Here is a 269,495-nt window from a genome sequence, read left to right as displayed (position 1 = left end):
GTGCCTTTAATACCTTAAAAAAAAATACTAAGACTGTGCATGTAGCTTTCAAGATTCAGCCCAGCAGGAGCTGGCTGCAAATTATAGCATAGGGTAGTCTGCCTTCCTGCCCTCCCCTCTCCCAATTAACTTCCGTCTCCAGGGCCCATTTGTGTGCCCTCACCAGGGGCCACCCCTAGGTCTCAGGGTCTGGGCTGCTCCTGACCTGGCTCTGCTAACTAGCAGAGATCATTGTAGTGTAACCTCGGAACCTCTTTTAGTGCCAGAGCTCTGGATCGTGCAAATCTACTACGAAAGAAGAACGCTTCTAAATATTTGCAGATTGCCTTTCTGTCACCTCATAACTTCCAACCAACACCCATGCATTTGGAATTGCAGTGTGGGGAGGGAAGAGAGTATGCCTTCCAGACAAGACTAAGAGTCAGCACATTTCTTTTTAGGCATTAGCCACTGGAATTCCTCTGAAGCTTATTGTAAATTTCTTAATGAGAAGATTAGTAGCGGAGGATCAACTGGACAGAGAGATGTTTTTATTCCTTTCTCATAACAACAGAGCTCAGGGTCCTGCCATGAAGCAGATGGAGAGGAGACTCAGGACGGGCAAAATGAAGTACTTCCTTACACAGTTCGGAATTGCTGCCACAAGATCAGGCAATAACCACTCGCTTCCATAGCTTCAGTTTGGGCTAGGCAGACCCCTTTCAAGGTCCAAGGGTGATGCTCACCTGGCTTTGACCATTCTCCATTATACTAGCCATGAGTGTTGTCATAAGTGGGTGTGGGCACCCCACATGCTACACAAACCACACACAGGGACACATTCATAGCATCACTGCAGTGGATTCGAACTTCCATTGCAGTGCCAGGACAAGAGGAGAGTTTTAAATACAGTGTCTCTGCCCAGGACTGCATCAGTATTTTTTCATTTTGCCAAAGTTGAGGTCCGGCAAGATATTATAATTACTTGGTGTGTGGGTGTGTATGGATCAGGCCCAAGACTGGGGGCTGGCTACTCCTGCTTTTAAAGGTGCTGGAGATATTTCTGGATAATTAAATGCTCAATGACTACTGCTCATGATGTCTATATGCACCCTCCATGTTCAAGGGCAATATGAATACCACCCTTTGCGGGGGTGGGGGGCAACATCAAGTGGGAGCCTACCTCCTTCACTTCCTGCCTGTGGGATTTCTGGAGACATCAGCTTAACCACCATAGAAAACAGAAGGTGTTGGTTTAGACAGACTATTAGTCTCTTCCAGTACATTCTTTCTTGTGCTGAGTGAATGGGCAGTAAAATGGCAAATGTCATTCAATGTGAAGATGAATGTTGGAAGATTCAGGACAAAAGAAAGAAAATACTTCTTCATGCAGCACATAGTTAACCTATGGAATCTGCTCCCACAGTAGGCCAGTGGCGTAGCATGGGGGGGCACGGGGGGTTGCCCCAGGTGCAAAATTGTTAGGGGTGCAAAATTTCAACATCTGGTGCGGCCGCAATACAGCTGTGCCCTTCCATCGCTGGGCTCCATTGAAAATGGCTTCTCCATGTGAACCAGGAAGTACTGAACCAGCATGTGTCCTGCTTCTGTTTCCCTCCCACCCACCCTCTTTATGTGGCTCTGGGCACTGGCAACCCACGCTATGCCACTGCAGTAGGCAGTGTTGGCCACCACCTTGGATGCCTTTAAAAGAGGATTATACAAATTCGTGGAGGAGGAAAGGGCTGTCGATGGTACTAGCTGTGATGACTGCACTCTGCCTCCATAGCTGGAGACAGAAATGCCTCTGAGTAGCAGTTGCTGGAAACTACAGGAAGGGAGAGTGCTCTTCTGCTCAAATCCTTCTTGCAGGTTTTCTACAGGCATCTGATTGTCACCTGAGAGAACAGGATGCTGGACTAAATGGGCCACTGGCCTGACCCAGGAGGCTCTTCTTACGCTATTTGTTCTAATTTCTGTAATGGATATTGACTGCTAACAGCAGAGCTTGGTATCCTGTTCTCGTGTGCATTCCCACTTTACAAACAGTTGATAGTGTGGCCACATAGTCCCAATGCAGTGTTCTGCATGTGCCCACTCTTTTGCAATGTGCAAGGAATTCTTGGAAGCCTGAAGGAAATCCCTCAATATCACAGTGGAAACATATTGTTATGAAGGTTGCATGCCTTCCTAATCTCTGCCGAACGATAGCAAAATTCTAGGGGGTTCCAGGCGCTCACCCAGGGTTGTGTTTCTGTTGGGAATTCAAGGCACAGTGGAGGCTAGTGTCTTTAAGAAATATGGTTTATTTTACACATATTTACACCTAAAGTCTTCAGAGTTGGGGGAGCAGAATGTTACACCCCAAGAGTGTCTCTCATTGCCCCTCTCTTAGCTTCAGCAAGCTGGGGTCCAAAGCAGCAGTCGGTCATGGCTCCCAGTCTCTCAGGACAGCCTCTTCCAGCCAGTGCCAAGATGGTTCTGCCCTTCAGTCCCCACATGGAGTTCTGCCTACCTCCCCCTCCTTGTCCCCATAACACCTTGCTTATCCCTCTGTGTAAAAGGACACTTTTCCCCTGAGGGCACAGCCTGCCTCCTCTCCTGTTTCCAATCCTAAACCTTTCTCTGCTCATGGTGACCATGGCAACTCTGTTTTGCACAGACCCAAGGATCCTTCTTTGATGTGTAGGTAACTGGCCATTGTTTGATAATGGCTTGCATACATCCAGCCTGGTCAGGCTAGTTTTCATAGGCTAGTCCCAGAATTTCTGTGTTTGGCACAGTTCAGGAGAACTGCTGCAGCCTGAATTTTCCCTTCAATATCCCAAATATTATCACTTATTAATTTCTAACATTCATTAACTTTAGCTGTTATGGGTGCCCTTGTACCCCTAAACTCTATTAGCCCAGATCTGCAACAGTATTAGGAGTTGAAGGAATGCCCAACCTCTGTGGGTCCTGTTGTGTCTCGTTAACATAGCTTTGCATGACCCACCACTGGGTCACACTGCTGGCACATATTTCCTGTGTCATCATTTGAGTGTTCCAATCATCTGAGATGACTAAGAAATATGGAATGGCTAGTCTGAAATATTAGAATTACTAGTCAGCCACATAAAAGAATGAAGAGGATTTGGAAACAGGTTGTGACAACACCATTCTAACATACCTAGGCTGAGTACACACCAGAATGTTAATGAGCCCATGGGTTGCACAAATAGGATTCTGTTTGAGTGCATGTTCGTTTGCACCCCCGGGTGCTTTCAACTGAATTCTATCTCAATGTTTTCTGTCCACACTAGTGGGTGGCACTTGATAGGATGCATCCGTACAGTGTGTTGTTGTCCCCTCCCCTCCCCACCTTCTCTGTGTTCCAGAAACCTCCGGCCATGGTGGGCATGTGTTTGTATGCAGCTAATTTATTCGTTTGTCTTAGCTACAAGTTTTCCAATATACCACACTCAACATGCCTCCCCAGCAGAAGTAGGCAATAGATGGCACTGAGTAAAACATCCCCATGCACTTAATGCCGTTACCAGCAGACACACAAGGTGCTCCAGTATACCTAGAGTTGGGTGACATGCAGTTTTATGTTGAGTCCCCCCCCCCCTTACCACATTATCGGCAGATCAGGAAAATCAGAATTGAATGAGGGTAAAGTGTGGGCCCAGAGGATTGGAGAAGATCAGTCTACATCCCAATCCCAAAGAAGGGCAGTGCCAAAGAATGCTCCAACTACCGCACAATTGCACTCATTTCACACGCTAGCAAGGTTATGCTTAAAATTCTACAAGGAAGGCTTAAGCAGTATGTGGACCGAGAACTCCCAGAAGCGCAAGCTGGATTTAGAAGAGGCAGAGGAACCAGAGACCAAATTGCAAACATGTGCTGGATTATGGAGAAAGCTAGAGAGTTCCAGAAATATATCTACTTCTGCTTCATTGACTATGCAAAAGCCTTTGACTGTGTCGACCACAGCAAACTATGGCAAGTTCTTAAAGAAATGGGAGTGCCTGATCACTTCATCTGTCTGCTGAGAAATCTCTATGTAGGACAAGAAGCTACAGTTAGAACTGGATATGGAACAACTGATTGGTTCAAAATTGGGACAGGAGTACAACAAGGCTGTATATTGTCTCCCTGCTTATTTAACTTATATGCAGAATTCATCATGCGAAAGGCTGGGCTGGATGAATCCCAAGCCGGAATTAAGATCGCTGGAAGAAATATCAATAACCTCACATATGCAGATGACACAACCTCGATGGCAGAAAGTGAGGAGGAATTAAAGAACCTTTTAATGAGGGTGAAAGAGGAGAGCGCAAAATATGGTCTGAAGCTCAACATCAAAAAAAATGAAGATCATGGCCACTGGTCCCATCACCTCCTGGCAAATAGAATCATAGAATCATAGAGTTGGAAGAGACCACAAGGGCCATCGAGTCCAACCCCCTGCCAAGCAGGAAACACCATCAGAGCACTCCTGACATATGGTTGTCAAGCCTCTGCTTAAAGACCTCCAAAGAAGGAGACTCCACCACACTCCTTGGCAGCAAATTCCACTGTCGAACAGCTCTTATTGTCAGGAAGTTCTTCCTAATGTTTAGGTGGAATCTTCTTTCTTGTAGTTTGGAACCATTGCTCCGTGTCCGCTTCTCTGGAGCAGCAGAAAACAACCTTTCTCCCTCCTCTATGTGACATCCTTTTATATATTTGAACATGGCTATCATATCACCCCTTAACCTCCTCTTCTCCAGGCTAAACATGCCCAGCTCCCTTAGCCGTTCCTCATAAGGCATCGTTTCCAGGCCTTTGACCATTTTGGTTGCCCTCCTCTGGACACGTTCCAGTTTGTCAGTGTCCTTCTTGAACTGTGGTGCCCAGAACTGGACACAGTACTCCAGGTGAGGTCTGACCAGAGCAGAATACAGTGGCACTATTACTTCCCTTGATCTAGATGCTATACTCCTATTGATGCAGCCCAGAATTGCATTGGATTTTTTAGCTGCCGCGTCAATTAAGTGTTTACTTAATTGAAGTAAAATTGGTTTTATATGGGTGTTTTAACTTGGAACTGTTTAAATTGTATTGTTTATGGATAAATTTTGATGTATTGTTTTCGATATGGGCCAATGGCCGTAATAAATCAAACTAACTAACTAACTAGCTGCCGCGTCACACTGTTGGCTCATGTCAAGTTTGTGGTCAACCAAGACTCCTAGATCCTTTTCACATGTACTGCTCTCAAGCCAGGTGTCACCCATCTTGTATTTGTGCCTCTCATTTTTTTTGCCCAAGTGCAATACTTTACATTTCTCCCTGTTAAAATTCATCTTGTTTGTTTTGGCCCAGTTCTCTAATCTGTCAAGGTCGTTTTGAATGTGATCCTGTCCTCTGGGGTGTTAGCCACCCCTCCCAGTTTGGTGTCATCTGCAAATTTGATCAGGATGCCCTTGAGTCCATCATCCAAGTCGTTGATAAAGATGTTGAATAAGACCGGGCCCAAGACAGAACCCTGTGGCACCCCACTAGTCACTCTTCTCCAGGATGAAGAGGAACCATTGATGAGCAGCACCCTTTGGGATCTTTCAGTCAGCCAGTTACAAATCCACTGAGTGGTAGCCTAGTCAAGACCGCATTTTACCAGCTTCTTTACAAGAATATCATGGGGCACCTTGTCAAATGCCTTTCTGAAATCAAGGTAGGCTACATCCACTGCGTTCCCTTCATCTACCAGGCTTGTAATTCTGTCAAAAAACGAGATCAGGTTAGTCTGACATGACTTATTTTTCAGAAATCCATGCTGACTATTGGTGATCACAGCATTCCTTTCTAGGTGCTCACAGACTGTTTGCTTAATGATCTGCTCCAGAATCTTCCCTGGTATTGATGTCGGACTGACTGGGCGGTAATTATTTGGGTCCTCTCTTTTCCCCCTTTTGAAAATAGGGACAACATTTGCCCTCCTCCAGTCTGCCGGGACTTCGCCTGTTCTCCAGGAATTCTCAAAGATGACTGCCAGTGGTTCTGAGATCACATCTGCCAGTTCTTTTAATACTCTTGGATGCAGTTCATCTGGCCCTGGAGACTTGAATACATCTAAACTAGCCAAGTATTCTTGTACTATCTCCTTAGTTATTCTGGGCTGTGTTTCCTCTGCTGAATCATTTGCTCCAAATTCTTCAGGTCGGGCATTGTTTTCTTTATCGGAGAAGACTGAGGCAAAGAAGGCATTGAGGAGTTCAGCCCTTTCTGTGTCCCCTGTTTGCATTTCACCATCTTCTCCTCTGAGTGACCCCACTGTTTCTTTGTTCTTCCTTTTGCTACGAACATACCCATAAAAGCCTTTTTTGTTGCCTTTAACCTCTCTAGCAAGCCTGAGTTCATTCTGTGCTTTAGCTTTTCTGACTTTGTGTCTACACGTGCTGGCTATTTGTTTGAATTCCTCTTTGGTGGTTTCCCCCCTTTTCCATTTTTTGTACACATCCTTTTTTAATCTTAACTCAGTTAAAAGTTCTTTAGATAGCCACCCTGGCTTCTTTAGGCACCTTCCATGTTTCCGTCTCATTGGTATTGCCTGAAGTTGTGCTTTTACTATCTCCCTCTTAACAAACTCCCAGCCATCATGAACTCCCTTTCCTTTTAGTATTACTGTCCATGGGATCTCACCCAGCACTTCCCTAAGTTTTATGAAGTCGGCTTTCTTAAAGTCAAGAAATTGAGTCCTAGTATGCTTGGCTGCTCCTTTCCGCTGTGTAGTAAACTTCAGAAGAGCATGATCACTCACGCCTAATGATCCTTCCACTTCTACCCCACTAACCAGGTCATCAACATTGGTTAGGACCAGATCTAAAATGGCTGTTCCTCTTGTTGCTTCTCCCACTTTCTGGACAACGAAGTTGTCTGCAAGGCCAGTGAGGAATCTGTTTGACCTTATGCTCTTGGCTGAGTTTGACATCCAGCAAATATCCGGGTAATTGAAGTCCCCCATTACTACTATCTCCCTTCCTTTTGCATGCTTGGCCATCTGTTCCAGGAAGGCATCATCCATGTCCTAGAAGGGGAAGAAATGGAGGCAGTGAGAGATTTTACTTTCTTGGGCTCCATGATCACTGCAGATGGTGACAGCAGCCACGAAATTAAAAGACTCCTGCTTCTTGGGAGGAAAGCAATGACAAACCTAGACAGCATCTTAAAAAGCAGAGACATCACCTTGCCAACAAAGGTCCATATAGTTAAAGCTATGGTTTTCCCAGTAGTGATGTATGGAAGTGAGAGCTGGACCATAAAGAAGGCTGATCGCTGAAGAATTTATGCTTTTGAATTCTGGTGCTGGAGGAGACCCTTGAGAGTCCCATGGACTGCAAGAAGATCAAACGTATCCATTCTTAAGGAAATCAGCCCTGAGTGCTCACTGGAAGGACAGATCCTGAATCTGAGGCTCCAATACTTTGGCCACCTCATGAGAAGAGAAGACTCCCTGGAAAAGACCCTGATGTTGGGAAAGATGGAGGGCACAAGGAGAAGGGGATGGCAGAGGATGAGATGGTTGGATAGTGTTCTCGAGGCTACCAGCATGAGTTTGACCAAACTGCAGGAGGCAGTGGAAGACAGGAGTGCCTGGCATGCTCTGGTGCATGGGGTCATGAAGAGTCGGACACGACTAAACGACTAAACAACAACAACACAGTGTGGGCTGCCACTTGGGTGAGAATGTCATGTAGATGTCTTGAAGAACATGTACCTGTGGGATGCACAGAATCCACTATAAAGTGATGTTTGTATACAGTCCTACTCAGAAGTAAAACTCATGTAGTTCAATGGGGCATGCTCCCAGACACTGGCAGACTGTAAGGTACCACTGTCTGGGGTAGGCGTGCAGGGCGCTCCCCTGAGTGAGGGACGCACTTGTGCGCCGCAACCCAGTAGAAGAGTCCACTCTGGGTCAGACCTTGGTCAGCTCCCTCATGCGCTGGAGCCAGGCTCCAATGAAGGAGCGTGTTGTGGGGGCACCTGGTTGCACCCCTCCCAAAATTGCGCCCAAAACCGCGGGGGCCCTCAGCTCCCTCACACCATGCCATTGCTGCCAGACAAGTGGGTATAACATGGCAGTCTGAATCTGGAGGATGTTGTGGCTATCAGCTTGGATGACTTTAAAAGTGGTTTAAACCAATGAATGGAAACCAGTCATGATGGCTGCATATTATTATCTCCAGTATCTGAGGCATTAGGTCTTTGTTGCTGAGGTTGCCTCATGTCCTGCTTGTGGGCTTCCCTTTGGCACCTGACTGGCCACTGTGAGAACAAGAGGGCTAAAGGGGCCTTTGGTCTGATCCAGCAGGTCTCTTCTCATGCTCCTAAGCCTCCACATGAAGACAAAACCAGTTGCCAGGAAAGCGCCAAACTCTTCCCTGAGCCACCTGTCCCTCACTCTTTTTTCAAGAAATGTAACAAGGCACCAATTTCCTGAGGCAGCCATGTTCGTCTGTCCAGGCAAATCTTGTAGCAGTTCCATATCTAACAGACTGATTACGGCACAAGCGTTGATGGTCTTACAGTGTAATTCCTAACATGTCTACTCAAAACCAAGTCCTATTAAACTGAGTGGGGGCTTACACTCGGGTGGGTAAGGCTAGCGTTGCAGCCTAATTTATATACTGTGTTAGAGAGGGAGATTCATAAAACAATGAAGGCAAGAAACCATCTCTGACAGTTCTATGCAAAGCTCATCTTGCATGCAAGGTAAGAACAAAACGACCAGTACACACTGCAGTCTTTCTGATGGATTTACTAGTTGCAATGGGAAGGAAACTCACACGAACCTGATGGAAGCCATATTTAAATAGCATCCAATTTGGTGATAAATAAGAGCCCAGCAGCTTCTCTTTGTAGTCTTCTTTTGCCGAAGAACCATAGCACTCAGGTCATCAGCAGGAGAGACTTTAATGTTTTCCTACCGGTTCTGAATGTCACACTTTAGGGAGGTCAAGTGTTGTGTTCATTTATCCTTTTGCATAAGGTAGCACTGTGTCTCTCCATTCGCTGTGCTGAATGACTCTGCTGGAGCCCCTTGCTCCACAGCCCTCATTTCTCTTCTTCTTTGATTCCCTTTGTCTTTGACAAATGCAAATCCTTCCTCTCTGCATGCCAGGTTGTTAGTCCTTGGGCTTTTTCATGAGTTACACTAAAAGTGCCTTGTAGTTTGGCATGTGTCACTTGTGAACATTGTTGTTGGAGCACTGAAAGCAGAGGAGAGCTACATTCTAGACTAGTAGCTCCCAAACATTTCTTTTTTTGGCAACAGATCACTCCCAAATTGCTGAAGGTCTTAGCAGACTACTGAATTATTTTTCTGCCTGATGTAGCAATTGTAATGTACTGTGCTACATGCAAGATGCTTTTAAAGTTGTTGTTTTTTGCTTTTTTCTATTGTATTATACTCTATTACAATTTGAATACCACAGGATTCAAAGTGTAATACAATAAAGTGTGATATAATAAATACATGAAGCAATTATTACAATTAAAAATACAATTAAAAATCAATATGAATATATAATGTGATGGGTATGACCTCTTCTGTCTTCAATCAGAAATTCACAGACCACTAGAAAGAAGTTCATGGACCACTGCTGTACCACAGTTTGAGAACTTCTGTTTTAGCCAGTGTGCTTTTTTGTTCCAAGAGGATAAATAACGCAAATGAGTCATCTGGGTATTGCAAACAGATTGTTAGCAACAGGTATATTTTTTTTAAAAAATGAATTGCTGTATTTTCCATGGATTAAATGGGGAAGGGGAATTGGTTAGCACCCATTTGCCTCAGGAGACAATGGAGGAGTGTGCCTTTGGGTATGAAGTCAAACTGTTGGAAGGTTGCAGCACCTGCTGTGGCTGTGGAGACCCCATGAGGGAGAGACGTGTTTTGTTGCAGTTGGGGCAGATGAAGGTGTCCAGTTGTCCTGCTGCACATGCACCAGGGTGTTTCTTCTCTCTGCGCTCATCCCAGTGGTCTTTCCTCCACGGGATACACAACCTGACTGACTGTCTCCAGGCGGTGCGGTTGTCTGCAGTGGAGTCTCACAGGGCAGGGTGCACGAGCAGCTCCAATTCCACAATAAATGCCCATCTGGAAGCACTCTAAAGATATATTTGTAGCTGAGTGCTGTTTAGGCCAAATGTGATAATCAAAGATGGTAATGTGTAAGACAGAGTTTGCAGAGTCTGTTGCCCAGCAGATGTTGTTAGATGGCCAATCTAACATTGTTATGTTGGTTGAGGCTGATGGGCGTTGTAGCCAAAGAACATCTGGAAGGCCGCAGTTCCCCACCCCACTGCATCCCTGGTGCAAAAGAAACTCATTCTCCAAGGATGTAGCAAACTCATTCTCCAAGGATGGATCTTTATGCAGACAAAGCAGCAGCACTTATCAGCAAGTAGAAGGTATCAGCAGGCTTGAGAAGACACCAATATTTGAAGACTTATAATTATTTAAATAGAATAGAGGGACCCTCCAAAACAGCCCCATGATGACGGGGCGTACTCAGTAGCCACAAAAAACAGAGTGTCTGTTGGGCAGAGGAAAAACAGAAAAAAGTCAAAATGAAATGGAACAACCCCTGGCTGGCTGACTCCCTGAGCAGCATCCATTCAAACGGCAACATTTTGTTGCAGATCCCACTTGTTGAGGCTAAAAGTGAACACACAAGTTATAGGTGCATTTAAATCGATTGATTTCAGTGGGGCTCAGTTCTGCATTGGATGTAGACCATAATGTCTGCTCTAGACCAGTCTTCACCAGTCTGGTGTACTCCAGATGTTGAGGGTGAAGCTGATGGGAGTTGTAGTCCAATAACATCTGGAGAGCAGCAAGTTGGAGAACGCTGCTCTGGACGATGCGCTGCAGAATTATTTATACAAAATAAACCTTGTCCCGCATAATCGATGACAAGACGCGGCGAACAATGCCCGTCCACTTTGGGGACCAGCCCCCCCCCCATATTTTATTGGGGCGAGAGCTGATGGTTCTGCGAAGAGTCCCTGGGCGCCTCTGGCTCGCCTGCCCCTTGCAGATCTCGCCCAGCGCCCGGCCTGGCAGCCTGGAGCGGCCCTGTCCGGCTGGCCTCCCTCCGTGCGCTCCGGCGCAGAGAGACTGCGGAGCTGCGCGCTGCCTTGCGCGCTCCCTCCCTCCCTCCCTCCCTCCCTCCTGCGCTCGCACCTCTCGGCGCAGTCATTGGCTGCAGCCCTGGATGCTGCGCAGGCTGAGAGCTGATTGGCCGAGAGGAGCCGGGCTCCGGGGGCGCCTCGCCTGCCTCCCCTGCCGGCTGCTGCTCGGCTGCGGAGCCGCGGAGTCCTTGCTCGCTCTGCGCGGCGCCTGCTGGAGTCGGCGGATCGGGCTGCGCTCTGGCGCTCTCCGCGCCCTTCTCGCTCCGCCTTCCTGCTCCGGCCGAGAGCCGAGTCCTTGCTGGGGAAGGCGCCTGGGGGCAGGCTCGCCCTCGCCCTCGCCCTCGCCCTCGCCCTCGCGGGCTTCCCGCCACCACGTTAACTTCCCAGAGGTCCGGGGTCTCGTGCGGAGCCAGGTAGGACGGCGAGCTTGCGGGAGAAGCCTAGGCGTGGACGGGAAGGAGTCGCGAAACCGAGGCGCCCTTCATTGCTGCCTGCTCCGCTTCTTGCGTCTCTTGCCCGCCTTTGCTTGGAGGAGCTCGAGGCGGCTCCCCGGCGCTCCTTTCCCCCTTGCAGCAACCGGATCAAGTCGGCTACGCAACCCGGTGAGGCGCCGTAGGGGTTGGCGGGCGAGAGCAGAGCCGGGGAGGCGCAGGATCCCGTCTCGCTCCCGCGGTGCCCCTGGGCCAGGCGCGGCCTCGAGGAAAGGCAGGGCATCCATGTAAGAAGCAAAAATGAAGAGCAAGTCAAGCTCCCTGCCCCAAAGAGATTACAGTCCAGTAATCCAAAGGCCAGCAGCGTAGGAGGGGAGAGCAGAGGGACATAGCTCAGTGGGTAGAGCATGAGACTCTTAATCTGAGGGTTTGGGGTTCAAGCACCACGTTGGGCAAAATATTCCTGCATTGCGGGGGGGTTCGACTAGATGAGCCTCAGGGTCCCTTCCAACTCTGCAGTTTTATGATGCGTCTCTGACAATGACTCCCGTAAAAGCCTCAAGCAACTCACTTCATCTTCTCAGGGGACACATTTCGCCAAGCCGCATGGTTTTTCCCTTTAAAGGCCAAAGGCACCTCCAGGCAGCAGGACTTTTCTCCTCTGCTGAATGGGGTTGGGGGGGGAATGATTGCTCTGGAGAATTAATGGATCTCGGGGTGGGAAATGCTGTAGGAGTGACACACTGCTGCAGCACAGAGCTCCCCCCTCAAAAACAAACCCATATATTGTAGGACAGGCAGCAGGAACCTGGTCCAAACAATGAGACCAGATAGGTAGGACACAGATCCTGTCAACCGATTCCTCCTCACTTTGGAATCTACTTAATGAAGGCAACTGGACCTGTCAGACTGAATTTCCCTGTCCCGAAGGGGATGACCTTCCTTCACTCCCACAGCTCCGCCAAACATGGGGAAACCACCAAGAACTTCAGCTTGGTTCTTGCAAACAAGGAGCAGATGATGTTGCAAGAATAATAAAGCAGAGGGCTTAGGGAAAAGAAAAAGTGTGGGGATGGGGCCACACGGATGGAGCCTGCTGGTGCTTGCCTGGCTTTGTGAGCCGGTCTGTGTTTCAGATGGGTTTTTGGTATATGCAGATTCAAGGGATTGTATGTGCATGCACAAGTCTGGGGCTCTAGACAAGGTGTCGGAGAGCATGAGTACACACCACTTGCATGCTTAGGCAAAATGTGTGTCGCAGTGAAAATGTGAAGTCAACTTATTCCATGCACAGTCAGATGAGTGTGCATTACATGCTGGCTTAAGTGTTTTATAACTATCCACCTGAGTACTTGTGGGCACAGATTTTAGAAGTAGGGAAGAGGTTTAGAGGCAGCACAAACAGCAATAAGTCCCAAGTTTAATTCCTGACATCTCCAGGGAGGACGGGGAAATATCTCTGTCTGAAAACCCAGAGAGCTGCTGCCCATTGGATCAGTGATGTGATTTGGTGTAAGGCAGATTCTTGTGTTCCTATGTAGAGCCAGTGTGGTGTTGGAGTGTTGGACTAGGATTAAAAAAACCTGGGTTCAAATCTCCAGTCAGTCTCATTCAGCTGCGCTTACCTCACAGGTCAAAACAAAATAAAAAAAATTCCTTCCAGTAGCACCTTAAAGACCAACTGAGTTAGTTCTAGGTATGAGCTTTCGTGTGCATGCACACTTCTTCAGATACACATCTGTGTATCTGAAGAAGTGTGCATGCACACGAAAGCTCATACCTAGAACTAACTCAGTTGGTCTTTAAGGTGCTACTGGAAGGAATTTTTTTTATTTTGTTTTGACCATGGCAGACCAACACGGCTACCTATCTGTTACCTCACAGGGTTGTTGTAAAGTGAAAAGGCATGTGTGTGGGGTGAGTAGAATATAAGAAACTTGGAATATAAATATAAAAAATAAAGCAAGGGTTTATGTGTAGGGAAGATGTGATTTTAAAAGGGCATTTTGAATTAAGGCATATGTAGAATAATTAGGATCTTATTTATTCAGATTTTTCAATCTGCCTTATTAAAAAACCTCAAGCTTAGTATTTCAACATTTAGGTCAGAAGGAACTTGTATGTACAGTGGTACCTCTGGTTGCAAATGGGATCCGTTCTGGAGGCTCGTTCGCAACATGAAAACGCCATATCGGCGCAGGTGTGCGGTGCAATTTGGTGCCTGTGCGCATGCGCAAGCGGTGAAACCCGGAAGTAACCCTTTCCGGTACTTCCGGGTCGCTGCGGGACGCAACCTGAAAAAAGGTAACATGAAGCAAACGTAACATGAGGTATGACTGTATTCTTAAATGATTTTATTTCTTTAAGTGGATACAATAATGCTAATTAAGATCTTATGTCACTCTGATGTGTGTGCCTAGCTGTAACAGTGCACATGAAATGGTATTGTGGGGACATGCAGGGTTGCGCATGACTTGCACATAATTATGGGAATTCATAAGTGTGCAGAACTATGAGGAAGTTACGTGATCAACCAAGAGAGAAAGTGTCTGCTTGAGACTGTGAAATATGTGTGCCGACATATTTGCAAGTGCGTGGGTGTGAAAGTATGGACATTTACATTAGCATAAGCAGGGCTGCTTATGTGCATGACTTTGCTCGGGGAGTAGTGATGGGCGTGCAAGGTTCTTAATGGGTACATGGACATTATTTGGATGTAGGGCATTCAAGTACACATTGAATATGGGCACAAAGCTATTGCTGCAGGCAGTGGAAGATTCCCAGGGGTTCCATCACTCATCCAGGGTTTGTGTTTCCTTTGGGAAATGAGGCACAGCAGAGACTGTGGTGTCTTTATGATATATGGTTCTGTTACACATATATACAAACCTACATGGAGAGAGTACAGAGCTTTAACATCCCAAAAAGGGCTTATTTCTTCCATAGACTCAGCCTTGGATTCTAACATAAATCAAACGTTGTGCTCTGCCTCTCTGACTTTACAGAGAAGCTCAACTGCAACTCTGGCTTTGTCCTTCTAACTATCTAAGAGCTGGAGGAGGGGCCCAACTCAGTTGTCATCTGGCACAGGGTCCCCTCTCCTTTGCTCTCTTAATGGCCCATTACCTTTCTGTTGCTCTCCCATAATGGCCCAGGCAATTACCTTTGTTCTTCTGTAATGGCCCATCACTCAGGCAAAAACACAGAAAACTAGCCTGGCTGATATTTTAACCCTTGCTGGGTCCAGGGGCTCAGGATCAGTCTGGCACCCACAAACACATTACCCTGTATTTCATAATACAGTGTATGGGGTATGGGTGTGTGAATCTGAGTGTGCAGAGGGGTATTTGCAGAGCCAGCATGGGAATGAAGAGAGAGTGTTGGTCACCATCTGAGGGCCAGAGTAGATGTGACATTTGTCATAAGATCTTAAGAACAGCCCTGCTGGATCAGGCCAAAGGCACATCTCGCCCAACAGCCTGCTCTTTGAGGAGTCAGGGAATACCGGGTGGGGGGCCCTCCAGCGTGCTTCTTTCCTGCTTGCAGGCTTCCTATAAGCACCTGACGCCCAGTGGTGTAAGTAACACACAACCATGATATCTGGTAGCCACTTGGTACATCGCTTGAGCTTGCGCAGCTGATTTTTGTTTAACAAGTAGTTGGTGTAGAGGGACCCCCACAAGCTGGATTGGGACCAGGGTGTGGGGAGTCTAAGCCTTTGCCCCTGCTGTGGTCCCAGCGGGAACCAAGGCCTCCTCAGTATTTATTTGCAGTGGGAGGGAAGCGGCAGTCAGAGCTGGCAGGAGTTTTCCTTACAGTGTGAATAGAAAAGGAGCTGAATCTAACTGGCACCAAGGCGGAGTAAAGAGTTAAAGTTCTTGCATCACATTCCCAGTCTGACCTGCCTCCAGCGCTGGCTAATTTTTAAACAAAAATCATATAGGCAAGGCCTAATGGTGTGAAAAAATTATAATTTGGCTCTGAGATCTGTGTAGGTTGGTATAATTATCCTAGTAATTTTTTTTTTGGGGGGGGGGGAGAGTTTTGTGCCTATGCCTTTTAACTCTGATACATAAGCAGATATATTTTTCCATAACAATAGGCACTCAGATGGTGGCCTAAAAGACATACAGGTCCTTTTGAGGAATCATCACACAGAACCTGAAGCATACTCCCCACTCACTAATTTTTTTGATTTTATTTCTTTTAAGCTGATTCTAATATTATATTTTAAATTGCTGTAACCCTTCATGGGACCTTTTGGTGAAGGATGTGTAAGAAATTGAACAACAACTACTACAATAATACTGCACACTAAGTTTTAGCTTAGGAAGGAAACAGGAAGTGGGCAGAGAGAAGTTTTCCTTTGTGTCTCATAAAACTAAAGCCCAAGGCAATCCAAGGAAGCTGAATAGTGGGAGAATAGCGGGACAGATGAGGATGATTTCTTTCTTTCTTGGATTAATACCTCACTTTTCCTCCCAAGGGGCTCAAGGGGGCCTAAATGGCTCTTCCACCTCCTCATTTCATCCTCACAACAACCCTGTGAGGTAGTTTCGGGTTGAGACACAGCAAGTGGCCTGGAGTCACACAGGGAGCTTTGTGGCTGAGTGATTATTTAAACCCTGTTTTCCTCGGTCCTAATTCAACACTCGAACCCACTGGGTGTCAAAGGGTCCGGCAGGAGAGGATGGCAAATGTGGCAGGAAGATTCAAGGACAGAAACATTTAAACATTTCAGTGTAGAATAGGGGAGTAGAGTATCACAATATTTATTTTTATTTGCAGAATATGGATAGATATATTTTCAAATCCCCTTTTAAAGCAGGGAGAGGTGATGGGCACCAAATTTAGTGACTTTAAAGGGGAATTAGACAAATCCATGAAATGTGAGATTACCAGTGGCTGCTTGCCACAACGGCTGTGTACTATGTCCAGTACAGGCAGACCCCCCTTTTACACAAGTGTTACGTTCTGAGGCACCGTACATGTCGGTGAAATCATATATAATTGAAACCCAGTGAAAATTAGCCTGCAAACACTGTTTGGCACTGCCCATGCCCCACCCTTTGGGTGATGCTTCAGTGATGTGTTTATGACGTTCCTGGGTCACTTCTGGGTTTGGCGCGTTGTGTGTGTACACAGTTGCACACATATTGAACAAGGGACCACTGTACTGAAGGCAGTGGGCCTCTGGATAGCTGTGCTGGGAGTCACAAGTGGAGAAGTTCTTCACAGTGACCCAGGTTCAAATCCCTAATCATTTCCCCAGGACACTGTGTGGTCTTTAAATGTGAGGTAAGAACGCTCAAGTTCCACTTTCTGCACTGAAACAAGAAATAAGCATGCAGCCAGTTGTGAGGTGGTCTCTGCGAGATTTGAAGTGTGCACCTAGACATATGTCCATCTCTCAGAAGAAACTGCCTTGCACAAAGTCAGGCCACCCTGCTCAGGACAGAATTGTCCATGCCAGGCATGTAGAACCTCGCGTCTCCTCCCAAGGCCAGCCTCTACCCAGCTGTGCTCTGCACTCCCCAAGTGATTTTTGCTTGGCTGGACTGTATCCTGGAGCTGCTAAGCATGCCATTTGCCTGCCTCTATGGAGGACTGACAGATTGCATGCTTAGAGGCCTCTGACGTTTGTGTGACTGGAATGGGTACATTGCGCAAAGGAAGAGGCACATCCATTGGTCCACACACATTTGCCTCTGGCATGCAGCCCCTTAAAGTTGCGCACAAGGGGATGTGGCTCTCCGGCCAAAGAAGAGGGATTTACTTCCACATATTGCATTTAAGATTGGAGAATTTTAGCAATCAGCAGCTTCCCCAAACCTGACTACAGCCAGCCATAGACCAGGCTGGGGTGCCAGGCTGGGGAAAGGCTGGCATCTTTCTGGAAGGGAGCGAACCTGGTAGCCTCCATGGTAGAAGCTGGGGGAGATTCAGGTGTCTTTGCATGTGCATCTGAGAAAGAACCTGGCGGAAATGTGCATGTATGGTTTTGAGTCGTTATCTGCAGGGATGTGAAGGAGCTGGATTGCTGTGAGTGGGTGCATATCCACGTGGCAGTGCCTGCAAACATGTGAGTGGAGGAGAAGCATGAGGCCATGTGAGCTGGCCTGGCCTGGGGGGTTGCATACTGAGCCTTTCTGTTGCTGCTGTTTCCTGACAGGAACATTTTGACCTGACCGTCATCCTGGCTCAGGTGATTGCTTTCCTGTAGATGGGTGGTCCATATTAATGGAAAGGCCCTTTGGTGGCAGTCAGGCCTCACCTCTTTGGCCTCTTCCTCTGACTCCTCTGCTTCAGCTCTGCAAACGGGAGAGGGAGCTTTTTCTTGGGGAGGCTGTGCAGGCATGTTTAAAAGGAAGGTCTGGAATGTCAGAAGGGCGGTGCTGTGGGAAACACTGCAGGGACATGAGTGGGGGAACCAAGGAGTTCTGGCTTTGCTTCCTACGCCTTGCTTCAGAGACCTCCCCTTCAACTCTCCCCTCTGTGCAAGTCCTTGCTTAGCCAGGACTGCAAAGTGTCTTTTATTCCATGTGACCCGCCCGCCAAAACTCCCACACCCTGTTCTGCTGTTCTTTATCTTGGCATGTTGACTGGGATTACAAGCAAGGCATGTTATGCTCTTCCTCTGAAAGGGATGTCTCATTTCTTGTTTTTCGAGGCATTTAAAAAAATAACTGAAGCAACAGTGATTGAAATGGCGTGAATTCAACAGTTAGGGAGATGCGTTTGCCGGCCTAGGTGAGTCTGTATGCAAGAAGGGGTTTGGATTAGCTTGGCTACGAGGAAAGGCTCAAGCGCCTGAAGGTTTTTTTATGACACAGGTTTTTTTAATTTCAAAGTATGCAGAGAGAGTGACACTCCCCCCCCCCCATTCGTTTCTCATAACATCTCCATTGGAGCTTATTGCTACTGGTGCTGTTGTAGTGACATTTGTACTGTATTTCGCCTTTCCTCCAAGGACTTCAAGGTGGCCTGCATGCCGCTGCTTGCGCTCTGTTTTATCCTCACAACAACCTGGTGAAGTAGGCTAGGCGGAGAGGCAGGGACTGGCCTAAGGTCACCCAGTGAGCTTCATGGCTTAGAGTACAGCAAAAGCAAGAGCTTCTGGATACAGTGCGCAATTAACTCAGTGGAACAAGGTGTGGGCAATAGCCTGTAAATTAGATGGCTTTGAAGAGGATTAAGTAAATCTTGTCAACACCTGCAGTAGAACCTCCAGGTTAACAGGCAATATATCTCTGAATATCAGGCATTGGGGGCAAATGAGTTTGTCAGTTCCCCAGAGACCTCTGGCTGAATGCTTTTAGAAGCAGGTTAGTGGAGCAGGTAGACCTGTAGTTAGAACTAGTTGGGCAGTTCTTATGCCCTGAGACTATTTAATTATGGAACTGGTGTTCAAAAGTCTGGATAGCTGTGCATGCAGCTAATTAAGCACCATCCCTTGCTGTTGTTCATCCCATTTGCAGACATGCACACTTTATTTCTCTCTCATACATGTGCTTTTAGAGACATAACAGCATTTTTGCAAACACCCACATATTCTGTCATGCAGGAGAAGCTATCTTCTGGAGTGATGTCCAGGTTATGGAATTCCCTTCGCTTGGAGGCCTGATTGGTCTGCTCCTTATTGACATGTATGGACGGTTAAGAACTCTTGGTTCCATTTAGGGGTGTCAGAGAATTCCGAGGGAAATGGGAACAAAAATTGCCAATGTTTGCTTATGCAACCAATGCCCAGAATGATAATCAATCCCATCCCTCCAGCCCCCCTAATTTGCCTGGGTGAGATAATATAATACCAATGTGGTTTGAGTAACATGTAATTAATTATGTAATTTACGTTAGTTATGCAATTTTGCCATAGTGGATGGCAAGACTAAGAATGTTGGTTTTGGAGATGAACGGCGGCAGAACGGAAAGAGTGCTGCAGGTGGCAAACGCAGGACACAATGGAAACTGATTCCTTCGTACACCCCTAGTTCCACTGCACCTTCAGTTATCTCTGCCCCAAATAACTGTATGATCCATGGGCTAGATTTAACTATAATCCAGTGTGCTATGGAAACCAGCACTCCCCCCTCCCCAGTGCAATGGGGCTTTCTCCCTCTACAAAGCAGATGCTCCAGCACTGAACAATGGTCACCTCCTGCTCAAGGCAGAGGACAAACAATATTTCATGAAGCACCACTCTGTTCTGTCTTTGTCAGGCCACACCTGGAATACTATGTCCAGTTTTAGGCACTGCAATTTATGAAGGGGATTGGTGTGCAAAGGAGGGTGATCAAGGTGTGGAAAAGGTTGAGAGAGTTGGGTATGCTTAGAGGAGATGGAGAGAAGATATGATAGCCATCTTCGAATACATCAGATTGATGAGGGAGCAAGCTTGTTTTCTCTTGCTTTGGAGGCTAGGACTCAAACCAATGGATTCAAGTTACAAGCAAGGAGATTCTGACTAAACATCAGGAAGAACTTTCTGACAGTAATTGGTGTTTGACAGTGGAATGGTCTTCCTCAGGAAGTGGTGGACTCTCCTTCCTTGGAGTTTTCTAAGCAGAGGTGGATGGCCACCTGTCATGGATGCTTTCATTGTGATTCCTGCATTGCAGGGGGTTGGAATAGATGACCCCTAGGGATCCCTTCCAACTCTGTTATTCTACAATTCCTAACAGATGGCTCTCCAGACTCCTATTGGAATCCTTCCTGGAAGGAGATTATTATGCAACCTCCCTATAATGCATCTTTCAAAAGAGAGAGAAGAGCTCTTTGCTCTTGCCAATCGCTCACGCTTTGCTAAGCAACTCTTTCCCATATCCAGAATCTCTCCCAGGTTACCAGGAGCATTTTACACCCACATGCTTCCCCAGCCACGTGCTGCTTTCTGCTGCCTGAGTCAGGCCGGAATCTGATGCATCCATTGCGCACGAGTCGCAGCCATTGCGCCTTCCTGCCACTGTCTTCCTTGGATCTGGGAGTGCTTTAGGGCAGGATCTGGGTCAGCTTGGAATTTGGGAGAGGCATGCTGCCAGGATTCCTCACCTGCTCACAGTCGAGCTGCGGGGTTGCATCCTCCTTCCCCTCTTTCTAAAGGGCAGAATTCAGTCTCAAACTACTCTTGTACCACTCACAAGTCTGTTTTTTTGGTCCATATAGCTTTTGCATATATTCATTCACAAGTCTGTTTTTGCCCATTTCTGTGGTATATTTTTAATTTGCACAAAAATTCACATTTCAGTATGTATTTTTAATGGCTTTTCTCTCAAAATAAGCATTTTGATATATTTCATGAGCTGAGAACTGTGCTAGAGCATTTGGAACAGGCAGCAGCTGGTGGGTAACCAAGTTCCACATTAGTCCAGGAGGTGCTGATCTGGTTACCGTATTTTTCGCTCTATAGGACGCACCGGACCATAGGACGCACCTTGTTTTGGAGGAGGAGAACCAGAAAAAAAATTCTCCCCCTCTCTGCTCAGCGCCCCTTCAGCGAAGCGGCAGGAGAAACAGAGCCCCTTCCATTTCTCCTCCTGCTTGGCTGAAGGGGTGCTGCGCAGCTCTCCTGGCTTCAGCGAAAGGAACCTGAAGCCTGCCGAGCGCAGCGGGAACTTATGCTGCACTCCGAAGACTTCAGGTGGCTATCCCTGAAGCCTGGAGAGCGAGAGGGGTCGGTGCGCACTGACCCCTTTCACTCTCCAGGCTTCAGCAAAAGCAATGGGAAGCCTCCAGAGCGCGGAGGGAGTGCTCCCTCTGCACTTCGGAGGCTTCACGTTGCTATCGCTGAAGCCAAGGAGCCTGCATTCACTTCATAGGACGCACACACATTTCCCCTTAATTTTTGGAGGGGAAAAAGTGCGTCTTATAGAGCAAAAAATACGGTAGTTCATATCAGAATTTACAAAGCTCAAACTTCTCGGGAATCCCTAATTTATGGCAGGATTCCCAGGTGGCACCTCCAACCCCCCCCAATTGATTCATATATAACTGAAGAGTTGGAAGGAACCACGAGGGTCATCTCGGCCAGTCCCCTGCAATGCAGGAATCTTTTTGCCCAACGTGGGGTTCAAACCCATGACCCTGAGATTTAGTCTCGCTTGCTGTACCGATTGAGCTATGCAGTTGGCCATTCTACACTGACAGGCAACTGTTCTCCAGGGTTTCACGTGGGGAATCCAGGACCTCCTGCACAGCATATGCTCTACGGCCATTGAGCTACAACTACGGAGACAATGTTTGTATTTGGGACCAAGTGGCTCTCGCACAGGAACCAGGCCACCCCTGAGAAGAGGCTGTTACACTCTCATTGAGGGGACTCTCCGCAGGGCATTGTTTGCCAGCCTTAAAGGACGAGGGCTGAGCAACACCTGACCCATTCCAAGTCAGACCATTGGGCCATCCTGCTTGGCCTGATCCAGACTGATTGGCAGTGGTTCTCCAGGATCTTCAGGGAGGCAGAACTCTCTCAGCCCCACCTGGAGGGGGAATCTGGAGCCTTCAGCCTGAGAAGCAGTTGTTCCAGTGCTGAGCAATGGCCGAAAGAGATCACTCAAGAACAGGGTCCTTCATCAGCCACATTCTTTATTGGCAAAGCCATTAGAACATAGCAAATCTTCGTATGACAGAAAATTGTTCCAGTGCAGAAAAATTGTTATCTCCATAGCAACGGGTTTGCCTCCATGAAAAAATCGCCTTTGTTTTTCTACACTTTCAGTATTTGATCTTAGAAAAGGGTGTTCTTACAGGTTGACTTGCCCTGTAGTACGCAGCATGGCTCACTTATGCAAGTCATCTAGAGTGACCTGCTGTGCTGGCTCCATTCTGCAGTTTACCCAGATGGCAATCTGCATTGTGCCATAAGGGACTTGTTTTGTCCAGGCTTGCTGTAGCTGAAAAGAAATGATTTTAATTTTGAAGTACAATGGTATCTCGGTTTTCGAACATAATCTGTTCTGGAAGACCGTTTGAGCTCTGAAATGTTCAAAAACCGAGGCGCAAAGAGTGGTCTGCAAATTTAATAGAGAAAATTGAGAAAAATAACATATACACTCAGTGGAGGCCGTTCAACTTCTTTTTTTTTAATATAATTTTTATTGGTTTTCCAGTTTTTACAATTTTTGACATCCTAAAAAAAGAACATTTTATCCCTTGCTCTGTCGAGCTTTTGACTTCCCTCCCTCCATCTTCTGGTTTTTTATATCACATTTATATTTCCCCACATTTTTTACATTTCGATTCTGATTCTACCTTATATTATTAAACACTTTAATCACACATAGAATGTCTCTTATTACAAACGTTGTGAGATTTATCTCAGTCCTGCCAAGTGTCTTTATATGTTCTCTCTATATAATAAAAATTTACTCCATTCTCTCTGGAACGCTAGGTCGCCCTGGTTCCAGATTCTCTGGGTCAGCTTTGCCAGTTGCGCATAATCCATCATCTTCGCCTGCCATTCTTCCACAGTTGGTAACTCCTGCTGTTTCCATTTTTGGGCTAATAAAATTCCAGCAGCTGTTGTTGCATACATAAACAAATTTTTATCAGCTCTTGATATTTCCCCTCCTACCATTCCTAGCAGAAACACCTCCAGTCTCTTTGGGAGTGTGTACCTAAGCATCCTTTTTAAGTCATTATAAATACTATCCCAGAATAGTTTAACTCTGTCACACATCCACCACATATGATAAAAATCTCTATCTTTAACCTTGCATTTCCAGCATTGCTTATTGCTTGTTTTATACGTTTTCGCTAGTTTAGTAGGGGTCAAATACCATCTATACATCATTTTCATTATATTTTCTTTCAATGTCATGCATGCAGTAAATTTCATACCCTTATTCCATAGCCTTGCCCATTTGTCAAAATCAATATTATGCCCAATGTCAATTGCCCATTTTATCATTACCTCCTTAATTTCCTCATCTACATCATTAATTTGATGATATTGTAGCCAACATGTTAACATATCACATATTTCATCATATGATTTCAGTTTTAACACTTTATCCCTTTCCCTTATCAACTCCCTATATGTAGGCCAATTACCTTTCATATTTAACCTCTTGACTGAAATTGCCTCTGCTGGCGAAATCTACCATGGTGTTTTACGTTCTAGCAATTCTTTGTATTTAATCCAGACTTCATACAGTGGTTTTCTTATTGCATGATTCAGGAAGCCTCTGTGAACTTTAAATTTATCACAAATATGCGTGCCACCCATATCTATTTTCATAGTCTTCTAAATCTAATATGTCTGTATTTTCTAATTTCATCCAATCCCTTAACCATGTCAAGCATGATGCTTCAAAATATATCTTTAACTCTGGCAGCGAGAATCCGCCTCTTTCTTTTTTATCTGTAAAAGTTTATATTTTATTCTAGATTTCTTCCCCTACCAGATAAAGCTTGACAATGCTTTTTGCCAATCTTTGAACTGTCCTATTCTACTAATCACAGGGATTGTCTGAAATAGAAATAACATTTTGGGTAGTACGTTCATCTTTATCACAGAGATTCTTCCCCAAAATGACAATTTCTCTTTCAACTTCTGTTCAACTTCTGAGGTGTGTTCGAAAACGGAAGCATTTACTTCCAGGTTCACAGTGTTTGAGTTCCGAAACGTTTGTCAATGGAGATGTTCAAAAACAGAGGTACCACTGTACCTCTGAGAGCATATTGTTGTTTTTTGGAGACCTGATATACTTTAAACTTGTAAGTATCAGAGCAGCAACAGCAACAACTGAGAAAGAACTGAAGTGAAATAACTGGAAATAAGCCGAGCATTTACCCTTTAATCTAAAAACCTGTAACATCTACCTGAAGTGAAGTAACTGAACATAAGCAACTGAAGTTTAAAAGAAGCTGTGCTTGATTAGAAGTCCATAATATCAGTTAGATTTAGTATAAATATTATTAGGTGAACTGTTACCTGCAATAACATTATAATCTGAAGTATCCTTTGTTTGATCCACTTTGTGTCATAAACTTCCTTTGTGTAATAAAATCTCTCAGGCAGGATTTGATTTGATCAAATCCTGCCTGAGACTCCAAATCATTAAGTTTTCCCTCACACAAGTCTGCCACTAGATAATCTGGGGCAATTTGTAGAATTTCATGTAACTGGTGTACTATATTTAAGTGAGGGCCAGCCCAACGGCACCAGGGTGGGAAAGGGCTGTTGTGCCGTCGCAGCCCCAGCTCCAGGAAGCAGGTCTGGTTCCCTTGAGCCAGTGTGATGGGAACCAAGTGTAAGACCTTGGCTCAGAGGCCCCCAGAGGCCCCCCCCGGAGGCCGAAGGGGCTGCTGCTTGGCCAGGGCCTCCTCAGACCTGGAGCTGCCCCCCCCCAGGCAGCTAGCTGAGTTCTGCTGCTCGGCCCAGCGGCCCCCTAGCCATGGAAGAACCACCTTGGTGTCCTCCATCTGCTGTGAACGAAAGCCTCCATCAACCCTCATTCTTGGTCATAGTGGATGGAGCTGCTGTGAGTTGTACTTCTGTTCCCATCTCACTTCATGTGGGCTACCCCTGCTGTATCCTTTCAGCAGGGGTGAAACTAGGCTTTATTTCACCCGGGTCAAAGACCCAGATTGGCACCCCCAAGGCGCATATGCAAACACACACATATAGGCTGGGAGCCTCAATGGCGCCCCTGGAGGCTTCACCTGGGGCAAAAACCCTGGTTCAACGCCCCCTGCCCCCGGCACTGCTTTTAGCTCTACTGCCTCTGAACAGGTGCCCACTTCATAGCTCTAGCTCTTTCCCAGATCCCTTGGGGCTGCCATCCTCCGCAATGGATGGAGCTGTATCTTTGCCATGGAAACAGAACAGGGAGTCCTGCTGTGTCGCCATCCCTCAGCTTTTTGCCCTCTCAGAGCCTCTGCTTTGGCACAGTTTCCAGATGCCTCCTCCCAGAATTGTGGTGGGGCTAAATTGAGATAACCCCTATGTTTCCCATTCCAAGCTCCTTTGGAGGATGGGCAGGATGAAAAAATGATGATACCGAACCTCTGACTGCTACTTTTATGTAACTGGAAGAAAACTAAACAGCAGGATAAGCGAGGGTGGTGTGGTGGGGGATCAAAATATTAATCAAGATGACAATTTCTGCCTCTCTAAAATGGGATAATAAAGGCGACACTTATGTACACTTATTTGCAAGTCCAATTGAACTCAGTGGGACTTACTTTTGAGTAGACATAGATAGGATCTTGCTGAAAGAGAACCTCAGTCAGGTAGTAAACAGTCAGGATCTTTGTAATAAGAACTTTATTTGAACCTGTCCTTCTGCGCTTCACCCCCGAAGCTGATTAAATGCTGCAGTTCAACCCTGAAGAATGATGGGCTCCCTGAGCAAGCCAAGAGTGCTTTTTCCTTCACCACTAACTACGCCTAGCCTCCAAACATCCAGGCTCATGACAGCAGTGCCTCTTATTCTGAAATTCAGTGCTAGAAATGTGTTGAATTTTTTTTACTATTGCACCATGAGTAATTGTTGTTGTTTAGTCGTCTTAGTCGTGTTCGACTCTCTGTGACCCCATGAACCAGAGCATGCCTTGGAAATGCTCACTTTCTTCTCAAAGCTTCTCCTTTTTTATGTCTGTGGAGTTTTCTTGGCAAAATACTGGAGTGGTTTGCCAGTTCCTTCTGGCTCTGTTCTGACTGGCATCAGTTTTCCAGGGTTTTGGCAATTCTCTTCCCTACCTGGAAATGCCAGGAATTGAACCTGGGACATTTTGCATGCAAGCCTGTGTTCTACCACTATAGCTACAAACCCTAAACAGAGTACATGGTAAAAATATAGCTTAAAATACATTTAGTTTGGGGTCTGCCTTGTTGCAAGTGAAGATACGGAGTATTTTAATGGTATTCAGTTTTTTACATCTTAAACAAAACAAAACGAAAGAGATGTTTCTGAATAAAAAGTAGTCCTAGTACCTTCTGCTTTTATATTCCTGGTTTTATTTATTTTAAGCCACCCATTTCCTGACAGCAAGAGCCACTTCAGGGACTGTTGCAGTCGGGAGACTGTGATTACAGGGCCGGCTGACAGGTTCTTTTGCTCTGTGCAATCAGTTCTTGCTGATAGCTGGTTTGTTCTCTCTCTTTCATTAGAGGAAGTGGAGCTCTTGACTTTTGTTTCAAACTGGGCCTGCGTGTGCACAGATAAGTTTCATGCTGCTCCTCTTTGCAGCTCAACTCATAGCCGCTATCGAGAAGGTAGATTTGGTGCTATCAGATGGATTTATTAGGCCCACCAGAGGGTTCAGTTCTAATCAGCTGAATTCTGTCAGGGAAAAAAGCAGGCGTGGGGGCTGCCAGGGAGACAGCTATAAATACAAGCAGTTTCTTCTCAGAGCACAAAAGGAGCCATCACGGGGAAAGGAGTTGGCAGGGAAGGGCTGTGATGCTGCCACGGAAGCAGGTGCTGCTCACGTAGATGGAAAAGGAGTAAAGTCAAAGGAGAAAAGAGGGAGTGAAGGTGGCAGGAAGTGAGAGAGGGGAAGCAGAAATACAGCTTATTTATTCCATAACATGGAGAAGGGAAATGTGTGGTGAATTTATTATTGGAAGTTATGAATACCAAACATACTATGTGATATGTATATTATGAGTATTAGTATTTATTTTGCAGATTTATAAACTTCTTAGTGGCTGAAAACTACTGAAGTGGTGTATGATGAAATAAAATGAGACAGAAATACCAAAGATAAACTCTTAATAAACAGTAAACTCATCTCTATGATGGTACAGTTCTTATTCCATAAAATGACTCAGCCACACTTCAGGAAAGGCCTTATTAAGCAAAGACATATTTAGTAGCTGCCTAAATATCAGGATGCTAGGATTGATGTGGATATAATTCAAATGACAAGGAGGGGGGGGGCGAGGGGACAAAGAGGGCCCCCCACCTGCCTTTTGGCCCTGGTTTGCAGTTGTTTTAGGAAGCTCTCAGGGAGGCGTATGGTGGTGCTGTTTATGCGGGGACAGGTGTGTAGCGGCCCAGTGCTCTCTAGCGAGCCCCTCCTCTGTGGCTGGCCTTGGTGGACTTATCTGGACTTATTTGGCAGTGGTGGGAGGCAGCATCACTGGATGGCTCAGCGATGCCATTTTGATTTCCCACAATACAGCAGAGTGATGCTAAGCTGGGGACATTCTGGGAAATGAAAATGACAACAGGACCAAACTGAGTGGGAAACTAGTCAATTTTTGTTAAGGTGGGCCAAAGGCAGGCATGACCAGCAGAGCATTAGGCTTAACAGAGATACTGGCATTAGGCTCATGGATTTCATTAAGGAGCCCTCTTCCCATGTATTTCAACCTTGTAAGAGAATGTTCCTTGGAGGTCTGGGGTATAATTTAGCTTCACTCATTCCAAATCTCCACCCATTTGCTGAGAATCCCCTTGAGGTCCCAGGCAGTGGTTAGCTAGTTAGTAAATTTGCCAGCTGTTCTTCTGCATAAGCACCCAGGGCAGCATATGGAAGCCCTCAAGGAAACATAGCAACCCCAAAGCACCAAAAAAAGAAAAAAAGAAAAAAAAACCATAAAAATGAAAAGCTGAACTATAAAACAGTAGATTATATAGTTGTTTTGGATGCATGGGCAAACAATAATAATAATAATAATAAACTTTCACCTGCCAATTGAAAAGTATCAGAGTTGGCATCAGGTGGGCTTTCTAAAGTGGGGCATTCCAAATGCAGGGCACCTCAATCAAAAAGGCCTTCTGTCCATTCACCACCTGCCTAACCTCAGGTGAAGGTGGGACTTGGAGGAGGGTCTCATATGAAGATAATATGGCTTAGTTCCAGTTGAATGGTAGAAGGCAAGTCATCTGTGTGAACTAGTGTAGCATAGTGGTGAAGAGACTTGCAGAGCATCTCCAAGTACAGAAAGCTGGTGGAATTTGCAGAGGCCTAATGTAAGCTGGTGTAAGTTATCTCTCTTCCAAACTCTGTTCAGGAGTGCAGTTCCTGCCAACTGAGCTGGCCAAATCCAGTCAGAGAGAAAACAAACCTTTAAAATAGAGTTATACCACCCTTTTTGCTGGTGTAAATTGCTAGGTAATGTGACTGAACTGAAAAATGTTTGGATTAGATATAACTCTCTCCTTGCCCCACCCAACCCCCCCTTTGGAGGTGTGTGCTGGTGTGAGTTCTGCCGGACATCCCTGACTCGGTTGGGATAACCCAAGCCCTGTCTATTCCAGTCTTGTTTATTCTGGTGAATATTGGGTTTGGATTGGGCTGTTAGACTGTAATTCTAATCTCACCACGGAGTGAACACCACTGAATTTGATAAAACTTACTTCTGCATAAAGGGCAGGTGGGGTTCGTCAGTGTGGGAAGGGAGCCCATCTAGGAGAAGGAAAACTCTGATCCTAAATTTCTGCTCCCTTGTGGTATATCTTTGGAAGAAGAAAAGGCTAAGGAGTAAAGCCCACATAAATCTGGAATGGAGTCCCTAAGACGGTTGGGTGGCACCTTGTACACCTCCTTCCAGCTACTACTGCAGCAGCAGCTGGTGCCAAACATTTTGCTCTGCCTTCCTTTGGACCCCATCAGTGAGGCTGAGAGAGGGAGGGGGGCTTGTCGTCTGGGCAGCCCAGGACCTCCATACATACTGCCCAGGCTTGTGTCCCAGGAGGTCACTTTGATGCTGACTTCACTGCTGGAGGCACACTGTTGTCTCTTGAGACAGATGGATGCCAACAACTTCTGCATAGACATGGTTAGGATTATAATGTTAGTTGTGAACTGGGATGTTGCCTGCTCAGATATCATCTCTTTTATGAACTCACTGGTAGGCTTAGGCAAACTTCTCTCAGCCTCGGTGCCTCTCCAACTCCTGTACGGGGTTAGTAATACTCAGGGCCTTTTTTTCAGCCAGAACTCACCAGAATTCAATTCTGACCCCTCTCAAGTGGACGCTATTGCCATTATAAGAGAACAAGGGAGGCGTTCATGGTGAATTCCAGCACCATTTCCCCCCTAGAAAAATAGCACTGGTAATACTGACCTACAGTGGTACCTCTGGATACGAATGCTTCTAGTTGCGCAAGTGTTGGGTTACAAGCTGCGCTAACCTGGAAGTAGTTGCTCCCTGATGTGAACTTTGCCCCGGGATGTGAGCAGAAATCGAGCGCCAGAGGCGCACTTCCACCACTGGCTCCTCATGTTAAGAACAGTTTCAGAATAAGAACAGACCTCTGGAACGAATCAAGTTCGTAACCAGAGGTACCACTGTACTTTCCAGGGAGATTGTTAGAATTACTGAGATCATATATGCCAGACCAGCCCAATACATTTTGCTGCCTGAGGCAAAGGACAAAATGGTTTCTCATTCTGCATACAGAAGTCAACTGGACTGACAGTAGCTGAATGTTACTTTGACACTGGCCATGGGATCATGTCCTCCATGCCATCTGAGGGCAGCAAGTTAATTTAGGGGGTAAGGATCTGCTGTGTGGCACATCTAGCATTTATTTACAGAAGTATTCTGCCAGCATTTATTTGTGAAATTTTATCCCAACTTTCCTCCCAAGGAGCTCAAGGTGGTGTCCATGGTTTTCCCTTTCCCCATTTTATCCTCACAACAATCCTGTGAGGTAGGTTGGGCTGAGAGACAGTGAGTGGTCCAAGGTCCCCCAGCAAACTTCATGGCTGAGGGGGGACTAGAATCCTGGTCTTCCAGGTCCAGCACTCTAATCAGCACCACATTTCCTCTCCACACCACATTGACTGCCTGAGGCGGTTGCCTGCCTTATGGTGCATATATGGAAAACGCTATGAGCATTCAAATAAATGCTAGGTGTAAATGCTAGGTATGTATGTATCATCATCATCACCATCATCACAACAATCATTTATTCAGTTAAAAGGGAAATGGTTAGGGATGGGCAAATACATCAGTTTCATTTTTTCATTTTTCCAATCTTAAATTCGGTTCTTCACATTTTCACATCAGATTGCAACTTTTTAAAAAAAGTTCTTATGAAAAGTTAACAGCATTTTAGTACAAATTTCTCCTGATATACACATTTTTGTATACAGCTTTATACACACTTTTATAACGCAGCTTCCCCTTAATATAATGCATTTTTCTACACCATTTTCACAAATATATGCATTATTATGAGAATTTGGTAGGTTCACCTTTAAATGTGAACTGAATTGAATTTCTCCTCCATCTCCATACCAATGATAAATGACCGTTAACATGATGCAAAAGCGGTCTACTCCCAAATCTCTGTTCTACCAGGAAGATTACTGGGTAGCTTCACAGGATTGTGGTAATGCTAACATGAGGTGTCACCGTGGATGGTTAGGAGACAAATGTGCAAAGTAGTAGGGCGAGAGGTGCCAAGGTCACATCCTCTGACCCGAAAGTGTGTTTCCATGCTCTCACATTTCCAAAGGCTTATTGTAGTGATGCAACACAAGGCGTATGCCGTTTCTAATTCACGTGCTCTGGTGTTATTTAGCTGAAATTAGGCCTTTCACATGTCCCATTAATTCCTCTTGCTCTTGGAGAAGCCAAGGATGGGACTCTAAGCCATGTGTGACTGGACTCTAGAGAGTCATCAAGGAGCACAGCATCTTCAGAAATGATCTATGAAGGAAAACACTTTAGCTGTCTTCCCAGTAAACTCCTCTCCTCAACGTATCATGAGAATTCTCAGTCAGCAACCTCACAAAACCAAAGAGACTCCCATGATCCTTTGGAGAAAGCCAAAGTGGAAAAAGCGATGCAAAGCACAAAAGTATTTGTAGTGTAGATAGAACCAAACAGCTCTACTGAGGTGTCTACCAGCAGCTTTCGCCCTTCATAATAATAATAATAGTAATAGTAGTAGTAGTAATAATAATAATAATAATAATAATAATAATAATAATAATAATAATAATTTATTATTTATACCCCGCCCATCTGGCTGGGCCTCCCCAGCCACTCTGGGCGGCTTCCATAGAAACCAAAAATACACTAAAATATCACACGTTAAAAACTTCCCTGAACAGGGCTGCCTTAAGATGTCTTCTGAATGTCAGGTAGTTGTTTATCGCTTTGACATCTGCTGGAAGGGCGTTCCACAGGGCAGGCGCCACTACCGAGAAGGCCCTCTGCCTGGTTCCCTGTAGCTTTGCTTCTCGCAATGAGGGAACCACCAGAAGGCCCTCGGCGCTGGACCTCAGTGTCCGGGCAGAACGATGGGGGTGGAGACGCTCCTTCAGGAATACTGGACCGAGGCCGTTTAGGGCTTTAAAGGTCAGCACCAACACTTTGAATTGTGCTCGGAAACGTCAAACTCAGCATCAAACTCCTTGATTTTATTATTACATGATAACCTTCCTGAGAAGAGGCTGGCTGCTGGATCAGGCCAAAGGCCTGTCTAGTCCAACATCCTCTTCTCACAGTGGCCAACCAGATGCCTGAGGGAAGCCCACAAGCAGGGCCCGAGTGCGAAAGCAGCCCTCTCCCCTCCAACAGCAGTGGTGGACATGGCCCTGAGAGCCTCATCCTCCATGAATTTGTCCAGTCCTCTTTTAAAGCCAGCCACACTGGGGGCAAATTCTGTAGTTTAACTGCACCAGGTGAAGAAGTATTTTTTGTGTCTGCTCTGAGTTCTTTCTCAGAATCATGCATAATTTTATACACCTTCATTGTGCTTCCCCACACTTACTAGCCCTTTTCCAAACTAGAAATTGCTCCCTGCCCTTGACTATTTTGGTTGCCCCTTTCTGGACCTTTCCCAGCTCTATCATATCCTTTTTGAGATGAGGCTGCCAGAATTGTACACAGTATGCCAAGTGTAGTCTCTCCATAGATTTGTATAACACTAAATTTCCTCCAAGGAGCTCTAGGCAGTGCACACGATTTTGCCTGGCTCAATGCTGTAAAGTAGATTAGACAGAGAGGCAGTGACAAGTGCAAGGTCACCATGAGCTATTTAGCTGAGTGAGGATTTGAACCCTGGTTTGCCAGTTGCTAGGTCAATGCTCTAACCACTACACCACACTGACTCTCCATGAAGGTTTTTAGGTACTTGGCTCTGCTAGGAATGCAGTTCAAACCCTAGTCTACACCTACATAGTTAAACTGGAAGGGTGAAGAAAAGGGGCAAGGAAACTCACCCCAGGAAATGACTCATCCAGTGCCCCTCCCCCACTCAAAGGGGGTGGACAGACTTGTCCTCTCTAGATAAGGCCTCACCCTACCAAGTTGGTTCCTCTTGTTAATATACAGGATGCTTCTCTTTAGAGCCAGAGTAAACCAAACTGCATTTTGGAGTCACATAGGCCAGCTGCCTCTGCCGTAACACATATGCTCTGTTATGATGACAAGGTCTTTGAAAGAGCTGGTCTGTTTTAATTTAGAATTGGCTTCACCAAACCAGATTCACATTTTCCTTTCTCTTATCCATGCTCTATCCCAGACATTCTAATATGGAATGGGAAGTGGTTTAGTCTGGATTAATTTTGCTATGAAACTGTGAAGCCACACCAATGGGACTGGTGTGAGGTAGATGTTTACATTTCATTAGGGGCCTCTTTAGGGACATAGGAAGTCGCCTTGTGCCAGGCCACCTCCGCACCATTCCTTTAAAGCAGCATCAGACCACTTTAAACATTCATAGCTTCCCAGTGCTGAAAAGGCTGAAAAGGGGACCAGCAAATTCATGGAGGGCAAATCTCACTCATGGCTGCTGCAGGTTTTGAAGGCCATATAGAGCCTCTAGATTCCACAGCAGGATGCCACCAGATGCTGGTGGGCACCTGGGTGGGAGGGCTTTAGTCATCTGGCTCTAGCCTCCTTGAATTTGTCTCATCTGCTTTTAAAACTATCCAAAGTCACAACCATTGCTACACTCTGTGGCAGAGCAGAAAACTCTTCCTGCATCCTCAATTCAGACAGACGTTTTGCTCAACTGAGGGGTGTTCAGATATTATAGCTTTTTTAAGGTGCTGTTTTGAGAACATCATTTCCTTAGCAAACATGTGCGCTGTCATATGTATTCTGCCCTGGTCAAACTAGTTTGGCTAGGATTTGGGTAGTGATTCAAGCTGTACTGTATAATACTGGGATTAGCCCCTGAGTATGTCTAGTTGTTTGTGTGTGTTTTGGTATGCCTGTTATTGGAACCCACAGAATAGTATATATGATTCGTTTAATAGACTTTTCTCCACCCCATGCCCAGAGTAGATTTAAACCATGTTTACATTCTTTTTTATCAAGACAATGTGCATATTTACCTCTCTCTCTCTCTCTCTCTCTCTCTCTCTCTCTCTGTGTGTGTAAAAAAAAGTAAAAGTGTGAAGTCTTTTTTAAATCAAAGAGTGAAATTAACTAGGGCACAAACAGCTTGCATTTAGGTCTAATCAATTTAACCACCTCACTAATCTGTACAGAACTAGGGAAAGCATCTACAGTTTGGAACAAGGCAGGAATGGTCCAGACCCTTTCCTTCCTGTAAACATATCCCAGTTGGCTGGGTTTCCCAGCGTCTTGCTGCCAGTTACTGCCTGAGCACACTGACTAATTACTACTTTTTCCTCAGACTGAGCCCTAGCTTGTTTTATTGAATGAACACAACTCTCCAGGTGGGGGTGGCAAGCCACATGTGATTAAATTTGAGAACTTCTCCCAGCAACTTCCCCCCTCCACCCAGAAGGTAGGAGCTTCATGAGACGGATGCATTTGCCAGGCCTGTTAGCTCATTTCTAAAAAGAGGTGCCAACGCTCAAGCCAAACCCCCAGACGGGACAACGGAGGCCATGAGGCAGACCCTCCAAGTGTCCCTGTTTTCCAGGGACAGTCCTGGATTTACAGAAGCCGCCCTGGTTTCTGTTTGACCCCAGAATGTCCCACTTCCTTAGGACATCCCTGTTTTCATCAGAAAAATGTTGGAGGGTATGGAGTTATCCGACATCTGAAGGCAGCTCTGTATAGGGAAGTTGTTTTTTATGTTTAATGTTTTATTATATTTTTATATATGTTGAAAGCCACCCAGAGTGGCTGGGACAACCCAGTCAGATGGGTGGGGTATAAATAGTAAAATAATAGTAACAACATGCAAAGAAATAGAGGAAAACAACAGAATGGGAAGAACCAGAGATCTGTTCAAGAAAATTGGAGATATGAAAGGAACATTTCGTACAAAGATTACCATAATAAAGGACAAAAGTGGTAAGGACGTAACAGAAGCAGAAGACATCAAGAAGAGGTGGCAAGAATACACAGAGGAATTATACCAGAAAGATATGGATGTCTCGTACACCCCAGGTAGTGTGGTTGCTGACCTTGAGCCAGACGTCCTGGAGAGTGAAGTCAAATGGGCCTTAGAAAGCACTGCAAATAACAAGGCCAGTGGAAGTGATGGTATTCCAGCTGAACTATTTAAAATTTTAAAAGATGATGCTGTTAAGGTGCTACACTCAATATGCCAGCAAACTTGGAAAACTCAGCAGTGGCCAGAGGATTGGAGAAGATCAGTTTACATCCCAATCCCAAAGAAGGGCAGTGCCAAAGAATGCTCCAACTACCGCACAATTGCACTCATTTCACACGCTAGCAAGGTTATGCTTAAAATTCTACAAGGCAGGGAGACTTCCGGTCGGCGCCATTGTTTAATGGCGGTTCTAGCCTCGAGCTCCGAGGCAGGACTGCTCCGCAAGTTCGGGTCCGACCCGCTACGGCGAGCGGGGGACCCCTAAAATTACAGGCGCGGAAGCCTGTAAACAAGGAGACTCGGCGGGCACCTTTTGCGCCCCCCGGTACTGTAAAGGAGCCTTTTTAAAGGCTCCGGAGCGGCATCGGGGTGAGCGCGGTGCTGAGAGTCGCTACCCAGCTTGTGGAGTGAAGCCGCGTCGCCATGAACGGAGAGCGCCGATTCCTTCCTGAAATAAAGAATTGACTGCAACACCCGTGAGTAAGATTGAGGGACTTAACGGGACACTAAATTTGAAAATTGGCTGAAAGGCACTAAACATTGGAAGGCACTAAACAAGGAAGTCTGCCCCCCCGAACTGCATGATTAGCAAAGCAACGAAAATAGCAAGCTGTATTTGAAAGAAAAAACCTTTTGCAAACTGTCAAACCTGACATCGGACTTAAATACTCCCCCCAATTGGCAGGAGAAGGGGGGAAGATAAAATCGGATATTGTTCCTGCGCGGAAATAATTGTAGAAAAAAGACCTTTCACTGCCAAACTCCCCCAGATCGGGCTGCCTGAGCAAGGCACCGGGAAAGGAGAACTGTCAGCCTAAATTGGATACAAAGTAAGGTTTTGTTGGAAACTAAGCTGTTGGATTTTAATAAATCTGTTGAACTTTTGGTTAAACTGAAACATTTGTGGATTTACAGTATCGACTCTTGAACTTTTGGCTCATTGCTCTATGTTTCCCTTGCTTCTTTGTTATCCATTTCCTATTGGATACAATTGAAAGCTCCCTCTAGAGGGTTTAAAGAGAAACTTTTACACTGAAAAAAGAAACAGTGGGATTTTCCACTTGCAAGTCTTCTCTGTGAGAACGACCTTGAGGCCATGAGTGGCCCCGTGGATGAGATAGTAACTAGACATAAATCAAAACAAGCGCAAGCACAAGCACAGAAGAAAAGGGGCTCAACATCAGATACAACACCAGCTGCACAGGAAAAGACAGTAACAGCTTCTATGGATTCTATGACTCAGGCACTGGTCAAAATAAATCAATCTTTGGAAGCACTGACAAAGCAATCCATAGAACTGACAAAGCAGTCCACAGAAAATTCTAAAAAATTGACAGAATTGACAGCAAGATTGGACTTGAACACGGCAAGCGTGTCATCTAACACAGATTCTATAAATAAATTAATTCAAGAAAGTTCTGAAACACGAAGGATTGCTGAAAGTGCAAAAAATACTGCAGAGGAGACAAGGGGAAGATTTGAGCCGATTGAAAAAAAAGTAAATGAACATGATGCAACCCTCTCTTTATGGGAACTACAGAGAAAGGAGAAGAATCTGAAACTTAGACTGGTTCCTGAGAGTGAGGGGGACAACCTTGTGGGATTCCTTAAAAACAACTTTGCAGAATTTTGGCATGAGGAATGGGGAGAAGGAGAAGGAGTTGAGATTGAAATAACAACAGCCTTTCGGCTAGGCAGGAGGCAGGCAAAGAAACCAAGGGATTGTTTAATCACATTGGGATCCAAGGAACAGAGAGATAAAATATTGAACCTACACTATCAAAAAGCCTTGGTGATCCAGAATTCTCAAGTACAGTTTTTTAAAGATATCCCTAAATACATTTTGGAGGTGAGAACCCTCTTTAAAGAATTGGTTGACCTGCTGAAGAAAAACGCCATTCCTTTTAGATGGGAATTTCCACAGGGCTTGTCCTTTAACTTCAAAGGAAGGAAGATCAAAATAAGAACAATCCAAGATAAAGAACAGTTTTTGGGGAGATACCGGGAAGACTTGCAGAAAGGAACTGTAGACGAGGAAGAACCAACTGATATTGCTAACCTGTCATTTGGACTTTTGTTACCACCATCAGAAGAAGAACAGAAACTTGGAGCAGTTGGAGGAACAGGTACTTAGTAACAAAATGTCTCTGCAACTTCTTAGCTGGAATTGTAACGGTTTGAACCTTCCCCGAAGAAGACGCCAAGTTTTTCATATCTTGAAGAGAGAGCAGTTAGACCTAATATGTTTGCAAGAAACCCATATTGCCAGGACACACAGGAAATTATTGATAAATAAGAGACTTGGACAGGAATTTATCTCATCAGACAAAGTGAAGAAAAGAGGAGTGGTGATCTATGCAAAAGAAAATCTGGCTCCAAAAATGATATTTAAAGATGAACAAGGAAGATACCTGGCAATTGAAATACAAATTCAAGGAGAAAAAATTCTGATAGTCGGAGTTTATGCACCAAATGAAGGGAAGGCTGAATTTTTTAAGAAGTTGCATGAGACTTTAATGGACTTTCTGGATCATAAAATTGTATTGATGGGAGATATGAATGGCGTCGTCTCCACAAACATGGATAAAGCACAGAGACAAGTGATCTCAAAGGAGGGGAGACTACCAAAGACTTTTTTTGAAATGACTGAAACTATGGACTTGATTGATATCTGGAGAATAAGGAACCCTCTTGAAAGAGAGGGAACCTTCTTTTCTGAAGCAAAAATGACATGGACAAGAATTGACCAAATCTGGATTACTAGCAGCCTGGCGCCAAGAACTAAAAAAATAGAAATCTGCCCAAAAACCTGCTCCGACCATAACGTTGTAAAGATGGAGATGAAATTAACAACAACCGGATCCTTTAGATGGAGAATGAATGACACCCTATTTAAAGATGAAGAGATTTATAAAAAGGCCCAAAAAACATTGAAAGATTATTTTGAGATAAATTTGAGAACAGACGTGGAGAAAAGAACAATCTGGGACGCTAGCAAAGCCGTGATGCGAGGTTTCCTAATTCAACAGAACTCTATAAAGAGGAAAAGACAAAATGAGAGGAAAGAAAAAATTCTAGGAAAAATGAAAGGAGAAAAGAAATTGAGGTCCAAACCAAAGTCTCAAGAGATCTTGAGAGAGAGAAAGTATTATCAGACGCAATATATGGAATTGATGAATCAAGAAATAGAATGGAAAATAAAGCAAATGAGACAAAAAACATTTGAATCTGCAGATAAATGTGGGAAACTTTTGTCATGGCAACTAAAAAAGAGGCAGAAATTGAATACAGTGACGAGTTTAGAGATGGAGGGAAAGACTATCTACAAACCCAACGAGATAAATAATTGTTTTCAAAGTTTTTTTAGGAAATTATATACACAAGGGCCAGTAAACGAACAAGAAATTGAAGAATTCCTTAGAAACTATGGATTACCAAAAATTTCAGAACAAAATAAAAGGATCTTGAATGAGAAAATAACAGAACAAGAGATAGAGGGTGCCATTCAGAATATGCAACTGGGAAAATCACCAGGACCAGATGGTTTGACTGCCAGATACTACAAAATGCTGAAGGACTGGTTAATACAACCATTAAAGGAAGTTTGCAATGAAATTATGGAGGGGAAAAAGGCACCTGAATCGTGGAAAGAGGCTTTCATCTCACTTATACCGAAAACAGAGACTGAAAAAAACCAGGTTAAAAACTACCGCCCTATATCTTTACTCAATGTGGATTATAAAATTTTTGCAGACATTTTGGCAAAAAGATTGAAGAGAGTGTTATTAGGGGAGATTCATAAGGACCAAACTGGCTTTCTCCCAGGGAGGCATATGTCAGACAATGTGAGGAACATTATCGACATTTTGGAGCTGTTAGAAGTTGACATTAATAGAAAGGCTGTTTTAATTTTCGTGGATGTGGAGAAAGCCTTTGACAACATTTGTTGGAGCTTTATGAAAAAGAATCTCCAAGGGATGGGGGTAGGCCAAGGTTTTGAAAACGGTATAGGTGCAATATATTTGGAACAAAAAGCAAAGTTAATTGTAAACAATGTGGTAACGGAAGAAATACCTATAGAAAAAGGTACACGACAGGGTTGCCCAATATCCCCTCTGCTTTTTATATCAGTCCTGGAGGTTTTGTTAAATATGATTAGAAGGGACCAGTTGGTTAAAGGAGTTCAGGTCGGAGCCAGACATTATAAATTAAGAACATTTGCAGATGACCTAGTTTTGACCTTGCAACAGCCAGACACTAGTACTAAAAGAGTGTTAGAACTAATTGAAATATTTGGTCAAGTAGCAGGATTTAAATTGAATAAACAGAAAACAAAGGTTTTGGAGAAAAATTTAACAATGGAAGAAAGAGAGAGGTTTCAGAGTGAAACAGGTTTGGAAATAACGAAAAAAGTGAAATACCTGGGGGTAAACTTAACATCTAAGAATCTGAATTTATTTAAAGACAATTATGAAAAATGTTGGTCAGAAGTAAAGAAAGATTTAGAAACATGGTCAAGGTTGAAACTGTCCTTGTTAGGTCGAATTGCTACTATTAAGATGAATGTACTGCCTAGAATGCTATTTTTGTTTCAGACCCTACAAATTCTGGACAAGATGGATTGTTTCAAGAGGTGGCAGAAAGATATATCAAAATTTGTCTGGCAGGGCAAAAAGCCCAGAATAAAGTTTAAGATTTTAACTGATGCAAAAGATAGAGGGGGGTTTGCCCTGCCGGACTTAAGATTATATTACGAAGCAGCAGCTTTCTGCTGGCTGAAAGACTGGCTACTTCTTGAGAACACAGACATTTTAGATTTGGAAGGATATGATAATAGTTTTGGTTGGCATGCATACTTATGGTATAACAAGGCAATGGTGTACAAAGGTTTTAAAAACCATATTGTTAGAAAAGCATTATATAATGTTTGGAGCAGATACAAAGACCTATTGGAAAGTAAAACTCCCAGGTGGTTGTCACCAATGGAAGCAAAAGGGGTGAAAAAACTTAATATGGATTCTAAATGGCCAAAATATTGTGAAATCTTAGAATATGAAGGTGAAAGGGTTAAGCTTCAGAGTTATGAAAAACTAAAGTCCAAAGTTCGAGATTGGCTGCATTACCACCAGATAAATGAGACATTTAAAGAGGACAGGAAAATAGGATTTCAGAAGGAGAGGTCAAAGTTAGAAACGGAACTGTTAGAACCCAACACTAAGAATCTGTCAAGAATGTATAATTTGCTGCTCAAATGGAATACACAGGAGGAAACGGTGAAATCAGCTATGATTAAATGGGCACAGGATATCGGTCATGACATTATGTTCGCTGACTGGGAACAGTTATGGACCACTGGTGTTAAGTTCACGGCATGTAATGCCTTAAAAGAAAATATAACGAAAATGATCTACAGGTGGTACATGACCCCAGTCAAGCTTGCAAAAATTTATCATTTGCCCAATAATAAATGTTGGAAATGTAATGAGAATGAAGGTACCTTCTATCACCTATGGTGGACCTGCCCGAGGGTTAAAGCATTCTGGGAAATGATCTATAATGAAATTAAGAAAGTCCTTAAATGGACATTTACTAAAAAACCAGAGGCTTTTCTCCTGGGCATGGTTGGCCAATTGGTGCCAAAGAAGGATAGGATTTTCTTTATGTATGCTACTACTGCAGCAAGAATTCTTCTGGCAAAGTATTGGAAGATGCAAGAACTACCTACTCTGGAAGAATGGCAGACAAAGGTGATTGACTTTATGGGACTGGCAGAGATGACCGGCAGAATTCGTGACCAGGGGAAAGAGGCAGTGGAAGAAGACTGGAAGAAATTTAAAATATATCTTAAAAACTGTTGTAAAATTGAGGAGTGTTAAGATGTCAAGGGGTAAGAAGCAGAGAATTACAGCTGTAACCAACAAATTTATGGGAATTTAATGAAGGGAACTAAATGGATAAATTGACTAAAGGGTTGCTAAAAAAATTCTTTCTAAAATAAGGATGCAGCGAAAGGGAGGTATGGGGAAGTCGATTGAAAGAAGTTACAAGAAAATAAGATTATGAATTTATTTATGTTTGATTTGTTTATGTTTGTTTGTGTTTTGTGATGTGTTTGTCTTTTAATTATGTGTTTTAAAAATTGAATAAAAATTATTTAAAAAAAAAAAAAAATTCTACAAGGCAGGCTTAAGCAGTATGTGGACCGAGAACTCCCAGAAGTGCAAGCTGGATTTCGAAGGGGCAGAGGAACCAGAGACCAAATTGCAAACATGTGCTGGATTATGGAGAAAGCTAGAGAGTTCCAGAAAGACATCTACTTCTGCTTCATTGACTATGCAAAAGCCTTTGACTGTGTCGACCACAGCAAACTATGGCAAGTTCTTAAAGAAATGGGAGTGCCTGAGAAATCTCTATGTGGGACAAGAAGCTACAGTTAGAACTGGATATGGAACAACTGATTGGTTCAAAATTGGGAAAGGAGTACGGCAAGGCTGCATATTGTCTCCCTGCTTATTTAACTTATATGCAGAATTCATCATGCGAAAGGCTGGGCTGGATGAATCCCAAGTCGGAATTAAGATTGCCGGAAGAAATATCAACAACCTCAGATATGCAGATGACACAACCTTGATGGCAGAAAGTGAGGAGGAATTAAAGAACCTTTTAATGAGGGTGAAAGAGGAGAGCGCAAAATATGGTCTGAAGCTCAACATCAAAAAAACAAAGCTCATGGCCACTGGTCCCATCACCTCTTGGCAAATAGAAGGGGAAGAAATGGAGGCAGTGAGAGATTTTACTTTCTTGGGCTCCATGATCACTGCAGATGGTGACAGCAGTCACGAAATTAAAAGACGCTTGCTCCTTGGGAGAAAGGCGATGGCAAACCTAGACAGCGTCTTAAAAAGCAGAGACATCACCTTACCAACAAAGGTCCGTATAGTTAAAGCCATGGTTTTCCCAGTAGTGATGTATGGAAGTGAGAGCTGGACCATCAAGAAGGCTGATCGCCGAAGAATTGATGCTTTTGAATTATGGTGCTGGAGGAGACTCTTGAGAGTCCCATGGACTGCAAGAAGATCAAACGTATCCATTCTTAAGGAAATCAGCCCTGAGTGCTCACTGGAAGGACAGATCGTGAAGCTGAGGCTCCAATACTTTGGCCACCTCATGAGAAGAGAAGACTCCCTGGAAAAGACCCTGATGTTGGGAAAGATGGAGGGCACAAGGAGAAGGGGACGACAGAGGACGAGATGGTTGGACAGTGTTCTCTAAGCTACAAACATGAGTCTGACCAAACTGCGGGAGGCAGTGGAAGACAGGAGTGCTTGGTGTGTTCTGGTCCATGGGGTCACGAAGAGTCGGACACGACTAAACGACTAAACAACAACAACAACAATAGTAACAACAACAACAATAGATTTAGGATGTCCCTATTTTCATTCGCAAAATGTTGGAGGGTATGCATAAGGTTGTATTTGCAAGCTTATTACCTGTAAAGTTGCATCCTATTGGTATGTCATCCAATAGCCACTGACTTGCCCCTCTCCCACCTGGGTTTGTAGGCCTTCTTACAGGAAACTGACATTGTTGAGCCTTTTAGCTTCTCGTGTGTGTTGTGGAAATGGTGTTTTGTTGCTTTTGCTTTGTTAATAGCTTTGGTACTCTTGAGCTTCCATGATTCAAGAGAGTGAACAGCAGGTTCCTCTTGTTCATAGCCATTATCTGAGTTCTCCTTTAATGGGTTTAACCTTTTAAAACCTTGCCTCCAGACTAATGAGATTACTTTCTTTAAACAGGTAGGGTAGCCTGCTGACGGGACTCCTGTGCCCTTAGCAGCAGCATAACAGCCAGAAATCATCAAGTGAAACTGGATCTGGCATGAAAATTTCAATGATGGCAAAACTATCACTTGTTGATTTATGATAGGGGTAACCAGTTTACCTGCCGGATGTTTAGAACTACAACTCCCATGGGCCCCAGCCAGTATGGTCAATGCTCAAGAATTATGGGAGTTGAAGTTCTAAACATCTGGAGGGCCCCTGATGGGCTACCCCTGATTCATGGTCACTATGAGGCTGTTAAGGGCACTGGAGCTCTGCAGTGGGAAAGTTGAGGTAACTCACAAGAGTCTCATTTATCCCCACAATACCTTGTGAGGCTTCCTACTATTACTCACATTTTAGAATAGAATCATTGTGTGGCTGAGTAAAAGAGATTTGCCCAAAGGCTATCCTGTGTGTTTATGTCTGAATTTGGCATAGACCTGATTTAATTCTCCCAGGGTCCACTATAAAAACTTCACAGTGACTCATGAGCGTTTTTCTCTTAGCTGTCAAGTAGCGATTAACTCTTCATCTGTCTGTCTGTCAGAAGCCTCTTCTGTTGGATTGCCATGTTGCAACCGGAGATTCGTGCTGCAGCTTTGAAATGACCAGTTAGGCAGCAGAGACAGCTCCCCCTCCTGTTCCTCCCCAGTTCTGCCATCTACCTCTATTCCTTCCTTGTGACTATCTCCAGGGGTATACCAAGCAGGGGAAAGAGAGGGGCAGGTGGAAGAAGCAATAACTTTGGCATCTCTTGGTCAGCTGGCAAGTTGTTAAAGTCACAACATGAATCTCCTAGTCCAGACAACTCTGGCAACTCTGTGTTTTTTGTCTGCAAGCGTTTTGGCTAACATTCTTTATAGGCCTCCATTTCATTTGGCAAACACTGAAGGTGAGAGTACACAGACACACGAGTTATGCTTGTACATGTCTGGAATCAACTTCCACCCTTGGCAAGCTATTAGAATAAATCATAAAACAATCCATTTGTAAGCACATAAGAGACAATTGGATAATAAGCAGCCAACATGGATTACTTAAGGACAAATCATGCCAAACCTGATTTCCTTCTTTGAAAAGGCAACTGGTTTGGTGTGTAATTTAAGCACAGAGGTTTTGTAAAGTATCTTAGACATTGACATAATAAAATTCAGGCATGCATAGCTCAGTTGGTTAGAGCATGGTGCTGATAATACCAGGGTTGCAGGTTCGATCCTCTGATGGGACAGCTGCATATTCCTGCATTGCAGGGGTTGGACTAGATGATCCTCAGGGTTCCCTCCAACTCTACAATTCTGTGATTCAATGATTGCTCCAGCCCTTATGCTGTTGTGTCCTAAGCATGTGTATTTAGAAATGGCCCACTCTGTAACTGGGCTTAGGACTGCAGCTCTTTTGCCGTAAACATCCCCATAGTTATGAAGGAAGATGCGGTTGGTGCCTTCGGGATGTAGGAAGATTTGTATCAAGTTACACCATTGTTCCATCCAGCTCAGTAGTGCCTACACTGACTAGCAGTGGCCTCCCAGGGTTCCAGAGAGGAGATGCTGGGTATGCCATCTGGGACCTTTGGTATGAAAAACACATGTTGTGCCACTGGGCAACAGCAGCCCTTTCGTGCCTGGCTCAGGCTTCCCCAGTGCTACCACCCACCCTCTGCCTGCCTGCCTGCCTGGCTGCCGAGGGTCCTGCTTGTTCTAGTAAGCGGGAGCTTTGGGGCTTGGAGAAGGTGGACAGTTCTTCTCCCACATCGCAACATGACAGCCCTGATACTGTAAAGTCCTACCAGTTTCAATTGGGAGAGCGACAACTCTCCCAAGGCCAGTACTCTGCTCCCTCTCTTGCACAGTTGCTCTGGCTAAGACCAGAGACCTCTTTGGTCACACAATGCATTGCTCCCCCAAATGCTGCTGCCAGTGAAACTCCTGGGTGCATTAAAAGGCAGCACAGCATCTGAACAAACCCTAAAGAAAGGCTGTGCTGATATGTGTTGTCTTTGGCTTCCTTCTAGGGAAGTGACATAGTGCCCTCCTGATGTAGACTACAGCTCCCATCATCCCTGGCCATGGGCTGTGATGGGAGTAATAGTTCTAAACATCTGGAGGAGCATATGTGCCCCATCCCTTCTGTTTTCTAATGGCCACCAAGTTGTACAAGTGCCAATTCTTATGTAGCCCAAACAGCAGCAGGCACCCACCCCCAATCTAGGGAAAGAAGTTCAGGAGCTTTTTCCTTAAAGCCAATCTAGGGAATCTTGCCATTGCATTGGGTTGCATCATGCGCTTTCTTTCTGCTGCCCCAGGTGGTAGGAAACTTCAGGGGCCAGTTTGAAGAGGGCCTCTCCTCCTCCTTCTAAGGAGAGAAAGAGTACCCGAGACTTGTGGCATTTTAGTAATCTTTGTTGCTTGAGCCGGAAAGGCAGGGGCAGCAGGCAAGCAGGCTGTGTAGTAACAGAAATATTTCAAGTACAAGGAGGCGGGGGGCTCAGTAGCTACTAGCAGCAACCAGCCTCCTTGCTTACTGACCTTCTAGTCATCTGTAACCACCAAAGCAGCATCTTTACTTGTTTTGCCTGGGCATACAAGGGCCACAAATGCAGTGCACAAACTCACGTTGCACACCTCATTTTTGTGACAAGCATTACAGAATTATAGTTATATAGCCTGTTTCTCCACACTCACGGGTTTGGACAACACAGGTGGATGCGTGCGTGACTGTGTATTAGCTGTGCACCAATTTTACACCAAGCACGTATGATTTATGTGAATAATAGCAACACTTATTCTTAAAAAGAAAAGAAGCATAGCTGCAGCATTGTCGAAATTGTATCACTCTCCAGCTTGTTTGCACAGTGGTGTTAAGCCAAACTGCCTTATATGAAATGGAAAACAGATTTCATACTCTGCAAGACAGGATTACTTCAGCCTCCACACCAAATTATATGGAGATGCCTGTGTGGTACTTTCTCTGTATGCCTCTTACATGCCTGCACATGCGTTTCCCTCCCTACCTGAGCTTCCCCTTTGTTCTGCCTCAAAACAAAAATACCCCCCTTCCTTCTGAGCCTTTTGGCCGTGAGCCCCTTCCCTCCCTAGCACCATCTGCTCTGAATCTGTCCCTTCCGATGCTTGCCATGTACTCTCTGAGCACTGACATCTGCAAGGAGCCGTCTGCTCTGTCAAGGCTTTGTGTGGGATGACACCCGCTCTTCAGATGGCTCCATGGTTGCAGAAAGAATTAATTAGACACATGAGGGAGAGTGGGGTAGTTGGGGTAGGACCGGTAACTATAGGGTCCCTGTCTGGAGGTAAGGATTGTTTGGGGAAGGGCTCATAGCTCTGTGGTTGATACAGGTGGAAAAGAAAGTCAATTAAGTTCACATTTAAAGGTGGATCTGCCTAATTCACACTTTTTGAACCACTATGTGTACTAAAGCACCACCGTTCTTTAAGATTTGTGCTGCTCTGAATTGTGCAGTACATTTCTTCCACCAAGAAATGTGTACAAAAGAGTACATTCTAAGGTGGTGTGCGTTAAAATGCATATATAGGAGAAAATGACATACAAAATGCTTTATATTAAGGGAAATATAAATATCACAAATAAATCTCAGGCAGCATTTCATACAAAATACTGTGTATATTGGGATAAATTTAAACCCAAGTGCTGATGAATTTAAAAGATTCTATAAAATAAAATTGCAAACTGTCAAGGAGAACAGAATTTAAGATTGGGAAAATGAGGAACAGAGACAAAAACTGAAGTGGACTGATTTGCCATCCCTAGTGGGAAAGGTTTGCTTTGCATGCAAAAGGTTGCAGTTACAGCTAGAGGGTTCCAGGTTGAATAATGTCTTTCTGCGTCAGAAGGGGACTCTGACAGCCCAAGGCAGCTTATGAGGCCTTCTCCATCTTCAGAACATTTGGTAAGGAGGGTGACTGCACCAGTGGCAAGCAGCCTCAAGACACCTCGTCCTTGTGCCAGTGTGAACGCCTTCCCAGGGTTCTAGGGTATTCTGGCCACACCCAGCTGGACCTTGGTTGCTGCAAATCTCCCCCCTTGAGCACACATCTTTCACTGTCTTTTGTCTGTTCCAACCATAGGAGCCGAACTGGCCGGATCATGGAGTTGCTGTCCACCCCACACAGCATTGAAATCAACAACATCACCTGTGACTCATTCCGGATCTCCTGGGCCATGGATGTTGGAGACTTAGACAGAGTCACTCACTACTTCATCGACCTGAACAAAAAAGAGAACAAGAACTCCAACAAATTCAAGCACCGGGTGAGCTGTTACAATGGGCTGCTTTGGTGTTCAGCAGGGGTGAAACAGAAGAACCTGTGGACCTTCAGATGTTGTTGGACTACAACTTCCATCATCTCTGGCCATGCTGCCTGGGGTTGATGGGAGTGGAAGTCCAGCAGCATCTGAGGAAGGCCACAGGTCCCTCATCCCTGGCATACAGGGTGGGGCAAGACATGCTTTCCAATACATCTCTACTAGCAATCCCTTCAGCCAATAAAAAGCATTCCCCCTTTGCTTCAGTTGCACGCAGACTTAGATCCTTGTTGGCAGCTGTTGATTACCAACCACTAGGGGTGAGCAATGAGATGCCCTCCTGATGGGCTAGATTGTATGTTCTGTGGTTGCACAGCCCACAGTCAGTTCTAATGGGACCAGTGATCCAACACATACAAGGCAAGGGCACTAGGCAGCCTACCGCCAGTGCTCCATGCTGTGGCTGCCTCTATATTTATGAACCTACCAATGCTTCTGATAATAACCAGATCTCTCACTTGGAAGGCTCTGGGCATTGCTCTGCGGAAAGCAAACTAGTTCAGTGGTAATTTTTTTTTCTCCAGGGAAGCCTGGGAACAAAGGCTTTCTCTTACTATAAAACAGAGATGGGCGAGTAGCGTTAAAAGCTGTTTGAGGTGTAGGGGTGTGTGTGTGACACCCTCACAATGAGAACACTTAAAAAGTATGTTTCTGAACAGAGGCTGCAGAGTCGTGAAATGAATTACTCACATCTTTCTCCCTCTGAAATGGAGTCACTAATTTGGATGCTGTTTAACAGGTTGGTTGGTTGGTTGGTTGGTTGGTTGGTTGGTTGGTTGGTTGCTATGACAATGCTACTTAATGTTTAACATTAATTTACACACACACACACACACACACACACACACACATTACCCTTTCTGTGAGAAGGTTTTCTCCCCTCCCTTTTGCTGCCGTCTCCTGACTCTTCCACATTTGCTGTTGCCACAGAAACAGCCTTGCAGAGGACCCCCGGTGGCCTGCTGGCTGGTGTGACCATGTTCTCCCTTACTAACAAATATTTTTAAAGCACTTGCTCTGTTCATTGGGCTATTCCAACTACATTGAAAGAGGATGGGTTTTTTAAAACCCTTTGTCAGTTTCTGCCTAGGCCTAGGGTTTGTTATGGGCATGGGTAGGCAAACTAAGGCCCGGGGGCTGGATCCAGCTCAATCTCCTTCTAAATCCGGCCCACGGATGGTCCTGGAATCAGTGTGTTTTTACATGAGTAGAATGTGTCCTTTTATTTAAAATGCATCTCTGGGTTATTTGTGGGGCATAGGAATTTGTTCATTCTCCTCCCCCCAATATAGTCCGGCCCCCCCCCAAAGGTCTGAGGGACAGTGGACCGGCCTCCTGCTGAAAAAGTTTGCTGACCCCTGGTTATGGGTGCTGAGAGTTGTTAGGAGGACCCCCCCCCCCATTCCTCCCACAGAGATACAATTCCCAGAGTTCCCTGGGAAGCGGGATTGATTGTTAAAGCACCTTGGGAACTGTAGCTCTTGGAGGGAAATAGAGATGTTCTAACAGCTCTCAGAACCTTTAACAAACTACAGTTCCCAGGATTCTTTGGGGGAAAGCCATGAATGTTTAAAATGGCATGATAGTGCCTTAAATGTTCTAGCGTGGATGCTGGTAAAAGGCCATGCCATTTCAGGTCAAAGGTGGAGACTCACATGACCAAATGTTCATTCATATAAAAAGTGCTCTGTCTAAGAGGAGGCTAGGAAAGAACTTTCTACTTGGCTAGGGGTCCTCAAGGATTTTGTTCAGTCTGCATTTCCCCAAGCTATTATCCAGATCAGAATGCGGTTATCCTTTGGGTTTTGCAGTTCTTTTAATTCTGCATGACAATGTGTAGAAAAACATGCAGTTTAGATGAAAATGAAAGCATACGAAAAAGCTAGGTATTTGAAAAGATATGTACAAAATTATGCAAACAGGAGCAGATTTGCCTAACTCTTACATTTTTATTTATTTATTTAATTGACAGGATTTACATACTACTTAATCAACTAAACCTCTAAGCAGTTTGCATAAAATATAAAATAATATATTAAAATTACTCATAAAATCAGATGCTAAAAACAAGTTAACCTTTCCTCCCCCCCAATCTAAATAAAATCAGAAGTTTTAAAAATAAACATGAAAAAGGCATATTAAAATGCTTGTCAAATTTATGTCTGGGTAGGCATTCTTAAACAAATAAGTTTTTAACAGGTGCTAAAAACAGTACAGTAAAAGCACTTTTCTAATGATGTTTTGTTAACCACTTAGAAGACACCTGGGCATTAAGTAGTAGTGGTGGCAGTAGTAGTAGTAGAAATCATCATCATCATCATCACCATCATCATCACCATCACCATCACCATCACTATGTGGTTGCTTCTTAAAGAAATATTATTTTCATCATCATCACCATCAATGGGCAGGGAGTTCCATGTGGAAATGGAACAGGCTAATGAAAGAAAACATGCGCAGCTGACACAGGTGGGAAATAGACTGACTTGTCCATTCGTATCCCTGATATGCTATATACAGGAATGTATTTTATTTGGCATGGAGACATAGGGGCTTATGTGAGCCCCCCATAATCCGAAGTGGTACGAGCTGGATGCAGGTTTAGCCGGGTCCGGGGATGAGGGTGGAGAGGCAATAGTCGGACCTCACTACAGTGTTACATTTTGAAACCTGAGTATACAGCAACCATATTAGTCATTTTAAAACTTAAACCGAGGTGAGTACACAGGGAATGCAGTGCTAGTAAAATGCTGCTGTATTTCACAGAAACATACTGCCCTGTTCATCAATAATTACTGATAGCAATAAATATTGCAGTGTTCCACAGTAACCAAGTACTATTTTAATGAATGTTATAGTTCTCCACACTTAATTTATACTGTGCCTTTTCTTCTGCGAGCACTATTAAGCAAAAAGCCTCTCAACATTCATCATCCATCTTTCTATGGCACCTAGGACGGCCATTCTTCAGTGTTTCAAACAAGACTTTGATGCACATTGATGTAGAGGCTGGAATGTTGTGCTCAAAAGATTTTTGAAACCTTTAGAGAAAATGTACTTTTACACCACATAGTAAACACATAAGGAGGGTTGCAGCATATTGTCAGTTAACAAGTTAGATTAATTTATTAAAAACTTTTTGATTGATTAAAAATTTGCCACCATTAATCAGACAGCAGATATTTAAAAAAACTTGTTAATTCTCACACAAAGGCAAGATCACTCACCCCCCAACCTGGCTGTTAGGTGTTCAGTGGCTGGCAGCTGCCATCAGGCATCAAAAGCTGTTGAGTGCCCATCAAAGTAATGTCTTCAGCTGAACAAAAGACTAGAGCCATAGCTCTTAAACTGTGGGGCAGCTGTGACATTTTGGGACAAATAGGACCCTAAAGCAGGTGGAAACTTCTCTGCACTGCAGCCAAGATGCAGGTAGTGTTTTGAATGGCTCTGGCCGGGGACCTTCACAGATCCATGTGGGATTTGTGGGAGCTTGCTGCACCCCCATTGCCCCATAATCTCGCATATGATTTTAGAAGAACGGCGCTTAGGAAGAGTTGCCAATTTCTTCTTACAATGTTTCTCAGCCTGTTGTTTTAGGAAAGCATCATCAACCTTTTCTGTTCACCTTCTAGTGCTAGAGTGGAACTTTTATTATCTTGCACCCTTGCACCCTTGGCAAGGAGCTGTATCAAACAGTAATGGGCAACAGCCAATAAAACCACAAAATACCACCAAAGCAGGTGTGGGGAACCACTGGCCCTCCAGATGTTACTGAACTACAACTCCCATCATCCCTCACCATTGGCCATTGTTGCTGTGCCTGATGGGAGCTGTAGTTCAATAATGTCTGGCGAGCTTAGACAAATGGGGAGAAGAATAAGGTAGAGCCCTGCTGGCTATAGAGAGACCCCATCTTCTGAGCATGGCCTCTGAGCATAGGTTCTGCTGAACATAGGAAACTGTTAGATCTGGCCATTACTCTGATTGGCAGCATCTCTTTTGGGTTTCTGGCACAGAGGTCTTCCCCACTGCCTGCTTTTTGGTCCTTTTAGCTGGAGATGCTTCAGGGATTGAACCTGGGTCAGTCATGCAAGGTATGTGCTCTCTCATGATCACACTTCACCAAAGATCTTAACACGCAGGCACTTTTATAGGGCAGCAAGCAGCCCCTTCTCTTTCCTGCTCCAGGGTTTGGAAAGAAACTGGTAGCACTGGCCAATTATTACCAGTTCTACCTCTCCCAGTTGATGACCTGGCTGTCATCAGGGCCATAGCTAGGGGGTGGTGAGGTGGGCCCCCGCCAGGGGCGCAGGCGAGGGGGCACGCGCACAAAATCGGCTTAGAAATATGTCCATAAATATGTCTATACATAAAAATATTGATTATTGCCTCATAAGAAAAGGTTTTTAATAGAGGGTGAATTGAATGGGGGGGGGGGTTGGAGGAGAGGCGGAAAGAAGAGCTAATTTGTCCATGGCTGGGGGACACAATCTGGACAGTTTTTCCAGGGGTGCAAGATCACCTAGCTACAGCTCTGGCTGTCATTCACTGCATCATTTCCAGTTTGCAAACAATCTGTACAGACAAGCCTCCCTATCTAATGCAATGCATAGACAAATGCATCAGGATTAAAGGTTCCTGAATTAGAAGATCTTTAATGGTGGGAAAGAGGGCCTTCTCCAGGGTGAATTTTTAAAAATCTGCTCTTGCCTGTTAATAGACTATTATTTTTTTTTTAAATTATGCCAAGGATTCCAAATGATGAATTGATGAATGATGAATTAATCTGACTGTTCCTAACATAACATGCAACTGAGTGGCATCTTCTCCCTTGTTCCAGTAATGAATAAACAGGCTCAACTTCCTGCACAAATGACTCATGTTGTTGTTTTCCCTCTGCCTTAGTCTTATAATATAAATTTAAATTATATATTTATCTTCCACATCCTGAGATCTCAGAGTAAAGGGCACTCTGTACGTATTTTAAATAAACAAAAAGTGGAGGAAAAGTTCTGCTGAAAGGCAGGTTGCCCCCCCCCCCATGACTTCACCTGCAGAGCTTTGCAGGAGTGCCAGCTGTGAGTTGCAGAGCACCCTCTCGGCTTGCATGAGATAATGGGGAGGCCCAACAGTGCTAGCCAGTGTCCTGCATGGACTGAGGTAGCACCCTAAAAACATGGTTGTCAAATCCTCTGCTTTGCCCAGGTGCTTTGCTGCAGCCACACAGAACTTTCATGGCAGACAAGCAGATACGGGAAGGTAGAAAAATTGGGAAGTAGACTATTTGGAGAGTGCACTAGTCTATAAAGCCGGTTGGTGCAGGATGCACAAGGGTTATCTTATTTTGTGGACCAGCCTTTGTCAACTTTTGGCCATCTAGATGCTTTGGGCTGCAACTCCCAGCAGCCCCAGTCAGTTCAGTTGGAGTTGGGATGACTGATGGGAGTTGTAGTCCAAGGCATCTGGAGGGCAAAGGTTGGCAAAGGCTGCCATAGATCAAAGGATGGAGCACAGCCTTTTATCAGGCCAGGAGAATGTAACTTCCCATCTGTGGCCAATCCAGAATTAAAGCAAGAAATCTTGGCCTCTCCCTTCTCCTGATGGTGCCTAGGGTGGTGGCGCCTGGGCCCAGCCATTTCCTAGGAAACTCCAGGCCCCAAATCTAGTTTGATTCCTGACGCGGCTTGATTCTTTTCTTTGGGCAGGATGTCCCTACCAAGCTCGTGGCCAAGGCAGTTCCTCTGCCCATGACTGTGCGGGGTCATTGGTTTCTGAGTCCCAGGACGGAGTACAGCGTGGCCGTGCAGACAGCAGTGAAGCAGAGTGACGGAGAGTACCTTGTGTCTGGATGGAGCGAGACCATTGAATTCTGCACAGGAGGTGAGTGTTCAGCAGAAGCCTTGAGCCTTGGCAGTCCTACGCAGATGTAGCCTCTTGAGAGGGCCACATACCCAGAGATGCACTTAGTATGTACTAGAACCATAATAGGCAACACGTCACACTCCAGATGTTTTAGAAGACAACTCCCATCAGCCCTGGCTAACATAAATAAATGGTCAGGGTTGGTGGAAATTGTGGTTGTAAACATCTGGAGCAGGGGTGGGTAACCTCTTCTGGCCAGAGGGCTAGATCTTTATCTCCTCCACCCCTGGGCAGAGCCACCCACCTGTCAATCGCCTGACAACATCATGACATCCGCTGATCCACGTTCCAATTGTTGGGGCTTCAAAGTGAACCAACAGCCCTTAGTAAACATATTTGTGTGTTTAAGAGACCCCTCTCCGCTATTTTTCCTTCAAACTACAAAGATTTGAAGGAGCACAGAGGTTGGGAGCATGCTTCCATTTGCCTTCCAGCTGATGGGCAGGTGGGAAGACACCTTCAAATGCCCTCTCCACCTTCTCCTTCAAAGTTCCATGGAGCATGCTGCTCCTGCCATCACCTGGGGTGCGGGGTGAGGGGCATGGCTTCCTGTAAATGGCCTTACGGGCCAAACAGAGAGGCCTGGGGGCCAGGTTTGGTCTGCAGGCTGGAGGTTCCTCACCCCGATCTGGAGGTTATCATGTTGCTAGAAAGTGTGCTCTTTTTGTTGCAGCCCTCTGACTCAGTTACCAACTAGACAAGTGCCAGGTAGATTGATGTTTAGGTGCCTATTGAAGGCCCCTTTCCTTTAAGAAGGCTTTTCCGGAAGTTTGAACCAGGAATGTTAAGGACTATTGATTGCAAAACTGCAGAAACACTGTCATTCATTTCAATGAAAATGAAATCATTGAATTTGTATTCTTCCGTATTTTATGTTATTTTGTCTTACAGAACACTACTTAAGTAGCTTGGGTTGCAAAGCAGCTTATAAATCAGCAGATAACTAAAATACCTGCTAGAATCAGAGAATAATAGAACTGCAGAATCATAGAATTGCATAAAGTTGGAAGGAACCGCCAGGCTCATCTAGTCCAGCCTGCTGCAAGGCAGGAGTCACAGCTAAAGAATTCCTAAGAGATGGCCATCCTGCCTCTGTTTAAAAGCCTCCCAGAAGGAGGCCAGGCAAAGGGGCTGCCTTGTGCAGCGGATCTTTTGCGCCAGAGGTGCTAGAGCAGTGCAGGGGGCCTAATTCAGGGGGACAGCAGCCCCCAGAGCTGCTCTCTTCTGGAAAACCTGCTGACCTCAATGGCAACGTCTTGGAGTCATGGCCACAGGGAGGCCTCTTTCATATACCCCAGACACCTTGAAATTTTTGTTCTTATTTTTAAAAGGGAAGCTTCTGACTTTTATGGGTGAAAAAGATACAAGAGGGATGCAGCACTTGTGGCTCTCCATATGCTGCCTGGCCCCCCTGGCTGGTGGGAGTTGGGGTCCCAGGGCATCTGGAGGGCCACAGCTTCCCCACCACTAGACAGGAGGAAAAGCTGGCAAGCAGGATTTTACCCAACTGTTCACTAAGGGCTCATCCACACTTCCACTTTTCCCGTGCCTAGAAAGCAAAAGTCTGAATGAGCCCTAAGAGATAAATTTGTTCCGCTACCCACTAAGTTCAAAGGAATTGAGATAGCTGACAAGGCCCTAGGCACTCATTTTTAAGGGGAGCTTTTTCCCCTTCAATGAAAACTTTTGCCGCACAAAGCAAATTGCAGGTGTGGGGGCCCTGATCCATTTCAGGACTGCTGCAGTGAGAGCCCCCCCCCCGCCTTGCACCTGGGTCCCAATCCAAATCGCTCTCACCCACCAACCACTCCAATGTCTGCAATTTGCTTTTTAAAAGTGTAATGGTAAATTTTTGAAATGCAGAAGCTTACCATGACTGTCCCTGTAATTAGACTGGAGATAAAATAACACATCTCACTATTGTTTGTGGCTTGGCTTAAGTCTTGTGCATAGTTATCTGGGTGTAAATGCCATTGAACTCAGGGATGCTGGCTGCATAGGTTCAATTTGTAAATACATTGAGCTTTAAGGAAAGCTATTCAGCCAGCTGAAATGCAGGCTTTAGCTTTTAAATAGAAGGACAGACATTCGTGCCAAGAGGTAGGAATCCCGTCAAGAAAAAGGAAAGAAGTATCCAGGCTCTTCTTGATTATTTTCCTTATTCTCTGACTTCTTTCTGCCAACTCAATATCACTTCTTCCCTATGGAGGGTTTGTTAATTACTGTGGTGCTCCAGAAGAGAATGTCATCACTCCTGCTCTGAAAAAAGAGTGCCTGTTCTGCACTCTTCCACATTTCTGCTCTACAACACTACGGCCTACAAGCTGGTGCCTTGTCTGAAAGCACTTAAGCAGTCTCAAAAGACCTACTTGCATGGATGGGAAAGGGAATGTGAGCCATTATAGTGGTACCTCTGGTTACATACTTAATTCATTCCGGAGTTCTGTTCTTAACCTGAAACTGTTCTTAACCTGAAGCACTACTTTAGCTAATGGGGCCTCCTGCTGCCGCCGCGCCACTGCTGCACGATTTCTGTTCTTATCCTGAAGCAAAGTTCTTAACCCGAGGTAATATTTCTGGGTTAGTGGAGTCTGTGACCTGAAGCGTATGTAACCCGAGGTACCACTGTACTGTATGTTTTGAAGTTTAAGGAATAAGGGAGATTTTATAATAAACACACACACACTTGTTTGGGCTAGCTAAAAGGTGGGGCCTTGTTTGATGGGAGCTGGAACAGGCTGAGTGGTGCTGAAAGGTAGTAAATTCAGATTTTGTGATGAAGCAAGAGTCTCTGAGTGGGAGGCAAAAGGCATGCCATTGCAAGACGCCCAGAGCAGGTGAGGTGGGTGGGGGTGACAAGCAAGAGAACTGGCTGGAGGCAAAAGATCCAGGTGTGGGAAGAAGAAGAAGAAGAAGAAGAAGAAGAAGGGGATAGGGATATATTGGGGCGGGGGCTGAAGAGAGGTGGAGATTGGTCATGTGGCAATTGATCGAGAATTTGATGAAACCCTGTCCCCTTGGTGTCCCCTGCAGACTATGCGAAGGAGCATTTGGCGCAGCTGCAGGAGAAAGCGGAACTCATTGCAGGGAGGATGCTCAGGTTCTCCGTCTTCTATCGGAACCACACCAAGGAATATTTCCAGCATGTCAGGTAAGGGCTTTCAAGCCATGTGCGGATGGGAACCAGAGTGGCAGGAAATGGATGCTGGTCCCCCATCCCTTCCTCCACACCAAGTTGCCATATCCCGTTGTCACGGTTATCGTTTGCCCATATCCCTCTTCTCCCTCTGACAATTGCACTGGACAGAGGTGTGCTAGGACATCCGATATGACGTCAGAGAGTTGGATTTGGCCCTGGGGCCTCCAGTTGCTGACCCCAAGGTATATTCTAGAGTCTCCCTTCTGGTTAGGGATCATAGAAAGTGGGTGATGGTGGGGAGCCTCACAAAGAACTGCCCAGTCATAAGCTGCAATTCTTCACCTTCCCAAGTTGTCTTGTCTTAAAGGTGAAATCCATTTCAGACTCTCCACCAGAGTTGAGAATACAGGTCAGGCCTCTGGATTCCTGCTACTCCCCCATTTTGATCAAGGTTTCCAGTCATTACATTACCATTTTATCCCATCCTTCCTCCAAGGAACTCAAAGTCTCCTTAATTTTCTCTTCACAACAATCCTGTAAGGTAGGTTAGTCTATGTGAGCTTCAAGGCTGCATAGGAAACTGAACCCTGACCTCCCTGGATCTAGGCCAACACGGTGACCATTATATAATACACTTAAAAAAATGAAAAGAAATACATTTTCTTTCTTCCCTTCCTCCAAAGAGCTCAGAGCACGATGCATAAATCTCCCTTCCTCACCCACTTTTATCCTCCCTACAGCCCAGTGAGGTAGGTCAGGCTGAGAGATCACAAAGGATCCAGGGTCACCCAGTGAGCTTCACGACTGAGTAAGCGTTTGAATCCAGGATTCCCAAGGCCTAGTCTAAAACTTTTGAACCACTGCTTCACACTGCCTCTCACTCCTGTTCCCTGAGCTAGGTTGAAGTACTAAGGGTGGGGGTCAGAGGTTGCTTCACCTGCTCCAGAGTGTGGTACAGTGGTTAGAGAGCTAGACTAGGGCCTGGGAGAGCAGGGTTCGAATTCCCACTCAGCCCTGAGGCTCACTGGGTGACCTTGGGCCAGTCACCAACCCTTAGCCATACCTACCCCACAGGGTTGTTGTAGGGATGAAATGGGGGGGGGGCCACATCCACCACCATGAGCTCCTTGGAAGATACATGCTGCATATAAATGAAATAAATAAATAACTATTCATGTAACAATAAAATAAGAAAGCCCTGATGATCCCCTCCCACCTTCCTGAGGTCACTTCCTGTAATTCGGGGGGGGGGGCATAGTCAGAAGGGCTCTTTACATTTAAGGCCCGTCCTGACCGCAGCTGCTGCTGCTGCTGCTTCCCCCCCTTGTGGCTGACTGTCTGCCTCTCCCTCCTGGCCAGAATTCACAGTGGGAATGTCATGAAGCCCTACCTGAAGGACAACAGCGGCAGCCACGGCTCTCCCACCAGCGGGATGTTGCATGGCATCTTCTTCAGCTGCAACACCGAGTTCAACACAGGGCAGCCCCCGCAGGACTCCCCCTACGGCCGCTACCGCCTCCAGATCCCTGCCCAGCGCCTCTTTGGCCCCAACACCAACCTCTACTTTGCGGACTTCTACTGCATGTACACCGCCTACCACTATGTCATCCTGGTGCTGGCGCCTAAGGGGTCCCCCGGAGACAACTTCTGCCAGGAGCGCTTGCCCCAGCTGGACATTACGGGCAACAAGTTCCTGACCTGCTGTGTGGAGGAGGGCGAGCTGGTCTACCGCCATGCCCAGGACATCATCCTGGAGATCATCTACACCGAGCCGGTTGACCTCAGCCTAGGGATGCTGGGGGAGATCAGCGGCCATCAGCTCATGAGCCTTTCGACGGCCGATGCCAAGAAGGATCCCAGCTGCAAGACGTGCAACATCAGTGTGGGGCGCTAGAGACCGGAGGGGGTGGGGTGGATTAGGGAGGGGAAGGGAAGGGATACGAGAGATCTCTGTGGACCAAAGGCCCCTGGCAGTGACGTGGCCGGCTGTGAGCTACCGCCTCCCCATTGCTAGAGAAGTGGGCCCCTCACAGCATCCATCTCTCTAGCCCTTGCATGCTTCCATAGAGCCACTGTAAATAAGATCCTGAGCTAGAGAGAGGGGGGTGGAGTCAGCTCTGCAGGACCCTACTCTTCCAGCAAGATAACCAGTGGGTCCACTTGTGAAAGGTCAGCCCAGATTTCTTGGGTTCTCTCTATAGGGAGAATGACCGCTTGCCTTCTGTGCCCCTCACCCTGTTCAAACTCAATGTGGGCATTTCACTGCACATGCAGCAAACACTCTGGCCAGTGTGATAAAGGATCTGCCTTCTGAAACAGGTCCCAAGTGGGAGCCGTCTCGACTTCTTTACCACCCTATTTGCGCTGGCTGTTCCGCTCCCGAAGGCTCACTGTACCACCCAAGAGGCCTTTCCTGCCACGTCTCCCTCCCTTGTCTACAGCAGAGCCTGTGAGCCTGTGGCCCTCCAGCCGTTGCTGTCCTGCGTCTCCCATTCTCCCTGCCAGGGAGTGGGGAGAGCTGCAGTCCAGCAGCGGCAGGAGGCTCACCCCTGATCTGCAGCCTTCTGTGCGTATGGAAGACTGGAGGGGAGAACCCCCCTCCTTCTGGGGGGAAGCTCACATATTCAGCTGGCACAACGCCCCCCCCCATCAGGTTTTGTGATATGCAGAACTAGTCTGTGGTTTGCACGGACAAAGGGATGCAGGAGGGAAGCCTTGGATGATGCGTCATATTTCTGGGGCTCCCAGCAGGGAAAAGAGAATCACAGGTAGATTCCTTCACTTCCTCTGGGTGCGACATTTTATTGCTTCACATCATTTATGTGTTTTGATGAAATAAAAGAAGCAGTTGGAGGAGGGAGAAGAGGGCAGAGAGACAGAAGAGGCAGGCTCCAGCAGGCCTGTTGGCGCAGCCTCAAAGAGGACTGGAATGCTGGTGGCACAGAGGCTCCCAGCCTGTCTCCCTCGTCTGTCACGCAGCCCCGCCTTGCCTGGTCTCCCTGCTTATCTGGGCTGGGGGAGGAATCCAGTTTGCCCACGTTGGGCCAGGCTGTGTGTCCTCACGTGACTGTCTTTTGAGACTATGGCAGCACAGGGAGCGGAAGAGCGGCTCCTCGCCATGGGGCCAGATGACATGCAGCCCCACCAAAGTATGATTTAAGCCAAAAGCAGCCTGGTGGCCATGGCATAATAGGGGGACAGGGCTGCTCCACCCTTTCCCTTCCACCTGACTCTCTTCTTTTCTCCCCCTGGCTGGAGTGGGGAGGGATATGCAAGGGCCACCCCACCCCGTTCCTTTGCTTCCAGGTGCAGCTCTCTTGAGGCTGCTTTTGGCAGCTGACAGTCCTGTAGCAGGTAATTGGCCACATCTGAAGCTGCTAAGCGCTGGACCGCGCTCTCTGCCTGCAGCCAATCTGGGGCAGCAACTGCTCTACTTGCAGCAGGAAAGAAGAGTCAGAGGAATGTGGGGGTAAAAGCAAAAATCTCAGGCTTGGCCTGACAGGTGTTAGCACTTCCTTTGCAGCCACTCCCCAGCTCTGTCTCAACCTGCCCCTGACTTCACTCAGCCACCAAGAACCTGCTCTGCTGAGACAGGCTAGACCTGCTCAACCCCCCGCCCCGCCCCCCCGGCTCAGGTCTGCGCTTCAGGCTCAGGCCACCTCCGTTGATTTGTTTGTGTTTTCTTGTGCTGTGTGTGCGCGTGTGAATATTTTGCCTTCCAAGAGAGCTGCTTGCACACTGCTTCTTTTGATGCAGGGCAACCTGAGAGGGCATTGGCACAAAGACAGGCCAGCACAGCCATTAAGAACATGAGAGGAGTCCTGCTGGATCAGGCGAAAGGCGCATCTCATGCAGCATCTGGTCCTCACAGAGAGAAACAGGCCTCTGGGAAACCCGCAAGCAGGACCTGAGTGCCCAAATGCCCTCCCTGCTGATGATTCCCAGTAGCGTAGATTCAGCGACATCCTGCCCCCAGAGCCAGAGGAGAACGCAGCCATCACGGCCAGGAGCCACGGAGAGCCTGGGCCTCCATGAATTAGTCTGGTCCTCCTTTCAAACCATCCAAGTTGGTGTCGTCACAACATCTTGTGGGAGCAGATGCCATATTTGAACTACGTGCATTCTTTTTCATGGTCCTGAATCTTCAGTCATTCAGCTCCTTTGAATAGTCCCAGATTCTAGTATTGTGTGAGGAGGAAGAGAACTTCTCCATCCACTTGTCTCCCCACAGCCAGGAGGAAAGAGGGTTTCCATTCGGTCAGTGTCTCTATTTTTGCTGAGTTGGCATGTAAGATATGGCTGGTGATGAGCAGAGATTCCATTTTGCATTGGGGTAAAAGTCTACGACTGTTGAATAAATAGGAGTGCTGTCCCAGAGAACTCCCCCCCCCCAACCCCACAGGCAGATTTAAAGGGAATACTCCAAAGGAGCGCTCACAACTTGAGAAAAACAACTTGTGAGCACACAGAGAGAAATGGAAGGCCACTGGGTGGCAACTTTTCTGTGGTTCTTCTGAACCTATAAACAGCCTTTGCCCAACTGGGGCTGAGAGGAGTCAGCTGGTCTATAAGAACCCTGGAGTGTCTGTCTACCATGAAGATCATAGCCCACCCCCTACATGTGACCTGGCAGGTCTGTCTGTCTGTCTCTCTCTATCACCCCCCCCTCTGATTCCCCCCCCCAGGAAGCAGCAAAGCCAGAGAGTTCATCAGGCCTCTATTGAGCCTCCATGTATGGCTAAGGGGGACCATTGGGCTCAGTGGGCTGCAGATTTCTGCAGATCTGCAATGCATTTTGCCATTCTTGTGGGTTTTCAGCATGTGTAGCTGCTAGGAAGCCTTAGACAAAAAGATCTGTAATGGCTGCCAGGTGTCTCTAAAAGGCAGCTTGTCTGTGATCTGGAACCATAGCAAGGGCAAACAGATATGGGCAGGCTAGCCCGTAAACTCACACTGGGCCAGAGTTGACTAGCCTGGAATGCTGGCAGAAGCGATCACAAAGACTCCTGCTAGAGCAAAGGGCCTTTCACCCCATTGCCTCCCCCAAATCCTCTCTGGATAGTTGAGGGAACCCACAGATGGGTGGAGAAGAAAGGAGATAATTCTGTCTGGCAAGCAGAAATGCTTGCATGGATGGACAATCGTATTACTGTGGAATCCCACCCAGTGTGCTTTAGACTGCAGCCCCCAAAATCCTCCGCTGTGTGTGGAGATTCTGCAAGAATAATTCCGATGAATATAACAGCAGATGAATCTACATGGAAAGGTGAGCCTCATAGAAATATTGAGGAGAAAGGACCATAAGAGCCCATCTAGATCATCAGCCTATTCTTCCAGTGGCCAAGGAGTTGCCCATGGGAAGTCAACAGGCAAGACGTGAGTGCGACAGAGCTCTCCTTACTTTTCATTCCATGCAACTGGTGTGCAGAGGCCGACTGTCTCCAACCACAGTGGCAGAACATGGCAGCCACTGATAGCCTCACGCTCAGTGAATATAGATTGGGAGAGGCAGTGACTTACCCATGGAGGAACAAGAATTTGAAACCAGATGCCAACCACTTTCCCCACTATCTGCCAATGGTGGTCTTGAAAGCCACCTTTTAGATGACAGCAATTCCTCAGTCGCCAAATCCAAGTAATTTCAAAAACAGGAGATGATTCTGGAGTTGGGTCAAGACACCGTAGAATATAAGGCACCTTCACGGTGTTCAGCTTTTGCCAATCTGATGCCCTCCAGTCCCATATGAGAAACAGTCCTGAAAATAAGACATTTGGGGCCATCTCAGATGGGGTTGTCTTGTTGGTTGCTGAATGACAAGGCAAACTGAAGTCTCTTTTGCAGACAGTGAAAGCAAATTATAATCCTCTTGGATGGATGATACAGAAGGATCAACAGTTCCCCATGTAGCCAGTGTGTAGTATTGAGTGTATTCCTGCAAAATATCTCATTGCCTGAAAAATACATGAGGGTACATCAGCAATCAATCACAAGCACTGTCAGCTGGAGCTGTGCCCAGCTGGGGCTGATGGGAGATGTACTCCCCAAACACCTGGAAGGCACCAGGTTGGGGAAAGCGTTGTTGTTGTTGTTGATTACCTGCCCTTCGCCCAAAGGTCCCAAGGTGGGTTACAACATTCACACGCAATATTAAAAACAGTTTAAAACAATTTGCAATCACAAAAATAAGGTGGGTCCTAAAAATATACACTTCAAGTGTAAAAAGCCACAGGAAAGAGGTATGTCTTCAGCATTCTCCAGAAGCTGCATAATGAAGGTGACAGGTGGACCTCTGTAGGGAGGGAGTCCCACTGCAGGGGGCCACCACAGAGAAGGCCTTCTGGTCCACCAGCCCCTGAGCCTATGAGGGCAGAGAAACTACCAAGAGGGCCCCCTCTGCTGATCTCAGCACCCGAGAGGGTCTGCAGGGAATCCCACAGCTAGACCAAGGATGTCTGGTATATACTGTATTGCACTTCCATGTTACATTCCTCACTCATTTTGGAGGACTCTATCACAACAAACCTATCAGCAAAGCTGTGTAGATTGTACTTCAAGCCTGGATTCAAGCCTTTTGCAAAATGACTGGTGTGCTCAAAGAAGTCCTAACAGAGAATGTTTTTTCGTTAAAATAAATATTATTACGTGGCAGTCAGTAAATCAGGTTTTAAAGCAAAGAGGTTTTGGCAGGGGAGGCTTGGCTTTCAGGGCTGCAGATAAGTTTTTATTCTTGGCAGCATTTCAAAATGAACAAGTGAGTGTCCAGATGTTCAGTGCAGCCAGCTGTGTGGTGATTGCTGTGTGCTGTCGCAGGTATTGTGCCGTGAACGCTGCTAGCATGGAGTAATAAGAACCCTGGCTTTTTCTATACGAGCTTTCAATTTCCTCTCCTCCCCCTTCCCCCTTCCTGTTGCACTGCAGATTTCAACCTTGCTGATGGAAAGCGTGACACCTGCCCCTGGGAATGCTGTATTTACTTGGAGGCTGTTGGGAGGCAAATTCAGCTGTCCTTGACTCTTTCCAGCTTTGTGTTATGCTAAGAAATCCGACGGCAGTATGTGTTGGATTTGTTAGATGCTTTCCCCCCTCCAGCAGGTGTATCTGAAAATTGTATTGGGAAGAACTGTGGGATATGCCTTCCTGTCTCTGTGAGACAAGAGCCTTTCCCCATTTCATTTCCAGTGCAAAAAAGAGAGCATTTGGCTGGTGAACCAGGCATAGAAGGGGAACAGAACAAGCGACAGACAGCTTTCCTGTATTGCATATCTTCACACAGAATCTGTTTGCCAAACACCAAGGGTGCATAACACTGATTGCTTCCCCTGTGCAGAGGAGGTGAGGAGTCCTATAGCACCCTTGGCCAACCTGGTGCCACCCAGAGGTTTTGGACTACAGCTCCCATCAGCCGCAGCCCAGACTGACACAGGCTCAGTCTACTGAGTCTGCTGAGTTCATCCTGTGCAAAAATTGCCCCTGGACTGCACCATTGGTGGGGGGATTGGGTGATGCAAGGCTCCCTCCATATAAAATCTCTTCACTGAACCAACCAGTTAAATGATGAGAAAATAAATGTCAAACCTCAGCTGTCTTAAATTAATGTACTTGATCTTAAAGAGGGAAATGCTGGTTGGGAGAATTAGGAAGAGGAGATTTTATTTATTTTCCTTCCCAATATCAGAATTGTAACATTGCATAATTGGATTGAGATTAGGCTAACTAGTTGATGGATGATAAAAGATTGAATAATTTTAATATCCTCATAAGAAAGCATGGGAGAGGAACTTTCAGTCTACCAGATCAAATGCCACCTATGCCCTCTAGGATTCTCTGATCTGGCAGCAGGGGGCTTTCCCATCACCTGCCACTTGGGTCACATCCACACCATCCATTTAAAGCACTATTATACCATGGGAAGGGTAGCTCTGTGAGGTCAGTAACCTCAACAAATCTACACTTTGCAGGATTCTATTAAAATGAGAGTGAGCAAGAGAGAGCTTTTTCAAGTGGACAAAAGAGAGCAGGTCGCAGCAAAAGATCCACTTCAAAAGTGCAGACCATCAGCAGCTGATGTGATACACAAGCTGGGTGAGAAACCCAGGTAAGAGCATGTGGGTGTGTTCTAGAGACCAGGTAAAGCACAGATCCACACTACATTTAAAGGGCATCTAACACACATTTAAAGCACCTGAGTGCCTCCAAATAATTCTGAGAACGTTAGCTTCCCTCTCACAAAGCCACAATTCCTGGCATCCTTTCCTAACTTCACTTCCCCAGGAATATGTGGGAAAAGTCATGTGTTTGAAATGTTGGCTGGATATGCTTTAAATGGATGTGGTGGGTCTGCCCCTAGTCAGCCATTAGCCTGTGTAGGCAAACATGGAGTAAGTAAAAACACACATCTCTCTGAAAAAACACATGCCAAGTATGAAGTATGTCAGTTACATTCATGAACACATCCCGTATTTAAAAATTCATAAAATGCAGGATTGGGAAGAGGCTTAGCCTGCCAATCTACTGGCTCCCTGTTCTTTTCCTGTCATGTGGAGCTAAGACATGCTGGGATTGCCAGCTCCATGTCAAATGCCCTTGCAAGCCCTCCATCGGGGCCGTGGCTTAGTGGTAGGGAATCTGCTTTGAGTGCAGAAAGCCCCTCCTTCAATCCCTGGCATCTCCAGGAAGGACTGGGAAAGAGTCTGGTCTGAAACTCCCAAGAGCACCTGCCTTTTGGCTCAGCAAATTGAGGCCTGCGGGCCGGATCAAGCCCAACTGCCTTCTAAATCCAGCCCACGGGCGGTCCAGGAATCACCGCGTGGATCGCCAGCATGCGCACGTTCTTTCCCTCTTCCTCCCCTGGCGGCGTCAGCACCTCCTCCCTCCCTCCTACTGGATTCTCCCTGCCCTGCCTAGAGGAGGAAGGGGGCTGGGCTTCACTTTGCCAGCCCCTCTCTGGAGCCCTTTTGCATGCCACTCATTGTCCCTCTGCCGCCAGCCCCTGCCACTTGCAAGACACAGGAGCCGTGATTGGCTGAGCGCCCCTCTTGAGCGGCCGCCATTTAAAGCAGCCCCTCTCCGGAGCCCTTTCATGCACCACTCATTGTCCCTTGTTCATTCCCCCCCCCCAAAAAAAATATAGTGCGGCCCCCACAAGTTCTGAGGGACAGTGGACTGGCCCCCTGCAGAAAACGTTGGACTTCACACATCTCTTAAAGGCAGTGGGTTTTAATCTGTGCTGTTACTCTGGGATTCCTCAAGGAGAGGGATTATTACTCAATGGCCCACAGCAGCTTTCCTTGCGATCTGTAACTGCAGGAGAAAGATGGAGAAGTACATACTGTAGAGCATACTTTCATGGGGGGGGGGGGTGTCATCTGGCAAGCCTGGCCAGTTCCCTACATGGATTGAGACTGTGCCCAAGAATATGTCCCAGCATCAAGGGCAACAGGCTTAGTTCTTTGGCCTGGAGCCTGGGCTTCCTCTGCAAATGTGGGAATGGTTCTCTGAATGACGAGAACTTGACAATCAATGTCTCTTCCATTGGCACCAATGGCAGTTTTCCTCCTGGAAATACTAGCAGGTTTGAGATGTTACTTTCATTGGACCCAGGATTCAGCTAGACTGGTAAAGGAAAAGCGATTTATGGTACAGTCATACCTCGGGTTGAAGTAGCTTTGGGATAAGTATTTTCAGGTTGCGCGCTGCAGTGACCCAGAAGTAACGGAGAGTATTACTTCCAGGTTTCACCGCATGCGCAGACGGTCAAAATGACGTCACGCGCATGCGCAGAAGCGGCGAATCGCGAACCACGCACATGCAGACTCGGGTTGTGTTCCCTTCTGGATGCGAACGGGGCTCCGGAACGGATCCCGTTCGCATCCAGAGGTACCACTGTCTATGCGTTGTATATACGATATAACATTGTGCCACTAGATGGTGATGTGGAGTCCCATTTTTCTCTACCTGTTTCCCCTGTTTAAATTTACAACTCTTCAAATTAAAACGATTCTTTAATGTGTCTAGATCTAGCCCAAGAGCATAATGCAGGAGAAGAAAGGGTTAAATGCCCCCTTACCCCCCCCCTCAGTCCTTATCAGACTCCCCTGCACCTGCCATTTAAGTTGGGGGGAGAGTGGATAACAAATAACAAAGAATGCATGAATGCATTTTGTGTATCATTTGGTCAGTAGACACTGGTTTTCCTGGAGAGCATTCTGAAATTGAATCAGGATAACCTTCAGGCTGTGACCGGGAATATGCCCATTAGAGCAACTTTTGCTGGCTGGGGGTGACAAGAGCTGTAGTCTAAAACATCCACCGTGTACCATATTGGGGAAGGCTGATTTAGAAAGTGGTGGGTCTTATCACAATGGTACCTCTGTCTTTCTGATTGCAGCCTAAGAAGTTGGCTCCCTAGTCTCACTCCACAGCCCTCCCAACGCTTGCATGCGGCTGAGAATTTCAGCATGGCTCTCACGCCACAGCCTAAGCTGCATCCCTAGTTCCAAGTGGTGCTTTTCCAGACTCTGTGTATGATGCACTCTGTGAAATGATATCTTGAGCAAGACTGTGCTGTGCTTACAGTGTGTATCAATAAACTACGAACCTGTGTTCAACTGCCTCTGCTATTTTGACTGTCTACACTGCCACCAGAGAGCCCACAACAAGAGTGCATTGACATCTGAATAAATTGTGCATGTGTGGGTGTGCAGTAGAGCTATCCTTGCATTGTGGGCATTTTTGTTTCTTGACATGCACAAATGCCATAATTGAGAAAGTTTTTTTCTTGGTCCTTAAAGACTCCAGTGCAGACTGAGCGATGATTTCTCTTGTTTCATCATTTTCCATGAATCCATATTCATAAATGTAGACTTTGTTGACCACAACCTCACGTCCCATCTAACCCTTTACACAATCCATACCTAAGGATAATTCAGCATCATTCAGAGCAGGAAAACCATTACAATCTCAGGTTTCATTCAGAATTCAGATGACCTTATTGAGTATTCATCCACATTTTGCCCAAAATTAGCAAGAGGTTATACCACATCGGTATACTGAGCCTTCGTTCTGATTTGTTTGCCGGGTGTTTGCTTGATGTTGCATCAAGCAATTGCAACCCCCCACTTTCTGCTACATTTTCCTGTTACTTTCCTAATTGCAAAAAGTATGTTGAAAAAAGCAGGTTTGTAGCTCAAGGATGCCAAATCCAGTTAAATTACACAACCTGAATTTGCCGATATGTCACTGAATCTCAAGAATACTAAGCATGAAAGGGCCCTCTGTGCTCAGGTGAAATTGTATCCTTGCTATTTGCAGAGGTCTTGCTCCAGAGATAATGATTGCCACATGATTGTTTATTTAGAGATGATGATAGAGATGCATTTAAGCCTAATCCTCCATACATATACTAACTTCTACTCCCTTAAACCTTACAGTAACTAGTAATATTAGGAACCTTAATAATAATGTAACAGGAAGTTTTTAATGTTTAATGTTTGCTTTTTATATGTGTTGGAAGCTGCCCAGAGTGGCTGGGGCAACCCAGCCAGATGGGTGAGGTATAAATAGTAAAAATTATTATTATTATTATTATTATTGATACTAATAAGCTCCAATGCTGTTGTAGGAGCTCCAGCTGTTTTGCAACTACAATTCCCATCATCCCTGACCACTGGTCCTGTTAGCTAGGGATGATGGGAGTTGTAGTCCCAAAACATCTGGAGGGCCAAGTTTGGCCATGCCTGGAACAAAGTGGTCCTTCTGTCCATCTCTTTTGCCCAACTACCAAAAGCAGACATGCTTTGGGTATGTCTGCTCCTCAGCAAGTTGTGTGCCGTGAGCGATGAATATCCAGTGTATGGTGCGGAAATATTTGCTCTACCTGTCTATCATGGATTTCTATATATTGCCCTTCAATCAAATGACCAGGGTGGCCTACATGCAGAAAAAATTACTGCAAAGCAGTAAAATGACAACAAAACAGCAAAATTTACAAATGCCAATAAAATTAAAAGGTAGCAAGACTGTGAATGTCAAAGCCACATAAAAGAGTCAACAAAATAAAACCGAAAGGCTTGTGAAAGTAAACAAGATCTTTGTTGTCCTCCGAAAAGGAAACAATGCGGATGCGAGGCCAGGTTCCCTGGGGTGAGAAATCCACCACTAGAATGGTATGCCACAATCAGGGCTGGCCCACCCTGGAAGAAGGGTGAAGCAGCTCCTCAGTTAGCAGAAGCCCCCCCCCGGGCCCCCACTTGCTCTGCCGCTGCCACTTCATGCTGCAGCTGCGCAACCTGGGAAAGGAGGCTTTGGTGGGGGAAGGACGGAAGGGGATGCGCCACTCCTGGGCAGAGCCAACTCATTCCAGACTGAGCACCTTCCTCCTCCCTGGTGAGTTTCGCAAGGGCAACCCTGAGAAGGAGGAGGAGGAAGCTGACAGGCCCCCCCCCCCCCCGGCAGGCAGATGGGGCTGCCTAAGGGCAGACCAGCCTCCCCTGCTATATCACTCAAGGAAGACCTACAGAGCCAATGAATAAATGTAGATTGGCTACTTGTCCATTGGGGCCCACATCCAATATGCACAACTAAGGATGGGCAAACCTGTCAATTTTGGTATCTCTCACTTCCTCATTTTTAAAATCTTAAGTTCAGTTTTTTATATTTGCAGATCAGTTTGTGATTTTTTTAAACAAGTTCTCATGAAAATTCACAGTAGTGAAAATTTCTTCTAATATGCACATTTTGTGTGCAGTTTTGCCTAATATGTTCATTGTACATTATTTTCATCAATATATGCCTTTTTAAGCACACTTTACCCTAGTATATGCATTTTTGTACACATTACGTGGCAAGAGAATGGCAAATTCCAAAGGATGTCTGTGTTGCAGTTTGTGTATCGTTTCAGAAGCGCAAATGAGGTAGATTTGCTGCTAAATGCAAACCGAATCAGTTTTCTTCTCCATCCCTTGGCACAACCAGGTGGTGGAAAATAATGTTGTTTTAAAGGATCTTTGTAAGAACAGGTTTTTCAAGCTGCTACAATTTAAACAGCTACAATTTCAGCAACGTGATGAGAGAGACATTTTTGCATTAGTCATCTGAAGAGGGGCATCTGAAAGTTAGTCACAGCAAGAATTATGCCAATTATCCCAGCAAGGCTTGGCACGTGTCTGTAAATGTACTTGGCAAAGCAAGTTAGGCACTGGGCAAGAATGGGGGAGGATTGTTCCAGAACCTTGGCAGGGTTGTAGCTTGAAATGTGGGAAGTTTCTATCTCAGGCCTTTTCAACCCCAAACACATACGCCCCTGCAGATACTATTTTTATTCTTTGACAGTTGTTATTGCTATATACTGAACACACACACACACTCGTTGCAAATCAGACAACTCGTGTAGAGAGAAAACTGTTGAAACAAGATCTGGACTAAGTGGCAATTAGTTTGCAATTACCCAACATGCCCTGTGTCATTATTATCTCACTTGGAGTATTAAGCATTAAGTACATAAAATAAATGAGAAACCAGCCATTTTGTCTGTCATCCTTCTCTTTGAAGGGCTAGCTGTGGCTGTGCATGTCATTTTCAAATACTGCATTCACCGGTGGCGTTTCTTAATAAGATGAGTTGTACAAAGTAGCCCTGATAACGAAACCAAATCCAGAATACAAGTCTTCCCCAACCAAAAAGGCCACAAGAAGTCTCTGTGTTTCCCAAAGAAGCAAAACATTCTTTTTTACCATGTGAACAATTAACGCTACCCAGAACAAACTTAGTTGGCTTCTAAGGTGCTACTGGACAATTTTTAAATTTATTTTGACTGCATCAGACCAACACGACTACCTACCTGAATCTAGAACTAACGCTACAGTCATTTCACACATTACATAGGAACAGTGTAAATTTGCTATTGGGTGGTCAATCTCAGGCCACTGACAAGAGTATTGACAGGTTTAAGAAGGCTGTTCTCAAGTAGTGCCTTTCAGCCCCTTCAGCTCTTCTCCTGACTCCCTGCCGAGTGCTACAGCCACCGAAGCTAGGCTGGTAGCTATGAGAAACAGGATTTCCTTGTAGTGGGACCTGTCATTTGGAGCTAGCTAGGACAGGTCATTTGGACCTGTCATTTGGATCTGCTGAGTTTTTGGGCAAATGGCCAACCCAATCTGTATAACAAGACATTTGGAGGATATTTTTTTTTGACACTGGTTTTTTGCAACAAATCTGTTTTTGTTTTTTTTAATGATGTTTATATCCCACATTTCCACCCAGAAGCCCAAGAAAGTGCATATGGTTCCCTTCCTTCCTGCAACTGGTATTCAGAAGCATTCTGCCCCTGACAGTGAGTTTTCATCTTAAATTATTGATGGGCATGGGAGCTTCTCCCCTTGTAGCTTCTCCCCTATGACGCCCCCCCTTCAAGCTCATCCTTATGCCGCATGTGGGAGGAGTGAGCGGAATGCAACTGCTGTTGCTAGGCAACTGGACCCCATGACCCATCATGGGTTCTTGGTGCTGACTGAGATGCTCAAGATAACTTGCTCTCCCATGAGATTGGGATGCAGGTTCTAAGAGGGGCAGCCCAGGATCTCAACCTCTATAGCAGTCTTGTCCAATCGAGTGCCCTATAGATGATTTGGACTGCAGTGTCCATCAGCCCCCAGACAGAATGGGTATATATATATTTAAAGAAATGTGTGGCCACAATTGTGCTACTTAGGAAGCAAACTGAATCTCAAGGAGATGCAAAGTAGACAATGACTATTTGGTTTGATTTGTAATAGTATGGAAAATCAACAAAAATAATTTGGGGGAAAACACACACACACGCATAGGTGATAAAAAAACAAACTGTAGTAGACAATGAATGGATGGTAAAACAGTGGCATGGCAACAGGTTTCTTAACTAGGATGCTATGAAGATTAGCATTATTATCACCAACATGCTCCAACAGCAAGCAAGATCACAGTAGCATTCACACAAACTCCTTGAACCCAGCTAGATTGGTAAAGAAAAAGTGTTTCATATGCATTGTATATGCAGTATAACAATGTGACACTAGGTGGCGCTGTGGAGTTGCATCTTTCCCTACCGAATTTCCCTGTATGAGTTTACAACGCATTTAACTGAATAACTTCTTTGACATGTCTAGTTCAAGCTCTTGTGAGATGTCTGCCCCTCCACCCGTGTTCACTTTGTACCTTGTCAAGTTCTTATATACTCCAGGGCTGTTCAGCTCCTTAAGATAGTTGCTGAAGATTGGCCAAGCAGGGCCGGATTTAGATGAAGAGAGGCCCTCAGCTCCTCCACTTGTGAGCCCCCCATCCCCCACCCTCAGGACTAGAAGAAAATGGAAGTGTTATAAACAAAATTGAGTGAAGGAAAGGATGAAGATCCGAATTTAAAATTCTGCAATTCTCAATTTCTCCTCTAAAGGACATAAGATGTTAACTTAAATACCATGGTGATGTTTAAAAGTGCATAGAATTAACAATGAAAACCTTTTGCAATTACTGAACTTTGTAAACCTGTTGTGGAATAAGCATAATTTTTTAGGAAAATGAAGTTGTAATGTTATCCTTTAAAAAAACACCTTGAGTTTACAAATTATATTGCCTGGGAAGTGTAAATAATATGATCATGATTACCTGACAAATCTTTTACTCATTCTTAGATTAGAATCTAAAAATAAGAATAAAAATTAATCTTCAACTGGGTAAACTCGGGTTTCTGTCACTCTTCAGTAGCTGCCACCACTCACTGACTTCCCTATGCCTTTCTTGAGGGGCAGTGAAACCCTTCTGGCTAACTCCTGGCATTTATAGAATCATAGAATCATAGAGTTGGAAGAGACCACAAGGGCCATCGAGTCCAACCCCCTGCCAAGCAGGAAACACCATCAGAGCACTCCTGACATATGGTTGTCAAGCCTCTGCTTAAAGATCTCCAAAGAAGGAGACTCCACCACACTCCTTGGCAGCAAATTCCACTGTCGAACAGCTCTTACTGTCAGGAAGTTCTTCCTAATGTTTAGGTGGAATCTTCTTTCTTGTAGTTTGGAGCCATTGCTCCGTGTCCGCTTCTCTGGAGCAGCAGAAAACAACCTTTCTCCCTCCTCTATGTGACATCCTTTTATATATTTGAACATGGCTATCATATCACCCCTTAACCTCCTCTTCTCCAGGCTAAACATGCCCAGCTCCCTTAGCCGTTCTTCATAAGGCATCGTTTCCAGGCCTTTGACCATTTTGGTTGCCCTCCTCTGGACACGTTCCAGTTTGTCCGTGTCCTTCTTGAACTGTGGTGCCCAGAACTGGACACAGTACTCCAGGTGAGGTCTGACCAGAGCAGAATACAGTGGCACTATTACTTCCCTTGATCTAGATGCAATATTCCTATTGATGCAGCCAGGAATTGCATTGGCTTTTTTAGCTGCCGCATCACACTGTTGGCTCATGTCAAGTTTGTGGTCTGTTTGCTTAATGATCTGCTCCAGAATCTTCCCTGGTATTGATGTCAGACTGACTGGGCGGTAATTATTTGGGTCCTCTCTTTTCCCCTTTTTGAAAATAGGGACAACATTTGCCCTCCTCCAGTCTGCCGGGACTTCGCCTGTTCTCCAGGAATTCTCAAAGATGACTGCCAGTGGTTCTGAGATCACATCTGCCAGTTCTTTTAATACTCTTGGATGCAGTTCATCTGGCCCTGGAGACTTGAATACATCTAAACTAGCCAAGTATTCTTGTACTATCTCCTTGGTTATTCTGGGCTGTGTTTCCTCTGCTGAATCATTTGCTCCAAATTCTTCAGGTCGGGCATTGTTTTCTTTATCGGAGAAGACTGAGGCAAAGAAGGCATTGAGGAGTTCAGCCCTTTCTGTGTCCCCTGTTTGCATTTCACAATCTTCTCCTCTGAGTGACCCCACTGTTTCTTTGTTCTTCCTTTTGCTACGAACATACCCATAAAAGCCTTTTTTGATTAAAGTGTAGCACGTACCACTACTGCCTGACCCTTGGGCTGAGGAAGGCTGTGTGTTTTGTTAAGTACCCACCACCTAAAGAACAATAAAACTATCAATGCATATCCTTGCCTTCTGGCCTTCCTGAGGATGGGCTGTGGGAACACCTGGCCTCAGGAAACCCATCAATGGATATTCATTGTTCCCCTCAAGGGAGGGGTGCTGTGCACTTGACTGTATATCCCAAGGATCATGGGGGAGGGTGGTATCCAAGTTGAGTACGTGACCTCTCACTTAGAGGATTATGGAAGAAGGCGATGTCCAAGTCTGTCTTTCCTTTTGAAGCAAAATGTCATTGAAATGGGGGAGAAATGTCCTCGCACGAAGTCTTGGGTTTGCAATTTTGGGAGGGGAGACTGTCTGCAGCGCTGGGGAGCGGGCCGGCTGGCGAGGCCCCCTAGATCTAGAGGCCCTAGGCTTCAGCCTACTTAGCTGATACATAAATCTGGCCCTGGAGCCAAGGCAACACTTATTTGCAGTGTGAAGCTCTCCAGCCAAGGACTACATTGAGAAAAATGCATATGATAAGTAAATTGTGCACAAAAACACTTATTTCAGAAGCAAGCCAGCAATAAACCACCTGGAGTAAGTGAAGTTAACTCTTTATTAGATGAAACAGGATATACACAGGAGTGCCAGGCCTCCTGAGCACAGCAACTCTTCTTCGGTATCTATCAGGCAGTTGTGGAGACTGAAGGTTCCCTGTCTTCTCACAGCTGCCTAAGTCTCCTTCTCCTGGGTCTTTCCCAAGCAATCTGAGACTCTACTGCCTGCCTGCCTTTGCTCCTCCCACTTCATGCCTCTCCCAGTGCCGGAAGACATGGGGGAGAGGGGAGGGGGAGACCCCCGTGCTTCTTCACCAGCCTGACCGATATCTGCCTCTTGACCTCCCTCTTCCACTTCTGCTTCTGCTCCAGAAAGTGTGGGGCCTGTTATAGTCTGGTCCAAAGGAGGTAGCAGAACTGACAGCAGTGCACTGTGACTTGTTTGCAAGGCATTTTGAGGATAAAATTGTTTGCATCCGTCGGGATCTTGACTGTGCTGTTACAGCAGATGAATCTCAAGAGGTGTCCAGAGCACAATCTAGTCCTGTTGTGTTGCATGAGTTTCAGTTGGTAAGGCTCGAGGATGTGGACAAGGGTGACCACTTGCATTCTGGGCCCTTGCCCCTCTTGGATAATAATAATAATAATTTATAATAATAATAATTTATTATTTGTACCCCGCCCATCTGGCTGGGTTTCTCCAGCCACTCTGGGCGGCTTCCATAAAAACCAGAAATACACTAAAATATCACAGATTAAAAACTTCCCTGAACAGGGCTGCCTTAAGATGTCTTCTGAATGTCAGGTAGTTATTTATCGCTTTGACATCTGATGGGAGGGCGTTCCACAAGGCGGGTGCCACTACCGAGAAGGCCCTCTGCCTGGTTCCCTGTAGCTTTGCTTCTCATAATGAGGGAACCGCCAGAAGGCCCTCGGCGCTGGACCTCAGCGTCTGGGCAGAACGATGGGGGTGGAGACGCTCCTTCAGGTATACTGGGCCGAGGCCGTTTAGGGCTTTAAAGGTCAGCACCAGCACTTCGAATTGTGCTCGGAAACGTACTGGGAGCCAATGTAGGTCTTTCAAGACCGGTGTTATGTGGTCTCGGCGGCCGCCCCCAGTCACCAGTCTAGCTGCCGCATTCTGGATTAGTTGTAGTTTCCGAGTCACCTTCAAAGGTAGCCCCACGTAGAGCGCATTGCAGTAGTGATAAAAAAACTTCTCTGCTTCTCCTTTACATCTGCAGGTGAGGGAGGGGATGTGCTGGACTGTTGTCTTGCCTCAGTAATGGACTGGATAAGAGCCAACACAAAGAGGCTCCATCCAGATAAGACGGAGGCACCTTTAGTGGGTGGTTCCCTAGAGCGGATGGCTGGGAGGTGGCCTGAAGGGGTTGCACTCTCTCTGAAGAAGGGGGTATACAGCTTGGGAGTGCTTCTGGATTCTTTGCTGTCACTTGGGGGACAGAGTGCCTTCCATCAGCTTCAGCTAATGGTACGTCTGTGCCCTTATCTGGACAGGGAAGGCTTAACTACTGTTGTCTATGCTCTGGCAACCTCTAGGTTAGATTACTGCATGCATTATATATTGGGCTGCCTTCGAAGACTGTTCAAACACTTCAGCTGGTGCAGAATTCAGCGGCCAGGTTGCTCACAACGACATGATGATTTGAGCATATGATTTGAGCTGGTCCAACTGCAGTGGCTGCCAATTAGTTTTTGGGCCCAATTCAAAGTGCTGGTTTTGACCTATAAAGCCTTAAATGACTCAGGGCCCCAGAACTTCAAGGACCACCTCTCTCCTTATAAACCTACTCAAACTCTGAGATCATCTTCTGAGGCCCTTCTTCTTGTGCCTCCTCCATGAGAGGTCCGGAGGGTGGCCACATGAAAATGGGCCTTTTCTGCAGTGGTTCCCTGCTAATGGAATGCTCTCCTCAGGGAGGTTTGGCTGGTACCTTCATTATACATCTCCAGGCAGAGATGTTCCTCTTTAATCAGGCCTTTGGCTCATTGACATCTGATGCCCTTTTAAATGTATTCTGGTGAAGCTGCCTGGACGTGGTCACTGATGACCTTCATAACTGTGAAGTGAGCCAATCACATCGGCTCATTTCCTTGATGCAAGCAAACAGGGACTTTATCTGAGATGAGTGGCTCCTAGCTCAGCAAAGTCCCTGTTTGCTTGCATCAACTTATATCAAAACACAGCATTAGCTTGTTTTGGCACTTGTGGTTTTTGCTCAGTCTTTGCAGGAGGCTCCCCTGAGTTTCCCCCTGCAGCTTGAATAAAGCCATGCTCTTTCTACTTGCTGTCATCTTCATTGGCTCAGAGAACTGGCAAGTCCAGACCCCTTCTCTGTCTTATTGTTTAGTTTCTGTTCTTATTTTCATTATGTATTTTTTATATTGTAATTTTATGTTGTGAAGTGCCCTGAGATCTACAGGTAGATGGAGGTACACAGTTTTAATAAATAAGGCTCCAAAAGCAAAGTTATCGTAAAATAATACTTAGGTATTGCACAAGAGTGACATTTCTCTATATAGATTTGTTTGATTTGCTGGGGTGGGGGTGGGGTAATACACAGAAACAGTAGGAATGCCTTATAGGTGCTCATAGCCATGAATAGCAAAATCATGCATTGCTCCCTACAAAAACCTGAAACATCCCAAAATTTTGAAGAGGTTTTGCACAAGGCCACTGTTTTCATTCAAAGAAAAAAGATAAATTTCAATGTACATGCTCACTATTTACAGTGCAGTGATTTTAATATCTAGCTCCTTCCAAGCAGGTTGTTTAAACATGTAGCAGTTGGAGTAGGGAATAGGGGCACTTTGTTTGGTATTGGGGGAGCCACCCAAAGCAAAATGGCTGAATCATGCTCAGGGGAGGAGCCAATGGACATTTGGGTGTGGCGTTAGAGATATCTTACCCAAACCACGCACATGGCAAACCACCTGCCGCAAAAAAACCTAGATGCTAATGAGTTTTCACATGAGTGGTGACTGTCAATATTTTTCTACTTATCACATGTTCTGTGGTAAGGGGAAATCCATATTAAATGTGAAAAAGTAGGAGATGGTATTTTGATGATGACATCATGTGGACGCCATAAAAAAGGAGTGTGGAAGAGAGCATTATGCCAATTCTACAATGAACTACTTCTGGAAGGACTCTCAGTCTCTCTCTCTGGTGTGAAATCTGCTTCTTCCTCACGGTGCAATCTGATGCCGCTGACAAATTGTTTTAGAAAAGTGATTAATTTCTGCCTGGTCCTCCAGTTCTTCAGCTGCACTGAGGGCACACCAGGCAGGAAGCTAAAGAAGAACTTTATTAGCACTTCCCCAAAAGACCGGCAGCAGGAATCTCCCAATTCCACCCAGATACAACTAGGTCCAGGGCAACTAGGTCCAAAGTACACACACATATCTATATGGAAATGGAGGCCCGGTCCTAGCCTCAGTAACAGGGGGAAAGCTGCAGCAAGGCAGGGGCACGTCCACATCAGTGGGGCAGGATGCGGTTTGCCCACTGTCTGCCCACACTAGCGGGCTGAGAGGGGGCATGGAAGTCTTATATTTTCAGATCAGATCAACACATCAAAACAAAGTATTTCTCAAGAAACTACTGGATAGGTGTCAATTGTGACCAGCGCTGTGAATACAGGGCTTCTTCACAAGTCAGCAGTGGGAGCGCAATGAATGCAGAGTACTGTAAATGTGAATGTGTACTTTGTAGCTCTTAGGAAAGGTTTGATTCCTATGGAAAGCCTTGTCGCCCCTGTTGATCATTCCCATAGCCAAGTACTGTTTACTCTGACTGGCAATAGCTATACGCTGACATGCTTTCCCCCAGCCTTGCCGTGTGATCTCTTTTTAACTGGAGATGGGACCTTCTACATTCAAAGCACCTGATCAACCCCACCCCCGCCCGTTGCTGGTTGATTTTTCTATATGTTTAATTCAAGCAATACTTACCTTACACACAAGCAAATGTGCTGCCCTCCTCACACTTTCCTTAGCACTGTGCAAAAGAAAACAAACAGAAATATAAATGACACCCCCCACCCCAAAGAACCCCAATTATTTAGGACATTTATTTACTATAGAGGACAAAAGAGACTCAAGAAAGAGCATGCACTCTTGGATCCTTTCCCACCATGAAACTTGGCAACTGTCTCCCACTTTTGGCTTCCTGCAGCTTTCCTTTCCTTCTGAACTGGAGTCTTCACATGGGACACATTCGTCCATCTCAATCTCTTCTTGGTCATCTGATTCCTCTTTCCATAGCTCAGCTCGGTGCTCTGGTCTTCGACATGCACCACTCTTCAGTCCGCAGTTGTCATCTTCCTGTACGGATGGCACTTGGACACAAGGACTCTTGTTTTTCCATTTATTGCATGGCTGCTGGACCTCATTTTCTAACTCTATGCCATCTTCATTATCCAGAAATATATTTAAAGGTACATTTAGGTGGATGTCTATAGGGACGATTCTGCGCTTCTTCAGGCTGGGCTGTTCAGTAGAGCTGCATTTGACAGTTGCTTTGCATGTAGCTCCTGCATTGCTTTTTCTTCCATGCTTTTGCCTTCTCTTTCCTCTTGAACATTTTGCTTTCCGGAAAGCAGTGGGTGACTCAAATATCTGCCCGCAGGAGCTGCTACAACAAGATGAGGTGGGGCTCTTACATTGGTCTTTGCTGCTTTTGTTACTCCTTGAGAGGGAGCATAAAGACTCCTCAGACTCGTATACCTTTTTTGTTTTGGTCCAAGCAAAAGGTGAAGAAGGATCTTCACACTCCCTTCGCTGCTCCTCTGATCTTTCTCTCTTTCTGCTACAAGATGTTGATGGGGCTGCAAAACCAGGTGTTTCTTCACATCTGCTTTTGCATGTGATCTTGTATGTACACTGGTTCTTCCTGGGGCACTTGCGCTTACATGGAGGTGAACAGATGCGGGCATCTTGTGGGACTTTGATTTGAACTGGTATGCGGTAGCTCTGTGTGATGAATTCGGCCATAGAATAGGTGACCCCTATCTTCTTGGACAGCTGCCTGGGGGTGAGGCCCAAATCCTGCCACCTGGTCTTGTCGATGTTCATTCTACTGTTAATTTCCAGCTACCCCATCTTTATGCCCACCCTTGCTCTCCAGAGCTTGCAGTGGTCCTTGGGGAGCAGGAGTTCTGTGACATCAGTAGCTACAGAGCTGATGTCATAAGCATGACTGCACCTTAGGTTAGCATATGTGTCACATACGAGTCATTTTTGTTTTAAATAGCCTCTTGTGGTAAAAGAGAAATGCTTCATTTAAGTAGTTCCTGATTTTTGACATTGCAGGCAACACACCTGCAAGAATGTTTATGGATCAGCAGCATTCTGGCAGTCCAAGAGCAAATGTAGGAACCAAGTTTACCTATCATTCCTTTCTGTTTTGCGATCCCAGGACGAGCTCACTCTGGTGCCATCCCCCAGCCAAGGAACGAGGGCCTCTGAGAGGCTGCTTCTTCCCTGGAAGAAGATCACGGCAAGGGGTTGACCTGCCCAAATGAATCTATGGGCCAGAGAAGGATCTGGCTTCCACCGCCCTGCTTCAAAGAACATTTGGGCTCCCACTGCCATTTGCTATGGGACAAATAGTGAATCCTTTCCCTTTTAGTTGTAACTGAATTAACTGTGAGTCAGAACTTATCTGTTATTTTAATGAATGAATATCCTGCTTTGCAAACTGTCATCAAAGTGGTTTACGGCACTGGGGTGAATTTTGGTACTCTTTGGTAATATGGCCCTGTGGGTGTGGCCAAAATTTGGCAGCCCCAAATGGATTTCAGTTACGGGTCTTCTAAATTTTATTGTTGTTGTTTAGTCGCATCCAACTCTTCGTGACCCCCTGGACCAGAGCCTGCCAGGCACTCCTGTCTTCCACTGCCTCACAGAGTTTTGTCAAATTCATGTTGGTAGTTTTGAGAACACTGTCCCACCATCTCGTCCTCTGTCGTCCCCTTCTCCTTATGCCCTCCACCTTTCCCAACATCAGGGTCTTTTCCAGGGAATCTTCTCTTCTCATGAGGTGGCCAAAGTCTTGGAGCCTCGGCTTCAGGATCTGTCCTTCCAGTGAGCACTCAGGGCTGATTTCCTTAAGAATGGAGAGGTTTGATCTTCTTGCAGTCCATGGGACTCTCAAGAGTCTCCTCCAGCACCACAATTCAAAAGCATCCATTCTTCGGTGACCAGCCTTTTTTATGGTCAGCAGAGCTAAATTTTATACCCCCTCATATTGGCATCCTGTGTGGGGGGAACCACCTGCACCGCCCTAAATCTGGCACTATCCAGCCTCACTGTCCCTGTGCAGCTAGCTCCACTGGAGCAGGAGTTTCCATTGGATGTTACTTCCCAGCAGGTCACCTGGTGTTATAAGGCCTTGTGGAACAGAGCAGGTGGATACATGATGAGTCAAACCTGTGTTCCATTTAACTCAGTATCATCTAGAGCAGAGTTTCCCAAACTTGTCAAGTCCCATCAACCCTAGCTAGCAGTGGCTCTCAATAATTTTAGATGGGGGACATTCCCAGCTCTCCCTTGAGATGCTGGCAAGTGAAACTGGGACCTTCTGCATGCAGAACAGATGCTTTGTCGCTGAGCTACAGAGCTTCCCATGTCCTCACCTCCCTCCTGTGATAGTGAAGTTGGTTATTAGTTATCATGCCAATAGCAGCTAAAATGTGTAGACAACAATAAGGAACTGGATCAGCGCACACTACGTTAAGGACACTGACAAACTGGAACGTGTCCAGAGGAGGGCAACCAAAATGGTCAAAGGCCTGGAAACGATGCCTTATGAGGAACGGCTAAGGGAGCTGGGCATGTTTAGCCTGGAGAAGAGGAGGTTAAGGGGTGATATGATAGCCATGTTCAAATATATAAAAGGATGTCACCTAGAGGAGGGAGAAAGGTTGTTTTCTGCTGCTCCAGAGAAGCGGACACGGAGCAATGGTTCCAAACTACAAGAAAAAAGATTCCACCTAAACATTAGGAGGAACTTCCTGACAGTAAGAGCTGTTCGACAGTGGAATTTGCTGCCAAGGAGTGTGGTGGAGTCTCCTTCTTTGGAGGTCTTTAAGCAGAGGCTTGACAACCATATGTCAGGAGTGCTCTGATGGTGTTTCCTGCTTGGCAGGGGGTTGGACTCGATGGCCCTTGTGGTCTCTTCCAACTCTATGATTCTATGATTCTAAGTGTTGGACCATCACAAATAATATTCCAGAAGATAATCCTCTATGATATGGATCACATCTGGCCCAATGCTTGTTTTGGGTACAACATACTGTCAACAATATGTATCCATACCACTAATCACCAAAATATATGGAAAAGGAATAAGCAACTGGGGCTCTGCTCCCAGAATAAACATTAGACCACAACAAATGATAGTTTTATGAGAATACCCTGAAATAGCATTGAATCTTGTTTGACCCAAAGCTTGACACAAGACACTGTGCTTATGTGTCCATGCCAATAGCCAAAATATGTAGAAAAGAATAAGGATATGTGAGTATTATCCCCACAATTTGCATGCCCAATGAAATGAATGAGAACTGCACCGCTAGCTGCCAATTCATCAATGAGGCATAAGGAGAACTTTCTGGTAGATGGTGACCTGTGTTGGTCAGCACCAAAGCATTTCAAGTGCTGGATAACTGAGATTCAAACTTAATAGCTGAGTCATGAGTATCACTGCAAATACTTCCCAGCATCATTTATTATTGGGCTCATCCCCATTACACAGAGAGTCTTCCTGGAAGCTTAAGCCGCTTCCAGGAACATGTGATGTGAAGACTCCATGCAGTAACTGGCTTCCACACTGCAGCATCTGTTTGGAGCTGCCTCTGGGCATTTCCTGTGGCCCTTGTGTGGCTGCTGCCGCATAGGAAGTAGTCCTTTTACTACTTTTAGATGTAAGGAGTTGCTTACTAGCGAGCCATAGGAGGTAGCAGGAAATTCATTATTTGTTCCCCATAATGCTTTCATGCGACCTCCAATTCTGATTTTACTCCTTTAGGGACAAATGACTGGAATCAAACCTACTCTGCTCCCTTGGCCCCAGGCCAGATGATGGGAGCTATACCCTTCTCACTCATATTTTGTTCAAGTTAAGTGCTCCCTTTTCTTCTTCATCTCATTTATCACACAGATTGCCGTAACTTGCCTCTGTTGGCATTGCTGCAGCCCAATGAATGTAGGAGCAAGTTCACAGCTGGACTTTGAATATGTATAACCCAAAGTGACTACTTGAGCCACTGTGGTGGAGTGCAGTGCTGGACTAAAACCAACCAGCTAGAGTACAATTTTTGTTTAGCCATGAGACTCCAAGGACCGTGTGTCAGTCAGTCATCTGCTCTCAGCATCATTTAGTTCACAGGTTGTGTGAAGAAGTGAACTGAGTGTTTTCTCATGCTGACATATTCTTGGTGGTACTTGCAATGTGAGAATGTTCATGCTTTTAGTGCAGTGAATACCTTCCTTGGGGTCCCAGGAAACCTCCAACACCCACCGTCCTTTTGTTGAACTTTCCATCTGCAAAGAAGGGCTGGCTAGCTTTTCCTCAAAGGGAAGGAAAAATGGCCAGGTTAGTCACCTGTACTAATAACTCTAACTCAGTGCACACCTCTGCAAAAAAGAAAAGATGGTAATGGGGTCCAGAGACCAGGAGACTCTGGTGAAATGCTCTTCTGGGCCATGGCCTTCTTGCAGGGCCTTGGGAAAGAGTTCCTCTTTTCTGAAGACTTCATAAGAAGATGAGTGAAATAAGGGCCACAATCCCAAACAGCTGAATGAACTGGTATAGGATTGGGCACAGTAGCGAGCGCTATTTTGAACACCTTTTCTACAGCTGCTCAGCAAAATGGTCAAGTCTGCATTCCTTTTAAAAACCAGTTGCAATAAAAGTTCTCAAGTAACGTATGCTTTTCTGCTGGCCAAATATCTGGCTTCTAGAATTGTGAAAAAGGACTGTGGAACATTCTACTATTCATGGTTCCATGGAGATACATTTACAGTCATGTAAAAGTAGCTTGGGCATTCATCCCCCCAAGATTCAGACAATGAATTCCACAGAAATTACGAGAGTTGAAAGTACAGGCCCCCAAAAGAAACTGCAGCTAAGCTGATGCCTGAGCTGAGGACACTGAGAGTTCACGGCATCTATTTCCAGCGTCAGAGGAAGTAGGCCTCCAAATCCCACTTGCTGGGGATCACAAGTGGGGAGAGCGCACTTGCACTTAGGTCCTGTTTCACTTGGCCACTATGAGAAAAGGATGATGGACTAGATGGGACTTTGGCCTAATCCAGGAGCGCTCTTACTTATGTTCCCACTTGAGCAGGAAGTGAATGGCAGGAATAATGAACAGGAAACCAGAAGGGAAGGTAATCACTAGAGAAAAAACAAACCATCCCAAAAGGAAAGTGCAGCTGGAATGGGGGAAAAGAAAGAAATGGCCAAAACCCCGTTTGAAACAGCTCCAGAAAGAGAGTTGCACAGAACCAGAACGAAAAAGGAACCCATGAAAATAAAGATTCACACGGTAATTTCAGGAATTCTGGTTGTAGTACTTTCCCTTTTTGTAGGTCTGGACAAGTGGGGACTGCAAGTTCTGCTTTGATTCCAATTAAAAATTTAATTTAAAAATAAAAAAGTTAATGAAGGAGCAAGAAGTTTTCAAGTTACATTTTTCTTGGTAATGGAATATTTTTTTTAAAAAAAAATCTCAAATAGTAAACGTTTAAAGAGGCTGTTGTGCATCTCTTGAGAAGTACAAGAAAGAGTGTTTATTACATCATTACAACAGATAAGACAGCTTCTGCAAGCATGGCAGTCTCTCCACTGCATTTGGGTCTGTATAGTCAGACACTTTGCTGGTCAACCTGCTTTATAGAGTTTATAAAGGAAAATGTCTGCCATAGGTTGGATTTCCCAGCATTTAAATCATAACCTCCAGGACTGGGGGAGAGCCGTGCAGACAAAGAATCAAATTGTAAATGGAAGCTGTGAAGTGGTTAGTCCTGGAGACACTCTGCTCAAGAAACAAAGAGGCACAGAAACGGACATTTGTTTTTTAAATGAAAGGACTCCCCCGAGACAAGTCTGTATGAGCAGCTGGCAGCACCTTTGCTTTTGCTTGAGTGTTTCACACTCTGAGGTGTATTGTGTTTTTCTCCTTCCAGTCTATTTGAATTTTCTCCAGAGTGTCTTTTTTCCTTTTTCTGCAGACAGTGGAGACCTGCCCCTCTGTACTGGAAGGCTTGCTCTCCTTCGTAGGGTGTTGGGCGGCCAGAGATCACTTGCGTGTGTGCAGCGTGTCTTGGAACTTGGTACTGGTGTAGCGCAGGTGGAAACCCTTCTTGTTAATGGTGTCATCTGAGTGGAATCTTACCATCACGGAGTCACCAGCAGAATAGACCTCTTCTGGAGGCTAGCAGGAAGGAAGGATCAAGAGAGAGAACAGGTAAGATGAACTGGGGAGACACGATTCCTTCTTAACCCTAAGAGGTAAGATCCTGCCTTCCTCAGGATAGGCAGGCTTATGTTCCATCCGTGCCCCCCAAAATCCAGTTTCTGTACCTTGAAAACCCAAATCTGTGCTTGAAATTAGGCAAGTCAAGCAGTGGTGGTTGAATTTGCATAGGAGGCCGAGCTGATTGGTGCCAGTAATTAAGCCTCTGCAAAGAGATGTCGCGGGGGGGGGGGCGTGACGGAGGGAGGCAAGGAAGCTCCTCCTTTCTCAGCACCCTCCTGCTTTTGCCATTATCCTGGCAAAGTGTACTGAAGTATTGCAAATACACTACTTTTCAATTTTGCTTGCCTTTCTATTTGGCCTCTCAGTTTCAAGTGCTGCCTAAGGTTGCACCAAGTGGTCTCACAAATGCATTATAATGGGAGAGGAAATGTGTTATAGTAAAATTGCTGGTGAACAAGGGCTGGGGATTTCCATAAATATACCTGAGTGACCTTGAGCCCATCACTATCTCCCAGCCTAAGCTTCCTCACAGGGTTATTGTGAAGACAGGAAGGAACCATATTTTCTACCACGAGCTTTTTGGACGATGGGAAGAATAAAAATGTAATAGTTAGATGGATAGATAAGTGTTTGAAAAGGGGGAAACTGTCTTTGCTACATTACTTAAAGTCTGTAAGGGATGTAAGTGAAATACAGTGGTACCTCGGGTTACAGACGCTTCAGGTTACGCGTTTTTGGGTTGCGCACCGCGCCGAACCTGCAAGTACTGGAATGGGTTACCTCTGGGTTTTGGTGCTCGCGCATGTGCAGAAATGCTAAGTAGCACTCTGTGCGTGTGCAGAAGCACCAAATCGCAACCCGCGCATGCGCAGACGTGGCCCTGCGGGTTGCGAATGTGCCTCCTGCACGGACCACGTTCACAACCTGAGGTTCCACTGTACCCATGATATGTACCCATGATGATGCAGCAGAAATTTCAGGCTACTGCTGTAGAAATCTATGGTGCAAAGCTTACCATATTTTTCGCTCCATAGGACACACTTTTTCCCTCTTAAAAACTAAGGGGAAAAGTCTGTGCGTCCTATGGAGCGAATGCAGCAGGGAGGCAGGCAGGAAAAGCCCCCAAGAGCCGCACACAAGCTTCGCACGGCTCTTGAGGGCTTTTCCGCAGGAGGGAGAAGGGACTGACGCAGCCAGTCAGTCCCTCCTCACAGAAAAGCCTGCAGGAGCTGCACGCTCCTTAAAGGGTGCTCGGCTCCTGTGGGCTTTTGCGGGAGGTGGGGGAATTGCCATCCCGGCTGGAGAGGCTGTGCAAGGCTAAAGAAGCCAAGACAGCCAGCAGGATCCATCCCGCTGGCTGCCTTGGCTTCCTCTTTAGCCTTGCGCAGCCTCTCCAGAGCGGGATGGATCGCACTCGCTGTCTTGGCTTCTTTAGCCACGCTGGAGAGGTTTAGCTCCCAGCTGGAGAGGTTGCGCGGCTATGGCAGAAGCCAAGACAGCCAGCGGGATGGATCCCACTCACTGTCTTGGCTTCTTTGCTCTTTGGGGCTGGGGGGGAAACCTGGGCTTCCCCCGCAGCCCCGAGAAGCTCTAGGAGAAGCGGACAGGCTGCGCGCATAATATTTTTTTCTTGATTTCCCCCTCTAAAAACTAGGTGCCTCTTGTGGTCCGGTGCGTCCTATAGAGGGAAAAATACGGTAATATGCAATCGTATGCATGTCTACTCAGAAGTAAACCCCAATGAGTTCAATGGAGCTTACAACCAGATAAGCAGGCATTTAGTTACAGCCTTAAATGCTTAATTATGGTATCTATCCTAACAGGGTTTAATCAATCTAGACTGGCTGCAGTAGTGTTTTTAGATTTCTATTTTATTCCAATTGCATTTACAGTGGTACCTCAGGTTAAGAACTTACCGTATTTTTCGCACCATAGGACGCACCTTGTTTTAGAGGGGGGAGAACAAGAAAAAATAATTCTCCCCCTCTCTGCCCAGCGCCCCTTCAGCGAAGCGGCAGGAGGCGCTGTGCAGAGAGGGGGAGAATTTCCCCCCTCTTGTTTTCCCGCTCTAAAACAAGGTGCCGTTTAAGGTGCGTTCAGGCGGCTACCTTGGAAGCCTGGAGAGCGAGAGGGGTCGGTGTGCACTGACCCCTCTCACTCTCCAGGCTTCAGGTTCCTTTTGACCTGCTCTTTGGGGCTGGCGGGGGAAGCCCACCACCAGCCCCAAAGAGCAGGTCAGGGAGCAGCGGAAAGGCGCAGCGGAGAGGCTGCTGCCATAGCCGCGCGTCACCTCTCCAGCCGGGAGAGGGTCGAGGGGCTATGGCGTCTTCGCTCCATAGGACGCACACACATTTCCCCTTCATTTTTGAAGGGGAAAAAGTGCGTCCTATAGAGCGAAAAATATGGTAATTCGTTTTGGAGGTCCGTTCTTAACCTGAAACTGTTCTTAACCTGAAGCACCACTTTAGCTAATGGGGCCTCCTGCTGCTGCCACACCGCCAGAGCATGATTTCTGTTCTCATCCTGAACAAAGTGCTTAACCCGAGGTACTATTTCTGGGTTAGCGGAGTCTGTAACCTGAAGCGTCTGTAACCTGAGGTACCACTGTATTGGGCTTCATTGGATCCAAATATTCCAGCAAGGGTTGGAGTAGAAAAGGATATGGAGTCAGGCTCAGGTTGTATGGCAAATCAGTCAGGAGAAAGAAGTCCACAAAAGAGGAGTTAAGTTCTCTTCTGTGCCCCCATATTACTCACTGCTTCCCGCTTATGCAACAATGTTAAAATATGTTTACAATGGTACCTCGGGTTACATACACTTCAGGTTACAGACTCTGCTAACCCAGAAATAGTACCTCGGGTTAAGAACTTTGTTTCAGGATGAGAACAGAAATCGTGCTCCGGCAGTGCGACATCAGCAGGAGGCCCCATTAACTAAAGTGGTGCTTCAGGTTAAGAACAGTTTCAGGTTAAAAACAGACCTCCAGAACTTACTAAGTTCTTAACCCGAGGTACCACTGTAATTATCTCTATTTTAGCAACATTCTCAACAGGGCTCATGCAAAACATTTCTGTTGCCTGAGGTCAAAGAGAAGAGGTCACCCTGTCCTACTCTATAAACTGCCAGCTGACCAGACTGGCCCTTGAACCTGGCTCTCCCACGGCCCCTGAGGGCAGCCGGCTGGCCAGGTGGCACACACAGCGGGGGCCTCCCGCCCTGGCTGCTGCTGCTGCTGTTCCTTGCCCCCCCATTACCTGCCACCTGAGGCAGCTGCCTCACTGCCTGCCTTATGACACCCTTGATGCTTAATGGGTTTTTAAAAGTGGGTTTTTTAAAAAATTAACATTATAGCATTACAGTGTTATAGCACTGAACCTCTCTTTCATGAAAAGAAAAGAAGGCTAACTGGATTATCTTTTTTTACTGCTAATTAAAAGAGTGATAAAAAAATGAACCAGGCATAAATGTCATCTATTGCAATGGTTATAAATGAGCTGTGATAGGGTCATATGCTCATTATGCCTACATAAATGAAAGCAACCCTTCTTTTCAAAAACCTGCAACAGTAGCACTGAAGGCATTTATTCCTTCTTCTGAAAAAGAAAGGTGGAAGAAGCAGAGGGAAAAGGCACGCTGTCACTGGCAGGGTCGCCTGGCCGTGTGGATGATGTGCCTTTACAAGTGCATCCTGGGGCTCTTGGGAAGGCCAATTTTGTGCTGTTTTCATGCGGACGAAGAAACAATGGACATCCTACAGAATTACAGTCTTGCCCCTGGACACCATAACAAAGTTAGAAACGGTTTGCCCAAGTTCTAAAAATAAGCAATTCACCAGAGTCACTTCTGTCTTATTATATAGATATGCATTCTGCTCCTGTCCCAATTTTATCATCTAAGTGCTTTGTGCCATCTTTGTTTTGTGCTTCCGCCAGAGAGAGACTCCTGGAACAGTAGCACAAGAAGAGAGCAACAGGGTACTCAGCAAGGAGCTCACCCCAGAGCCGCAGTAGCGTCCCAAACGGGGGGCTGTCCCGTCATAGCCATCAAACAGCTCCATGTAGTCATAGCCACAGTCTGCCTCTTCCTCAATCTCAAATGTCTGGAAGATGAGCTCCACCCCATAGCCTTCTTCAGCCACAATCACCCATTCGCACTCCGAGCCTCCAGGGTAGTTGTTGTCTCCAAACTGGGCATGAGAATAGAGATCCTTGGTTTTTACTTCAGCTCGCATCTGGCCTCCACATTCTAGAAATAAGAACAAACACACAGTGGAATTCTGGGTTGTCCCAAAAGAAAGTGCACCCTTCACACAGTGAGTGAAGCAGACAAGATGAGTCATTTGCTAGCCAACAGAAATCCCACCCCACTTTTCTAGACAGCTGGATTTGGCTAGACATCCCTTAGCTGGGATCTCGGAAGCTGCCTTCTGTCCACCTAGTCTAGTGTTTTCAGTTCAGTTTGGCAGTGGTTCTCCAGAGTCCTGAGTAAAGTCTTCCTCATCACCTGCTTCTTGAACCTTTCTTTCCTAAACTCACCATACCAGGACTTGAACTCAGGACCTTCTGCATCTAAGCATGTGCTCTATCGCTGAGCTATTCTCTCTCCACCAGGGCACTGACAAATGGTTCCCCATGACACGCGCTCACTAGGGAAGCGGTGAAATAAAGGCGTTTGGTCATCTTTAAACATTCCTGGAGGACTGGAGGGAGGGAAAGTGAGATGTTTAAGGTGTGCCCACTTACACAGTAGGGCAGGGATGGTACCCTTCTATCTCCTATATGTGAATTACTGTTTTTTGACCAGAAAACCCTGGTGGATGAACCTTTTGTGATGGGATTATCTGATGCATCAGCTTCTTTTATAAGGCCTTCATAGCTACTATTCTGGTTTCCAGGGCTATTTTTCCAGCAGGAACTCACAGGTACTCAGTTCCTGCCCCTCTCAGGTGAGTGCCATTGCCATTCTAAGAGAACGAAGGAGGAGCTCATGATGAGTTCCGGCACCTCTTTTTCTAGAAAAACAGCACTGCTTAAGACCACCCATCTTTGGCAATGAACCAGTGCTGGGTGTTACCTGATGTGTAGGTTGCCTCAAAGCCTTTTCTTTGGACGGAGTTATCTGAAAAGAACCTGAGGAACATCCTGTTGCTAGAAGAGATAATGGGGTCTGGTTCTTTAGACCCACAAAACCGGCCCAGGACAGGAGCTTTGGCGTCTTTCCCATTGTAAACTTCCAGGTGATCATAAGTGCATTCTTGGTGGCCTTCGATATCCAGCTCTCGAATGGTCTGAAATAGGAAACTTGCTTACAAAAACAGTGGGCGGCAAAGTGCACCGCGTGGCTTTACTGAAGGACTGCTCTGCGGAGGGGATGGTGGCCACAGGCCACATCAGACTGCCTGGCCTCACACGACAAGACATTGCTTTGTCATACAGACATTCATTCATTCATACCCCCTTGCCTTGGCGGTTTCCAACTGGAAACCCAGATCATGACTCTCAAGGCTTAGTATTGATACTACGGCTGCCAGGTGCTGAATCCCAAGAAGCTTCAGGTGCTGACTTTGGTGAGCCAGCTCACCTGGAGGACTAAAGTTTTTAATTTTATGCTTGTATGTTTTATTTCACATGTGCATTGCTTTTCACTGAAAGCAGCCCAGAGACATTTGTATTATGGAGTGGCATACAAATAACAAAGATTGTCGTCTCCCAGAGGTGATGTTTCAGGGTTCTTGTTTTTTTTAATCATCAGCAAAGAACCACCCTTCCTTCCACAAAAATTCTGCAAAGACAACCTGTTACTTATGGTAAGGGCTCCCCACCTGACCCCTTATTTGCCCGCCTCTGTTCCTGGTGAGTTAAGAGGACTGCCAGTCTAAATGCAGTTTGAAACCCTGTTGATCTATGCCTTGTTTTTCCTTCTAACACTCTTCTCTCCTGCTCAGTTACCAGTTTGACACGGTGTCCTGGCGTAGTTGTTATTGCCCAGGTGCATTCCTTCTTGCTTGGGTATTTATCAGGCCAGTTTGGGCTGGTGATGGTTGCAGTGATGGAAGTCATCTTGTGATCACAGCCAGCTGTAAGAAGTGGGACTCAGTAAACAGACAGATGCCATGAAGTCTACTTTCTATTTCCATTCCATACAGAGAAAATAGGAAGGACCCTTACTAATCTATCAGAATATTTCTCTATCTAGTCTTGTATTGCCTATACCAGACAGGCAGCAGCTGTTTTAGGCAGAGGTTTTTCCCTTTCAGCTAATCTCTTTCCTTTTAACTGAGGTTAGCAGGGACTGTACCTGCAACCTTCTGTATGAAAACCTTGTGCTCTAAACCATGGAGATTTTCGGCCTCCCTGGGAATTAGATATAATGTTATGGATAGTCCAATGGGCACATTAACACTGCCTAAAATATTATATAGCATTTTAAACATGCAAAGTGCATTTAACTTGTCTTTGCCCCTCCACAATCCTGTGGAATAGGTCACAGTCTATCCCCACTTAGGGCCAAGAACTGAGCAGGGTAATTCATACCCCCATTGCTACAAGTCTACCAAGTCTCTCCCCTCAGCAACACCCACCCACAACCCCTCCACCCGGCTTCATTCTAGTTCCACCATTAACCCATCAGCCATAATAAATAAATTGAATGCTTGCATTTATAGGTAGCGTACCTCTGAAGATCATATGCAAGGGCATATGTTAGTTTCCCATGGCGTTTGGCTGGAAACAAGAGTGCTGGACTTGCCCAAGGCCAGACAGGAGCACAGGGAAAAGGTGGGGAGTCTGAGCCACAATGTGCTATCCATTTCCCTTCAGTTAATTTACACTCCACCACAAAGAAACCTGCCCAAACAAACTCCCTTTGAATTTACCTGCTAAATACTCACTTCCCACCCAGATTCCACCACAATCAATTCTTCTGCTTTTCTCTCACTCATTTCTCCTCTGCTCATCCTCCCCTAAATAAAGCTCTTTCTGGTCTCATTCATGCCTGCCTAGAACTCTCCTTAGATGCCACCAAGGTTGTAACAGCAGATGGATCCTCTGTTCCCCACCCTCTAGGTTTCTTGGGGAGAAAGTGCAACTGTTGTCCTGGAAGAACACACTTGATGAGCCAGTCCAGCCTGCAGCCACTATACTACCCCACCAAGCTCCTCCAAAGGAGCAAATTGTTAAAAAACACACGTTTGCATTAATGCTACTGCCAGAGCACCAGAAACCACCAAACAATCCAGTATTGAGATCCATGGAGTTTTCCCCCTTGAGATGACAGTTCAGGGGCAGCTTCTTCCATAAAGAGCACAGCATGATGAACCACACCGAAGGGACAGTGGCCTACCCACCCCTGTGAATCTACAGCACAAAACAGATCTAATTCTTGATCTTCCAAATCTAGTCTGGCACCTTCTCTGCTGAACCCCAATAACTTTCAAGTGAGAGCAAGCACAGTACATTTGCCAGACTAGTTCTTCAGCAAGCAGTGAAACAATCAAGCCTGGGATCTGAGATCTGTGTAACAGTACATTGCATTAAAGCAGGGTAGGAGAACAGGATCCAACCCCTGGGCCAAATATTGACCTCCCTAACCCTTTGCAGGCCATTTTGATGAGTGGATGCAGACTCCCTCCTGCCAATCACCCGATGTCACAATGGCAAAACAAAAAATACTTATTGGCGGACACAGCTGGAGTTGCACCTACAAAGGAGGAGCATTTGCACTGCGGATTCTTGGGCTTGCTGCAAGTGCAGATCCCAGCCAGCTTGCTGTAGGTGCCCATCAGCTGTTGGCTGCCTACATGAAGTCCGCTGGGATGTGCTGTGCTACCAAGTTCCTGAAGTGGAACTCCCTTGTGCAGCTAAATGGGGCAGGCTTGCTGCCAGCACCAATAAGTAAACTGGCCCTGAGAAGAAGCACTTTTAAGGCTTCAAATTGTTCCACAGCAGCCGCATTTTCACCTGCCCCACATCTGATATCACATATGACATCAGAGGTGGGACACATGGGTGCCTCGCAGGGGGAAATTGTGACCTATGCTTTAGGGCCTCTTGACGTGTGCAGGCTACAAGTTCCCCACCCCTACATTCAAAGCAAGGATGGGGAACCTGTGACATTCCAGATGTTGTTCCTGCTCCCACTCCCATCAGCCAGCAGGACCAGGGTTCAGGGGACCTGTAGTCCAACATCATCTGCAAAGCCACAGGCTCTCTACCCCGGCATTAAATACTATTACAAAAACCTGACCCTGGCCCCCTATCTTCCCTTGCCCCATGGACACCCCTAGTTCACCCCTTGCTTCATCTCGCCCAGTCTTGCCTATTCTTAACTGGCAGCAACTCTCCCGCTTCTTAGGCAGAAAAAGATCTTTCCTCCCCCCTGCTCCCTCTTCCTGGGGATGTGGCCAGGGATTGAAACTGGGGTCCTCTGTATGCAAAACATGTTAAGAAAGTGGTCAATAGCTGGCACGTATTACACAGGTGGAGGGCATCTATCTTGCATCGCTGGACCCAACCAATCTTTTATGCCTATGGATTTTCAGACAAGGGTTTTGGCATTGGCACTGGGAGATCCACAAGGGGGACCCTTTTCACCAAGAAAACCATGTAACGCACCTTCTTTGCAGTCATGCTTGTTGTCGTGCAGCACAAAGCCGCTGCGGCACTGGCACTCGTAGCTGCCAAAAGTGTTCAGGCACTCGTGCTGGCATCCACCATTATCCTTCGAGCATTCATCTTTGTCTAGGAAAGAAGCGTCACTTGCTTAGCAGCTGCCCCCTGCTGACCAACACAGTTATTGTAGACAAAGTGGCATCTAGATCAGCTGAATTAATTTGAAACCTGGCAACTTCCTCCCAGTGTCAGTGAGCCCATGGCATGATTTCAGCAAGATTAAGTCCTTCATAAATTCTATGGTTTACCACACGATTTGAGTCCTCCCTGAACAAGGGAGAACAAAACGCAATGACACTTTGGGCCAGTTTATGCAATCAGCAGAATAAAAGAGTAGAGCTATTCCTGGGCGGTAGCAGTCCTCAAGTAATGGAAGTTTGAAGGCCTCCTCCCAATGAAGCAGCATGTCAAGAGCAGTTTTGTCTCGCCTTCTCCCAGGGAAATGTGCAGAGAGGGGCCTTCAGGAACTGCCTATAGTTGTCCATAGTCCAACAAAAGCTTTTCCACTTGAGTCTGCTGACTGAATAAACTGGACTTTTCATGCCACTGCTTGCCTCTTCCTTGGTTTATGTTAGGCTAGGTTAGTGACTGTTCTTCTGACGGGGCCATTTGACTCCAGCACCTCCCCCGCCCGTTCTCAGAATGCAGAAAGAAACTACCAAAGCACCAAGCTACTCTGATGCTCAGCAGCACCCAGATTGGCAGGACAGCCCCTCATTAAGTCTCTCAGCAGCACAAATCAGGATTCCACAGTATGTGAACAGTAAAATGGATGGTGCCAGAGCCCATAATCCTAGCCAAGACTACCCTCTATGTACGGATGATGCGACACAGCACATAACAAATGGGCATAACCATTACCTGCTTACTGAACAGATGAGCAAGAAGAAAAACAGACACATGGACAACAAGGAGATGCAGGAAAGAGACCAGGACATGGTGCCCCTCTTTACTTATCAATGGAAAATGTCACAGACACAATAAAAAGGCAAAAACAAGGTCAGCTGGTCAATGACAAACCAGAGAAATCGAAAAACAACAACGAATGTTAAAAGCACCAGCAATCAGTTCAGTCAAGAAAGGATTTGGGGAGTTCTGTTGGGGCAACGAATAGGGCTGTTTTCTTGATGGCAAAACCCCCAAGGTTAGGGTAGAACAAAGGAGGGGGGTTCTCCCTGTCTTGGGGAACATGAGGAATACTGATGAACCCATTCCTTTGGAGGTGCTGTGGAGTTCCTGAGAAACAAATGGAAGGGCAGCCAAGTTCAGTATGGGGCTTGTGTGCGCTTCTTCAGGCGAAATTTCAAGCCTGGAGGACGCATTTTCGGTAGCTGGTTCTTTTCTGAAATGAGAGAGGGAGAAAAGATGAGAGGAAGTACAAGGGAATGGGCTGAGGTGGGGAAAAATAATGTTACTTTTAAATAATCTGTTGGAGGGGCATGCAGTGAGAGGCCATACTCTTACAGTGCATACCACAAACAGCCAAATTAAGAAGCAGCTAAGATACAGAGAGGGACACAGCTACAGGAAAGAGAGAGACTGCATCAAGAAGAGGCACTGCAGTCTGGTTGAAGGCAGAGGGGTCTAATAAGCTGATTCAACCTAAAGCACAGTTCCAGGACCTTCAGCCGAGCTTCAAGTGATGGCTATCAATGCAACTTTGGTGTACCTGTTTGCAGTAGAGACAAGGTTGAGACCTGGGAAGGATGCTACCCACAGCTCAAGAAACATCCTTGGAAGATGTTTAAGATCCTACCCTGTTAAATCAGCAGAAATTCTGGGTATGCCGAACTGTGGCATCCTAATCTAACAGCACAAAGAGAACTGAGATTTCCAGGGCCCAAAATCAAAGCCCCCCAAAATGGCTCACTGCCAGATTGCAGGAAGCAGCATTGGCAGGAGGCTCAGGAAGGTGCAAGCCAGAGGAGGATTGCTGATGCTCCATAAAGGAGAAATGTAATGTACCTGCACGTTTTTTCCCTTTGGGGCAAACAGCAGTTTGAATTTGGGTTATGAAAAGAGTGCTGTGGGAAGGGTTAAAAATACCTCTCCCCCACTTGATTTGGCTTCCCTACCCTGCTTAGAACTAAAACAAAAAAAGAGCAAGAACTTAAAAGCCAAAATGTTGGTTACTCGGCCGCTCACACCAATACTGTCCACTTAGTTGTCGTGTTCTGTGCCTTCCCACTTTTCTTGCCTGGTACTCTGATCCAATGCATCTCAGGTGTATACACATTCACACCATCCTCTCGTTTTTCTCAGAGAAAGAGATATATATAATCCCTTTTTTTCTTGGGCAGTTCTGCTGCTGCGTCTTTGGCAGGTGGGCCCTTTGCATGCACCCCGGTGTGGGGAGAGGCCAGAAGACCTAATGTTCCTCTTTAAAGAGGAATTTGCTTCCTCACTAGGAAAGCTGGAAGTGATTACTCCCTCTGGGCTCCAACTGCACCAGCTTTCCTCAGGACACATCCCAGGAAAAGAGTTGGTGCAGCCTAATTGCTCCTTTACCTGTTTCTGATTTGGAATAGGGTCTACTGGAACTCTGCAACTTCTTACATCAGAAGGCCATCCATGGAGATGTCTAACTTGAAATGACACTGACCTGGCAGTGTTTGAACCTCTGGTATAGTAAAGAACACAAGGTGGCACTTGCGTACCTTTAAACCTTAAACTGTGCACACAGATCCCAGAGCACTAAAGCACACAAGCCTAAGCCTGAGTTTGTGTGCATTTCTGAATCACAAACACAAAAGCTCTAACAAAACAGATACAACAAACAACAATTTAAGCAGAGCTGCATTATGCTAACATGTAATGGCCTCTGACTCGAAGGGCTGTTTGGATACCTGTTGACAAATATCACTGTTTTACATCTGCCTAAATAATAATAATTTTATTATTTATACCCCACCCATCTGGCTAGGTTTCCCCAGCCACTCTGGGCGGCTTTCAACAGAACATTGAAAACAGAATAAAACCTCAAACATTAAAAACTTCCCTAAACAGGGCTGCCTTCAGATGTCTTCTAAAAGTCGGATAGTTGTTTATTTCTTTGACATCTGATGGGAGGGCGTTCCACAGGGCGGGCGCCACTACTGAGAAGGCCCTCTGCCTGGTTCCCTGTAACCTCCATTCTTGCAGTGAGGGAACCGCCAGAAGGCCCTCGGCGCTGGACCTCAGTGTCCGGGCAGAACGATGGGGGTGGAGACGCTCCTTCAGATATACTGGACTGAGGCTGTTTAGGGCTTTAAAGGTCAGCACCAACACTTTGAATTGTGCTTGGAAACGTACTGGGAGCCAATGTAGGTCTTTCAAGACCGGTGTTATATGGTCTCGGCTGCCACTCCCAGTCACCAGTCTATTTTTTTTAAAAAATAATATTTATTACTTTTAAATCTTACAAAAAAAAGAAGAAAAGAAGAAGAAAAGAAAAAAGAGAAGAAAAAAAGGCAAAAGAAATACAATACAATACAATATACAATGCACAACACAACATTAACACATTAAACTAAACATAAAAAAATAAAAAACATACATCATACCGTTTCAATGCCCTATCTTTCATTCCCTCATTTCATCGACCTCCTCTCACCTCCCTTTTTGTATTCCACTTCTATTAATTATTTCAGCAATTCCTTTCCCTCTTTCTCTATTTTCTGTCATATAATTAACTTAACTTATTTTAACCTTATCTTCCATTAATACCATAATACTTATTTATACTTAACTCCTTATAACATTTCTACTAAAGCCATATAATTTCATTCCAACATTTTTCTAACACTCATTAATTTTACAATATTTCTATAAATAAACTTTAAACTTTTTCCAATCTTCTTCCACCGTCTCTTCTCCCTGGTCTCGGATTCTGCCAGTCCTTTCCGTCTATTCCATATGGTCCATCAACCTGGTGATCTTCTGTCCGAGGCTCTTAACTCTTTTCCAAGTCCCTTCTGCAGATCTTCTTCATATTTATACATGCACTTTACTTTGTCTTCTGTTGATCTTGTTCTTAATTTCCTTCCTTTGATGCCGAGGAGTAGATCTCGGGGAGGCTCCAACCTAGCAATATTTTTATTCTTTCTCGACAGGTCAGCCAAATCTCCGTAATTAGCACTAAAGTCCAAAAGATGTTTCAGGACGTGTTTCAAAATCCCTCCAAAACTGAAAGTCCCCACAACTCCAATCTCCTCCTGGCCCAAGTCCAAATCCCAAAGGTCAGTACATCCCTGCATGAGGGAATCTATCCAACTTTCCTTCTCAAATCCAAGCAGGGTTCCAATCCTCAAAATCTGACTTTCTCTAAATTCAGTCATAGAAGGCAACAACTTATATTCATCAAATTGCCTCTGTAAGACTGGGACTCTCTCCGCTTGTATTACTTTAGGTTCAACAACAACTTTCTCCCTTGCCTTCTCAGCAATTTGCCATGTCAAAGTAGATTCCTGAAACAATTCCTGAATAATTTCTGTATAGATGTTCACTTTTTGTCCCAAATCAGTCACTTTTTGTCCCAAATTGTCAATTTTGATAGTCATCACATCCGTCTTCTTATGAAGCTGTTCCAATGAGGCACTTATCTTGCATAATGCAATCACCAAGGCTTCTTCTGTCGACATTCTTACCAATCCAAGGTCAATCCCTGGTTCTCACAGTTTTTTATCTCTGCAGCTGGTAATCCCCCCAGCTCCACTCCTGTAACAGTTTCAAAGGCTCCCTCTAGAGGGAAACAATTTCTATTTGTATCAATCCTTTTAAACACAGTTCAAGCAACAAAATTAGTTTCAATTTTCGGTTACTTTTACTCCTTTTTAAACGCAGAAGGAAACAATGGAAACAATATATTTCTCTTATTTAGCTATCTGTCCACATACGTTTTATTCACAGTCAATAAACTTTCCCAAAACGTCAGTCTTACTAGCAGCCCTTTTCCAGGTTCGAAGCAGTGGTAATTTATCTTTCTTCACTCTCTCTCCTGCAGGCTTACACGATCCAAAATTTCCCCCCTCTTTTCCTGCTTTCAAGGGGGGGGGTTAATAATTTTAACCGATGGAGGTTTAATCCTTTACAGAAGACTTTCCAAGACTTTAGCTTGCAGCCTCTTTGCTTCAGTCTATTTACAAAAGGGGAAGGCGGACTTCCTGTTTTAAACCTCCCCGTTTCGGTGCCAAATTAAGACGTTTAAAAATCCAATTTTCCGTTCTACTCACGGGTAGTTGTTTTAAGATCAAATTGTCCACAGGAAAAAGTCAGCGCTCTCCGACAACAGCTGTGCGGCTTCACTCCATGAAAGAAGCAGTCAATTCGAAGCACCGCGCCACTCACCCCACGTCGCTCCGGATCCCCGAAACCGGGTTTCCCCGTGAGTAGGGGAGGCGCAAAAGGTGCCAGCCGAATCCCACGTTCACAGGCTTCTCCCGCCTGTGATTTTTGGTGGGTCCTCGCCTTTGCCGTGGCGGCCAAACCTTAATTTCCACAAAGCAAATTCCTCCCGATCAGAGGAATTCAGCCATTGCTGGAGGCGCCAACCCGGAAGTCCCACTCCCAGTCACCAGTCTAGCTGCCGCATTCTGGATTAGTTGTACACAGTTTCTGGGTCACCTTCAAAGGTAGCCCCACATAGAGCACATTTCAGTAGTCCAAGCGGGAGATAACTAAAGCATGCACCACTCTGGCGACACAGTCTCCAGGCAGGGATGGTTTCAGCCTGCATACCAGATGGTGGTGGTAAACAGCTGCCCTGGACACAGAATTGACCTGTGCCTCCATGGACAGCTGTGAGTCCTAAATGACTCCCAGGCTGTGCACCTGGTCCTTCAGGGGCACAGTTGCCACATTCAGGATCAGGGAGTCCCCCATACCGCTTTATCCCTACCCGAAGGAGTCTCAAAGCGGCTAACAATCTCCTTTCCCTTCCTCTCCCACAACAAACACTCTGTGAGGTGAGTGAGACTGAGAGACTTCAGAGAAGTGTGACTAGCCCAAGGTCACCCAGCAGCAGCATGTGGAGGAGTGGGGAAGCGAACCCGGTTCCCCAGATTACGAGTCTACCACTCTTAACCACTACACCACACACCACAAGACTTCATTTTGAATCATCAGAGAAGCACCAGGTACCTGCCGCACTTCCAGCTGCCCATGTATTCCTTGGTTGGCAGAAGCACCCTAGGATTGCTTTCTTACTGTCTGCCATCACTCTGGTGATCTTGTCCTCTTGCTGAGGTGTGTGCTCTAAGGCAGAGGGATTCATTCGCATGCTAACCAGGCCTTGGGTTAGATGGTCCTCAGGGTCCTTCTGACACTACTGTTCTAGGATTCTACAATTCCCCAAGTGGACTCAGTGGTCTTTCTGCTGCCTACACTTTATTCGGCTCCAGACACAACCCACTGTGCTGAGAAGGGTAATTTTCCCCACAAGAAGGGCATGCGCACAAATGTGTATTTGCTAGAGGAGCTGAAACACCAAGTAGTTTTTTCCCTGCATTCCCTACAAGGTTTTGCTACACTAGGGTCCTAGAGAGCTTGAGGAGAACATTAAAATGGCTTCTAGGGAGCTATTCTTCAGTTACTCTAGGTTGTTTGAGCTACATCACTAGGACAAGTGACAAATAATGGGGCTTGAGACAGTTTTGGAAAAGGAATCCAACAGAGGTTTCATCCTGCTGCTGGGCACCTGAAGATGTGCTACTGTGACCTGTGTGAGAAGAGACAGAAGGGCAGGAATTGGTTTATAGCTTTGCAAGTCTTGCATCTTTGGTCTTTGTAGAAACAAGAAAAAAATGCACTTCCCTATTTACATTTTCTGCACATTCAGCATAAATATTTGTTGTCAAGGTGGCTAACAATTATAGATAAAATATAGCGCAAGGCAGGGTTGCCAGGTATAGGGGGTGCAAGGGCTTCAGTCCCCTCAATAATTTGAGGCAGGGGGCCCAGCCCCACCAATACGAAGGGGGGCTGTCACCCCCCACCGCCGCCAGGTGCCCTCCATGCATCCTTGCCCCCTCCTGGCACTTGCCGCGGGGAGAAGAAGGCCCAGCGTGGAACCCAGCTCTGCACTCCCCATTCTCCCCCCGGCGTGCGAGCACGTGTCACATGATGCACCCCTCCAATGTGGGGAGCAAGTAGGCACCCTGGCGCAAGGCATGCAGAAAAGATGAAACCCTTATATATAGTTGGAAGAGATAAAAACCAAGAGAATCTTAAAATGTATATTTTAACATGAAATCAAAGCTAATCAATGTCTGGGGTTTGTTGAGCTTAAATGATGGTTCTGAGCTAATGTTAAAAAGCTGCCTATATATTTAAATATGTATACTGATGTACTTATACGATATATGAACGTGATTTTGTGTAATTTTCTAGGACTTCCGGGTTAGCGCCATCGGCAATGGTGGAGCTCCTCTGACTTAGAGGAACCCGCTCTGCGAAAATCGGGTCTTGCCACCGCAGTGAAGGCGGAGACCCTTAAAAAATCCCAGGCAGAGGAAGCCTGGGAACGTGGGATTCGGCTGACACCAGGAGTGCCCCCCCACCCGCAGGGAAACCCCTTTTTTGGGGCTTCAAAACGACGTGGGGTGAGCGGCGCGGTGTTTTGAATCGACCGCTATTTTTACGGAGTGAAGCCGCACAGCCGTTGCCGGAGAGCGCTGACTTTTTCTTGTGGACAATTGGATTGCAAACAACAACCCATGAGTAGAACGGGAAATTAGGTTTTTAAAACAATTTAATTTGGCAAGGAACGGGGGAAGGTCTAAACAGGAAGTCCACCTCCCCCTTCTGTAAATTGACTGAAGCAAAGAGTTTGTTAACTAAGGTCTTGGAAAGTTCTACGTAAAGGATTAAAACTTCACTGATTGAAACTATTACTTACACTCCCTTTGGAAGCAGGGGAAGCCTGCTGGAGAAGGTAAAATTTAGGAACTGAAGCATCACGTCTCCAAACCCGGGAGAGGTCCGCGAGGAGCCCATTGACGGTGAATAGAAAGGTTTGACAGCTGTCAAATTTGACAGCTGTCAAATTTGACAGCTAGCTGTTAAGATACAAAGAAAGACTTTGTTTCCATTGTCCATTTCTGCGTCTAAAAAGAAGGAAAGGTAACTGGAATTGTTATTAATTTACTTTTGAGACTTTTGGGACTGTGCTGTAAGGATTGATAGACTGCTTTCCTCTAGAGGGAGTTTTGGGACATGGTCATAAGAATGCAGCTGGGAAATTAGCCTAAAGATAAAAACTCTGACAAATTGGCTTTGACCTTGGACATTTCAAGGATGTCGGCGGAGAAAAAAGCTACGCTTGAATTGAATAGGACATTTTATCTGTTGGGAAAGCTGCATGAACAGATAGATGCCATGGCTACCAACGTTGATATTTTGGGAACAAAAGTAGGCATCAGTAAAGAAGTCGACAAGAATCCGGCACAATAATCTTTCTCAACTGAACAAACTGAAGAACCAGAGAAGGAGAAAGTTGTTGTTAAAGTGATGCAAGGGGGAGCTTTAACCCTACAGAGACAATTGGAGGATTACAAGTTGAGGCCTTACATGACTGTAATTAGGAGAAGCCAGTTTTTGGAGATGGGAGCCTGGCTTGATTTGGAAAATGAAAAGTGGAGAGATCACCCTATGTGGGGATCAAATGACTTTTGGGATATGAATTTGAGCCAGGAGGGGACCAAAGTTTCTGGGGCCTTTGGACTTGGAAGAAGTGTGAAACAAGATCGGGAATACTTTATGGGCCCTATCTTTAATTATGGAAATCTGGCAGACTTGATAAGAAGGAATATGGCCATCGTTGGGTTGGAGCTCCCCCGAGAACTGCTTCTTAATATTAAAGATTATCAAGAAGATCGGCAGATGGGACATGAAAAAGACTTAAGAGCCTCAGATTTGAGATCTCCAGGTTGATGGACTGTTGTAAGCTGATGGAACTGTTGGCAGGGGCCGAGACCGGGGAGGGGAGACAGTGAAAGAAAATTGGGAATTTAAAGTGTATATATTGAGAATTTTTTTTTTTTTTTAATGCTTTTAATGAGAGATGGAGAAATCGTGGAATGCAATTTTTATGACCCTAGGGGAAATGTCTTAAGAGAATAGGTTTAAATGTATCAGTTTTAATGAGAAATAAGATTAAATAAAGTAAAAGTGGATGGCTAATTGGTGAAAGAGAGAATGGAAAATTACAGTATATTAAGATAAATTATTAGGATAAAAATAAAGATGAAGGATTTGCTGAAATATCTGTTTGAACTAGAAAACAAAGAGGGGAGGTGTGAGGAGGTCAAGGAAATAAGTCATAGAAAGAAAATTATGTAAAGGTTTAACTTGGTTTTTCCCCTGTTTTGATTGTATGTATTTTCTAATAATTTTTTTTTCCTTTTTATCTGTTTTTGTATTTTTGTATTTTTTGTTTTTTGCATTTTTTCTTGGAAATGTCTTGGATTTTTTTGTATTGTGTTTTCCGTTGTTGTAATGTTTTTTGTAATGTTTTAAAACCTGAATAAATATTATTCAAAAAAAAAAAAAAGATTTTGTGTAATTTTCTTTATGGTTATTACAAGCAAGCAAGCAAGCAAATAAATAAATAAAGGCAAAGACAAAAACTGCAAAATGAAAAAAAAAAGCTAAAACTGTAGCAGGTTTTGAGTGTTATTGATTTTCCATGTAGTTTCTGCTGCTGGCATTTACCTTTCTGCTTAAAGATTCCTCTTTTATCCCAAAGTGAGAGATGAAGCTGCATTTAATCTATTATTGTCACTCTGTCTCCTCTCCTTCTTTCCTGACGGTTTTTTTTTTTTTAAATAATTTTTATTGGGTTTTTACATTTTATAACAACAAACACACACACAAAGACAAAAACACACAAATACAATTACATACCCTAATTTTCTTTACCCACTTTCATTGACTTCCCCCCACCCCCTCCTCTTACATCCCAGTTCCAATAATTTAATTCAGCAAGTTCTTACCTAACCTCTTAAACATATTCATATTGCTTTTAAAAATTTAATTCTTTTTGTTTATCTATATTCAACTTATCCAATTCTCTTATAATCATTCATTTCTTTTTTTTTTAAGGTCGATCTAACTTCCCTTCCACAAATTTTCCCTTTATTATATTAATTATAGGTCACATTGACCAAATAAAACAAATCATAACATTTTATAGTTCTATTCTCTCTCCCCCCCCTGCCCCGGTTTCTGTCCCTTCCCAAACAAATGTCCCAAAAACAAACAAAAAATAGTTCTTTGTTTCAGAATTCAAGGTCATAAATACTTTACTCAGAGCCATACTCTGCTCTTGCAGGATTCCCACGAGAAAGAACATTTTTTCTATCTCTGCCAGTAATTTTCCCTCTGCAGCCATTGTAATGTCACTAATTCCCCCTAGGGGGCTTTCGGTTATTTAGTAGTCCTTTTCCAATAATTTGTTACTTTGTTATTATCAGTACTTTGTTTCCAATCGCCTCAGTTCAAATGTATCACCTTTAATTCAGAGAGTTGTTAAATAACAAAATTCTTTACTTTGTCTGCCCGTTTGACAGCTTCTTTGACAGCTGTCAAACTCCTTTCACTTCTTCCTCCGGCACCCAAACAGGACACTCCCAGGTTTTGGGGGGGATTACACACAAAGTTCCAAAGTTCCTCCCTTTCTCTCCAGCACAAAATCTTCTTCTATCAAATTTGTGAAAAACTTTTAAATCATCAAAACAGTATTCATTCCGCCTTAATTCTCCGTTCCTTGCTTTAAATCGTCTATAAGTAGAGGGGGTGCGGACTTCCCTTTAACACATCCCCCGGTCGTGCCGAATTCAAAGGATAAAAATTTTTAAAAGTCCAAATTCCACTACTCACGGGTCCTTTGTTATCCAGTCCAAATTTTGGGAAGAAAGTCAGCGCTCTCCGGCCATGGCTTGCGGCTTCGCTCCACTGAAGTAGCGGTCTACTCTCAGCACCACGCCACTCTCCGTACCCTCTCCGTAGCCTTTAAAAAGGCTCTTCGTGGGTCGGGGAGGGCGCTTAAGGTGCCCACCGAGTCACCAAGTCCGCAGGCTTCCGCGCCTGCGGTTTCTGAGGGTCCCCGTGTCGCCGGCACGGCAAGACCCGTCTTCAGCAGAGCCGATTCCCTCCGGAGCTCGGAGGGAATCCGCCATTAGCCGTTCGCGCTAACCCGGAAGTCCGCTTTCCTGACGGTTTCACACAAGTGGCTTTAACTAGTTCTTGATTCAATCTTTTTTTTTTTTTTTTGTCATGTGACTATAAACCTAAATTACCCAGAATGCTCAGCTGCCTTGCATATGCCTCTCCTCTGCATATGCCTCTGTCTTCTGCCTGAACAATGGCCAACCCCAACAGAATTTAAGTATTGCATATAAAAAGAGTTGTTGTCTTCTTGCTCCCTCGTGCCTCTCACCTCTCCCTCTTCCTTTTCTTTCTAAAAAAGCAAAAACAGAAAATGCTGACTGTTCCCCTTGCACCACCTGTGCGTGCCCTGGTTGTGCGCTATGAATGACCCACCAGCTGAAAGTCAAAGCTGCAAGCCACAGGCCCCGTTCACAGGAGCCCAGGGATCCAGAAAGCACCTAGCAGAGAAACACGCCCCCCAGGCAGTGCAGCTCCAGCGGCGTAGTGTGGGTTGTCAGCACCCGGGGCAAGGCAAGTAATTTGCGCCCCTAACCCCTAACCTGCCGCCGCTGCCAGCTTCTTCTTGCTGCTGCCTGGGCTGGGGTATTTACGGTAAGGTAGCCACGGCGGCGGCGGCGGGTCCGTGTCAGGTGATCTGAGGCGAGTTGCCGCTGGCGCTGCCGCCCAAACGACGCCGCTTGCCCGGAGGAGGAGGAGGGCAGAGAGGCGAGGAAAATGCAACATGGCCCAGCAGCTGCAGCAGCAGCAGCGGCGGCAGTGGGGCTGTGAGGAGGGGCTGCCTGGCGCGCCCTCCGCGGCCCTGATGCATGGGACCGCGGCGAGCGCTGAGAGCTGCTGCCTGCCGGACGCCTTCAGCCCGGACGCACGCACAGCTCGTCGGTTCCGTGAGACGGCGAGCGCCCCCCCCAGATGTTGCGCCCGGTGCTCCCGGCCCCCCCTGCACCCCCCACGCTACGCCACTGTGCAGCTCTGGTGGTTTTGAAATCATAGGCTTAAAGAAATCTCTTCCTTCATGCAGAGAACTGTTGCAGAGCTCACCCAACATAGTAAGTGATAATAAGAATAAGAATAAAAAAAAGGTATGACTATTATATTTTATATTAGACTGATACCTTTTAGGTTTAACTTTGCAAGCTTTCGAGCTACACAGAACTTGTGAGGCAGGAAAAGGCTGATGTTCACCGATGGCTTTTGTTATCTTCAAAAGGCATTGCTCAGCTCTAACAACACTTCAACAAACAAAGCCTGCCTGTTACTTGCACTCCTGATGTGGTGGCAAAATGCACATCCAGAGCAATACTTGGAAGACAAGGATGCCCATTGAAGGGGCTTTGCACAACTTTCCCTCGTTGCCCATTTTCTGCCTCACTGGAGTCTGCAAATGGCAGCATGAATGGGGTGCAGCTTCTGGAGACTGCTGTCCATCAAGCAATGGCTTTTCCCAACTGCTTTGCCCCCCCCCCCCGCCTGAGGAGCCCCTCCCAGACCACGACTGGGAGCACAGCAGAAGCCACTAGGGAGAGAGAAGAGGAGTTCAGGGATATTTCTTTAAAAAATAATTCAGTTGTGTGTCCTTGTTTCTCAATTTGATCCTCTTACATGATGTTGTATGTTTTGTGGTATTTTATGCATTGTGACTTGACATTATTTTTTATTGATTATTGTTTAGTAATTCTTTATTGTAACGGAGAAGTGTAAACTGCTTAATTCTTATTTGCTGATATTTAATTATACTGTTTACTACTACATTTTAATGGATCAATGCTTTGCCCCAATATTAATGAATATTGCTTTATTTTATATGTTGTTTATTTTAAAGCTATTGTGACTTTTTTGCATTGGGTCAGATTGTTATTAGGTGTGTGAACATTGCTGTCTATTTTGTTGTTTCTTCAGCTTGTAAACTGCCTTGTGAATAGTAACAGAGTAAGGCGGTATACAAATTTAAAGTGAAATGAAAAAAATGACTGGATGTCTGTGGGAACTGAGTAGTGGGGATACAGATATGCTCTAAGCACACTGCCCAGCAGGGACCTGGTAATCCAAGATTTATGTTCAACAAGGTTCCAGATGAACTCTGAGATATCCCCGCTGCACTGAACATTGCCACTTCTCAGTTCAGGCTACTTCCCAGGGTTGATGTAAAGCAAAACATTGCTTTGAGCTCCTTGGCAGAAAACAAAAGCCACAACTTAACAATAGTTAATAATGTTCGCTGATGTTCTGGTGATGAGCTGGCAGTACTGTGACACACAATCTGATGAGAACGGGATAAAATCTGTATTTGTAACCAGTTTTGCTTTCTCTAGACAATCTGCATGGCCAGATTGTTCTGATTGGGATCACTTTGAAGGCAGATTGCAGGGGCTATGGCATGATGGCACAGGCCTGGTGGGCAAAGGTTTCCCAGGACTACTTTATCGTTGTAATTTTTGCTTTAGAATTCAGTGCTACTCGGAAGCTTGCACATTCCTTTACCAGCAGATCTTGAGTCAGTAACAAATACCTCCAACATTCATTTTGTGTTTCATTTGCAAGGCCTGTTAGGGACATGATAGTACACACATTAAGAAGGCTAAAAACATTCATCTTAACAGTGTCAAAAGTTCCTATATATCAACAGTCAATAAGGCCTCTGCTCAGGTGAGTTCCCTTGAACCATAAGGAAGAGGAAGATAACAAGGTACTCACCCTGCTGCCTCTGAAGTCTTGTTGGCTGGGTTTTATTCTGGGATGGTTCCTGGCTTCTTGATTGCTGGGTGACTCCTGGATACCTTACATGCCTTGCTTTTGTTTTTTAAAAAGTAATTCAAACATACCATACCCCAAAACCAACTGAAATGATTTCTGACCTAGTTGAATGTTCCCCAGCTAACAGCAAGAGAGCACCCTTCACAAACAAAGTGGCCAAGCCATCTTCTTTAGAAGCTGGGCTCATCTGATGCCATACGTGGAGGCTTGCAGAATGCCTTGCCCAGAACTGGGGGGGGGGGGCGCGTATTTCTAAGGTGGGGTGGCAAACAGGGTGCACTGATAGGGACCGGAATCCAGGAGAGGGAAGAAGGAAGCACAAACCTTTCATTGGCTTTCACCTGACTTTTATAGATGGATAGTTGGAATGAGACAATTTTTTTTTACCACACCTGACATTTGGTAAACTTCCTTTTATAATCTGGGAGGTACAAAGAAACCAAATGGTTACATACACTCTGTACTAAATTACCACTTGGTAAATGTTTGTGTGGCTCTACCCAGATTTAGGGAATAGCACATACATGCACATGGTTAAGCCCATCTTACTTGACACATGACTTAAAGAATACTCATACATCCAACTTCTGTTATAGAGACAAGCACAGTCTTGAAAAGGATTGCTCCCCAGAACCAAATCCTTTGCAGCAAATAACCAGGTACCTAGGTACTGGCATAATGATGCAAAAGCAAACCCTTCATGATCAGCCACCCTCAAGGGTTTCACAGAAGAACAAAAGCTGCAGATATCCTCAAAGGTTTATCCAGGAATTAAACAATGATAATTTAATAAGATAATTTAAACTGACAAAGTTATTGCCTAGACTTTGATCCCACCCAAGGGCTCTGCTTAATGCTCATCAGGTGATGTGGAGAGGCCTTATAGCCAGTGAGGTTCCTTTGAGCCCTGACTGGGAGCATCATTCCAAAGCCTTGGGAAGAAATCTCTCATAGCCCTGCTGGCTGAGACCTTGTTGGCCAAAGACTCCAGAACTGAACCCGGGATTTCCTGCATGCAAAACAGGTCGTCTCCCATGGCGGGGGGAAGAGTGCATTGGTCCATCTACATACATAGAGGCCTTTAATAAGCCGTTGAGAGTTTCTGCAGCTTTTGTTTCCCTGCCATCTCTTTCCTGTGACATTGCTGAAGCTTTTGCTGATTATGCCAGCTGGAGCGGCCTGCTTTTGAAAGTGTCAAGATAAAAGTTGCTCAGAAACCAGAGATTATTTTGTCGCACTGACATGAAAGTAACAAGACAACATGGAACACAAGACAACATAAGCAGGTAATGGTTTCCCAACATCCTCTGCCTTCCCTGAGCCAGCAGTGGTCTGGCTACATTCTACATTCTCCTCTAGAATCTCTGTGTGTATTGGGGGGGGGGGGAGGTCTTGCCCCACCTTATATGCTGCATACATCAGACAGATCATTCCTGCAAAAAGGCAAACAATCTTCAGGATGGATTGACAACAATGCCTAACTAGTCCAGAAAAAGGGGTGTCGGCTCCCCACTGCCTATCCTATATCAGGGTTTGTCAAAGCAAGTGGAGAAACAGAGAAGCTGCCATCAAGCGGAGCAAAAGCCACGTTGCCTTGGGATGTGGTCAGAAGAAGGGCGTGCAACCCCACAGCCAAGTGTGTCATAGCTGAGAGTGGAGTTGGTAAAAGGTCAAGCAGAGCACAGTGTGCGGAGCACACAGACAGCATAGGACAGGCAGGAAAAGCAGTGAACTTGCAGAGTTCATACGCCTGGTGAGTGTTAAAATTGAAAAGACCAATGCTAGAGGATGCAGTGCCTTAAAGAAGGCAAGTTGGCTCAATGTGAAAATGGAAAGCTCTGTCTGTCATTCAAGAAATGACCAACTTTGGATTTGGCTCCAAGTCAATGCTGAAATGAAGAGCAGCATTTAGGTCAGGGCTTCCCATTGTGGAATTTGTGCCTTCTAGGGATCAGGAGAGTACAAGCTGGAGAAGGCACCAGATGGAACCCGATGGATGTGGCAGATTAAGGGCTTTTCTACACTTCTTCACTTTTCTCCACCCAGATGGAGCAAACGGCAGCTCAGGTTTCCTCAGGAATGATTTCTGCTCGGATTTAGAGCTAAAGAGCAGCTTTTCCCTGGGAAAGGGCAGGTGAAGGGAAAACTGCTTGGACCCGAGCTTTCTCAGCATTGGACAAGTGGAAGCAGGGACAAGCCCTAAGACGCCCAAGCAGTTCCTGGCTTTGTGGGACGTGCAGCAAGGGAAGCCAACTGGGTTTCCAGTGAGAAATGGTGCTAGAATGATCCTGAGGGGACCGACGAAGAGCTTGGCCACAAACCATGACAAAGCTGTGATCGAGAGAGGCTTGGCCTTGACTGCAGTTGCAGCAGACAAGCAGCTCTTTCCCCAGCGTGGATATTTAAGACGTATGTAGAATCAGGTAGAACAATACCAGCTTCTGTAAGGTCAGGGCAGCTGACCATCTGCATCTGGCAAAGCTTCTTGCTGGCTGCACTTCTCTCTCTCACACTTCATAGGAAGGCAGTTGCACTGGGAATACCCAGTATTCAGTGCTAGCCCTGCTCAGCACAGACCCATGGAAGTTAATGGACATGACTAACTTAGATTAATTAATGGCAATGAGTCTGCTCTGAGCAGAATGAGCACTGAATATGGTCCTGTCAGACTTATCTCAAAGTCACTCTGTTCAGGATTAGGATACTGAACTCACACCTGACTGTTCCCATTTTACATAGACTGGCATCATGCATCTAGTTATACTCACATCCCTAGAATCAGATTGCCCCTATGGAATCTATGGGAATTTTAAAAAGCTCAGCTGAGCACAACTGTAGCTACTGCTTGCATCTCCCATTAACTAGCAACTCAGATAGCTAACAAGGATGGCTCACGATAAATGCTTAGAAAGGGAAACAGATGCCTAAATTATGTCATCTGAAGTGGCTCTTTAATCTGATGTAATTAAGTGCACATCAGATAGCCAGAAGTCAATTTTAGCAAAAACAATGCAATTTAGTAAGAAACACTTCACTCCAAATAAGAAAACATATTTGAAGAATAGCTGTCAGAAGCTGCAGACTGACAACAAAGCAACTAGCACCAATAAATCTCTCCCTCCCCACCAACTCCTTTTCAAGGCAATGTTTTCCTCAAAACACTGTGCCAGAGTTTGTCAGTCACAAAGTCCTGCAAATGGCTTAGTTTCTGTACCTGACAAATGCATTTTGTTTGAGAAGCAGAATATCCTAAATGTCCTTGCCAGTTGCAGACTGTATAAAGATGAGCAAAAATATAGACAGGGACATACATTCAGCAGGGGTACTAGTATCGTGAGAAAATTAGGGCTTTTTTAACCAAATTCCATTTTGGAGGCTACATCTGTTTCAAGAGAATTTTTATTAAATACCAGCATAAAAGGCAGTATCTGAGTTAAGGGGACTTTAAAAAGGGCTGCACTTGGCAGTATCAGCCCTGGGAATTACAAGGTATTCCCTCAACTTCTCTCCCCCCCCCCCCCGGCAACTCTGCTCTTTTCCTGCTTTATACTGTAATTTAACCACTTTGCAGGGGCTTTCACAGATAAAGGCAGCAAGTGGTGTTATTTAATACACATTAGCTCAGTCTTTGTAGCAACATATGATGTCAATGGGCCATCCATAGGATTGAGGCTAAGGCTAATTGTGTTCAGGCCAAGACAAAAAACACATTTTCACACACATGAGAGAACATCTGGATGTGCTTTTCAAAAGCCAAACTACATGTGATGTTAAATGCATCTTTGTGTCCAAGGCGCTGTATTTTACAAATTCAATTTGCATTGGGCACATGGGGGGGGGGGCTGATAAATTAAGGGGCTAAGAGCAGGCATGGAGGGGGAGTTTAACTGCTTCCTCCCCTGTTGTGGACCTGAAGAAAATTCTTCCTCTGAACCTGCTATTTGCACCAGCAGAAAATCCCCCATCAGCACCACAAAGGGAGTTTCCTGCAAAGCAAATTCTGCTGAATTTCCATTCATGTCAATGGGGACTGAAATGTATGGTCCCAGCAGTTTAATGTGAGATGACACAGGCCGGGATTGTGTGGGTGCCCGATTACACTTGGTATGAATGAGGAGCAATTAAGAAAGGAAAGAGCCCGACCACAGTGGTGGCCTCTCCTCTGCATGTAACCATTATAGAAAGACTAGCACAAGAAGCCTCAATGAGGCCGAACGAGAGCAGGTGCAGGGTGCAGGAGAACGTGAGCCCAGCCGGCTCTCGGTGGCAAGTCTTCTTTAGGTCTGCCCCAAGTGTGAAGGAAACTACAGGTGTGCTGGCAATGATAACCCTCTTCAGGTATTATACGCACATGGAATATGCACGCAGGAAAGAGCACTCCAACCTCCACACTCCCCCCCATCCCGTCACCTCCATGAGTTAGGTGGGTCATTTGGCAGGGGTGCTCCAGTTATGGGATGCCCAGAGCCTACATGAATAACCTTTCTGCATTGGGCGAAGACCTTTTCATTCATTCTCCCAGACCTTTTAGAACTATGTTTCCCCCCATGGAACAGATTACTTCTGCATCTGGATTTAAAATGCTGTTGTGTTGCTTGTGCTGGTTTTCAGGCTGAAGTCTGAAGTGATGGCTTTCAATGTTTTCAATGTATATTGCCTGACTCTGTGTGAACTGCCCCAGGGGACATTGTTGATTTGGCAGTCAGCAGATGTTTTAAAGGAAGAACTAAATAGGCTCCTGCATGATGTAGAACCATAGACAATCAGGATTCCACACCATTTGGGAGCCTAAATGGGCACAGGATGCCCTCCCCATAGATGGGTGATAGAGGGGCAGGTCCCATGCATGCATCCCCACTCACACGCTCTAATTCTTTGTGGGTAGAAGGTCTGAGAAGAGGTTATACCACTGGGGCTGCATGAAAAATGGGTGTCTTAATGGCCCTTCAGCAGAGGAACATGAATTCAGCAATTTTGCTTTCTCTTGCTCTGAAGGGAGCTTCTGACAACAAGATTCCTGCAAGAATCAATCTCCTCTGTAAAGAGGAGCAGAAATCATGGCTACTGTTAGACACAGGAGACATGGCTCCATAGTCAAACAGACTCACCTGCTGCACAGGACAAGGGAACAGCACCTCACATGACGCTAACAGGGCTTCAGCAACCATGGGTGCCTACGGAAACCAGTAGACCTTTTAATTACTGGGAGTATAGCAGTCATGGTATTCTGACTGACAACTTACTGGGTATGTTAACTCCCTCCTAATTCAATGCTCTGGAAGTATACAAGCAAAGAAGAGGAACAGCACCATCTGGCCATATCTACGCAGTGCCCAAGAGAGAAGGAAAAAAAGGAATCAGGATGGTTAGGCAAGACTCATGTTTGTGTGCCTGAAAAGAAGTTGAATACCTCACCGTGTAGACAGAATACTTTGCTGGTTTAAAATACAGATTTCTGAAATGTGGAGTTCTTAAGGGACTCAGTATGCATTGGGGGCGGGTCATCCTATCCTCAGCTGGTGCAAAGTGGAACATTAAGTCTCCTAGGACCAAGGAAGATTCACACCCAGTTCAAGAGTGGGGGGTGAACACTATTCCTGGTGAGTTCCTTCCAGGGGGGTCTGCCAACAGAGCTAAGTGCAGAGCAATCCTTTAAAGAACCCCAGAGTGCTCCTGTGGGGAGAGATCAGGGACTGCACCCTCTAAGCACAGGTAAGTGTATAAAAGGGGTTAGTTGCTGGAATGAGGGGAAGCAGCCAAAAAATATCCATGCCTTGGGTGCACCAAGCGGCTCTACCTGAGAAGAAATGAGCTTTGAAACCCTTCTTGGAGACAGTGTTGTCGGACTTGAACTCAATGCGCATGTTGTTGTACTGGGAGGTGATCACATCAGGCTTTTCCGCCCCACAAAACTTGCCGTGTAGTTTGGCCTCAGAAGTGAGGCCGCTGCGCACTTCTACAAAGTCATACTTGCAGACCTGCGGGAAAGGCAGAAACAGGTGATTCCCTAGAGTTACGGAAGGTGGGCGAGAGGCCAGAGGAAAGAGTCTGCAGATCTTCTATGCAGCCCACAGTATTTTGACACCTGAGGTTAAAATATGCTCCCTCCAGCCCCAAGCACAGAAAGACAGCCTTTGATGTCCATGCGCCATCTTCCCTTGGTACAGGGATGTTTTACATTGTTTAGGGGTGGAAGGATGAGAAGGGCTCCCCCCTTGTGCATTTATATCTGTAGAGAACAAAAGGACACAACAATATTTTCTTAATAAGAATCTAAGAAGACCCCTGGCTGCATCCGGGTGAGAATCCTGTTTTCCACTGATAGCTAGATTCTTCTGGGCAGCTCACCAACAGGGCATGAGGACAGCAGACCTTCCATGCGATTGCACCCCCGGCAGTTGACATTCTGTGTTTCCTTTCTCTGAACAAGGAGGTTCACGTAACCATTATGGCTGATAGCTCCCCAAAGACCTTTCCTCCTCCATAAACTCCTCTAATCCTCTTTCAAATCCATCTAACACAGCGACCATCACCACAACTCCAGGCAGTAAAGTCAATTTACTTATGTGTTTTCTGAATAATATTTTGTCTAGTGTTCTAGACAAAAATTCTAGTGTTAATCAGTTTCACTGGGTGACCCTGAGTTCTATAATTAGGGGACAGGGAGAAATGTTTCTCTCTATCCACATTCTGCCCTTCCCCCTTCACCCCTGCCACTCATTCCTTCTCAATACCTCCCCTGAAATACTAACTCAGGTACCAACTGCAGCATGGATCAGGGCCTTTTGGGTGGCTGCTCCAAGGTTGCAGAATAATTTTCCTCGGGGGTGTCAGAATACACCTCACCTCTGACCCTCAGAAAGTGGCGTAGAGGCCAAGACGCTCTTCACTTCCCAATCCCAGGGGATGCAAGGTAGCTGGATACCCTCCTAAGGGGTTTGACACCCCAAAGGGTTAGTGAAGGAAGTTCTGCTTAAAGCCAGGCACTCACATCATTGCCCTCTGTCTCAAAGAAGTCAAACTGCAAGGATATACGGTACTGGGTGGGTGCCACCAGCTGCCAGATGCAGTTCTTGTTGGGCGGGTATTCCTTTGGCCATCCAGGGCTTGTGATGGAGCCATTAAGTTTGGTGAGGAATCCGCCACAGGCAGCTGCAAGACAGAAAACCCAACAGGTCAATCATGATGGGCATATGGCTCTCACATCCCAAGCTATCACCCCGTGGGCACTGTGTGGAACTCTGTTGTGCTACAAAGGGTGTGCAATCAACCTCCTGCCTTAATCGATTTGGGACCTACGGTACCGTATTTTTTGCCCTATAGGACGCACCGGCCCATAGGACGCACCTAGTTTTTTTGGGGGGAAATAAAGGAAACATTTTTATTCCCCCCCCCCCAGCCGTGGATATCTGCGCGAAGCGCGGGGTGCTCTGCTTCGGCATGCCCCACACTCCGGGCAAGCAGGCTGCTATCCCCACGGGCTCCCCAGGCTTGCTGATAGCTTCCTGAAGCCTGGAGAGTGAGAGGGGTCGGTGCACACCAACCCCTCTCACTCTCCACGCTTCAGCGAAAGCCTGCATTCGCCCCATAGGACACACACAGATTTCCCCTTTATTTTTGGAGGGGGGAAAGTGCGTCCTATAGGGCGAAAAATACGGTAGATATATATATTTAAGGACTGCCTTCTTTCATATGGGATCTTGCAATTGTTCTGTCCCTAATCAATTTGGGACCTACGGTACCGTATTTTTTGCCCTATAGGACGCACCGGCCCATAGGACGCACCTAGTTTTTTGGGGGGGAAATAAAGGAAAATTTTTTATCCCCCCCCCCAGCCGTGGATATCTGCGCGAAGCGCGGGGCAAGCAGGCTGCTATCCCCACGGGCTCCCCAGGCTTGCTGATAGCTTCCTGAAGCCTGGAGAGTGAGAGGGGTCGGTGCACACCAACCCCTCTCACTCTCCACGCTTCAGCGAAAGCCTGCATTCGCCCCATAGGACACACACAGATTTCCCCTTTATTTTTGGAGGGGGGAAAGTGCGTCCTATAGGGCGAAAAATACGGTAGATATATATATTTAAGGACTGCCTTCTTTCATATGGGATCTTGCAATTGTTCTGTCCCACATCTGAGGCCTCCTCTGAATGCCATTCTAATATGAAGTTTGCAGGTCATCTGCTAGGAGCACAGTTCACTGGGTAGTGGCACTGACTCTGTGAAATTCACTCCCTGCAGAAGTTATGCCAGTTCCCAACACTTTACTCCTTAGCTAAGGCCTGGCTGTTTCAGAAGGCTCTTGGCCAGCATGAATTATTTTTACACTTCTAGGTAACCAACACAATAGGGGCTAATATTGAACAGTCAGTTGCTGCTGTTTGGGGCTACGATAAGATAAGTGGTTTTTATTGTTTTAATTCAGTACAGTGGTGCCTCGCAAGACGAAATTAATTCGTTCCGCAAGTTTTTTCTTCTTGCGAGTTTTTCGTCTTGCGAAGCACGGTTTCCCATAGGAATGCATTGAAAATCAATTAATGCGTTCCTATGGAGACTGCTTGCCAGGCTGGCGGTGTGGAAAAGCCCTTCTCCACACCGCAAGCCTTCAGGACAGGTACGGGAACAGAGGGGAAGGCGTGCAGTGTTTCTCCTCTGTTCCCGGGGCTTGAGGTGGGAGGAGGGTTTTTCCTCCCCACGCCAACATTCAGAACAGCATTCTGAAAGTTGGCGGTGGGAAGGAAAACCCTCCTCCCACCGCAAGGCTTCAGGACAGCCATCCGAAGGCTGGCGGCAGGAGGAGGGCTCTCCGCCCCACCGCCAGCCTTCGGAGCAGCCTTCCGAAGGCTGCCGGTGGGGCGGAGAGACCTCCTCCCGCCGCCAGCCTTCGGAGGAGGTCCGAGGACAGTGGGGAAGACGCGCTGCGCTTCCCCGCTGTCCCGGAGATTTCCCTATGGGCTTTCGTCTTGCGAAGCAAGCCTATAGGGAAATTCGTTTTGCGAAGCGCCTCCAAAACGGAAAACCCTTTCGTCTAGCGGGTTTTCCGTCTTGCAAGGCGTTCGTCTTGCGGGGCACCACTGTAGTTACTTTGGCTGTTTGTAAGTCATTTTCATGTTAAAGAGAAGCAGTGTATAAATTCTTCAATAAAATGATTTCCGCCGTGCCCTCGTAGCATCAACTAGGAAAAGGAGGCCCTCTGTGGCGGAGAGGTCCCACTCCTCTGATACTCACCCTCACACCTGCGCTTGTCTGGTGCCAACTCATAGCCAGGGTCACAGGCGCACTTGTAGCTGCCCAGAGTGTTGACGCAGCGCTGCTCACAGCCTCCATTGTTGGGCCTGGAGCACTCATCCACTTCTAGGGAGACAAGAGCAGAGAAGTCCCAGGGTGCTGGGTGTCTATTTGGTGCCCACTTTGGGGTCAAAGAACCTAACAACTGTAGGGTTGGAAGGGACCCAGAGTGTCACCTAGTCCAACCCCCTGCACTGCATCTCTCCATCTAATTCTGTTCCTCTGTTAAGCTCCAGGAGGAGTTTCTACCTTGCATCTTTTTCATATCGTGCCCTCAAAGAGGTAGCTATCAAGACTTGAGAGAGAGAGAGAGAGAGAGAGAGAGAGAGAGAGAGAGAGAGAGAGAGAGACTAGCAGTCCTGCAAAGAAGAAAGGAAGGAAGATGAGAAGTCTTGGTAGTCTTTTGATTTAATATGGGATTTAAAAATGCTTTACATAAATACATACAAAAAAATGTCTGTGGAGGCAGGAAAGTAACAGCTTCTGGAAGTCAGAGGATGCTGGTTTCCTCGGCTCAGCAAAATACACATTTTCCTGTGTGAAGCCTGCCTCCTCGTTGCCAGAACAGGAACACACCAACCACATGGAATGCCTTCCCAGCCGGGTGCCCTTCAGATGTGGGGCTAATGCAAGTTGCACTCCAAAACATCCAGAGGGCACCAGGTGGGGGGAGGCTATGTAAGACGTCGGCTGCAGCATGTGAGCGGGCGTGAATCTTCAGGAGCACTTTGCTTTCAGATCAAGATCTCAGATCAGAGGGCTGAACAAGCTGATCCTTTAGATCCAAACGAGCACATAGAAAGTGGCATTGTTATGTGCCTTTTTTCAGCTGAATAAGCACAGATGCTCAGCCCATAGAAATCTGCTCCCCACCCCACAGAAAACTGATGCTGATGTACAACACCATTGCTTCCTAGGGGAAGGACCGGGGGTACCTTTGAAGAAACTGACAGCAAAGCCAGCCTTGTTGATGGACCCATCTGACACAAACTTCATCCACAACTTGTTGGAGGTGCTCTTAATGTCATCGGGCTTATCATAACCGCAGTACCTCCCTATCAGATTGCCTGTCTCTGTGTTACCATCCCGGATCTCCAGGTAGTCGTAAGCACAGCTATCATGGCGCTCAATCTGCGGGAATGAGGGGGAAAGGCAGGATTAGGGAACATTTCATGCAGTCTTAGCCAGGATACACAGTGCATGGGGCTGCCAGAGTTGACTCTTGTAGGTCGTCTTAGTCACAAGCGGTGGTGGTGGGCAGATCCACAAGCCCTCCAGAAAGAATAACAGATTCCCAAACTCGGAAGGGACACTTGCTCTTCCCTCATGGTGCAAAGGTCCACTTCAAACAACCCACCTTGACAGCCTTACTCATTCTTTCACCGTCACTGGACCCTGTCTTACTCTATCTCTGCTACTCATTGGACTCAGCTATACAGCTGCAAATAAAATGCTTTAAGTGCGTTATAAATATGTGACCACTAGATGGCGATGGTGAGCTATGGCAAATTCAATATTTCCCCCCCAAAAAAGTTGTTTAATAAAGCATTTTCACAGTGTTTTTTATATGTATGTAGATTCCACCACTGCCCATCCTTCCTGCCCTGCTTCTCTGCTTGTCCAGCCTAATGTAGATTTTAAGTCCTGAGGGTGCAGGCTGCCGTTCTCTTGCTCCACAGGCCTTCTATGCTGCTGCCATGAGGTAAGAAGTAACAATAATGAGTAACTGTGAGTGAGCAAGTAAGTCGTCGGTGGGTAGAATGCCTAGGTTGCCATGTCTAGACCCAGAAGGGATAAGGATTCCATGATATGCCACTTTTATGTGTGTAGGGCATTTGAAAAATAAATAAATAGACAAACAGTGAAACATGTGACCCAACCCACCTTGCAGTCTTGAGAGGTACAGTCCCATGTGCTTTTTGTGACTGTGCAAATACAGTGGTGCCCCGCAAGACGAATGCCTCGCAAGACAAAAAACCCGCTAGACGAAAGGGTTTTCCGTTTTTCGAGGCGCTCCGCAAGACAAATTTCCCTATGGGCTTGCTTCGCAAGACGAAAATGCTTCCCCCCCTTTCTCTAAGCCACTTTGCCGCTAATAGCCGCTTAGCCGCTAAGCCGCTAAGCCGCTAATAGCTGCTAAGCCGCTAATAGCGCTAATCCGCTAATCCGCTAATAGGGTTGCTTCGCAAGATGAAAAAACCTCAAGATGAAGAGACTCGCGGAGCGGATTCTTTTCGTCTTGCGAGGCACCACTGTAAGCTCTGAGTGGACCCAAGCTGAGAATGTGACAGGAATGAGGTTTTGGTTTTCCAGATCCTAGCCTGTTGACTTGACTCATGTTGCTTTCAAATGTGGATGGAACTCAGGCACCGAGATCCTAGAAAAGGCTAAAGCAGGGGTCCCTAAATGCGGTAACTTTGCTGACCCCTGCGCTAAAGGCTAAAGGCTAAAGGCTGTAGCAGACATGGCATCAAAGTTGTCTTGGCACTTAAAGGTAAAGGTAAAGGTACCCCTGCCCGTACGGGCCAGTCGTGACCGACTCTAGAGTTGTGCGCTCATCTCACTTAAGAGGCCGGGAGCCAGCGCTGTCCGAAGACACTTCCGGGTCACATGGCCAGTGTGACGAAGTTGCTCTGGCGAGCCAGCACCAGCGCAGCACACGGAAACGCCGTTTACCTTCCCGCCATAAAGTGGTACGTACCTATTTATCTACTTGCACTTAGGGGTGCTTTCAAACTGCTAGGTGGGCAGGAGCTGGGACCGAAAGACGGGAGCTCACCCTGCCGCGGGGATTCGAACCGCCGACCATACGATTGGCAAGTCCTAGGCACTGAGGTTTTACCCACAGCGCCACACTTAACATGCACATAATTTTGAAAAACGCAAATAGCAGCTTGGGGGTGGGGGTTGATTAAAGGGAACCATTTTCATCAGGACCAGAACAGTAGAAGACAGGGTGAAATTTCCTTTCCCTACCTGCTGGCAACTATGATCATTAAAACACATACACCCCAGCAGACGCTATCTGCATTTTTAAAAACATGCATATGAAACAAACAAACAAGCACACACACACACACACACACACACTGAGAGTCTTGGGGAATGGGAGAACTGCAGGTCCTTTTTTATGGTACAATATAGCACTGGTGATCTACTGGGAAGGCAACCCAGATGCTGGTAGTTGCTTGTGGCAATGCCTTTGGTACCTCAAATGACAGGAAAGAAAGCCCCACGTGGTATCCTTCAGAGACGATAATCTTCCAAACACACAATTTATTGGGCCGGTAGTCATCAGGATAGTTGGGAGACTGGATGTGCCCACTGTCTTTCTTCACCTCTCCCCCACAGATGGCTGGAAGTAGAACATGAAGGTATGAGAAATGCATCCCATTTCTTGGAAAGGGGACCTCTGGGAATGACGCTCCAGAGCAAGAAGCTCACCACCAGCTAATGCAGGGAAAGCTCACCTGGCTGCCTTTAATGCAACAAAAGAAATTTCCCCTATGAATGCCACACAGAGACCAACCAAAAGTTGAGCTGGGGAGATGGACTGTGCAAGCTGCTTTCCTTGGTGGGTAGAAAACTTGACAAGATTTATTTATTTTAATCTGAGGTCCCCGATATGGGGCACCCAGGAACTGCACTTGGTTCCTGTTCCTCCTGATTTTTAAATTCAAACCTTAAAAAAAAAGAGTAATGCAGGACTGGTTGGAAAGTAAAGCGTAGGCCTCCAGCCCCCCAGCCTCTTCTCTCCCTTTCCCAGACTGGCTCTTGGCCCCGCGCTTTGTCTAGCAACCTCCCACTGAAACCCACCAGAATGACCAAAGGGAGCCTCCTGCTGCTGGGTGGGTTTGGGGGACAGGGAGGCAAGGGGCAGGTGCCTTTACTCTTTTTCTTTTTTGGCTGTGTGTGAGAGAGAGATTTTACTGCCTTCTTGTGTTTGGTGGGAGATGTCTTGTTGGTTTTCCTCCTTCTTTTTTAGGTGTGGATATGTACTTTGCCCACCTGCTCTGGTGTGTTTTGCCTACTTCTTTTTGTTTTGCTGATTTTTTTGAGTTGTGCAGTCTTTTTGTTTATCGCTAAATCACAAAATATATCAAAATGGTTTACATTAAAAAGATAAAAAGCATACAATAAAAGCATAAAAGAAAACAATTTAAAAGCAAAAAAGCTAAAAGCAAGCATCAACATATCGTTCTGGGATGGGTATTCTTGCCTGCATAGACTTGGAGGAATAAAGAAGTTTTCAGCAGGTCTTTAGAAGTTGGCACAGAAGTCACCCGCTTTCATGTGGTTTGTGTGTGTGCGTCTGTTTTGCTCATGTTTTGTTTATTTGTGCTGTTTGTGCTGTGTCATTTAGGATATTTGTGTGTGTTTCTGTGAGCAACACCAGTTTTCCTTCTGTGAAATAGTCCTATGACACCTTCTCAGATTTCCAAACCTAGAAAAAATATCATTCTGGTTTCTAGGTTTTTTCTAGCTCTTCCCCGGCTCTCTTCCCAAATTTAACCTCTACCCCTCCCTCCCCTGACTCTGCCAGGTTGAAGAAGAGAAGACAATACCTTCATAAACAGCAAAGAATCCTTTTCCCACCCAGTTGCTGCTACTGCTGAATTCTATCCAGAGGCGGCTGTCCGTAGAGTAGATGGGCTCTGGTAGTTTGTTCCCACAAAACCTACCTGGAGAAAAACCACAGGCTTCCTTGGGTATGTCACTTGCACCTCTGTTGCCATGCCATTTCTTGTATGGTCACATATACTCCTTATAAACAATAATAATAACAATTTTATGATTTATATGCAGCCCATCTGACTGGGTTGCCCCAGCCACTCTGGGCAGCTTCCAACAAAATATTAAAAACACAATAAAACATGAAGCATGCACATGCCACAAGGTGAGTAGAGCAGGAAATAAAGAGATGAAGTATGTTGACACATCAGAAATGGAAAAAGATCATTAAAGGAAGATTAGCTACCCAGCCCTAACCTCTATTCCCAACCCATTGCCAAATGTGTAAAATTCTTTGATAACTTGGATCTTGGAAGCAGAAGAAAAACAGAAAAAGTATAAAAGCTTATATACACATATATGTAACTTTAATTGCATAATTTATTGTGAATATGAAATCGTACAAGAAAGGATTGAAGGGCTGGGAAACAGTGGGAATGCAGAAGAAAATGGATTCTAAAGGAGTCTTATATCTGCCCATAATAGAAACAGAGGTTTGGTTGTTAAAGTCATGCCAGTTTATAATGTAAATTAGACACACTTCTGGTGAACAGTTACACCACTGGGCAGATTGCCCAGGAAAGGAACAGATTTTACATCAAATGCTGCCTTTAGATCAAGATGACGTTCCCTTCTAAATGACAAAATGCAGCCCCATCTGATCTAAGGGCCTTTGCTGCGAGCAAACTGGCTACTTTATTAATCACAGACCACCAACACATATCTGCCTCCATCATTTTAAAATAGTCTGCCCAAACTACAGTTCTTGTAACCAGGTAGTCCTTTACAGCAGAGTAAAACTGCTCTCAGGTAAAGAAGGAACAAAGTGCTTTGTATTCATCCTTGATTGAATTTAACACACTCTCCAAAGGGCCCTAAGATATGGCCAGTGATGAATGAGCTGATAATGATTCTAAGGGAAGTACAATTACTCATCACAAGTGAGCATATTGGGTGCTACACAAGTATGTAAGTACACAGGGAGAAAAGGAAACGCTTCAAAGATTTCGTGTTTTGTTCCCCTGCCCCTGCCTGAGTGGAGTTTCTAATATTTCTCTCTGCACTGCAAAGAGGAAAGAAATTATGCCCCCAAACATTAAACCCCCTAAGGCCTTCCCCTGAGCTGTGAAATACAAATCAAACCAAGCATCAATCTGGCATTATAAACTGGAAGGTCAGTTAGTGAATATTTCACAGGATGTCAGACAAGTTGGACATGGAAAATTCTTCCAACGGCAAGATATAGGCCTCCATATGGCCTAGCTACATGCCATGGCTTGGCCACCAATATATTCCCAATGGTTACCTCGCAGGTTGGCCTTCCTCCAGAATCCGTCTCTCACCTCTACGTAGTCATACCAGCACAGCCGACTTCGGTACAGATCCATGGATGTAAAGTTCAGAATGATCTGAGAAGCAAGCAGAAGTTACACCCTGAGTAAGAAGCGGGTACAAAACATTACTTCAAAATGTTCTGTAATTTTCTTCCTAGGAGACCAACTGACTCTCTTTCTCTCTTTTAAAAACTGAGAGTCTGGGCCCTGGTGCAAAGGCTCCAATTGCGCCACTGATAATCTCTCTGCTTCCAGATTATTGGAACTGGCAGTCAGCTGTCAGCTCCCTCAGGTCCCAGAACTTAGCCCTTCTTAAACTCTGCCCCATTCCTTATCAGGTCAGGACTGTCGCCTCTTCATTTAGCAGAAATGTGTCATGCTGTAATTCAGGCTGCTTTTAAAGTGCACAAGCAAGCACCATTAAACTTGTGGCCCTCTGAGTCCACGTGGAATGTTGTGAGCAATACTGAAGAGGTCAACAGGTCACTGGCACTGGTTCAGATTTCCCCTATTATTACTCTGGATCTGCACTTTTGAGATGATTTTAGACCTCCCAGAATAGCTCCAGAAGCACACAAAAACCAACAACTTCAAACTCTGACTGCTGAAATCATGTGTCCTTTTGCAACTGTGGAAAACAATTGCAGACAATGTTGTTCCTAGATAGCAGTCATTTAGGCTCATAAGTCTGGAAATAGCCCCAAATTTCTGTGCTTGAGTCCAGCTCACACTTTGCTTGACGTGAATGATCACTCTCTATTTTAAGTCATTGGAAACAGAAATAAACCTACAGCTTAAGAGAGCAGTATTAGAGACACGGATATGGCAAAGGTCAACAGATGATGGAAATTTTTTGTTATTGTCTGCAAACCTGACAAATAGCTGAGTAAACAAGAGAAAGAAATTGAGTTTCTATCTTTTTGTTTCCCTGCTCTGGTCCTGAAAATGCATCTTTGTAATACTATGAAAGGCCCCTCACAAAGCTGGAGTCTTCTCCTCATAGCATGCATCTGATAACTTTGCTTTCCAGCATCACAGCATTCAAATGTCCTAGTTTTCACAACTAAGGGAAATGTTACTTCAGAAGCAGTGTTAATATGGGGTCAAAGGAGGAAGACACTGCACAAGAAGGGGAGGACAAGCCTTCACTCACACACCCAGATCCAACTTCAGTTGGGTGATCCCATCCTGCCTTCCCTTTGTGGGCTGTGGATTCCAAGGATAAGAAAGCTCAGCCCACAACATCAGACTGGAAACAGTCACTTCCCTCTATCGCAGCCTCCCTAATGGCAGTGAGTTGGAAGAAGGAGAGGGAAGGGCCAGGGGCTGTGAGACAGGTGGACTCGAGCAGCAGCTACCTTCTCCCCGGGGGTGACGGAAATCCTCCAGATGCAGTGCATGTGTGCAGAGTACCCATTGGGAAACTCGGGCGAGGAGAAGTTCCCTTGACTGTCCTGCAGGGTTGCTCCACAAGCTGGAGGTGGTGGCCGGAAGGAGAGAAAAGAAAGCACATCATAAGGCGGTTAGAAAACAGCTGTGAACTTGCCCACCCAATGCTCTCCCCTAAACAAACACCTTCAGCACAACCAGGTGGCTCTCATTTCAGGGACACGCTGCTTCCACAGTCCAGGAGAATGTTCTGCAGTTAGGTCATCCATACCCTGGAGGGGAAAAAGCAACCCCCCCTTTTCTGGGATACTTCCTATGCACCTGGTTTGCTCAGCTGCAAGACTGGGGATGAGACACGGACATCTAGACAGGACCATAAAATTAAGGTTGCACTTTCCCCCTTCCCCTCCCCCACCATCAAAATCCTCTGCCATGCTTAAACAATTTCTGCAAAAAGAAAAACAGAATCCTGCAGCATGCGTATATTATGCAATTTAAGGACATGTTTGTTTTGCATAATTTCCTCTGCTAGTCATGGGAAAGAACAAAGAAGTGTACATGACACTGAAGCCATACAACTGTAAATCCTAGTCATCACAACTCCCTCTGGATTCTGAGATTTCTCCAGACATTGGGGACATATCTTTGAGCCTTATGGACTAGCAGCTTGCTTTAAAAAATAAAAAAGGAAGTGTTCTCACAACATTGTTGAAGTCTGTGTCGTGACCCATTTGAAGCTCCTGTGGAGGGGGCCAGACTGCAGAATATAGCACTCACACTCCTGCTTTTTTCCTAAGCAACTATACCCCACAGGATAAACTCCTGTTTTCCCTGCGAAATTGGCTCATTCCGGATAACCCCCCTTCTCTTCCCCCAAAGTATCTATAGCTTGTTCCACAGCTGTGAAGGTAGCTATGGAAACCAAACCTTATGCCATGTTGCCACAGTGACGGAAGTCGGGGCTTTAGTGCAGGCAATCGAAACCTTTACAAGAGTTTTCATGTTCTCTCTTGTTGCTGCTCTCCCTCCTTCTGCAGCAAAGTACCAGGGGATCCTGGATCCTTTAGGAAACAAGGTCTCCCTCCCCTCCTCAACCTTCCCTGCCATGCCAGCCTGCCAGAGCCATGATCCTAGCCAGCTCTTAAAAACATCCAAATGCCAGCAAAAGCTGCCCTACCAAAGGGCAAAGACCCAGTGGCAGTGCCCGCAACTGGCCTCCTGTCCCCTTCTTCCATCCAGGCACGGGCGAGGGGTCTTTTCCCAACACTGCCACGTCACCCTCCTCCAGGCAGCTCACTTGCCAGCTGGGACCATGACAGCTCTCTTTGCTCAGCACCACCTGGACCCAGCCCAGCGCGGCCATCTGGAAGCCACATGCTCCTACTGGACGAGGCTTCGCTTAGGGGCTGATGGGGAGCTAAGACACCCATCCTCATGAGTGCTTCCAGAAGGTCTCAAAAAGGGGAAAGGAAGCAGCCCTGGAGTAAAGGGCAAAATTGTTCATTGCACACCAAGAGCTTTCTTGCCCATATGCCCCTGGGCGACACATACTGGGTGGAAAACAACATAATTAGTGGCAGCAAGATCCAGCAGTTTTGAGAATCTTTATAGGAATGAATATATATATATATATATATATGCAGGTTTTGGTGTCCTCGGGTGTCTTCCCGTGTAAAAGTTGGGGTGTCTAGGCGACGTTTCGACGAGGTCTCACTCGTCATCTTCAGGCTGCCGAAAGCACCAGCCTGAAGATGACGAGTGAGACCTCGTCGAAACGTCGCCTAGACACCCCAACTTTTACACGGGAAGACACCCGAGGACACCAAAACCTGCATTCCTGTACCCGTGAAAATCTACGAAAGCAAATATATATATATATATATATATATATATATATATATATATATGAATGTGGGGCTAACTACACAGAACACACAAGCCTAGCTCTGACACCCTTTATTTTCCTGTCTAGGAAGGTTGGAAACTAGAGAAGGCTGTTGCATATAGGATTTCAGCTGGCCAGGGAGTTAGTATTTCTGTGCCATGTGGAATTATTCATTTGGGAGACCCCTACTCTACTGCCTCCTATCTAGCCACCAAGGGGGACATAGTCAATAAACCCATTAAAAATATAATAAAATACAACACAACATCTACATTAAAAAACAAAACAAAACAAGAAGAGTAAAGAAACAGCAATAGGAGCCATAAATGCTACAGGAGAAATAGAAGGAATAAAACAGTAAATTCTTCTTCCTTTTTCCCATGACAAGCAGGAGCAGTCTGAGGCTGAAGTCCTGTACACATGTACCTTACTTTAGGTCAGTCACAGAATTCAAAGTAATTTTGGGATAGCTCTCCTTATGCCTCATTTTTCTTTGGGGTGGCCCTTCTGCGGAAGTGTGTCAAGAAGCATGCAGAGAAGCTTGCGTGTTTCGGAGGCTTTTCCAATGCCGCCACATGGTACTCTGTTCCTACGGTTGAGCCAGGCAGCCAGTAATCTAACATTTCACTGCAGAGATGCTCCTCCTCTGAACTTCCTATGCTCCAGAGGCCTGTCCTGCACCGCAAAGGCTATTGCAAGCCAGGGCATCTACCTGATTCCACACCTGGCACCTCTAAGGTGAATCCCAAGCCTCAACCACATTTTTGCAAATCTATGCTACGTCTTCTCAAGGTGAAATAGTCACGTCCCAGTAACCAACTCCTGATAGCAAATTAGACTAGTTATATTCCAATTAATGTCATTTTCATTTAGTTAACTGTCGTCCTCTTCCCCCCACACTTACTTTTTATTGTTTCAATATAACAATGCAAACAAAATAATTCCAGTTACATGCACATGCAGAACATCACTGAATATGGAGTCAGGCAGAATGGACATTAAAGCAGCTAAGAGAATGGCCCCCGTATATGCACAGAAGGCTCCAGCTCCCCAGGGAGATCTGGTGTCATACTCAGAGCAGCCCTTGCATCTAGGCGGCCACCATATAGCCTTTGCACATGGAGACCTGGGTTACAGGAGGAGAAAGGGAGGGCCGGTCCTTGTTAAGGAACAAGAAGAAAAGGAGCCATGCTTCCTTCTAAGAGAAGCCTCTCACTACCCTCCTAAGTTGCATGAGATGTTCTGATAGGACTACATTCCAGATGTTATTTATCCCAGCCTCCCTTAGTAGCTTTGAAGCAGATCTCCAATGCTGAGCAATGCCCAACTGTGACACTGTCAAGCAGAAGAGCACCAGATCCACAGCATATATATCACTGGCCAGCAGTAGCAGAGCTAAGGACGGGTCAGATTTCAAAGACTGGCTCATAATGGAGGAAATGGCTGCAGATGAAGTGAGCTGCAAAAAGAGCACACCTGGGTTAGCAGAAACCAACTAGGTGTCAGCCTCTCCAGCTTCTCACAGAGAACCTCTTTTGTCAGCAAAACCATGGACTCCCCTGGGTTCCCAGGCCTGGAATTGTTGAAACTTACTCATGTGTCAAAAAGCTAAGTGATCAAGTCTGCGAGTGAGTGGGGACACTCTTAGGGCCGACACAGAGCGCCAGCCGCTCCACACCAAAAGAAATGACTCTGTAGCGTAGGTTCATATGGGAGAAAGTGATCTTTACAGGATTTTTGCTTATGACCATTTGGCTTTACAAGGCAGATCCAGCCTTTAACAGTCTTGTCTCATTTGTCATGGGAGCATTTTATTGCACTAGAAACTTGCAGCTCTTGCAGAAGATTCTGTGTGAGGGATCCATGAGGACTGCCTTGGACTAACCTCCTTCCTCCTGTGCTGAAATCCCTGCAGCCTGAGATTCAGTGTGCTCATTGAGGATTCACAACTTGTCAATCACCCAGCCCAACTCACAGAAGATCCTGTTGTGTATTGGGTCAAAGGATTTTATATCTGTATTATTATTGTCTGTATTGCATTAGGGTAAAGTAACTGCCTTTTGGTTCCAGAGGGTACAGCTACTATTGGTTCATTTAAGCTGCTGTATTTGGATCCTCTGTCTTATTGGTTTCCTCCAAAAGGCAGGACTGTGATTGCCTGATATTGTTCCCTCCAAAATGTATCCTTTCTAGCTTGTTCCCTGTCCCTATAAATGTAGCTCTCCCCTTCTCAAGTCTCAGTCTTGTTTGCTTAAATAAAGAAGTCTTACTAGAGAACTGTCTCCAGCATATTATGTCAAGAGAGCTGAAATCACAAACCCCACGTCACAACAGATCCTACAGGTGGAAAGAGAGCAAAGGCCTACAGGGGTAGTGGCAACACCTGGAGAAGAAGAAGCAAGGCTGGCCTGGGGTGACTCTGAAGCAGAAAAGACTACAAGAGGACAAGAAAGTGAGGCCATCAAGAGGATGACAGATGGATCAAATAAGCACCCTTTCTAGAACCAGCTTTCCCCACTCTAAACAGGTCCCACTACTGCCAGGTCAGACCATCTCCATGTGGTGTTATTGGTGTCTAGGATGGCCTGGCTGACCCTCCTGGTCAAGTTGTCTCAGAAATACCAAGAATTAGGCTCAAAGAGAGTCTGAATAAGAGGCCAGGGCCTAAATATTAGCAACAGTTATGGGGAGACTTGGTGATGCTTGGACCATTAAACTGGGAGGGGTGGCTAACACCCCAGAGGACAGGATCACACTTCAAAACGACCTTGACAGATTAGGGAACTGGGCCAAAACAAACAAGATTAATTTTAACAGGGAGAAATGTAAAGTATTGCACTTGGGCAAAAAAAATGAGAGGCACAAATACAAGATGGGTGACACCTGGCTTGAGAGCAGTACATGTGAAAAGGATCTAGGAGTCTTGGTTGACCACAAACTTGACATGAGCCAACAGTGTGACGCGGCAGCTAAAAAAGCCAATGCAATTCTGGGCTGCATCAATAGGAGTATAGCATCTAGATCAAGGGAAGTAATAGTGCCACTGTATTCTGCTCTGGTCAGACCTCACCTGGAGTACTGTGTCCAGTTCTGGGCACCACAGTTCAAGAAGGACACTGACAAACTGGAACGTGTCCAGAGGAGGGCAACCAAAATGGTCAAAGGCCTGGAAACGATGCCTTATGAGGAACGGCTAAGGGAGCTGGGCATGTTTAGCCTGGAGAAGAGGAGGTTAAGGGGTGATATGATAGCCATGTTCAAATATATAAAAGGATGTCACATAGAGGAGGGAGAAAGGTTGTTTTCTGCTGCTCCAGAGAAGCGGACAAGGAGCAATGGTTCCAAACTACAAGAAAAAAGATTCCACCTAAACATTAGGAAGAACTTCCTGACAGTAAGAGCTGTTCGACAGTGGAATTTGCTGCCAAGGAGTGTGGTGGAGTCTCCTTCTTTGGAGGTCTTTAAGCAGAGGCTTGACAACCATATGTCAGGAGTGCTCTGATGGTGTTTCCTGCTTGGCAGGGGGTTGGACTCGATGGCACTTGTGGTCTCTTCCAACTCTATGATTCTATGATTCTATGATTAATGAGGACTGTTGGGTTTTGCCTGTGAAGCAACTGATGAAACTGCACTGACCCTGTGGGAATTCTGGGGAGGGGGAGTTTCTGCTGGGGTTTTGGCTTGACCCATGGCTTTGGATTGGTGTTCCCCTACCCCTGCCACAACCAGATTACATTTGGAAGAAGGAAATATTAAACTCATGATCTGCAGGTCACGTGTTTTATTTCATGGGTCTGTTGACACAAAAATAAAAAATAATGTTTGCAGATGCAAATTTTAAAAATTGTCTTGGGCCTTTCTGTACCTTCATGACAATTACTTACTTTTAACAAAAAATCTCCCTTTCTTGTGAGCAGTTTGAAAAAAATAAAACTTTCTCCTAACAAGAAACCATAAATTTTAAAGAATCTTACTGATCAGAGACAAAATGCCTTTACAAAACCTTGTTGTTTTTAAACTGTCTTGGGTCGATTAGTTTTCATCCCCGAAGGGAAGAAAGGTGTGAGAGCATTGTGCACAAAATTAAATTTTAACTGAAAAACTGCCATGCAAGCAACCTAGACAGTTCACTTCTCAGGAAGCTGTACACCCCCAGTTTTATCATGTTTTAGCCATGGCCTTTGGACCAGTGACGTTTATTGCATTTGTAATCCCAGGGCTCTGAGGACTTCCAAGAAGTTTGGGGAATTTCACTGCAAGTTCTCACAGGATGGCTTAAGACATGACACTGAGACGACGTGCAACTGACTCATGTCTTGTCTGACCACACTTCTGCATCTCATGAACAAGCATCTCTCTAGGGGAGCAAAATGCACCTCCAGACTTGGGGAGAGATAAACTGTGAGTCATTTGTATTCTCCTGTGTGCAGAGGCGCCACCTTGGGATGAAGATGGGGGCAAAGTGGTGTGGCACGCAATGTGTGTCACATGCCTGTAATGTTGCATGTGTGTTGTCAGGAGGAGGCCTTGTCCAGGGCCACGCAGTTTCAATGGCCACAGCTGGTCCTCTCTTGCACTAGGGAGAAACCTGACTATTATGCTGTGCCACACTTGGTGGTTCAGCCTCCTCTGCCCCTTCATTACTGGGGGGAATATTGAGAGGGCTGATGACACCTCCACTCCCTAGAGTTGGCATGCCTGCCTGAATGCCACATCAACAGAGTCTCATTGCCAAGGCCAAAGAGAATACTATTGAGCAAGGACTCCTGAGTGTCAAATGGTCCCCTATGCCTACCAGAGTTTAACATTAGAAAGGGATGGCTTTAGTGTTCCAAGTGCCAAAAAGTCATGATGTTCTCAGCGATAAGCTTGACTACTTATAAAAGCAAAGAGGGTGGGTGTGTTTTTAACCTGCTGTTATTTACTCTTCAGCCCCATGGCCAAATACTTCTGGCAGCGTCTGACAAAGTGGTGCAAAATGCTGCAGCTGAAGCAGTTCCTAATGCAAACCTTAGGTGCTCTTCCACCTGTTGTACTCGGTCCTTCTTTGGTTATGGAATGACGCAGGAGAGCTGCCTCCCATGATCTGGAGTATCAGGCACCTCCAAGTACTGACATTCTGGGGGAGCCCCACAAACTGAGAGGGACAGGCAGCCGCACCTCTGGCAAAGGAGGAAGACAGACACCTCCTTCTTGCCTTGCTCTCCTCCAGCAAGTTATCTCGTCAGGGGCAAGTTTGCTGCTAGCCAGGGCTGAACGCAGTATAGTCTTCTCCTGGCACACTAACTGATGAGTAAGATATTGTGCTTGTTTCAGTCCACAAAGGCAGCATTGCCATTTGGCCACACTGCTTCGTGGAGATGGATGAGTTTCTCCTGCACTTCAGGAGTACCACTCACTTGTTCTTCCTTTTAGAAGGTGAAGTTGCTCTTGAAATTTCCTTCCATCTCGAAAAGTCACCAGGCACCATAACAGTACACAGCTCATGTGTTCTCAAGCTTATGTTTATAGCTTTTCAAGCCCTAGCCTTCATCAACCCACCCATTACACGCATGTAAGCAACAGTCCCTAGAAACTGAAGAGGATGCCGGCTGCTTCATTTGCCTATGCCAGCAAGAAAGGTTGGGGGGAATTAAGAAATGATCTGATGGCTTGCATGAGCAAGCTGCACTGAAGTTGCTGCAGGGGTAAATTCCCAGTGTGCGCACACATTTTCAGCACATGCAAGCTTGGGACTGCAGTCATATCATCTTTCCACCAGGTACAAGACAGCTGGGAGTGAGCCAAGTGCCTGCAGTTTCTGTGCATTTCCCTCACGAAGGTTCCCCTCCACTGCAGTTTGGGAATCCAGGCCAACATGCAGGGCCCAATAAAGCAGTCAATCTCCCCCTCCCCCCCCCACACACATAGAGGAGGCATGCAAATCCTTCCCTCCTTACATGTTACTCTGAAGGTGCCCAAAAAGGAAGCACAAGTTACTCAGGAGTCCTCCTCTTCTGGCACTTCCTCCTAACATGTGAAGGCACCTTCTGAGAGCACCAGTTCACAGCAGCATCAGTTGCACAGGTGCTGAGTGGTGAATGCTGGTTAAGCAACTGAGACGAAGTGTGTACAGTGGTGCCTCGCAAGACGAAATTAATCCGTTCCGCGAGTCTCTTCGTCTAGCGGTTTTTTCGTCTTGCGAAGCAAGCCCATTGACGGCTTAGCAGATTAGCGCTATTAGAGGCTATTAGCGGCTTTTAGCAGCTTATCGGCTTAGCGGATAAGCAGATAAGCGGCTTAGGGCTTAGAAAAAAGGGGGGGAGGAAAAACCCCCCGCAGGAACTCGCAAGACATTTTTGTCTTGCGAAGCAAGCCCTTAGGAAATTCGTTTTGCGAAGCACCTCCAAAACGGAAAACCCTTTCGTCTAGCGGGTTTTCCGTCTTGCGAGGCATTCGTCTTGCGGGGCACCACTGTATCTCCATGGATATGCTATGGGGCCAGGGCCCCACAGCCCAAGCCTCCTGTTGCCTGGTACTCGGCTCAGTTCTCTTCTCTCCCTTTTCACACTGCTGCTTTGCAACTGCCACAAAAATTCAGAAAGAGTTCTTACAGCTGAAGCATCTGATAAAGACAAAAAAGCAAGGGGGGAAGGAGATGGGGAGCTTGTATGTGGAGAAAGAAAGATGGGAAACAGGCATGAGAGAACTTTGATGCTAGGTTCTGCTAATGTCCCCACTCTTCACTGCACTCCCAGTTGTTTCCCCTGCTCCTCTCTAAACATTTCCCTGCCAACTCCTCTCTTTTGCTCATTCTCACTGCCCTTCTTGCTGGCTGACTTTCCCATTCAGAAAAGATCCTGCTGCACTCCTCACTAGAAAAACATTCTGTTGACAAGGCTTTGTCCTCTCCACAGAAACAGACACCCGGTAGGGGACGGATGCTGGGGAGCTCCAAGCCAGATCAGGCCTTGGGAGTCAAACAGGAAGCAAAAGTTCCTGGCCTTCTGTTCTGACATCTGTTCTGTTTCCAGAGCCAAAGCTGGCGTAGATGGGATGGTCTCCAAAGTCTTGGTGAAGGTGGGAGCCTCCCTCCAGCCCAGGCTCCCGTGTTATGTCCTGATGTTTCCATTCATAAAGCAATGGGAAGAGTGCAGACTGAGCATGAGGTCAGACCCTGGGGGGATTATAACATGCAAGAGAAGGGCCAGGACATTCCAGGCTCAGCTTAGTCCAGCCGCAACAAGCTGATGTCACAAGACTGGAAGCAATGAATCTCCTTCCACTGTAACTCCCCAGTTGCCTCACTGTGGACAGTTGTGGCAAAATAAGGGGAAGGATCAGTAGCCAGACCATAGAGAGGAATAATTAGGAATGATTTGATATGTTTCAGAAAATGTAAAATATACAGAACTAGAAATATGGAGTAGAATATAATATAGGAGCCAATTAACGAAATAAGCTTTTGGTTCAACATTTTTTGTCAAGGGCTTTCCATGTTCACTCAAGCTCCAAAATGCCAGGAAATGGTGGCTGTTAAAGGCCGCACCCTCACCAGACCTGCTATCCAGGCAATACAGACATGGCATCTCGCGTTGTCATTAGTTCCCGTTTCATCGCTCCCTTGGAGCTGGATGGCTGTCAGTGACGCAGGTGTCCCAGATTTGTCTGTTCACAGTGATAGATGCCTGGCATGTAGGCAACTGAAGATAGTGTGCAAGTGAAGTTACTATTCCATGTTCCAAGTGCCAACGGGGAACGGATGCCACTGCCATGGAACAAGAGAGTTGGAAGGGACCTTGTGCTGATGGCAGAGGCAGCAGCGGGTGGATCTACCGCCCTCCCAGGAGGTCCAGATCCATTGTCAAAGCAAGGTACTGCACCCTGCGTCATGCAAGGACTGACCATGCCTCCTCCCCAATTATAACAGTGGTACCGTATTTTTCGCTCTATAAGACGCACCAGACCACAAGACGCACCTAGTTTTGGGAGGAGGAAACAAGAAAAAAAATATTCTGAATCTCAGAAGCCAGAACAGGAAGAGGGGTCGCTGCGCAGTGAAAGCAGCGATCCCTCTTGCTGTTCTGGCTTCTGGGATAGCTGCGCAGCCTGCATTCGCTCCATAAGATGCACACACATTTCCCCTTACTTTTCAGGAGGGAAAAAGTGAGCCTTATAGAGCAAAAAATACGGTAACTAGAATTTGCCCTCTGTGACAAAATGGCTATTGTCCTTTTTAAAGTTATGTTTATGTTTACTATGACGTACATTAGATTTTAATGGGGTTGGTTTCTGGCCATGCCCATGATTCATGGCGCAAGCTCTCTTTTGCCCTCGGGGCAGAGGGGAGGTTCAAGCAGGGGAAAACCAGGATTTATGAGGGAAAATTCCTGGCAAAGCTCCTCAGGCGGTTCTGGGGAGTTCACTGCATCCTTGTACCGCTTATGCCTGTGTCTGCCTAACTGAAAGGCAGAACGGGTGCAAACTGGGAGTGTGTCCCTGCCATGGATGTGCCTCCATCGGCAGCACGATTTGTGAATGGTTCCTCAAGAATTTGGAATATTATCATGAATTATGGGGCACTCCTGAAGCGGCCTATGATAATGGGCTGCAATTAACCAGCTACCGAATGGACTGGACATGAGCTATGATGGTACCTGAATGACTTTGAACAAGCAAGAAATTTCTTACAGCAGCCGGAATGAAATGGGGATGGGGCAGTGTTTGCTTTCATGGTTTTTTAAGGGTCTTTTATTTCCTGACCCCACCCCTACAAAATGAAATAACTGTGTGCAGGCGTTATGATGTTATCTGACACTGAGAGAGGGGGGAGCCAATGATTTGTGCTCTATTAAGGCTTTCACAATGCTTTTCTCTACCCCCCCCTCGAATGTATGGATTTTATATAAATTATGCTTGGACTGGATCTGGAGTGAGAAGAGAGCTATTTGTGAGGACAAGAAACTGCTAATTATACTTGGCAGGAAATTTTATATGTGACTTTGATTTCCAACTGCGGGCTCTGGAAAATAATCCCCAGAGTTTTAATGGTGGAATGGTTGTCTTGTTGGGGAGTTATTTGTGGCTCAGTGTATCCTTGAACAACGGAAGGACTGCTTTCAAAGGAGTTCTCAGGGGAGTGGAATGTGAATGGACAATGAATGATGGTGGTTAATCTCTCTACACACCAAACCTGAGAAAAGAGGTCTGCACGCGGGAAATGAACTTTTATGTGTTTGGGAAACAACAGAAGAGCTGACTGCAAGGCAACAAGAGCGGATAGCTATGTAAATGGATCAAAACGAACAGAAGGATGAGAAGATGATTAAATAAGAAAAATGAAGAGGCAACATCAGGAAGAATTGGACATAAGTTTTTAACAGGAGCGGGAAACCTAATTATTATTTTTTAAATGTTGAAATAATTTGGATTGATTTGTTAAAATATTGAAACAAACAAACAAACAAACAAACACAAACAAACAAACAAATAAAGATTTTAATGGGGGTTACTCACAAAGTGGCTGCTCAAAAACCACACACTGTACTTGTTCCCTATGATAACTATGTATTGAAATCATCTAATACAATGTACAACACTGTCTGGAAAAGGGTCCTGAGTACAACCTTTATCATCTGAAAATATCTGATGGCATTTCAATTTGTGGGGATGCCTTGAGCCTCTTGGTGCCCCTTGCCACTGTCGGGGGGGGGGTCACGGTAGCACCTCTGCTTGGGTCAGGTCCCAGGTAATTTCCCACCTTCCATCCAAGGAGCTCAAGGGGGCTACATGGCCCTCTGTTACAAGATGCATTGTCATTTCGAGATCTTACCGGGGCACCACTTCTTTGATAGAAACAAACAATATTAATAAAGGGTTTCTTATTAGATCATAACCAATAATTTCTTTCATTGCTGCTTATGGTTGAGCCCAGTGTATTCCGATTTGGGGGCACAACCACAAAAAATGAAAAGTGCCCGCCCCACAGATTGGCTGCCAATATAGGCTGCTTGAATTGGGATACATTTTATTTAATTTAGGTTTTTGAAAGATACACTTAGATGTGTGCATAGCAAATGTGTAGGAGACTGGCACTTATATAGGTGGCAACCATTTTGTGCTCGTCTGATTGATGTGAGACCCGCAACGCGTTTGTCGTTTTTGGCCCCAGAAGAGGGTGGAACCGCTGACGCACCCAATGACTGGGACCTCAATCTGCATGCAAATGGGGGAACTGCCAGTAGAATATCGACCTGAGCATTCACTACATGCTGCTGTGGTGAGAGAGCACAATGTGTTTTCTGGACGCACGAGGGAAGAATTCCCAGCTGCATACATAGCATTAGCAATCAATTCTGCCTGGCTATTTTGCACCCCCCCCCACCAACATGCCTCTGATTTGTGCCAGAATAACCTGTTAAATAAATATTCCAGATAAGCCATTTATTGTCCTTTCTCCTTAGTTTGTAATGGACCTTACCTTCCTTATGCTGCCAAGTTTCAAATCAGTCTGTTGAACCATTTTCTAACTATATCCCCTGGAACCTACTGTCCTCCCACCCCCTCCTGACACAATTTTGGATTACAATGGCAGCATGTGATTCAGCATATTCACATAATCCTAGAATTGTAGGCACCCCAAGGGTCATCTAGTCCAATCCCTGTCATGCAAGGATCACAGCTAAAGAATCCCTGGCAGACGACCATCCCACCTCAGTTTCATTTGTGATAAATAAATGAAGACATTCCACATACCTCTCACCTCCTCCTCCCAGTCCTCTTCTGTCCCTCACACACCCATCTCCCTGTCGCTCATTCTCACTTCGTCCAACGTGCCATTCCCGCCAATTAACCTTTTCTCACCACAGGTTTGCCCCACCAAGTAACATCATCCACAGAAATGCCTTTTTATTACAAACTACAAAGATGTTAACATTACTATTTAACAAAAGCTAGATGCTGCTCTTGACCTAACACAAAAACCCGTTCCACAAAGCACACAGGGAAAACCTTGCCAGCCAGTTCTGGGGAGAAAAATGCACATCCTGGCAATTTGTCAGAACCTCTGCTCAACGTTTGTGACTTGTTCAGATTAAGCCATTTCTTATCCTCTCTACCCTGAATTCATGAGGGAACCCCTCACAGTGACTTCCGCCCTGCCATGTTTCAGATGCCCTAACTGCTGCCCCCTAGTTTGTTCCTCATTTGACAGGAGGAAAGCAATTCAGCTGGAGCCCCTCACACTGGGCTATGGCAGACAATGATTAGATAAAGACAAAACAATATTAAGGAACAAAAAGCCCACAGCTTGATTAAGTTGAGCTGAGTGAGTGGCTAAGGAAATAGAGAATTTTGATAAGAGTGTATTTTGTGGGGAGATTAGATTATTTTGGGGGTGCAGGTTACAATCAGCTGGAAAAAGGGTGAGGGAGAAGGGAAAGTCCGAAGGAAAGAGCTGCCTGAGGGATATCTGTGTGAGTCCCAGACTAAGGAAATGCAGGAGGAAAACAACAACAACCTCTGAATCTTGAGAAGCAAGAACTGCCAGATCAGACCCAAGCACTAAATAGGTCACATTGTGTTTTTGTAATGTTATGCATTTGATTGACTTACATTGTTATAAGAATTTTCAGGTCTTATATATATAATAAATGTTCATAAATGTACCAAGCAAACACACATATAAATATATAAACCACACGTCTGAAACCCAAAGGAAAAGTCCTAAAGCCATTTTGACTCTTTAAAGGTAAAGGGACCCCCAACCATTAGGTCCAGTCGTGACCGACTCTGGGGTTGCGGCACTCATCTCGCTTTATTGGCCAAGGGAACCGGCATACAGCTTCCGGGTCACGTGGCCAGCATGACTAAGCCGCTTCTGGTGAACCAGAGCAGCGCACAGAAATGCCGTTTACCTTCCCGCTGGAGCGGTACCTATTTATCTACTTGCACTTTGACGTGCTTTCGAACTGCTAGGATGGCAGGAGCAGGGACCGAGCAACAGGAGCTCACCCCGTCGCAGGGATTCGAACCGCCAACCTTCTGATCAGCAAGTCCTAGGCTCTGTGGTTTAACCCACAGCACCACCTGCGTCCTGATCTTCAACATAGATGAACTATATAAATTAAGACAATCAAACCCTTTCTAATGGCTATTCGGTACTTATTTATCTACTTGCACTTTGACGTGCTTTCGAACTGCTAGGTTGGCAGGAGCTGGGACCGAGCAACGGGAGCTCACCTCATCGTGGGGATTTGAACCACTGACCTTCTGATCGGCAAGTCCTAGACCACAGAGCCACCCACGTCCCTATAATTATAATATCATTTTGACTCTTTCAGTCACCTCTACAAGGTAGAAGGAAATGCAGAAACCTCCCCATTGTCACATCTAAGGTGTGAATAGGGTGAGCCTGTGACCTAGCTCAGGAATTAAGTATTATCATTACAAAAGAATGACCAGGCTCTCCAGGTAATCCAGTCAAGTGACCAGTCAAGTGACCATTAACAGGTAACCTGGCAGACAGGGTAAAAACAATGCACTCAGATTTCTGGTGTGCATGCACACGAAAGCTCATACCAAGAACTGACTTAGTTGGTCTTTAAGGTGCTACTGGAAGGAATTTTTTTATTTTGTCTTTTCTGTGATGTATGTATGATGTTTCTGGGGGTGGTCGTGGACTCCAGGGTGGGCAATTTAAAATGTCTACATAAGGGCGGGCACACCTAGGTTCTGGGTCCTCCTCCTTCTCCTGCATGTGAAGGGGGCATCCTGTTGCAACAGTTAATAAAGGTGAGGCTTACCAGCTGCTTTGCTTCTCAATATTCTCTGGTTGGTCTCTGCTATTTTCTCCTACCAATAGAGAACCTACCAAAGGACTCCATAAGGGCTCTTCGGTATCCCACAAGGGGAAAGGAGATGGTTTTTTGTTTTTTTACTTATATCAACTTGAAATAACCCCACTTTCCCTCAAATATAAATTAATAAATTATATCCCTGTGCAAAGTGCTTCTTCACTTTTGTCTTCCGATTTTTGCTCCTGTGTGAGTCTCATGTTTTGCACCCTGACAAACGGTGCTGTGGTCACAACATGGTCCAGGCTGTGTTCCTCGTCATCAGCGATGCCACAGGGGCACGACTGAGAAGCCCACCTCAGGCAACCACATTCAGGACTGCATGCCAAACAGCAATGACTTCTCTAACTGTGCTATTTCACGCTGGGTGGGGTTGGGGTACAGCCATAAGCATATTGTCTGGGAAACCCCCTAGGACCGCAAACCCCCTGGCCAGGCCAAACAAGTTGAAGTACTCAGTTCAGAATATAAATTTAGACCACTAGCAAAAAATAAACATTCAGTATTGGAGGCAGTCGCAAAGCCCTGGATTTCTACTTGCCTGGTGTATAGTCAGCAATACTTACCGGGGCATTTATAGAGCTTGCGCGCCTGGGCAATATCTCCCTTGCTCAGCCGGGTCCGTTGGCCAATGACGGGCTGCACCCCATTCACCTCATATTTGGGATGGATGGTGTCTAGGAAGATCCCCCTGAAATCACAGCACAGAGCAGTGAATGAGCATTCCCAGGATCTCAGCCCCCTGGCCTGGGCACATCCTGGAGGCAAGCAAGCTGACTGCTTTATTCAGCTTGCTTTGAGACGGCTGCAGTTTTCCAGGTAGGAGTCAATTGTACACTGGCAAATTTAGGTTTTACAATTAAAGTGGATTTGATGCTGAGATACAACATCAAGGAGAAAAGATTCTGATATTAGGAATTTATGCACCAAATGACGGGAAATCGGAATTTTATAAGAAGTTGCATGAGATTATGCTGGACTATCTGGACTACAACAACATCATTATGATGGGAGACATGAATGGGGTCGTATCGACTAACATGGATAAGTCACAAAATCAAAATGTTACAAAAGACGGCAGACTACCAAAGACCTTTTTTGAAATGACCGACAATATGGACTGGATTGACATTTGGAGAACTAAGAACCCCCTGGGAAGAGAGGGAACATTCTTCTCTGAAGCCCAGCTGACTTGGACAAGAATCGACCAAATATGGATAACTAGAGGTCTGGCACCCAAGGTTAGAAAAGTGGAAATCTGCCCAAAGACCTGCTCCGACCATAACGCGCTGAAGATGGATATGACACTTTTGCCAACCGGCTCCTTTAGATGGAAGATGAACGATAGCTTGTTTAGAGACCAGGAGATTATTAAGAAGGCCCAAAAAACTCTGAAGGACTATTTCGAAATAAATATGAACACTACGGTGGAAAAAAGAACTATCTGGGATGCAAGCAAAGCTGTGATGAGGGGGTTCTTGATACAACAGAACGCCGTAAAGAAAAGGACACAAAATGAAAGGAAAGATAAGATCTTGCAGAAAATTAAAGAATTGGAGAAGAAATTAAGATCAAATCCGAAGTCACAGCCGATTCTGAGAGAAATTAAACTATACCAAGCACAATATTCCAAACTGATAAACCAAGAAATAGAATGGAAGATTAAATTAATGAAACAAAAAACTTTTGAATCGGCGAATAAATGTGGGAAACTGCTTGCTTGGCAGTTGAAGAAGAGACAGAAATTAAATACAGTTACAAACCTAGAAATTGAAGGAAGAAACATTCAGAACCCCATGGAAATTAGAAAGTGCTTCCAGAGATACTTCAAAAAATTATACACTCAAGGGCCGCAAGATGAGGCTGAGATTAAACAATTTTTGGAAAGAAATGGACTAACAAAGTTGTCACAAAAAAACAGATTAATCCTGAACAACAAAATAACACAACAAGAGATTGAACAAGCCATTCAGAACATGCAACTGGGCAAATCTCCAGGGCCAGATGGCCTGACTTCCAAGTATTACAAGATATTAAAAGACTATCTGATCCAACCAATGATGGAGGTTTGTAATGAAATTATGGAAGGGAAGAAGGCGCCGGAATCGTGGAAGGAAGCTTTTATCACATTGATACCAAAATCTGAAACTGAAAAGACACAACTCAAAAACTATCGTCCCATTTCCCTTCTGAATGTGGATTACAAAATATTTGCAGACATTTTGGCAAGTAGACTAAAAAGAGTTCTTAATGAAGTAATTCATAAAGACCAGGCAGGCTTTCTCCCAGGTAGACATATGTTTGCTAATACTAGGAACATTATTGACATTTTGGAACTTTTGCAAACAGACATAAATACAAAAGCAGTGTTAATTTTTATAGATGCGGAGAAGGCCTTTGATAATATTTCTTGGAAATTTATGAAGGGAAATTTGAAAGAAATGGGAGTGGGACGGGGGTTTGAGAATGGGATTGATGCAATATATTCAGAACAAAAGGCCAAACTGATAGTTAACAATGTGGTTACAGAAGAGTTCAAAATTGAAAAAGGAACACGACAAGGCTGCCCGATTTCCCCTTTGTTATTTATCTCGGTTCTGGAGGTGCTCTTGAATATGATCAGAGGGGACCGGTTGGTGGAAGGGATTCAGGTCGGAGCGAAACAATACAAACTTAAAGCTTTTGCAGATGACCTAGTTTTGACCCTGCAGGAGCCAGAATCTAGTACGAAAAGAGTATTACAATTGATTCAGGACTTTGGTCGGGTGGCGGGATTTAAATTAAACAAACAGAAAACTAAGGTGCTGGGAAAAAATTTGACAGATATAGAGTCAGAACGGTTTCAGAGAGAAACAGAATTAACTATGGTTAAAAAGGTAAAGTACCTAGGGGTAAACATAACAGCAAAAAACCTGAGTCTATTCAAGGACAACTATGAAAAATGTTGGTCTGAAATTAAGAGAGACTTGGATAGTTGGACAAAATTGAAGCTTTCTTTGTTAGGCCGAATTGCTGCTATTAAGATGAATGTATTGCCAAAAATGTTGTTTTTGTTTCAAACATTACAGATTGTGGATAAAACGGAGTGCTTCCGGAAGTGGCAGAAAGATATATCTAAATTTGTCTGGCAGGGCAAAAAGCCCAGAATTAAGTTTAAGATATTAACAGATGCGAAAGAAAGAGGGGGCTTTGCCCTGCCAGACTTAAAGTTGTACTATGAAGCCGCAGCTTTCTGCTGGCTAAAAGATTGGCTACTTCTCGAAGACACTGACGTACTGGACCTGGAAGGTTTTAACAATGCTTTTGGTTGGCATGCATACTTATGGTATGACAAAGTTAAGATCAATAAGGCCTTTAAGAACCATATTGTCAGGAAAGCAGTGTTTAATGTCTGGACAAAATATAAAGACTTATTGGAAAATAAAACTCCAAGGTGGCTTTCACCTCTGGAGGCTAAGGCCCGAAAAAGACCCAATATGGAGGCCAAATGGCCAAAATATTGGGAAATATTAGAAAAAGATGGAGACAATTGGAAATTGCAGAGTTTGGAGAAAATGAAGGATAAGGTGCGAGACTGGTTACATTATGCTCAGATTAAAGAAGTTTTTAAAAATGACAAAAAGTTAGGGTTCCAGGTGGAGAAATCGAAGTTAGAAACAGAATTGTTAGAACCAAAGACCAAGGTACTATCTAGAATGTATAACTTGCTGCTAAAATGGAATACACAAGACGAAATGGTTAAATCGGCTATGATAAAATGGGCGCAGGACATTGGGCATAACATTATGTTTGAGGACTGGGAAAGGTTGTGGACCACTGGGCTGAACTTCACCGCATGTAATGCTCTGAAGGAAAATGTAATGAAAATGATATATAGATGGTACATGACCCCAGTTAAACTTGCCAAAATATACCATTCGTCTGATAATAAATGTTGGAAATGCAGAGAAAATGAAGGAACATTCTTTCACCTCTGGTGGACATGCCCTAAGGTGAAGGCCTTCTGGGAAATGATATATAATGAGCTGAAAAAGGTATTTAAGTATACCTTCACAAAGAAACCAGAGGCCTTCCTCCTGCGTATTGTCGGCCAGAAGGTGTTAAGGAAGGACCGAACATTTTTTATGTATGCAACAACGGCAGCAAGGATTCTCATTGCAAAAAACTGGAAAACTCAAGATCTACCCACACTGGAAGAGTGGCAGATACAGCTGATGGACTATATGCAACTGGCCGAGATGACCGGCAGAATCCGTGATCTGGGAGAAGAGAAGATGGAGGAAGACTGGGAGAAATTTAAGATGTATCTACAAAAACATTGTAATTTGGTTGAATGTTAAGAAGGATGCTAGATTATAAAAAACTGGCCACCACTAAACTAGATTTAAATTTGATGATAAGTGAGACTAAAGAAAATATAAAAATTTTTTGGAAGAAGTGCTAGATTATATTTGAATGAGTGGACATGAGATTGTAAACAAGTTGATAATTTGTTTGGAAAAAATTTTTAACGATGTAAATGGGAGCGGGAGACGTGAGGGAGTCCAAAGAAGTGATGAAATTGTTGTAAAAGAAGTAAGATCGTTTATTATGTGTGCATTTATATTTAAAAACCTTAATAAATATTTATAAAAAGATAAAGTGGATTTGATGCTCTTGCACAACAAACACACTTCCCAAAAAAGCCCCCAATGACTTAATTTTTGTAGAATGAAAAGTGATGGGAAATGTATTGGAAAGCTTGGGATAGCAGCGATGTTAGATGATGGCATAGAAGCTCTGCACAAACAAATCCATAAACCGGCCCTGTGGAATGCACTACCATCAGATGTCAAAGAATGTCAAAGAAATAAACAACTATCTGACTTTTAGAAGACACCTGAAGGCAGCCCTGTTTAGGGAAGTGTTTAATAATTGATGAATTATTGTATTTTAATCTTTTGTTGGAAGCTGCCCAGAGATGGGAGGGGTATTATTATTATTATTATTATTATTATTATTATTATTATTATTATCAGCAACATTGCTTAATTCCAGCGCAACCCTTGGGCTCACCCATAATTACCTTTCACCCCAAGATTTCAGGTCAGGGCTTTCCTGCCCTGTGTCTGAGCATTTGGGTTTCTTTTTTTCACTCTGCCACTTTCCTCACTCTTTAATGCTGAATTGGAACAAATGGCAATCTGAGGGCTTCCGGTGGAGCGTGAGCCTGTCGCAAGCGAGGGATTTTTCCGCTAGAGGAATCCCAACTAATTCGGTCAAAACGGGGGGTTATTGGGCAAAATACAGCCCCAAAAAGCCTCTGGAGGGTGTCCAGAGGGTTAGGTTCCCGGCAGTGCCTGGAGCTAACCTACCGGCCGTCAGGTAACCCCGAAAAGGGGCGAAGAGCACGGAGGGAGGATCAGCAGGCTATCGGGAAGCCATTGCTATGGCCGATTAGTGAAGCCCCGACCTTGCAAGGAACAGCGCTCCGCTCTCAAATTTAAGAAATTCGGACTCAACAAAAGTACAATTTGGAAGAAACAACATTGAGGAAGGTCACGTAATTAAAAGGATTATTACAAAGTTCAGCTGTCATCTGGAATCAGCACAGACGAAGCACTGTATGCAGAGCTGGAAAATGAAAGTGAGTTGCCACTAGCGGCTATTGTTTCCGTTTCTCTCTAAACTCTTAGAACTAAAGTTAAAAAGTATAAAAGAGACTCTGGAAGAGGTTACAAGGATACAGGAAGATTAGTACAGTAAAAGAGGGATCAGAAATATAGTGGCAAATAGACGTCTTTAGGGTAGCGGAGGATGTATAAGGCTTGAAGTTTTTCCCCACTTTCACTTTTAAAGACAAAGAGACGGGTTGGAAGGAGAGCCTTTGACTCCATTGTTAAGAGTCAAAAGGCTGCTGTTGCAGAGGGAGAATTAAAGCCTCTTTTCATCTTTTGGTCGATATAGACTTTTAAGAGGATAAAACTAAATATAGCGTAATCAGGAATTGAGGTGGTTTTTCCTTTTTCCTTTTTATTTTTCTTTCCTTTGGAGACTGACATTTACTGAATTTTAGATCTACGCCACTTATCAGGACTTCGATTCCCTAGTGGATGGAATGAGACATTACAACTTGTTTTTCTATTATTTTCCTTGCCAGTGGAATATTTTTAAGAAACAGGATATTTGACTTCTCCCACTTCATGTTTTGGGTGCTAGGTGGAATACTCCTTCTGGGACTCTATTGATTCATCTGTAAAAGTGTTTAAATATATTTTGGAATTAATACCAATTAGAAAAGTAAGAAGCAATTTGCTGAGTTGATATTAGAGGCTATAAAATATTTTGATTTTTGAAAATTATTTTTGGAAAATAACTAATTTTGGACATTATATTGGAATTAAAAAAGAAATTATTTGGATTAAATCATTTATGGATTATGATTTTTTTGTTTGGATCATAACTGGATCATAACTGGATTACAACCCTATATTGGAGGAAGTGCAAGAGAAGACTCTAATTAAGGATTAGCCCGATTGGGGGCAAGATGATTGTTCTATACTGTGGTTCGGATTTTGGATTTGGCTTCTCCTTTTCTCCTTTGAAGTTATTAATAGGAGATAATCTGGCAACTTATCTATCTGGGTACCCCTTCTCTTGAAAGTCAACCATCTCTACACACTGTAATTTTCTTTTTTTCCTTATCTCACCAATTTAAAATCACTCATTACTACTCTATTACTTGTTCTACTCCCTACTCTACTCCCAACTTTTGTGGAAGAGACATATCATAAACCAAAAATTGAAACTGTGAAAATTGTTTAAAGTGTATCAGCTGAATTTGGTATATAATAATTGATTATTGGTTAATTTATTGAATAAGGTTTGGTTCTGTATAGCAATTTGGTGAAGGACTGGGGAGGGAGATTGTAGAAGGTAGAAATGGCACACCAACAGAAGAAAGGGGTGGAGGGGGTTACACCAATAGAAAGGAGAGCATTTAAGCAAGAATCAGACTTCAAAGCAGAAATATTGAAAATGTTTGCAGAAATCAAACAAAGTGAAAAGAATTTGGAAACAAAATTAGAGCAAGTGGATAGTAAAATTGGCAAAATGGACAAAAAAATTGACGAGACGGTTAATGAATTGAAAGGACAAATAAGAGAGGTATCAAAAAGAACTTTATCATTGGAAGAAGGGATGGAAAAGGTGAAATTAGAAATGAAAGAGGTGAAACAGGAAGAAAAGAAGATGAAAATGGAGATGATGGAAATAAATAAAGGACAGGAAGATATTAAAGATGCAATGGCTATGAATGCACTAAGACAGAGGGAGGTGAATCTGAGGCTGAGATCTATGCCGGAGATACAGAATGAAGATATTAAAGAGAGACTGATAATAGAGATAGCGCAATGGTTGGAGTTACCAACAGAAGAAGTGGTAAAAACAGTACAAAGTGCATTTAGAATGAAAGTAAGATCAAACAAAGCAAGGAAAATTCCAGGGGACTGCCTAATTACATTTAAAGATAGAGAAATGAGAAATTTGATACTACAGAAGAACAGAGAGAAAAGATTATACATAGATGGAAATTACATAATCATTTTTAAAGATATACCAATAAGACTGCTGAAACGAAGAGGTCCATACAAGCCATTGGTACAGACTCTCAAGAATAATAAAATCGACTTCAAGTGGGAATTCCCTGAAGGAGTCTCGTTTTTCTACAAAAGCAAGAAGCACAGGTTAATAAACCCAGAAGAAACAGGGAAATTTTTGAGAAAATACGAACTAAAGGCAGAAGAGGAAGAAGCCAAGGGTGCAGATGGAGGGGCAGGATCTAAGGAAGAGTCAGAATCGGGGGAGGAAAAAGAAGAGAACGGAAAGAAGTCGGATGAAGAAGTAGAAGAAGGAGAGGAAAAGGATACGTTATAAGAAAATTATTTTAAATTTATTTAATTGGAATCCATCATGGCGCTAAAATTTTGGAATTGGAATATTAATGGGATGAATGATAAGAAAAAACGAAATAAAATTGAACAATTTTTGAAAAAGAAAAATTTGGACATTACAAGAAACACACGTGGCAAGGAAACACAGAAAAATATTGATTAATAAAAGATTAGGGAATGAATTTGTATCTTTGGACAAAGAAAAAAAAGAGGGGTAGTTCTATATATCAAAAATAAAATTGAATCTCAACAAGACTTTAAAGACGAAGAAGGAAGAATTATAGCAGTTCAGATCTAATGGCAAGGTGAAAATTTGATAATTGTCAGGATCTATGCACCTAATGGAAACAAGACTGATTTCTACAAAATCTTGGAAGAAAAACTATTTGACTATATGGATCAAAAAATTATAATAATGGGTGACATGAACAGAGTGGTTTCATTGGAAATGGACAGACTAAGAAAAGGAACAAATAAAGAAGGGAAACTACCTAAGACTTTTTTTACGATGACTAAGAACTGTGGTTTGATTGACATTTGGAGACTCAGACACCCATTGGGAGAAGCAATTCACTTATTATTCAGAACCAAATCAGTCAATGTCAAGAATAGATCAAATATGGGTTTCGAACGAACTGACACCAAGAATCCAACAAATTGAAATACAACCTAAAGTAATTTCGGATCATAATCCAATAAAGATGGAATTAAAAGGTTTCAAGGAAATGATTTATAGATGGAGAATCAATGAATATCTATTAGATGATCAGCAAACTTTAGAAAAAGCACGAAAGAAACTAACGGAATATTTTGTGGATAATATCAATAAAGGGGCAAAGATGAATGTGGTTTGGGATGCAAGCAAAGCAGTTATGAGAGGCTTTTTCATTCAGCAGAATTCATTGAGGAATAAAAATAGAGAAAAAGGGGGGGGGGAAGAAATTTTGAAGCAGATTATGGACAATGAACAAAAACTATTTAGAAAACCAAATAACCAAATTAAGCAAGAAATTAAGACCTTACAAACTCAATTTGCAATGATAATAAACAAAGAAGTGGAATGGAATATAAAAAGTTTGAGACAGAAAAACTTCGAATTTGCTAACAAATCGGGCAAATGGTTAGTGTGGCAAATCCAAAAGAGAAAGGAACAAAACACAATTAATAAAATCATTGTAAATGGTGAAGAGATAGTTAATCCGAAAGAAATCAGAAAAGGATTCTTGGACTTTTATAGACAATTATATAAAAATAAAGAAAGGAACAATAGAAAGAAAATAGAAAGATTTCTAAAAGAAAAAAAGGTGCAGAAGATCCCGACAGAACAAAAAGACCAGCTGAATGCCCCAATAGAAATGGACGAGATAAAGGAGGTTATAAAAGAATTGAAAAGAGGAAAGGCCCCGGGACCAGATGGATTTACATCAGGTTACTGTAAAGAAATGAGAGATGTATTGTCGACACCATTGAAAGAAGTTATGAATAATACCTTAAAAGAAAGAGAGATCCCAGACACATGGAAAGAAGCATTTATTACCTTGATTCCAAAACAAGACTCGGATTTAACACAAGTCAAAAACTATAGGCCTATTTCATTATTGAATACGGACTACAAAATATTTGCAGGGATTTTAGCGAAGAGAATGAAAAATATATTGTTGAAAATCATCCATGAAGATCAAGCAGGTTTCCTTCCAGGCAGACAAATGAAAGATAATATAACGAATATAATTAATATTTTGGAATATCTGACTGCCAGGAATGAGAAACAAGCGATATTAATGTTTGTGGATGCAGAAAAGGCCTTTGACAATATAGTATGGGATTTTATGCTGAAAAATCTAGAGTACATGGATGTGGGGAAAGAGTTCTTCAATGGAATTAAGGCAATATATACAGAACAGAGAGCTAAACTGCTAGTCAATAATGTAATTACAGAGGATATAAAAATATCAAAAGGAACAAGACAGGGTTGTCCGCTCTCGTCACTATTATTTATAACGGTCCTAGAGGTCTTTTTAAATGTGATTAGACAAAATAAATCAATTAAAGGGGTAACAGTGGGGCAGAATGAATATAAAGTGAAAGCCTTTGCTGATGATCTGTTTATAACAATTGAAGAACCACTGGAAAGTGTAAAAGAAGTTTTAGAAGAAATAGAACAATTTGGAAAAATGGCAGGATTTAGACTGAATAAGAAAAAGACTAAAATAATTGTTAAAAATATGGAACAAAATAAGATAGAAATAATGCAACAACAGACGGAGATAGAGGTTGTGAAAAAAGTAAAATATTTGGGGATTTGGTTAACACCCAAAAATATTGACCTGTTCCAGAATAATTATGTACCGGTTTGGAAGGAAATAAGGAAAGAGTTAGAGGTGTGGGGCAGAATGAAACTTTCCTTTTGGGGCAGAATTTCTACGATAAAGATGAGTGTGTTTCCAAAGATGCTATTTTTATTTCAGACTATCCCCATTATAAAGGGGATAGGGATTTTCAAAGAGTGGCAAAAAGTGATTTCAAGGTATATCTGGCAGGGTAAGAAGCCAAGAATAAAATATAAGTTATTAACAGATGTGAAAGAAAGAGGAGGCTTCACCCTGCCAGATATGAACTTATATTATGAAGCAGCATGTCTTTGCTGGTTAAAAGAATGGATAAAATTAGATAATAAGTGTCAGGACTGGTCGTTGTCCTCTTCAGATCACCACACAAACGCTTCTTGTTCTTTTATAACTTTTTATTGCGTATTAACAAAGCAATCTTATAAATGGTTCTTAACTATTATTCATCAGAGTCACTTATTTCAGATACCTTCTGAGCTCTGCTTCTCCGTGACCAGCCACCCTCAAAATGGCGAAGGCGCCTTTCCCTTCGTTTTCCTGCTCTTTTTTCTAACCTCCTGGCTAGAGCTGGCCTGTATCTCCCCTCCTCCCAATCTGAGCTAGAACTGAACCCTTGCCTTTCCTGGGAACAGCCCGTCCCTCCCTCTTGTTCCTCTTGCTCCCTTCTATTAGATTCACTGCTCTCCTTCCCCCCTTGGGGAATGCTTTCGCCCTCTGAGAAACTGGAAACTTCTAACTCTTCCCTGACATCACCCCCTCCCCTAAGCCCCCCTTCCTCCTTCTCACTCTCCTCTGTTTCTGAAGGACCAAACCCTATGAACTCTTCTTCCTCGCTATCTGTCTCTTCAAAAATTTCTTGAAGATGCCAGTTATGGGGTTTTGGCTTGTGGGGATATTTTCTATGAAATTCTCTCTGCAATTCTGGAATGTTAATTTTTTCTGCTGGTTCCCATGAGTTCTCAGACTCATCTAACCCTTTCCATGCAACCAAATACTGTAATTTCCTCCTACTTATTCTCGAGTCTAATATCTCTTCCACTTCGGTCTCCTCTTCCCCCATCATGGTGGGAAAAGGAGGTGGTTCCCTTGAACTTTGATACTTATGCGCTGGTACAAACACTGACAATAAAGATCTATGAAATACAGGGTGTATTCTCATATTTTCAGGTAAATGAAGCTTGAAAGCAACTGGGTTAATTTGAGCCTTTACTTGGAAAGGTCCCAATCTCCTTGGTTCTAGCTTTTTACACCTCCCTCGTATTGGTAGTCCCTTGGTAGACAGCCATACCCAGCTCCCTACTTGGATTTCTTCCCCAACTCGCCGGTGCCTGTCTGCAGCTCTCTTGTAAGCCTCTTTAGCTTCTTCCAAATCCTCTTTCAGTATCTCATGAATCCACCTCAACTCCTCTATAATTTGTTCTGCTGCTGGTACTGCTAACTGCTCCTCTTGACCTGGGAATGCCCTTGGGTGCAAGCCATAGTTTGCCACAAATGGGGCTCTGCCCGTAGATACATGCATTGCATTATTATACGCAAACTCTGCTAGACTCAACTTCTCTAACCACCCGCTCTGCTGATAACCAGCATAACACCTCAGATATTGTTGTAGTGTTGCATTTGTTCTTTCAGCTTCCCCATTGGTTTGCGGGTGTCTCGCTGACGTGAGGCTTAGCTCCACATCTAGTAACTGCATTAACCTCCTCCAAAATTGTGATGTAAATTGGGCCCTTCTATCTGAAATGATTTGTGATGGCATACCATGCAACCTAAAAATATTATCTAAAAACATCTTTGCAGTTTCCTGTGCGGTTGGAATTTTGGCACATGGTATGAAATGTGCCATCTTGGTTAGCATGTCAACCACCACAAAGATCACTGTATGCCTATGTGATGATGGTAGATCCATTATAAAATCCATAGACACCACATCCCAAGGCCTTCCCGGCGTGGGCATAGGTTGTAACAACCCTGCAGGAGCTGCTCTGGGTGCCTTGGCTCGTTGACATACTTCACAACCTCTTACATATTGCGTTACCTCCTCCCTCAACTTTGGCCACCAGAACTGCCGTGTGATCTGATACAGGGTCTTTTCTCTACCAAAATGTCCTGCAGTCGGGTTATCATGATGTTGCCTCAACACTTTACCTCTTAATTCACCTGCAGGTACATACAGCACCCCTCTCCTGTACAACAATCCACCTTTTCCCTTGAAACCTTCCTCTTCCCCTCTACCTTTTCTCAGTTCCTCCATTTTCTTTTGTGCAAACTCATCTGTTACTGTCAATCGCTGGAATTCCCTGCCGTCCACTACTACGGCTGCACATCCCCACTGATCCGATCTCAGCATTTCTCGCAACTTGGGAGGTGCTTCTCCTTCCATATACTCAGGTTTGCGCGATAGCGCATCTGCACGAACGTTTTGATGCCCAGGTATGTACTCAATCCTAAAATTAAACCCAGCAAAAAACTCCGCCCACCTAATTTGCCTTTGGTTTAGCTGTCTAGCAGTTCTCCAATACTCTAAATTCTTATGATCTGTTTGTACCACCACCTGATGTGACGCCCCTTCCAAAAAATGTCTCCACACTTTAAAGGCAGCACGCACAGCTAAAAGTTCCTTATCAAATATGGTGTAGTTTTCTTCTGATTGATTTAATTTTCTAGAGTAGAATGCACAGGGTCTCCAGTCCCCTTCCTTGTCCTGTTGCAGCAGAATGGCCCCAATAGCCCTATCAGAGATGTCAGTTTCTACCTTCATACGTTTACTTGGATCTAGGTGCATAAGATATTTTTCTGAAGCAAACACCGCCTTTAATTTATCAAAGGCCTTCTGTGCTTCCTCCGACCATCTGAATGTCCCCTTGCCTCTTAGACAATCAGTCAGTGGTGTTGTGATTTTGGAGTAATTACCTATGAATTTACGATAGAAATTAGCAAATCCTAAAAACCTCTGTAGATCTTTCTTAGTTTTAGGTGCCTCCCATTCCACCACTGCCTGGATTTTACTGGGGTCCATGTGCACCCCTTTGTGGGAAATGCAATATCCCAGGAACTCCACATTTTGTGTGTGGAACTTACACTTTTCTAACTTCACATATAACCTGTTGGTCCTCAATCTCTCTAACACCTGCGTGACATGTTTTACATGTTCTTCCATACTTTCACTATATATTAAGAGGTCATCTAAATAAGAGACACAGAACTGATCCAGTATACCTGCCAAGACGTGATTGATGAAGGTTTGAAATACCTCTGAGCCATTTTGCAAGCCAAAAGGCATTAACAAGAATTCAAATGCACCATACTTAGTACAAAAACTGGTTTTCCACTCATCCCCTTCTCTGACCCTTATTAGATTATATGCTCCTCGTAGATCAAGCTTGGTAAAGACTTTGGCTGACCTTACTCTTTCTAAGAGGTCATCTATACGTGGCAGTGGGCACACGCGAGGCTTCATTTGGCTATTAAGGATTCTGAAGTCACATACTAATCTCAGTGCCCCTTCCTCCCCTTTCTTTTTGACAAAAAAGACGGGAGCACCCCTTGAAGCCGTGGACTCTCTAATAAAACCTCTCTGCAAATTCTTTTGCAGGAACTCCCTCAATGCTGCAGATTCTACTTCCGACATGGCATATATCTTGCTTGGTGGCAACTGTGCCCCAGGGACTAGATCTATCTTGCAATCATAGGGCCTATGTGGTGGAAGTTTATCCGCTTCTTTTTCACAAAAAACATCCCGATAAGCAATATATTGTGACGGAATCTCACTTTCATTCCCCATCAACTTCCCTTCCACCTCTGTTCCCATTACTTCCACCGAGATTTTCCCCTTTTGCCCCAAACAATGTGTCATACAATAGATCGAACCAAAAACCAAAGACCTTTGATGCCAGGCAATCACTGGATTGTGACGATTGAGCCAACTCATGCCCAGGACTATCGGGTGCCCAGCTAGTTTGGTCACATGAAATGCCCTGGTCTCTGAGTGATGACCCATATCCATTCTCATTGGTGGAGTCTCGTAAGTCACTTCTCCTGACAGTAGCGGTCTGCCGTCGATTGTTTTCACTCGTAGTGGGAAATTCAAAGGTAACAAAGCGATTTTGTGTTCCTGTACCAATTTCTGGTCTATGAAATTTGCTGACGCTCCTGAGTCTAACAGCGCCTCTACCTGGACCCTATGTCCATTGGGTAGTTGTAGTTGCACCTTCACCGTTAGTCCTGGAATAGGTGGTTCCGCGTGAGAGCCTTCTATTGCTCCTCCACCCGGCTGCAAGCTCCCATTTCCAGCCGGGGACATTCGTTTCCCTGATGCAGTTCCTTCAGGCAATTGTCTTCTCCCATGTCTGCTCCAGATAGAGACTCCCATCCTTTACGATTGTGACATTCTTTATGATTGTGACATTGTCATGCTAGATGCCCTGGTTTTCCACAGACAAAGCAACGCCTCATGTCTCTTCCTCTCCCTGCATTTCCTCTTACCATGGAAGAGGTAGTAACTGGGAGGGGTCTGGCTGGCCCTAATTCCATGGGCTCTGGCCGCTCTCGTCCTGGCACGTTGCCCATTCTGCTTTCTGTACTTTCGATTTTGTTTTCCCGCCATCGCGGTCTCCATTGTTCCTTCTTTTCACTAGCCCTCCGTTCTATGCATATGCTCAATTGCAGGCACGTTCGGACCAGAGAGTCCAAGGAACTAGGTTCTGGCATTTGGGCCAATTGGTCTAAAATCTCATTATTCAGTCCTTCCCTAAAAAGGGCTGCAACTGTTGGGGAATTCAGATCCCATTTTAATTTCTGCACCAGCAAACTAAAGTTGGACCAATAAACTCCCACAGTGTCTTTTCCTTGTCTCATTCTCAACAGCTGCCTAGCTGTGGTTGTTTCATGCGCAGGGTCTAAGAAAATCGTGTCTAGATACTGCAGAAACATTTGTAGATTTCCTAGGGCGGCATCCCTTCGAGATATTAGGGGTATAACACAGTCCTTAGCCTTCCCTTCCAAGAAATTAATCACATAAGCAACCTTCTCTTGCTCAGATTGAAATTCTTTATCCTTTATCTCAATTATGTAAGAAATTTCTGTCTTGAAAGCCATGTATTCAGAGGTTTCTCCCTTGAAGCTACGTGGACGTACAGTAAATATTTTACTCACTCTATCTCCCCGCATCGCTTGCAACATGGTTCTATGTTCTCCCAGTGCTGCTGATAGTACGTCGACTTGACTTTTCAACTGTAAGTTCTGTTGCCATAAGTCCTGTAATGTTAGCTGGAGCGTTGGGGTTTCTCCTTGCCCAACTGGCGCCACAGCTCCCTCCATTTTGACTTCTCCTTCTTTACATATAGTGAAGAGGCGCAGAGCAGAAGGTATTCTGTCAGGCCTGGTCGTTGTACTCTTCAGATCACCACACAAACGCTTCTTGTTCTTTTATAACTTTTTATTGTGTATTAACAAAATAATCTTATAAACGGTTCTTAACTATTATTCCTCAGAGTCACTTAGGACTTCCGGGTTAGCGCCATCGGCAATGGCGGAATTCCTCTGATCCAGAGGAACCCACTCCGCGAAAATTGGGTCTTGCCGCCGCGGCGAAGGCGGAGACCCTTTAAAAATCCCAGGCGGAGGAAGCCTGGGAACGTGGGATTCGGCACGCAAGGAAACCCCTTTTTCGGGGACCTGAAGCAACGTGGGGTGAGCGGCATGGTGTTTTGAATCAACCGTTATTTTTACGGAGTGAAGCTGCACAGCCGTTGCCGGAGAGCACTGACTTTTTCCTGGGGACAATTGGACTCTAAACAAGTACCCGTGCGTAGAACGGAAAATTGGGCTAAGAAACACTTTAATTTGGCACTCAGCGGGAAGGTCCTAAACAGGAAGTCCGCCTTCCGCTTTTGTAAATAGTCTGAAGCAAAAATCGTGCAAGCCAAAGTCTGGAAAGTTGTACATAAAGGTTTTTAATTCCTCCTGTTTTGATCATCTAAACCCCTCTTGGAAGCAGGAGTAAAGAGGGGAAATTTGATTGTTCAAGCCTGCAGGAGAGAGAGTAAAGAAAGATAAATTTCCACCGTCTCAAACCTGGGAACGGGGTGTCAGAGACGGAGATTTTTGGTGAAGTTCATTGACTGTGAATGGAACATCTTTTGACAGTTAGTTGAAGAAGAGAAACAAATTGATTCCAATGTTGCCTTTTGCATTTAAAAGAAACAAAAAATCCAAAAAATGAAAGTAATTTTTCTTTGTTGGATCTGCTTTTAAAAGATGGATACAAATAGAAATTGCCTCCTCTAGAGGGAGCTTGTTAAATTGTTGCTGGAGTCGTTCTGGGGATTTTACAGCTGTGGAGATTAGGATCGTGGGACCAGACTGTGACCTTGAACAAAAATGTGTTTGGAAGAAGTTTTGGTGCTTGCTTTTTGCAAGACAAGCGCTTTGTTGGAGCAGATGCATGAGAAGATGGATTTGATGACTGTTGCAGTCAGAAACTTTGGACAAACAGTGAATATGTATACAGAAACCATCCAGGAGCCAACTCAGGAATCTGTTTTGATAGAGCAAGTGCAAACGCAGAAGATAATGGAGGAGGCTGCTGTTGAATCTCAAGTAACACAAATGGAGAGGCCCGAGGCCCTACAGGAGCACAAGCTATTGTTGTCGAAGGCTGAATTTGAAGTGGGCCAGGGGGGGTCTGGAGTTGTGGGGCCCCTTAAGTTTGGAGGGATTTTGAAACATGCTTTTAAATATTTTCTTGACTACACTGTTGACTGTGGGGAATGGGACTGTGGGGAATGGGCCGATCTGCTGAGGAGAGATGGAGATATTTTTGAGTTGGAACATCCCCGAGACCTACTCCTCAATGAGAAAGGAAAGAAATCAAGAAAGAGATCTACAAAAGACAAGGTAAAGTGCAAGTACAAACAAGAAGAAGACCTGCAGAAGGGACATGGAAAAGACTTAAGAGCCTCGGATATAAGATTACCAGGTTGATGGACTAGATGGAATGGACAGTAAGGACTGACATAACCCGAGACCAGGAAGAAGAGACACTGGAGGAAGATTGGAAGAAAACTTTTAAAAATTTATTTTGGGAATTAGTGTAAAATTAATGAGTATTAGGGAAAATGTTGGAATGAAAATATTTGGCTTTAGGACTTCCGGGTTGGCGCCATCGCCGAATGGCGGACTCCCTCCGAGCTCCGGAGGGAGCCTGCTCGGTAGGGGCTGGGTCCTGCCGCGCCGGCGTCGCGGGGACCCTTAAAAACCATGGGCGCTAAAACCCATGGACATGGTGACTCGGCTGGCACCTTTTGAGCCCCCCCGACCCGCGAAGGAGCCTTTTTAAAGGTTACGGAACAGGTGACGGGGGGGTGCTTTGAGTCCTCCGCTTCCCCTGCTGAGCGAAGCCGCATGCCATTCGACGGAGAGCGCTGACTTCTTCCATTGGAAATTTGGACTTAAAAGCATAACCCGTGAGTAATCGGAACTTGGATTAAAAAAGGCGAGAAATTTTTAAAGAATTTGGAACGAGCGGGGGAGGCATAAAAAGGAAGTCAGCCCCCCCCCCCCGTTGTAGAGGAGCTAAAGTAAAGGACTTAACATCTAAGATTGAGCGCAACCTTATTTTGATAAAGTTATGAAATTTCGCGATGGAAAATTATAAGATTCAGCTGGAGGAGAAAAGTGGAATTTATTCAAAAAGCAACCCCCCCCCCCCCGGAACCTGGGAGCGTTTTAGTTAGAGCGCCAGGAGAAGACAAGGAGAGGTTTTGACAGCTGTCAAAGAGCTGTCAAAGCAGAAGAACAAAAATGAGAACTTTGTTACGAGGACTTTGCCGGTTATATTTGTTACAAATTGGATACAAAATGTTTAAAACAAGGAATAATAAGTTACTTTGACTGGTGGACGTGATCTGGAAGGGAACTGAGTTACTACAATCCACCTAGAGGAGCCGAGGGATATTACAAGTTGTTGGCATCGAATTTGACAGAACTTTTTATCTCCTGGGAAACTGCAGAAATGGAACATTATTTTGGCTACAGAGGTTTACACACTAAAGTAGACAATAGACTTATCTATTGAAAAATGGAAGGGACTTGGCATCATGTTTCGTTCCTGAATAACAGAGCCTCTGCAGTGGAATTTAGAAGCTTTTGGAATTAGAACATTTGTGCAGGAAAACAGGAAAAGAAAGAGGAGAGAGATTAACAAGAACAACAAGAATAATAAGAATTGGACAAAGTTGGAAGTGGGAACATTTGGGACATCCAGATTTGAAAGGTTTAAGAAATAAAATTGGAGTTTTACTCCCAAGTATATAAAAATCTGGATGGAAAAAATGGGCCTTTTTGAGATAGACTCCTTCCAAGATTGGACATTTAAAATTAAAGAAGACTGGTAAAGGACTATGGTTTAAATAAATGTGGGAGCTCCAGGAAGACATCAGATGTTGATCAATATGGGGAACGCAACCAGGAAAAGGGGGAGGGAAATTTGGAATCCAAAGGCTGCAAAATCATATTTTATTTTATTATATTTTAATCTATTATGTATATTAAAGGGGGGAACGCGCGGAAGGGAATAGGTCGATCTTAGGAGATGGGAAAATATTTTTAAATTGGGTTAATGATAATAAGGTTAAAATTTGGGATAATAAATTGCTGAATTTATTTGTAAGAATTGGAATATAAGAGGGGGAGGGGAGGGGAAGTCCTGGAAAGATGTTACGGAAAATAAGATCTTAAATTTGGATGTTTTGTTTTTTTTATATTGTTATAATTGGAAACTCTTAATAAATATTATTTAAAAAAAAAGAAAAGAAAATATTTGGCTTTAGCAGAAATGTTATAAGGAATTATGTATAAATAAATATTAAGTTTTAAGTCTTAAGGTATTTTTGGGAAGATAAGGTTAAAATAAACTAAGGTAAACTGAATGACAGAATATAGTGAAAGATGGAAAGGATTTGCTGAGTTAATTAATAGGTTAGACTGTTAAGACAAACTATTTTTTAAAAAAATTGAGAAGGATGGAAAGAATTTGCTGAAATAAATAACTAAACTAGAATACAAAAAGGGAGGTGTGAGGAGGTCGATGAAACAAGTTAATGAAAGATAAAGATATGGAATATGGTGTTTTTATTGTTATTGTTGTATTGATTTTTATGTTTTTCCCCCTTTTTTCCCTTCTTTAAGTATTGTTATATATGCTTTGAAAATTTTCTTTTGTTGTTGTTGCTTTCTTCTTTTTTCTTTCTCTGTAATTTTTGAAACTTCTAATAAATATCATTTAAAAAAAACACACCACAGAGTCACTTCTTTCAGATACCTTCTGAGCTCTGCTTCTCCATGACCAGCCACTCTCAAAATGGCGAACGCGCCCTTCCCTTTGTTTTCCTGCTCTTTTTTCTACCCTCCTGGCTAGAGCTGGCCTGTATCTCCCCTCCTCCCAATCTGAGCTAGAACTGAACCCTTGCCTTTCCTGGGAACAGCCCGTCCCTCCCTCTTGTTCCTCTTGCTCCCTTCTGTTAGATTCACTGCTCTCCTTCCCCTCTTGGGGAATGCTTTCTCCCTCTGAGAAACGGGAAACTTCTAACTCTTCCCTGACAATAAGGAATTATTAGATCTTGAAGGTTTTGATAACAGATTTGGATGGCATGCTTACCTATGGTGTGATAAGAAGAAAATTCACAAAGGTTTTGGGAACCACATCTTCAGGAATTCGTTGATAGAGGTATGGGACAGGTACAAAAATTTACTGGAACCAAAAGTTCCACACTGGCTATGTCCGTTAGAAGTTATGAGTGTAAACAGTACAAACTGAGAGCATTTGCAGATGACTTAATTTTGATGTTACAGGAGCCAGAATCTAGTACTAAAAGGGTTTTAGACTTAATTCAAGAATTTGGTCAAGTGGCAGGATTTAAATTGAACAAGTCAAAAACTAAGGTTTTAGAGAAAAACTTAACATCAATTGAAAAAGAAAGGTTTCAGAATGAGACTGGTTTGACTGTGGTTAAGAAAGTGAAATATTTGGGGATTAATATGACAGCAAACAATGTGAACCTATTTAAAGACAATTATGAAAAATGTTGGACAGAAGTGAAAAAAGATCTAGAAATATGGTCAAATTTGAAACTTTCCTTGTTGGGTCGAATTGCAGTTATAAAGATGAATGTATTGCCTAGAATGTTGTTTTTGTTTCAAACATTGCAGATTGTGGACAAGATGGACTGTTTCAAGAAGTGGCAGAAAGATATTTCTAGATTTGTCTGGCAGGGCAAGAAGCCCAGAATAAAATTTAAGTTATTAACTGATGTAAAGGAAAGGGGTGGATTTGCCCTGCCAGACCTCAAACTTTACTATGAATCAGCAGCATTCTGCTGGTTGAAAGACTGGCTGCTTCTTGAGAACACAGACATTTTGGACTTAGAAGGATTTAATAATGATTTTGGGTGGCATGCATATTTGTGGTACGACAAGGTTAAAGTACATAAAGCATTTAAAAACCATATTGTCAGGAAAGCATTGTTCAATGTTTGGATAAGATACAAAGACTTACTGGAAAATAAAACCCCAAGGTGGTTGTCACCAATGGAAGCGAAAGCTTTTAAAAGACTCAATATGGAGTCCAAATGGCCAAAATATCGGGAAATTTTGGAACAAGAGGGAGACAAATTGAAATTGCAGAGTTTTGAGAAACTAAAAAACAAAGTTCCAGTTACAGATAGGTAGCCGTGTTGGTCTGTCATGGTCAAAACAAAATAAAAAAATTCCTTCCAGTAGCACCTTAAAGACCAACTGAGTTAGTTCTAGGTATGAGCTTTCGTGTGCATGCACACTTCTTCAGATACACTGAAACAGAAGTCACCGGACCTTTCTATATAGTGAGAAGGTGGGGAGGGGTATTACTCAGAAGGGTGGTGGGAATGGGTGATTGGCAGATAGCTGCGATGAGCCTGTTGACGACTCTTAACGACTGCAATAGGTCTAACAGGAAAAAGCAAGGGGTGAGAAGGTGAAAAATGGCTTTGTCATGTATAATGAGATAAGAATCCAATGTCTTTATTCAAACCAGGTCTCTCCATAGTTTTAAGTTTGGTGATAAGTTGCAATTCAGCAGCTTCTCTTTCCAGTCTATTTATCAGAAATAGACTGGAAAGAGAAGCTGCTGAATTGCAACTTATCACCAAACTTAAAACTATGGAGAGACCTGGTTTGAATAAAGACATTGGATTCTTATCTCATTATACATGACAAAGCCATTTTTCACCTTCTCACCCCTTGCTTTTTCCTGTTAGACCTATTGCAGTCGTTAAGAGTCATCAACAGGCTCATCGCAGCTATCTGCCAATCACCCATTCCCACCACCCTTCTGAGTAATACCCCTCCCCACCTTCTCACTATATAGAAAGGTCCGGTGACTTCTGTTTCAGTGTATCTGAAGAAGTGTGCATGCACACGAAAGCTCATACCTAGAACTAACTCAGTTGGTCTTTAAGGTGCTACTGGAAGGAATTTTTTTATTTTGTTTTAAAAAACAAAGTGCGAGACTGGCTTCATTATTATCAGATAATGGAGGCTTATAAATTGGACAAGAAAATTGGATTCCAGGTGGAAAAATCAAAATTAGAAACAGAATTGTTAGAACCCAAGACCAAGATTTTGTCAAAGATGTATAACTTGCTGCTGAAATGGAACACTCAGGATGAAACGGTGAAGTCTGTTATGATTAAGTGGGCACAGGATGTTTGCTGACTGGGAACAGTTATGGACCACCGGTTTGAAATTTACGGCATGTAATACCTTGAGAGAGAATATCATGAAAATGATTTACAGGTGGTACATGACACCAGTCAAGCTTGCAAAAATTTATCATTTGCCCAATAATAAATGCTGGAAATGTAAAGAGACTGAAGGTACATTCTTTCACCTTTGATGGACGTGCCCAAGGATTAAGGCTTTCTGGGAAATGATCTATAATGAAATGAAAAAGGTATTTAAATATACCTTCCCTAAGAAACCAGAGGCCTTTCTTCTGGGCATGGTCGGCCAATTGGTGCCAAAGAAGGATAGAATTTTCTTTATGTATGTGACAACAGCAGCAAGAATACTCATCGCAAAATATTGGAAGACGCAAGATCTACCCACCCTGGAAGAATGGCAGATGAAGATGATCGATTATATGGGACTGGCAGAAATGACCGGCAGAATCCGAGACCAGGGAAAAGAGGCAGTGGAAGAAGATTGGAAGAAGTTTAAAGACTATTTGCAGAAATATTGTAAAATTAAGGAATGTTAGAATGATATTGGATAGAAATTAAGCGGTTTTCAGCTGTAATGTATAAAAGAGATGGAAAATAAGGTTTTGAAATAATTAAAAGAATCAGTGGTGAGGATTTGCTAAACAAACAAATTGAATTAGAATATAAGAAAGGGAGGTATGAGGAGGTCTGGAAAATAAGTTAAATGGAAATAAGTAAATGGAAACTTTATGTGTTTTTAAATTGTTTTTATTTTTCGTATCTTTGTACTTTTGTATTTTTGTTTTTCTTTTTTACTGTTTTACAATGTATTATCTTTGAAAATCTTAATAAATATCTTATAAAAAAATATAGAAATTATGAGTGTAAAGAAAATTAATATGAGAGGCAATTGGATAACATATGGCGAAATGGTGATTAAAGAGGAGGGAAAATGGAAGGTAAAACCATACGAACAAATCAAAGAACATGTATATGATTGGTTGCATTATTTACAGGTTAATGAAATGTTTTAAAAAGATATAAAAGAATGTGGATATGGAGAAAAAGATTCAAAGTTTCAAGTAGATATAATAAATAATGAATGTAAAAGTCTGTCAAAAATGTATAAAATATTGTTGGAATGGAACTTGAAAGATGAAGAGGTTAAATCGGTAATGATACAATGGGCCAAAGACTTTGGTTATAATATACAATTTGATGATTGGGAAAAATTGTGGAAAGAAAATTTGAAATTTACTGCATGTACTGCGTTGAAGGAAAATGTTATGAAAATGTTTTACAGATGGTATATCACGCCGGTAAAATTAGCAAAAATGTATAAGACATGTAATAAGTGTTGGAAATGTAAAGAAAAAGAAAAAGAAAAAGAAAAAGAAAAAGAAAAAGAAAAAGAAAAAGAAAAAGAAAAAGAAAAAGAAAAAGAAAAAGAAAAAGAAAAAGAAGGAACATTTTACCATATGTGGTGGGAATGTAAGAAGGTCAAAGGTTTCTGGGATGCGATTTATAATGAATTGAAAAAGATGTTAAAATTTACTTTTGTGAAGAAACCAGAAGCCTTTCTTTTAGGAATGACAGGAAAAGAAATAAGAAGAAAAGACTGTAAACTCTTTCAGTATGCAGTTACAGCGGCAAGGATTTTATTGGCTCAAAAATGGAAACAAGAGGAATTACCGACAATAGAAGAATGGAGATTGAAATTGACAGACTATGCGGAACTGGACAAATTAACTGGGAAAATCAGATATGCCCGAGACCAAAGGTTCATTGAAGACTGGGGAAAGTTTGTAGAGTATCTGAAAAATGTATGCGATATACAAACAACGCTAGTGGGGTTTCGAGAGGCGCTGTAAAAACTGAGAGATATTGTCAAAAAGAAATAGAAGGGAGAGGGAAGACAAACGACAATATGTGTAAAGGGAATGTGTAATTAAGAGATAAACATGGATGATTGCCAGAGAAGCTGAAGGAAGTCCAAAAGAGATGTTTTGTTATAATTTGGTTAAAAATATATACAATATAAAAACTTATTTTTAAAAAAGGAACAAATGGCAATCTGGGTTTTCCATGGAATTGTTTTCTGCAGTAAAGAGCAGGTTTTTGTGGGGAAAGCGGCAGGGCAGGAGAAAAAGCGTTCAGACATAAAGCTTTAAGGCGCAGAAACAGGGCACAAAATGAAGTCTAGATGCAGGAGGGTAGGGGGCCAGAGCCCCGGGCGCACAGTTTTTAGGGGGCACGAATCAGACCCCCCCCCCGGGATCCCCATCCCACCCTGCCTGCCACCAGGGGTCTTTAGGCCCCAAAGCCTGGCCTCGCTGCCACATCCCGGCCCTGGCTGTCACTCTCTGGGGACTGCGTATGGGAGGCTTCTCTGTTGTGGCTGCTTGACTCCCTCCCTCCCTCCCTTGCAGCCTTTGTCATTGCAGGGGTGGACACTGGCTGCTTTTAGCTTCATGCATTTTCCTGCAGCCGAGTTGACCTCTGGGCTGTTCCCACAAACTGAGGAGACTCCAAAAGCTTGCAGGGAAAAACAGTTTGTAGGTTACAAGACAAAGAAAAAAGACCCAGATAGCCCAACAAGTACTTTTGCTCTGTTGTTTCCATGAGCTACATCAGATGAAATGAAGAAAAAAAATTAAGAGCAAGGGAAGGAGAGAGGTTTGTGTGGAAGGAAGCAAATTGGTCTAAAAAACCTGTCAGTTCACAGTATGGAAGGGGATGCATAGTACGAGGTTAAAAAGCTCCCTTTCCTGTGCTATATGAAATTTCAGATTTCCAGAAACACCACGATACATCTTCTTCAAGGCCCCACCAACGCTACAAGGCTCCTGTTCTAAGCTGGCTGAAGGCTCAACAAGAACACTCATCCTCTTGGGGTAAGGAGATGCACTGCAACATTTTGTTGCTGATCTCCACTTAGGTCTGTCTGTGAGAGCAATATGTGTATAGGAGTGTGTGTTTGACTGACAGAGATCAGGAGAAAATTATATTGTTAAAAGTTTTAAGCTTCTATTTTCATCCATAACACACAGCTGTTAAGATTTCAAAACAGGATCTGGTAATTCTTAGCATGCTGAGGGTGAAAGAAATTCCAACGAAGGCAACATTGGCCATATAAGTGGTAACTGAAAACAAATGTTAAAAATGAGATAAGATGTAAAATATATGTATTATCCTCCAAGTTACAGGATGTTAATCATGTTTCTGTCTGTATGTCCAAAAAGGGAGTATATCTTGCTTCCAGTGACTCATGAGTAGACATTTCTCTTTTGGAATTATTTCCATGTTTGAAGGTTTGACAACAGGTTGCTCAATAATTCCATTTTTGTGTGTGTGATTCACTGTTTTCCATCAATGCCAACCCTAAACCAATGCCTAGGCTGCCTCACTAAACACAAAAAGACTTACTTCTGGGTTGACATGTATCCCATTGCTTTGGCTGCTGCACAGCATGAGACATACCTAAGCCTCTTTATCAGTTTTTCCCATTTACCTTTTAGTGGGATTCTTTAATATCCACCCACACTTATTGTGTAGTAGTACTTGCAGAAAATAATGTCTTGGAGCTACAAACTCACCACAGAAAAGATGCATCTTGGTTGCTAGGAGAAATTTCAAGGAATAGAAAATAAGACAGAACTAGGAAAAGATTGGAGAAAACAAAAGCTCTCTGGGACTCCAGGGATTCCCATTGTCTAGGGTCCAACTCACTTAACAATCACAGCTCTGACTTCACTCATTGGCTAAAACACTGACAGGCGGGAGCATTCCATAGAAATTAAAGGAAGGTTGTAAAATGTTCTTGATTCTCTTATTGGTAATACAATAAGTCTTTTTGTAAACTGCTTTGATGGTTTTTTTTTAAAGCAGCTAAGCAGTGTATAGGTTTTTATGAAATACACTAAATATAACATTGCTGGGTTTACATGAGATATTCTAGGTACTGCAGATGGTCTTGCTGGTGGTTCTTTTGAAGGCAATTGATTTCCAATGAAAAGTCATGGGCCAAGGGGAGAGACACGGACTGGTACAGGAATGGCACTGCTGTGGCTCTCTTGTATATAAAAAGTGTGGGGGGGTATCCAGATAATCAGAATTCTAGATATCCTGCTGGTAGTCAGATCTAAAGGCAGGAAAGTTTTCTTAGTGCTCACCAGGAAGCACAGTGGGGGGAGCCTGTAGGTAGAGACTGCTGGAATCACAAAACTGGCCATGAACACTGCACTGCTGGTATTGAGACGCGATTGCTCTCCTTGGTTGGTGTGGCTTGCTAGGAACAGAAGGAAATCCCAAAGAAAGCCAGTGGTACCTTTTATGAGCACGGAATACACTCCTGAACCTTTTCCCAAACCTCTGCAGAGAGGCATGTAATAAGACCCGGGGATGAGCTTGAATCGGAGATCCTGGATTCTCTCCTTAAGCTGCCAGAGAAGATTTGGGTCAGCTGGGCTAGACGAAGAGAGCAAGGAGCCAAGACTTAAGGCTTTTGTTTCCATAACCAAACAGCAGCAGCATCAGGCCAGATTTTTATGGTGGTTAAAGCTTAGTTGAATACTGCAGCCTTGAAAACAAACCAGGAAAATGCATGAAAACATAAAGCAAAGGCACAGAAGTATCTCTGCAAGTAATGGGGATGTTTCCATGGAGATGGCAGCTGGAAGGGAAAAGCCTGTGACGTGTAAGATCACCCCCTGCCTTATTTTTGAGCGTGCGATGAAAGGGGGGGGAGGCACCAGGCTTATTACGCCAACCATGGACACCACCCGTCAGACAGCCCTAAGGGAGCTGGGAGGAATTATATGTTTAGGAAGGGAAAAGAAGATAGAGGCTCTGGGGGAGGCCTCCATTTCAGTGTGACATCCTGCATCTTGGGAGAGTTCCTCATATAAACAGAAAAGGTCAGGGCCCACCTTCCTTCTTTGCCAAGGAAAGTTCTTAAGGGAGATTTTAAAAACTCAGCCAGAGAAGCTCCTTATGCCAAGGACTGTCCAGCCTCTACAAAATAAGGAAATTAATTTGGTAAGATAAAAACAAAACAAAAGCTATGGCCAAGGCAAGCCAGATTGAATTGTTTATTGTCTTAAGAGGCTCACATAAGTCTGCAACCAGTTTTCTGTTGCGTAAGAAGGAGAATGCACTCTGCTGTATAAAGAAACTTGCTAGTGCGAGTTAGGAAGGATACCCGTACAGTGGTGCCCCGCAAGACGAACGCCTCGCAAGACGGAAAACCCGCTAGACGAAAGGGTTTTCCGTTTTGGAGGCGCTTCGCAAGACGAATTTCCCTATGGGCTTGCTTCGCAAGACGACAGCCCATAGGGAAATCTCCGGGACAGTGGGGAAGCGCAGCTCGTCTTCCCTGCTGTCCTCGGACCTCCTCCAAAGCCTGGCGGCGGGGCGGGGACACCTCCTCCCGCCGCCGGGCTTCGGAAGGATGCCCCGATGCCGGGCGGCGAGGCGGGAACGCCTCCCCCCGCCGCCCGGCATTGGAACGATGTCCCGAAGCCGAGCGGCAGGGCGGGAAAGTCTCCCCCCGCCGCCCGGCATCGGAACGATGTCCCGAAGCCGAGCGGCGGGGCGGGAAAGCCTCCCCCCGCCGCCCGGCTTCGGGGCGGGAAAGCCTCCCCCCGCCGCCCGGCTTCGGGGCATCGTCCCGATGCCAGGCGGCGGGGCGGGAAAGCCTCCCCCCGCCGCCCGGCTTCGGGGCATCGTCCCGATGCCGGGCGGCGGGGCGAGAAAGCCTCCCCCCGCCGCCTGGCATCGGAACGATGTCCCGAAGCCCGGCGGCGGGGCCGCGAAGCCTGGGCGCGCTGGCAACTCTCCGCAAGGAGCGCTCCCGCTGCTTGCGGAGAGGTCCGCGAAGCCTGTCCTGGACCTCTTCTGAAGGCAGGCGGGGGGCAAAAGTCTTTGTCCCCCCTGCTTGCCTTCCCAGGGGCTTTTAAATCGCCCGGACAGCGGAGAAGTCCTCCGCTGTCCCGGGCGATTTTAAAATGCCGCCCGCCAGAAGAGGTCGGGGGAAGGCGGTTTCCATAGGAACGCATTAATTGATTTTCAATGCATTCCTATGGAAAACCGTGCATCGCAAGACGAAAAACTCGCAAGACGAAGAGACTTGCGGAACGAATTAATTTCGTCTTGCGAGGCACCACTGTATATCCTTTCCTGTCACCCTCAAAATTCTTTTTTTTTTTAATTGTTTTTATTAAGTTTCATTTGCAATACACACAAAAAAAGAACAGTTAAAGAAAAAATACAACTACTCATAAAACGAAAAAACAAAACAAAGAAGGAAAAAGTGCCTAAAACAAAAAAAAAAAAGAAAAAAACTAATACATATAACAGTTAAAATACACCGACTGACTTCCTTCCCTGCTGATTTCGGGTTTCTAATTTTAAAAACTTCGTTTTTTACAGCTGGTATTGGTTATTAGTTTATACATCGAAAGTTTTATAACAGACCTGCTATAGTTGGTAGGTTTCTATAATTACCTTCAATATAGACCATGAATTTATTTCAATCATCATTTAACTTTGTATTTTTTTGATTTCTAATTCTTTGCGTCATTTTTGCCAATTCGACAAATTCAAATAATTTTGTTTGCCAATCCCTCACCGTTGGTATGTTTGTGCTTTTCCAGTTTTGTGCGATTAGCATTCTGGCCGCTGCTGTCGAATATTGAAATAAAGTTTTGTCTTCTTTCCTAATTTCTTCTCCAATAATACCTAGTAGGAAGGCCTCTGGTTTTTTAGGGAATGTGTATCTAAATATTTTTTTTAACTCATTATATATCAAATTCCAGAATTTTTTCACTTCCTCACATGCCCACCACATACGTATAAAATTGCCTTCTTTTATTTTACATTTCCAGCAGGCCTTATTTCCAGTCTTATACATCCTACTTAGTTTTTCTGGTGTAATATACCACCTATATATCATCTTCTCTAGGTTTTCTCTAATTGCAACGCTTGCCGTGAATTTTATTCCCTCATTCCATAATTTTGACCATTTTTCATATTCTATATTGTGCCCCAGATCTATCGCCCATTTAACCATAACCTCCTTGATTTCTTCGTCTTTTGTATCCCATTCCAGTAAAATATCATACATTTTAGATAGTAACTTAGTTTTGCTTTCAATTATTTCAATCTGGAATTTGGATTTCTTTTCATTCATTCCAATTTTTTTGTCTTCTGTCCATATTGCGTTTATTTGATGATATTGTAACCAGCCTGTTAATTTTCCTTTCAACTCTTCATACGGTCTTAATTTCCAGCTGTCTTCAGATCTTATCAATAAATCTTCATATGTCAATCTTTGCTCTTCCATATTTATTTTTTTGATTATTAGGATATCTGTTGGGGACAGCCACCAAGGTGTTCTCCATTCTAACAGTTTTTTGTTTTTTCCCCAAACTTCGTACAGTGGACCCCTAATGATATGACTTGAGAACCCTTTGTGGACCTTCTCTTTGTTTGACCACAGGTAGGCGTGCTAGCCGAACCTGTTGTCGGCCCCTTCCAGATCTAGTAGGTCAGTATTCTCTAGGGTTATCCAATCTTTAACCCAACATAAGCAGGCGGCCTCGTAATATAGTTTTAAGTTTGGGACTGCAAAACCCCCTCTCTCCTTTCGGTCCGTAAGTAATTTAAATCTGATCCTCGGCCTTCTCCCCTGCCATATGAATCTTGAAAGGGTTTTCTGCCAATCTTTGAATATTTTAGGCCCTCTGATTACGGGGATGTTTTGGAACAGGAACAACATTTTCGGAAGTACATTCATTTTTATTGCCTCCATCCTACCCATCCACGAGAGTTTGACTCTATTCCAAACATCCAAGTCTTTTTTAATTTCTTTCCACGTTGTCGAATAGTTGTCTTGGATTAAATTTATATTTTTTGGTGTGAGCCATATTCCTAAATATTTTATTTTTTTAGCCACCTTGATTCCATATTGTCTCTCTAATTTTTCTCTTTCGTCATTTCCCAGGTTCTTTATCATCATTTTTGTCTTTGATTTATTCAATTTAAAGCCGGATAGCTTGCCGTATTCCTCTAGTGTCTCCAGCGCTTTGCTAATACTTTCTTGCGGCTCTTCCAGGGATAACATCAGGTCGTCTGCGTAGGCTTTTAGTTTGTATTCCTTTATTCCTACTTTAATCCCTTGGATCTCTGGTATCGATCTTATTTTGTTCACTAACACTTCTAATACCATGATAAATAAAAGCGGGGAGAGAGGGCATCCCTGCCTTGTTCCTTTTTCGATTTTAAATGTATTTGTAAGATTGTTGTTTATTACCAATTTGGCAGATTGGGCTGAGTATATTGCCTCTATTCCTTTCATTAATTCGCCCTCTATCCCTGCCTTCTCCATGGATTTTAGTAGGAACAACCAAGAGACGTTATTGAACGCCTTTTCCGCATCTATAAAAATCAATGCCGCAGGTACATCATTATTAATCTCCAAATATTCAATTATATTTATAATATGTCTCACATTGTCTTTCAAGAACCTGTTTGGGAGGAATCCTGCCTGGTCTTTGTGTATTAGATTTATTAAACACTTTTTCAATCTGTTCGCCATAATATCGGCATAGATTTTGTAATCGTTATTTAGTAAAGATATCGGCCTATAGTTCTTGATGTTCAGTTTATCCATGTCTGGTTTAGGGATTAACGTTATATATGCCTCCCTCCAGGACTCAGGTATTTTTCCTCCTCCTAAAATATTGTTCATAGTATCACAGAGCGTTGGTAACAATTGATTTCCCAAAACTTTATAGTATTTAGCCGATAAACCATCCGGTCCCGGTGCCTTTCCCAATTTCATTTTTTTTGTCGCATTCTGGATTTCTTCTATTTTTATAGGTTTATTTAGTTGAAATCTTTCTTCTTCTGTTACGGTCTTCCCTTTACAATTCTCTAGATATTTTTCTATTTGGGTTGGGTCTTCTTCTCCTTTCTTATATAACTCCTCATAAAATTTGAGAAAATTTTTTTGTATTCTTTTTGGGTCTTCTATCAATTCTTCCTCTACCTTTATTTTATTTATCACATTTTGTTTTTGTCTTCTTCTCAGTTGCCAAGCTAATAATTTTCCCGTTTTATTTGCTGATTCAAAATATTTTTGCTTCATTAGCTTAATTTTCCATTCAATTTCTTGGTTTGTTAACATCGAGTATTGTGTTTGTAATATTTTTATTGTTTGTATGCTTTGTTCATCTTTCGGGTTTTCTGTTAATTTTTTCTCAGACTCCCTTAGCTGTCTGAGAATTTCTTCCTTCTTTTGCTGTCTTATTTTCTTCTTGTAGTTATTTTGGTGGATAAAGAAACCTCTTAGAACCGCCTTGCTGGCATCCCATACTACTTCTATATTTGTTCCTGCGTTGAGGTTCAGATCAAAGTAATCTTTTAAGGTAGCTTTGGCTTTTTCAATAACCTCATCACTATCTAATAAATATTCGTTCAACCTCCATCTAAAACCCCCCTGCGATACGCCTTTTATTTCCAATGTTATTGAATTATGGTCAGAGAGGGTTCTCGGTTGGATTTCACATTTTATGACTCTTAAGGTAAGTTCCCTCGAGGTCCAAATTTGGTCTATTCTGCCCCAACTTTTATGTACCTCTGAGAAGAAAGTAAACTGCTTTTCTGTTGGATGCTTGTGTCTCCACATATCTATTAAATCCATGTTTTCTTCCAGGTCCTGAAATGATTTTGGTAGCTTTCCTTGGTTTCGTTTTTTCTTTTCTGTTTGTCTATCAATTTCTGGTATCGGCACTGCATTGAAGTCTCCCAATAAAATCGTCCTATTACTTTCTAATTCTGATAAAACTTGTTCTAATTTCTTAAAAAATTCTGGTTTATTTGAGTTTGGGGCATATATATTTACCACGTTTATCTTTTCCCCCGGAAGCTGATTTGTACCCCCAGTATCCTTCCTTCTTCATCCTTGTAGATCAGTTTAGGTTCCCATTTTTCATTGACATATGTTACTACTCCTTTCACCCTCAAAATTCTCACAGCCTTGGCCCAAGGTGTCATGGACTTTGAAGAAACACGAACTCAGGACGAAAGGGAGAAATGTGCTAAGAGGAAGGCACATTTGGCAAATCCTCACCGTGACCAACTCCTGCCTGAAATCCTATGTCCCCACTTTGGAAGGACGTGGGTATCCAGAATTGGCCTCCACAGTGACTTACAGACACACCATTAAGATCATGTTCATAGAAGACAATCTTACTCGGCTATGAGTGATCGCCAAAGAAGGAGACAAATAACCCGAACTGGTATGAGGGTGCTTTTTTTAAAAAAAAAAAAATTCCATAATTTATTCTGCTAATGAAAGCCAAGGGGAGGAAGTCAAGGAATTCTACATGGCAGTGAGTCTCCTGATCAGGGCTTCCTTTCTGACCACCTTCTGAGATTGCACAAAGAAATGCCTTTGTGTAGCCAGTTCCCATGAACATAAGAGCTAGACACTTGATTTTTTAAAAAAGAAGATACGCATAGTGATTACTTCCACATGGGGTACCAAACTCCATTTTGCATGGCACAGTGCATTTTGATATCTTGAGATAGAAAGCTCCCAAGAAGCCCACCCTGCACAGTGGTAGAAACAGAACAAACTACATTAACTGGCCATGTTTTCTTAATGAAACCTGCAACTCCGGCCCCGGGGGGAGTTGGGGGTGGGCTGCATTGCCCTATCTTTGTGTGGCCTACACTGTACCTGAACTGTCACTGGTCAGCAGGTCAAGGAGAGGGAGGAACACAGGAAGACCACCAGACCATCTAGTTTAGGCACTCCCTCTTTGGGATTTCAGACAGGAGTCTCTCCCAGTCCTGGCCTGGAAATGCCCTTGGGGTTGAACCTGGAACCTTTGAACAGTTACTTCAATATACCTATTCCAGTGAACAGGCAAACTCTGCTACTAACAGATATGCAACACTAAGATAGTGGTGAAGGTGGAACTAACCACAGTATAGGATACCATACCATGCATGGTATTCAACCAACCCCTTCTATCACTATAACTTCCCCCCTTTCGCTCCCTCATAAATCGGTTCTGGGGGTTCCCCAAGCCCTCTGGAGCTGATCTGAGGAGGGTGCAGGGCAGACAGAGAAAGAGGATTCCACTGTACAAGTGAAAATCCATGTGCAAATGGCATGAGTTAGTCAGATACTACGTCATATCTATTAATGGTGTGGCTTTTAAAGGGTATAATATCTGGGGGCTAGAGTGAACATTGAAAGCCCTTAACACAACACACGAAACTGAAATGTGTTGTTTTGTTTTTGTTAACTGAGTATTTCTAAAGCCGAGTATCATTCATGCTATTGTGAAAATTCCAAGAGGAGTAACTGTGTGAGTTATAACAGTTTTGTGGTACCTTAACAACTAATATATTTTATTATGTACATGATTTCATGAAGTAGAAGCCACTCACTGGAAGCATGGATATGATCTGATGAAGCAGACTCTAGTCCATGAAAGCACATGCTGTGATTAAGGTGCTGCAAGCCTGTCGTCTTGCTTGTGTGGCTTTCCTGGGAGAGAAGACCTTCAGCAAAAGAGGTAGTAGGTGCCTTAATGTTTGGGCTCTGACAGATTTTAGGCCTTTGAAGAGTTTGCACCAACCTTGCAAAGTTTATTCAAGTTTATTCTCCTCTCACTGATGATTTAGTCATAGAAAACTTAACAGCGGTGGCTACGGCAATTTGGAGAAGTAAGTGAGTACCATGAAAGAATACGGAGAGGAAGAGCGAGAAAAGAAGGAAAAAAGCTGAGAGTCTGCATGCTGACACAGTTGTCTCTCTCAACACATGGGAATTTGGTTGTTAGCCAATAGAACCTTTCCATTGCCACCCATATTGACCTGTTTTAAGTCTGAAAGAGCTATTTTCACTAGTGACCTACAAGTTTCCATCCTGCTGCCTTAAGTGATTTTCAGGAGTATTTTCCTGGCCTGCTGCACTTAATGTTACACCTTCCTCCACTTGGCAAAGGCCTACATCTGGCAACTGACCCAGACTGACAGAAGCAAAGGAATTTCAAAAAGGAGCAAAAGGGAAGACTGGCATAGGGCCAGAAGCACAGAAAATAGTTGCAACTTGCCTCTTCTTCCTGCTGCCTTCCAAATCTCCATCCAGGAAACCAAGTGGGAACAACTCCAGGACAGCACCACCATGAATAAATATACATGGAGTTTTCATGTACAATCTTGGAACCCGAGTCACAAAAGCACCAAGGCTGCTGTTGCCCAGCTGGTTTATCAAGCAGGCTTAAAAATACCAGGCTTGTTCTTGGAAGACGCTTCCCAGAATGGTGGGATTAGGTAAAGCTCTTAGGGAAAGGACTGGCAAATGCAAAAATAATCCAGGGATAGCAGCTCTCCAGACATCACAGCATGCTATTGTCACAGCCCAGAAAGTGTCTGTGTGTAGACAGTGGGTCACCCTGTGTCATAATTGCAAAAATTCCCATTCATTTTGGGTGCCTCAAGTTTCCACCCCCCACAAACACACCTGGAGACATTTTGAAGCCTGTGGGGTTTGCAGGCACTGCTTGTTTACCTGCCTTCCCTGAATGAGTGAGCAGGGACAGGAGCAAGAAGGAATAGCAGCTTCGTTTTGCCTCTCCCTCTCCCCAGGGCTGACTATGGGGATTAGACCCAGAGGGCAAGCAAATGGGCAGCAGGAAGGAGGAGAGAGTCCACTCAAGCAAAAGCAAAACCAAACACACCTCACTGAGGGCATCTTCTCTGAACAGTTTCCCCAAATCTGGACTCATTGTGGAAAGTACCGGGCTGGAGGCTAGTGCCAGGTCCAGGTCTGGGCTGTCAGTGACCAAATGCAGAGAGAGAGAGAGAGAGAGAGAGAGAGAGAGAGAGAGAATGTTCTCCAACTCAGGGTCCCAGAAGACCATCCTTAGAGCTGGAGGCTTGAAGCAGAACTGCAGTAAAGAGAAGATACTCCTCCATCAACTAGGCAAGGGCTGAAGTGATCCAAAAGATTCATATTGCCTTCAGTCGGAGTGGTTGATGTTGCAACCTCTTAATTCCTTGGCTCGCTGAGGTTCATGGTTCAAGCCTTGGGACCCGTGAAAGCTGGTGTGTCAACCCTGATATAGCTCAATTAATGGACCATGTAACTAGAAATAGGCAAACTGGACTCCACCCACCCTGGGATGGCAAGGATGTGGGCAGCAGGCTGGCCAGTGATGGGGCAATGCCATCTCAAGGGGGAGACAGCACAGGGGATGGCCCCACTGGCATCTCCCCTTCTGGGATGCTAGGGGGGGGGGGCAAAGGATGAACCCACATGGAAAGGACAGAAGGACCTTAAAAGAGTCAGGGAAGTTAAATTCTCCCAGGGTGAGAGGCAGGGAGAGGAAAGGAAAGGAAAGCTACCAGCAAAGAGCAGAGGCTCTGCCATCTTCTTAGGAGGCCAGGAATTTGCATTTGTCTTTGGCTTCTGTATTCTGGGACACCATGCTGCTGGTTTTCTTTCCTTTATATTTTGTACTGTTGCTATATTGAGAATCTGTATTTTATTATATTAATTCTTAGTATTTTATTATGCTTATATAATTGTTTTAATTTATATGTTGCACAGGTATTTGGCGATATTTGTGTTGTAGGTTGTAAACTGCATTGTGGTCTTCTGCTGAAGGGTGGTATATAGTAATAAATACTACTACTACTATTGGACTGCAGTTACATAGAAAGGCCTGTGGAAAACTCCCAACTACAGCCCATTCTCAAGAGCCAGGTGTCCTGCTAGAAGACAAGTTGGCAATGCTAAGGATAAGGGACCCCGGGGCTCCAGGGCAAAAAGTTTTGGCACAATAATTATCAACAGCCTTCCATCAGAAAGCCCAGAGGCATGTCCTGGGCAGCCTGGATAACCCTGACAGCAATACCAGCCTCAGCATGCTGAACAGCATAAAAATGCTGAGCAAGAGCAAACATCATGGGGGCCACACCCTCCTAGCCTGGGGCCATATGCTTCTGCAGAACACGCAGAAATCCTCATACTTAAAGATTCCCTTGGCAAGCCAACCTTCCCAGGGGAAAACATTGACTAGCCCAACAAAAACGAAGGATAATACGGAGACAACAAGAGGCTCAGGAGACAACAGCATAATTTGATGGCAGGCAAAGGCATGATCAGATGAGCGATAGGGCTGTGGTGTAAGAAAAGCATGCTCACCTCAAGCTGCAGCTAAAGAATGCAAGCCCAGCACCTTTGGCCCCTTCCCAGGAGCCCAGATGCTTTACTACAGGAATCAGAGATTATTTACACCTCCTCAACACGCCACTGGCAGGACTGAAAGGACACAGGCTCCTCCACTGGGCAGACTTAAAAGAGGCAGCTCTGCTCAAGAAAGAAGTGCCTCTTAGCTAATGTACTGCCAAGAAAATGGCTCATACGCCAAGATAAGAAATCGTATGCCGGTGCCATCCAAAGAGTAGAAGGCTGCATTCACATGTGGGGCAAGGAAGCAGATGCAAAGCCACAGGCCTGGACAAACCATGTGGCTTATATCAGACTCTCAAGCAAAGAGTTAACATGTCATCTCCAAGATTACTGAAATCCAAACTTGGGGAATTATTTTCCAGAGAACAATCCTCTATTGACATTTGGGGGAAAGGGCTACAACAACCAGGAAATGACAGCTATGTTTACTACATAGCTCCCTTCAGCTGCAATTCGAGCTACAATCCATCCACTCATTCATCAAATTTCCTTCTGCAGAGTCACACCATTTAGACAAAAGCTGTGCATTTAATTTGGTTTGCAGTGGGAACTAGTTGAAGAGGGCCAGAAGGGTCATCATTAGCTGTTTTTTTTCATAGCGCTGCCTGCTTCTCTTGTTGGTAGCAGAATAATTGGCAAGGGGGGAGGGGAGAGGCAGCAGCCTGGAGGTTTCTCAGCTTTGGCACTGCCATCGCTCAGAGCATCTTTCACGCATAACTCTGTGAAGAGGTGGGCAGCTGCCCTGCCTTCAGGCAAGGAGGCAGTGGGAGACCCTGGGAAGAGGTACCTCTGATGCAGCGTCCATTACTACAAGCAATGCTTGTTCTAGTTTTAGAAAACAACTGGTGTGGTTTGCCCAACTTTTCCAAGACCCTTTCTTCTGCTCTTACTTTTACCAGTCATTGCTAGGCTGCATAACTCTGCCTACATTTAAATTTATTTCCTTAGTGCTGTGATAGCCTGCGCTTCCTCATATGTGCTCAGGAGGCTGTACATGGTTCTCATCCTCCCTCATTTCATAGACTCACAGAATTTTAGAGTTGGAAGGGACCCCAAGGGTCATCTAGTCCTACACCCTGCAATGCAAACCTCTGCTTAAAAACATCCAAGGAAGGAGAGTACCACCTCAGTTTCCTGTGCATCAATGAAAGTATTATCCCCAGTACCAGGTGTTCTTCTCTCATCTGTAATGTTTTGCCCTCCCCCTCAGGATCTAGTTTAAAGCTCTCCTGATGAGGTTCGTGAGACTCTTATCCAACACATTCTTGTCAACTGCTATGAGGTACAGCCCATTTCTTGCCAGAAGTCCTTCTTCAAGGAAGCAGAGACCAGGTTTTTTTCAGCGGGAACTCACAGGAACTCAGTCCCAGCACCTCTCAGGTGGGTTCCAGCACCTCTCAGGTGGGCGCCATTGCCATTCTAAGAGAACAAGGGAGGTGTTGATGGTGCGTTCCAGCACCTCTTTTGCTAGAAAAATAGCACTGGTGGAGACCATGATCCAAGAAGCCAAACCCTTCCTTTGCGACACCACCTGCACAGCCAGTGGTTGCCCCCCAGTATTTTCCTCTCTTTCTGGGTCACGACCTTCAACAGGAAGGAGTGGTGAAAATGCCACCTGTGCCCCAAGGCTCTTCAGCTTCCTGCCCAGAGTCCCTTGTTATACGTTGAAGGCTGTGATGGCAGCATTATTGGTACCCACATGAATCAGAAGGAAGGAGTAGTGGTCAGTGGGCTTTATAATCTTCACAACAATCCTGTGAGGTACAATAGGCTGAGAGAGGTGAACTGAGACCACCTCAGTAGGCTTCATGGCTAAGTTGAGATTTGAACCTGGGTCTTGCCAGCTCTAATCCTGCAATAATATTTTCAACTGTGGAATTATTTAGTGTCCCCAGGCAAATGTCTCACCTTTGGACTGGCATGGGCAATAGGATAAGAAATGAAAGGAGAAGGGAGGTAAGCAAGGCCCTCAAGCTCTGCCTGGAACAGGGGCAGCCAGCCTGGAGGCTTTGCAGAAGTGGTTTGACTACAACTCCTAGCATCCCTGGCCACTGCAATGCTCAGTTTGCAGTACAGAGGTAACTCGGTTTTCGAACGTAATCTGTTCCGGAAGACTGTTCGAGTTCTGAAATGTTCAAAAACTGAAAACTCAATAATAGCCGACAGCTAGGCCTCAGGATCTTGCACTCAGTGGAAGCCGCATTTCCTGTTCGAAACCATTTACTTCCAGGTTTACGGCGTTTGAAAACTGAAATGTTAATCAACGGACATGTTCAAAAACCGAGGTACCACTGTATTTCCTTACTGACAATAGTTTCAAGTTAACCTGGCGGAGAAAGGATCATTGCTGCTAATGCCTGATACATTAGAGCTTGCAGGGCAACAGCTGAAGAAGGAGCAAAAAGGGTTTCAAACGTTTGTTGGGGGAGACCTAGGTTTTTTTGGGGGGAGTTATTTGTCCTGTCTTCACGCTTTTTATGATGGAGGACCGCTGTAGTCACCCCCAACGACACGTTCTCAAGATGGAGGGTGAGGGAACAGCTGCAGTCGCCTGCGGTTCCTGCACAATGTTTGCCATCTTGCCAAAGGTTGCAGGCAGCTTTACCTGCAGCAATTGCATGTTGATTGCCCTCTTAAAAGACAAAGTCCAGCAACTGGAGGAACGTGTAGCTACGCTCCAAAGAATTAGAGAGCTGGAGCTCTTCTTGGAAGCAACAGAGCACACCGTCTCCACCAAGGAGGAGACAGGGGACTCCCCTGAGAAGGAGGCTAGTTCACCAACACAGGAGCCAGATATATGGAGAAACGTGATTCAAAGAAGTAGGAGGCCCAGGGTTCGCTCTGATTGTTTAGAAATACACAATCGCTTTGAGGTCCTCTCCCCTAGCATGGAAGACGAAGAGCAGACTCCATTTGAGGATCTCTCCCTCATTACAGTCGATCAGGTATATGAAGACGAGCAGCAAAGTCAGTCCTCAGGGAATGTGCAGGCGACCTTGGAACGGACAGCTCACGGAAGAACCCCAACCAGACCTAAGAGGAGGCGTGTAGTGGTGATAGGGGATTCCCTACTGAGGGGAACAGAAGCAGTGATTTGTGGGCCTGACAAGATGTCTCGGGAAGTGTGCTGTCTCCCCGGGGCTAAGATCCAAGATGTAACTGAACGACTGCAAGGAATCATAAAACCCACTGACAAATACCCCTTCCTCTTGGTTCATGTGGGAACCAATGACGCTGCAAGCAATAGCCTCCAGAAGATCAAAAGAGACTACGAGGCTCTGGGCAGGAAATTGAAGCAATTAAATGCACAAATTGTCATCTCATCTGTCCTCCCAGTTGAACGACGTGGCCCAGGGAGAGAGGGAAAAATAGTGGAAGTGAACAGCTGGCTTTGCAAATGGTGTAAACAGGAACGGTTTGGATTCTTAGATCACGGACTGCAGTTTCTTGAAGATGGACTTCTGGCAAGCGATGAGCTGCACCTCACAACGGTTGGGAGGAATGTTTTTACCAAAAATCTCAGAAACCTCATCAGGAGGGCTTTAAACTGACTAATGTGGGGGAGGAAGACAGTGCTCCTGAAGGTAGGAGTCTATCAATTGATGAAGATGATCATCCAAATGTCATAGACCAAATGGAGCAAACAGCACGCAGACCTAGTGGTGGGAGGAAAAAATCCTTAAATAAGAGACACGGGGGAATGATTAATGGACTTCAATGTCTGTACACTAATGCGCAAAGCATGGGAAATAAACAAGATGAGATTGAGCTCTTGGTACAGCAAACTAAATATGACATAATAGGCATCACTGAAACCTGGTGGGATAAGTCCCACGACTGGAATGTAATAATAGAGGGCTACAATCTATTTCAGAGAAACAGACCAGACAAGAAAGGAGGAGGAGTGGCGTTATATGTCAGGGATGTGTATACCTGTGAAGAGATCAAAGATTTAGAACCTCAAAGCCAAAGTGAGAGCATTTGGGTCAAAATTAAGGGAGAGAAGAATAACAGGGACCTCATTGTGGGAGTTTACTATAGATCCCCAAGCCAAACGGAGGACATAGATGATGCCTTCCTGGAACAGATGGCCAAGCATGCAAAAGGAAGGGAGATAGTAGTAATGGGGGACTTCAATTACCCGGATATTTGTTGGATGTCAAACTCAGCCAAGAGCATAAGGTCAAACAGATTCCTCACTGGCCTTGCAGACAACTTCATTGTCCAGAAAGTGGGAGAAGCAACAAGAGGAACAGCCATTTTAAATCTGGTCCTAACCAATGTTGATGACCTGGTTAGTGGGGTAGAAGTGGAAGGATCATTAGGCGCGAGTGATCATGCTCTTCTGAAGTTTACTATACAGCGGAAAGGAGCAGCCAAGCATACTAGGACTCAATTTCTTGACTTTAAGAAAGCCGACTTCATAAAACTTAGGGAAGTGCTGGGTGAGATCCCATGGACAGTAATACTAAAAGGAAAGGAAGTTCATGATGGCTGGGAGTTTGTTAAGAGGGAGATAGTAAAAGCACAACTTCAGGCAATACCAATGAGACGGAAACATGGAAGGTGCCTAAAGAAGCCAGGGTGGCTATCTAAAGAACTTTTAACTGAGTTAAGATTAAAAAAGGATGTGTACAAAAAATGGAAAAGGGGGGAAACCACCAAAGAGGAATTCAAACAAATAGCCAGCACATGTAGACACAAAGTCAGAAAAGCTAAAGCACAGAACGAACTCAGGCTTGCTAGAGAGGTTAAAAGCAACAAAAAAGGCTTTTATGGGTATGTTCGTAGCAAAAGGAAGAAGAAAGAAACAGTGGGGTCGCTCAGAGAGAAGATGGTGAAATGCAAACAGGGGACACAGAAAGGGCTGCACTCCTCAATGCCTTCTTTGCCTCAGTCTTCTCTGATAAAGAAAACAATGCCCGACCTGAAGAATTTGGAGCAAATGATTCAGCAGAGGAAACACAGCCCAGAATAACTAAGGAGATAGTACAAGAATACTTGGTTAGTTTAGATGTAATCAAGTCTCCAGGGCCAGATGAACTGCTTCCAAGAGTATTAAAAGAACTGGCAGATGTGATCTCAGAACCACTGGCAGTCATCTTTGAGAATTCCTGGAGAACAGGCGAAGTACCGGCAGACTGGAGGAGGGCAAATGTTGTCCCTATTTTCAAAAAGGGGAAAAGAGAGGACCCAAATAATTACCGCCCAGTCAGTCTGACATCAATACCAGGGAAGATTCTGGAGCAGATCATTAAGCAAACAGTCTGTGAGCACCTAGAAAGGAATGCTGTGATCACCAATAGTCAGCATGGATTTCTGAAAAATAAGTCATGTCAGACTAACCTGATCTCGTTTATTGACAGAATTACAAGCCTGGTAGATGAAGGGAACGCAGTGGATGTAGCCTACCTTGATTTCAGCAAGGCATTTGACAAGGTGCCCCATGATATTCTTGTAAAGAAGCTGGTAAAATGCGGTCTTGACTATGCTACCACTCAGTGGATTTGTAACTGGCTGACTGACCGAACCCAAAGGGTGCTGCTCATCAATGGTTCCTCTTCATCCTGGAGAAGAGTGACTAGTGGGGTGCCACAGGGTTCTGTCTTGGGCCCGGTCTTATTCAACATCTTTATCAACGACTTGGATGATGGACTCAAGGGCATCCTGATCAAATTTGCAGATGACACCAAACTGGGAGGGGTGGCTAACACCCCAGAGGACAGGATCACACTTCAAAACGACCTTGACAGATTAGAGAACTGGGCCAAAACAAACAAGATAAATTTTAACAGGGAGAAATGTAAAGTATTGCACTTGGGCAAAAAAAATGAGAGGCACAAATACAAGATGGGTGACACCTGGCTTGAGAGCAGTACATGTGAAAAGGATCTAGGAGTCTTGGTTGACCACAAACTTGACATGAGCCAACAGTGTGACGCGGCAGCTAAAAAAGCCAATGCAATTCTGGGCTGCATCAATAGGAGTATAGCATCTAGATTAAGGGAAGTAATAGTGCCACTGTATTCTGCTCTGGTCAGACCTCTCCTGGAGTTCTGTGTCCAGTTCTGGGCACCACAGTTCAAGGAGGACACTGACAAACTGGAACGTGTCCAGAGGAGGGCAACCAAAATGGTCAAAGGCCTGGAAACGATGCCTTATGAGGAACGGCTAAGGGAGCTGGGCATGTTTAGCCTGGAGAAGAAGAGGTTAAGGGGTGATATGATAGCCATGTTCCAATATATAAAAGGATGTCACATAGAGGAGGGAGAAAGGTTGTTTTCTGCTGCTCCAGAGAAGCGGACACGGAGCAATGGTTCCAAACTACAAGAAAGAAGATTCCACCTAAACATTAGGAAGAACTTCCTGACAGTAAGAGCTGTTCAACAGTGGAATTTGCTGCCAAGGAGTGTGGTGGAGTCTCCTTCTTTGGAGGTCTTTAAGCAGAGGCTTGACGACCATATGTCAGGAGTGCTCTGATGGTGTTTCCTGCTTGGCAGGGGGTTGGACTCGATGGCCCTTGTGGTCTCTTCCAACTCTAGGATTCTATGATTCTATGATTCTAATTCCCCAAGTTCATGCCAATCAAGCTGTCTGACCTATACTAACCCTTCCTACCCCCAATTCACAAACTGACAGGAGGCTAATGTCAGACAGCTGATATTCTGCACAGCTTTCAGCCTGGGGTCCTGAGAGGGAAATATCCTCTCTTTTACAGGGCTACTTCCCACAATTTTACTTGTGCAAAAACACAACTGGCATTTACTTGTGCAAAAGCACAGCCATGTGTACATCAACACACAGAAAAACAGGCAGAAGTGGTCCAAGCCTGAGAGGGGGCAGAGAGGGAGATGCAGGCATTTCACTTGTGCACAGATTGCCTCCTTCTGCCTTTCCTAAGGCAAACATTTGACCCTGCTCCTGATCCTTAGAGAAATCTGGATGCTGTCTCCCTGCTGCCGGGCCTCACTAGGAGCCTGCCAGGGCTGCTTCTTTGACGGGGTGGCAATGGGACGAGCCTTCCTCTACGGCAAAGCGTGAACTTGTTCAGTAGCTGCTCCAGGATGACCCTCTGGCACCAGACGGTATGCGGGATGCAAAGCAGGGGTTCCTCTGGGATCCGCGGTGGAATATCCCCGTTTGAAAGTGTGTCAGAGCAGAGTGGCTGAGTCAACAGTTTTTCCTCTTCATTACCTCCGACAGCATCCCCCCTCCCCTGCTGCTTGTCCCCCAGTCCCTCCACCTGCCCTCTGGCACCAGTGCATTCCCTGCCACATGAATGAGGAAGCTGTTTCTTTCTCTCCCAAGCTCTCCAGCTCTCGCCTGGGCACATGCAGAAGCCCATTCAGCAGTTTTTTCTGTGTCTGCTTGCGCCTGGACTTAGAAAGACCTACTGTGGTGCTATTCAGAAGCCAGACTAGTAGAGAACAGAACATCAGGGTTCCATGCATGCCTGGCAGCTTGGGCACGGACTCCCCTTCCTGTGGCCTCAAAGAAAAGAGACAAAGGGTGAATGAAAGTGGTTTTCTGACATCTGCAGTGTGCGAGAGACACAGAGAGGGGATGGGATTAACAATCTTGTCATATGGACTTCCTTCTGAGTAATCCCATCACAGACAACACTACGCTGCAGCCTGTGTCACCCTCACCGGCACCTCTTCCTCTCCTGTCAGCCTGCTTCCGTCTTCCGCTTCTCCCAATTAACACTTTCCTCCCCGCTGGCCACCACTATCTCCAATCCTGGTCATTCTCCTTGTAAACCAGCAACCATGTGCAGAGTGTACGGAGAGAGACACAATCTTGTCTGTGGCGCCATACCCTGCTCTGGGAGAAAATGGTAAGCTAGAGGCCATTCCTGATGTTTTAAAGCAGGGGTGGGAAACCTGTGGTCCTCCAGATGTTGTGTAGGACTACAACAACCATGGGCCATGCTATAAACTTTATAGGGCCAAAGGATCAATTCTTCATCAGAAGCATAAAATCCTCTTCTCAAATAATAGAAGGGGAGGGGTAGCCTTGCCACGAGTGAATCGTCATACTTCTGATGACAGGCACAGACAGGGCTGATGTGTTGTGTGCTTGATGGCTGTCACATCAGGAGAGCCCAACCAGGCCTCCTCCCAATGCAACATTCACCTGCCAGACTGCCCGGCCCGGGGAAACGCTACGCGCCCAGGGTGACAACCTGTCCCCTCAAGATGGGGAGGGGCTGAGTCCCATCCCAGCAGACATGGGGGGGCTGTAGAGGCCACAGCCCCATCGAGTTGGCAACCCTGCTTCTGATTGTCACCAAATACTAACGGATGAATGCGTACCCCAGTTTTTGCAACAGAGGAAGGAATGCCTTTCAAAGAGCTAAACAACAATAGTGTACATATCCCCAACATATATATAATCTAAAATATGATGTCAGTTCCCAATTTTAACTGAAGTCAGAAAGAGGCCCACTTCTCAGTGAGGCAGCAAACCTTCCCTTTGCCTGCACCTCTGCTTTTGGCTGCAGGTAAGGTTTCACCTCAATACTATTTGCCCCCTGCACACAGAAAACAAGCTTGTCAAGGAGAAGGCTAGTCTAGAGTCTTTCTCCTTAATACCGGGGGTGGGATTTTTCTTGCAGGGGGTCTGGAAATGCATTCAGTCACAGGAGCTTCCACCTGCAGTCTAAAGTGGTCTAGGCAAGACTCGCGGACGGAGGCTGGAGCTAGAGCTCTCTTCCTGTGGGGGGCTTTCAAAGAGGCCAGACCCCCCCACTCTTGGCCCCCTCACAGTTCAACCCACCTTGCTTCCAGACAATCTGTTTACTGAACCGATTTGTTTGCACAAAGCTTATGGGGAGGTTAGACAATGCCAGGTCAAGCAAGTGTGACTTGCTGGTTCATTTTCCTGTCACTTTCCTCACCACAAAAAGTCAATTGGCTTTCAGCCAAAAATGCCTTAGTCAAGGGCTTATTTTTTGTTTATTACCTGAACCAATCTCAAAAGCTTTCGTTGCCAAAAGAATCCGATAGAGCGAAATCTTGTGGGAGGACCACCTCACCCCATACCTTCACATGCTTCAATGCGCACCAGCATGTTTCTTTTTTGCAAGTTACATGAACACAAGCTGAAACCTCATTGCAACCAGGCTCATAAGCAACCCAAGGCAGCCGACTGTAGCTGCTTCTGGACACGTGGCTTCTAGCACTAATCGTCATTGTTCTTCCGCTGCAAGCTAGAAGCAGAATCACAACTGACCTTCCACACTACTGGGGAACCTGTACTTCTTTGGTATGAGTCTTCTGCTAGTCCCTCTTCACACCAGTGGACATCACACAGCTGCTGGTGGGGGGAGCAGGAAGATGCTGGTCACCTGAGCAGTTATTTGGAGGGGGGATTTCAGGAGGTGGTGACCAGGAAGGAGTCTCCTCATTTTTTAAAAAAATTAGCACTATATGTTACAGCACCATAACCCTCTTTCACTTAAGGAGTTTTAGTGATAATGTAGAGATTGATTTAAATAATAATAATGAGATTATAAACTGATGTCCGCCCAAAAAGTTTATGGTGAATGTGTGTTGAGCTGTGAGAGGTTCACCTGCCAAATACATCACTGGCCATTTAAAAAAACCTCCTTTTTTAAAAAACAACAACAACAGCAGCAGCAGCAGCAGCAGCAGCAGCAGAGTTCTACTAGGGGCAGCTACACCTGTGGAGAATGTGGTACTCTTTCATCCATCTCAAAAGAGACAAACTTTCTATGGTAAGAAAAAGCAAGTAAGCAGCACTAAGAAAACCTGGGAAGATTACACATGGATCATGTGGAGCCCCTGCAAAATCTGAGTGGGCAAGACATGGCGAATCCACACTAGAGCTGGCAAATGGCTGTTCTTGGGAACATCAATTGGAGGGAAAAGTAGCCAGGGGGGCAGATAGGAGCAATCAGAACAAGGGCTAAACTTTAGGCCCCCAAACAGCTGGAGTCACTCCTGAGAATGGTTCAGATATGGATTTCCTACTCTTGATGAAAGGGGTTGACTTAGAAGAAGAAGAAGAAGAGTTTGGATTTGATATCCCGCTTTATCACTACCCTAAGGAGTCTCAAAGCGGCTAACAATCTCCTTTCCCTTCCTCCCCCACAACAAACACTCCGTGAGGTGAGTGGGGCTGAGAGACTTCAGAGAAGTGTGACTGGCCCAAGGTCACCCAGCAGCTGCAGGTGGAGGAGCGGAGACGCGAACCCGGTTCACCAGATTACGAGTCCACCGCTCTTAACCACTACACCACACTGGGTCTTTAAAATCCCTCTCAGCCTCTTGGGCTCATTCTGAGGCTTGTGAATGAAACCAGGAAACTTTCCCCCAGGGTGTGGCCTTCACCTGAAAGAAGAGCCAGGTGCGCCTGCGTGTCAATGCATATGGGCTGAATGAACGTAAGAAGTAATAGCATCTTGGACTCTCACTTGGAGAAGGTGTTCCTGGCATAGTGCATTATGCTGTCAAAATCGTACGTCTCTCCCAAAGACTCCACCTCTTCATACTCCATCTTCAAGAAGTTATACTCCTGCCCTGCGGAAACAGCAGGAGGTAGAAGCATGAGAAAAGCAGACTAGGCTAAGCTGGGCAAGGAGCAAATATCTGTCTCTCATCTCCCAGGTCTCCTGCTCACACAGAACTGCTATCCAGCGGTAGCAATTAGAGCAGCGCCTTGGCTTAGGCTGCTCAGTGATGCTGACTGAGCTATATGCTTCACTGTTTTTGACTCTGCACAAGTTCAGCAGTGAAATTTGAGGTACACATTTGCCAGCCTGTCCCAGGCTCTGCCATTTTTTAAGTTTGTCCAATGTGCTGGGCACAGTGCTCTCAGAAGGAGAATATGTAAGCACTGCATAGGTAGATACAGTGTGTGTGTGTGTGTGTGTGTGTGTGTGTGTGTGTGGACAATATGGGGCCAAAAAGGCAGCAGAGAAGGAGAACACTGGTCAGATGATAAGGTGAGTCGTGAATGGATGAAGAAAGAACAGTGGGACTAAGGACAGAACTCCCATGTTCCACCAGACAAGCATCTTTTGCTGGACTGCTCATGCTCATGCTTGCTTTACATTACTTTGCTTTGTTGGGATGAAGACTAGAAGAACAGGGAGAAAATGGGCACTTTTACCTGGTTGGATGTTTTCACGGATAATGGACACGTGCTCATCTCTGTCTGGGCGTGTGTGCTCATGCCAAAAACCAATGACATGGCCCAGCTCGTGCACCACAATGCCAAACTTGTCACAGTTTTTCCCAATGGAGATGGCCTGTGGTCCTCCTCCTCTGCGCCCCACATAGGAACAGCACCTGTGAGGAGAACAAGAGAGTGCCAAATTCACTTGCAAATAGGCCAAGAACATCTCAGCAAGAAACACAAGTACAAACTTCTTTGCTTTTTCCACCGTGAGAAGGAGAATGGTCTTTAGAAGGTAAAATCATGCTCCTCTCCTCACCCCCATTCCCTTCCCAGGAGAAGGAAGAACTGGACCAAGGGAAAGACATGCTGCTGGGGAATGATCCATGCGACTTCAGATGTTGAATCATAGAATCATAGAATCATAGAATCATAGAATCATAGAATCATAGAGTTGGAAGAGACCACAAGGGCCATCGAGTCCAACCCCCTGCCAAGCAGGAAACACCATCAGAGCACTCCTGACATATGGTTGTCAAGCCTCTGCTTAAAGACCTCCAAAGAGGGAGACTCCACCACACTCCTTGGCAGCAAATTCCACTGTCGAACAGCTCTCACTGTCAGGAAGTTCCTCCTAATGTTTAGGTGGAATCTTCTTTCTTGTAGTTTGGAACCATTGCTCCGTGTCCGCTTCTCTGGAGCAGCAGAAAACAACCTTTCTCCCTCCTCTAGGTGACATCCTTTTATATATTTGAACATGGCTATCATATCACCCCTTAACCTCCTCTTCTCCAGGCTAAACATGCCCAGCTCCTTTAGCCGTTCCTCATAAGGCATCGTTTCCAGGCCTTTGACCATTTTGGTTGCCCTCCTCTGGACACGTTCCAGTTTGTCAGTGTCCTTCTTGAACTGTGGTGCCCAGAACTGGACACAGTACTCCAGGTGAGGTCTGACCAGAGCAGAATACAGTGGCACTATTACTTCCCTTGATCTAGATGCTATACTCCTATTGATGCAGCCCAGAATTGCATTGGCTTTTTTAGCTGCCGCGTCACACTGTTGGCTCATATCAAGTTTGTGGTCAACCAAGACTCCTAGATCCTTTTCACATGTACTGCTCTCAAGCCAGGTGTCACCCATCTTGTATTTGTGCCTCTCATTTTTTTTGCCCAAGTGCAATACTTTACATTTCTCCCTGTTAAAATTCATCTTGTTTGTTTTGGCCCAGTTCTCTAATCTGTCAAGGTCATTTTGAAGTGTGATCCTGTCCTCTGGAGTGTTAGCCACCCCTCCCAGTTTGGTGTCATCTGCAAATTTGATCAGGATGCCCTTGAGTCCATCATCCAAGTCGTTGATAAAGATGTTGAATAAGACCGGGCCCAAGACAGAACCCTGTGGCACCCCACTAGTCACTCTTCTCCAGGATGAAGAGGAACCATTGATGAGCACCCTTTGGGTTCGGTCAGTCAGCCAGTTACAAATCCACTGAGTGGTAGCATAGTCAAGTCCGCATTTTACCAGCTTCTTTACAAGAATATCATGGGGCACCTTGTCAAATGCCTTGCTGAAATCAAGATAGACTACATCCACTGGGTTCCCTTCATCTACCAGGCTTGTAATTCTGTCAAAAAACGAGATCAGGTTAGTCTGACATGACTTATTTTTCAGAAATCCATGCTGACTATTGGTGATCACAGCATTCCTTTCTAGGTGCTCACAGACTGTTTGCTTAATGATCTGCTCCAGAATCTTCCCTGGTATTGATGTCAGACTGACTGGGCAGTAATTATTTGGGTCCTCTCTTTTCCCCTTTTTGAAAATAGGGACAACATTTGCCCTCCTCCAGTCTGCTGGGACTTCGCCTGTTCTCCAGGAATTCTCAAAGATGACTGCCAGTGGTTCTGAGATCACATCTGCCAGTTCTTTTAATACTCTTGGATGCAGTTCATCTGGCCCTGGAGACTTGAATACATCTAAACTAGCCAAGTATTCTTGTACTATCTCCTTAGTTATTCTGGGCAGTGTTTCCTCTGCTGAATCATTTGCTCCAAATTCTTCAGGTCGGGCATTGTTTTCTTTATCGGAGAAGACTGAGGCAAAGAAGGCATTGAGGAGTTCAGCCCTTTCGGTATCCCCTGTTTGCATTTCACCATCTTCTCTGAGCGACCCCACTGTTTCTTTGTTCTTCCTTTTGCTACGAACATACCCATAAAAGCCTTTTTTGTTGCTTTTAACCTCTCTAGCAAGCCTGAGTTCATTCTGTGCTTTAGCTTTTCTGACTTTGTATCTACACGTGCTGGCTATTTGTTTGAATTCCTCTTTGGTGGTTTCCCCCCTTTTCCATTTTTTGTACACATCCTTTTTTAATCTTAACTCAGTTAAAAGTTCTTTAGATAGCCACCCTGGCTTCTTTAGGCACCTTCCATGTTTCCGTCTCATTGGTATTGCCTGAAGTTGTGCTTTTACTATCTCCCTCTTAACAAACTCCCAGCCATCATGAACTCCCTTTCCTTTTAGTATTACTGTCCATGGGATCTCACCCAGCACTTCCCTAAGTTTTATGAAGTCGGCTTTCTTAAAGTCAAGAAATTGAGTCCTAGTATGCTTGGCTGCTCCTTTCCGCTGTATAGTAAACTTCAGAAGAGCATGATCACTCGCGCCTAATGATCCTTCCACTTCTACCCCACTAACCAGGTCATCAACATTGGTTAGGACCAGATTTAAAATGGCTGTTCCTCTTGTTGCTTCTCCCACTTTCTGGACAATGAAGTTGTCTGCAAGGCCAGTGAGGAATCTGTTTGACCTTATGCTCTTGGCTGAGTTTGACATCCAACAAATATCCGGGTAATTGAAGTCCCCCATTACTACTATCTCCCTTCCTTTTGCATGCTTGGCCATCTGTTCCAGGAAGGCATCATCTATGTCCTCCGTTTGGCTTGGGGATCTATAGTAAACTCCCACAATGAGGTCCCTGTTATTCGTCTCTCCCTTCATTTTGACCCAAATGCTCTCACTTTGGCTTTGAGGTTCTAAATCTTGGATCTCTTCACAGGTATACACATCCCTGACATATAACGCCACTCCTCCTCCTTTCTTGTCTGGTCTGTTTCTCTGAAATAGATTGTATCCCTCCATTATTACATTCCAGTCATGGGACTTATCCCACCAGGTTTCAGTGATGCCTATTATGTCATATCTAGTTTGCTGTACCAAGAGCTCAAGCTCATCTTGTTTATTACCCATGCTTTGCGCATTAGTGTACAGACATTGAAGTCCATTAATCATTCCCCCATGTCTCTTATTTAAGGATTTTTTCCTCCCATCACTAGGTCTGCGTGCTGTTTGCTCCATTTGGTCTATGACATTTGGACTACTACCTTCAGGAGCACTGTCTTCCTCCCCCACATTAGTCAGTTTAAAGCCCTCCTGATGAGGTTTCTGAGATTTTTGGTAAAAACATTCCTCCCAACCGTTGTGAGTTGCAGCCCATCGCTTGCCAGAAGTCCATCTTCAAGAAACTGCTGTCCGTGATCTAAGAATCCAAAACGTTCCTGTTTACACCATTTGCAAAGCCAGCTGTTCACTTCCACTATTTTTCTCTCTCTCCCTGGGCCACGTTGTTCAACTGGGAGGACAGATGAGATGACAATTTGTGCATTTAATTGCTTCAATTTCCTGCCCAGAGCCTCATAGTCTCTTTTGATCTTCTGGAGGCTATTGCTTGCAGTGTCATTGGTTCCCACATGAACCAAGAGGAAGGGGTATTTGTCAGTGGGTTTTATGATTCCTTGCAGTCGTTCAGTTACGTCTTGGATCTTAGCCCCGGGGAGACAGCACACTTCCCGAGACATCTTGCCAGGCCCACAGATCACTGCTTCTGTTCCCCTCAGTAGGGAATCCCCTATCACCACTACACGCCTCCTCTTAGGTTTGGTCGGGGTTCTTCCGTGAGCTGTCCGTTCCAAGGTCGCCTGCACGTTCCCTGAGGACTGACTTTGCTGCTCGTCTTCATATACCTGATCGACTGTAATGAGGGAGAGATCCTCAAACGGAGTCTGCTCTTCGTCTTCCATGCTAGGGGAGAGGACCTCAAAGCAATTGTGTATTTCTAAACAATCAGAGCGAACCCTGGGCTTCCTACTTCTTTGAGTCACGTTTCTCCATATATCTGGCTCCTGTGTTGGTGAACTAGTCTCCTTCTCAGGGGAGTCCCCTGACTCCTCCTTGGTGGAGACGGTGTGCTCTGTTGCTTCCAAGAAGAGCTCCAGCTCTCTAATTCTTTGGAGGGTAGCTACACGTTCCTCCAGTTGCTGGACTTTGTCTTTTAAGAGGGCAATCAACATGCAATTGCTGCAGGTAAAGCTGCCTGCAACCTTTGGCAAGATGGCAAACATTGTGCAGGAACCGCAGGCGACTGCAGCTGTTCCCTCACCCTCCATCTTGAGAACGTGTCGTTGGGGGTGGCTACAGCGGTCCTCCATCATAAGAAGCGTGCAGACAGGACAAATAACTCCCCCCCAAAAAAACCCTAGGTCTCCCCCGACAAACGCTTGAGACTAGCTCCCCTAAATCTAAAAGATTGATCAAACTGTGCGCGCCGCTGCCCTGCAAGCTCTGATAAGCTCCTCCCACAGCTAATCACCTGCCTCAACAGAAACCCTGCCCCCTCTGACCTTTGCACAGGGAGAACAGCTAATCAGCCACAAAGAAACACACACAGGAGAAAAACCCTTTTTGCTCCTTCTTCAGCCGCTGCCCTACAAGCTCTGATAAGCTCCTCCCACAGCTAATCACCTACCTCAACAGAAACCCTGCCCCCTCTGACCTTTGCACAGGGAGAACAGCTAATCAGCCACAAAGAAACACACACAGGAGGAAACCCTTTTTGCTCCTTCTTCAGCTGCTGCCCTGCCCTGTTGAGAAGTTCTGTCTCTGGCTTACCCACAAGGTCTAAAGGTAAACACAATGTAGCTGTCTTCATCATTCCGTTCCAAGAAGGTGACACAGGTGTGCTTCTCCCAGTGGCGCATGGCCTGCCGAAAGACGGCTCGTTGGCTGCCTACAGGAAACAGAGAGAGGCCCAAAGATGACTAGAGAGGGAAGATGTCTATAGTCCTCACTCTGAGCTGTGTGAGCAATTGAACAATTGTCAAGATGAGCATGTGGAGTATATGAGACAGCATATTACAATTGCAATGGTGCTGTAGGAGGAAGTGCAGGTCTTAACCAGAGGGGAGTGGAACTCAGGACTGCTCTCTAGCATCTGAACAGGAAAGGGCAAGGTCACATCACCAGACTCAGGATTAGAGGGGGCAGGTCTCAGAGGGGACTTAGCCATGTTCCCCACAAGATGGAAAGAAAACTGCCCATGCTGTTTGTTGGCAGAGCCATAAATATTATTTCAGAACTGCACACATTGCAAAACAGAAAAACAGAAAACAAAGTCATCTGCGTAGGCCCTGCATATGCTTCTGTTGAGATGCAGATGACATAACCTGGATGTGAGTGTCAGTGATGGTTTGCTAATTTCTGAGTCCAGAAGAGAGCTACTAATAAAAACAAATTAACGAAAAAATATAAAATATATGACCTATTTGCCAGAGAACCCCTAATTTTGGAGTTTGCTCTGCTTGTTGCCACATATGATGCTTAACCTTAGAAGCTAGAAAAATGATCACAATCCAGTTTTCAGAGATTCTAAGTATAGGCTTTAACGTTTAATGGAAATTTAAATTTGTCTGTATCTGGGGGTTTTTTAAAGAGAGAGACTAAGATGAGTGAATAAAAAAATGAGTTGAATTTGGCCCAGTGCAGAGAGGTGTCCGTCTTGGTAGTGGAGCACAGAAGGGAGCTTTCTCTTGGCCCAATGCACTGCATGTTCATGTGGAACTTGGTTGTTAAATATTCATAGATGGCTTTAATTTCAAAACATATGATTTATTAATTTTCGATCCAATGGTATTGATTGGCATGTTGTTGCTGTCACTGTTGTTTTAAATCGCTTTTTATCCATCTTGGCTTGGTAGCTACTCTGTTGGTATGAAAGTGGCTGATGAAAACCCATCTTCACTCTCCCTAGCTTGCAGGCTTGACTTAAACTGAGGATTGAGCTTCCAAGGCATAAGAGCAAGCCCTGGTTAAAACTGGACAATAAATTTCTTACTTCATAGCCTGGAATTTAGCAACAGAACATCCAAGTACTTTTTGTTCAGATCACTAAGGAGATGAGGCAATTGGATTACAACTAACAGGGAACCAAAACAGAGCAATAGCCATCAGTGAAGCTGCTCAACATGATGTCCATACTTGAACCTAGAATCTAGATCACTGTTTCTCAAGCCTGGGACTCCAGGTGTTGTTAGATTACAATTCCCAGCATCCCTGGCTAGCAGGACCAGTGGCCAGGGATGATGGCAGTTGTGGGCTGGATCTAGATACATCAAAGAAGTGTTTCTGTTTAAAGCGTTGTAAATTTAAATAAGGAAAAGAGGTAGAGAACAGGAACTCCATGTCACCATCTCGTGGCACAATCTTATATCAAACATACATTGCATATAAATCACTTTTTCTTTACCGGTCTAGCTGAGTCTGTAGTCCAACAACAGCTGGAGACCCAAGTTTGAGAATGGTCTAGACAGGCAAGCGTCTGTTGTGGCCCCAAGCTGCCTCAGGTGGCCTCACCTACATCACCTGCTTTCCCTTTCAGTGGTTCAGCTTGGAGAGGAGTGAGGGTGAGGGTTCCGTGATTTCTAAGATGCAAAGAGCTGGGCAATGAGTGGAAGGAGAACAGGAAAGGCCTCAGCTGCAAGGCCTTCTAAGGGAGAATGAAGCACAATTTGTCCCATGCAGATTTTTTTGAGAAAGGCAGAAGCAACACTCAGAGGTGCCCTTAAAGGCTCATTACTGGAGAACCCCCACTTCTGGAGTAAGGCCTGCTGGGTTTTTTTGCATTCAATATGCAGCACACTGAGTTCCTGGAGGAGGGAAAATGGGATTCACATGCTCTGCAAAGCCTCTCCTACTAGCAGCATTCTTTTCCCTACAGCACATAACATTGTAGGGTTTCTGGCAAGAACGGAGTTCTCAGTTCAGTTCTCAGAGACTTGCACTGGCACATTCTTACCAATCCAGTTTGTTGAGAATTGATTACTCAGTTAAGGTATGGGGCAATTATTTATTTTAATGCAATCTCAATTACCTAAATCATTAAGATAATCAGATATCTGAATACAGATTGACATGGGAGCTACAGACTGAAGTATGTGGCATTTCTACTAGAATTCAGACATAGGGGATTTCCCTTGCATATTCCTTTGTACACACTGCATGCTAATAAGTGCTGAGTTCAGGTGTTTTCTTGTGCAGACACAACATAATCCCCAAGTCATCCTTATTCCACACTACTTAATCAATCAAAAGCACATTCTGGACTTGGATAGTTGGACAAAATTGAAGCTTTCTTTGTTAGGCCGAATTGCTGCTATTAAGATGAATGTATTGCCAAAAATGTTATTTTTGTTTCAAACACTACAGATTGTGGACAAAACGGAGTGCTTCCGGAAGTGGCAGAAAGATATATCTAAATTTGTCTGGCAGGGCAAAAAGCCCAGAATTAAGTTTAAGATATTAACAGATGCGAAAGAAAGAGGGGGCTTTGCCCTGCCAGACTTAAAGTTGTATTATGAAGCCGCAGCTTTCTGCTGGCTAAAAGACTGGCTACTTCTCGAAGACACTGACGTACTGGACCTGGAAGGTTTTAACAATGCTTTTGGTTGGCATGCATACTTATGGTATGACAAAGTTAAGATCAATAAGGCCTTTAAGAACCATATTGTCAGGAAAGCAGTGTTTAATGTCTGGACAAAATATAAAGACTTATTGGAAAATAAAACTCCAAGGTGGCTTTCACCTCTGGAGGCTAAGGCCCGAAAAAGACCCAATATGGAGGCCAAATGGCCAAAATATTGGGAAATATTAGAAAAAGATGGAGACAATTGGAAATTGCAGAGTTTGGAGAAAATGAAGGATAAGGTGCGAGACTGGTTACATTATGCTCAGATTAAAGAAGTTTTTAAAAATGACAAAAAGTTAGGGTTCCAGGTGGAGAAATCGAAGTTAGAAACAGAATTGTTAGAACCAAAGACTAAGGTACTATCCAGAATGTATAACTTGCTGTTAAAATGGAATACACAAGACGAAATGGTTAAATCGGCTATGATAAAATGGGCACAGGACATTGGGCATAACATTATGTTTGAGGACTGGGAAAGGTTGTGGACCACTGGGCTGAACTTCACCGCATGTAATGCTCTGAAGGAAAATGTAATGAAAATGATATATAGATGGTACATGACCCCAGTTAAACTTGCCAAAATATACCATTCGTCTGATAATAAATGTTGGAAATGTAAAGAAAATGAAGGAACATTCTTTCACCTCTGGTGGACATGCCCTAAGGTGAAGGTCTTCTGGGAAATGATATATAATGAGCTGAAAAAGGTATTTAAGTATACCTTCACTAAGAAACCAGAGGCCTTCCTTCTGGGTATTGTCGGCCAGAAGGTGTTAAAGAAGGACCGAACATTCTTTATGTATGCAACAACGGCAGCAAGGATACTCATCGCAAAAAAACTGGAAAACTCAAGATCTACCCACACTGGAAGAGTGGCAGATGCAGCTGATGGACTATATGCAACTGGCCGAGATGACTGGCAGAATCCGTGATCTGGGAGAAGAGAAGATGGAGGAAGACTGGGAGAAATTCAAGATGTATCTACAAAAACATTGTAATTTGGTTGAATGTCAAGAAGGATGCTCGATTATAAAAAATTGGCCACCACTAAATTAGATTTAAATTTGATGATAAGTGAGACTAAAAGAAAATATAAATTTTTTTTAGAAGAAGTGCTAGATTATATTTGAATGAGTGGACATGAGATTGTAAACAAGTTGATAATTTGTTTGGAAAAAACTTTTAACGATGTAAATGGGAGCGGGAGACGCGAGGGAGTCCAAAGAAGTGATGAAATTATGTTTGTGACAGAAGTAAGATTGTTTATTGTTTTGTGCATTTATATTTAAAAACTTTAATAAATATTTATAAAAAAAACAAAAAAACAAAAGCACATTCTGTAGGACGGTTATAATCCATTTTGTACCAAGAATGCTCTTCTCAAGCTGCCTGGCATAGCTCTTAAGTCTAGCACAGCCTTTCCTAGTGTGGTGCCCCCAACTGACTGGAACTGACAGGAGTTATAGTTCCAAACATCTGGACGGTACCAGGTTAGGGAAGACTGATGGAGTAAATGAGCATTAACCTGAGAGTATAAGGTTCTCTCCTGAAATGTAAGAGAAGCCAGTTAGTCTATTTTTCATGTTTTGTTTCAGGCGGAATAGTAGGCTTCACAAAATATGCAGTGCAGAGCAATCTGGCAATCTCTCCACAATATCTCTGTCTCACCAGAATCATGCTCTAGGCCTAGCAGTTTGCTCTTCTTCATCTCTGCATTTTAGGGGAGAATCACAGTTTCACAGTGTGTAAAACTTACCACTGAAATTTCCGCTGATCACATAAGGAATGACTCCATCTGGCCACACCCGCTCAAGGCGGGATGTGGCAGCCCGGCGGCTTCGAGGCTGCCCCCGCCCCTGCTTCCATCGCCTCCTCTGCTGCCTCCCGGGTCTCATACTGGTGCTGTTTGAACTGTTCCCTTTGATGGAGACAATAAAGAGGTTCATGAGCACAGCTCTTTCCCATTTTGTGCAGGGAGAATCCCTCACCCAACTTTTGTTCATTGACTTCAGGGCAGAACTGGCACGCAAACCCCACAAGAAAGATAAGCTTGAGTGACCTCCCTATTCCTCCCAAATAGCTGCCTGGGTTTTATTTATTACTATTATTTTAAATAATATTTATTAAGTTTTCCAATTTAACAATCCAATAAATGCCACATTAAAAACACTCCGAATTATAAAATAATCAAACAGTCCAAATATTAAGCCAAATCATAAATCTTTGTTTGACTTCCCATGCTCTGAGGTTGGAGGATTGCCATCATCTCACATTTGTGCTGCTTTCTTAATTAGTCCAGGTGGTTCCCATAAATCAATCCGATGTTAATCCTTTGTTCGTTTTCACAGCCTCTGAGTTCGTCCAGCAAGCGAGTTATATCAAAACAGTATGTTTCTGTGTGGGTGTTTATTTTCTTCTGTGTCTTTCACTTTTGCTTCTTCATGCCAGTTGTTATCCAATACAACACGTCCCAAAATGGAGGAAATCTGGCTTTCTGCCAATTGTTTCAGGCATATGTCCAAACCCTTCCGTTTTGTCTCATACCAGAACAGATAAGCCTGTACTTTACCTAGGAGTCTCAATTCCCATCTTCCACTCTTAACAGTCCATCAGAATTAATTGCAAGTTCATAAGTCTTTCCCACACAGTTAATGACTCACTCAGAGCATGCCTGTTAATTACGGTAAGTCTGAATTATCTTAAATTATCATCAGGAGTTTGCTCGCTCATGGCGGCGACTTTGGAGAGTTGCTGAAGAGACGCACAGTGTTTTCCACCCAGCGCCCCCTGCCCCCTCATTCCTACCAGATTGGGGGCAGGTATTGGGCGATCTGTGGGTGAAGCTGCCCACCCGGCCGGGGGGGGGGGGGCTGGAAGGATTTTTACTCACATTTCATCCTCAAAATATCCCATGCGAAATGGCAAAGATGTAACCAACAGCAAGCCAACCATGGCTGACCAAACCAGAAGTCTCAATGGCTGCCTGGGTTTTAAGTGCATTGAACTGCTTTGCTAATGCTTCTATTAAGATGCAGATCTCAGTTAACCACAATGTAAGTCCTGTTGAGTGAAAGAAACCACTAACCCTCTCACTACTTGTTCACCCTCCTTTCCCTCTGGCCCAGAAAAAAAGTGATGTGTGCAGACAGTAGATGATGCCACTTGCTTGCTCATTGGTTCTCTGTCTGGCAAACAGTGATGAGGAAGATGAGCATCAGCAAGCTCTGCGGCTAATGGCAAAGAGTAACTAGACCCACGGGGGGGGGGTGTCATGCTGGGGGTCCTGGAGAGTGTCTTGCCAAAGGGCCCACCGAAACTTGGAGCTGGCACTACATTCCTTATCAACCAATAGTCTAATGCCATTTTTCATGTGTCTAAAGATCCCTGCTGCCTGCCAAGGTAGGCTGTGACACTAGATTACAGATTGGGCTGTTATTTCATATCAATCAGTGAACTTCAGTTTTTCCCTCCGAGTTCATTTTCTCTCCTACTTCTCCTTATCCCCCCTCAGAATCCCACTTTTTGCTTTCTCCTCATTCTCTTGAGACACTCCTTTTTCCTCCTTTTCAGGGGGCAAGACAAGATGGGCCACTACTTACCACACCTGCTATTTATGCAAACAAGCTTGAACGGTGCCACATCTAGTTTGCCCCACAGGCTCCTGCCTCTTTTCTTGGGGGTTTCTGTTTGCTCCACTCAACCAGCCACTGCTAGGGAGGCCTTTCACTGCCCAGCCCCTCTGTGACAGAAAGGCAGGCAAGCCAATCATTGCCCAAAGCTTCTTGAGCATCACTGCTTCTGCCACCACCACCAAGTCTCTTAGTAATTTATTAGATAGCTAGTGACATCACAACTCTTACCACACAAATTGAATCCTATGCATTTTCTTAAACCACTCTTTGTCCAAAAATGCTGACTCCTTGGTGTGTCTTATACAGCCATTTTCCATTTTTGTAGGTTAGGTATTTATTGTGGTCTTCAAATTGGAACCAGTGAAGGCGGTGGAGGTCCTGTGTGAATGTCTGGAGGTGGTTGGAGGATGGATGGCGGCTAACAGATTGAGGTTGAATCCTGACAAGACAGAAGTACTGTTTTTGGGGGACAGGAGACGGGCGGGTGTGGAGGACTCCCTGGTCCTGAATGGGGTAACTGTGCCCCTGAAGGACCAGGTGTGCAGCCTGGGAGTTATTCTGGACTCACAGCTGTCCATGAAGGTGCAGGTCAATTCTGTGTCCAGGGCAGCTGTTTACCAGCTCCATTTGGTACGCAGGCTGAGACCCTCTCTGCCCGCGGACTGTCTTGCCAGAGTGGTGCATGCTCTAGTTATCTCTTGCTTGGACTACTGCCATGCGCTCTATGTGGGGCTACCTTTGAAGGTGACCCAGAAACTACAACTAATCCAGAATGCGGCAGCTAGACTGGTGACTGGGAGCAGCCACCGAGACCATATAACACCAGTCTTGAAAGACCTACACTGGCTCCCAGTACGTTTCCGAGCACAATTCAAAGTGTTGGTGCTGACCTTTAAAGCCCTAAACGGCCTCGGTCCAGTATTCCTGAAGGAGCGTCTCCACCTCCATCATTCTGCCCAGATACTGAGTCCAGCGCCGAGGGCCTTCTGGTGGTTCCCTCACTGCGAGAAGCCAAGTTACAGCGAACCAGGCAGAGGGCCTTCTCGGTAGTGGCACCCACCCTGTGGAACGACCTCCCACCAGATGTCAAAGAGAAAAATAACTACCAAACTTTTAGAAGACATCTGAAGGCAGCCCTGTTTAGGGAAGTGTTTAATGTTTAATAGGTTATTGTATTATAGTGTTTTGTTGGAAGCCGCCCAGAGTGGCTGGGGAAACCCAGCCAGATGGGCGGGGTATAAATAATAAATTATTATTATTATTATTATTATTATTATTATTATTATTATTAGTACTAGTACTACTATTATTATTGGTATGAAGCCATGGAAAACCCAGGTGGCAGAAGGCAGGTTGGTTGCTTAAACTGTTTTGCCTGCTGTCATGTCAAGAAAACAGGCCATTGCATCTTTTTCTTCTAGTGGATGGTATTAAGGCAGCTGCAAGACATGGCTAGTTTATTCAGATGCAATGCATATTTGACTGTGAAAAAGCAGTTTTCCCTCCAAAGCTTTGGCTGGTTTTGTTAACGCAAGAGCAGAAGAAGTGCAAGGGTTTATGCCAAGATCTTTGTCTCCAAATTGCCTGGAACGCTCTCTATTAGTCAAGCTGCCGCCACAGCCTACAGAAAGCCTATTACCTGGCAGGAGAACCTACCCCAAAGGCCCAGGGAGGAGGGCCCAGTGATCTGGCAAGGAGAAACTCAAAGCTAGGCTTTGTACATGCCAAACATGAGCAAGGAGTACCCAAGGCCTCCCTGCACTCCTCACAACATGAACCAGGTCCTTTTCACTGCCTCTTTGCCATGAAAAGTGGCGCTGGGTGACGGGGAGGGCCCAATCTGCACCAGAAAGGACCCAACGCCCACGGAGGCTTCACGGTCACATTTTGGTCCTCCCAAATGAGGACAAAATAGTGAGTTGCCAACCAACATTCCAAGTCAAATAACAAAATCCAGGTCTGCCAGATTTGACTGAAACTCTGGGCACTTTCTTCAGATACACTCTAAAATTCGGGGGGGGGGGTAAAAACAAACCCCAATACCTGAATAGCTTATGTTTTTAGTGAGCAATTTTGTTGGAATTAAATAATGTTGCTGCCTATATAACATCCTCCAGTCTTTCATCCCTTTCTCTTGAGGAGATTATCCCACAGTTAAACAAATGTCACTGTCAAGGAGATTTCATTTAAAAAACCACCCTGGGTAATAAATCTTCCAGTTGTTCCCTCTCTGCTAAAGAAATGCAGACAGTTACATGGGTGTTCTTGAGGATGGCTGAGAAGCAGACCCATGTGAACCCAGATACCTTTGTCCTGTGCCTGATGAACCTGGATCCTGTCAATATTATCCATGGACCTGAGCCAGGCTGGCTGCACCCTCTTCCAGGCTCTCCCAAAGTAACAGCAGCTGAGCTAACAGTGGTCTCCTGACCCTTGACTTTCAACAGAAGCATGATGAATATAATGCAACCCTATAACACTTTCTTTATCTTTGCTGCACTGACATTCCTCATCTCCATTCAGTCTCATTTTAGAAATCCTTTAGCTAAGACTACAGTGAAAACTAAAATGAGTCTACAGAATGGAAGAAACAGAAATCAGGTTTGGAAATGGAGCATCACAAAGCACATCCCAGCTGTCAACTACTGAATTCACAGGAAAGGCCTCCTGAGTTCTGCCTTCTGGAAAAAGGGTTAGTTTGCACAATCAGCAGAATCAAGTAGCAAACTTTTTTTTCTAGACTGTCCCCAAAAGAAAATGAATTAGATACCATTTGCAAAATGGGTTTTAACGCAACAAAAACAAAACCATATTTTCCATCCTGTGCAACTCACCTGTTGCAAGTGTAGCAGATACATTTTTGAAATACATGTGGTGAGACTATAGAAAACTTTAGAAATTCTTTCACGGTGGTTCAGAAATAATCTGCGTAATGAAAATTGCACAGTCCAGTTCAGTTACAATTCTGCTATATCTAAAAATTCTGGTTAAATTTGAAATACAAATAAACAGAGTCAACCTGGGCCCTGCTAGGCCTATATGGTCATCCTACCCAGCAGCTGTTTTATGCACACAGTAGGGCAGCCTAATAATGGGTCAACATGTAGGACACTCTATGCCACTTTGGAGTCTCTTTTGTAGAAGCAGCTGGGACCGTTGTGCATATATTTGTTGCTTTCAATAAGACTCATGGGGACCATGCGGCCTAAACAGATGTGAAGGTATAACATGTGTTGATAGATCAGTGCTAGAAGTGTGACAAAGTTCCCTGCATGGGTGTGGGGAAGGGGAATCTTAAGCACACCCTGAACAATAGGTGTGGGTTAGGGTTTTGGAGAGTGTGGTGGGTCACTCCTTTGCTTAACAATATAAAATGTTAATATGCAAGCTAGCTGACAATAATTGACAGTAACTGGTGGGTGTAAGCTGCCCAGAGTGGCTGGGAAAACCCAGCCAGCTGGGCAGGGCATCACCATCACCATCATCATGTGGGTGGGAGATGGGGGGTCCCTCACCTCCTCTTCCTCGCTTGAACAGTCAGTAACCCTGAGGCAAGATGCCTACTTCAATGGGCAATTACCAGTTCACAGAGTTTTCAGTCAGTTCTGAAACCATTATAATGACCGTAAACATTACTATTATTTTTGAAAAGCTAAAGAACCAGACTGAGAATAGCTAAAAACTTGAAAGTGAGAACTGAAGCGAAACGTACAAGTGATAAGTAATCCAAACTAGTACTGAGAATCAGATTCTACCCCGGGCCGTGTGTTAAGACATGCTATCCAAGTTCCAGTACAATAAGATTGCTCATTTGCTACCAGAAACACGGGTTTGTCTCTGTGTGTGCATTGTCTGAGTCCTAGTTGTATGGAGATGTGCAACTGTACCTGAGGAGTTAGTGGCAGTTCTCTCAATGGTGTGCCGTGTGAGATCCACAACCCGATCCACCTGGAACATCTTGAGGTCTTCTTCGTCCAAGGCAATGTCTCCTAAAAAGGCAACTGTGGAGGGTGGAGAGAGAGAGAACTTGTGAGGAAGAAGTTCAGTTCTGGTTGCTTTGTCTAGACCTTGAAGGAATGTGTGTGTTTTTTTAATGGATGAGAAAGCAGGACACATTTGCCCGCTTTGCACGTGATTTGTGTGAGAAACACCACGGTCACCAAGGGGAAGGGGGGAAGGGGACCAGTATGGGGAAGCAGGAAACAAAAGACCTCAAATGCACATTAGAAACAGTTTATTGAGGCAAAGACAATGTGTTTTTGAGGGTTTTCCCTCTAGTGTAACTGAGGTTATGCACACACTGGACTGTTAATGTGCTGATGGATTTCACAGATCTGGGATAGCTCAGTCAGTAGAGCATGTGATACTTAATCTCAGGCTTGTGGGTTCGAGGTCCATGTTGGGCAAAAGATTTCCTGCACTGCAGGGGGCTGCACTAGATGACTCTCATGGTCTCTTCCAACTCTACAATTCTATGATCCCAGTTTTGCACGAACCTGCCCTATATATAGTGTGTCATTGGAAGCATGAGGGCTGTTGCGGCTGTGCACCTTTAACTTTTTTAAAAAATTGAAATACAAGAGCAGTTCTGTGCCGAATAGCCATTAGAAAGGGTTTGATTGTCTTAATTTATATAGTTCATCTATGCTGAAGATCAGGACGCAGGTGGTGCTGTGGCTTAAACCACAGAGCCTAGGACTTGCCAATCAGAAGGTTGGCGGTTCGAATCCCTGCGACGGGGTGAGCTCCTGTTGCTCGGTCCCTGCTCCTGCCAACCTAGCAGTTCGAAAGCGCATCAAAGTGCAAGTAGATAAATAGGTACCGCTCCAGTGGAAAGGTAAACGGCGTTTCCGTGCGCTGCTCTGGTTCGCCAGAAGCGGCTTAGTCCTGCTGGCCACATGACCCGGAAGCTGTACACTGGCTCCCTCGGCCAGTAAAGTGAGATGAGTGCCGCAACCCCAGAGTCGGTCATGACTGGACCTAATGGTCAGGGGTCCCTTTACCTTTACCTATGCTGAAGATCTGTCCTTTCCATTTGCACTTTTGTGCACGTTCAACCAGACAAGCACTTTCAACTGAACACTTTCTCACTGTGTCACATTCACACTAGTGTCCAATGTTCAATGGGGTGTATTTGTACTGTGTGCCCCCTCAGCTAGTACTTCTCCATCCTCCCTCAGTTCCAGAAACCTGAGCTCCATTGTAGGCAAGGGCACAGGTATTTGTTTATCTGTGTACACAGCCAATTTGTTTAATTTGTTGAGATTGATTTTTTTCAATATATCAGACTTGCAGAAAACAGCAGAAGCCCACTGAAGAGCACCTCATCAAAACCCCAGCCTTGAAGACTTTTGTCTTGTTCTCTGATTTTACTTTTTAAACTTGCTAATTCAGCATATTCCATCAATTTCCATTCCCTTTCGTAGATACTGCATCCTCCTGCCATTTGGGGGCATAGTACTCTCGCTGCCGTAGTTGCATATAGAAACAAATTCCTTTGATTCTTTGCTGCATCTGCTCCAGTTATCCCTAAAAGAAAAGCTTCTGGTCTTTTGGGGAGAGTCCTCTTCAAAAAACATTTCATTATGTATCATCTCCCAAAATCCCTGAGTTACTCTGCAAGTCTACCACATGTGGTAAAATGTACCTCACTTTCTTCTTCTTTCTTCTTCTTAGTAAATAATGATGTTTGATATACAATGATCTTGGCAGCAAATTGTAATAAACCAACACTGATAAAAGACAACAGGAAGCATCTACTAGCATGCGCACTGAGCAGTGCAAATAGTGCACATGCAAGTCAGGAGTAGAATGCGACAGCTGTAAACTGGTCAGACTTTAATTCCCCCAAGACCCCTGCAAAGTCCCTGAATATCGCAATCTGCTTCTGTCTTTTGCTTGAAGCAGCATCTGATAACTCTCCATGCTACTTTTGGATAAGAGAATTCCAAAATAAAGCCTGAAGAAATGTATTACTAATATCTTCGTCCCATTAATAGAATGTGATACAGCTTCAAAAGAAGAGCACCAAAAAACCTTCATTAACGGAACTGGCTTTTTTGCAGCTGTATCACATTTGTGGCTCAGGCATCCTGTGATCAGCCAGGATCTGCAGATCTCCGTCCTCCTTCTGCTGCTCCCAGCCCAGCAGTCTCTAACCAGTAAGAAAAAAATGCATGATTAATCCCCAAATGCATGACCTTACAGTTTATACTATTCCATTTCATTCCATTTCTATGACTCTAGTTCATGAGGTCATCTGCTTTTCCTTGCAGAATTCCTAGATCTTTATTGTATTAAAATATTTTCTAAATTTTGTTTTTCCAGATTTCATCAACACACTTCTACTTCCGTCCACAGACTGTTTGCTAAAATGTAAATAAAGTAGTCCTGGGACCAGTCCCTACTGAACTTAAATTAGTTAATTCTTTCTAACTTTAAAACTTGCTTATAGCACAAAACTCTTGTCATTTTACCTTTAGTTAGTTTCTGTAGGGCCTGGATCTCGTTTCCCTGTTTAAATCATAACATTAATATTGTGTGGTATAAAATGCTTTACTGAAATCCAGGCATATTGTATGTATCAATTACAACTCTTCTCTGTCCAGTGAATAGCTCTCATATAAAAAAGGATGAAACCATGATCTTCTGTCCTGCATCTTCAAGGAAACCACACTACTATATGTCACATTAGGTAGTTGTTTTTTTTATTCCTTTAGTATTTATTTCAGAGACTTGCTTTAAGGGATATAGTTTAAGTCCTGTATGTTTGGGGAGGGGTCCATAGTGTTGGCATCTTGACCAAAGTCTAGGCCTTTTCCCTGAATTCTGAAAAGCACTTTAAAAAACACAACTACTATTTACAGAGAAATAAATGAAGGCACACTTGTTGCTTAAGAATTGTACTAGCTTTATTTTAAACATGCTGTCTAATAATACTGCTTCCATTTGTTCTCTAGGGCAGTGTACTATGTTGAGTTCTACCCCAGAGTTCTACCCTAGTTTCAACTGCTGGGTGCTCTGGTAGGTTGGGTTTTCAATGGATAACTAAGCCATCCAATCATTTGTGTCTTGCCGTCTTCAAAGAAATTCAGGGCAGCAGACATGTACCTTGTACTCTCACAACAACCCTGCAACCTGAACAGATATCTGAACTCACTTCTCCCTAGATCAGAGCTTTCCAAACTTTTCATGTTGGTGACATACTTTTTAGACATGTATCGTTTTGTGACACAGTAATTCAGTTTTACTAGCAAACCAGAGGTTAAACTAACCCTTTTCCAGCCCCGGGAGGAACGTTTGCGAGACACACCTACACACTGCAGCCAATTCACTAATGTGGTGCGACAAACAGTTTGGAAAGCTCTGCCCTAGATTAAGACTACTTGCTACAGAATGCATTGTCCAGATTTGCTTTCCCCCCTACCACCTCCATATTAAGATGGATCTAATAAGACAGACCACTGGAAAATATAAATGCTATAGCCTCCCGCCACCAATTCCCAACCTGCCCAGAAGGATACTTTGATACCATTATCAAATGCTGCAGAGAGATTCGGGATAATTATTAAATTTACACTCCCCATGTCCTCCTCCTCCTCCTCCATCACGACAACCAAGGCAATTTCAGGCTCTGCAGAGCAGTGAAGCTTCAGTTCCAGGTTCCCATGACTGCACAATGGCCTGCCAACAACTTCTAAATCTTATTTCCACAACCCAAAGTGCTTTTCAAAAATAAAAATCAATGCTCATAGTTTTTCCCCAATGTAGACATTCCAGATAATGAATGCTATCCTGAGCAATATCATCAGGGATGCAAGGAATGTAGACAATATAGCTCAAGGTCTCTTTATGTCGGGGTTTCGTCTCAAAGACTGGGATGAATTGGCTTTATCATCAGATGGTGGGTGTGTGGAGGGTGTGTGGAGTAGCTAATCTAGGGGTAATATTTGCTCTCTCCTTTTGAGAGCTTGGTTCTTCCAACCCTCAGGATGAGGTGAGGAATAAAACTTTCGCTTCAGCAAAGCTACACCTTCGAAAGAATGCCACAGCCCCATCCTTCTCATCTGCCTTTATATGAGAGCACAATGCATGCAGGGAGGCAGCTGCCATGACTGATAGTGCCTGAGTACCCCATCAGCTCACCGGCTCTGCTGGCAGCTACAGTGTTTGAACATCTGGCTCCCAGAAAGACTGCTGCATGTCTTAGAGATATTTTTTTAAAAAAATTACTACACAAATTGTTTTAACCTTGAACTTCTTTTGCAAATTCCCTTTCTAGTACACCCCCCCTTTTTTTTCTCTCTGCACACACATGCTGCTGAGCCAATCTGAGCTCATACAGCCAAGGGATACTCAAATAACCTCCTATTCATTTGCCACACAAAGTATCAAAACCATATGGTCTAGCTGAAAGAAATGGATAACAAGCCCTGCTCCCTGGGAGAGAACCTGGACTCAGTTCCCTCCTCCCATAGCCCAATTCAGGGACACTTCCCCACTCTAGGCAACTAATACCAGAGGACTCAAAGTTCAGAGTGTGTATGCAAAGGTCCACATTCTGCAATCAGCAACACTGAATTCTGTAATCAAAATAACACATGTCCCCATTTGCGCCCCCCCCTCCCAATCTACAAGTTGTGTCATTTTAAGACGTGAAGCATGTCTGTGTAACTCTGGGGGGCCAATCTCAGAAGTCTAAGCTTTGCCTGAGCTCACAACCCACTGGAGGAGGCTGCTGGGGAGCCTGATGCTCACAGGTGCCATTCCCTACACTTAAAACCTCTCAACTCTCCCTTGGCAACTGAGGGTGAAACAGGACTCCTTAACTAATCCAGCTGGGGATGCCAGCTGCTGGTTTCAAATCTGGATACATAAAATATTTAATATCTGCAAAAGCATGTTTGCATGCTTTATTCTGCTAATTTTCTCTTTCAAAGAATTTCACCTAATAAGATATTCCCAAACATAGTGCCCATGCAGACAGATGCATGAAAGGAAACTCTAAGACCTAATCCAAAGAGGGTGGTGCACGGATGCCACAATGGATAAAGGAGTGTGTCGTGTTCTTTGTGTTAGAAGTGTATATCGAAAAAGCATGCCATGTCTCCACACAGGCATCCTGGGGACAGCGAACACGCTGGGCTGATCAGCAGACTCTGCATTTGCTTTGCCATTTAAAAGTTCCTTGAGGGAACAAAGAGACAGCCACCAGCCAGAACTTTGCACAGAGCAAAATCATACAATGGGAATAAAGGCTATGTGGCAAAGCAATCCTGGAATGTGACACATGAGGATCCTTGGCGCACAGAATGGAAACATCTGCAGTCAGTGAGTGAAAGCAGGCAGAAAGAGGCCTCTTGGTGCCCAGCTCCCGAAATGGACCAATTGCATCCCAAATTCATAGTGATTTGTTGGAAGCAGCACAGCTCCTACTCAGCATCTCCACCACCTTCCCCCTCCTTTTCTGACCCAGCTTGGTGACCCCTGGAGTGACGGCCCCCTGTGACAAAAGGGTGGCACCTTATTCCGACATGTGCAGCAAATAACACAATTGCCAAATGCAAAGAATGTACAAGTGGGTTCGCCTTTATTAGCTCCACTTTTGTAACCATATATCAAGAGCCACCTATCACCTTGTACAGCTTCTTGAAGGACGTATTTAAAGGCATCTTTAAAATCCTTTCTAGCACCTAGGCTTATTTCCTCCATCCCCAGGAAGTTGTATGAGATGCCTATTTGACACTGCAATTCCCACTGCAGAGCACATTAGACAGGATGCAGCTGAATCACACTCCCTAACTCTGAAACACAGCTGCTTCCAGTTGGAAAGACCTGGCTGTTGAACAGGGCCAGGCTGGGCTCAAGACATGTCCAGTCCCTCTGATGAACTCAGGGGATGCGTCTCCTGGGAGTTCTGTTGAGCAAGCGCACTAAAATTAACAGGAGATGTGCAAGAGCACTACTAGAGTGTCATTTTTCATACAACAGGATGGTCAGACCCTATAAAATAGGCTTGTTTAATTAATTACTTATTTCATCAAGGAGACTCAAGGTAGCTAACAAACAGTATTAAAACTGGAACAAAAACAAAAGCTTGAAGATATGTGGAAATAAAATTACAGTATCTAACCTGTTTAACAAATTTCAGCAGCACAAAAGTAACACAGAACTGAGCAAGCAAGAATTATATAATTAACCAAGAGCCTTCTTTAAAAGTCAGGTCTTTGCCAACTGCCTGAAGCAATATAGCGGAGGAGAAGTGCCTCTGTCTGACCCCAACCTTGCCTCTTGAGGTTGAGGGATTTGGAGCAGGACACCAGCTCCTTCTTGCAAAGGAAAATAGAGAAGATGCCAGCTCTTAAGGTGCCATCTAAAGGTAAAGACCACCTTGGAACAAGCCTGAAAACTAATAGGGAGCAAATGAAATAATGTAAAGCTGGAGTTAAAAAATCCACAATCTGGCTGCAGAATACTGTGCTAAATGAAGTTCCCAAACACTTTTCAAGGGCTGCCTCACATAGAACATATTAACTTAGGTCTGCTGTTGTCAGGAGGGGCTGTAGATGGTGTACCAACCAAAGCTGGAAAAAGACACCCTTTGCCACTGAAGCCACCTGCATATCCAACAGGAGCGCCAAAAGGAGTACTCCCAAACTAGGTGCAATGCCTGATCTTTCAAGAGGAGTGCAACCCCATCCACAACTGGCTACAAACACAACTCTGAGTCACATGGTCCACCTACCAATAATCCTTCCATGTTGACTGGATTAAGTTCCAGTGTACTGCACCCCAGCCAGTCCTTTGCAGCTATCAAACAGCGGTTTGGCCTTTCAACTGCCTTCTTAGAACCCAAATCTCTAGATGACCTCCCCAGAAGAGAATGGGGGACAAGATGGAGCCTTGTGAAACTCCATTGGGAAAGGCCATTGAGGAAAGCAGCAGTCCCCCAGAGCACTTTCTAGAGCCTCTCTCAGGAATGAATGGACAGTTCAGCACCATGCCCCCAGTTCCCATCCCTTCAACATGACCCAGAAGGACACCTTTGTCTATGTTATCAAACCAACAGGGTGACACTTCCCCTACCATCTACCAGCACAGATCACAGAGTGACCAGAGCAGGCCAAAATCCAAACTGGAATGGATAATTGTTTCCATCGCTGTGGTCCATGCACACTCCCCAAATGGGTATTAGACATGGAGTGATAGTTGGGCAAGTCTGAGGGGTGCAAAGAAAACAGGCCATATCATTGCCTCTTAAGACGGAGGGTGTGAAGCCCTCTCTAAGCGAGGCATTTCTTACACAGGCTGTGTGCATAAGCCTGACTATTGATTTTATCAGCCAGGACGGGCAAAGATCAAGAACACAGGTCAGTGAACGTACTTCTCCAAAGGTTTTGTCCACTTCCTCAGGGCCAACAAGCTGAAAGGTATCCAGTAAAAAAGGACAAACCTATTCCCTATTTTCCCATGGAGCCTCTACGGACAAACAACAGCCCAGGTCAGGGTAGATTCAAGTTATTTTATTGGCAGAGAGCTTTGCAAACAAAGTGCTTTGCAAAGCAAGTTTCTGTGGCCTCATATAACTCTTTTCAATGACCATGAAGTTAAAAAGATCCTTCACAATATAAAATAGCTCTGCTGTATATCACTGAGCAGATACAGCAATGGAGGGAAATTTAGCAGTCTTTGTCACCATCATTGCCACAGAATACTTTCAATAACGAGCTCTTAACTGTGTTCTGTCACTCAGCGCAAATCTTCCTCAGCTATCATTGTAGCCTTTCCCTCTCTCATTTATTGAGCTTCTAGGTCCTCAATAAACCATGGGTGGGTGGGTGTGCTAGTGGTCCCATCAGAGGGAAAAGGGTGCTTAGGACTTATTGTGCCAATTGCCTGAGTCATTTCTGTGTTCCACAGACTGGCCAGAGCACTGGTGGAACTGCCAAGCCATTGCAGTTGGGAAATACCCGAGCCATCAGGAATCTCTTTGAATCCATCAGTCTCCAGGGGCAGATTTCCTTTAATTGGCACCCCAATCCTGTAGAGTTGGACAGCTGAGCAGAACCTAACTTTATCAGGCAATGATCTGACCATGGCAACAGGTGCACATTGAGCTCCCCCCACCTTCAGTTCATGGCCACCATGCCCAAAGCAAAAAGTGAGGTTAAGCTAATGTCCTACAAAATGAGAAGGTCCAGATACTGCTTGAGTTGCCATTAAGGCCATGAAGTCCAGAGTTGCCCCAGGAAGGATATCTTTCACATGAAGACTGAAGACACCCAGGACAACAAAGCTGGGGGACTCAAATGCTGCCAGAGATTACCTCTGTCAGTTCAGGCACGGAAACTGTTAGAAAGCAGGGTAGGTAGTACAGTAGCAAAATCCCGATCTTGGTCTGGATATGAAACTTCACATGCAGGCATCCAAACCCAGTAGATTGCAGGCCAGGACCATGGGCAAGGGAGACAACCAGCAATGGCAATGCTGCCACCCGGCTTGCTGGGCCTGTGCTGCTGCACCACCAAGTAAACTTGGTGGGCCCAACTCAGAAAGATAAAAACATTCCCTCTCTCACATATCCACACAGACTCAATGGTTCAAAACAAGCCAGTGTGATCATCCAGGAGTAAAGCTGAGGTAATAGCAGATTTCCCTTTCACTAACCTGGAATTAAAAAGCACAATAGAGCCAATGGAGAACTGATATGGCATAGCTGAGGACCACATTTGGACAGAGGCATGAGTGAAGGTCTAGCCCCCCCTGAGATGCCTCTATCCTTGTCTTCTCACCTGGATCCAGATGGGGGCAGTGACAGTTATTGCAGCCATTGGAAAGCTCACTCCAAGTTTGCAGTGAGGTAGTTGCCCACAGGTCATGCCCAGCTTTGACAGTGAGCCTGAGAACATTTGCCTGTAGCCAGTTTGGTGGGGCTGCTGCATGTGCTTAATAGACTTCAAAGTATTCATAAGCCCAGAGCAGAGATAAGCTAAATTAAAGAGGAGACTTTGGGAAGACTTCCTGTTCCCAAAAGGAGCAATATGGGAAGCATAATTGCGTGGTCATGCTTATGTGGCAAAAGAATGAGAAGATTCACAGAAGACTGAATTTTTTTCATAATGAAAATAACTCCTTAATAATCTGAAAAAGGGGATTCATGGAAGTGAAAAGAGAGACTATTCAAGGAGGGGTAAATGTGTCATGAGAAAGGCAAAAGTCACCAATAAGCTGCAGCTAGCTGGAGTGGGGGGAGGGGAAAGACTAGACAACAGTTCCCAGCATCCCTAAACTGCAGGCTTGACATTGTAACTCACCCCCCCCCAGCTTGTCATTGTGTGCTAATTAGGGACTGATTTATCACAACTCTGGTAAGTCAGTCAAGCCAGCTTCATAACCCAAGGTTTGAAACTTGTTTGCTTTGCAACTGACCAGAGTTTGTGACAAACTAAGATCACGCCACTCACTACAAGCGGAAACGAGGGGAAATTAACAATAATTCTGATAAAATCCTCCTTCTGGCTGTGTCAGAGGCGGTGGCGAGGAAGTCAAGAGCCTGAGGTTCTACTTGGGTTTCTTCCAGCTTGTACATGTAGCACTAAACCATGTTTTAGCATTAGGTACAAACGCAGCCAGATTATACTTGCCAAAAGGCTCTTTTTTGTGTGTTTGCAGCAGCAGCAGACTAACACAGCTATCCCTGAGTTTACCAGAGCAGGAGATCTGAACATGGTCAAGTAAGGATAGGGACAGAGCGGATAAGGCTACAGCAGGATGGAAAAATACTGATGTCCGCATCCTGTGAAATAGGACCACAGCAGTGGCTAGAAAGTGCATCATAACCCACAGCAAGGAAGCATCTAATGAACTTGCCATATTGTTCCTGACCAGCTTGGGCCCCCAGGCTCCCTGACACAGTGCCTTGTTCTGCTCAGACCAGCCCATTTACTGAAGTTGTTGTCACTCGGCAGAGGTACATCTGACCCCATGGAAGGCCTTGTCTGAGGTGCTGCCACATTGTGGAGCAACCTTCTACAGTGTGCAAATGTTTTGCAAGCTGGTAAAAACATACCTGTTCACACAAACATTCTCGGGCACTGATCCGCACTACCAGCTCTACTGAATTTTGGATAGCTGACTGTTTCCCCGATCGGTCTGTGAATGATTTTAAACAAGCAAGCAAGCAAGCAAGCAAGCAAGCAAGTAAGCAAGCAAGCAAATGTTGGCCAGACGGAAGGAGAGAGCAATCAGTTTTTCTGTGATTTCACTCATGTGGAACTGGCATGTGGTGCAGAATTTGGATCCTCATAATTAGCAGCTTTCTAGTCCTCATGGCTCTGGAGAAACACTTGAGGATTCGCAGACTGTCTCCACTAAAGGTTGGAACTTTTTTGCACGAGTGGAATATTCTGGAGATGTGCTCTGCATCCTGCTCTCCACACCTCTGGTCCCCCTATGCAGGCATCCATCCTGGTTTGCCCCCCGTGCATGAGTCTCTTAGAACTCTAAAAGATTAATTTAGAATAAAGATGGCTCATGCAAAATAAGCAAACCTTCTTGACAATGGTGTGTGGTGAATTTTCTTTGCAGGGCTAGAATTAGGGCTAGTTGCCAGGTGAAACCTGCCAAGAGCAAGGAAGGGGGCTCAGCAGGAGCTTGGCAGGGCTCTAGCAAGGGCAGCCTGCACAGAGCACCCCTCGCCATGCCAAAAAAGGCTGGAGTCAGGCTGCCTCTACTCCTTGCCCTTCCCTCCTATAGCCCTGCTCAACACCTTCTTTCCCATACAGGTGATATGCTGCCCACCCACCCAGCCTGCCCTCTCCCCTCCCCCCCATACAGGCTCCTCACCTACCTTACTGCATGCACACACATGGGAGAGGAGTGAGGTGAAATGCCCCCCCACTTCCCTAACCTCCAACATTTATCCACTGAAAATAGGGATTCCATATTCCAAAATAGTAATTTTACTATTTATACCCCACCCATCTGACTGGATTGCCCCAGCTATTCTGGGGGGCTTCCAACATACATAAAAACATAAGAAAACATTAAGAAAACTTCCCTATGCTGGGCTGCCTTCATGTGGCTTGGGGGTCGGATAACTCCAACATTTCTCTAATGAAAATAGGGACAACCTACCAGACCCTCCAATATCTATCTGGTGAAAATAGTGACATCCTAAGGAAAAGCAGGACATTCCAGGATCAAATTAGTAACTGGGATGACGTCTGTAAATCTGGGGGTGTCCCTGGGTCTGCAGTTCCCTCAAGAATATGTGTGGGCACCCTATTGCTGCTCCCCACTTCCTTCCTTCCCAACCTACCTTCTGGGTGCCTGACCATTTGCTAGAAAGGCTGGGGGTGATGGGTGGGCGGAGAATTCAAACACCCTGCCCCATCACTCCTGGGAGAAGGAAGGCAGGAAAATCCAACACATTTGGAGCTCTTAAGTACGCCACGATCAATAGCAAGGAGATCTTTGGATAAATTTCTACTTTTGAAATGATTCACACATCTAGGGAAGGGGCCCTAAAATTACATGAGCAAGCGCCATTTCAGTCCAGGAGATATCAGAGTGCGTGTTACTGGATAAATGTTTGAGGAGCTGCACTTCGGGTAAAACATAAAATGTAACACAACAGATGTTGAAAAGTAATGGTCAATGTATCAGAGCTGCTTTGTCAAAGAAAGACCTCCTTTCAAAATGTTATTTAAAGCTATGCTCCTAAACACACTTTCTAGAGGCTAGATCTGGAAGAAAATGTAAGCCAAAAGAAAGGAGTGCTACTGTTTCTATTATTTGCATCAAAGTGGGCTATAATTTGAGGGGCTTGGTGTCTCCCTCATGCCAGTCCCTGCTTAGCTGAATTTTGACACTTTTGTCCTTCATGCAGCCAAATTAGAAGGAGGCTGTGAGCATTAAGAAAATGGCAGCAGGGAGGACAGGACAAGATGGAAAGAGGGAACAACCATCAAGCAGAAGAAGCTCTGAGAGTTCAGGCACGGGCCTCTTTCCATGGAATTATTAAGCCATGAAGATGCCCAAGGTCTGAACCCTCTCTCCCTTACAGTATTTAGACAGTTTAAAAACTCTTCTTTGAAGGCATCCGCAAAAACCACACTGCCATTCCCCTGCCCACCATCCAAAGAAGCCATCAATTGCCAAGGAAAGCGGTGAGGCACGTGAAGCAGGGAAGGCTCCTCTTGAGTGGACTCGGGGAAAGGGCTTCCTTCCTTTGCCCTCTGAACATCCTGCCCCATGCCCCTGCCAGGTCTCTAGCTCTGGGCTTTTTTGCTTCCTCACACCAGTCCAAATGCGGTCGTGTTTGTCTGTTTGGGGTGTTTGTTGTGTGTGGAGGCAAAGGACCTGCCCCTGGGAGCAGGCATGACCCCGACCACACATGGGCACACAAGCACCAGAAGCTGCCTTGGCCACTGGCAGGGCTTTTTTCAGGTGGAACTCACTGGAACTTAGTTCTGGCCTCTCTCAGGTGGGCGCCATTGCCATTATAAGAGAACATGGGAAGTGTTCATGGGGAGTTCCGGCACCTCTTTTTCTAGAAAAATAGCACCGGCTCTGGGAACATTTAGGGGACTAGCCTGCCCCCCTCCCGATCCACTGACTGCAACCTACTGATTCCTGAACTGTAACATATATTTTTGTGTGGCAGAAATGGAGCATTCCGGGTGAAACATGATGGCACTGAATGTGGAACAGCTTTGTGTCTGGATCTATAATAGGCAAAATAAGCAAGTGACCATTGCATCCCACAGCTTCTGTGCAGTGTGCCACTGGCCATGCATGCACAGAGAAAAGGGGGAAGCCAACACACTAAATGAGGATCAACGTTGCATTTGTAGCCAAAACTCATAAATAAAGAAAGTGCGAAGAAAGCACATAAGGTGGGGGGAGGGAGAGCCAAGAGTGAATTTATAGCGTGTGTAAGAAAGCTGAATGACCAAACTGGGAATAGCGCGGAAGAAATTCAGAATATCTGTGAAGCTTAACCCTCCATTGACTGGAAGAGAATCTGCACTGTGGCTGATTTGTACTTTCAGCATCTGAAGATGTGTGGTTAAATAGGACTTTTAAAATAAAACAATAATTACAGCCTGCTTTTTAGAGACGACACAATTTCAACAATGAGTTGGACAGCTTCACATTTTATAGTGCTACTGATCTCTTTTAAAATGGATAATCAGAAAATGAAAATGACCACTAAGCAGAAGAAGCTCTGAGAAAGCTGCATGGTATTTTCATAGATCCAGAGGGGCTCCTGCCTTGCGCAGAAGGGCGACAACCAGGATGTGTTATTCTCTGTGGAAATGGCACGGTTGGTCTCTCCACCACCTCTCAATTCTTCAGGGTCAACTCCCAAGGAAAGGGCTTTTAAATAGTGCTGTCCTGTTTTTACTATCTCTATTTTAATATATCTGCTTTTATATTGTTTAAATTTAATTACAGTTTAATTATTTTAACTGTTTTTTAATATGCTTTTCACATTCTGTATTTATCTGTGTAAGCCACTTTGAGTACTGGTCTTGGGAAAAGGCCGGATGATAATAACAATAATGATAATAATAATGTTCTCTACCTACTATAATGGGTTGCCACTAAAACATAATTTGTTTTATATAGTGCTTTTTCCTAAGTGCTCAGAACGGTTCATATATCCCAGTCATCCCTAGAAAAACCCTCAATATTGTTATCCCCAAAGCAGAGTTGGGGACTGAGGCCGCTCAGTGAGTTTACTGGTGAGATTTGGACAGGTGTCTTCTAAGTCCTGCTTGACGCTCTGACGGCATCGCTGTGCCTGCTTACTACAATATGCCAGCCCTGACCACTTTCACCATCACTAATGCATCTCTCTATCCAGCTTTTGGGCTACTATGTTGACTATTCCAAAAATGTTGGTCTAGGGTAATCGGCTTACCCTGACATGTCCAATGGCATGTTCAGCAGTGAAAAGTCATAAATACCTGAGTGCCAGAAGATACACAGCCTTCTGATTGGTTGGCACTCACCTACACTCTGCTTGCCCCATGTCTAGAAAGGTCATGTCTGAGCAGTTCTCCACTTGTCCTGAGCTTTCTAGGCATGGGTCCCAGTGATTTTACCTTGGCCCCATCACTTCCCCCCAGAAAACCTGTCCCTTAGCTCTAAATCAGAACAAACAGCAATTCGTGGAAAACTCGGTTGCCAACTCGGTTGCTGTTTGTTCCAATTCAGTGGTAAACCATGGGTTTTCCATGGGGGAAGTGGTGGGGAAAGTGGAGGTGTGAATAAGCCCTTGCTGGTGCAGTTGATGCACCCCATGGTGAGAGGTGGTCTTCGCCACAGAGGCAACCTGGGTCTCCCTGGGCAAATATGGCTCCAAGAGCATCCCTAAGCTTTGCACCTTTTGTAAACTACTTTGAGGTTTTATACAATCAAGCAGTGAATAAAAAATTATGAAATAAATAAATGTCTGTTTCTTCAAAGGGAGGGCAACTCCACCCACAACAGGCAAACTCCCCAATTCTCATACCTGGCACCACTCACCCAGAGTGCCTCTGTCTTAGCAGGATTCAGTTTTAGTCTACTGGACCTCAGGCATTCCACCAACTCAGTTTGTGCACGGTCTCTCCTGACTCAGATTTAACAGAGAAGTAGAGCAAGGTGTCATTAGCTTACAGTGATATCGTGCCCCCAAACCTCCTGATAACGGCTCCCAATAGCTTTGCTTAGATGTTAGCATTGGGGACAAAATAGTGCTTTGTGGCAGATAGGCGCAAAACTGCCATAAAACAGTGCCTCCAACTCTCAACCCAGGAAGAAGGTCCAAAAGGATGCCATGGTCAATGGTACCCAAGCAGCGGTGGAGGAAGCCTCTTGGGCACCTGGGGCGGTGTGCCAGGGGCGGGGCGAACCGACCATAGGGGCGGGGCACAGTGCCCATAGGGGCGGGGGAGGGGTGCAGCACCCATAGGGACAGAATGGGGCGCTCGGTGACCCGTGCCGTCCCTATGGGCACAGCGGCGTGCCCCATCCCTATGGATGCCGCGCACCCCATGTCGTGCCATCCTGTCCCCATGGGCGCTGCTGTGCGCAGCAACGCCTCAGTAGGTGGGTGGGTGGGTGGGTGGGCGAGGGAGGGAGGAAGGGAGGGAGAGAAGGAGGGAGTGCCAAGCAGCTAAGCTGCCCCCAGTGCCCAGCCTTGGCATCAGGCCACTCCCCTTCCCCACACCCTGTCCCCCCACCTACACCCCTCCCCCATCTTTTAATGTTGTAATTAGTGCTGCTGGTGAGTCCTGGCACTTGTTTTTCTAGGAAAAAAGGCACTGATCATGTGTATGATATCATTTCCCCTGCCCTAAACTATGAATCCAGGAGAAATAAGGTGCAGCTTATTAAAGTCAGTGCTGTTATTTCTGTGAGGCCAACATTTCACCTCTGACGTTAACAACAGAACATAGAATCATAGAATCATAGAATCATAGAGTTGGAAGAGACCACAAGGGCCATCGAGTCCAACCCCCTGCCAAGCAGGAAACACCATCAGAGCACTCCTGACATATGGTTGTCAAGCCTCTGCTTAAAGACCTCCAAAGAAGGAGACTCCACCACACTCCTTGGCAGCAAATTCCACTGTCGAACAGCTCTTACTGTCAGGAAGTTCTTCCTAATGTTTAGGTGGAATCTTTTTTCTTGTAGTTTGGAACCATTGCTCCGTGTCCGCTTCTCTGGAGCAGCAGAAAACAACCTTTCTCCCTCCTCTATGTGACATCCTTTTATATATTGGAACATGGCTATCATATCACCCCTTAACCTCCTCTTCTCCAGGCTAAACATGCCCAGCTCCCTTAGCCGTTCCTCATAAGGCATCGTTTCCAGGCCTTTGACCATTTTGGTTGCCCTCCTCTGGACACGTTCCAGTTTGTCAGTGTCTTTCTTGAACTGTGGTGCCCAGAACTGGACACAGTACTCCAGGTGAGGTCTGACCAGAGCAGAATACAGTGGCACTATTACTTCCCTTGATCTAGATGCTATACTCCTATTGATGCAGCCCAGAATTGCATTGGCTTTTTTAGCTGCCCCGTCACACTGTTGGCTCATGTCAAGTTTGTGGTCAACCAAGACTCCTAGATCCTTTTCACATGTACTGCTCTCAAGCCAGGTGTCACCCATCTTGTATTTGTGCCTCTCATTTTTTTTGCCCAAGTGCAAGACTTTACATTTCTCCCTGTTAAAATTCATCTTGTTTGTTTTGGCCCAGTTCTCTAATCTGTCAAGGTCGTTTTGAAGTGTGATCCTGTCCTCTGGGGTGTTAGCCACCCCTCCCAGTTTGGTGTCATCTGCAAATTTGATCAGGATGCCCTTGAGTCCATCATCCAAGTCGCTGATAAAGATGTTGAATAAGACCGGGCCCAAGACAGAACCCTGTGGCACCCCACTAGTCACTCTTCTCCAGGATGAAGAGGAACCATTGATGAGCAGCACCCTTTGGGTTCGGTCAGTCAGCCAGTTACAAATCCACTAAGTGGTAGCATAGTCAAGACCGCATTTTACCAGCTTCTTTACAAGAATATCATGGGGCACCTTGTCAAATGCCTTGCTGAAATCAAGGTAGGCTACATCCACTGCGTTCCCTTCATCTACCAGGCTTGTAATTCTGTCAAAAAACGAGATCAGGTTAGTCTGACATGACTTATTTTTCAGAAATCCATGCTGACTATTGGTGATCACAGCATTCCTTTCTAGGTGCTCACAGACTGTTTGCTTAATGATCTGCTCCAGAATCTTCCCTGGTATTGATGTCAGACTGACAGGGCGGTAATTATTTGGGTCCTCTCTTTTCCCCTTTTTTAAAATAGGGACAACATTTGCCCTCCTCCAGTCTGCCGGGACTTCGCCTGTTCTCCAGGAATTCTCAAAGATGACTGCCAGTGGTTCTGAGATCACATCTGCCAGTTCTGGGCTGTGTTTCCTCTGCTGAATCATTTGCTCCAAATTCTTCAGGTCGGGCATTGTTTTCTTTATCGGAGAAGACTGAGGCAAAGAAGGCATTGAGGAGTTCAGCCCTTTCTGTGTCCCCTGTTTGCATTTCACCATCTTCTCCTCTGAGTGACCCCACGGTTTCTTTGTTCTTCCTTTTGCTACGAACATACCCATAAAAGCCTTTTTTGTTGCTTTTAACCTCTCTAGCAAGCCTGAGTTCATTCTGTGCTTTAGCTTTTCTGACTTTGTGTCTACACGTGCTGGCTATTTGTTTGAATTCCTCTTTGGTGGTTTCCCCCCTTTTCCATTTTTTGTATACATCCTTTTTTAATCTTAACTCAGTTAAAAGTTCTTTAGATAGCCACCCTGGCTTCTTTAGGCACCTTCCATGTTTCCGTCTCATTGGTATTGCCTGAAGTTGTGCTTTTACTATCTCCCTCTTAACAAACTCCCAGCCATCATGAACTCCCTTTCCTTTTAGTATTACTGTCCATGGGATCTCACCCAGCACTTCCCTAAGTTTTATGAAGTCGGCTTTCTTAAAGTCAAGAAATTGAGTCCTAGTATGCTTGGCTGCTCCTTTCCGCTGTATAGTAAACTTCAGAAGAGCATGATCACTCGCGCCTAATGATCCTTCCACTTCTACCCCACTAACCAGGTCATCAACATTGGTTAGGACCAGATTTAAAATGGCTGTTCCTCTTGTTGCTTCTCCCACTTTCTGGACAATGAAGTTGTCTGCAAGGCCAGTGAGGAATCTGTTTGACCTTATGCTCTTGGCTGAGTTTGACATCCAACAAATATCCGGGTAATTGAAGTCCCCCATTACTACTATCTCCCTTCCTTTTGCATGCTTGGCCATCTGTTCCAGGAAGGCATCATCTATGTCCTCCGTTTGGCTTGGGGATCTATAGTAAACTCCCACAATGAGGTCCCTGTTATTCGTCTCTCCCTTCATTTTGACCCAAATGCTCTCACTTTGGCTTTGAGGTTCTAAATCTTGGATCTCTTCACAGGTATACACATCCCTGACATATAACGCCACTCCTCCTCCTTTCTTGTCTGGTCTGTTTCTCTGAAATAGATTGTATCCCTCCATTATTACATTCCAGTCATGGGACTTATCCCACCAGGTTTCAGTGATGCCTATTATGTCATATCTAGTTTGCTGTACCAAGAGCTCAAGCTCATCTTGTTTATTTCCCATGCTTTGCGCATTAGTGTACAGACATTGAAGTCCATTAATCATTTCCCCGTGTCTCTTATTTAAGGATTTTTTCCTCCCACCACTAGGTCTGCGTGCTGTTTGCTCCATTTGGTCTATGAAATTTGGATGATCATCTTCATCAATTGATAGACTCCTACCTTCAGGAGCACTGTCTCCCTCCCCCACATTAGTCAGTTTAAAGCCCTCCTGATGAGGTTTCTGAGATTTTTGGCAAAAACATTCCTCCCAACCGTTGTGAGGTGCAGCCCATCACTTGCCAAAAGTCCATCTTCAAGAAACTGCAGTCCGTGATCTAAGAATCCAAACCGTTCCTGTTTACACCATTTGCGAAGCCAGCTGTTCACTTCCACTATTTTTCTCTCTCTCCCTGGGCCACGTCGTTCAACTGGGAAGACAGATGAGATGACAATTTGTGCATTTAATTGCTTCAATTTCCTGCCCAGAGCCTCATAGTCTCTTTTGATCTTCTGGAGGCTATTGCTTGCAGTGTCATTGGTTCCCACATGAACCAAGAGGAAGGGGTATTTGTCAGTGGGTTTTATGATTCCTTGCAGTCGTTCAGTTACATCTTGGATCTTAGCCCCGGGGAGACAGCACACTTCCAGAGACATCTTGTCAGGCCCACAGATCACTGCTTCTGTTCCCCTCAGTAGGGAATCCCCTATCACCACTACACGCCTCCTCTTAGGTCTGGTTGGGGTTCTTCCGTGAGCTGTCCGTTCCAAGGTCGCCTGCACGTTCCCTGAGGACTGACTTTGCTGCTCGTCTTCATATACCTGATCGACTGTAATGAGGGAGAGATCCTCAAATGGAGTCTGCTCTTCGTCTTCCATGCTAGGGGAGAGGACCTCAAAGCGATTGTGTATTTCTAAACAATCAGAGCGAACCCTGGGCCTCCTACTTCTTTGAGTCACGTTTCTCCATATATCTGGCTCCTGTGTTGGTGAACTAGCCTCTTTCTCAGGGGAGTCCCCTGTCTCCTCCTTGGTGGAGACGGTGTGCTCTGCTGCTTCCAAGAAGAGCTCCAGCTCTCTAATTCTTTGGAGCGTAGCTACACGTTCCTCCAGTTGCTGGACTTTGTCTTTTAAGAGGGCAATCAACATGCAATTGCTGCAGGTAAAGCTGCCTGCAACCTTTGGCAAGATGGCAAACATTGTGCAGGATCCGCAGGCGACTGCAGCTGTTCCCTCACCCTCCATCTTGAGAACGTGTCGTTGGGGCTGGCTGCAGCGGTCCTCCATCATAAGAAGCGTGCAGACAGGACAAATAACTCTCCCCCCAAAAAAACCCTAGGTCTCCCCCGACAAACGTTTGAGACTAGCTCCCCTAAATCTAAAAGATTGATGAAACTGCGCGCGCCGCTGCCCTGCAAGCTCTGATAAGCTCCTCCCACAGCTAATCACCTACCTCAACAGAAACCCTGCCCCCTCTGACCTTTGCACAGGGAAAGCAGCTAATCAGCCACAAGAAACACACACACAAGAAAACCGTTTTTGCTCCTTCTTCAGCTGCTGCCCTGCAAGCTCTGACCTGCAGATCCGGGGCGATAAAAGCAGATAAAAGCAGAACAGCAGATCCGGGGCGATAAAAGCACAGGGTGCTGAATGGCTGGCAGAGCGCCAATGGTCTAAGCAGACGACTTCAACCTCAGCTGCTGTCTCAAGTTTAAAATCAAGTTAGCTTATCTGCACTAACTGGAATTATCTAATTTGAGTCAAGAACAAGCTCCTTATCTACTAATGCTTTATCCCTTTTCACTCCTGGTAAGGCTGAAAGAAAAGAGCTATTGGAAAACAAAACCAGTGGGTCAAGGAACCAGGTCTTGGGCAGGGGTCACGGCCACAGATATTGCCGGGGCTTAAACAGGTCACATATCATGCAGCATGACACGCGCTGCACTTCCCATTGGAGTTTCCACAGGGTCAGAGGGGGCTCTTTTCAGGTGGTGGTGTTAGATTTAAGGCATGCGCACAAAAGCTTATACCCAGAACAAACTTAGTTGGTCTCTAAGGTGCTTCTGCTATCTCAGGCTCCTCTTTGGCCAGGTTCTTCCCCAGCAGCCTTGATCTTGTTCTTTATCTTGTTAAGGTAGCCCACCTTGCTATAGCTCAGGGCTGAAAAGATGGTTCCGACCGTGAAGCCTTCAGTCTAGGCAACAGCCTCCTTGGGTAAGGGTTGCTGTGATCACTAGGTCTGCACTGTTTTGGTTTCTGGGAATGAAGAGTTCACTGACAGCGGAGGTTTTGTTGCTGACCTGCACTGGTCTCCGGCTCCTGACAATAGCACAGAACTGGAAAGGACTGGAACATCTGAATATATCTTGCTGGAAACAGTATGTGTGGACAACTGCTATATAGGGAAAATTAACAAAGTGACTACATGCATCAAACAACACAGATTACTTTATTAAAATTTGATAATGCTGAAGAATGGAGTCCACCAGAACCACAAACAGGACTTTGCCAAAACTTAATAGCCCAGTGGTTCCCAATTGGTGGTCTGTGGACCCCAGGGGGTCTGCATAACGCACTCAGGGGGTCTGTGGTCCCATTCACATAACAAAAACCACCACAGAGATATCGAAATTTTCAAAAAGTAGGGGGTCCATGACTTGGCTTTTGAAAAAACAGGGGGTCTGTGGTACTGAGCTAATTGGGAACTACTGTAATAGGCTGTCCTGGGAGGGGGTAAGTTTGTAATTGTGCTTATCAGTAAAACTTCTTATGAAAAAGAAAAAGGACAGGTGGTTTTAACGTTACTGAGAAATTATAGCTTTTAAATATAGGAGGGAGGAACAGAGCTGGATCCGGCTGGACTAAGGTACAAATCATGTTGCTAACCATATTTTCTATTCACAACCATCCACAGACAAAAGGATAATATTATTTTGAGTTGCATCCACAACAGACCCATTGAAATCAGTGGACATTACTAAATTAGGTCCATTAATTTCAGCATATCTACTCTGAGTAGAACATAGTTGGAAATATCCCATGTTTCCATTGTCTATGTTATAAGGGCTAGGGCTGGGTGATATCTACTTTTCAACATCACAATATGTCACCATTGTGATATAGTGATATACCACAGTGTATGAACTAAGGGTGGAGCTGTGCAAAGGCATTGGCTGGCTTCGTGGTTTTTCCTACTTCATGATTTTTGCTTAGCCTCCCCCCCGCCCCGATTCGCCAGGTCAAAAATTATGAAACTGTTATCACAATATGGACTTCAAACTGCACCCCACTTGTCTCCCCCCCCCAGTAAGAAAAGAAAAGAAAAGAAAAGAAAAGAAAAGAAAAGAAAAGAAAAGAAAAGAAAAGAAAAGAAAAGAAAAGAAAAAGGCCCTGCAAGGCACAGGGTTAGCAGAAGAGCCCAGACTGGGCAAATGAGAGGAACCAGGATGTGGAAGAAGTGGGAGAAGCATCCCTAAGCCACACTTACACGCAGCCTCCCAGCACAGCCCCCTGGGATCCCTAGGCAATGATGTTGTGCTCAGAGTTATGCAAATTATTTGCACTGGCATAAAGAACGTGCAACTGACGAGGAATAGCTTGTGAGGTTACTGGGCTAGGCTGTCTTACAGCTACGATCCTAAGTTCTTACATGTATTTGATGGGTTTGGCTTATATCTGTTGTGTTTAGGACACCTCAATCTGAATTCCCAACAACTGACACTTGCATCACTGAGCCTTCCTTGTATGAGACATTTTACCTCCAGGAAGACAGGCTGAAGCAAGTTTGGATTTACACATTTATCTGTGGTTACAGAATGGGCTACATATTTTTCTAAATAGATTGTAATATGTAACACCGTGCTCAGTTCTGCCATATGTAAGCCATAAAAGGTAAAGGTAAAGGTACCCCTGCCCGTACGGGCCAGTCGTGTCCGACTCTGGGGTTGCGGCACTCATCTCACTTAAGAGGCCGGGGGCCAGCGCTGTCCGGAGACACTTCCGGGTCACGTGGCCAGCGTGATGAAGCTGCTCTGGCGAGCCAGCACCAGCGCAGCACACGGAAACGCTGTTTACCTTCCCGCTATAAAGCGGTACCTATTTATCTACTTGCACTTAAGGGTGCTTTCGAACTGCTAGGTTGGCAGGAGCTGGGACCGAAAGATGGGAGCTCACCCCGCCGCGGGGATTCAAACCGCCGACCATGCGATCGGCAAGCCCTAGGCGCTTAGGTTTTACCCACAGTGCCACCCGCGTCCCTCAATGTAAGCCATAGTGTTGGTCCAATACATTGTGCTGCCTGAAGTGGAGCACAAATGCTCCTCCCCCTGCCCCACCTCATGCTTTAAAAAGTCTTGCTCCACCATTTCTAGTCGTTGCCTTCATCAGCGGCCTCTGACCACGGAGGCCGATCACAGACATCATGGCTACAAGCCATGGATAGACTTATGCGCCATGAATCTGTCCAATCCATTTCTAAAACTATCCAGGTTATCCCCCATTCCATGCTTTGCTATGTGAGCATAAGAACATAAGAAGAGCCTGAATCCGGATCAGGCGAATTTGCCCATCTAGTGCAGCACCCTGTTCTCACAGGCGCCCACCAGATGCCTCTTTTGGGAAACCAGCAAGCAGGGCCATAAAGCAGAACAAACGACAATCCACTGAAAACCCGGCTGCCGTTTTCTCCAATTCAGCACTACACTGCGAGTTTTCCTAGGGGAAAGCACTGAAGCCAATGGATGCGTGGATGAGCCCCAAATCACAACAGCGTCCATGGCAAGCAAGAGCAAACATAAGGTGCCACTGGCACTGCCACTATCCTGAGCAGCCCTGAAAGGTCCATATTCCTGCTCAACAATTAGATATATTGGAGTTTCTATATGAAAACCAATAACACAAGTCTAATCATGTCTGATCAGGATTAAGCATTTAAATCCAGCAGGGCTTACTTCCAGCTAAGTGGGGTTAGGACTGAAGCCCAAGTTTTCGATTCACGGGAGACTCAGTACCTAACTTTTGAAATAGCTTGTAGTCCCATCGTCGCTGCTTTTTCTACAGCAGGGTCAAATTTGTCTAGGAAGGAGTGCCCAAGGGTTCATCTTGATGTCAAATCCTTCATAGAGAAAGATATGCAGAGAAACGATCATGATGGAGTAAAAATCTGTGTGTATTTTGCTAGAAAGTTGTCTCCTGAGGGTGTCTCCAAATGGACACTATTTTGTGGGCAAGATTCAAGCCCATAGAAGAAACTTACGTTGTGTAATTATGTGGATTAAAGTGCTCTGTTGCTCTAGTCTAGTGCAACAAATCCACTAAAAAAACCACAAACTTTCTGGGGAAATTCACTTAAGTGTGGGGTGAACCCATGATTAAGAGAAAGATGTCTAAACATCCTGCAAGCATGAAGACACAGGAAGCTGCCTTATCCTGGATCCGGCCACCGGTGCCTCTAACTGAGTCCTTATCTACACCGACTGGCAGCTGCTCTCTGGGTTCTGACAGGGCAGAGTCTCTACCCTACCTAGAGATACCAGGGGTGGAATCTGGGTCGTTCTGCAGGCATAGCAGATGCTCTACCTCTGAAGGATGGCTCATCAAAGAAAGATGAATGCTTATTGTTCCAAAACTGCTCAGCAAACAAGAAATCAGAATGAATGCTCAAGAAAGAACACGCAGAACCTCCACATGAGCTTTGTCAATAAAATCAGAAGGGATGAATGCTCCATAAATAGGTTGTCTAGAGGAGTCCTTTGTTTGTCATGGTGATTCACCTCCCACCCCCCCTTGTCAAGCCATACCAAACTGAAGTGAAATGCATGGCTTTGAAATGTTCAGGTGTACCATGTTTTCCTGACAGTCAAAACACACCTTTCAAGTGTTTCCTCTTTCTAACGACAAATTGAACAATACTTTGCCAGTTACTGTACTAACAACTGGACAGCTGCAGAAACTTTCTGAGAAGAGAGAAGTACAGTCTGAAGACTCCTTAGATTGACAGAGGGAGAAGCAACTAGAGCCAGCAGTTTGGAGTTAGCAGAGCAATTTTAAAATGGAAAATAAAGATAGAGATTTTACAGCAGCGAAAGATATTAAGCGAATGGGCTGCCAAGAGGGAATTGTTTTAATCCAAACTAGATGTCCTTCTAAGAAATCCATTTTAGTCAAAAAATGTAAGCATCTCTGTGGTCAAAATCTTTTAATATTGCATATGAGTAGCTTGAAACAAAATCTTAAAGCCACATCCTCATATGTGTAATTACACTAGAGCTCTGCTGATGTCAACTCTGGTGTGGAGCTGAGCTGCGTAGCGAAATTTCCTGGGCCACAGTCTCCTTTAATGGAAACAAAACAAATTCCTTCCAGTAGCACCTTAAAGACCAACTAAGTCAGTTCTTGGTATGAGCTTTCGTGTGCATGCACACTTCTTCAGATACCATGCACACGAAAGCTCATACCAAGAACTGACTTAGTTGGTCTTTAAGGTGCTACTGGAAGGAATTTGTTTTGTTTTGACTATGGCAGACCAACACGGCTACCTATCTGTTCCTTTAATGGAGAATGCCAGGATCTAACTTTCTTCTCTTCACAAAAGCAAAAGTTGTGAGTCGCTTTGAGGAATCTGATCAAAATGCAGAACTATTTGACTCTGGTCAAATAAGCTTTCATCCTCCTAACCATACTGCAGCCACAAGAAGGAATTAATGAAGTGAACCACCATAGAAATCTTGCAGAGCAGATTGCTTGGGGAAGTGAGCCAAGCTGTATGCAACAAGAAAACAATAACCACAAAGTGGGCAGTGATTAGACAAGGGGTCAGCAAACTTTTTCAGCAGGGGAGCCGGTCCACTGTCCCTCAGACCTTGGGGGGGGGCAGACTATATTTTTTTTGGGGGAATTCCTATGCCCCACAAAAAACACCAAGCAGGCCCCACAAATAACCCAGAGATGCATTTTAAACAAAAGGGCACATTCTACTCATGTAAAAACACACTGATTCCCGGACCATCTGTGGGCCGGATTGAGAAGTTGATTGGGCCAGATCCGGCACTCGGGCCTTAGTTTGCCTATCCATGGATTAGACCAGCCTTCTGCAATCTGGCACCTTCTAGAGAATGTTGGACTACAAGTCCCATCAACCCTGGCCTGCAAGGCAAATGGTGAGTGATGACTGGAGTTGTAGTCCAACATCATCTGCAGGACACCAGTTGGATAAGTCGGGGTTAGAGCTTGAGCAGGAAATTTAAGTCTGATTCCTACACTACCTAAGCAGCACCTGTTGCTGCCGTATATTCAAATACTGTAACATGGAATTCTTGTTGCTTTTTTGGTGGGCATCAAAAATGTGTTTTTGGATTGCACTTGACTTAGAGGTTTGAGTAGCTGCTTTTTGGTTTTAAAAGCCAGTTTTAGCCTCTCTTGGGAAGCTTACTGAATAGATGACCAAGGTTATAAGAAACAAAGGTTAGAAGAAACAAAGATCATTATGCCCTAGATAAAACGAAATGACTACCATGGTTTCTTCCATCTGTCTGTCTGGTCATTTTAACTGTATCAAGTTTTGAAATTGTTTTGTGGGTCTTTGGACTACAATAAAGTTTTGATCTGATTGGATAGACTGAATAGATGCTGAGATATTATTCTTCCTGTTTATTATGAAATGGTATTGCATTATAATATTGCATATGCGTTTAGCTGGTTTTATCAGACACTGGTCCAGTCTGCACATTACGATAAACCATTGTTAATTGTTAATGGTTTATCATGAACCCACTGAGCTGGCTGTTTCACTCTTCCCCACCTGTGCTGGGAGGAACCAAACATGAGTGGACTTTACATCTTAACCAGTTTTTTCTTCCCCAACAAACCACAGACAGTAAGCCAAAAAGAACAAACCTTGGCTATGGACTGTGGTTTCTTGGGAGTGAAACAAGCTAGGATCCCTGTCTCAGATCTCTTACTTAAGCCAAGGATGGTGGTTTGCTTCACCAGAAGCCAGGAGGAGCAGGGCACAGCACAGCGGGATCAATTTGCCTGGGCACAGGAAGCAATGGTTTGTTACATATGAGCCATATCACTGTGAGTGAGAGGAAGAAGTCAGTTCCAGGAAAGATAGCCTTGTTTTGACCAGATCTGTGGGACTGCTTTCTGGTGGTGGTCCACTCATGGAGTTAAAACGATATGACAGCATGCCTTCCTATGTCATCTGGAATATCAACATCAGCCATAAAGTTCAAGTAGCATGAGAAAAGGTCTTTAGGTATCCAAGAGAATTTTACTGGGATACAGAGGCTTCTTGCTTAGAATCCTACATCTATTGATAGCATTCCTAGATTCAACATCCTTGCCAGTTGGTTCTCAACACTTGCTGGCAGTGGGCTGATGGAGTTTTCATCCAGACAGGACCCTGTGAACTGGAGAGCCCTGCTTCTCCTCAGAGATGCCTTCCCTAGCAATGGCTCTTCCGGGTGGAAATTGCAGCGCGTCTGTTTGTACCACAACTGCCTTTTTCTTACTCTAAATTCCAAATCTGAAAAATGATGAAGAGTGAGCTGCTGTGGTAGACAGCTTATCCTTGATGTCTGAGCTTTGTAAACTCTGGATGTGCTGTGGCTTGTTTGCTTTTTGTGGACTGGGGTTTAGGTGTCAAACAGGCATCAGAGAATGTCTGAGGAAGCAGCCTGGGGAAAAGCGTGTGTGCATGTGTACGCACTAAAATATAGAGCAAGGTATGCATTAGCTCTAATAAAGTTTGCCACAGAATCATGCTAACTCTTGAATTCAGGGGAATCCTTTCCTACTCTGAAGCAGCCTGACAAAAAGGCAAAGTCCAAAAACTACAAGGGATAACAGAAAAACCAAGATATCAAGGGCTACATGAACCCAGGTTTAACTTCCTGTGTGAACTATCAAATGATCCTCAGTGGAATCTTTATGGGGCTTTTAGGGGGACTGAGCACTCCCATTTCCAAGGTTTCTCTGGCACCACTTCGCATCTACTTTTTAAGGCAACTTCTCTTAAGCCCCTCTTAGCATTGAAGTGCCAAATCAAGTAGCAAAAAAACAAGCAATTCCAGACTATGAGTCTTGCTAGTGTCAAACAAGAGAAAGTCATTTTTTTCATCTGCAAACTGGAGAAGGAATGTGGAGAGAGGTGGCTGCTGTGGGACATGATCAGTAAGTGGGAGGGAAGGTGTTTATGTGCACCCACTGATTGTCCCTTGCAAATCCCTCACAGGCCACTCCCCCCCCCCATCCTACTCACTTCCTGGTTTGGAGGGGGGAAGGGACTTTTTAAGACAACCAGGGGAGAACTGGAAGATGAGGGAAGGATTAAGTATCTCCCTTGCATGTGACAATTCTTTGCAACCAATGTCCCCCTGCAGAGGTTCCTTTATAATGTTTAGTTCAGCTTTTAACTCTGTTGCAGCAATGCATGTCATAGCATTTTAATGGCTGACCATTTCATGGTTTCATCAGATGTATTGACCAGGCCTTTTGATGCAGCCCTCAAGGCATAGAGAAAGAAGCAGGACTAGAAAGGTAGAAAAGGGAAGGCAACAAGGTGGCAGGAGCGAGGTAGCCTGATGAGCAGGTTTGAGTATCAATGCTATGCCATGCTGAGCAAAGCACACAAATCGTGCCTTTGAAATATGGTAAAATGTTGCATGCAGTCTTCAAGAACTAAGAAGAGTCATCGTTCAGTGATGGACAGCTGGTGACCTCACAGCACCTTGGTTCCAGCACTATCTGGGGCAGTACAGATCTGTAGCTAACTTCTTCTTTCTGTGCAAGCATGTCTTGGTTCTGTCAACCTGAAATTAAGTATCATTTATTTGAGCAAGGTCTTCAAAGGAGAACAAGAAAATCATTTCATAAACAGAAGACAGTGTGCAAATCAGTGCTTTTGCCAAGAAGCAATGCGAGGTCCATCTGTTGCAGGAAAGGTTAACCTCAAGCAAAGCAAAAGTGATGGAGAATGGGGACAACAGGAATAAAAAGCACAGCAGCTGAAAGGGATCTGCTCTGCCTTCTCATACAGCCTTGGTCTCCAGGCACAACAGGATCCCACGTGTGAGCCAAGTGGACCACCTCTTACTCATTGTTTTTCATGATCACAGGCCCAAATGAGTTGTGTTATGGAGTGTTAGGGGAGGGATAGTACCTCTGGTGGGAAACACGTCATGCTCCTTCTTTGGTCCACACTCTGCACTCAGCTCTCCCCTGTGGCTCCTAGAAGCTGTCAGCCTACAACAAAGGCCACACACTGGGAAATGGCTTTGACTGGCCATCTAAACCAGGTGAGGGTAGCCAGTGGGTCTCAAATCCTCAGTGAGTTAGGAGCTTCCCCTGCATGCAAAAACAGGCTCTAGCGGATGGATCAGACAAGCCAATGGTTAAGAAGGTGGTTTCTGCATGTAATGTAGAGGGATGTGAGAGGCAGATCAGGCTCATCAATCTGGGAAGGTAACCCATCTAGGAGAAGGAAAATTCTGATCCTAAACTGCCTTATGGGACATCTTCAGGAGAAGAAAAGGTTAATACAAATCCAAAATGGAGTCCCTAAGAAGTCCCTAGGATGGCGTGTTGTATGTCTCTTTTCGGCAACTCCTGCAACCAAGCTGATGGCAAACATCTTGCTCTGCTTTCCTTTGGACCCCATCAGTGAGGCCAAAGGGGGTCTTGAAGGCTGGGCAGCCCAGGTCCTCCAGACACTGCCCAGGCTTGCACCCCAGAGAGGTCACTTTGGTGCTGCTAGCACAGCAATTTGACTTCCCCCCTCCCTCTGGAGGCACACTCCATTGTCTCTCAAGACAGATGGATGCCAACAACATCACCTCCTGGTATGGAGGTGTGGGCTGTCATCAAACTCACTGGTGGAAAGGGTACACCCACGGTCACCATGCATATTCTGTGGTGTTATCTTTCTGGACTTGTCGGTGGCAGATCATGTCCCAACACCTTGACTGGCTTGACAAAGAAGGGTTCATATAGATAGCTCTCCAAAGCAAGAAGAAGAAAGATAGGGTGGATGTATCCAGCAAAGTTGTCCTGTTTGCACAAGAATTTGTTCCTGTGCCATGAGACTTCCTCGCCTCTGCAAATCTGCTCTGCACAGAATCTGTACAGGAATGGATTTTGCAGGTGGGTGAGTTGGAAAGGACAGGGGAAAGAAGTCTCATTTACAGGTGGAAATCCTTGCGCTAAGGACTTGCACTTCTTTGGATATAACCCTAACATAACATTTTGGAAGTTCAATACTTTATAGACCCTTTATAAATCCCGACTAACCAACTGGTTGAGATTTCTGCATCTAGGACTTGGTTTCTGGTCTTGAGGGTGAAGACCACAACTGTGTTCTGCTAATCCAGGCAAATATGCTAGGTGATGATATAGAACAGCAAGGTCCCTATATCCTGTCTGAACCTTGCCATTTCCTGTCTTTGTATATTCAGATCATTTAGTTTTACAAGACGGAATCTATTTGGTACCATGTTCAGGAATGCAATGTGTAAATAAATGGCTTAGCCTCAGAAGTTCAGCTTTATCCTGTATTGGTTATTTGGCTGAAGTTATTAAAAAAGCATAGCAAATAATCACACAAGAGACTTTAAAATAAGCTGATTTCACATTTAAACCTGAAAAGAATTCAAACAGTTGGTCCTTGAAGCTTGGCTGAGAATCATGCTTGATGCCAAAATAACTGCCCTGCCTGCCAGGCAATTATCAAAGGGAGATGCCTTTGGCCTGGGGAACTAGCAGCCCCGGGGGCACAAGATGGGGACAGGAAGCAGGTTGAGACACACATGCAAAGTGAGGGAAGGACTGAGGAGCAATGCCAGGCTCTGACAGTGGGCCAGACTGTAATGAAATTTGATGCAAATTACAGACCCCTTGCAAACATCACCAGCTAGCACCAGACACAAAAGTGAAAGGCCCCTTTGGGATTCCTGACTGGCCTTCTGCTTCACCAACTGTACTGTTTGCTTCAGCACAAAATTTTATTTAACCAGTCAGGAATCCGCTCTGCTTCTAACTGCTCTCCCACCAGGCTCTGCTTTGCCTTATTAAAAACAAAACAAAACCAGTTGTTTAGCCAAGTAAGTCAGGAAACAGAGCACCAGCGCAGGCTGACCAGATGAAGCTACTGGCCGGCCAAGTTTCCCACACCACCCTCCCCCGTGCGAAGAAGGGAGAGCACGTCTTGAGGAATAGCAGGGTCAAAGGCAGAACAAGGTCATTTTGTGCCTCTACTTCTTTAAGCTTTGCCCTGCCTCCAGGCAACTGAGTGGGAAAAAAGAACTCTGGCCATTTTAGGGGCCATTTTCATTCCCAGTGTTAAGTTGTGGGCGAACATATCAGACGACACAGCGATTCTTCAACAGCTATTGTTTATTCAGAGGCCAGAATAGAACTGAACTGAAGGGCTCAGTCAGCCTGCTTATATAGAGCTCCAGAACAATGTAACTGTTGCAACTTTCTAAAACTATCCAATCACTGAAGGTCACTTTCGATCCTTCATTTGCATACAAACTATCCAATCACTGAACGTCACTTTCGATCCTTCATTTGCATAACTATCTACAGTATCCCCCTGCTGGCCAGGGTGAGAACTTCAGTACATAACACCCAGTGCTTTTTCAAACCTCGTCACCTGCAATACAGTGGTACAGTCATACCTCGGGATAAATACGCTTCATGTTGAGTGCTTTTGGGATGCGCTCTGCGGCAACCTGGAAGTAACGGAGCGTGTAACTTCCGGGTTTCGCCGCTTGCGCATGCACAGACGGTCAAAATGATGTCATGCGCATGCGTGGCAGTGGCAAAACATGACCCGCGCTGTCACATCTTACGTTGTGTTCAGGATGCGAACACGGCTCTGGAACAGATCCCGTTCGCATCCCAAGGTACCACTGTATCTTGGTTTTTGAACGTCTCAGAAGTCGAACATTTTGGCTTTCAAACGCTGAAAACCCAAAAGTAAATGCTTCAGTTTTCAAATGTGCCTTGGAAGTCGAATGGCTTCCACTGAGGTACCACTGTATTTTTCTCAATTTTCTCTTGCAGACTGCACTTTGCACCTCTGTTTTCAAATGTTTTGGAAGTCAAATGGTCTTCCAGAACAGATTACATTCGAAAACCAAGGTTCCACTGCACAAAAACAAAAAGCAAAAAAAATCTAAACTTCAGAACTGCCAGGTTACATAGCAGAGGAAAAATCCATCCTTAATTATTACACACACACCCCTTTTTGGGGATTTCTACAATAATCTCTCTTAGTTGGGAACCAGACCTCACAACTTGTTAAATTTGCATTTAATATTGCTGAATTGTAGTATATATGTTTAAGAAACAATCATCTTTGGCTATAGTGATGTGTTTTTACGCATCTAAATGCAAAAAGGGGCATTCCGCATAGTAAGGAATTTTTATTTTGAAGACTTAAAAGAATTCTTTGGTGGAACGTGACATCAAGCACAAAACTAATGACTCACACATTTGCCTGGTGTGCTATCAGATTATATATTCCCTATTCAACAGATATAAAACAAGGGTGCCTATTTTTCTCTGCAAAATATTGAGGGAATGCTCACTATTGAGGGAGGGTATATTTGTATTACATTTGGTTTCTCCCTGGCCTGCCTTCTTGAGACAGGGGTCTGAGGGAGCTGCTGGAGTATTTCTGCTAATGAGTCACCAAGAAGCTGCTGTGTCAGAACCATAGGGAATTCTCTCTGAACCATAGGAAACCCAGGTCTGACCAACTTTTTCCAACGTCTGCAGGATAGCTTAATCCTCAACTGACGTTTCACTTTAAAAGAAAATTCTTGGAATAATGATGTAATCCCAGGATTGCAGTTTGTACAAAAAAGACTTTTATTATGGCACCAACTGGTCTCTGGAGCACCGATTCTCAGGTGGGGAAGGGCCTGTGACACACTTCAGTAAACATCAAAGTCCTTCCTTCCTTCTGGTCACCCTTTCAAGTTCCTCTGACAGGGGATTCAATGTCCAGCCACAAATGCAAAATCAATCTCCCTTCAGTCATTCAGGAATCACAAGCAGTGTTTCTTAGAGCTCAGGGGTGGAATATGATCCCAGGGGGAGAAATTGCTTTCTCTAGTGAAGGATTTTTTTCTCCCTCACACTGTAATTTCAAAAGCCACTTCTAGAGCTGGAAGACTCTCAACAGGATGATACTGGGCTGCCTTCAAGATGGCCAAGGAAGAAGAGAGCAGGAAAGATGACGTAGGGTCTAAGAGAGGGCCTGGGGCATCTTGGGCCCTGCAGATGCTGCTGGACTCCAACTTTCCTCAGAAGAAGAATTTATTACTTTTACCCCACCCATCTGGCCCGACCTCCCTAACCAGCATGGCCAGGGAGCCCAAGAGCAGGAGGGCCAGAAGTCTCCCCCTCCTTGATTTAAGAGGACTTGCTCTGACCCTGAGGCAGCAGACTGTGGGGTGAGGTTGGCAAGGGGAAGGCCGGCCGTCCAAACAGCAGCACCTCCACCTCCTTTGAGCAGAAACCATGAACTCACACAGGAAGCTTGAAACAATGGGGGACTGGTGAGCAAAAGAACCAAGAAGGGCACGACCTGGTAGAAACCTAGCCTTCATTGAACCTGATTATAATTATTCATTTATAGAACCACAGAATTAATTCAGAACTTGTGGCAGGGGCCTGGACCAGATCATCTTAATGCATCATGTGCCACCAATTAAAATGCCTCACCAATATCACCAAAAAGCAGGTACTGCTGAAAATGTGAAATAATAATTCACCAAGGTAATCCAAGTTCTCTGCACAGAAAAACTTACAAACACTTGCTCATTGTGGGGAGAAGCAAGCCACAACACACACACACACACACACACACACACACACACACACACACACACTTTCTAGAAACCTTGCTTACCATTACCTGCCTCACACTGACTTTTGAGATTTCACCAGGCATTGCCCAAATACCCTATCTTCACAGCTATAGGGCTTTTACAGAAAATCAAAACTAAGATTCATAGGAAGGGGAATTTGCATCCAGTATTAAATCCTGGGCCTGCCCTGTAAGATTAATGGAATATGCATCGTTCTGCGGCATACTGATTCACATCATTTCAGTTATTTCACAGGCTACAAGCAGGCAGTAGGAGAGGACAACATGTCTTTGGATAGTGGTGCCTTCTAGCTGAAGGATCTGCATAATGGAATACATCTAGGTGAGTCAAGCAAGTATGCCAGACAACAAACCACAGGATGAAATTACAAAAAAGGTCAAAATTATGTGCAGAGACAAGCAAAATTCTGCAACCTGTGTGCATTATTCAGATCACTCAAATATGAACTTTAAAGAACTTTTAACTTTTAACTCTAAAGAACTTTTAACTGAGTTAAGATTAAAAAAGGATGTGTACAAAAAATGGAAAAGGGGGGAAACCACCAAAGAGGAATTCAAACAAATAGCCAGCACGTGTAGACACAAAGTCAGAAAAGCTAAAGCACAGAATGAACTCAGGCTTGCTAGAGAGGTTAAAAGCAACAAAAAAGGCTTTTATGGGTATGTTCGTAGCAAAAGGAAGAACAAAGAAACAGTGGGGTCGCTCAGAGGAGAAGATGGTGAAATGCAAACAGGGGACACAGAAAGGGCTGAACTCCTCAATGCCTTCTTTGCCTCAGTCTTCTCCGATAAAGAAAACAATGCCCGACCTGAAGAATTTGGAGCAAATGATTCAGCAGAGGAAACACAGCCCAGAATAACTAAGGAGATAGTACAAGAATGCTTGGCTAGTTTAGATGTATTCAAGTCTCCAGGGCCAGATGAACTGCATCCAAGAGTATTAAAAAAACTGGCAGATGTGATCTCAGAACCACTGGCAGTCATCTTTGAGAATTCCTGGAGAACAGGCGAAGTCCCGGCAGACTGGAGGAGGGCAAATGTTGTCCCTATTTTCAAAAAGGGGAAAAGAGAGGACCCAAATAATTACCGCCCAGTCAGTCTGACATCAATACCAGGGAAGATTCTGGAGCAGATCATTAAGCAAACAGTCTGTGAGCACCTAGAAAGGAATGCTGTGATCACCAATAGTCAGCATGGATTTCTGAAAAATAAGTCATGTCAGACTAACCTGATCTCGTTTTTTGACAGAATTACAAGCCTGGTAGATGAAGGGTACGCAGTGGATGTAGCCTACCTTGATTTCAGCAAGGCATTTGACAAGGTGCCCCATGATATTCTTGTAAAGAAGCTGGTAAAATGCGGTCTTGACTATGCTACCACTCAGTGGATTTGTAACTGGCTGACTGACCGAACCCAAAGGGTGCTGCTCATCAATGGTTCCTCTTCATCCTGGAGAAGAGTGACTAGTGGGGTGCCACAGGGTTCTGTCTTGGGCCCGGTCTTATTCAACATCTTTATCAACGACTTGGATGATGGACTCAAGGGCATCCTGATCAAATTTGCAGATGACACCAAACTGGGAGGGGTGGCTAACACCCCAGAGGACAGGATCACACTTCAAAACGACCATGACAGATTAGAGAACTGGGCCAAAACAAACAAGATGAATTTTAACAGGGAGAAATGTAAAGTCTTGCACTTGGGCAAAAAAAATGAGAGGCACAAATACAAGATGGGTGACACCTGGCTTGAGAGCAGTACATGTGAAAAGGATCTAGGAGTCTTGGTTGACCACAAACTTGACATGAGCCAACAGTGTGATGTGGCAGCTAAAAAAGCCAATGCAATTCTGGGCTGCATCAATAGGAGTATAGCATCTAGATCAAGGGAAGTAATAGTGCCACTGTATTCTGCTCTGGTCAGACCTCACCTGGAGTACTGTGTCCAGTTCTGGGCACCACAGTTCAAGGAGGACACTGACAAACTGGAACGTGTCCAGAGGAGGGCAACCAAAATGGTCAAAGGCCTGGAAACGATGCCTTATGAGGAACGGCTAAGGGAGCTGGGCATGTTTAGCCTGGAGAAGAGGAGGTTAAGGGGTGATATGATAGCCATGTTCCAATATATAAAAGGATGTCACATAGAGGAGGGAGAAAGGTTGTTTTCTGCTGCTCCAGAGAAGCGGACACAGAGCAATGGTTCCAAACTACAAGAAAAAAGATTCCACCTAAACATTAGGAAGAACTTCCTGACAGTAAGAGCTGTTCGACAGTGGAATTTGCTGCCAAGGAGTGTGGTGGAGTCTCCTTCTTTGGAGGTCTTTAAGCAGAGGCTTGACAACCATATGTCAGGAGTGCTCTGATGGTGTTTCCTGCTTGGCAGGGGGTTGGACTCGATGGCACTTGTGGTCTCTTCCAACTCTATGATTCTATGATTCTATGAACAACTTACTCATTTACATAATTTATTTTGTGTTTTAGTAGCATAGCTCCTATGCATAGCACTAAATCCCTGACCTGACCCCTGAAAATCTAATTCAGAATTCCCTCTGGTTTCTGATACTTCTGAAAACAGATCTATTTCTGACGTGGTGCTAGCGGTGGGCAGGAGCCCCGTCTTGTGTCTCCCCTCGCCTCCTTCTCTTCTCCCTTTTTCTGCCATTCCCTTTCTTCTCCCTCCCCATCTTCATGGTATAAAGCTGCTCTTTTAGAAAAATAAACAGTGATCATATGGGAAAGTTGCACCAAATGCAGCATTCTTTGCTAATGCTTTTCCACCCTTTTAAAGACATTGTCAATCCTTTCTACCCCCGTTCCCTCCAGTGCTTGTGCAAAAGAGGAACATACATCCAGCCCTGAGAAAGGCTCAATAAATCTCCAAAGGGACATTAATCAAAATCTGCTTAGAAAATTTCCTGTTACCTGTCCACATATCTGCAAGGCAGGTTTGATGCTCTCCTTGGTGTAATGGCATTATACAAAAATTGACTATTTTGTTACTGTTACTATTTACAGCAGATGAACTAGATTAGCTGGATGTTCATTGAAATAGTTTCTCTCCTGTTATTAAATGTTAACATGTTCATGGTAAACAAGAAAAGCATACAATTAATTGAAAGCTACAATTAATTTTCCTATGTCTGCAAATAAATAAATGTAAATGAATAATGTAAAGGTACTGAGTTTTATTTATAGCTGGCTTTTCACATGAAGGTTTTAGTGGCCATCACTGTAACTACAAGTGTTTTTTGTCTGGGATGGTGACCTATGATTTACATCTAAATAAGTATCTGTTCAGACATCTGTTGGGTAACTAACACAGCCAGACAAAAGCATCACAGAAGCTCCCAAGGGACATGGAGGAGACAGTTTTCATGATCAAAAAAGTGAAAAACTCTTAAGTGAAGAAAGGAAGCGACCCTGGGCCAGCTTTGCAGATGAGGAAGCACTTCAGCACAGGAGATCTCACATTCTGTGTTCTGAGGCCAGAACGATGCTACTAGCAATTAAATTAGAGGCAATTTACTTGTCAGGCCTGGAAATTAGCCTGCACTGGTGCTGCACAGCCTCATTCCCTTTGTAGCAATCAGGCAGCAGCTAGCAACTGTTCCAAGGGCCATACAGCTGGTGCTGCCATATTTGCATTTTCATGAATGAAATTCAGAAGCCGCATCCCCTTGGATTCCTGCCAATATTAGCCAAATTATACTCCCCTCCCAGGGCCTTTGAAACATAGTACCTAGGGAGGAGCTCACAAAACATACGGGGTGAGGCCCCCTTTGTCCCCACTGCAATTCCTTCCCACCTCCCCATATGGCTGTGCAGATCGTGAATAGACTTGTCCTTGTGGCAGTGTGGTCTAATCCCTCTCCAAATGCTCTCCCCAGGTTTAGCCTCTGAGTTGCTCCCATGTAAGTCCTCCTAAAACCAAAACCACTTGGGAGCATCCGCTCTCGCCTCTGGATACCCCAGTCCCTAAAGGCAAGTACTGGTGAGATGTGTGTGGCCTACAATATGTCTTCGTGTGTACGTAGAGTCCCTTGCAATGTACATCTTACTCTGCGCCTTCCCCCAATTACAACAAGCCTTTCAACTAGCTGCAAATATAATTAGGATGAGACATCCATGCCTGTTCCAGGAAACATTTATTCCAGGGTGGGGGAGTCCTCACTGAAGTTTGCTGCCCAGCAGAAAAAGTAATCCATGAGCTGCTTCAGTCATAGAATGATCAACAGCAGTAATAGTTTGAAGTTGGAGATGAATACACAGCCAGACCTGGCATCTAGGTCTACAAAGAAATAAATTCCATGACAGAGTAGGGTGTGCAAACAGCCACATGCAAAGATCCCAAAAGAAGTGTGCTTCACATCTTGTGAAGTCTATCCCCACATAGCTAAATTTGAGGTTGGTAGTGGTCTGATGGCCAAACTGCCTGTGCTGCTTTACAAGTCCTCAGGATGCAAATCAGGGTTTTGTTTTGTTTTTGTTTAACACTCACACCATTCCAATTTGAAGGGGGCTGGACCAGATGATCCTCAGGGTCCCTTCCAACTCTATAATTCTGTAACTGCGCTCCAGGCTCAGGGGTTTGGGCAGGTGTCAAAGAGATGGCAGTGCCATAGCACACCACTGTCCTTGCTGGGCATGCAAGATGAAATAACGAACAGGCCATTCTAAAACCTGCCCATTTTACAGGAGGGGAATCAATGCCAAAATGTTCAGGAGTTTCCAAAAGACTATTCATAGGGAGCCTATGGTTCGGCATGAACCCAAGCTTACTAGCCCCTAAATCCCCATTTTATCATCTGAAACACAGTAGATCTGTTTAGAAAAACTGTATTCTTGCCAGTTGCTTATCTGGCAATAATAATAATAATAATACAGCCACAGAATCAACAGATCAGCAGATCCAACATACTTCCCAAAGTTGTGAAGTTATGTCAAGAATGTTCCCTGCATACCCTCCCCCTCACAGCCCAGCTGCTCCCTATATAACAAAAACACATGCTGGTAGCTGTGAAGAATACACAAACAGAACTGCAGGGAAGAAAATTTTGCCAGTTCAATACAAAGAACAGGGACTTAACATCATCATGAGGAAGGCAAAGGCTCTAGGAGGAGCTAGACAACCTAGGGAGCCCAAACATCGAGAAAAAGACATGAGCGTTAAATGACAGCCAAACTTTCTTTTGCAAGAGTGTCATGAGGAAGGAAGTATGGCTCAGTGGTGGAGCATGAGCACTGCATGCAGAAGTTCAACCCCTGGCATTGCAAGTTAAAAGGATCAGGTAGCAGGTGAGGTGAAAGAACCTCAACGGCAATATTGGGACAGATCGGCAAACAGTACGACTTGATATAAAAGCAGCTTCCGAAATCAGTCCTTCCCCCTATCCACCCACTGCCATTTGACTGAGCTGGAGAATAGGCAGCAGCGCAGTGCAAGAGGTGGATGAGGCAGTTAAGACAGGCATGGAAAAACAGTGGGATTCCAGATGTTGCTGGATTACAACTCCCACAATTCCTGGCTGCAGCTTATGGGAGCTGAGGACCAAAAGGATCTGGAGGGACACAGGGGGCTCAGTGGAATAACCACACCCTTAGTTCTTCCGGCTCTTGTTGAAAGGCTGGCATCCCACAACACCTTGAATGACTTTTACATCTATAATCATCCACCCCTGCTGAAGAAGAAGAAGAAGAACAAGAAGAAGAACCCATCTGACTGGGTTGCCCCAGCCACTCTGGGCAGTTTCCAACAGAATATACAAAAACATAACAGCAAATCACACATTAAAGGCTCCCTGATACAGGGCTGTCTTCAGATATCTACGGAATGTCATATAGTTACTTATCTCCTTGACATCTGATGGAAGGGTGTTCCACAGGGTGGGCTCCACTACCAAGGAGGCTCTCTGCTTGGTTTCCTGTAGAGTAATTTCTCACAATGAGGGAACCTTCAGGAGACCCTTGGAGCTGCATCTCAGTGTCTGGGATGGACGATGAGGATGGAGATGCTCTTTCAGGTATACATTTAGGGCTTTAAAGGTCAATGCCAACATTTTGAGTTGTGCCAGGAAGCAATGTAGATCTTTTAGGACCAGTGTTACAAGGACCTAATCTGAGCAGGATCACTGTCTGTTGTGAACAGCACATTCTAACTGTAAGTGGCTGAACAGAAGCTCTTCCAAGGCCTGCTTACCTGGCAACCTTATTTGCCTTTGGGCCAGCAAGGGGTGAGCCCTACCGACTATGATGCTTTCACTGGTGTGTGAAATGCAAATCCATATAGTCCTTTCTTGGCCAATTAACGCTATGCAAATTGCTCAGGAAACATATCACTTATTGCACTTGCCTCCACTGACAGGTGTTGCCATCACATGATGATAAATCAGAACTATTTCCTATGGTTATTTCTTAGACGTTAGCTGGTGCATGACAAAACGCAGCTGTGAGAATCATCATAAAAAACAAGGTTACTCAAAGCAAAGTGGAAAGGGTTAGTTGGCTGTTCCAGCAGATTGACCCAGTTTGTTTTTCAAGCCTTTATACTTCCTGCATTTAAACTCAGCAGATGTGGAATGAAAACCTACAAAATGAATGTGCAGGCATGTCTGCACCAGTTGTTAGATTTGATTCCACCTCAATGATTCAAATCATAGCCCCATAAGCCAGGCGCCTCTCCAAGTCACAGGGCAAGTGGGCCTCCATTGTTATGCTGAGTTCTGGAGCAATGGCCCCACAGCCAGATTCCACAGAGCTTTCCGTTCATTTCTCAGGATTCTGCCTGCTTCTGGCAAAGTGAAAAGGCACCAAAGCAGATACAGGCCCCATCTCTACTTTTCTCATCTGTCCGGAAAGGATTCCACTTTGACTTTCCTCCTCTTCTCAGCCACTGGCAAAGCCTGGCACAGACAACTACCGGTATTTAAAATAAAACACAGCCTGCAGCAATGCTGCACAGGAGGCAGTTTAAGTCCACAATACTGTGCAGAATGCAGTTCTCTAAATTCTGCAGAGGAAAGAAATGACAGCCTTGGAGAGTAGCAACCTGCTACAAGATCCCACCGTTGCCACCAGCCAGCCTGCTTCAGCTGCAAGACTAGAGTTATGATCCGCAGAACTCACTGTGTAATAAGAGGGTGAAAATTCCAAAATTTGTTTGAGGGATGGGAGGGGGAATGAGCAGGAGGAACGAAACCTTCTATTAAAGGTCTCTTGGACAGCAGCACAGTCAGAGATTCCATGGCCCACTGTGGCCTGTTGCCTAGCAGCCGCCTCACGAACTAGTGAAGGGCTTTTTGCTCCTCTGTTGGATGCCTGATCTCTCCAGTGTTTGCACAAGCAGGCTCCAGTTCTTGGGATGTTTGCCTGGCAGCAGCCTTGGCTGCATGAAGAGACTCTGAGAATAGCAACAAGGCGAAGACACTCAAAGCTAAATTCTGGGAAGCCTCTGTCCACTCTCACAGCAAGATGCCAGATCACACACCCAGGGCCCTTCTTCAGTTAGGGATCAGATGCACTCACTGTGAGAGTCGTGTAGCAATAAGAAAAGCTACAGCTCAAAATCTCATTGAACCCTTAGGCAAAACCATGCTCTCGGCCTCAGTTGCTCTATTTGAAAATATTTAATTGATACATAAACACGTTTATATATTGCCTTTTGGTTCTAAAAATGGACCCCAGAATGGTTTACAATGTTTGTTTACTTATTTCTTGTTATATCTTACCCATCTTCCATCCTAAGGCCCCAGAGTGGGTTATAAACTGAATATGGCCACAAACCCCACTATTGCCAGGGATGGTGCTGAGGAGGGCGGCACTGAAGAGGAATGGTGGGAGTCTCCCCTCCCCCTGCTCCTGATCAGGGTCCTGAATCTTCCCAGGAGCAGTGGGACAGTATAAATTTGGAACAGTGGTTTGCAGAGGGACATAGTTCAGAAGACAGATGTTGGGAAGAAATGAGTGGTGAACAGATAGGAGAAGAAGAACTGGGAGAGAGAGGGTTAACAGACTCTCTTTCACTAGAAAGTGTACATCTGCTCAGCCCAAGGTCAGGAGGAGCGGATAAGGTGGCAGCAGAGAAAGCAAAGTGGTTATGAGGTCAGACTGCAAGACATGGAAGTAACTGGGGGGGGGGAGTGGGGGGGATCCTTAATTGGGAGCACCTTCATTCCTAGAAATGGATTCTTTGTTCTCTCACTATGATCATTAAAATTTCTAACTAGTAAGAATTTCCTTTCACTTTGTTCTGCATATCTACTGCCAAAGGGGGGGAGGAAGCCAAGTCCCTGAAGCCTGACAACTATATATGTATTTTGGAAAGTGGTTTTGTTCTCAAAATCAGCGTTTCTCAAGGTTTTTCTTACTGTGGTCCCTTTCTGATCTTGTTTCCATCCTGTGCTCCCCCCCCCCCCCCCGTCCTACTGGTAGAAAGGTAGCGGTTTAAATGTTTTGTTTGTAAATAGAACATGTTTTATTTTTTGTTTTTATAATTTTATAAAAATACAATTACATAAAAAATTATACTTTAAGTATTTCTTGATCAATGTGACCCTTGTGCTTGATGACCAGACACAAGGTGTTTTTTTTATCTGGTTATCTTGCTATGAGAGACAACCCAAGATCACCTCGGTCCAGTTAAGGCGATTCCAGGTTAGGCTGAGTAAATAATTCACACAATTGAAACCTGATTCTACCAAATACAAAGTGGGAAATGCCATGAAAAACAATTTTGCTTTATCCAAAAGCTGTGGAAGCTTTTTAGATATTGTACTCTTTATCCAAAAATTGTGTTTTTCTTGACTGAAAGGTACTTTGGCTCTGCAGCCCTGTGATCGCTTCGCACAAAGAAACATCAGCATCAGAAGCATTCATAGCAAATGGATCAACTACCCAGCCGGAATACCCACATCATCACAGTATTGAACTTCCATATCATTATCAAGCTGCTTCTCTGTTTTCTTCACTTCCCACTTGCCTCTGAGAAACGCTGCTCTATAGGTTCAGATGCCTCTCAAGATATCATTGGCAAATGAGGCACAAGGGTTCCAAGGTAGGAATGGCGGATCAATGTTTGGATGCCGGGCACCATTTTGAATCAAGATGGCAAATCAAAACATTATTTTTGAGTGACTTCACCCATTTTTTGACACAATATGGCCAAACTGTGCCAATTTACACACCTCTGAAGTTGTTGCTGGATGTGGTGGCATATAGGTGGAAGAAATGGTGAGGCAACGGCAGAGTGAAGAGGAAAAAACTGTAGCAGTGGTCTAGCCATTATAAGTAAAAGCTACTGATCTAGGCAGAGTCGACATTTGGATTATCAGCCTTTAGGCTTAACATGCCAAAATTGGCACATGAGCTTCAGGAGCCCACAGACAGCCACTTCACCCTTTGCGCGATTGGTGAAATAACAACCGGAACAGAAGGTCAGACCAACAAACTCTTTTCAGAGTTTCTTCCACAGTTCTGGGGATTAAATGTGGCTTTAAAAAACAGGAAAGCAAATTAGGATTTTGACCAAGGAGCATTTCCCACAGATTCTTGGCACACAACACCCTCCCCCAAAAAGTGATGCACTTATTACCTTTCCCTGCATGTGCCAAGTGGGATGAGAAGTGCTATACAGTGGTACCTTGGTTCTCAAACACCTTGGTACTCAAACAACTTGGAACCCAAACACTGCAAACCCGGAAGTAAGTGTTCCGGTTTGGGACCTTTCTTCGGAAGCTGAATGTGCTCCGTTTTGATTGTTACGCTTCTGATTTGAGTGCCAAACTTCCATTTTGAGTGTTATGCTGAGGTCTGTCTGTTTTTGCTATTTACCGTATTTTTCGCTACATAAGGCGCACCTAGTTTTTAGAGGGGGAAATCAAGAAAAAAAAATTATTTCCCCCCCCCCACCAGCCCCAAAGAGCAGCGGACAAGCTGCGCACAGAGCTTCCCAGAGCTTCTCGGGGCTGATGGAGGAAGCCTGGGTCCCCCCCCCCCAGACCCAAAGAGCAAAGAAGCCAAGACGGCTTCTGCCACAGCCACACGCAGCTTCTCTCGGCCGGATCCCGCTTGCTGTCTTGGATCCTGCTCGCTGTCTTGGCTTCTTTAGCTGCGCGCAGCCTCTCCGGCCGGGAAAGGCTGTGCGCAACTATGGCAATTCCCCCACCTCCTGCAAAAGCCCACAGGAGCCGCGCACCCTTTAAGGAGCGCGCGCTTCCTGTTGGCTTTTCTACGAGGAGGCAGAAGGGACTGACTGGCCGTGTCAGTCCCTTCTCGCTCCTGGAGAAAAGCCCGCAAGAGCCCTGCGGAGCTTGCGTGCAGCTCTTGGGGGCTTTTCCTGTATGCCTCCCCCTTGCAATCGCTCTATAAGATGCACACACATTTCCCCTTACTGTTTAGGAGGGGGAAAGTGTGTCTTATGGAGCACAAAATACGGTATTTTGCATTTTTGTTTTTGCGGCTTTTTTGTTTTCTTTTTGTGACTTTGTGGAAGCCAGTTCAGCTACTGACTGATTGATTGTGTGACTGCAGTACATTGTCTGTTGCTTTCATTTTATGGATTAATGGTCTCATTAGATAGTAAAATTCATGTTAAATTGCTGTTTTAGGGGTTGTTTTTAAAAGTCTAGAACAGATTAATTCATTTTGCATTATTTTCTATGGGAAAGCACGCCTTGGTTTTGGAATGGACTCCCGGAACGGATTAAGTTTGAGAACCAAGGTACCACTGTACTTGGAAGACAGTCCAAGGAACCCTACATACCCATCAAGAATTATAAAGTCTTACGGGCCTAGATTTTGTGAAAAAAGTCAAATATCTGGGGGTGAACCTGTCTGGGAAAAATTTGAATTTGTATAAGGATAACTATGAGAAAATATGGAATGAAGTTAAAAGAGATTTAGAGGTGTGGTCTAACTTAAAATTGTCATTAATGGGCCGGATTTCTGTGATTATGATGAATGTGCTGCCAAAGATGCTTTTTTTGTTTCAAGCCCTCCCAATTATAGACAATGTGAAATGTTTTAAAGAATGGCAAAAAGCTCTTTCTAGATTTATCTGGCAGGGGAGGAACCCCAGAATTAAATACAAATTACTTACGGATTCCAAAGAAAGAGGGGGATTCTCTCTGCCAGACTTAAAAATCTATTTTGAAGCTGCCGCACTTTGTTGGATTAAAGAATGGATGAAATTAGAAGATACAGATTTACTAGATTTGGAGGGATTCGATAATGTGTTTGGTTGGCATGCATATTTGTGGTATGATAAAGTAAAAGCCCATAAAGCATTTAAAAATCATATAATTAGGAAATCGTTGTATAATGTTTGGATAAAATACAAAGACCTTTTAGAAAGAAAGACGCTCAGATGGCTTTCACCAATGGAGGCAAAGGCCCAGAAAAAAATAAATATGGATACCAAATGGTTGAGATATTATGATTTATTAATAGAGGAAAAGGAAGGCTATAAATTAAGATCATTTGAGCAAATTAAAGATAAGCTAAATTGGCTACATTACCACCAGATTAACGAATTGTATAAACAGGATAAGAAAAATGTTTTGCCTTGGAAAAATCTAAGTTGGAGATGGAGTTGTTAGATACTGAAGGTAAAAACTTATCTAAAATGTACAAGCTTTTGCTGGACTGGCATACGAAAGATGAACAAGTTAAATCGGTGATGATAGACTGGGCAAGAGATTTAGGACATAACATAATGTTTGAGGACTGGGAAAGATTGTGGAAGAAAGGGGTGAAGTTCACCACATGTACTTTGTTAAAGGAAAATATTATGAAAATGATGTATAGATGGTATTTGACACCTGTAAAATTAACAAAAATGCATCATAATTGTGATAATACATGTTGGAAATGTAACGAAAAGGAAGGAACATTCTTTCATATGTGGTGGACCTGCTCCAAGGTGAAAGACTTCTGGGAAAAGATTTATAATGAATTGAAAAAAATGTTGAAATATACATTTATAAAGAAACCAGAGGCCTTTCTTCTTGGAATAACAGGTTCGGAATTGCCCAAGAAAGATGTTAATCTATTTTTGTATGCCACAACTGCGGCTTGTATTTTGTTAGCTAAAAAGTGGAAAACTCAAGAATTACCAACAGTAGAAGAATGGCAGATGAAGATGATGGATTGTATGGAGCTAGCCGATCTAACCGGAAGAGTCCACGACCAGAAGGAGGAGGAACATCACGAAGAATGGAAGAAATATAATGATTATTTAGTTAAATTTGTTAAGCTAAAATAACTGGAAATAGCGTCCAGATACTTAAAGGGCTTAGGATTGTATCTATGTTAACTGATAAAATAATATGTTTAATACAAGAAGATGTTAAAGATGTTAATGTTTAACTTAAAGGGTATTAAAATTGGGATTTGGAAAACTGTTATAAGGATATGCAATGAAATTCAACTAAGGGGAAACGAGGAAGTCGTTTTACAAAGTAAATAACTGTTATTTTCAATAAGGTTATGATTTATGTCTGTTATGTTTTGTTTGTTTTATGTTTTTGTTTGTCATTGATATTGTAAAAACTAATAAAATTTTTGCAAAAAAATAATAATAATTATAAAGTCTTGTGGCTGAAGTAGTATTTAAGATGGAGACTTCATAGCTCATCTATACTTCAACTGCTCACCTGCACACAGACTATTCACATGATCAGGTCAAGTATAGAGGACAAGAGTCTGCCAAACACTTAAAAATGGCAGCATATGGCATTTATTCAACATATACTGAACATTAAGCTTGGAGGGGTTACTGTAAAAAAGCACTGGGGTAATAAAGAAAAATGCAGAAGAGTAACATGCATCTAGCAGACTGAATAAAACTTGTTCTCTCTCATTATTCAGGAATTAGGGAACATTTGATTAAACAAAGACTTGGAAGTACAGAATGCATCGTTAATAGTGCTGTTGCAGGATGCTATGAAGGTCAATGGGACAACTGGATCAGAAACAATTACACTACTTTGGGGAAGATGGACCATTTGGGGCTGGCTGTTAGGGGCCACTTTCAACTTCATTTTAACTCCAAATTCTGCCAGAATTTGAAAGTGAACAACTGTGTAAGTGACTGTTTGCATAAATGAAAAATGTTTATTCTTGTAAACAAATAAGTTTAACACGATAAACATCAAGATAAACATCTAAGAACAAGGAAGCGAACCCTGCATGGTTGGCAATACTTTTGATGGCTCAGACAGCAACCCCTGGGTCATTCCTTAATTGTTCTGTGGTTTCCTTTCAAGCATCCGGTATTCACTGATGCTAGAACAGGAAACTGGGTTAGATGGGCCATTGGCCCAATCTGCTAGGTGTTTTATTGAGGCAAGGGTCCAAAACAATATTGGATAGTGGAGCTGCAAGCTGCCATCCTCTAGAATTTGCATGGGGGCCCCCTCCACAACTTCATAGCCGAGAAAACAGCCTTGTGCACATAGAAACCAATACAAGATTATCCCAGAGCCCATATTTCCCACTCTCATTTGAAAGGCACAGTTTGGGGGGTACGACCCAGATGCAGATCAGGGGAGCCACACTCTCCACGTCATGAGTGGCCAATGCCTTATTTTGCTTATATGGGTTGCTGGTTCAGAGGATGATTTCTTGCCATTCCAGTCTCTTAGGATTATATCAGACTCTCTCTCTCTCTCTTTCTGGCAGAAAATTTCCTGAAAATACCAATGATTCTATTTTTGAGCATGTTTCAAAGTGCCTGTATTGACAACAGTGTAGTCACCCAGAAGCGCATAAGCATACTAGACCAACTCCAACATCACATTTGGTGCTGTCCCAAATCCTTTCCAAAACATAACAGCAGACGCACTTACTTATGAGTAAGAAAGTGATACTTAGATCATTGCAGCAGATTGATAGTACGGACTCAGTGGTATGAAAAGAGTCAAAGACAGTTCAGCTCTTGGCTGGGGAGGGCAGGATACAAATAAATTATTATTATTATTATTATTACAGAGGAAAGTCTTGTCTAGGAAAAAAGCCAAAGTTGCAGAGTCCACAATCAGTAATGAGAATTTGAAGGCTACACAAGAGCTGTGAAGTTGTTCCAATAAGTTTTCCCACCTACCTGCCAAGCTTTAAAGCACAGACAGGGAATGTGTAGCTACTCAGAAAAATTAGCTGCCTCTGCAGGAGCTTCTGACCTTACGTTGAAAGGGACACATTTCTTATTTGGGTGCACTGCTTTTCCCTGGGAGACAATAACAGCCCTGTGTCTTCCTACTCTGTCACATCAGGCAGTGTCCCAGATCCCTCTCCATCTCCCAGCAGGGAAGCAGCCTCCGCAGTCTTTGACAGCCCTCTCTCTTCCACGGGAAGAGGAAGGTTATGGGACTCCTGCTTCAACAGAGCCAGATCCATCTGGAGGTGGAGGGGGGGGGGGTCCAGCAACTGTCAAAGTGACCCATGTTACTTTTCTGGGGGAAATCCCACGTGCAGGATCCTAGATTCCTCTTGAATTCTGCACATGGAATCTTTCCAGGAACAGCTAAATGGATAACCAATTCCAACATTAAGCATTTACCGTATCATTTCTATAAACTACCTAATAAGCATCAGTTGTTTTACAAGAGACTCAACCCATAGCCTCTGATTCTGTTGGCCACACACTTACGACTAGTAATTACATAGTCTTTATAGCCAAAAGGTGTAACTTATAATGAAAAAGCCTTTAACCCAGTCATGACAGTGACTCTACTGAACAGCATGTTCTGCTTTGGTCAGGTGAGACTTTACACAGTGCTTATTGGCCTCTGCAGTCCCTCTTACTCACCTGTCAGCTGAGCAATTATTTCACAGACCAGTTACTGCCTAGACCACATCTCCTGATTTTATCTCTTCCTTCACCTTGCCCACAAAATAGCCTGTGTCAAGGGAAGGGCTAGAGTGACGTTTGTGTACAAAATCAAAGTCCATCGTTACATCATTGCTTGCAGAAACCAGCTTAACTTTTATGTCCCCTCCTCCACCTCATTTGCACAATTAGAGTCTGAGCTGATCTACACTGAAGTTTGATGTGGATCTGAAGCTGCTTGTGACTCTTGTTTCTGAGGCATCCAGACACCCTCCTCCTCTTCCAAGTGGCAGTCCACACCGCTACCCTGAAATTCAGATTTTCTTGATTTGTGGATAAGGAAGGAAATCCAGAGTGGCAGAGTGGTGAGAGTGTCAGACTAGGCCCTGAGAGTCCAGTGTTCAAATTCCCACTTGGCCAGGAAGCCCCCAGAGGGTCCCTGCGCCAGTCATTGCCTTTCACCCCAACCTGCCTTACAGAGTTGTTTTGAGGATAACATGGAGGGGGAGAATGTGCATGCCAACGAGCTCCTTGGAAGCAAATGAGGGATATGTGTGTGGATATGCAATAAAATAAATCATTAAAATTATTTGTTACCAGATTGAGGACACATTGAAGTGCACTGTATGGGTTCACATCTTCCTGGGTACTATTTGTTGTCAAACCCTCTACTTCCATTTCATTTCCATCACCCAGAGGAAAGGACGCAATTGATATCCCAATGACAGAAAAGGCGTTTGTCTATGCTACAAGCGTAGCAAGAATGTTAACTGCTAGGAATTGGAGGGGGGGGAGACACCAACAAAGGAAGAGTGGCAAATCAAATTGTGGAAATTTGGAATTGGCAAAAATGACAGTGGCAATTAGACACCAACCAAACCAAAGCATTTAAAAAGAGTGGGAATGTGTAAAAGACTATTTGGGAAAACATTGTTCTGTAATAAAATCCTTGATATGTTTTGAATAAATTTCGCAAAGTTAAAAAGAGATAGATAAGCTATATTATGTAACAGAAAGGTAATAAAGACAAATAACACAGTTGAAAAGAGAAAGAAGACAGAAGAAGCTGCAGTGAGGTGGTGGGAAGTCACTTGTGAGGAAATATTGATATTGTCTGGTTTATATATGTATACAGTATATGTAAAAAAAAGGATTGGAATATGTATATTAATAACAGATAAAAAAATAATAAAAAGCAGATTAATAAAGAAAGTCAAAGATACATGACTGTGCATACACTCTACATTTAAAGCCCCTGCCGCCAAAAAACAATCCTGGAAAAACTGCAGTTTGTTCTTGGTGCCAGGAATTGTAGCTCCGTGAGGTGCAAACGACTTTCCAGGATTCTTTTGGGGAGGGGGGTGTCATTTAAATGAATGGTGTGTGCCTAGCGCCAGTGTATCTCGAACTTGGGTCTCCAGTTGTTTTTGGACTAGAACTCCCATCATCCCCAGCCAGAAGGACCAGTGGTCAGGGGTGATGGAAGTTGTAGTCCAGGGGTAGGCAAACTAAGGCTTGGGGGCCGGATCCGGCCCAATCACCTTCTCAGTCCGGCCCGCAGATAGTCTGGGAATCAGCGTGTTTTTACATGAGTAGAATGTGTCATTTCATTTAAACATCTCTGGGTTATTTGTGGGGCATAGGAATTCGTTCACCCCCCTCCCCCCAAAAATAGTGTCCCCCCCAAGGTCTGAGGGACAGTGGACTGGCCCCCTGCTGAAAATGTTTGCTGACCCCAACAGATGGAGACGCAAGTTTGAGAAGCACCAGCGTAGCCGATTACTGACAGGAGATGGTAACATTTTGCCCATCCAGATACACCATTTAGGAACCACTGTCCTCAGCACCCTCTCCCAATTCAAATTTTATTCTCTTTCAGCTCTTGAGTGCAGATTAGACATATTCTTGTCTTTGCTCCACAGATATGTTTTCTCAGCAACTAGAGAGCGGAAGAAGCTGCCCAAGGAAATGCTTTTCCTTGCCACATGTGGTCCATAAACCTCAGAAAGTTCCTTCCCTCCTTACTAGATCATTTATTTCCATTTCCCTAGTTCGAATCTCGCCTCACTTATGAACTTGCTGGGTTACCTGAAGCAAAAGACATTGAGACGATTCAGTTGTAATCCCCAAAGACTGGCATTACAGAGACCAGCATTTTAATAGTCTCCATCACACCCGACCCCTCCTCCCTGGCACAAGGCAATGCGCCACCTCATTTCTTGGCCTGAAACAGTAAACTATGACTTGTCCCAAGTTGAAGAGTGAGGAAATTGGAGGAGGAAGGCAGGGGCTGAGATTGAGGCTGCTTGAATGCCCATTCCCGTAGCTGCAAATCAAGGTTTGATGTTGATGCCTGACTGCCTTTGCCACCTCAACCCATGTTGATGCCTGACTGCCTTTGCCACCTCAACCCACAGCATGAACATAATGCTACTGACCTCAGTGAGTTAGGGACTCCCCTGCATGTGAAGGCAGGCGGCGAGACCAAAAGTGGGTCCAACGGTCAAGAAGGCCCATGCTGTGTAGAAGGAAATGAGGGGCAGATGGGGTTTATCCACCTGGGAAGAGAGCCCATCTAGGAGAAGGGAAGCTCTGATCCTAAAACTGCTGCCTTGCGAGATATCTTTGGGAGAAAAGGCTAAGGAGTAAAGCCTACACAAATCTGATAGGGAGTCCCCAAGACAGTTGGATGGTGCCTTGTACACCACTTCTGGCAACTCCTGCAGCCAAGCTGATGCCAAACGTCTTGCTCTGCTTTCTTTGGGCCATATAATCGAGGCCGAGAGGGGGGGTCTTGTCATCTGGGCAGCCCAGGACTTCCAGACACACTGTCCAGGCTTGTGTCCCAGGAGGTCACTTTGGTGCTGCTAACACAGTGGTTTGACTAACCCCCCAGAAGCACACTCCATTGTCTCTCAAGACAGACAGGTGCCAACAACAATACAGAGTTACTGTTGTAAAAACTGGTAAGCTAATGAAAGTACAGCAATTTGGACACTATAAAGCACTACATAAATCAGAGGTGGGGAACCTGTGACCCTCCAGTTGTTGTTGGACAACAACTTCCTTCAGTCCTGACACTTGGCCATGTCGGCTGAGGCTAATGGCAGCTGAAGTCCAACAACATCTGAAGAGCCACAGAGGATCTCCTTGCCATAAATGCTAAGTAACATCAACATATTACTGAAGGAAGCCCTCATCCAGGGTGCACAAATGGACCGGCTGATGCCCCATCCCCGAAGTTTGCAAAAGCTTTTTAACATCTGGATTCCCCCCATGTTTTATAAGGTTCATTTTGGAAGCCAGGTACAGTGAGTGGACAGTGATGACTTACAGCTGGCTTCCTTTCTTTGTTGCTCCCCTGGGAATCTGTGGGATTTCATTTCTGTTGCTTAACGAAATGCATTAATCTCCCAAGGACAATGTAAGTACAAATATTCCGCGCGGGGGGGGGGGGGATGTGTTTGGTTAGCACTTAGTAAAGCTTTTCGCATTCAAAGCTCTCTACAAATACTGACTAAGCCTTCTTCTCAGCAGACATAAGATAACAGCAAGGCACCACCATTCCCAGAGTCAGCTCCAACGATATGCTGGGACCCATCAGGAAACATGCTCATGAGAGTATTCTACTTAAGTGAGCAGCGTAACAAGACGCCACAAATGTGTGGAACTTGCTTTCAATTATTCCCGCCCCCCTGCAGAAGGGGACCTGTGAACTCAGAGGACTGTGTGGCTTCCACAAAGGTCTAGTTACAGACCACAGCATCCTCAGGCAGGTGCTGCAGTCATAGGATGGCCCATGGGTGATGCATGCTCTAGAGCCCTTGCTCTGAAAGGCTGGGTCCAGAAATTGCTGGATTTCTCACAATGCCCCTGACATAGCACCACACAAGTGCATTATAGGAAATTAAAATGGCTGCTCACTGCAATTGGGGGCCACAAATGGTGGGCCCCACCAAAGGCTCTTTGGCAAAGGCCTCTTCAAACCTAAAGATAACCCTACTCCCATGTTACACATCTCATGTGAGCATTTCAGGACAAGACAGTCCCAAAGATAAAATTGGATCTGCCTGTGATCTCAAACATGGAGGAGAAAACATGGCTGCTTTGCCACTTAGAAAGTCTGCAGCAGAACTAGCCTGATGTTCTCAGTATATAGTGGGCATTGCCCCTTCTTGGAGACAGACACAAATCCAATGGACTGATGTCCGTTTTTCTAAAGCACAAACTACAAATAGTTTGCCAAGGGAGGTGCAGCTGTGCCCTGACTTCAGCCAGTGCACATCGGCTTGGGCCAGGGGGTGGACGGAGTACTTCACAGTGGGTCTGCCATCATGATGCAAGTACTCAGGCTGAATTAGTGCCCACTATTTGCCAGAGCTTAGCAATCCTTTTTTAGCCCTTGAAAGGATGTGGGACACTTGAGTTGGTTGCCTCAGGTACAGCTGTGCTCTCATGCCAATCCCATTCATCTCTGATGAGGCTTGATGGGGCTCTTGCCAGATGTAAAACAGTTGAAGGGGGTTTGTCCCAGATCCCTTTTTAACTTCCATCTCCCAAATATCCTGACATAGTCCTGGAGGGCAATGTCTGGTGACATCTTTAAAAAAACTAGGGTGGAAGGAGAATGCCACATCCAGCGGCCAGGACATCATTTCATTTATTTATTTATTTGTTCCCTGCATTTTATCAATTAAATTTTTAACCTGACCTTCATCCAAGGAACCCATTTTATCCTTCTAACCCTAGGAGGTAGGTCAGGCTCAGAGGGAATGACTCTGGCCAAGAATACCCAGGGAACTTAATGGCTGGGTGGGAATCTAACTGCTATATCCTAAGAAGTTGAGCTATGGCCCATCTTGTTCAGTGCTCTCAGCTCCAGCAGGCAGATGTTCTCTGGAGTTCAGACAGGGAGCATTCCCAGCCCCAGCTGGAGATGCAGGGGAATGAACATGAGTTCTTCTGTTTGCAAGGCAGGTGTTCTCTCCCTCCATCACACTTACACTTCACACTCCCTCAATTATAGCTGAAAAAGAATGAGGCACATTGATTTAAGGCATTCACAGGGCAGGGGTGTGCTGCTTACATGAAGCTGTTTTTTATTGTAAGCTGCTTTGGATGGTCATTTGCTCAGAAAAGCATCCTAAATTAGTCTTTTTGCAGGAGGGCTGCCCCTTCCAGTTCGCAATCTCCTCGAAAATAATATATCTTTGGCTCGCCCTCCCCAAGACCTCCTGCAAAAAGACTAATTTACGATGCAACAGGTCGGAAAAGCTAAAGAGCGAGTTTCTAGACTGTATTTCATCGGAACGACAAAAATGGCGATTACTCGCTCGAGCGGAAAGGACTGTTGGAGGAGAGTGATTTACGAGAGAGCAGCACAAAGCCCACACAGAAATACAAATAAGACTGTCTTTTTCAACCCACTTGCGGAGCATATCGGAGGAAAATGGAAAGGAAAATGAGTAATAACAAGTATTGAGAAGAAGAGACTGGAAACATCATTCTTAATATGGAAGCAGAACAAATATTCGAGGATTGGACTCCTACCAATCAAGAAGCTTGGGTACCCCCCACAAAAATTTACAATTTGGAAAACAATTGGATTATATTATATGTATTGTTATAATTTGGACTAATTGATTTGATGTGTTTAATTTGGAAATATGAAATTTAATAAAAATTTAAAAAAAGAAAAGCATCCTAAAATATTTTAAATGAATGAAATAAGTTTCACAATTTGAAATGGATCTATTTATGCATATAACTGGGTCATATAACTATTACAATGGTTTGCAACTAAATAAAGCTTTTATACAGCGCTAAACTGAACTGAACAGTGCTAAACCTCCTGAGATCATCCTCGGAGGCCCTTCTTCATGTGCCTCCTCAGTGAGAGGTCTGGAGGGCGGCAACACGAGAACAGGCCTTTTCTGCAGTGACTCCTGGTCTGTGAAAAGCTCTCGCCAGGGCATCTTAGGTGCCAGGCAAAAACTTCTCCCAGGCCTTTGGCTAATTAAACAATCTACGGCCCTTTAAATAGGGTGTATTTTTATGTTTTTATATTATGTGATCCTCAAAAGAAGGGTTGTATAGAACTTTAATTAATAAGAACAACAGCACAGGAATATTATCTAAAATCTCTGGTCATGCAGGCCACACGCACCTTCAGAAATTTAGTTGCTTAGAGACAGATTTGCATTTGACCTAAACATATGTAAGAATGCTAAGCAAGATTTCTTGCTTGAAGGCAGAGACTGTGGAATTCGATACACACTTACTTGGAAGAAAGTCCTGCTGAACAAAGTGGGCCTTATAGCCTGATCCTCCTGCATGTTTACTCAGAAGAAGTGGCCAAAACTTTCCAGAAAAAAGGACTGGAAGTTCACTGGGAAAGGATTAGCATGTTTCAGGTGATCGTTTGAGGCTTTAGGAGTCCTGTAGGGGTCAAGCTAAGCATTTTCTCATTTTTCCCTCCTGTCACGTGAAAGCATCCAGGTAAAGATCCTAAAAATTAGTTCCACATTTTGTCCAAACCAGGGAACTCTGACTTAATGTTGGTTAACAAATGAAGTAAATGTGTCAGGAAGGTGGAAAGTCAACTTCTATGCTTTTGATTAGTAGTGACATGTATATTGATAATTTGAGAAGCAAATAGCAGGACTAAGATTAGACAACATAAATAGGAGCACAAGATTATCCATACTGGTTTGGTGGATGATCCTGGTGAGATACAGGAGGCAGCTCCAGGATCCTAGCACTTCTTATGATTTGTTAGGCCCTAGATCTACTAAGACAAAAGGTCAATAAACACACATTTTGTGGCATCATTTGCACTACTTAATCCCCTCAATGATTTTTTACACAGAATTCATTCATTATATTTGGCTTTGAATACATTCGTTTTAAGAGATTATGGCCACTATTCACAGGATTATGTATGTTTAATCCAATGAGATCAATGGTTTTAAGAATGCTTAACTCTGTGATGGAGCCTATATATGTAGGCTTTAATATGTTCGTATATATTAAATTCCATTTAAAACTGGGCTACAGCTAGCGCATTGTCATGCCATCTACAGATGGGGCTTGTCCACCTGGGAAGGAAGCCCATTGAGGAGAAGGGATCTCTGATCCTAAACCTCTGCTGCCTTGCAGCTATACTTATTCCTGAGAAATGCTTTAGGAAAACCATTTTCTGCTGCCTTGTGGAAGATCTTCGGGGGAAGAAAAGGCTGAGGAGGAAACCCTACACAAATCTGGAGTGGAATCCCTAAGAGGATTGGATGGCACCTTGTACACCCCCTTCTAGCAACTCCTGTAGCCAAGCTGGTGCCAAACATCTTGCTCTGCCTTCCTCTGTACCCCATCAGTGAGGCCAAGAGGAAGGTCTTGCTGTCTGGGCAGCCCAGGACCTCCACACAAGCAGCCCAGGCTTGCACCTAGAGGAGGTCACTTCATTGCTGCTAAAGCAGCTGTTTGACTTGGCCCCCAGAGGCACACTCCATTGTCTCTCAAGGCAGATAGATGCCACCTCACCCTGAATAAATGTGTTCTAGTGACCTTTGCAAACCTAAACAATGGGGCCAGGATACCTAAACAACTGCCCATTCCAATATGAACCTGCCTGGTGCCAAGACCCTTCTCCAAGATCCCAAGAGCCAGTATGGTATGATGATCAGATCGAGAGACCCATGTAAGAACTCGGTCATCTAGTGTGGCAGCAGCTGCACTTTGGAACCGCTTCCCTGTGGAGATCAGGCAGGGGCCTTCACTGTACTCTTCTCAGCACCTGCTTTCTTGATTTCTCTATTTTATCTTTTGTAAACTGCTTTGAGGTTTGTTTGTTGTTGTTTTTTTACAATCAAGCAATGTATCAATTTTATCAAATAAATAAATCAGATAACCCCTTAGCCACAGCATTTGTGGGTGACCTTGGGCCAACCATTCAGTCTAAATTGGTACCTCACAGAGTTGCTGTGAGGATAAAATATGATCATGTACCTTGCATTGAGTTTGGGGGGAGAGGAAAAATACAAATGCAAGAAATATGTAAATAAAATCTCCCCGTGGTCAGAAGTGACAACCAGAGACAAGATCTGTATGGCAACTCTTAGGACTGAACCATGGGCTCCTCACTATTCAAATAATGGAGGCAGATATTCCCAGGTATTCCCCCCTGATGCTGCTGCTTTGTCTCTGTCCACTAGAACAGCTGAGATGATGACATCACTGCAAGGTCAACCCCGCCCCCACCACCCACTTTTCATGTGTGAATGATCTGACACGCCACATTGCCAGATAGCTCTCTATCTCCTGGCTGGCTTTGTATGTTAAAGGGATTCCAGGAGAGAGCGCAACGCACCTGCTCCTTGCTTTTGCTGTGCTGCAGCTTGGATGGGGCGGGGGGGGGGCTGGCAAGGGAACAGATGGCCCTGCCTCTCCGCAGGAGCCGGGCCAGATGGCCCTTCCTGCTGCATGGTTCTAGAAAATGAATTGTACTCTGGAGATATCTACATTGTACTCTGGCAAGAGGATTTGTTGAGGTTAGTGACGCCTCTGCACACAGAGTGGTGCACAAGGAAATCTCGTGTGCATGCACACACACTGAACCACACTTGCTTTGCCATGCGTTCTTGTAATAGAGGCGTACAGAATTATGCACAGTATGGATACAGTGGATAGGCTCCCTCTCCTAGAACACCTGACTTTGGCTTCATCTACAATGCAGAAGGGTGGGAGATTCTGAACTTACAAGAGCAAGCGCTTCATGCAGAACCTAGTTAAAACTGCAAAATGTGCCAGCACAAGACTTGGGTGGCTTTCAACAGGATTACACAACTCCTGAAGGAGAAGGCTATCAATGGCTACTAATCACGAAAGCTGTGTGTCCCACCTCAAGGATAGAGGCACATGCCTCCGAATATAAGGAGCTGGGGAGCCACAGCCCAGGTCTGGCCTGTGGGGTTTCTGTGGGCATGTCACTAGCTGCTGACGAAACAGTGTTGGACCGATTGCTCACTGATATGCTTCAGCAGAGCTTTTCTTATGTTACCTGGTTTAGAGAGTGGGGCTACTGTGTCCAGGAACCAGGGATTTCGTTCCACACTTGGTCTGCCTAGCCATGACTGCTGCAAAGGGGAACATGATTCATTACTGTTGCAGTGCAGACCTCTCCAAACCAGGCCCAGCAGAGAGCGGCCGAGAGTGGGGTGAGATAAAACTGTTACACGATTAGAGAGAACTTTCAAAAAATGCAACATCGATGGTATCTAACACCATGGAAACTTTCAAAAATGTATAAAAATGCGTCAAGTAATTGTTGGAGATGCGGAGACTCAGGAACATTCTACCATATGTGGTGGACATGTAGGAAAATACAGGTATTCTGGGAGAGTATACATGCAGAACTGCAAAAAATGCTAAAGATCTCTTTCAATAAAAAACCAGAGGCATACCTCCTGGGAATAACAGATTTGGATATTCCACAAAAGAGGAAAGGTATCTTTTTATATGCGACGGCGGCAGCAAGAGTTTTGATCGCAGCAAAATGGAAGAGTAATGAAATCCCCTATATACAGGATTGGATCCAAAAGCTGACAGAATTAGCTGACAGAATATGCCGAATTAGATGGTTTATCAGAAAAGATAAAGAATAAATCAAAACAGGAATTTGTTTCTAAATGGGAGGTTTTCAAAGAATATCTGAAAAATAAATATAGTAGTTTAAATTCTGTTGCAGCATTCTAGGAACTTCAGTAATAGTTGCTAGGTAGATAGAAGAAATTAGATTTATTGAGAATAAGTCTAATTATGAAAAAAATGTGTACTGGCAGTAAGTAACATGAATTTGAAATATGGAATAGACGGGAAGTTGGGTCTTTAGTGTTAAGACCAATAGATGTTTTATTGTTTGCCAAGAAAATTATGTGGCTATGGTTATTTTTGTAATTTGTGTGTAATTTGACAGATTAGAGAACTGGGCCAAAACAAACAAGATGAATTTTAACAGGGAGAAATGTAAAGTATTGCACTTCGGCAAAAAAAACGAGAGGCACAAATACAAGATGGGTGACACCTGGCTTGAGAGCAGTACATGTGAAAAGGATCTAGGAGTCTTGGTTGACCACAAACTTGACATGAGCCAACAGTGTGACGCGGCAGCTAAAAAAGCCAATGCAATTCTGGGCTGCATCAATAGGAGTATAGCATCTAGATCAAGGGAAGTAATAGTGCCACTGTATTCTGCTCTGGTCAGACCTCACCTGGAGTACTGTGTCCAGTTCTGGGCACCACAGTTCAAGAAGGTCACTGACAAACTGGAACGTGTCCAGAGGAGGGCAACCAAAATGGTCAAAGGCCTGGAAACGATGCCTTATGAGGAACGGCTAAGGGAGCTGGGCATGTTTAGCCTGGAGAAGAGGAGGTTAAGGGGTGATATGATAGCCATGTTCAAATATATAAAAGGATGTCACATAGAGGAGGGAGAAAGGTTGTTTTCTGCTGCTCCAGAGAAGCGGACACGGAGCAATGGTTCCAAACTACAAGAAAGAAGATTCCACCTAAACATTAGGAAGAACTTCCTGACAGTAAGAGCTGTTCGACAGTGGAATTTGCTGCCAAGGAGTGTGGTAGAGTCTCCTTCTTTGGAGGTCTTTAAGCAGAGGCTTGACAACCGTATGTCAGGAGTGCTCTGATGGTGTTTCCTGCTTGGCAGGGGGTTGGACTCGATGGCCCTTGTGGTGTCTTCCAACTCTATGATTCTATGATTCTAATGCATGCTCAGCCCCATCCTTCTCACTTTCTGCTTGGCAATAAAGTAGGGAAGACTTATAACTTATTTCTTGTGCATGGAGAGTATGAATGCTCCAAGGAAAATTCTATTCTCCCCTTACAGAGCTAACAGTGTCCTTGATGGCAGAACTGGATAGCCTCACAACAATCTTGCTTAGCTTTGATGTTGGCTGATTGGAGACCTGTAGAAAGAATAGGATGTGCATGATAAGAATTAAGTATATTATTTACTGCATATGCCCTATGCTTGGCCCTTCCAACTGTACAGGACTTTGAACCTGCCGAGGAGGCTTATCTGTCACTAGTGCTTCTGTGACTTGCTTTAAAAAGTCATGTCAGTACCCTTTATTAGGTTCATCACACACTTTACAACAAAGAGTATATCCTTTCAGCGTGGAATAAGTGTCACATCTTTACTCACAAAGCACTAGGATTGTTTGGAATAGCTGTCACTCACACAAACATGCACTCAAGGATGAGGAAAATAACCCACCACCTTGACCACCATCTCAGGAAGAGTGGCTAAAGGATGATGAGAAGTACCGAACCAAAGAAAGTCATTTTCTGTCTATCCTTATAAGACTCGGGCGGCTGGGCTGAAGGGTGAATGCAATACTTTTATTTAAACACAAGTGGTGCACTAACACACACACACATTAAGGAGAACATCCTAAAACTTTAGGCAAATGGGAGCTTCATGATGCTTTGATATAATATGGGGTGGTTTTTAAAAATGCCTCGGATAGATGCTTTCTTAAACTTTTTATTCTGGTAGAGAAGGAACCTAAAATGTCATTTTGCATTTAGATGTTAGAAAGTCTAGTAGTTTGTTGTTGTTGTTGTTGTTAGCTCTGTTGTGTGGATCTAGGCACGTAGTTGGCCTACATGTAGACACTGCCTTTAAACCCTTCAGGATATCTAATTGACATTACTTGATTAACCATCAATATATATTGATGATGTAAACACTTTTCCATAAGACTATTTGATATTTCATTGGCTTCTACCTGATGGCAATGATACTATATTATTATTCTTTGTAAATTGGCATTGACATGTGTCTCAGAGAGATTTACAAATATGTATTGAAAACAGTTTAAAAAAGGCTTTAAAACAATACAAAAAGAATGCCTAAAGCAGATACCTTTTCTAGTCAAATTGCGTGGGATCAATTCCAATCTGTTACCTCCGAGGATGTGGACAGGCTGCTTGGACGAGTGAAACCAACCACCTGTCTCCTTGATCCTTGCCCATCCTGGCTTATAAAAGCTAGCCGGGAAGGGCTGGGCGATGGGCTTCGTGGGGTGTGAATGCTTCCCTCTGTGAGGGAGCCTTCCCAGACCCGCTGAAAGAGGCAGTTATTAAACCGCTTCTTAAAAAACCATCTTTAGATGCGGCCACGATGGCCAACTATCGCCCAGTCTCAAATCTTCCATTCTTGGGCAAGGTGATTGAGGGAGTGGTTGCTGAACAACTCCAGGCACGCCTGGAAGAAGCGGACCATTTGGATCCCTTCCAGTTGGGATTCAGGCCTCATCACGGGACTGAAACTGCCTTGGTCGCACTGGTTGATGATCTCCGGCGGGCTAGGGACAAAGGTGAGAGCTGTTTCCTAGTTCTGCTGGATCTCTCAGCGGCGTTTGATACCATCGACCATAACATCCTTCTGGACCATCTTGAGGGGCTGAGAGCTGGGGGCACTGTCATACCTTCCTCCTGGGCTGTATTCAGAAAGTGGTGATGGGGGATGAGTGTTCAGACCCCTGGGCTCTCACTTGTGGGGTGCCTCAGGGTTCTGTCCTCTCTCCCATGCTTTTCAACATCTACATGCAGCCGCTGGGAGAGATCATCAGGGGGTTTGGGCTGGGTGTTCATCAGTATGCGGATGATACCCAGCTCTACCTCTCTTTCAAATCAGAACCAGTGAAGGCGGTGAAGGTCCTGTGTGAGTGCGGTTGGAGGTTGGATGGCAGCTAACAGATTGAGGTTGAATCCTGACAAGACAGAAGTACTGTTTTGGGGGGACAGGAGACGGGCAGGTGTGGAGGATTCCCTGGTCCTGAATGGGGTAACTGTGCCCCTGAAGGACCAGGTATGCAGCCTGGGAGACATTTTGGACTCACAGCTGTCCATGGAGGCACAGGTCAAATCTGTGCCCAGGGCAGCTGTGTATCAGCTCCATCTGGTACGCAGGCTGAGACCCTACCTGCCCGTGGACTGTCTCGCCAGAGTGGTGCATGCTCTGGTTATCTCCTGTTTGGACTACTGCAATGCGCTCTACGTGGGGCTACCTTTGAAGGTGACCCAGAAACTACAACTAATCCAGAACGCAGCAGCCAGACTGGTGACTGGGAGCAGCCGCCGAGACCATATAACACCGGTCTTGAAAGATCTACATTGGCTCCCAGTACGTTTCCGAGCACAATTCAAAGTATTGGTGCTGACCTTTAAAGCCCTAAACGGCCTCGGTCCAGTATACCTGAAGGAGCGTTTCCTCCCCCATCGTTCTACCTGGACACTGAGGTCCAGCTCCGAGGGCCTTCTGGCAGTTCCCTCACTGCGAGAAGCCAAGTTACAGGGAACCAGGCAGAGGGCCTTCTCGGTAGTGGCGCCCTCCCTGTGGAACGCCCTCCTACCAGATGTCAAAGAGAACAACAACTACCAGACTTTTAGAAGACATCTGAAGGCAGCCCTGTTTAGGGAAGCTTTTAATGCTTGATGTATCACAGTATTTTAATATTCTTTTGGAACCCGCCCAGAGTGGCTGGGGAAGCCCAGCCAGATGGGCGGGGTATAAATAATAAATTATTATTATTATTATTATTATTATTATTATTATTATTATTATTATTATTATTATCATCCAGTTGGAAAAGCTTGTCAAAACAGAAAAGTCTTCACTTGTTTCCAGGAAATAAAATAGTTCCACAAACAGGGGCTGCCACATTGAAAGCCCTGCTCTGAGTTACTGTGGAGCAGACTTCTGCTATGTGGGCGCTCTAAGGAGAAACTCTCCTTCCGGCAGAACACAGGAACTTACTAAATGCTATTAAATGGTCAATCCATAGAGATGGGGGTCTGATTTTAAATCAGCTTGGCAGTACACTTGCCCTTTAACAACAAACAAACTACCCTTACTTTCTGACTTTTGCTTACATTGGAAGTTGGAACCCTGTCCTGCAGCCAGGGTCACCCAGGAAAGTGCCACGTAACAGGTTATACAACTCAAATCATAACTCAGACCCTTAAATAAGTGGAAGGGCATCAAATGAATGGGATCTGATTTTATTTAGCTTCTGGCTACTCGGAAACAAGTCCTGCCATACCTTCCAAGGTATCGACTCCAAGGACTGAAAATGCAGCAGCAGGAGGGAGGGAACCTTCTAGCACTAGCCTGGGCCACATAAAAACCGCTTCAGCTTTTAGACTGCAGTTCTACTTATTAGGAAGCAAGAATTAAGCAAGCAAGCAAGTCATATAAAACACAGGAGAACCTCCAAGAATACATGCTAGGACTGCATAGCAAAAGCAGCAGGCAGGCGGGGTGATGGCTACTACTCCAAACCAACACACGGATTTAGTTCTTTTCTCTCCCTCCAAGTGCCAAATTATAATTAATGTTATTACTAATCACATCTCTTTGGAAATTAAGTTCCACCGACTTCAGTGTACCTCACCTCTAAGTCAGAGGCTGGAGAAACAAGGATAGCAGCATATGGGCCAAAAAATGAAGCTACCTAAGCCAGTATTTGAGGCTTTGGGGCATGCTGTTTTAATCACCATTTATTATTTATTAATTTTATTAATTATTAGTTAATTTTAATGGCTATTATACTCTACCCTTGCTTCATTTTGTTTTAAAATAATTATTACCTGCTCCACATCCATGAGACGTCACCCTTCTGTGCCCAGTGAAAAAATTTAAAAATTAAAACATCAACAGCCTATTATTAATATGTGAATGCTTAAGACTCTGCAGGTTGCTTTTATATTTTTACTTTATAAATGTTTATACTATAAACAGCAACTCATGTTTATACTCCTTTCCATGGAGGCGCAAGTTACAGCAACAGCCAAGGCGACATTTTTCCATCTTCGCCGCATCAAGCAGTTGGTCCCTTACCTTTCCCGCCCCGACCTGGCCACAGTGATCCATGCGACGGTCATCTCCAGGCTTGACTACTATAATTCGCTCTATGCGGGGCTGCCCTTGAAGCTGTCCCAGAAACTCCGGCGGGTGCAGAATGCTGCAGCGAGGCTCCTCACAGGGTCTCTGCCATGGCAGCATATTCACCCAGTGCTTTTCAAGCTGCACTGGCTCCCGGTGGAGTACAGGGTCAGATTTAAGGTGCTGCTTTTGACCTTTAAAGCCCTTCATGGCCTAGGACCCTCGTACCTACGGGACCGCCTCTCCCAGTATGCCCCACGGAGAGCCTCAAGGTCCATAAATAGCAACACCCTAGTGGTCCCGGGCCCTAAGGAAGTTAGATTGGCTTCGACCAGAGCCAGGGCCTTTTCAACTCTGGCTCCGGCCTGGTGGAACTCTCTGCCTCATGAGACCAGGGCCCTGCAGGATCTGATTTCTTTCCGCAGGGCCTGTAAGACAGAGTTGTTCCGCCTGGCCTTTGGCTTGGAACCAATTTGATTCACTCCCTCTCTTTCTTTTTTATTTTCCTTCTCCTCCTGCGAGGAGGCTACATTTTAATATTTTAATGTTCCATTATTTTAATGTTGTATTTTATTTTTGTTTTTAAGTTGTAATCATTCATCTTGTTTTTATTATTGCTTGTAAGCCGCTCTGAGCCCGGCCTTGGCTGGGGAGGGCGGGGTATAAATAAAAAATTATTATTATTATTATTATTATTATTATTATTATTATTATTATTTATTAAGATAATAATGGAATTCGCCAACCTACACTCTCACTAGTCCCAACTTTGGAAAGGTAAGTGACAGAGCAGAAGGCCTTGCAGACTGTAACAGAAACTAAAATAAAGAGTAATGAATAAGCGCATGCAGATTCCTCTTGCCTCACAGGGGGAGAATGGGAGAATTGCTGCCTCCTCTTCACAGAAAAGAAAGCCAAAGGAAGGTATTAGCAACAGCTAGCAAAAGCATATGGGTGGATGCTCTCAAAATAGTCAGAGCAGAAGAACGGTTGATTGCAGAGGGGTAGATTCCACATTAATCACTCTATTTCACTCTAGAGTGACCTTGAGACAATGACCCCAGATGGATTTACAAACACCTAAAAACCTCAAAGAAAAGAAAACTTTATACTTCAGTTGTTGTATCATGGATCACACAGCCTCATTGTCTTTCACACTTTTATTTCTCCACTTCTTTGTTTGAATGAAAAAGTGTGTGTTGTGGGGGGAGAGGGAGAGAGGGAGAATAAAAAAACAAAAGCCCTTGAGCCGTTTCTTGCTGCCCTGGGATCTGGCACTGTCACAAGTCATTGAGCATTCTGCCACTGATTGTATTGGCAGAAGGATTAAAACGCTGTTCAGCAGAGCACAGGTTCAACAGAAACACACCAACCCTTTATTCACAGACAAGGCCAGGGGACTCTAAGCTGCCAGCTCAGAAAGTTTGCTCCCTCCCTGCTCTACACACAGGCAGGATGGCTGGTCCCATAATGGACCGCGGGGCTGACAAGGGCTGGTGTAGGATGTGCAGTCCTCACAAGCAGGTTTATGTGGGGGTGTAGAGGGGGTGGGATAGGTCACAGTACACCGTGGGCAAAGAAAAGAGGGACGTGCCATCTGGGTGTTCTGCAACACACACACACACACACACACACACACACACGTATGTTAATTATTTTAATGTAGCATGACTCCTAGGGATGAGCAATTAAGGATCTGTAAAATATTTCTGGGCCCAACACATTTGCCTCTTTTGACAGCTACCACCCAGCAAGTGTCTGCAGCTGCTCCAGTCAGGAGGAGGAAAGGGCAATGATGGGGTCTAGTTCAAGCCCACAGCCCTTCACCTCTGAGCTCCTGCCAGCCTCCCCCCCCCCCCCGCTTGGCAGACACGTACCCAAACACATCAGGTCTCCTGCCGCTGCCTCACACAAAGAGCCACAAACAGATGCAATCTTTTTTTATGGGACACGGAGGAAGAAGAAAAACAACAACAATAGAGGGCAGATGGAAAAGAGTTTAATTCCCTGAAATGGGGCGCGGGGGGGGGGGGAGAGAATCTGTCCTATGAGTCCTCACTCTGGAGTTTATATATCAAAGACTCTTTTCTTTCTCAGGCTAAACTTTAAAAGTCCAGGAGTTATTTTACAGCCCAGAAGAGAGAAAGGGATGGAGGGGGAAGGAGAGAGGGAGAGAGAGCAAAAACTTTCCTTTTTCCTTTTGTCTGCAAGCTGCGCTGCCAACCAGGCACTGCCTCAGCCCCCGGTTCCAGAAGCCCCTCGGCCCCTTTCCGAGCCTCCAAGCAGCGTCCAGGCCCACAAAAGACCCCCGCTGCCCCCCCCCCCCGAGAGCGGAAAGGCGCGCCGTGGGGGAAGGAGATGGTCGCGGCGGGACCCCCCTCCCCCGAAGCCTCACCCGCTTTGCAAGGGTCCTTGTAGTCGATGGGCTCCGCGTCCTGCTCCGCGTCTTCCTCCAGGAGGTCGCCGTAATCCGCGAACTCCATCGCCTGTCCCAGGACCAGGACGGAGAGGAGCAGCAGCCCCCGCCCGGATGCCGGCATGCTGGCTGGCGGGTCCCGGGCAATGCTCGGCGGCGGAGCGGGAGCGGGACCCAGAGGGAGGAGCCCCCCCCCCCCGCGCGCCCGCCTGCCTCTCTTTTAGGGAAATGAGATCTGGCGGAGGCGGGTTCAAGCGCGGAGCTCGGCCCCCTCCCGGCTGGAGGGCGCGAGCGGGGCGGGAGGCATTTCAGGACAGAGCCCGGCAAGGGGCGAGCGGGAGGAGAAGCCCCGGGAGGCGGGGGGGGGGAGATGCCGGAGGGCGGCCTCGGCCCGCCTGGAGCCTCCCGTCACGTCGGAACACTTCGGCACTGGACCACAGGCGCTTAGCTACGGAGAGCAAGAGGCGGCGCTTGGCCGCGGAGATGCTCCCTTGGCCCGGGCCGGCCTCCGCCTTCGGGGCTCCCTTCTGCCGGGTCCCAGCCGGACCTCGCGGAAGAGGCCCGAGGCCGACACCTGCCTGCCGCGCCCCTCAGCTCCTGCTGCTGGTTCCGGCCAAGGGGGACCGGGCGGCAAGGCCGAGCTGAGGAACCTCCTCCCGCTTCCCTCCCCGGCAGCTCCGCCACCCGACCAGCCCAGCCCGGCCTGACTTTCCGGCTGAGAAGGGGGGCGGGAGACCTGGCAAGCTCGGCGAAGCGGCGCCCTTACCTGCTCTGGAAAGGCAAGGTGGGAATCCCGGCCCAGCAGAGCCCCCCCCCCCCGGCATGTCTGTGCGCAGGAACTTGGATGTCCGGCCAAACTTTTTCCAATCCTTTGTTCTTTGCCCCGGAGTCTCCGAGGAACGAGGAGCGTGTTCCCTCAGCAATAGCGGCCTATATGGTCTTCCACTGCCACAAACACGTAACTCATTATTTCTGCTAATTTATGAACCAGTGAGGCCTGGATCCGATGTCCCTATTGATTTGTAACTTCCTTTTAGGGTTTTGTCCCCTTCACCTATGACTCCCACCATCATTTGCCCAGCATGTTATTTTGATCCATTTGTCTTGTCACAAGCCTTGTCTTTTGTTGTTCTTATTTTGAGAACACATTTTTCATAAGGTAAGAGTTGAGGAAAAATTGCTTTTCTGGAGTAGGAAGATTAGCCGCTTTTAAAATAGAGTTTGCTCAGCTAGGAATTTAATATCAATAAGTATCAATAAGTAATCTTATGTTGGACATATTCTCGCCACTCATTTCAGTTGAACCACAAAATCTTGCACACTTCCGCTGAAGAGTTCTGCATAACAGTTGTAACTCAAAATCTTACATGCTCATACAGACTTCAGCAGCTTGGGAAACTGCCATCCCTGTTTATGCCGTTTCAGCAGGGCAGCAGTTGTCCATTAAATAATTGGTTGTGAGAAGGTTAACTCTTAGTACCAAACTGAACCCTATTTTCCCATTGTAGTTCGGATGGTACTTTGGGGGGGACTTGCCTCAGTTCTGTTTGATCACTTGTCAAGGTGCAGAGAGGGACCTTCCAGCCCTTAACTTAGGTGGGGCTCCTGTAGATTCAGATAGATGGGAAGTAGGGAAGCTTTTTGCAGCTGAAGCCTTCTGCGCTGAAATTCAGGAGGGCCTTTAAACAGGTGTGACAAATATAAAATACATCACAGTGACAAATGTCTTACTGTGCCTGTGCCACCTGTTTTACAGTACTTAAAGGAAGCATCCGCCTTGACCAGAAATGGGCCTGGTGACCTCAGCAGAAGCAGAGGCTGCTGAAGTGGGAGCTGTGGGGAGGTTTCGTCTGCTGTGTTAGGTGCAACAGTCGTAGTTGTTGGCATTGGAATAAATATTGGCCCACAACCTGTGAACTACATATCTAGCTTGACTGCGGGTGACACCTACAGGTCAAACTGTATCACTTTGGTTTTATCTGCAGTAAACAGGCAATATAATTAGAAGTACTGTAGCTGCTTGTCAGAAGACCACTTTATGCATCTTATCTTGTCTGCCAGTGGGACTTGACCCTTACCAGTTTGCGTACAAGGCAAGGAGATCCACGGAGGATGCTGCGGCAATGGCTTTACATGCTGTCCTGACTCATTTGGAGAAGCAAGGGAACTACGCGAGATTGTTATTTGTAGACTTTAGTTCTGCATTTAATACTATTCTTCCACATAGATTGGTGCCCAAATTATTAGCCCTGGGACTTCCACCATGTTTGTGCAGGTGGATATTAGACTTTCTATCAAACCGTTCCCAAAGGGTCAGGTTGGGTTCCCACGTCTCTGCGGATCTCATCATGAATACGGGGACGCCGCAGGGGTGCGTGTTGAGCCCGCTTTTATACACGCTCTATACAGCTGACTGTGCCCCCAAATACCCCAGTAATAAGATCATTAAGTTCGCAGATGATACAACGGTGGTTGGTTTAATTATGGCTGGAGAGGGGGAGACGGCCTATAGGAAGGAAGTTGAGCAGTTGGGGGAGTGGTGCAGGAAAAACAACTTACTGCTTAACTTAAAGAAAACAAAAGAGATCATTGTGGACTTTAGGAAATGTAAATTGAATATTCAGCCACTTATTATTGAGGGGAAGTGCGTGGAACAGGTCTCAGTGTTTCAATTTCTGGGAATGGAGTTGAGAGACGACCTAACCTGGGGAGAGAACAGCAAAGACCTGGTGAAGAGAGCACAGCAGAGGTTATATTTTCTGAGAATCCTCTGGAAAAACAATCTCTCAAAGGACCTGTTGATGGCATTCTACCATTGCACTGTGGAGAGCGTACTAACTTATGGTCTGTGCGTGTGGTTTGGGAGCTGCACGGCCAGGGAAAAAACAATGCTATCCAGGGTTGTAAAGACTGCAGAGAGAATTATTGGGTGCACTCTTCCCACCTTGGATCAAATCTATGCTGCCAGGTGCCATAAGAAAGCAGCAGAGATAGCACATGATAGTATGCACCCCGGAAATGATCTCTTTCAGCTTCTGCCTTCTGGAAGAAGGTATAGGGTT

At 44.9% G+C, this 269,495-nt stretch overlaps 2 protein-coding genes and 1 long non-coding RNA gene across 5 annotated transcripts; 1 reads left to right on the top strand and 2 right to left on the bottom strand.

Moving 5' to 3' along the window:
* The first annotated feature begins 11,479 nt into the window (after positions 1 to 11,479).
* PHYHIP (phytanoyl-CoA 2-hydroxylase interacting protein) lies at positions 11,480 to 66,856 on the top strand. Its single transcript, XM_081843946.1, has 5 exons — positions 11,480 to 11,558; positions 46,950 to 47,133; positions 52,893 to 53,067; positions 56,143 to 56,260; positions 57,608 to 66,856. The coding sequence occupies exons 2-5, from the start codon at positions 46,969 to 46,971 to the stop codon at positions 58,140 to 58,142; spliced, it is 993 nt and encodes a 330-aa protein (XP_081700072.1). The 5' UTR covers positions 11,480 to 11,558; positions 46,950 to 46,968; the 3' UTR covers positions 58,143 to 66,856.
* Positions 66,857 to 83,552: 16,696 nt separating this feature from the next.
* On the bottom strand, positions 83,553 to 266,607 carry BMP1 (bone morphogenetic protein 1). 3 transcript variants are annotated; one of them, XM_081843860.1, is made up of 20 exons: positions 266,413 to 266,604; positions 201,069 to 201,182; positions 195,306 to 195,467; positions 190,699 to 190,816; positions 185,752 to 185,930; positions 185,054 to 185,159; positions 138,893 to 139,017; positions 123,578 to 123,693; positions 122,192 to 122,294; positions 120,720 to 120,836; positions 119,364 to 119,509; positions 117,090 to 117,285; positions 116,095 to 116,220; positions 113,865 to 114,025; positions 112,671 to 112,851; positions 92,921 to 93,046; positions 90,257 to 90,384; positions 89,382 to 89,595; positions 88,303 to 88,553; positions 83,553 to 84,263 (listed from the first exon to the last, which is right to left on the bottom strand). In XM_081843860.1, exons 1-20 carry the CDS (start codon positions 266,555 to 266,557, stop codon positions 84,129 to 84,131), a joined length of 2,949 nt encoding a protein of 982 aa, XP_081699986.1. In that variant the 5' UTR covers positions 266,558 to 266,604; the 3' UTR covers positions 83,553 to 84,128. The 3 variants fall into 3 exon arrangements, with proteins under 3 accessions (XP_081699986.1, XP_081699987.1, XP_081699988.1); XM_081843861.1 differs by lacking the exon at positions 266,413 to 266,604 and adding an exon at positions 200,016 to 200,106 and having other exon boundaries at positions 201,069 to 201,181; XM_081843862.1 differs by lacking the exons at positions 83,553 to 84,263; positions 88,303 to 88,553; positions 89,382 to 89,595; positions 90,257 to 90,384; positions 92,921 to 93,046 and adding an exon at positions 93,894 to 94,319 and having other exon boundaries at positions 266,413 to 266,607.
* On the bottom strand, positions 98,497 to 104,568 carry LOC309331622. Its single transcript, XR_014151908.1, has 3 exons — positions 104,148 to 104,568; positions 102,665 to 102,739; positions 98,497 to 99,671 (listed from the first exon to the last, which is right to left on the bottom strand). It is a non-coding gene; the product is annotated as an uncharacterized lncRNA (long non-coding RNA).
* Positions 266,608 to 269,495: the final 2,888 nt, after the last annotated feature.

The sequence above is a fragment of the Podarcis erhardii genome (assembly GCF_964252035.2).
Source record: "Podarcis erhardii genome assembly, chromosome: 16".
In the NCBI taxonomy this organism is placed as follows: Eukaryota; Metazoa; Chordata; class Lepidosauria; order Squamata; family Lacertidae; genus Podarcis; species Podarcis erhardii.
This window is presented reverse-complemented; position numbering and strand designations above follow the sequence as displayed.

What these genes read in the sequence shown, in the direction of transcription:
- BMP1 (XM_081843860.1), bottom strand. Translation starts at nt 266,557, where the DNA reads ATGCCGGCATCCGGGCGGGGGCTGCTGCTCCTCTCCGTCCTGGTCCTG. An exon ending in GCCAGGAACACCTTCTCCAA is followed by an intron (nt 139,018 to 185,053) that starts GTGAGAGTCCAA and finishes CTGTGATTTCAG; the next exon opens with GGGGATCTTCCTAGACACCA. An exon ending in ATTCTTTGCTGTTTATGAAG is followed by an intron (nt 119,510 to 120,719) that starts GTATTGTCTTCT and finishes TTCTACTTCCAG; the next exon opens with CCATCTGTGGGGGAGAGGTG.
- PHYHIP (XM_081843946.1), top strand. Translation starts at nt 46,969, where the DNA reads ATGGAGTTGCTGTCCACCCCACACAGCATTGAAATCAACAACATCACC. An exon ending in CATTGAATTCTGCACAGGAG is followed by an intron (nt 53,068 to 56,142) that starts GTGAGTGTTCAG and finishes TGTCCCCTGCAG; the next exon opens with ACTATGCGAAGGAGCATTTG. An exon ending in GAATATTTCCAGCATGTCAG is followed by an intron (nt 56,261 to 57,607) that starts GTAAGGGCTTTC and finishes CCTCCTGGCCAG; the next exon opens with AATTCACAGTGGGAATGTCA.